Source organism: Necator americanus, chromosome I (genome assembly GCF_031761385.1).
Source record: "Necator americanus strain Aroian chromosome I, whole genome shotgun sequence".
Taxonomy (NCBI): Eukaryota; Metazoa; Nematoda; class Chromadorea; order Rhabditida; family Ancylostomatidae; genus Necator; species Necator americanus.
The window spans coordinates 13,497-257,653 of NC_087371.1; the positions used below are offsets into that span (position 1 = coordinate 13,497).

Sequence of the window (244,157 nt, forward strand, 5' to 3'; positions counted from 1 at the left end):
CAGGTGGTTCTGGAGCCGGGTTTTGAGGGTTATCTTAAAGAAGTGTGTCCACTTTTTACAATTTTACCCAAACCGGAGAGAAAAAATACAATTTGAGGAGTTTCTAGCTTTTTTAAAAATTAATCCTGAGCTAGGCTTCAACAAAGATTTATTTCGCCTCAGGACCATCCTGATGGTTCTGGAGCCGGGGTTTGAAAGTTATCTTAAGGAAATGTGTCCATTTTTCACAATTTTACCCAAACCGAAGAGAAAAAGTATTAGGTTGAGGAATAAGTTCTTTCCGTTTTTTCTTTATTGAAAAATCCTGATATTGTACAACAATTATAACAAGCAATTAATCAACTATGTATTCTCCGTCATTGTTTACGACCTGCTCCCACCTCTCGACCAACTTGTTAATACCGTTTTGCCAAAAACCGCTGGGCCTGGACTCGAAGAAGTTGTTGAGCCAATTTTCGAGGTCCTCGTTGTTGTCGAAGGTAACACCTCGCATTTGGTTCGACAGCGAGCGGAAAAGGTGATAATCTGTTGGCGCAAGGTCCGGAGAGTACGGTGGGTGCTGAAGGACTTCCCAATCGAGCTCTTGGAGGGCGGCTTTGACGATGTTTGCTGTGTGAGGCCGTGCGTTGTCGTGAAGCAGGATGTTTTTCGGCAAATCCCATCGAGTGAAGATGGTTCAAAATTGTCTTTTGGTCGCAGTACATCTTCTCGGCCAATTCCCGACTTGATCGACGGCCGTCTTCCTTCAAAAGCGCTTTGAGACTATCCTCGTCGAAGTCAGAAGGTCGACCAGAGCGGAGAGAGTCGTCCAGGTCGAAATTGCCATTTTTGAATTTGGCAAACCAATTTCGAGCAGTCCTCGCAGTTATAGCATCCTCTCCATACACGGCGCAAATATCCCGAGCAGCTTCGGTGGCTTTTTGACCTCGGCGAAAGGCGAAGTAAAGAAGGTGTCGAAAATGTTGTTTTTTACCGCCTGGAATGTCCATTTCAGAGGCCTGAAATTAAGGCAACATTTAGTTATCGAAAAAATGGTTACAACAGGTTTGTAGAGCAGAAAAACCTCTTTAAAATGGTATATTACGATTGGCCTTACGACAAAAGAATCGCTGTAAACAAACGATCGATTAAAACGGCAAGAACTTATTCCTCAACCTAATACAATCTGTTTAGATTTTGGCTCTCCTAAAATAAGCCTAAGCTAAGAATAAGCAAAGCCTAAGGTGGCCTGTGGACCATACGGATGGATCTGGAAGAGCGGTTTGAGTGTTTTGTGATGAATTGGGCACAATTTTAACAATTTTTCCGAAACCGGGCAGAAAATACGTTATCTGTAGTGGTGCATGCTCGTCTATTGCAAAATAAGCTTATGCAAGCCTATGCTGGCTGGCAGTCCTCACAGATCGCTGTGGATGTGGGGTTCGAGGGTTTTCTGAAGGGGAATAGCAGAACCCACTATTTAACATTTCCACGCAAACCGGGCAGAAACACGCATTCTAGAGACCGGCTCTGCTTAGGCTGAATGAACCTATGCTTAGGCTTTATAAGCCTAAGCTGACTGGTTGCCCATCCAGATGGCTGTGGGTTTGGGGTTTGAGGGTTTTGTGGAGGGAACTTGCAGGGATTTAACAATTTTACTCACACAATTTTACACACACAAAATTAGCAACCAATGATTTGTTGCGTCATGAGCGTTCAAATACGACTGAAAGTCTTGAAATTCGTTTCCAGAACAGCTGCGAAACAGCTAGCTACTGCAGGCAGACATTTGAATTTCGCGGTGCGTTAGCATTGGTCCAAAGATTGTCTCTCTTTACACGAACAGGCTTCTCTTTACTACTAAACCATTATTAAAGATTTGGCCCCTAGTTTCACGTCGTTTTTCTCCTGTTTCTTTTCTCATCATATGTGAAATGCTTGGAGTTACTCCAGTTGTTTTGATTTTGTTTCAGCAGGAACCCAGCGCTTAGTGCTTAGGATCACACGCTAAACGTCTTTGTTGCACCCTTTCTTCGCCCTACATCTTTTTCGAAGTTTATATCCAAGTGTTGGGAAACATTAGAAACTGCTCTGATACTTTCGGAAAGGAACAGTGATGTTGGTTCCTTGTGTGATCAACAGGATGACTTGTGACGGCACAAATTCGTATAGTCTGGTCAAAACGAACCTGAAGCTCGTTGCATTTGCGTAAGCGTGAAGCGAAGCTAGCGGCTGAGATCGAAATGGGATCCTAGCTGGCATCACTCATTGGTGCGGTGGTCCCACATCGATTCCAGCCGCTATCTTCGCTGCTCCGCTTCGCACGCTTACGCAATGCATAGAACTTCATGTTGTTTTGATACAGTTGTACGAAATTGTAGCACAAGAGAGGTCGTTTCGATGTCACTGCGTTCGATGTGCAGCACGAAAAGTCAATTGTATTCAAGCTTTGCTTAGAGACTGATAATTTCAAAGGAACTTGGTCAAAGTCTTAAGAAGTCAGTGATGATGTTTGAAGCGGTGTAATCCACAGTTATAAGGTTGTTAGGGCGATTATCAACGTTAGAAGTTTTGGACCGATCTTGTGATTGCTGCTTCGGCTGCTATCAAGTAATGATGTGAAACAACTTCCTTCCTCTGTTTCCAGGTGATGCACATCCATGCAAGATGGTTGGATGCATTGTTTGTGCTTAACAGTGATGGAACGCAAACGTTGGAAGCAATACCTAACGCTGCTCGGGATTCCTTGAGGGCACTTCTACTACTAGCACTTTTTGCACTCACTTTTACCTCTTCCATGGCATGTGAACGCACAGTTACCATTATGCATCATACCATGTGCTAATGTGCTCATCTTCAGTTAGCAACTGTGTTACGTGGAGAATGGGCTCGAACGAACGTATCGTCCCTAATTTCTTGTGTTGGCGGTGGAGTGTTTCTTGTTACTTGCTTGTTGGATTTGTTACCTGGTTAGCCACTCAAATAATCCGTATGCTAGATGGTTGCTCTACACAGAAAGATTTAGAGGCGTTGGAGTCGTATGAAAAAGTAGGAGTTAGATCGAAGTTTCCAGTTGTTGAAGCAGCTGTCGCAGGTGGCCTGCTGATGGTTCTAACGATAGAACAAGTATGCCTCACTCTTTCTTTAAATGCTTTGAATTTTTGGAAGAAACTTCTGTCAAATCAGTTTTCAGGTTGTTATAATTATGCAAGAGAGGGGATGGCTCATTTCCGGTCGCGTTCATGAACATAATGAAGAAGAAAGAAATGTGAATTTCTTGAGTGGTATTTTTCACTGTCTAAGTCTCATGTAACATGTTGTAGCCGCTTTCCCTTTCCTCTCCCCCTGTGGCGGATGAAAGCAGTAACCATGTGATCGGCGTTTCTCTCCTCGTGTTAGCCCTGTCTTTGCATGCCCTTTTTGAGGGGCTCTCGTTGGCAGTTATAAACGACTCCTCGAAGCTGCTGGAGGTAAGCGAATACCCATAAACCATCAGAACATTTCAGAACTGTCGAAGCAACTAAAATTTAGGTTTTTGCTGCGTTAATTCTTCACAAATGTATCATTGGCTTTAGCCTGGGCGTTCGGCTTGTTCAAAGTGGTTTGCGAACACCATGTGTTGCACTTTGTTCATGCTTGTTTAGTATTCAGGTATGTTTTTTTTTCGTTGCGAATTTTTGCTATTTTCTTTCAAGTTTTTCTCGATAGCCTTCTGAAAAGAGCCTTACATTATTTTAAAGTACATTGTGAACTGAAGGCATTGGCTTCCGTTTAAAACAGTATGCATAGTTTCAAGTTCCAACGGAATAATTATTGTTTCAGCCGCGACAATAGTTGGATCTACGCCTTACAAATGTAGAATAGTGAATCCTTGCTAATCAGATAGAAATTCAGCCGGAAGGACTAGATAGACCAATATGATGAACTTTTATAAGAATCTTATTAAAATTTGAGGTGCGGATACGCGCTGGTGACTGTTTGAAAGGTATACCTTAGCAGTAGGGTACGTAGGAAAATGGAATTACCACAAGCTTCCTTTCGCATTTTGTCACTCTGTTCAGCTGACCTCTGAGGTATTGATAATTTGGATAAAAATTCAGTCAAATTGTGTGATTTGGACGAAATAGAGAACAGATTACTGGAAATGGTCGAACCCACTTTAACTTTTAACGTTTAGAATATTTGAAATTTGAGTCTTGCTTCCATGTTGAAATCGTCTATGTGGTTTTTTTTTTGTTGAACATCTAGCTTCTTTCTGCCATTCACTTCTTTCCTTTGTGAATGTGCTGACAATCGGTGCTTCTTTTTGAATCAATTGATGTTAAGATATTGATTGGTGGCCTCGGTGGCATTGAAATCATGTCTGTGCTCTCTGGTGGTGATCGAACAACGGCTGCAATGGCTTCGTCAGTTCTGCAAGGTTAGCAAGTTTTTTTCTCTAGTTCTTTCTTTCATTCCTGTGTTTCCCTCTATTAAATCTAGAAGGTTTTTTTTTCTTGAAAAAGAACTTTGGCTAACCCGAAGCAATGTCGCCTAATCCCTTACTCCCGTTACTCAAAGAATTGATCATCACTGCAGAGAACGCTCCACGCCTTCCTCCTATCTCTTTGCTGAGCCATGCTTGTTTTAGCGCTGTAAAATATACTGTGGTGCTGAGGTAGTTGGGTGGGGCCACTCTGACGTGACAGGATCGAACTGTGCTCCCGTGCTCGTATCGTAATAGCGGAGGCGCAGAAACCGTTCGTAACTGTCAAATGTCTTCTTCGTTTGACGATTTGAGAACTCATAAATCGACACGTCATCACTGGAAGTGAATAGCTGAGTCAAACGGAGCCCTGAAACAAAAGCTTTGATCTTAGAGAACCCATGACGTATTTTCGATTTCTGTTCGAAAGCCCTAAAGAAGGCCATTGGATGGGGAATTGTAGATGGAATCCCGGCGGATTCTCCGCGAATGCCTCCGAGATATTACGTCTCCGGTGGGAAGTCGGGAGATACGCGAACATACTTTGACAAACCCGCGCACCAGTCGTTCATGGAGACGTAGACAACTGTCGCAGACAACTCTTGTCTCAGTTATAAGAAAATATATAGAGAAGAATGGTGAGATACATAGATACACAAGATCCCTCTGAATAAATTAAGCTACAAAAAGCTCGAGACTTACAGGATAACAATTATTCCAGTTACTTTTGGAAGCTGGAATGTTCCATGTTCAACAAGAATAAGAACAAAATTTTCATATACGTAATTTGGCGCTATTAGAGGCATCTTTGTCTTATATTTCAGGTGAGGATTTCTCTTGCTTTTGGTATTACAAATTTGAGATCACCTCACATCTCAAAATTGCCGGTGATGCACCGTATGATTAGTGATAGGTAACCAGAATCAGCTATTTAGGTAGCAACGAAAACGAATCTGAGTATTGCTCATGTTCGACTGTCTCTGAATCTCGGCATGTTGAAACGTAGTTTTTAATTAGGGATTTTCTTGAGCTGTAGCCAAGATTGTTATTGATCGTTTTTATTAAACAACAGCTAACGTTTCGGCGTTATCGCCCTCGTCAGGGCCTGGAAAATTCAAAGCCATTAGTGATTTATCCTCTCAAGCGCCTTATCACCCTACAGAAAGCATCCAAACGGTAGACAAACTCAAACAGCAACACATTGGCAGGTGCTTACCTCATTAGCTAGACTTGATAACGCAACAGACCACCACGTACCACAACTATGAGTCACAAGTCCATGCAATCACCCTTTCTGCCATACGGACAAACCACGCAGCTGGGAGTTGTGCAGAGTTGATCATACGCACGATTACGTATCAGCTCACCCTTCAGGTTCGCTGGAGGTATTTCCACAACCCTCACGTCATTCCCTAGACCCGCTTTTCGTAGACAGCTTCGTACCGATCTGCTCATATCATCAGATATATAAGGTAAATGGAAAGAGATCTTTTCTAGGCCATCCACTACGTTAGATCTTCGAGAGGGATGTCGTGCTTGCCGGGTAGCACCATCTCCAGTTGGGTACCCATTGGATATTGCCACTTTATGTGCCAGATTTACAGACTATTTTTTTTCCTGGCTACTCGATGAGACTCTTGCCGCCGTCCTGTACATGTTACCTATAACAGATTTTTTTTCATTTTGCTGCGATGTGCTGAAAGATAGTGGATTAAGATGTTTTTGCTACTGGGTTTCCGGTACAACTTAGTCTCCCATATCCCATTTCGCAAGTAAATGTGCACATTCAAGAAAGCCAACCAGTTGTCTGTCGGTCTCTCCCTTGTGAATTTAATGTGCGGACACAGCTAATTGAGAAGATTGAAGCTCGTGTCTAGTTCTGCTTGTGTTGAGCAGACGACGCAACAATCATCTATGTAACGATAATACAGCAGTGGTTTGCGGTCTGTTATAGGCTTTTCGATCTTGGCCATGAAAACAATGGCGAGAGCGGGTGCCAGCCTTTGCCCCATAGCTAGGCCTCTAAGTTGTCGATAGTACTGTCCCGATCATAGGAAAATCGAGCAATTCAGGCATTCATTTATCAGTGTCATGATCTGCCTAATGCTCAATCCATACATGTTCAATGAAGCCTGGCGCTGCGTGAGCAGTTCGTGAACAGTCCGCATCGCTACATCGTTTGAAACGTTTGCATAGAGTGACGTAACATCAAAGGTCTCTATACACATTCACGCTCAAATCAGGTACTGCAGAGATGTTTTAGGAAGGAAGAAGACGAATCTCTTTAGGATACACACCATCACTAATTGTTCTGGCGAGACATGATTGGGGCGTGTTAGAAAATCCGCCGGGACCCTTTCTGCACTCACTTCGTTGCGTTTGCCGTTATGAAGGCTGTTCGCGTTCACCCCCTTCCCTTTACGGGGATTTCTACAGTTGTGGCAAGGTCGTTCCTTCCACCGTGCCCCATCGCGCCATTTGTCAAATTCTTACTTGAACTTCGATTCCGATCGATTCGAGTGGTAACATCAGGGCAAGTAATAATCCGAGTGAAATCGGGAAGAATCAGCAAGTTGGCAGCAATCATCATGCAAATGAAACGGTTTACCCACCCAACTGCATTAGCATACGTAGTGCCTTGTACTCCCTTTAAAACGTCATGCGAGTTTTGGGGCGTACTCAGTCTCGATATTCCGTCAATGTCAGTTCTTAAGGAATGATTGAGATTCGCGAACCGTTTTAACTGTTCAGATTTGGGAGACAGACTATCTTTCTCTGTACGTAGGAAGGCCGGCGACTTATTGCATTATATTATAGTAGAATACTCACTCCAGCCCAACGTCCTGCTATATGTGTACAATCCTCGGGATGAGATAGGCTCTGAGTTGCAAAATTTGTGAGAAAAATCTCGCGAAAGGAATCTTCTGCAAATGTTACTTCTCAGTTATATGTTCATGTTTGAATTATTGCACTGCTTAAGTTGATATCAGGTTACTTTTCTTTTAGGCATAGCTTGTGGTACATTTTTATACATAACAACTTTTGAAATTCTACCGTACGAACTGGAAAGGACTGGTAGCCGAATTGCAAAACTCGCATGTTTGTTCCTTGGTGTTTTGATTATGCTTGCTTTCTTAATTTTTTTACCAGATGCGGACTGATCTTTAAATTGATGATTTTGGCCTTACCACCATTAATTTTATTGAAACATGCTTTCTGTACACCAGATAGAGCGCTGAATCGCTTATTGTCCTTATTCATATTCTACGTCGCTTTTTCTTGTACTCCTACGTGGTGCTCCTATTCCGTCTCCTCCTCTTTGCATTCCTTCGGTGATCGATTGTTTCAACTATTTCCTTTTCTTATATTTTTCCTCACTCGTACACAGGTTTTACATTCTCAAGCAATCTAAGTTCGTCTCTGAAGAATCTGACCAAGTTATTTGTGTAATGCGACTGTTTTCAGCGGGTTAGCTGCCTATTCCATCACTCCGCTATATATAGTCAGTGTAAAATACGTTCAATCAGGCGACTGCAGTGCGCCTTTGATTGAAGCAGGAATGAGAAAGAAACTAGTGTGTATCAAGAAGAGAAAGAGTTTGCATCGCGTAGACGGGTCCAAACTTAACCAACCGAACACATCCGTTGTCAAATACTTTGACTCGAATTATCAGATACCACCCTTATAAGACCGTTATTTTCACCCATATAAGATTAATTAGTAAATTAGATATTTGAATATTTTTATGCAATAGTTCAGAGCTACTCCGTAGAAATATTCAAGGCCTTTGATTAACACCACCAAATGCGATCGACAGCGGACGCAAGAAAGGGAAATAGGCTAAATAACCCTGACCCTGACAAAGCATACTGATCAGCTCGGATACACAAGAATCTTTCCTTGTCGTCGCCCAAAGCTTCTCTTCTGAATATGTTTCCAGAGGAACTTGATTTTTGTTCCCAAATCTAATCAGAGCATATAGACACGAATAAATAACAAGCAATAATGTAATTGCTCCAATGAAGCAGATTTTGTTGCATCATTCCAATCGCTGGTTGGATGTGACAAAATTTAATCGAGTTTTATTATCACGGGTCTTGAAATAATACCTGTTCTCTAGATTTGTTGTGATTCTCTTTTGCTCTTCCCGTTGATTGTGCATATGATTTTTTCCTCTCGATAAAAATTGTTGTATGTCCTCTATGTCGAGTTAGGTCTTTTGCAATTATCCTACAACTATGAAATGTGACGGTTTATGGGGAATCCAGGGGTGCTGTGATCCCTTGGGCCAAAGAAAACGGTGACGACATTGACTGGACCTTCCAGCAAGATTGTGCACCACCCAATGGCGCAAAGAAGATACTGGAGTGGTGTGAGACCAATTTTCCGGGTTTTGGACGGATAAAGGATGCCTGGCCGTAGAGCTTGCCCGGTCTCAATCCTTTGGATTTTACTATCTGATTTTGGAGCAAAAATTCTGCTCTTCTAAGCACAAGTCACTGGATTCGCTGGAAAGAGTCCTGGGCATGTGAAAACACCGCGCACATCCTCGCGAATTTCCGAAAGGGTATTGTTGTATTGGAACTAAAGGCGGTCATACTGAATGTGATGCGTGAGATCTCTTGCAGAATTTTGGAACTATTGAACAAAGCAATATTTCTTATTTGGATTCATCGATGCTAAGTTAGTGGTAGCTTTTTGCATCACATTTCTTGTGGACCACCTTATATATATTTATTTATTTATTTTTATTTATATATATTTTTATCTATTTATTTATTTATTTAACCCATACATTTCTGGTATTATGTTATGTTTTTGAATTGATTAAAGATGTCAGGTTGTGCTGAAATATTGTGTTTGACAAATGTAGTGGACTAATTTCATAAAGCTCCTTTAAAAACAGAAGGATAAACAAAGATAGTAGAAGATTGAATATTGCAATCATAGCGTAAATATAACTTATAAAAGCATCCGTTCGCAGCTAGCACATGCGCACAAAAACTGTAAACAGAAAAAAAAAACTAGATTCACAACCATTCTGGACCGTGTGTAATAATTGATCCGCGTAACTGCTTCGCAGCGAATTTTGTTGTTGGTCTGTACGAAACCAATCATGAATTCACAAACTTCCGTTCTTCGCCACGAAGGAGAAGCTGCTCGTTTTCTAACTTGACTTTTTTCTCATCTCTCATTGCCACACGCACCCAATCGTTGGCGAAGCAATGCTGAACGACAATAATGGAAGGAAAAAAAATACTATCCGGAATATTTACACTTACTTTGCAAGATTTTGTTGGTAACCTGCTGAAGACGACCGTGCGTTTATGGCAGGAGTTACATTTGAAGAATCGTTTTTCCGCTGTTGTAAATGTGACACAGTGACCTTCATTCCTACATAACTCACTTTGTTTCTGCGCAGTGTAGTCACACTGAAGAAAAGACATATTGCGTAGAATTAATAACAAGGCGGACCTTTGTCAAAATATGCACGCATTGTATCGAGTAGGTCGTATATGTTTCTGCCACAGAAACATTACCCCGACTTTCTTGGTCTCTACACAGCGACAATGCCAAATTACACATTATAAACTACAAACCCTTATAAACTTTTCTCTGACTAACCTCTCAAATCATTCCAGTGCTTCGAATTATTCTCAAGTAAAATGGATTTTATTTAAATTATTTAGTCTCCTCACTAGTTGAAAAAAAGAAATACAAGTTGTTATCAATTTTGTAATAGGCAGAAGTCGAACGATTCTTACTTTCATTAACTTCATCTTGCCAGTAAAATGTTATCGTTTATGAGAATGTGTATGAATAAAAGCGGGTTTGATGCAGTCCGCCAGAAGTCCGTTGTACCCACACGATCGATCAAAACCACCATAGTGCAAACCAAACCTTTCATCCCTCCGGGGTCGACAAATTGGTACCAGACTTGTCTGGAAGTATAAAAAAAACACTGACTTGATCATCGACTGGCCCCCGTAAGTCACTGTATAGGCCAACACGCGTTCCAAAACCTCAACGATTACGAATCGCAGTAAAACGCTTTGGTCCATCCCAGGTGGACTGATACGTCAGTGACTTTATCTTTGTCCTTTTATATGAATAAATCTTACTTCTTGTTGGTTAATTCTGTTTGAGGGAAAAATACATTGCTCCGAAGATGTTTACCGCTCCTCGAGTGTAGGACAAATGTAGGAACCAATTAATTGTCTTTGTTTTGATTGGGCTGGGTATCCTTAGACGATAAGACTTTAAGGTGCTTTAATATGCCCAGTTGTACACTTCTACAACTTCGACAAATTTCGTGACATTTCCATCCGTTTCTTCTTCTTCTTCTTCTGTATTTGAAGATGAAGTTTCGGAAAATACAAAGAGATTTTACAGACAGAAAATAAAAACAGTACGATAAGTACCAACAAGACAAGACTTTTTCCCAGAGATTTATCCATCTTCGTTTCACAGTGAGATAGGCGTGTCTGCTTCGAAATGCGCAGATTTGTTATTTGATAGTCTCTTAGGCCTGGGAAGTTCGACTTTTGAGTTTTCCGACTTCATCACAAATCGAATGGTTAGCTATGAAAAAATCACTGTTGGTTCTTCTTACCGTTTTGTGAAAACAAGTCAGTAGTTCCCTGAACCACATAGACTGACAACTACCTGTGGTAAAACGTGACAATGCAGAGAACCACTGTCTTTATCGGACAGTATGGCGACAGATGAGAGCAACCTAATCTAGGGCTGTTCACGACGTCTTGATTCTGAGCCAAAATAACATGGACAATATTCGCCATTGAGACAGCCTCAGAATTCACACTCACAAGGCGAGAATAGACGCAGATGCCCTCAGAAGCCCACCTACACGTACTGCAAGCTGCGAGTTTCATCAAATTCCACGTTATTGTTCTCCTACACTCTCTGCGCCCAGAATCCATGAGCATCACCAACCGCTACTCGCCAAAATGGACAACTGATAAATCCTATTTGAACGTATTTTATAAAAAGTTGGCGAGAGTGAAATTAAATACCAGATCATGAAAAAAAACTACCTTTTTGCAGCTCACTACTTTCACATCCTTAACTGACATGCATTCAGTAATAAACGTTTCGACCTTTTCTTGCTGTTCCAGCACATCTAAGTGTTTCTGTGCAGCAACTCCGTGAGCCTAGACGCGCAAAATTTATGTTCTCAATTGACTCGAATATAAGATCGTCGAATTGAAAAAGAAAACCTTGCCAACTTCGGAGTCTTGCATACTCCTTCTCCGTAACAATGTCTCTAGATTCGCATCATCGTCGGGGAAATATAGATTGAATCGCTTCGGCGCCGTCACGTAAGTTTCTTGCTCGTCTAAGGAAAAATTAATTTCCAATTGCCAATTTTATCTACGTTCACTAACTGGAGATTACCGTAGTGGCGCTTCACTGGCTTCTTTTTGAAGGACCCCAGCTTCTCTTGGTTCAAGATAACAGCAGCCCGCATCTGAGCATGAAACTGCACTAACTCAGTATCTGTGAATTACAAGTGCTAGGATCATTTTTTTTTTTGCGGAGGTTATGATCACTTTAAATGAAATGATCACTTTAAATGAAATCCTATTGCCTACAACTGAGGAAAAAAAGAGACTAATACGTAGCAACTGCCTGCTTCACTTCGTGGTCTACAAGCGTTTTACTTCCCTTCTCACTACCCCAAATCTGCAGTCAGAAATATCTTCAGGAGCTAAAACCTAGCCTTCCGCTTAAGACGATCCTTTCTATAATTAGAATGAAACCGCCTTAAGTGACGAGCCACATAAAGTCAACTTTGTTATTCGTGAACGTGTAAAGAGTTGCTTTAATTTCACTTCTAATCCATTTTATATGAAGATCAATGGGTCAATCCTGTCATAAAGTATGCTTCCTGAATTGCTTTGGATGAATTGCTCAGCCTCCTTTTCTCACGTTTCCGTTGTTATAGTCGCAAACTTTTTACTATATAACCCTATCTATTTGCAGATAGAACTCGACATTGAAAATCAACAAAAAGTGAAAATGGAAAATGGAAACTGAGAGCTAAGTATTCCGAGAACAATCTTGAGAAAGTCATTCTGACGGCGTTTCTTACTAACAGAACTGTATATCTGCGCACTAACAATTTAGCGGCAGATTTTTTGTTTTTCTCAAAGACTGCACAAACGACTTTTTTTTTTTACAAATGTGCAGTATTGGCATTCTGTGTGTGTTTGGAATCAAACTATTAGGAGCAGATATTTGGAAATCCAGACTAGCCAATCAACCAGGTTTGCTTGCAAGATGATTTCACGCATGTCATTATTAACTATTTATTTCCAACTCTCTGAGTTTCTCGTCGACATGGATTCACTTGATCCACAAAACACCGATTTCCAGGGTTTTCCCTGATAGTAAATGTTTTTAGAAATTAAAAGATTACGTCACTATGCGGCAACACTTACCCTAGCTGTTTCGACCTTTTGGGCAGCCAAGCTAACTACCTCTCCTTTTCGAAGACCATAACCGAGTTGTGGCACATGTGGCGTAGACTGAACATTCACTACCTAAGGAGATCTTGGTAGACAAATAATAAAGATCATAAGATGTCCCTGTCCTATCTAACCTCTTGTTTTCTGATGAAATCCGCCATTGAGAAGCGATCGTGAGGAGCTCTCTGCACAACATGCTTCGCTCTTGATTCCACAGCAGCTATTATGTTACGAGCAGCCAGCGAATGGGCCTATAATAAAGAACTTGTATTTCACAATGGAATGGATGGAGTAAAAAAATCATTAGATAGTACAGTGCACAGTTTCTTCTCCACAACTGAATTACACTGGTTTCGTTAACCCATTGTTTCTAGATTTGCATAAACGTCTTCCTAATTAAAACATCATACATACCTGTGCATTAATTATTCCGTCCAATAGTACCCTTTCTTCTGATTTTGTGGTCGTTTTCTGCTCCGAAGGAACAACGATGCTGCTCGTTTTTGGATGCATCAAGCTCTGCAACTTTGTTCCGAAGTTCTGCGGTGACAACACTTTGTATTTTGCATTTCTGAAATCACTAACCAATAATGAACTAATCAGGGGTCAAGCCAAGGATGGTTGCGAGGCCACCGAGCGTGTCCCCGTATAGAAAATACGAGAACTCATAATACGAGATCAAAGGCGACGTTGCGCCTTCATGAAACGCACGTCCATCCATTGAAGGCAGCATACTACGAATCTGTCGATATAAGGGAATTCGGGGAAAGCATAGAGATGAGGTTGTAGATTGCGGGATCCGGGTCATTCCTCTCATCTTTCCCTAGTCGTCGTTGCTACTGAAATCGTCGTCAAAACGACGTAGAATACGCCGTTTTGACGACGATTTCAGTAGCAACGTGCCACCCTTTTGCACGTGGCGCGTTCACGAGCTAGCGCTCGAAGGTTAATGAGGTCTCCTCGGAGACTATTCAGGTAATTTTAATTAATAGACTGCCGAGGGCACCGAGGAGTATACAATTTTCCCGCAGTACGGCAGATCGGTGTTATGCTGTCTCTAGAGGACAGAAATACTCTTTTTACGGTGCCATATTTGGTTCGTGCTTTCAGTGTGCAAAGAACACCCATAGTTGCGCATATAGACTGTTCGGACGTATATAGATTGTGTGCTGCTAGTTTGTTTGGCCAAAAGCTTGCAACCAAGTGATTACGAGATGCAGTGGATACGTTTTGGAGCGTCTTTCGACAAATGAGCTCGAACTTTGTTCACTTCGCGAGGAATCGGTGAACAAACCAATTCACAGGTTACGTTCATTAAAAACCAGTCGTGAGCTCACCTCCTCTCTATGTTACTGGCGCCAAACCTCAGCTGTGTGCTCTTCACTTACAATGAGTGGTAGTGCTAGTGCTTAGGTCTCGTTAAGCAATCTTGAAAGACTTTTAACAGAATGAATGTGAGAAATTAATTTCAATAGAGTAAAACATAGTTCCGTTTGCTTTTGAACAGTAAATAATTATGAGTTCTAAAACCTCTCACGGACAGAGTATATAAAGACTGTACGTCCAGCTTGAGTGTAGTAACGGTTCAGTAAAGTACAATAAAAGCGTCTTTCATTTTGGAGCTTCCCCAGTGCCGCTCCAAAAGAGGATCAGCGGTTAATAGCTGCTCCATATTCGGCAAAGGTGCAGTTCGCCCCGCAACTGTTTCTCATTGGTCCTGTCGCTTCTGGGAAGTAGATTTATCGCTCGAACAATGAAAGTGCTGTGCTGTTGGAATAATACAAGCTAAGAAGACCAAACATCACATTATTTGACTGATTGAGACGACACGTGATAGTTGTCATCGTCATCGATTCTTTCGAATAACTGACGACCTGCACCGCAACTCCAAGAAAGAGTTGGGAATTGGTGTCTTGATTTACAATTTTTGTCATATATACTCCAAATCAATGTATGAATGAGAGAAAGTCAAAGCCATCATACACAGACTTGCACAAAATATCTAAAAAGAAGATCATACATGATTTTACAAAGCCACTGCTGGGAAGTTAATCTTCCCAGCAGTTGCCCCAGTTAAGAGGTTTGGCTCAAAAAAAAAAACGCCTGAAGAAATTTATATAGGTTTTTAGTTTTCCAAAATGGAACGGACATGGGAAGAGACGGTTTGAATCCATCATGACAACTAGAATCATCCGTAGGAACCTCTAATTCTATGAATTCCTCATACTCTACGCTAAAAAAATGGAAGTCCTCCAGTGGAGAATATCTTCGTGAAATCTACCGCATCCCGATAAAGCGGATGTTCTATTTAATGAATGTCCCTGTTGTCATAAGGTCTCACAAAGGGTCGGACCACTACATCGCTCAAAGAACATTTTTACTCTCATGAAAAGGAGTAGCAGCGGAAAATACCAAGTAAACATAAATTTCGAAAAAGTGTAAATTGCATACCTAACTTTATTCAAAAGACTGGAATTAGCTGACTTCATAATTGGTGAGTGCGAAGCGACACTGTTGAAAACCCCTACAAAAAAAGCATTCTTTCACCAATATTATAATAAAAACAAGCAAACTTTACCACGTTTAGCGGATAACTTTCGCGCTTCTTTCATGACGTGATGTACACAGAAGTCTGATAGTGAGATGTTGACAAATTTACTACACCTCTGTCCATCTAACTTCACTCCCTAAAAAACGAAACATTAAGCAGGCATTGTGCTAGTAGTCGACAATTTGACAGCTACAAGTCGAACAAATCGAGCTTCACGAAAAACTCGCCCAATAAAAGTGCTCAGATTTTTCTGACATGTAAATAAAATATGTTTCCTAAGGAATAAAAACTAGAGGAGAAAAGAAGAAAGCAACCTCACCCTACAAATGCCAAAATCACTCGAAACACCGAGCTCGATTACTTGTGTTCTCTTGAAAGCCTTCAAGGTGACGCCATCTGCTAAACAGTAGAAATTGCAAAAATTAAAACAATGTTCGTGATTTTGCAAAAAGAAACAGCGATAAGAGCGAATTTGTCTTCCTCGACTACGAGTTTCTTACTGTGATAAATTAAAGGAAGATTAATTACGACGGATCATGTGCAAAAAAAAATGACACTGAAACAAAACAGATTTTGGGAGAAACCTGAAACTTATGACCTATTGTAGAGTCAAAACGACATGAAACACGGTGCGTTTGCGTAAGCGGTTGCTCTCGAAGTGGTGCGGGAGAACGTAGCGATTAGGATCGAATAAGGATCCTTGCCACCACCGTTCATTGCTGCAGTTCGTGATGGCCCAATTCGAATCTATCCGTTATGTCCACCGCGCCGCTTCGACCGTAACCGCCTACGCAACTGCAACGTATTTCATGTCTTTTTGACTCGACTGCACATCTTCTTCGAAAGGGTTCACGCTGATCTGCAAAAACAACTGGACTGTTGCTAGTACTATTGGATAGTACGATAAGTCACTCTGTAAGAATAATTCATAAATATGACTAGGAGGCACCATGAATCACCCAGCATCACTTAGTGAAATAGGAGATTTGCTAGCCAGCATTATCACTCAATCACTCCAACTTATCTGGGTGTCCGAAATTCATTTAGCGATTTCTTCGCGCTTAAGAATCTGTTTCAGTGCCAGTAAGGTGAATTAGCGATTGGGCATCAAACGATATTTCTTTTAGATGCGCAGATTCATTTTATTAAAGAGATAATAAGCTAAACCAAACTTCTCACGTTCTTTGTACTAGAATAACCTACCATTTGATTTGACTTTTTTGTCCACAATGTGTTCATCCACTTTGACTTGCGGGTTCATTACTGCAATGCAACCACCAGCTTGGGTTTTCCAGTGCTCTTTGCACGCATCTCCGAACAAAAGTAGGCGCACACACTTGTTTTGACAATCCCTCAGGTCGTGCAGCTCCCACACGACATAATCATTCCCATTGGCACTTTTGCGAGCTTCTCGCCGTACGATTACGCCTACTGTTACAAATCCGTTATCGGGAGTTGCACGACTAAGATCAGAAATCAATATCCTTTTAAGGCCATAGATATACGACTCGAATGTTGCTGACGAGATTTTTGGATTCCTGCAACAACTAGTACGAGCGATGAAATGTGAGGAACGTAAATTCGATACCGAATGTGCTCAACCAGAGTAACACAACGTTCTTCGTTCAACAAACAGCTCTCCTCTCCATCGTGAAGCAATCTAAGCTGCATTGCGCTCAACCGGTTGAATACATCCGGTAGTTATAACATAAGCGTGAAAGGTCCTAGGGATTACCTTATATTGAAATGGAAAAAACTATTGAACATAGATGGACCAAGCGAGTGTTTCCGTCCTATGACTTCCACGACCATTTCCTCACGATTGCTTTTAAGCGGCTGAAAGAACAACTCACTGGTAAAAGCATTGAGGAATTCCAACAAGAACACAAAATATACCTTCACTTTCTGCAGATGAGGATACTCACTCCGCACAATCCTTTCTTCCCTCCTGTTGAGCAGCTTTTGAACAAATATTCCAGCTTCACTCAGATCCCTTTAAAAAATTTAAGCTATTAGGTGTTGACAATGACAACAGCAATATAACGAATTATAGTCGGGTCAAAACGACATGAATCCCGAGTGTAATTGCGGTGCATTTGCATACGCGCTCGAAACGGCGCGGTGGAGGCACCGTTGGAACCGAGTTGGGACCGTCACAAACAGCGACGTCAGCAAGAGTTTCACCACGCTCCTATCCGCTACGTTCCACCGAAGCCGCGTACGCAACCACACCGTGCCTCATGTCGTTTTGACCTAATATACCCCAAAAATATAGTGACGCATCCACTATCAAGTACAGCTGCTTACTTTTGTTTAAATCGGTCGTTGGCCGTTATTATCTTCCTTACCGAGGCCAATTACACCTCTGATGCTAGTAAAACTTCAACGTCATCATTAGATATTGAATTCTGGGATTTCAACAAACTTTCTTGTTGAACGCAATGTACGTTCATTGCTGTTGTTTGTATGTAAGAAAGAAGGTTTTCTATGAACACTTTCGACGCCGGTGCAAGATGAGATGCAAGAGCCAGCATAGAAACAGTCTCAAATTTTTTCTTACAACGTGAAAACAGTTTCCACGGCCACTCAACTACATTGTTTGCTCGGAGCTGCAGAGCTTATCAATTTCTATGCGGATGCTCTGTAAGAGACGAAGAGCAGAAGGAGCGACGTAGAAAGATGAATGATGCTCGTCGTTCGCGGAAAATCCCTTCGCTAAATGTAGGCGGTGTTGGTTTTGTTGTGCATCCATCTGTCGTCCGTCCTGTTGATTCTCACGAGATCTCATCTCATCTCATCTGGCCTCCGCTCTCTGTGCCAAAAATTTATTAGCCTCATCAACTGCTACTCACCAACAGAAGCAGCTGATGAATCCTAATTGGACAAGTTTCATAAGCGCCTGGGGGAAGTGATCTGCAACGAGAAATTTCGTTTTACAAATTCGTTGTCGAAGACTTCAATACAAAACTAGGAAAGGCCTTAGAAGAGGAATACAGGAACGGAAGACTTGGACTAGAAGACCGAAATGAAACCGGCAATCGTTTTTGTAGGGTGACAGGCACGTCGACTGCTGTCATTGCTGCTGACGACTGCGAGCCTGTGCTGAACGTGACTCGAAGCCCCGCACAGCAAAATTGGGAGGGATTTCGAAAATCACCGAGAAATTATCAGGAAAAAAGGACTCCGAGACTTGATCCAAATGCCTCGCACAGTAAGCAGTTAATGGCAATCACTAGATGCGGAAAAGCTTTGCAGGAGGATCCTTCAAAATACAGGCAGAAGAAGATTCTGGAAGCAGCACAAAGAAGAACAGGTCCAAAGAAATACCGTAGGGACCTCCACGAATATAATTTTCCGCCAACAGCTTCGCTAAGCGAAAACGGTATCGGCACCTCTTCTCATCGTGACATGGAAATCATCACAGAGAGGTTCTATTGGAACCTTTTGTGTTCGTCAACTCTTGTGTAAAGCCCGATCATTCCCACTGGTGACGCTCCACCACGGATTCTCCCTTCAGAAGTACGAGTCGCTATCAAGATCATGAAACCGAGCACACCCCCCGCACCTTATTTTATGACTACAGACTTTCTTCGAGCTAGGAACATCCGTGTCACGTAATTCTAGCAGCGCACTAGGCCTTCCTATCTTCAGAAAGGAATCCCAACTCAATGGAAGACCTCGCGAGCCGCTCCTATCCACGAGAAAGGTGACCGGGAAGACCTTCGGAACTACCGTCCGATATGGTTGCTGAGCGTTTTGTACAAAGTATTCACCAATATCATCACCGCATATCACATGTATGGGACGCTGGAGTGCTGACGGTCACAGAGGTTTGGTTGAATACCTCCTACCTCATCTGTTAACCTTCGTCGACTACGAGAGGGTTCTCGACAGCGTAAAAACGAATGGAATACTGTAAGTGCTGGTCGATCAAATTGTGGACGCGGCATATTTAGGAAATTAGCGAATTGCTGCGATCGAAGCACCTCTACGATCCAACTTGTCCACCGTCCCCCTACCATACCCGATGGAAACGGGGTAGGGAATGCTATACCGCCGAAGCGGCTGCTTAAAAATAGATAATGAAATCACTTGCTTGGAAAAATGGTCATGCTTTCTGGCGAAAAATTCTTCTCGAACTTTCGTTTTGCAGACCACATCGTTCTCTTTTCAAGAAGCAACAAAGAAACATAGACGATGCTTAATGAATGAAGAAGGAAGAGAATAGGATTGTGAATCAACAGAATGAAGACACATGAAGAAAGTCTACTGGGAGGACGGGGGAGTACTACTAAAAGACTCCCAAATCGTGGAAACTTCGTCATACGTCTACCTCCCATAAGTACGGAAGGGGATTGAAGGAAGAGCCAAATAGGATGAGAGCAGCGTGGACAGCATTCGCAGCCGTCAGGGAAGCTACGGACCAACTGACGGACCAAGATCTTCGTGCCCATCTGTTCGACTGCACAGTTCTTCCAGCGCTCTGTTACGCAGCGGAGAAGTAGGCAGACACCGCTACCACGTCCAGGAAGCTACTCGCTACCCACAGAGCACTTGAGAGTTGTCTTCTGATGTTTAACCGCGGAAAAGTATCGAAAACAAAGCAAAGACGGGCTGGCAATATTATGAGAGAAATCGACGATAGTTGGACTAGGAGAACATTAGAGTGGGTCCCAAGAGATGCCAAGTCCTCTTGAGAGATGCCGCCAACGAGATGTGATGTGTTTGCTACACGGATGGACCAGCAGAGAGCTCAACTAGATGCGGCTCAAGGGACTTGTCAACATCACTCATGAAACTTGAGAACATTTTAGATGACGATGGCGAGGGAACGAATGGAAAAGATGTTGGAACCCGCTCAGTGGAGACGGGCCATCTAAGTAAGTGAAGACTGCGGCCATTTCATTAGATGTTTGTTCAGTGCGTTATGAATTTAAAGGGTAGGGATAAGGATCAAAATATAAAGTGTCTGACGTTAATCAATAAGCTTGGGGTGCGCCACTGCGCTCACTTCAATTCAGAATCGCTTGAAGTTTACAAACGCGCAACTAGCTTGTACAAAGTCTTGCAGGGGCTAGACGATGAATCAAGTCAGCGTTTTTATCCTCCCAGACAAGTCCAGTACACATTTATGGGCCCCCTGAGGGATCAAAGGCTTTGGTTGACACTACGGCAGACTCGAACTTCCTATCATGCAGCCACAGTGGAACCTCTTATCCGACTGCGCTACTCCGCCCCTTTAAAAGGTAAGTAGAAGAAAGAGGGTACAATTCAGAAAAATTATCTCTCACTTGAAAAGCTAACTCGAAAATAATTTTTTTTCTGAAAATATGTGAAAGTGTTATCACAGGAAAATGAAAGAAAGAGACTTACTCTTTGCTGTCCATCATTTCGTCATACTTTTCATCACCATCGCAAAAAATTTGCTGTTTTGAAGTGCATGGCTGTTCCGTTTCCGGAGAGACATCAAAGTTCAAGTCAATGATCCTCAAACCTTAGCAAAAAATCACATTTAAGAAAACATCAATTTAGCAAAACTAAGGCTACATGCACTCCCCATACATAATGCAAGATACTACTAGTAATGCTCCTCACCATTTTAAACATTTCAGTTGCAAAATTCTAACCCTAGAGTCAATGCAAAGGGCCAAATAAACTTTCCCGAAGAGGAACTTTTGAGTAAAGAAAAAAAATTTAGTTCTTTCTTCTTTTTAACAAGAACGAATAGATGCAAGAAATGTGCTGAAAAGTCCAAATTTTAGTACAATATTTCCCCTCATGCCACAAATTTCATCTAACTTAGCTCTCACTTATGGTGGTAGGAACAATCCCTCAGATCAGCTATATCCCTCCGCATAGTCAGGTCAGAACGTCACGAAGCTCAGTGTAGTTGCGTAAGCGTCCGTGGAGCCGCTTGCAGTGGAGGTCGAGGTGGCGCCATTGTGAACTGCAGCGATGAATGATGATGTAAGAGTCCTCCCTATCCTAATCGCTACGTTCCACTGCATCGCTTCAAGCGCAGCCGCGTACGCAATTTCACAGATCTTCAGGTCGTCTTGACGTACTATGGCACTTGCCAGCTATTGGAATGCTCGAGTTGAAGAAGTACTATGTTTTGCGAGTTCTATGGTACAAAAAAAAAAATACTTTTTCCTTCGATCTCAATTCAGTGAGCGACAAAAAATACTCCCGTATTTTTCAATTCACACATCCATAAAAAACCAACCACTTTTTGGAATCGAAAGTTCGTCTTTCGTCGGAATTTTTGGACTAGAGGCATCTGCAGAAGTACATCCAAGCATTTTCCGTTCATCAAGCTTGACTTGATGTATATTTGCTGAAAAGTGGGTAAGTTAGTATTGTTTAGGAGAAATGCGAAGGGAGTTATCTCATAACATGAGTAGTGCCTGAATTGAAATAATCATACGCAACCGATGGTTTCATACAAAATTAGATAAGCTCTTTCACAATTTTCATTTTGGTATTTGCTGATCACATCGCGAAAGCTAAGGAAGAAACACACGAATGCAGCGACCCCTCCCTAAGCTCATCGCAGGCAATGCCATGAAAATGCTCGTTTCTGCACTGCTGCCACGATTTCGTCGTACGAATCCGAAATTGTGACTCGCAGACCTCTAGAGACGTTTTGAATAAATGCAATTGGTCCAAAAATGAATAGAAAGGAAGACTACAAAGCCAATATATACAGTGAGCAATGAGTTGTTCGTGTATCAGGACCTTTGCGGTCTATGACGAAGCCATATGCTGGTCGCGTCCTAATTATAATTACTAGAGCGATTCCACCACGCGGATGTCTGCTAACATCACGGCAACGCGACGTCTGCGATAAGTACAACGATTTAGGCTCTTTTGGTTCTTACATCCGGGTGTAGTATCATAGAGAACAGTGACTTGATGAGGCATTTGCGAGGATATGTTGCAAATGTTCCGGCTTTCAAGGCTATGACGGAGGCGACAACGCCGAATAGCGTTAGCCGTAATAAAGACTTTTAACAATCTTGGCTCTTGCTTCACATTGATAATCGCATAAAGCAAGGTTACACAGGCGTACCTTTCCACATTTTAGAGCTAGAGATTGAGATTTTCTAGAAGTATTTTTGTTTTAGTTTATGTTGGATTGTTTTATTATTGGATATTGTGTGCCAAGACAGTTTTAGCACTTGCCAGGACGATTGATTGCTGAAGCTATCAATCGTCCTGGCAAGTGCTAAAACTGTCTTGGCACACAATATTCCTGCAGACATATCTTAACGATAGGATGCCGTATGATCGCCACCTTACGATTGTTTCTAGTAACATCGGTTACTTGAAAGATACGAAAGTATATATATATATATATATATATATATATATACTTTCGTATCTTTCAAGTAACCAGTCAAGTGTGTTTCAAGTTCAAGGATATATATATATATATATATATATATATATATATATATCCTTTCGTAATCTCCATTTCAACTCGACGACTAAGTAGAGTGCAACTTGAAGCCAGCTTTTTCCCCGCCCAAAAAATAAGAATCGTAACTATTAGAGAACATAGTTTATAAATATAACTCTTATTTGATCTTCTCTGTAAAAAAAAAGAATTAAATGGCGATGCACACCCTCCTCAAAATCAAACTAGGCCTTGCTCTTATAGGGACCGTCATGAACTTTAATTGCGCTGCTTCTTCGAACTGTGTAAGCCGAAGGGTGGTCTATCTCATATTACATCACATTACCAGGTCACAGATAAAATCGCATTTTGTTGCTCTCTTGACTAATTTATAGGTTTTACCTTTGCATTCATTCTTAGAAGTATAGCGCAGTTCCCCGTGATTTCCCCGAGCAATTTTCATTTACAAATGAGTTTCTCATTTCGGAGTTCCTGTCTTATCATTCTATTTCTTATAAGCTGGTCATCCGAGTAGAAGTATGCGGGCCTTCGTTAGAAAAGATGGGCGGAACATGAGGATGGGCACTGCACCTGGAGAGGCATAGCGGCGATGGCTGCTGCAGACACACGCAGTGGCTGGATCCAATTTGCTTGGATGCCTCCTGAGCGCCGCACTCCTAACGCTACTTACCTTCAAAAGAAACCACTAAATTCGGTTTAAATTGTGCCGCTATATCCCAACTCACAATAGGCTTTGTCCTTATCGAATACCTCGTCGTGATGCAAGAGAACTGACACGTTTACATCCTTGATATTATGAAACGATGAGGACGTAGCTGGCATGGCAAGTGATCCTACCGATTGTAGCGATCTTGACATACAAAAAATACCAAAGCTGTCAGGAAAATATTAAATAGCAAGGACAACAGAAGCCCACTGCAGACCTGTCATTGATGGAATTTCCGTAGGTTGTAACAGAGGGAGGATTGGTAGATAACGGTTTTTCACCAACAATGTCCTTACTGCACATAAACAAAAAATCATCCATATCCACTGCAAGGACAAGAACTCAAACCTGGGATTTTTTTCTTCCTGCAAAAATAGCACATTGGGAATGGTTAACCTCATACACGAAGAGCACCAATCAAAGTTGCAACCTTTTATGAGTAAAACGGAAAACTTCGCCATTACAAAAATAAAACCATAAGGGAAGAAAATTGACCCAGCTTATAGCGGTAGACTGAAAATGCATAGAAATCAAAACCAGAAAATATTATAATGTATGACGTGAATTGTAGTGTAACATGCGCAGTATGCATACCATACAGCATGTTCTACGTCTAGACTAGGAACGCAGAAAGGAGGTGGTCCATCAATCGACGGTCAGTCATTACTGGAAATGCCGTGCATACTTGAACTTCAGATACGACGCATAACGACCAGTAGAATTGCAGTAGGGCGTGAAAACTCAGTCCTACTTAAGAATGGGTGTCGAGACCCTATTTTCATAGTCAAGAGGAGCTCAAATAATGAGATGGTAATGTGTTTTTTTATATCGTAACATGATGATCCCACGGCAAAAAAGAAAGAGCTTTGATCATAAGCGATCAACGCAGGATGTTGCGGAAACACAGACCACGCCCTGAGGAGATAGACACGCTCTGCAGTTGCACAGTGTAATTTGGACATATTTGCTAGTTTGGGCATCCTCGTAAGCTGATGCTTATGAGTTCACAAACAGCTATAGTCATTTACTTCATACTACTTAACTCATAATGTCTTCATGTTCTCTCTTTTTTCCCAAGGAGGTTTACTGGTACTCGCACCTCAACTTACACCCGGCTGCGAGAGACTCCGCCCTTTGGACCAATGCTAACGCGCCGCGAATTTCAAAATGGTAAACCGACTAACTACTTCCTCTGTTGCTTCAGAGGAATAAGCTTGGAGGAAGGTGGAAAATGGGTGCCTTAAGGTGTTCCACGTACTCTTACGTTAAAACGAAGGAGAAGAATATCACAATAAACCTTAATCCAAGAAAGAAAGGAAATATGATCTCCGAATTTCAAACCGAGTAAGGAATGAAGTTGGACTCGTGGCTTTTTGATCCTTACCATGCAGCTAACAACGATCGCTTCAGGTAACCATACATATGATAGTCAGAGCCGTACTCCTACCTACTTCACTTTTGGACCGTTGACGAAAGGACCCCTTCACTTCTGCACGGTTTGCGAAGGGATCCTCATCACTTGAGCTGCAGTCGATGAGCTAGACTTCCTTCACCTGAAAAGAATCCGGCTCCCCCCTATCGTCTAAAACTAAAGTCGGGTGAAAACGACATGAAGCACGGTGCTTTTGCGTTGGCGCTCGAAACGACGCGGTGGAGGCAGCAGTTGGAACCGAGATAGGATCGTTGTAAACTGCAGCGATGAGTGGTGCCAGCAAGGGTTCCGGTACACTCCTAACCGCTACGCTCCATCGCACCGCCTCGAGAGAAGCGTACGCAATTGTACGTGCTTCATGTTGTTTTGACCCTGCTATATGCTTAGTACAGCCACACAAAATATATATTACTAAGCACATGGTTTCTCAAAATTGATTCCGTGATTTCGGCAACTCTCACCATACGTGTTTTCAAATTGCTTTATAACTGTGTAGTTCTTTATGTCTCTATGGTTAGAGAGCATCCAAGGCAGTTGTCCGCGTCTCCATGAACGACTGGAGCGTGTCCTTCTCTAGGCATGTTTGCGTCTCCCTCGACATATCCACCGGACCCGTAATGTCTCAGAGAAATGAAATTTTTCCCTTTGATGTTTCTCTATGTTCATGGATCGTTCGAGATGAAGAAACGGCGAACCGTCCATATTTTGAGAACCTTCAAATTCCATTTCTGCTTCACAATAGACTATTTCATAAACTATTTCTCTCTTTAAACGTTTTTCAGTCTTTTTTCAAAGAGAATAGTGATTGGTGACTCAAATAGTATAGTCAAATCGGCATCAAGCCTGGTGCAGCTGAGTAAGCGACTGCGCTCGAAACAAACCCAATTCGGAGGCAACACCGCCTCGAGCGCAGTGGAGTTAGCAGTTACAGCAGCTCGAAGTCGTTTAACCCGATTAAACCTGCAGATAAGATCATTGTCAAGCATAGGTGTGCATTAGGAGTCACATGTAAGTGGCTTTATTCGTAGCAGTCAGTGAAAGTTTTTTTGAAAACAAAAAAAACGATGCCGCAGGTAGAAAGAACCCATCTTCATCTCGTAACCCAAAGAAATGAATCCCGATTACACGCTACAAGGAAGTACTGTAGCACCACTGGCATGCACAGTGAATAAAAACCAGGGTAATTTAAGTTCTGCTACCATTTTGGTATTAAGTCAAAGTATCATGCCTTATAATAGCGGCTTATTTAGTCAAATGTATGGGTTGGTTACGAAATTCCAGGAAGCAGTGAGAGGGGCCCAACGGCATCAAAGAGTTGCATCTGCGCACCAAACGTTCTAAGCAAGCTTACCAGAAGTGAATAGCTAAGTCATATCATGTATTACTTCCAAAGAAAAAAAAAAGAAAGAAAATGAATTCCATAGCATTCCACGATCAGCGAGCATGTATGCAAGAACTCTTATCCACACATTTTCGATTCGTATTCGCAAGTTCGTGGCGCTAAGGAGGACCACTGGATTGGCATTTATAAGGGCTTTCGCGTTCGCCTGTTTCATGATTTTACGAAGATCTCCACAGTGTCCACGCTCCTTCTGTAGCAATCCACCATCCGGGAAGCCATTCGTCAAAATCCTCTGTGACTTCGGTGCAAGTTTCGGCAAAGTAGTAATGTAGCAAAATAGTGACATTTTACGAAATAAAATAGTAAAATAGTAAGGCAAAGTAGCAAAGTAGTGAAGTTACGAAATGTTAGCAAGTTAGCAGCAGCCATTCTGCAAATGAAACGGTGTAACGAAGAGAACGGTTCTGTCCAATATGAAAGTTTTTGCGTCTGCTCTGCTCCCTAGCCTTTTTCTAGCTCTGAGTGCAGGTCAGTGCTCGCTACTACAGTAGTAGCACAGTCGATATACATGCCATATTACAGCAATAGCGCAGTCCGATTCTGTCGCGTCAGAGTGCCCCCGCAATCGCGCACTCAATAACCACCAAACAGCCGGCCGAGTGGGCGGCGCCACCCGCGCAGCTGCAGCCTAACAAATACCTAACAATTTACGTGATCGATAGTAGAACCTTATCCTTACCTGTACGATGACGTTCAAGTCACTTCACGTTAGCACATCACTCACCGTTAACTGTTGTAAAAAAAAAGACGAGGAGAGCTTAGACTTTGTAGCGATATTGAAGAAATAAAGGTGCAGAATCAAGTTTGAATGTACTCCAAATGCAGAACTGACTCAATAAGGAAGAAAGTAATGAAATCTTTCATTAATGCTTAACTTTTTAAGGAAAGAGTTAAGAAAGCGTTACTAGAAACAACACAAACTTAATTTTACAGGAAATACCGTTTTTTTTTTCTGTTCATCAATGAAGGCGAGCGAAGCGAATACCACAAGAAATCTAAAGTACGGCGTTAGCCGGACGTTCAGTTTGGTCGGTTGATAACCATGATAAGAATACATATGTTGCTGCTATTTTGTAGACATTAAAGAATTCATTGAAATTAAATAACATAGATAGTAAAAACAACATTTTTTAGTCAGATTCAAGAAAAAATAGCCTTATTCATCATGAGGATCGTAGGCAATATCACGTCCAAGCTCGTCCGCGAATTCGTACCATAGTTTGCTCACGTCGATGGGAGGCAAACGAATCTTCTCTTTCGGTGTGATGTGTACCACTAAGATATCGCAATATTAGCATTCTTCAGAACGAAAATCGTTGCTCTTTCTGTACAGTATGGGAACAATTCTTATTATCATTTTGTGCTTTTTTCGAACTCACTATTGCAAACACCTCCAGACCCGGAATCCCTGTACGTTGCATGCATAATTGCGCGACGTCCTAACTTCAAAGCCTCCTCATCGGTCATTTTCCTTTTATAGTGGGTATCAAGAATGCCATACGCATTCAGTGATCCAGATCCTACACTACAAACTTGAAGCTGACATCTGTCGCCATCACTGTCAACCTAGAACAGAATAACAAGTATGGAGCGTTTAGAAAATCAACATTTTCCCCAGATTCTGCCTTTTTATACCTCTCTTACGATTAATCTGATGATTTTAGTGGAAAATGCGAATGAATGTGAAAAATTCACCAAAAACCAGATTTTTTCTAGATTTGAAAAGAAAAAGCTGAAATGTTAATCTGCAACTTGTCTTAGTAGATATAAGTGTTCTGCTAAGGCTTCGTCAAGATTTAAAGATCGAAAAAGAAAACTTACCTAGAATTTTGTCACAGAAAAAAAAAGGACTGCAAAAAGGCTGACAGCCAAGACAGCAAATGAGTATTCAGAAAGGAACAGAATAAAATACCAGCGCTCAAAGGAAAAGCACGGTCGACAGCGACATTCTCATTAGCTTGATTGTGAACAGTCACTTCATCATGGAGTAAAACTTAACTACGTCATTGCCTTGACAGAAACTCCATTGCAACATAATCAGACGTATGTTGTAATATAATTGTAATGTGTATTATAAATGAACACAATCAGAGGTCTCATTGTAAGGTAACTGTAATTTGTGATATAATTGTGGATGACCAACCTTGAAAATTTGTGGGCCTCTCTTGTCGTATCCGGCGATCATTGAACCCTAAAACATAGGGAATTACAAATTTGACCTAATTTACGAAAGTGTACATGGGTCTCATTACACTGCCGAACTGCAGTGCAATGAGTGCTTCATTTGCACAATTAAACTAACCTATAGCATTCTACTTCATCAAAACTATCTATGACTATCGTCGAGTTAGAGAATGACAAACACATTTTATAAATTTTCATTTCGCAGTTTGCAATATTCGTTGGAAGTGCAGTAGTTTAACCCTACCTTTTCAAAATGTTGAGAGAAAATGTGAACCTGTCTCTAATTTATTTTCTGGTATAAAAACACCTAAGACTAAAGTTGCTGAAAATGATAAATTGGCAAATTTATTGTGAAGTTGTCAATGTATTCGAAGACATAGATGCGATATTCGAAGCCGGTGCTCTGATCCCCTTCACTTTTGGACTGTTCAGGAAGGGACCTCCTTCACTTTTAAACGGTTGGCGAAATTACCCTTTCATTTTTGAACTGTTGGCGAAAGGACCCCCTTCACTTGAACTGTACCCAATGACCTAAACCCCCTTCACCTGAAGAAGAATCTCCCCATCGCACCTATGTTCGAAGATCCAGAAAATTCAAGCAACTGTTACAAACCACCCATTATTCACAGATCTACTATTATATAAAGCACGCAAAATAATAAACGCTGCAAATTTCTAACTTCTACTCCCGCAATACAACCACACCCTCATTTATTGTGGTATATCAATTTTTCGAAAAATGCTGTAGCACGGCAAAAAAAAAAGATAAACTATAGAAATTGCTCTTTAACTGCTGTTTTCAAAGAATGAGTTCATTGAAAACAGCAGTTAAAGAGCATGACATCGATCGGACAAATTAAGAACGGAACAGCTGTATGCCAAACAGTCAAAACTAAGCTTTTCCAAAAGTGGAAGGGAACTGTTGTAGTGATGATGATCAGATATGGACATCAAGAATTCTAAAACGCAGAAGTATTGACAATGTAAAAGAGAACTGAACCACAGATAATCCCATTCCACGATATCCATAAAGCACATTGGCGAAGTACTTGCTAGCTGCAGCAACAGTAATCTGAGTCTTCTCTCGTAACTCGAACAAACTTAAATAATAAAAAAAGTTATTTAAGCAAAGAAAATTCTTCGTATACACTTACTTGCAGTACTTTGCCACTGTTCGCGTCCAAAATTGACAATCTGCTGCGCCGCCTGCCATAGTAGCTACCATATGGTCACCAATATCCAGGATTTTCATGACAGATTTCGAGGCTCAAATTCACTCATCCCAAGCAGAGTAAAGGATTTTCGTCTTCAGATGCACTTACAAATATATTCCCCGGAAGATGCACGTGAATCGACAGCGACTACAATCCCTCCTTTGTCACTGGCGGTTGCGGGCTCGTATATGAAAGCCAGTGTCGTTGTTCCTCGACGAAACTGCATATTTTTTGCGTCATTTCCGAAATGTGCAGCCACGAAATCTTTCGCCTGGAAAGAAGATACAAGATGTGTGGTACACGTATAGGAGTTTGGAGCACACTTTAACTTCATGAAAAAAACCTATGCTGTGAAAATCCTGTAAATCTTCTTCAATAAGTCATATCTCATGTATACAGCACAAAGTCAACCAGCTATACGTGACTGCACCTTTCTAGTTAGTCAGAGCTCTGTCGTTAGAGCTCACAGACCTACTTGCTACTTCTGTCTGATTTGGTTTCTATACTATATGTTCTTAGTTCCATTTCCTTCTGAATATACCAAAAGGTTTACTGCAACCTTTTGTAGATTGCCTTATTTCTTGATAGAGTTCCCCTATAGCAATTTATCTAAATCAGGAGTGACTGACAGTTAGGAATGCAGCATCAAACAGTACTGATCATAGAAGAAAATGTGAAAGGACAATTTTATTTTTAGAAAAACCATAAACGGACTATTCTAAGTACTCCATGTCATTCCTGAGGATGGCACTGTCTGGTTGCTCCAGGAATATTAATAAATAGAAGAAGCTGTCTGCTATCAACTACTACTGGTGACAACTTTTAATTTTGAGAAGAAAACATTGAAAACGAAAATGTGGTCAACCCTGGGAAAGGGAACAAGAACTGCTCCAATAACTAACAGGGTGGGTTCAAACGCAGCACTTTGACTTCTAATAAACTCTTTACTACGGCTAACATCAGAAGCTTCTGCATCTTTCCCTTCTTTCGCTCATTTTTTTTTCGCACTAATCCAGGAACGTACTACAAACTGGAACGACGTGTTCAAGGAACTTCACCGAATATTCTCTCCTACTATACGGGTGTAGGGTTCAGCCCGTGAGGGCCATGCGCGTTCAACAGGCCATGGCGCATAAAGTATAATGGAGACGATTAATGTGGTTTAAGTCCTGGTTCATGGTCGTCCGGACAAGTATACATACAGTTGAGTCAAGAGAACCTCACTACTGATGCAATTTCGACTGCAGCAAGCGAGATTTCTTCTTACATCACAACTGTTCAAGCAATTGCATCACAAGTTAGGACGTGCGGGACAAGAGGCACCCGTGAACATAATACGGGTACCTCTTGACCGTTCCCCCAACTTAGGCTATTTTAAGCTTCTACAGTCGGGTCGAAACACGTCAAAGAAGCATGGTGCTGTTGCGAAAGCGGCTGCGCTCGGAGGAACGGTTCGCTAGGATATAGAGGGGACTGCAACAATGAATGGTGGGAACAAGAGTCCCCTTCATTCTAACTGCTACGCTCCACCGCGCCGCTTCGAGGGCAGCTGCTTACGGAACTGCTTCCTTCTTCATGTTGTTTTACTCGACCACATTGTATCTGCACCATACCTAGTAATTTGCAATAAAATATACACAATAGAACAACTAAATATAAAAAGAGACCTGTATTCCCAAAGGCGGCTGAAGAAACGTGAACTTGTTGGGCGCTGGCTCATGCATGAAATGAGTTTTTATGACAGCCGTCTCCTTAGCCTCTTCGTCCTGATTGTTAAATGTACAGCCCCACATAGCCCTAAAAGAAAGGTTAATGTCACAGATGTTTAGAGCTATTGAATAAAAATGGAAAAGAACAATAGATGAACGAATCATAGCAAAGAAACTACAAAAAATAGAGACAATTATCGCATTTCAACTCTTCCAAGTACAATTTCCTTTCCAATTTCAAATAAACACTTTATCCTAAAACACTAACAACGCATGAAAGAAGAGTAACTGAAAGAAACAGAACAATTTTGAAGGCTGTGCTACCACGAACTATTATAGAGCAACAGTAATGGGCCAAGAAGCCGGTACACGTCGAGCACAGATGAAGCGAATGATGCGAGGCTCCGGCTCTTCCCACTTCGGAAAAGTCGTGAAGTGAACCTTTTCGCTCAAGCCAGAAAATGATGACTGTCTTCTAGCTTGAAAGCGAAAGATAACCGATTTGCGATACAGTGTCGACTGAAGGGCACAAACCATCGCAGTGAATTATTGACGATGGAATGGCAAGTGATCCTCTCACTCAGAAAAAAATAAATCATCGTAGAGTAAAGTGTTTACAATGACACTACAGTAGAGTCAATAAAGGGTCAAAAATAAAGGATCAGAACAACATGAAGCACGGTGCAGTTGCCATGGTCCCACCTTGGTTCCAACGGCTTTCTCCACTGCGCCGCTTTGAGCGCAATCGCTTACGCAGTTGCACCGCGCTTCATGTCGTTTTGACCCGACTATAAGAAATGAATTGCTAAATTCTACATAAATAGTGAACAAATCCACATCTCTACTCAGAAACTGAGTAAAAAATTGCACTTTAAATTTGAATATGTTGCATAAAATAAAGAAGTTCACGTAAATACGTGAGAATACCGAGCTTCGCCAGGAATTTTTCGAAACAACAGTGCGAATACCATTTCCACACAACAAAACAGTGTAAACAAGAAAAAGATTGAATATATGAAGGAACACGAAGAAACTGAAAGGTATTTGCCTAATTTGGGCGTACTTAAGCTACTACTATTTGGAGAAAAGTTCAAAGCAAGCTAAAATATTCCGCTCTTAACAGACATGAAAGGATAGTACCCAAGAGAAACCAGAGAGCAGAAAATTGCTCTATCGTTTTTCTAGAAATGTGTCCGCCTTCGTTATAACAACTTCTACACGATTTATACGCACATTCTACTGCACGTATCTGTTGCTGCTACAGTCGGGTTAAGACGACATGAAGCGTGGTGCACAAATTTCTGCGTTCGAAGGGGCGCTGTGGAGCTAGCGGTTGGGATGGAGGTGGGACATTGGCAAACTAAAGGGATGAGTGATGCTAGCAACGGTCCTCCTCGATCCTAACTGTTACGTTCCCTCACACGGCTTCGAGTACTGCCACTTAGCAACTGCACTGAGCTTCATTTCGTTTTGAGCAGACTGCACGACAAGACATCTCACAATCGACTATGTAGGCATAATGGTTTTTATGCTTCACTGTTTCTTAAGTAGCTAACGTGTTTTGGTTCGATCTGCCAAACGTTGACTGCGTCAGTCATTTTCAACCTCTATACTAAAACACGAGCGCTATTTTTTAGTAGCAGCAGCTACAACCAAAAATTGAGCAGTCTTCAAACATGCCCAATAACTGAAAAGGATTAGCGTGAATGGTGTGGAAAATCGAAAACAAAAGAATCTGAAGACGTTATTTTATATGAAAGGTCAGAGCCAAGATTGAAGTGTACATAACTTCGCAGTGATTCGACGCACGCTAATTTAGAGCACGTTCTTTTCCTTTTTTCTTTATTTTTTTTTAATGTCTACATAAATCTGAAAGTTTCGTCAACTGCTATCTGTTGGTTAGAAGAGCACCTAAAGGAATAGGGATCTGAATAAGGAAGGAAACAACATAATAAACTTTCAACAGTCTCAACAAGCAAGAAATGGTCAGATAATTTGTTCAATCTCGTTTAACAGGACTCCACGCAGCGGCTAGGTGATACGAAAAGTACATAGCAAAACCGTGGATCTGAAGAGCAACAGCGAAGAATATGTACCAGATTATGACCATAGGAAAAATACCCTGAAATCACAATACACTATGCTGTGATTATAAAAAATGAAATAAAACAGGCAATCGTGGGAAGCATTTTTCTACCTTAAAGGTAGGCGTCTGACTGTTTTCTTGATCGGACATATAGTCTACAAGTTCCGGCAGCTGACCTCCTAGACCAATCATACAAGGAAGTATTCCAAACAAAAAATGACCGTAATAATGATAGTTGATTAGCTTCACCTAAAGAAGTGAGAAATACTAGAAGTTTTTGCCAAATGCCAAAGAAGAAGATAAGTAAGAACGAACCCTGTTTTTAGAGAACGATATCATTGCGCATATAATGGGAATAAACGATAAACACCAGACATACTCCCACGGATACGCTGAGGGCATGTCGAGGCGCTCGAAAAACGCGCTCCGCCATCCGAACTCTCGACGCAACACTTCGCTACCAACCTAAGCAAACTTCATAGCTGCTTTTCAACGATACATAAAATCTCTCATGGACCCAAACTGAAGCGTTTTTTTTTTCTTGAAAACCAAATCGACAAATAGCCTCTTAAAATCGATGCAAATACAACAACAACAGATCTTCTCGGGGTTGTTGATTGCCCTAGTGAGGAGAGTAGTAAAGGCCCTCTTGAAGATCATTCGTGAATTCCTTTGAACCCACCTACAGACATTTCGGACCTTTTGAGCTTCCTTTAACAACGCATAAATGGCGCATGCTTTACAATCTGAAGGAGTTCATATACAGATGCCTACCGGGTCACATGAAAAGACAGTGACCTTCTAATCAATCATTTGTGTATTACTGAATCGTACTTCTCAATAAGAGACGCTTATTAAAGCCGACTCTAAGTGACTTGAAGCTCGGTGCAGTTGCGCAAGAGCTTGCGCTCGAAGCAGCTCGTATGAGCTGGCGGTTGCGAGCAACTCGGACTACGGCGATAACTGGAGCTAGCAAGGATCTCGCCTCCGTTTCAACCGCCAGCTGAACTGCGCAGCTAGCGCAAGTGTACCGAGTTTTATGTTGTTTTAAGCTGGCAGTACCAACGTACAGTACTACAAATAAGAGAGAGTCACTGGTCAGTATTTCATTTTGAAGCAAAAAGGGGAGAAAAAATCAACCAGTGGTTTAATGAACTGATCAAAGAAGAAAAGAACCCTACAAGGAACCAAATTCGTTGCACAATCAGAATGATCCGAACCTTACCTTTGCCCACATGAAGATAAGAATGAGAATATGCGGTGCGAAGAACCATTTCAGGATGAATTTATACTGAGCACTGAAAAAAGTAGAACAGATGCAGATATGCATTCGAGTAAAAAGAAAACTGCTGATATGTGGAAACCCCGCTGGTAGGTCAATGCTTGATTTGGGGACACAGTAGGGTAATACCTGATGTTAGGTCAATTTGAATCGATGGTAAAGCTTTTCGAGACAAGTAAGCCCAAAGAATGGTCAGACTGAGCATGTAGCATGTATTTTCCGGCTCTACTATGCTATAATTCTCAAAGTCCAATGAAGATGAATACCTTTCCTGATAATGGGCAGCAATACGCTGTCTGTGTTGGAAGTCAGTCCCATCAGTTCCCGAAGCACGTTGACCTCTAGAAGACATCCTAAACCATGTAAAAATCAAATGATGTTCATAACTGTTACGTGAGGGTCTACAACCACTTAGATAAAGTAATTTGCTAGTACTGAAAAACGCGATTTTCCCCCACAAAGAACGCGTGGCTTCCAAGACAAAAGTACTCATCAAACGAGCAGTGAAATATGCACGAAATTTGTAGAATGAACTCAAGAAATGATCGATGAGATGACATGAACGCCACCATTAGATGAAATAGCTACTGCAGCGATATTTGTAATCATGCCTCTATAAATCGCCAGTTGCATTATTTTGTTCAGGTGGTTGCGCTGCGTCACGCTGCGATGGAGCACGACAATCCCAGCCTGTCAATTTTCAGGTGGTCCAATTCTGAGAGCTGTGAGAAGCACACACAAGTTAGAGTTTGTATTTATTTATTTATTTGCCTTTTACATGGCTATCCATGTGTTTATGAACGGAGTATACTCGGAACAAATAGCATAAGTAACTTCAGCGAAAGAATAGTAATGATTACATACATATATACGTTAATGAATACGAGTGAAGAAACCCCTAACTACTAGTTTTCTTAGGAAATCTGTTAACAGCTTTCTCAAATACTGAAAGCTTAGTGGGCGTGATTGTTTCATTAATTGAGTAATCTAAGCCAGCTCCGTTGGCAAAAAAGTGTTGTCTCACTGAACTCCTAAGGATAGTAAGGTTAATCTTAAATGTGGGCCTTCGGCTAGGAGAAGCATCTGAGAAGGAGGTTGCGTCATCAGCTGAAACGTAATTGTGAGAACGATTGCGTGTCAAAAGCGGAGGAGTTTGAAAAGGCATGGGAGGATAAGAACCCGAGAAAAGCCTATACTTTGTTAAAGGCAGCATACCACGAATCTGGGGTGGTACGAATTAGATTTTTTGTATCCGTGTAGGGGGTCGTAGATTATAGAAACCGGGGTGGTTCCGCTCATCTCTCCCTGAATCACTGCAAGCAGCATGCCCTTGAATGCTGTTTTGTAAGATGCCCTCTATTGCAGCGCGCACCCTTGCACGCGTAGGGTGCAAGGGTGCGCGCTGCAATAGAGGGCATCTTACAAAATCGGGGTAGTCCGAATTGATTTCGACGAATCGCAGTGCGGAGGCGGCGCAAGCGGTGGAGCGTTGCAATAGATGGCGTCGTACAAAACAGCATTCTGTAGGCTGCTGTTTGTAGTGATGCAGGGAGAGATAGGCAGAATTACCCCCGTCTCCATAATCTACGACCCCGTATACGGATACTCCACCTGAAATCCGCACCACCTCAGATTCGTGGTATACTGCCTTTAAGGCAGTAGAGCGGCAAGATGAAGAGGTGTTCGCGTGCCCTAAACACTCCCAACGGAGTCGCTGTCGGGGAAGCAACCCTGTCCATCTGGAGAGAACATTTTAACACCTTGCTAATACCAACACACCGACGCAGTCGGAGGTTCTGGTGCGTATCCAGAAAATAAAGAATTGTAAATGTGGCGGAGACGATGGAGTTAGCGTAGAATTGCTAAAATCTTTCCCTTCATCCAGAGTTCGTGAACTAGCAAAGATCATCCGTTCAACATCGAGGGAGAGTTATCTGACTTGTGGAGAACTGCCATCATAATTCCATCGCAAGAGAAATTATCCTTCACGGCTGCGTGTAAAGAAGGTCCCGAGTAATTTCGAGCATGCCCCGATCATGCCTCGTAAGAGAAATTAGCGACATAGTTCTAATAAAGAAAGGGAGAAAGACTCACTTTCTTTCTTTATTAGAACACCATACAAAATCCCATGTACTTCTATGTATTTATTTGGGTGTCACTTTCGTTGACACCTAAATAGACTCTGCTTACCTACCACCAATCATACGCTGCATCACCGGCTAGGATATATAGGATATATACGAAATACTAAATGTTTTTGGAGAATCTGACACATCCACTGAAATTTTGTGATGTGAGGTGAACTTGTAATCATATTAGAAGCAAGAGAAATCCTCACGTGAAATATGAGATGGGGATGTATCTATTAGCTTCAAATTACGTATTTAAAATTTTTCGTTAAAACGAAATATTTCAGCTTTCAAAAGTAACGGTAATAAGAATTATCGTTATCCTGTAACTCCCAAGCTTTTTTGTAGCTTAATTTATTACCGGATAGAAGGATCTTCTGCATCTCTGACTTCTTGGAACTTACAAGAAGGGAAGGAGTTCAAATCTGATAAGATTTCTAGACTTCTGAAGGTAGCATGAAGACAAACTCACTCCCTTCTCTTCATTCTAACACCATACAAAATCCCATGTACTTCTATTTAACTCTATTATTCTTTGACTTATTCGGTAATTTCGACAACTCACACCACTCTTCTTCGCATATTTCCTTGTAACTGCGCTATTCCTTGCGTCTCAGTGGCTAGAAGAACATCTAGGACGGTTGTCTGCGTTTTCTTGAGCGACTGAAGCGTGACCTCGTCGAGGTCACGTTCGCGTACCCGCCGGCATGTTCACTGGGCACGTTATGTCTCGGAGACATTCGCGGAGAATCCGCCGTATCCTCTTTACCGTTCCCCATCCGCCACGGAACCCAGGAATTATCGAAGAATATCATTGCTGCGTGTAATATATAAGGTTTTGGAGCAGATTATCCTGGACCGGCTTATCAAGCATCGCGACGAAAACACCCGCGGTGAACAAGCAATCTTTCGTCCTGTTCGATCTACGATCGACGAGTGTTTCTTGTGGGGATTGTGGTTGAAGTGTGGCAGCGGTATTCAAAGCCTCTTCGTCTCTTTAGTTAGCTTTTTTGGACTTCGAAAATGTTTTCGCCTCTCCTCACGACTTCTCAACGCACTCCGCCCCGACGGAGTATCAGGAAAGTTCGTTCGCTTGCTTGATGAATGAATCAACGAACAACTGCTGCAGTTCGAACACCAGCCGGATATACAATACCATTAGAGGTGGTAACTGGAGTAAGACAAGGGGCAGTGGCAGGACCCTTCTTGTTCAGTTTCGCTATCGACATTATGCGAAGAACAGTAGATTAGTGTCCTGCCGACATCATTCTAGCACCATCAGGGCGCCCCTTGATGGATCTCGAGCACGTCGACGATACTGTTATATTCCCGGAAGGTACTACGAAACTTCAGCATGTTGTCAACCTTGTATCGAAGCTGGCTGCTGCCTATGGATTACATCTATGCCCTGATAATTGCAAGCAGATGTGGATCTCTTCGAGACCTCGAACAGGAACCAGGGTGGACAGACAACCAATTGAACTCGTAGAAGAGTTCTGTTACCTGATCTGTATTCTGAAGAACAACGGCAACTACGAGAAAGATATTAAGCAAAGATGCGCCAAAGCCATTTCTGCATTCAACTCCTTAGTGAAACACCTGTGGTTGATCCCCACCACCAATGAAGTCTACCTATCCGCAGTCTACCAACCTGCGAGTCTACCTATCCGCAATTCGCCCTATCATGATGAGACTTGGGCAGCACTTTCTCAGCCTGCATTTGAAAATCTTGCTGCTTTCGGCCATAAGCAGAGTGTTAGTGAAGGAGGCGAAACCATTTTGCAGTACGAACGAAGAACGTGTAATAGAGATGAGGATATTTTCTGCCAAAGGTCCACGTTATATAATCCAAACCCACCTATTCTGGTTCTGCACTAACTTTCTGAATTAATGACTTTTTTTTAGCTGGGAAACGGCAGCAAAGTGCCAGGAACAAGCGCCCCGAAGAAGGCGCTAACGTTAGCGGGAAGAAACAGAAAATATCGCAATTCTCCTGCAGAAAAACATGAACGGTGTTTCCTGCCCATTTCGCAACTTCTTAATTGTAAAAGTGGAGAAGTGAACACCACAGCAGCAAACACAAGAGTGTAAAACGCTTTTTGTGGTTGGAAACAGTGGCTTGCGTGAAACAATTTTTAGGAAAACAGAAGCCGCCTCACTGTTTCTAATTAGTTGATTGCTCAAACTTAGAGCTCGCACCAGTTCTTCATCTTTCGTGTTTTTATTTGTGCTTTTCAAAATGAAGGTCTTCTGAAGAAAGATTTATTTAGTACTTTAGGCACAATGACAAATAAAATTTGTTTGCAGATGGTGCCACCATTTGCAATCATCACTTCCTTAACTTCCGAGTATATAATATGGCTCCCAAATGTATAATATACGTATGTACATGTGTAGCATATGTCATAAACAATCCCAATTAACTATTATGATGTTGAAAGAACGGCGGCGTAGCAGTAAGCTTTCATTCAAAAGACGGAGAGAATAGTTTTTGTCAGATGGACTGCTCAGTGTTACGAGAAATCCTTGGTGCAATTTTCAGCTTCTGAACACCTTAAAACATCGCACTGATAAGTGGAAAATACAGCCACACTTCGTTTCACTCGTACAACGGCTTCAAATATGTCACGCTCTGTCATTCGTGGCCGCATGATCATGGTTCTCTTGGCGTCACTAGCGTACTTCTAAAGAGACGTGTTCTGGAGATGATGAATAAAGTAAGAAATCATATTCTCAGACACTCCTGACTTTGTACTAAATGGAAGAAGAAACTCTATGGTAAACACCATCATGGTTCCTTGCTCCATTGAGGATTACGAAAAGTACGATGAATATTAAATGCTTGCTTTATTTTTGGGTAGAACCTGATTTCTTTAGTTATACAAGCTTCAATTTCACACAATGAAAAATGATCGCTTTGTCGAGAATGGGAAAGAGGTCCCTAGAAGTAATCAGATAGGAGTGTTGGTAAATTAAGGACTGTAAATTTGCTCTCCTTTCGATGTGTTCACATACATTATATGTAGCTCTCACAACATTTAACATCTGAACTTCATTTATGATACATGAAACAAAGATAGAAGCACTATCGCAGCAAGGACTACTTGAACCGTTTGGTTAAAATTTCATCCTATTTCAAGCATTCATTCTTTGAATAAGCCGAAGTCAGCTCTTTGCTGGTTGCTCTCTTGCTATGTTCCACAAATTCCTAGCAATTTTTTTTTTGTTTTAGACATGGATGGGCGGGTGTAGCGCAGTCGGTATGAGATTGCGCTCTGTCTGCATGATTGACAGGAGCTTATTGCAACCAAGCCTATTATCCTTGTGGGGCCGATAAGTTGCTACCGGACTTGTCTGGAAGGATAAAATCGGTTAGTCCCTCAAAGTCGCACAAGACTGGCGCGCTCCAGTCGAACTCCCGTAGAAAATAGTGCGCCAAAACGCCTGCAGCCGTATCTTCCGGGCCATTTTTTACGGCAATTAGGAAGAAATGAATCATCCCCTCTCCATAGTCTTCCATCTCGTATGCGAATACTGGATCTGAAATCCGCACCACCTCAGATTCGTGAAGTGATGCCTATAAGCTAGACATGGGTTCATAGACCTCAGACGATTCTGAATTGAAAGATAACCTATAAAGAAAACTCTTTTTTTGTCTTGATACTTAAGTATTTGATAAGTGCAGCTTCTCATATTAGCGCCTGTGTTTGAAAAGAAGTGTTACAGGTGGGTGAAGCCGGCAGCTAGTGCTGGTTTCCAATAAATGTGAAATAGCACAAATTTCGTTCGACTTCGCAATCCTCACCTTTTCTAAGCGGATTTCCATTTCTTACATCACTACGTTTATATGTGTAAGATGTAGGCAAAGGAAGTGAAAAAGTGGGCCAAAAACATGAAGAGATAAATAACTAGACCTCTAAACTTTCATATATATATATATGGTCATATTAAAAGTACTCGTACGATATTCTTTTCGTAATAAAGATAGACACAGGGAAGAACTGAGGCGCAGCGGACTGCTTCAGGTGGTTTTATCCAATCACTCATCATTCCACAAAATGAAAGAGGGCCGCAGAAAATATTGATCGTCGAAAAAACTTAAAGGCATCACCCCACGAATCTGAGGTGGTACGGATTTCAGGTGGAGTATTCGTATACGGGATCATAGTTTATTTAGAGAAAGGTGATTCCGTGTTCGATTGGGCGCGCCAGCCTTGTGCACGCGCCGCATCTTCAGGACCGTTTTTCACGACAATTAGGAAGAAATGGACGGAATCACTCCTATTATACCGTATACGAATACTCCACCTGAAATCCATACCAGCTGAGATTCGGGGGGTGATGCCTTTAAAGCAACTCCTTGCTCCTTCGCCATAGAGCAGTTGTACTAGACGTCACTGTCAGCCATGTCGATTCGCTGTCACCCGAGTGACTTTTTTTTATTTACAGAAACAAAGGAAACAACATTTACAAAGATGTGTTGCTGCTAGTTCATGATAGGCAAATGAGAACACCAAGGGAGAGCACCTAAGTGCAAAATAAGGGACTACGAGAATGGGCCTGGCTGCGATAACGGCTGTGAACCTGATCCTAACCATGCACTACAATTGCGAAAGTAGCAATTTAAAAGGATGCGACTGTATTTGTGACCTTTTTTTTATCGATCTTATTGGTTTTTTCTAAGTTTAATATTGAATTTAAAATCTGTCATTTGAAAAATATATCTACAAAACAAAATAAAGATTAAGTTTAGCTTAGTTTTCTTGTGTTTTTTAAAACCGTGACCAGGTCACTTTGCTTCATTAACCTCTATTCTATTCAAACCTATGATTATGTAAATGAATTAATTACTAAGGGATAAAAGAAGGATGAAGTGACTGACGTTAATCAGTCCGCTTAGGATGCGCCACCACGTTCACCTCAATTAAAAATTGTATGAGGTTTATGAACGTGTAATTGTAACTTGCCTATACAGTGAGTTGCAGGGACTAGCCGATGTATCAGGTCAGCGCTTTTTCCTCCCAGACAAGTCTTGTACCGATTTATCGACCTCAAGGGGCGGGTGCAGCGCAGTCGGTAGGAGGTTCCGCAGCCTGCACGATCGAACGGAGGTTTGAATCCGCCCAGCGCGCACCAAGCCTTTCATTCCCTGGGGGTCAATAAATTTGTACCAGACTTGTCTGGGAGGATAAAAAGCACTAACGTGACAAATCGGATAGACCCCGCAAGTTATTGTATAAGCTTGTTACAAGTTAGCAAACCTCAAGTAACTACCAAAAGACTAAAAATCGGTTCCAGAGTTGATTAAGTTGTTGAGAAATTGCTTATAGCTGTCGGCAGAGTTACGGACAGAAGATACGTGTAAAAGTTTTAAATATTAAAATCTGTCAAACAATGGAGGAAGTGAGGAAAGGAACTAAAGTAAATAAAGAGGTTAAGTATAACAAGTTATAAAATTTTTCACGAGCGAGCAATTTTGGAAAAAAAGACACATACCGTAAAGTACTTAATATCCTGATCCACTTTTTGATAAAATTCAGTTATTTCATCAAAAAAATCGTATATTGTACAGAATGCCACCAAAAGCATCAATGAACATCCAATGAGTGACCCGGCAATGAAATAGTAGTGAAATGCTGAATTCTGAAATAAAAGGAGAACACAAGCTAGGAAGCCGCTATTGAAATAAATTCTCAGGAGAGGTTAGCAGATACATACCATCTTTTATGTCCGATGAGCGGAATCACGGATTTGTTTATTTCCTTTTATACACAGATATGGTAGTAAACAGTGAGCAATACAGGTTTTGCGCTGATTCAGCGCGTTCAACATCCCTATAGCAAGACGAAAGATTATCACTTGTATACAAGCACATATACATGTTGATACGGGGAAGTACTGAAATTTTGAGGTTTTTTGGATTTCAAGAAAAAGACCGGGTCTATGTCGTGCAGTAAAAAAGCGAGCAAACAAGATCTGAAATATTTTCTTCCCTCACAAAAACAAAAAGACGCGGATTCACTTGTACTTCTTTTCCTCTGATTGAAATTTTCAATTAAGATTCCAAACCACTCAATTTGCAAAATCAAGTTCGAGTAAAACTTTGATTTACTTATTTCTATTCCAGGAAGAATCCTCCACTTTCTCTCATGTATACCGTTTCACTGTCGCGATTTTCACTAGATCAGAACCCTACAAGAACCCATTTCTTGAACCTTCCTGTAGAGAGTTTTATTCCTGCTTTTGCCCAAAGTGAGCACTTCGTGATCACTTTGTTGATAAATCCTATAATCATCAATGAATCACCTACAGTAGGCCAAACCCCAACCACTCTGAATAATCGTGTGATAAAACTAACTGGTCCGCACCTACACATTTTGGCGCATTATCCTAGATTTACAGTGATGGTCAGGATCAAGCATGCGTTGAGAATTTCTCAAAAGGGGATTGTAAGAGGAGTGTCGGAGAAGGAGAAGCGTCGTAAGGCTTGTCAACAGAGGAGAAAGGAAAATGAAGAGAGCAAGAAGAAAAAGACGAGGTGATTGTCGATTTCAAGTAAACTCATATTAAGGGGTGCAAAATGTTAAAAATAATTGGCGTGAAGTATTTTTTAAAGGTTTCGTTGGTATATTTCACTCCTTTTAGTCCGGGACTAGTTTGGGAAAATACTAAATAAATAAGGTACATCCAGATCAGAGTATAAATTATGCAGCGCCTTCTAAACAAAGTCTTGCGACCTTGTTTTTAAGTGAATTGTTTTGAAAAATTTAAACGACAAGAAAATGGAAAATATGAGAGAAGGAATCAAAAAGTCAGCTCACTCAGTCAATCAGTCGGCTCAAACTGATTTATGTCGATGTCCTATAACACTGAATGGCGCAACGTGGTCGCCATTTTATAGCAACTGTCAGGAATAAATCCCTGATAAAATTGGGTATCTTGCAGTTGTACGAGAGCTAAAAAAACACTTTTCTCATCCCACAGTGACGAATTTATTATTATCACTTGAAAACGCAAATTCGATGCTGTTACTGAGCGAAAATATCTACAGGAGCAGTTAGGAATAAAATTAGTACAAAGTGAGCCCCACGAGTGAATTTCATGCAATAAGGCTTACTGCGATTTGCAGAGAGAGATTTATTCTCTATTTCTGCAAAGATTGGTGCTTCTAGCTTTCCTAGATTTATTTTCGAGTTTTTCTCAACTAGCTTTTGAGAGAACCAGAACCTACGGAGACCAAAATTCGCAGTTAAGATATTCTTGATCATCTGTGAAAGTTGCTGGCGTTATCTGGGCTTAGCGTTAGCTGAGCTTTCAGCTGGTCCATCAGTGTGGCGAACTCGTCACCCCATCTCGTTGACGGCCTCCTTCGATGGCGTTTAGCATCTCTTGGAATCCACTCTAGCGTTTTTTTAGTCGATCTATCGTTGATTCTTCTCATAATGTGACCGGCCCACCAATGCTTCGCTTTCGATATATACTCCGCTGGGTCGAAGACGGGACATTCCTCTTCAGTCGGGGCTGCGTAGACCGGGTAGGTGTTGTGTGCGCCGGTCAAACTTCAGAAGACATCCCTCAAGCGGTAGTGGGTGTGGGTAGTAAGTAGTTTCCTAGACGTGGCAGCGAGACACTACCGTAGCTTGCTCGAAAATCCGCCGGGACCCCCTCTACACGGACCCCTATAATTCGGATACTAGCGCTTCTAAATCTGGTGCGAAAATTGGAACTGATTCAAACAAAGAAAGTGAGAGGTGTATTGATCGGGTGGGTATTGAACATTTCCTTCTCTTGTGCAGATTCTGGTCTTCTAATGAGCATTGACGAACCATAGGAACGGTACGAGGGTAAGCATCGATGATTGACGTTACTCCCATGGCGAGTGTAGCTCCCAATTGCAAGCGGTAAGAATTACCTCTTAGTTTTCCTTTGAAGAGGATCTTCTACGAGGCTAATGAGGACGATTTCGGATAGAGATATGGCGAATCGCATAGTCCGATTTTTACTTGCAGATTTCAATGTAATTCGTGCCAATTTGTTTCTGCAGCTTAAATACATGAATTCTCGATAGGTTACAAATAGCTTTCTATACTTAATTACTTAGTTGATGTTAGCTGATGCATAGTTCAATTCTTGATCTAGAATGCATCATTTCCACTTTCCTTTCGTGGGTTGTTGTGGAACGCATTTGAAGGATTAATAAACACTACAATACACTGACAGTGATAACATGCCTGTGAAAACGATGAAGGGTACTTGTAGTATCTTGTTCAATTATTCTTCCGAATTTTTGAAAACCCCTAAATTACAGTCTTGGACGAATTTTGAAAGCGGATGATTCTGCTGATGCAATACTGTCTAGCTACCGAATCTCATCCTCGGGAGTACAGCTCTCGCTAGATTTCTGTAATTGACATCTTCCTGCATTTTAGTTTTGTTTCAAATACTTTGTCATTCATTCATTCCTTTCTCAACCATTTTCTGTATTTGATGGTGCAGACTGCAGTTATTTGAGTGCAACATTCTAATTGTCTCACAAGGTGTTGGTGAGGTATTGGTTGGATCATTGATCATAGAATATCACAGCAATCGTGTCCGTAAACAATTACTCCCAGAACCATTTCAGGAAAGTCCGCCCATGCTACCGTACTGGATTTGCGTGCTGCATACTTTAGATTTCCTTGGAAGAAAATCTACAGGTACCACTGGTATTTCATCAAGTTAGTTATGAGCTAGTTGCAAATCAACTATATTGCAATAGTTACTAGTTTCAACATTTTTTAGGAGGAGGGAAGCTTCCTTTTTACGGACAAAACTTTCCTATCCTCTTCGGCTTGAATGAATGTGATATCAATGATGAATATACTGATTCTCATAGCATTCGCTGTTGATTCTCATTCTTCGAGAACCTCTGTCTATCTATCGCAAATTCCGTCAGTTAGTGGTCTACCAAAGCTCCATTTTCCTACTTTTATTAGGAATTAATAAAATTCTCAAGGAGTAACGAAAATTAGTGATGGGAATCGTCACTGATTTGTTATGATTTCACAATCGCCATCGCTTATCATTTTTGGTTCTCTGCGTCACTTCTCTCATCTTCTCACAAGCGAAGTGTGCATTAGCTCAACACGTACCTGCTCTTTGAAGACAATATTCGAGGGATTTCTTGAAGCAGAGTTTTTTTTTGAATTAGTTGGTTGGGAGTGGTGATCAAACAACTCAAGGAATTCAGGGATATGCAATAGCTCATGTCGTAAGATCAGCAATATTCATACTTGACCTTAACTGCAAGTAAGACTTCTTTGTAACTTCTTGACATTACCTTGTTATTTGTAAGTGGCTAACACTTTTAATACGATGTAATGCTTTATCAAATTGTGCATCCTTAATCCCTGCATCTTCCATCCATCTTCGTTATTTTGTGGCACTAATTTAGAGATTGTGCTATATAACAAGTGAGTGTGTGTGTGTGTGTGTGTGTGTGTGTGTGTGTGTGTGTGTGTGTGTGTGTGTGTGTGTGTGTGTGTGTGTGTGTGTGTGTGTGTGTGTGTGTGTGTGTGTGTGTGTGTGTGTGTGTGTGTGTGTGTGTGTGTGTGTGTGTGTGTGTGTGTGTGTGTGTGTGTGTGTGTGTGTGTGTGTGTGTGTGTGTGTGTGTGTGTGTGTGTGTGTGTGTGTGTGTGTGTGTGTGTGTGTGTGTGTGTGTGTGTGTGTGTGTGTGTGTGTGTGTGTGTGTGTGTGTGTGTGTGTGTGTGTGTGTGTGTGTGTGTGTGTGTGTGTGTGTGTGTGTGTGTGTGTGTGTGTGTGTGTGTGTGTGTGTGTGTGTGTGTGTGTGTGTGTGTGTGTGTGTGGTGTGTGTGTGGTGTGTGTGTGTGTGTGTGTGTGTGTGTGTGTGTGTGTGTGTGTGTGTGTGTGTGTGTGTGTGTGTGTGTGTGTGTGTGTGTGTGTGTGTGTGTGTGTGTGTGTGTGTGTGTGTGTGTGTGTGTGTGTGTGTGTGTGTGTGTGTGTGTGTGTGTGTGTGTGTGTGTGTGTGTGTGTGTGTGTGTGTGTGTGTGTGTGTGTGTGTGTGTGTGTGTGTGTGTGTGTGTGTGTGTGTGTGTGTGTGTGTGTGTGTGTGTGTGTGTTTTTGTGTGTGTGTGTGTGTGTGTGTGTGTGTGTGTGTGTGTGTGTGTGTGTGTGTGTGTGTGTGTGTGTGTGTGTGTGTGTGTGTGTGTGTGTGTGTGTGTGTGTGTGTGTGTGTGTGTGTGTGTGTGTGTGTGAGATTTCGGAATGGCGTGACAGGGGTCCCACACCCTCGATTCCCTCACAAACGCCCAAAACCTCCAAGTGGATTCGTGAAGAAGTAAATGGGACGTTGTGAATTGTTTCGTAAAAAAAAAGCTGCCCGTGTTTCGTTCCACCCTATGTCCTCCTTGTACGTTTGTCTCAGGTCGGCAACATGCCTTCTTTAGAAATTGGAAACGTGCAAAACGGTTGCTTAAACAGTAACTAATAATTTACGTGATCTGACGTAAAACGTTATCTTTGACAGTAGGACTTTGCTGATGTTCACTCATTTCATGCTACACATCGTTCTGTGCTGAAGGTTGCGGTAATACAGGAGAAAGCCCATACTTTGAGTAATGTTATCACATTGTAACGTTATCGAAGGAACGTAGGTGTGAAATAAGAACAGAAGAATCTTCTCCAAATGTAGAATGACACATTTAGGAAAAAACCTGTCAAATCTCACATTAATGCTGAAATTTCCTTTGAAAAATGAGGGAAGAAAACGCTGTTGGAAAAATCCAAATTCTATTTTACGGAATTTTAATTTGTCACTGAAGACAACCGAAATGAGTGACACGAGAAGTCTGAAGTTTGGACTTCAGAGTTGTAAACAATAAGACAAAACGGAACTGAACAACACGTTCTATTGAAACAATTAATTGATTAAAATTAAATGATTGAATTAATTAATTGGAATTAATTAAAGCCGCGATGCTACATAGGCAACTGTGTCCGCTAGCGAAGGAGGAAGTGGTATTGAACCTGCTAGGATCTTCTCCCACTTCTTCGTTAGCTCACTGCATGAAGTTATTGGTTACATACGTGGTGACCTCCATGGCGACGGTTTTGCGTAAGTCAAACTACTCAGCAACGAATATGAAATTCCATGCGGTTGCTTTTCTGCTACTAGGTGAGTATCAGAGGTCTCCAATGTTTCTGATCTCATACCTTCTCTGAAATAAGATCGTAGATTGCAGTGTCATCTACATCCGGCAAAATTCGATGCTATGATTGTATATCGCCCAAAAATACTGTGAGTTGGGGAAGTTATTGCACAGAACAGAGGTACTGTTATGGAGATTACTGCACAAGAGGACCGAATGCTAAATGTGAGTATAAAGTGTTCACATACATATAAATCCCATTCTTTTGTGATGTTATTTCATGCGAATTTTCCAACTCACGCCTTATGCAAAAAAAATCCAATAAAATAACTCGATAACGATTGAATAGATGCAAATGTAGTGCTGTTCTGTGATGCTGGTGGACACACAAAAAATTTCGTCTTGGAAATGATTTTGGCTGTTCTGTACTAGAAGAAAGTCTACGTCTTATAGTGGGCTCAAAAAATTAGTTGAAGGTTGGGCTACTTTATGACCGACCGAGGGACAATCAAGAGGTATTTGTATGATCTGCGTATCAAAGAGGCTAACGAGCGTCGATATTTGCACCGTGCGACTCGTGACGGCGTCACAATCGCCACAGTAGCGTGGTTGCTCCTTTTGTGCTACTCCCTGCCTTCCCAGCCCATCTCGCCGTGTCTGCCGCTCTCACGACACATTTTGTTCGCCTCGCTCGCAGCTTTTACGATGCGCTTTTTGAAACGGACAAAAATGAAAAGTGCCCGGTTGTAATAGATGTTTGAAACTATAGATTAAGTAGAGCTGTTTAAGAAGTACACATTAGTGATGAACGATTTAGAATTGTGAGAAGAGATGTTTATCATCACTTATTACTATTAATTCCGAATTGTTGGATGGAAACCACCCATTCGTCTCTGAAAATACAAGGTACTTTTTCAAAAATGTTCCACAGTTCGGTGTCATACTATATTTCTTCACTTTTTTCGCTTTCTAGGCATTTCTTTTTGCGCATCTAGTTAAGTAAAACTGGCATCCAACGCATGACGAAAAGTGATTAATGCTTCGCAGACATGCATTGTACATGCATTGTACTTAAAAGCGCATCTCGCAGATACAGCGGTCTTTATCCGCCACTAATACACCCAACCTTTCATACTGATTTTGTACAGAGGCTAGAGAGCAATGAAGCGATAAAAAAAGTGAAATGTAGATTGGAGTTTAAAGGATGTGTACAAAGTAATAAGTACCGATCAGTGCCTATTTCAAGTCTTCAATTCAAATATTTAAGTCCTGTGAAGAGAGAGGCAGAGATTACCTGGTATAACTACAAATTTTGGAAGTAAAATCGTTGCGCATACAGTTGTTACAGCTGAATGTTGGAAACTGAACTCATTGAAATTAATTGTGACGAACACTTACTTGTGCGCTGTAAATTTGGTACAAGAGATATCGGGTATCACCTATATCACCACCGCTCCGGTTGTTCATCGATTTACTCGAGCATGCACCACTAATACTTCTACTTGTCCCGATCGTGTGCAAATGTTATCAAGTGGCATCTCTTCCTGCGAGGAACTCGAAGAGCATCGTATTTTCCTTTGAAGGACTTTGTAAAGAGGTCTGACTACCGATTCGGTAGTATTTCTGCGGTGCGTTTGGTATCCAGCCGCTTTCGGCTCTGGTTTAACGATTGTCGTTGAAATCCGTTGAAATGTTTCCAGTGTCAAGTTGTTCGTTCTTCTAGGGCCAATTTTGGCGTTGATATCACCAACTATGGTAGTGTAGAAAGTATACTCTTCTCTGTAGAAGTTCTCTAGATCCATATGGAAGCCTCGACTTCTTCTTCGTGGCTTGATGTTGGAGCATAAACGACGAAAATAGTCAAAGCTGGCGGAGCTTCCGAAGAAAGTGTACACGCAAGTTATAAGCACAGATCGCCATCCTAGTCCTTTTTCGTTTTAGTGGCCTAGATGACTCCTGCATCTCCGTCCTTGGCGCTACTATACTAGGCTTTCGTCCAGAGTCAGGGGACTCTTTCTTATTACTGTGACATTGACATGCGTAAACTTCTAAAACTCATGAGCAGGTTACAAATATCTAGTTCCACGGGTTTGTGAGAGAACATTGTCCTCCCAGACAGGAAACAAAAGCTTACTTGTTGGAGGCGACTCACACGTCCCATTCACTTGATTGCTGACTTTTGGCCGGACCGACGTGCGGGATGCAAGGACGTCACGGGTCAGTCCTGGGAAAGCAGAAAAAGCCATCCTGTCTCCTAAATCCACTCACATCCCAGGGCAGCTACAAAGTCGCTTTTGGTGCGCAAAGATCCGTCTTACTCTCTTTTATCACTTTTTAGCGTTGGCGCACCAAGTCGACGCCGTAAGACCCAACGATCCCATTTTGGAGCTTTCTGGTGCCGGCGCACCACTCCGACGCAGTGGGATCCGCCCCACTCTCTTTTACCGCTTCATAGCGCCGGTGCACCAAAGCGACGTCATGAGACCCGTTTCACCCCTTTTCATCATAACATTGCTGTGCAAGCACACGTATCTGACACCAATGGACCCGTCTTTCACCATTTTGGAACTTTGTTTCAAACACACGTGACAGAATAAGCCCGTTATTATATAGCATGATATATCATGATAGTACGCAGCAGCTACAGAGGCTCCTGCATAGGTAAATGACGGACATGGAAGCTGTTTACGATTGTAGTGAGTCAGTAAGTGATATTATAGCACATTCATGTAAAGTGATTATGCACGAACGCAACCGTTAACGAACAACCAGCCTGAACGTCCGACTGAAGCAGAACTTCAGACTTTCTGCGGCATTTCGCTCGCCTTTACTGATCAATGAAAATTAACAGTAATGGCATTTTCGGTAAAACTAGAACCTTTTTTCTAACAACGGCTCCTTCTTTCTTTATGAATTTGGACGAAAAATTCCATTTTTTTTTTCTAAACGAGTTAGTTCTACATTTGGGGAACACTTAGACTTCGGCTTCAAACACTCCTTCGACACCAATATAACACAGACACAATTTTAAAGCATTACTTAAGGTATTGCTTTTCCTCCTGTTTTCCCCAAGACTTATCACAGAATGAAGTTTTAATAAAATGAAGTAAATGACAACATTTTAGTGACAAAGATAACGTTCCACATCAGATCATGTATACTGATGGCTACTATTTAAGCAGCCACTAGCATACGTGTTTCCACTTCCTGAAAAAGGCATGTTACTGACCTGAGGCAAACGTGCTATAAATTAAACCCGCGGAGGAGTCTTAAGGAAGAAATGCAAAACAGGCAGTGACCACGGCAATGAAACGGTTGCAACGACTCATCTCCCATTTACGACATGCACGCGATGTTATTGCGCGATACTATGCACACTAATTCCACGTCAGTAGACCCGTTTCAGCCTATTTACAGCTTTTTGGCTCCCGCGCACCGCTTTGACCCTGTGAGACGCATCTCATCCCTTTTTATCGATTTTTCGACGCCGGAGCACTAACCCCACCCTCTCTACTCTCTCTTTCTGGAATTTCGTGACACTCAGACGACGACGCGTTCCGGAGCGCTACCTTCCACAACGAGTTCGATTGGAGCAGCCTTGTGCACACGCCGCATCTTCCGAGCCGCTTTTTTACGGCAATCTGGAGGAGATGGACCAAATCATCCTCCTCTCCATAATCTACTATCCCGTATATGAATACTCCACCCAAAATCCGTACCACCTCAGATTCGTGGGGTGATGCCTTCAAGGGAAGCGGGACCACACTCATTTCTGTAATCTACGTTTTCTTTATATTTTCCGTACCACGTGATTTCTGTGAAATACTGCTTTTGAGGGGAAGTAGTAGGTTACAACTGCGTATGTAATTATTAGGTTACTACTCCTCGGGGGCATTGCAGATATACGACGCAGTTCTGCCGAGCGACATCCATTCGAGGTAAGGATTTCTCCTTCAGCAGGTAGGCGCGAAGGATTCACAGTGCTCAAAGTTGTGTCACTTCCTCTACAAACCTAAAAATTTGAGACATTAGTTCAAATACATAATCAACTATGCGTGAAGAACACGTCGGCAATATGGCTTGTGCCCTCATAAAATAAGGACACGTACTGAGTCAGTGTCTAGGCATGTTTTCGTTACTTCCTCGTCTTATGAAGGCGTAAATCATTGTTTCCGGATGTGTTTTCGCAGACAAATGTAGACTGATAGGTGAATATTTCTAAAGCACCGAGTTCCTTTAATTGTGGAGAAAGACAAGTCGTTTCTGAACGTTTCTGCCATGATATTTGCAACCCACTTCGTGTTGTCGACTCCTACCTTAAGACAACTTCGAGTACTTCTGCAACCTTATCTTTAAGCTGGCAAAGCTGGTATTACGGCAACTGGAAACAAGCATGTTGTCAATTGCGTTTACTAAAGGAATGCTAAAAAATGCATGGAATGCTAAAACATATGAAAAGCACTAGCTGAACTCTTTTAACAACTGGAAAAAGTGTAACTGAGTGTACGCGCTATGGCTTGTTTGTAGTCAACTACGGGAAGAAGAGAAACATTTCAGCTAACGGAATCCTTCATGGCTGTTCTTCCTCGCCTCCATTGGATGGTGTTGTAAGCGGTGAGTTGTCAAAAACCAATACTGTTAACCAATTGAACTCATAATGAGATCTGAGATAACCTCTATCAATTACCTCTTCTTTACAAACTAAGAGACAGGAAACGTAAGCATTTGGACTATCATTTGACTATGTTGTTTTACCCCTAGTTGTTTTTTACCGTACTACTTCAGTACACTTATGGTGATTTCGAATTCCGATTGTAAACCACTATAACCGAGTCCGAAAATTCAAATGCTGACCACAATGTTAACAATTTTGCATGGAAGGTAACAATAGAGAATAGGTAATTTCTACTCTTCCGTATGCTTGTTTTGTGTATTATTCAATGACCAGTCTGAACGTCCGGCTAAAGCCGGACTTCAGATTTTCTTGTGGTATTCTTTTCGCTCGCCTTCACTGACCAATTAATCAAAATTAATCAAAAATTGATGACAGTGATATTTCTGTAAAATCAGAATTTCTTTCTAACAATGTTTTCTTCTTTTTTACTATAAAAGCAAAAAATTTCATAGTTTTCTTTATGAACGCGTCAGTTTTACATTTTGAGAATATTCAAACTTTAGCTTCAAACACTTCTTCGATTCCAATATTATATAAGCACAATTTTGAAGCATTACTCGAAGTATGGGTTTTCTTCCTGTTTTTCCCAACAGCTATCAAAGAATGATGTTTAACATAAAATGACGTGAACGAAATCATAGTATTGATAAAGATAACGTTCCTCGTCAGATCGTGTAAACTGTTGGCTACTGTTTAAGCAGCCGGTCTAATTCGTATTTCCACTTTCTGAGGAAGGCTTAGTACCAACCCGAGGCAAACGTGCTTGGAAACAGACGCACGGAGGAGTCATAGAGGTGAAAAGCAACACTAGCAGTATGCCACGCGTATGAAGCGGTCGCAACGTCCCATTTACCTCTTGCGACATGCACACGAAGTTATTGCGCGATAATACTGCATCATGGCACAACAATTCGACGTCCGTCCCTATAGAGAGCGTCTTCGTCCCCGTACACCCTTTTATAGTTTCCTGGTATTGGCGCACCAATCCGACGCCGTCGGGCCTCTCGCACCCCTTTTACGAATTTCGTGATTGACACACACATGACAGAGCACGCCCGTTATTATATATCATGATATAATGAATCTTGACAAGCATGACAATCTTGGCATTCAGCACAAAGCGTAGTACCTGAGGAGGTATGACATAAATGCCACTGAGAATCTTCATCTTCAGTCCATTTAGCCCGAAGGCAAAGATATACCAAGTTTCAAACTAAGTGAGCTGTCACACTTTCGAGAGGCTTTTGACTTGTCGGTTTAATGTCTTATCCTGAAATGAAACCAATGAACGCTGGCATTTTTCTGGAGGAGCTATGATTTAAGAATCTTCTCCCAAGAATTTAAAAGTTCTGGCGAGCTTTGCAAGGCGATGCTAAGTCCAGATTTCCTTGTATTGTCGGAGATTATATGTTTTCAGCAATAAATTAATAGCATTAAAAAGAAAAAAAAAAAGAAAAAAAAGAAATGTTGCCTTCGAGAAGAAAATTCGAAAATTTGGGTGGTGAACGACTTGCCAAAGTTCAGGATCAGAAGAATAAAGGACGTAAGCAGAACAAAGTCTCGTGTGCACAACAATGAAAAGGATAACCTGACTTATGAATGCTGCCTATTTCGAAGGCTCTTTCCCTCAAAAACAAAAAGCGGTCTAGAGGTACATGTCGCCAGAAGAAATGTTCGATGTTGCGCTTCTCGCTGTCGTTGAACATGGCTCTGCCCGAACTTCTCGATCTTCTGCTAGAACGAAATCACGGAATCATTCCATTCGTCGCCAATCCATATCCTGCAATACCCTACATCTCGCTTGAACTGCCTCTCCATACTGAGTGTCCTCGGGTCCTCTTTCACCACCTCAGTCCAGAACTTCCGTCTTCGCATACCGTGTCTCTATGAGTCACGTTTCTTTTCGTGCATCCAAACTGAGCGGGTGATATTGTCATCTAGGAATTAGCATTCCAAGTGTCCCGTATGTGGTCATCAACGGCCAAGTCAAGAACGGCGTGCGTTAGAAAGGTTAGTGTCCCAAAAGGAAGGGTCCACGACAGCCACCATACAGTGTAGACGAACCCCACTGCACACTTAATAAAGCAAGCGAGGGTCTTCCAGGCATTCAAACACATCCATCGTCTTTAGCAGCTGACGGGCGACGCAACTTGCTTCTCAGACTTTTCCTGCCTGAAATTGTCAATGCTGCGGGCGGCGCATGCAGAATTATACGTGGATGCTGTTTCCGCAGATGCAGAGGGAAATTTCTTTCGCGACAGCAGAACTGGGTCCGTTTCCTTTCCAGCGTCCTGGATGCATTTTGTGAAGGAATTCGCATCGCTAAGCTTCTTTCTTGTCCGTAATTCTACATGTATAGACACACGTTGGCTTAATTTCCTTCTGTGTTCTTCGTGTTTCAGACTTGCCACGTCGATTTTGGGTTGAAGAGAAACTCCTCCTTCTCTTTTAAAGCCGTATTTTGAGGCTGAGTAGAACTGGACGGTGGTCACGATCGAATGCAACGTCCCAAACAGCTCAGGATTTTCGGATATCCCACTGAGGAATTTTTTCTTCAGAACGTAGTCGAGCTGAAGTTTGAGAGTCTTCATTTTCCGTTTTCGCTGCTCTTCGGACGTTAAAAGGGTTTACTCCTGCACCGCGAGCTGATGGCGTCGACGACTCCTCTTAAACGTGGAAACAATGATGGAGCCCGTCTGTTCTCATAAGTCGACCAGACGCTTACCGTTGTGCGCTGCGCTCGCTTTTCTGTCCAAAATTCTACATAATTCCCACAAGTCCTAGAATATTTCCACTAGATCCTTGTTATGAAACTTTGGATACGATTGGGTACCAGTTCTCGCAGTGTTAAGTTTGTTTCGTTATTTGCTGGTGTCTCACGAACAAATACTGTTCGTCTACTCTACTGGTACTTACGAATAGAATTGAACAAGTACTGTATTGTACTCGAATAATACCATTTTTCTATCACATAGAATTGTTGTTCGAGTCTCATCTTCGCATTTTCGTCGATTCCAGCAATGACAACCTGCTGGGTGGGTATTTTAGACATCAATGCATTCAATTCATCATAAAAAAGGGGTCCTTACTGTTGTTCTCAGCGGTTTCTGTAGGTGCATTGTCACTTACGATCCAGAGTTTGCGTTCTCTGGGATCCCACATTCCTACAAAAGTGCATCTAGGCGACGATGAGTCAAATTCTTCTGGGTTGTTGTATTTGTTCTTAACAGCTATCACGCAGCCACCCACTTTCTTCTCATCAGCATCGTCGCAGTATATATTGTAATTTTCGATGCTGATGACGAACCGATCCGCATGTTTCGAGGCAGCAAACGGCACGCAGAGAACCAAAGCCGGACAGCGGTTCGAGTTCACGACACGTTCGGCAGTTAGCGGAAACGATGTTGTCCAGAGTCCAGTACCGTTCAAGGAGTTGACCATTCAGGTTATGAGCTTTGGCATGGTGCTGGACGAAAACACCTTTTTGCAACGTATGGGAAGGTTCTGTCATATAACGGTGCGGGTTATATAGCTCGTACTTTCCCTATGCGTACATGGATGCGTTGTGGTGTGGTATAAAGTGGTTGGATAGGTTAAAGCAGGGCCGCCACAGATACAATCAGACTGACACCGCCCCAATACGGACAAAACCCAAAACAGCCAAGTCGAGGAAGATCAACACTTCTTTACGGCCATGAATTCAAAGGATGATGAAACAAGAAATGATTACGGCACGAAGGGTTTATGCGAGCCAACAGTTCATGAAGCGATATAGTTATCCAATGTTTTAGTGGGCACGTAGCAGACCAGAGGTTTTACGCGCACGATCCACAGAGGTTGGATCCGCAAACCTACCCCTCAGTAAATTATTTTAAAACGCGTAGTTAGTATTGCCCGCGAGTTATGCGTTTTTGGGTTCGAGCATGTGGAGCATGGTTTGCTGTTTTTTACTTCATTATAAAGTCACGAAATAAAATGAAATCTAGACATCTTTGCTAGGTTGGTTAGCAATTGTACTTAAATATAGTAGGCTAATTAATTAAGTACAGTCCCAGTCCGGTAATTGCTCTACTTCCCACTCCTTAAAAAATCCTCTTGAACGCTTCCGAAGGGGAAAGTGTGTGAAACTACCTCTGAAGACGATTATAGTACGTTCCGTAATTTTAGTTTGCGTTTCGCTTACTGTATCTCTAATACTGAATATCTCAAATCCATTCTATTCAAGAAAGAAGAATCTGACAAACCTCATTGGATGAAAGGCGAACGTTTTTGTTTTCAATCAAGGCGTTGCACTGATCTTACTATTCATATCGATGGACTTCATAGCTGTGCTCGAAGCGGCACGGTCGAGATAGCGATTGGAATCGGAATGAAGCCATTGCGAACTACAGTGAGGAACGGGGTCAGCAAGGGTCCTCCCTCGATCCTAGCCGCTACACTCAAATGCACCGCATCGAGCGCAGCCGCTTACTCACCTGCACCGTGCTTCATGTCGTTTTGACCCAATTATAGCCAGACTGTAGTTGCCAACTAGTTGCATTTCTCACATTTTTGATTCTCAGCATCTCCACACAATACCGATTATCTCAAAATTTCGTAGTTTTTATAGAATGCAAGATAGCTGAATCGCTGTATGACCTTCACACGAATTGCTACTGCAAAAACAACAACTTCTGCAACGCGTCGCCACTTGTTTTATGGTTTGTTGCTTTGGCCGCTTCACTTGCTGTGATCATTTGTTTCGTAGATTAGAAACAATAAAGTGGTGTATAAGGAACTGTTTGTTTGCATAAAAACACTTCAACCGATCAACTCCAGTAGCGACTTGGCTAGGTGGAGTTTTTTTTTTCTTTTTTTTTTCGAAACCATGCATAACAATGTTTCATCCCATGATCACATTCACATCATAAAGTTGGCAAAAATGGAATTGATTTCTTGAAGGAATAAATTCCCCTTTTATCACCTTTTAAGTATTGAAGTGAGCGGATGTATTCGCGGTCGGCTCGCAAGTCGGCTGTGAATGCACGATCGATCAATTGTTCAAAACCATCCCAGAGCCAACCAAGTCTTTCATCCCTGTGGAGTCGAGAAACTGGTACCCGACTTGTCTGGGAAGATAGAAACACTGACTCGATACATTCGTTATCCCCACCACCACCCAAAAAACCCCTAAACATCAAGCGATTCTGAATTAAAGTGAACGCGGTGGCGCATCCCATGTGGATTGATTAACGCTAGACACACACACTTCAAGGCGCGTATCACGATTATAACGTGGTGCAGAACCCACACCCAAAGGGTAGAGTTCGAGTGTTATATTGCGGGACTCAACGTGGTTCCGCTTATGTTTTCCTCAGAAAGGCCACTGAAGAGACCTCATTAATCTTCGCAAGAGTGACGCGTTGCAAGTGAAATCGTCGTTGTTGGGTTTGGGTAGTGGATTGCGGAACCTAGCGTGGTTCCGCAATCCACTACCCAAACTCTACATTTTCGCTGTAGCTTCCGCACCACGTCAAAATCGTGATACACAGCCTTTAAGTGACGAAATGCCTGAGTGTGAAGTCGCGATGCATCATCTACATCGCGTTGACCGGAACTTGTAAGTTGAATCTCGATAATAAGTGTTCTGCTTTCCTCCAGCACATGTAATCGTTATCTCAAATGTGACAGTTTGCTTAGTATTTTTACAGGTTACCGTGGATATTTGCCTGCTTAACATTTCTTATACTTCACAAAAAATTATACAAAACAGATGTAACCAACAGCTTGAACAATCACATGGATATCATCAGACAGCTATCAGCGAGTACAAAAACCGAGTATTGGTAGATGCCTGTCAACAGAAGTAATTTTAAAAAAGGAGAAATTCAGTGGAAGCACACAAGTACAAGTACATTGTTCAATGTAGATGTGCGCACATAAGACAAATTAAGTGGCAAATGAATTAATTATGATAATTTAGAAGAAATGAGGATTACTGAAAACAAAAGGACACGCTTGTGGTGTAATAGCGAACAGTTCTCTAGTCATCCTTTTCTTGCAGAGCCATGGATGCGATCAAATGGTAGTTCCGTAGAACTGGATAGTTTACCATAACGAGACCAAAACGTCACCTTAGACGTATGTCGCTGACCTGAATCTCGCAATTTTATGCGGTAGATGGTGCAGCACAGTGTGCAAAATCTAATGTATCATTGTACAAATAAGAGTTCTCAGTGAACACTTATAAAGTGCGGTAAAAAGAGAATCGACTGGTTCCTACGGATCACAAACCAGTAGATTTCTACCACAGTTGATAATTGATTTAGATAATAAAGATAGTATTACTGCACTTACGAATTGCGGGATATCATAAAGCTAACGAAACCCAACTAGTAGATATCAACTGTGTTTCAGCAGTAAATCGTTTCTGCTTAAGCAGAACCTTACGCTCATTTATACTAATTATTCTTATTATTTCTTAGAAGGATTTCGAAAGAAAGATGAGATGAAATGCAATCTCAGTAATCCTATCTGTCTCAAAATGACAGTGAGGGATCAATAAACAACCTGTCACTTTCCTACCGTTATTTTGTGGTACGAAATTTAACGGATGGCTCAAAAATGTTTGCAGTGCATAAAACTGCGTCATGTGACGGCTTCCAAATAAGTGCACAACAAGGCAATTTTAGAAATAAAAATTTTGCTTGAATCCCATTTATTCAGACAAAACAAGCTTAGAAACGCATAATAGAATGAAGAGTTAGTATAGATATGATATGTGAGATAACTCCTTTTTTCCACTAGCATCAAGTTCCGAAAGGACTACTGTTTTCTGCAGTTCTGCAAGAATGAAACAACATACGTATAATGTCGAAAGGAATTATCCGAGATTTTTCCTTGTGGATGTTAAGCAAGACTAATACCGCAATTTTATCTTGCAAACCATCATATATGTTTTCGTCAAAATTTCAAAGCTTTAGAAAGCAAAAGATCCGGTAATCTATGAAAACCTAAAAACACTGAACATTGTTCAAAAAGGTAAACATTTACAAACATTTTCGAGGATACTCATGCCAATTAAGCATTCCTAGAGTGAAAGAGGGGTGAATCCCTTTCCTTTTAAGAGTATATATCAAAAGACTTCCTTTTGATTTCTTACGGCACATCATCTAGTTTTTAGTCAAAAATTAGAATAAAAGTTGGAGAGGTTTTGCATAATATCATATATTCATCAAACTGGTTTAGCCATGAGCGACTCAATTCTTTTTCCAGCTATCTCTTTTGGACAATCACCGATGCCCTTCACCATGACTGTAGCCGTGAAAGAGTTCAATTCCAGGCTCCACATGCCAAGATCAAGAACATAGCGTAATTTTATCTTAGAACGGCATAAATACTTTAACTTACCGAACTCTTCGTTAATCAATGAAATTGTGGAATTTTTCAATAGATGTTGCAGAACAACGCATTGGTGAAATTAAGTATTAAAAAAAAAGCTTGGTAGGAACCGAACCGCACTCAATACTTTGATGATATGGGATGTTAATAGGAACTTTAACATTGCAAAATTGAGCATTTATTAAAATAGTACATGGAATACATGGTTAATTCCGACTGTTTGGTTTTTTTCTGCGGGAATAGCTTGTAAGGGATTGCAATTGACCAGATTTTCTTGAAAAACTCACTTGTCCTCTGGTCAAATAGACTGCATTTGTTATATGCTGGTGAATAAATGTGCAAGCTAACAGCGTTCTCAGAATGACTTGAGTTTTCCATTCGATGAAGTCCTAGTTCATCTGGAAGATAATATTGAATTAAGCAGACAAACTACTTCTCTTGCAATTTCAACTAAATTATGAGTATCACGACTCTCATGGTTAAATACACTAGTGTTCACCATCAAAGGTCAAGATAAAAGCTGTCACCAATGATAAGCCATGATGTTGTATGGCTTCCTTAATAAATGACAGCTATCGGTCATTTATATTATTACACTAAAATCCGACTAAAGCCGAACTTCAGACTTTGTGTAGTCTTCGCTTCGCTCACCTTCAATGATTAATGAAAATTATTAGTAGTGACATTTCCTGTGAAACTAGATTTGTGGTTTTCTAACAAAGCTTTCTTCTTTTTTATTATAAATTTAGGTGAAGGATTTCACAGCTTTCTTAAACACGTCAGTTCTAGATTTGGAAAAAAAATTCAAACTCCAGCTTGATACACTCATTCAATACCAATATAATATAGACACAATTTTCTCGAAGTATCTCGAAATTCAACTATGTCCAGGGTCAAGCGTATGAAAGGATTTTCCTAACGGAGGGTCACAAAAGGAGCGGGTCGCAAGGGAAGGGGTCGTAAGGGAGTGTACGATGGGCAGTATTGAATGGAGTATAGCACCATAACCCTGACAAAATACTACGTTCAACACCCCGTTGAGCCAAATTTTTGCAAAATAGATGGAAACATGAGACTACTCCTAAAAGATAAAGAGTTTAATTATATATAGTTTTTAGCAGTTTAAACGTGAATCAAGCAGAATTAAAAATAGCCAAAAAAGTTCATGCTCCTTCCACATTGTTTTCCATTTCCACATCGTATCACGACGTTATTCAGGTCTGGAAGATACCGAATAACGTCGTGATAGGAAGACCTAGAGAAATACTTCGGGTGGCATTTCATAGAGAAAGTTTGACCTACAAAATATACTGCAGTTTTTTGCGACATCCCAGCTTTTATTGGAACTTAGACGGAAAAAATTCAAAGAAATTCAAGAAGTTTTTGGACTTCTTGTGGATTTTCCCACCGAAATTTTGAAAGGAACAGACGGTAAGAAAACGAGAAATTTTGCATATGAGGGTTTTCTTAATCACTTTGTAGGAAAATATGGGCGATTTAAAACGCCGTCCCGTTCTTAAAAAATTGGAAAACTTGCCAAAATTCCAACATTTGCTCGCACACCGAAAAGTATAAGATGTTCAACAAAGTCCAATAACTCGGAGTAACTTAGTGCTGAGCAAATCCTCTTCAAGTATTTCACAGTTGAGGGTTTTCTCCATCAGAAGTTATATCACGCTATTTTCAGGACTTCGCCTTCTTCCCAAATTTTTTATGGGAAAAATGTCATTTTTACCATCATTTCCACATGTAAATTCAAAAAAAATTAGGAGGTTGGAAGGTGAAGGTTTTGCAGGACAGATCTTGTTCTCAAGGAATCTACCTGAGATATTTCACTTTGTCCTCTTATCACAGACATTTCATCAGCATTCCAGCAAATTTGCTTCTTCTACTACAAAGTGCTTTTGCACTGGCGTCAGCTTCCGAATTTCACATTCGACATTTGTTCCTCGGCTAATCTTCGACTTTGCATTTTCGAAACAACAGAAATTTCCAATATATTGGATTGGCAGCAACGAAAAATTGTCGCTGCAATGTTTAAAAGGGCAGGAAGGTGGGTCGTATTCGAGAAGGTCGTGTCCTATAAATTCGTCTAACTCTACCCTGACTCTTTCTCTCACAAATTCTTTTATTTTTGTTCACCAAAGAAAACCAAGAGAAAAATCCACTCACCACTCATATAGCTGACCTCATTCACTGAGATAATTGATTCGCCAGTTTTCGACAGTGGTCCAATAGAGGAATTTTCTTTGGGATAAGCAAATCTTAAGAAGGGCAAGTGTGAAATTTCCAGTTTCTTCTTATGTTCAACAACATACCTCGTTTCTTTTAGCTGGCCTTCGAGCATCTTGACGAAACAATATGATCCAGAATGATCATGAATGCTAAATGAGCGACTGAGTTATTTACAATTAACCACAAAACAGTCATTGACATACTTCGTGCACATTCCTGGACCCCAGCATAGCACAATCATGTTGTACTTGCCGTTGCCAGTGTCCACGAGATTGCGTGTGTAGCTGAAACAGATCTCGAACGTAAACATAACTCCTTAAATTCCTTTATTATTCAGATATATTGAGCACTATTAATAGTAGTTTAGAAGAGCAATTAATTGCGTAAGTGTCTGTAGTTTTTTTTTAAACCGTATTTTAACCCCCTCGCACACCTATTTAACGTCCCTCATATCCTTAACCTATTCTCAACGCTGGGGGGGGGGGCCTTCTCCCCTCGGTACTAATAAATCCAACAACCGCCACTCGAGTTATTGCCAAAAAAATTCTTCCACCATGGCCTTACTCACACCCGCCACCCCAAACCGTCACCAGCAATAGAGATAAGTTCTGCGCTGTGGTACATGCAAAGTGTGTACTGACTCTTACTTATTAGCGGAAAGAAGCCAAAATTGAGAATTTCCGCAAACGTTTTTAACTAGAAGTGTAGCCTCATTCGAAAAAAAAAACTATACGCTGATCTGCTCATAAAAAGCAAGATGGAATGTTTCGATTCTCTCCCATTCTCAGAAAGTATTCAAAGTTATGCACTCTCATTATTAACATTGAGAGAACTCACAACAAGCTTAAGCCGGATTTGAAACCTTTAGCAAAAAAAAGCAAGTCAGGAACGTTTTTGGATCGAAATCCTGCTAGCCCTGGCCAAGGATATTTAATTGGCTGTAATTGTCGATATCACTGAGATATGCTCACGAATCATGATTGAAATGATTTCCACTATTCAGTCGCGAACTTTTTGATTTGGCTACACTTTTCCTTATTCTCCTATTTCGGTATAGTATTATTCTATCTCCCTAAAAATCAGCGACAACATCCATTCTCTTCTCAAGTAGAAAGACTGTATTAGCAGAAAAAAAAAGAATCTTCTCGAATTCTACCATATGCTCACCCCATCTAAATCCCGTGGAAAACACAGATATCGTTAATCTTCTTTTTATTCCAGTTTGAAGCAGCCTCATAGAGTTTGTAGCAATCACAGAGCCAAATGCAAGTTCTACCTCATGAAGAAGTACAGAAGTTTGTATAGGGAACTATTCATCAGTTTACTCAAATAACACCTTTTGCCTCTAGTTGTTCATTGAGCAATACCTTAATGAACAACTGTTGCAAGAGAATATCATGGTGAAACATCTGTATTAGATTTACGAAAAATACATGAACTAATAATAAGCACTATTCAGAATTAAAGTTATAATCGTCGTCAATGAATAAACTTCCAGTTCGTGGAAATAACTACTTAATTAGCACAACGCGCATTGAAAATCTAATTGATGTCGTGATATTGCAAACGAAACATACAAACGTATAAGTTTACTCACTTCCTTTCATCAAAAAGTGCGAAACTGGACCAGTCTTGTTGATTACTTTTGTAAGAAAGTAAAGCCTTCTCCACATCTTCAATATTCACATGTTGATCACGAAATAATGAACGAATTTCCGCAGTTAACGGTTCCATCTGCAAATTACACTTTTTTTTACTATTGATCTTGAAGCCCTTCGCAAGGAAAAAAGAAAGCAAAACTAACTTCTTATTTTTTGAGAAGACGACCGGCACGAAGGGAAAGATTAGCAAACAATATCCACATATCATTGCCGCAGCGACAAATGCTATTCAATGCGGTATTCCCGTTTTCAGAATGAGATAGCTAGATGTTAGACTGGTTTCATATGTCGATCAGGCAAGTGAAGTTCGATGAAATGGCTGGCTCCAAATGAAATAAGTGAAGATTGCACCCAATCTCATAATCACAGATCAGCAAGAATTGGTTGGGTGAAACGTCCCTCTGAGCGTCCTCCAAAAATAGAAGGTAATTGTATGTCGGATAACAGGACGATGGAATTCTTCTGATTTAGACCTTCACCATTTGTTCATTCAAACGCATTATATCAACTGATGTCTCATCCATTTTGTCTCGGAGTTCCCTGAACTGCTGACCTCGTTTACTACTTGTTATTGACTTTGCTCAACTTTTGCTACAATTGTTGTGCATGGAACTATGTCTCTTTATGAACTGTGTGGTCACCGTCATTCCCATCCGGCGACTCTGAAGTCCAGTTCTGCTCCATGTCTTCGCAAATCTGTTCTCGAGCAACTTCCACCGTGGTCTGGAAATTCCCATGCCAGATTTGATTCGTAACCCGTTTTCCGCTAGCAAGTGTTGGCTTCAATAAGACTTGGCCGGTTATTATCGAACGATCTCCCATAGCTGGCCCCAAAAAAAAAACGATTTTGTGGTTTTGAAGCGGTTTTGCATAGCGATTTGATAGATTAGCCCCTCATAGTCTTAAAGAAGTCTTTAGGCCGTTTGTTGGAATCTCGTGCAAAACGACTTCTTAGGAATGTGGCTCTCTATTAACTCCTTAACCTTACAAAGGTCAAAGGTTACGCAATCTGACCCTAAGAACTGCGCCTACCTACGCTAACACACAAAATATGGTGGTATTTGATGACCTTCTTCTATCACTATAACTATTATTGTTTGCATGTGCGACTTTCGATAAGCCTCGGCATGTTGATGCTTCAATAATTGTTTTCGCCGCCGGACACGAGGTTGTTATAATCCTTTATTCGTGGCTAACGTTTCGGCAATATCGCCTTCTTCAGAACCTTAGGATCAGCTGACTATCCTGCCACTGCTAGATACCTGATGTGATACTGATGTGAGACCTCACATCAGGTATCACATCAGGTATCTAGCAGTGGCAGGATAGTCAGCTCTATTAAAGAAAACAATTATTATTGTTTGATTTGTTCAAGTGACATTGTGCTACAGTAGTTCCCCGCAAACTGATTCATCTTTGATCTAGATTAATTTGATCTGCTCACTGATTATGCGTAGTTGTCTACGGTGCAGATCCCTTAGTAATGAATGTTTTACAGTAACAGTACGTATACTCTGCTGCTATCAATGAACTTTGGATAAGAGGGAGTGCATATTTCATTCATGTTCCAGATTTGCGGTCTCATATATTTACATGCAAAATCCACTCCCGCTATGAAATTACTCACTGTCTACTTTTTATCTTTTATTTTTTAAGGATCAGTCCGCAACTATAAGTTCTTTCAAGTGTGAAGCGGAATTTTCCTCCACTGCAACTTCTTCGTTCCAGAGACGTAAAAGAATCTCCACTTGAAAAGCTTCCAATTGATGTCTATGCAGCTTTTTGCAAACGCGTAATCCTTTCAATTTCTTCCTGTTCTTTCCAATACATCTTCAGAAAACCCACTTTTCTATGATAATTTCCATTGGTGACCTGAATGTGTTGTAGGCCCCTTCACCTAGTACATTGAGAAAATAGGTGAAATTTAAATAAGGAGAGTTTGAGTGAAAGTACCGGCACCAAGAGCACCCTACTCCAACATTGCCTGTAGACATGGAAATGAGACGAATAAAGAATAGACGAATAACTCAATGTGTTTCACCTTTACAGAATCTGCGTACAATCTGCGCACCCTCTCAGTGCGTTTGCGCGACAACTACTTTTGATTCAAACCAAAAACAGGAAAGAATCTTCGCACAATTCTTTTTTTTTTCCTTGGAAGAGAGAAATAATCTATCGAAAGAACTTCACGCGGTCAGTGAGGGTAATTCGTGTACCTCAATCCAGGAATAACAGTGCTGACACTTCGAGGATAGAGGTCACATCATTCTAAGAGTATTTAGTTACGTCCACCAACTAAAGAAAATCGTAATGAATGTCGTTCCCACATCAGAACTTTTTTTTCTAGAAATTTGTGATGGCTTGTGATGCGTACTTTCAGAAGAAATATTGCATTTACAGTGCATTATGAATATGAGTTTTCTCGCACACCACGACATCATTTTAGAAAGTATGCATGGCTCCATGGGGTCAAATCAACATTTGATCTCTGCTATCAGTCTTTTCCTGAGTTTCTGGAAAAGCCCTCTGAACCTTAAGACTGGCCGTATCTCCATCCTTCTCAATCCCGAACGTCTCGAAAAAGTTGTATGGAATCTTTTGCGGAACTGTTGCGAGGTCTTTGACTTCTTTAGTTCAATAAAGTTCTAGCCAAATAAAGAATTCTTATCTCCTTGTAGAATGTCATTCTGCAGCTCCAACCTTCTCCTGTCACGTTTCCAAACACTTTCTTTTGTTAAAAAAAAGAAACTAAATTACGAGTAGGTTACTTAGGAAAAACAATTATGGAGTGTCAAGGTGAAAAAGGAAACTTTCGAGACATTTTTCTGTTGAATATGGATTGGCGGTGAAAGAAGCAGAAAACGCTTAAATAATGTTTAATGTTTGTTTAAATAATGTTTCGATGAAAAAGATGAACATCGAATGTTTTCACGACTGCACGAAAAATTGAAAAGCTTCTAGATCAACAAGCAAACTATGATCTCGAAACTTTTGAGCTAACATGTGGAAGTCGAACAGTATGAACCATCCGAAATTTTGAGCACAGGTACGAACTTCCTGTAAAGCTCTGCAGAGAAACTATTAAGAAAACCTCAAGCAGAGAATAGTACTGATGGCGACCGAAGCTGTAGAAGCCGGGAAGGTCGATCATTGCATCAGCCAAGACATCCGTAATCAATATAATCGACATGGGGAGAGAGATTGGACGGTGCTGCGATCTCACTCAGGATATATCGAAAACGCAAAACTGGATAACATACTTGGGAAGTTTATTGCAAGAACTTATCACAGCCTTCGTTCCAACATCATTTCCATAATATCATCGTCCATAACACCAAATACAAACCAATTCGCTGAAACTCATTAAAGGATACGTCTATTGGAGAGTCTGGGAAGGATCGTGTTCATGGAAACTAGGCAGATCCTTGACGCCTCGTCTCACTCACGCTCACTGGAAGTCGCTAGATGTTCAAAATAGTCAGGCTTACGCCAGAGAATAAAAAGAACAAAGATTATTTACGACACGACTTCAGAATTGAAGATGAGGACACAAGCGTCTAGAAGAGCATCGAGGAAGCGGTAAAAAAGAAAACCAAAGGCAACCGACTCCGTGCTCTCTTCTCTAACATCATCGTTCTTGCTGTTGTAACTTACCCTTCAGAACCTGAAGAAAGTGGTTTTAGCGACCATTGAAATTGTGGTATAGCTGGTTGTACTTCGAGGGAATTAGGTTGTGTCCTACGCAATCGACTGGATATTCAGATATGTATTCTTAAAAAAAGTGAATTGGGTGGGCTTGGAATGTGCGCAAATGTGACGCATTTTAAGAACCACTGAACTGCGAGTGACTCGTTTCTCGATTCGCTGCAGTTATACAACCCATGATAGGAAGACTGGCAACAATGTAGCCAAATTTCGCGAAATCAAATTTTAAAAATATTAGCATCTCCCAATCGAGAAGGCACTGCCTAGTTCTGCACGCGGCAGGGACGAACCACTTACTAACGCCACCTCAAACAATTTAAAGAGCAATGAAGGGAGAGATAACGAGATAAGAAGAAAGTAAAAAAGAAGGAAGGTGCGAGGGGGAGAAATGGCTGTTATAGAAGATTTGAAAAGGTGGCTTTTGCTCCTCCTAAGATAATGTTATTGACGTGCTAAAGGATAGAAGGATAAAGTGTCTGGCGTTAATCAATGCGCTTTGTATGCGCCCCCACGTCCGCTTCAATTCAGAATCATTTGAGGTTTACGAACGTATAACTGGCCTACACAATGACTTGCGGGGGCTCGCCGATGTGTCAAGTCAGTGTTTTTATCCTCCCCAACAAGTCTGGTACCAATTTGTCGACCCCGGAAGGATAAAAGGCTAGGTGAGCACTAGGGCGGATTCGAACCGATAGGTCGTGAAGGAGTTTCTAACCACTACACTACACCCGCCCCATTAACGTGAATTGAACCAAAATAACGAAACACTTCCAAAGGTTTATCCTGAATAATTGACAAATAGGAGGCCAGTCAATTGTGGACCAAAGCAATTGTCATGGTTAATGGGGAGGAATAGAGATCTTGTCGCTGAAGCGCTCTTCAGCTTGTGTAGCCAAACAGCCGTACACCAAAATTGTCTCGTTCACGTAGATCTCCGGAAGATGCGAATGCTAATACAAGTTGTTGAGGATGCCAAGCGACTGAGTATACTTCTCCTTCCAAACGAATTTCGTGCACTCTGAAAATCAATGACGTTTTAATTCTCCGACCCTTCTAGTAAAGTAAAATAATGAGGAAAGACTAAGTAAAAACTCCACCCAACAAGCTTTAAGGTTCAGCTTTGAGCTTTCTAACATAAACAAGTTAATGTCATGCACAAACTTCTCATTGGGATGTCGTAGCCGTAATGTTCTTGGTCAGCCAAATAATCAGCAAAGTTGTTCTATTATTTTCTAATACATTTCACTGGCGTAAACTGCTCAGAAAAAAACACAACGAATAGTTATAGACAGGGTCAAGCGTGTAGTTAGGAAAGAAACTCTCTCCCCATAAGTGACCATCTTGAAAATCACCCTTTCACCTATCTCACTCTTTCTAATACAGCAACATATGTACATAGCAATCAAAAATCAAATACAATTGATATGACTAAAGAGAGAAATTAAGCATTTAGTAAATAAATTAAAATAATATAATGTAGATTAATAAATGTTAACAAATAGTACTACAACAAATATTAATACATGGCGCTATAAGCAAAATAAAAATATATAATATAATATAGATACCTCACTGAAAGGATTCAAAATGTACAAATCAGTACGTTTATGCACATATAAACTGAAAGTATAAGGAAGTTCCCAGCGTGTTATCGACAACACAATTTTTCACTTTCGACACTGATTACGAATGTTCAAGAGTTCGATCTCCGGTGGAATCCTGATTTTTGCAAAACGGGGAAAAAACTTCACCGACAATTTTTCTAAAATTGCGATTTTGAAGTATTTACATGCGATTTGGAAGTGATTTTAGCGATTAATACTGAACATGGTTGGGTTTTTGTAGAGGAAAATTTGCGCTGTAAAACAGCTGAATTACAATTTTTAGAGGCCCTCTACTTTTTTCCTTTTTTTTGAAATCAGTTGAGATTAATGTTAGCAAATTTTTCTACTTTTTCTCAACTACCTTCTGAGAGAACAAAAAAAAAACTCGAAAAAATAAAAGCCAATTCTGATAGGAAACATCCTTCTCTATAACAAATTTCAAACCGAATTCGTTCTCACGAAGAACTAGTTGAGTTATTGGAGTTTGTTCGAAGTCATACAAATTCTGACGCGAAGGAGGGAATCTAAAATCTCACACTTTTCTCGTTGCGAGATTACGTAGCGAGAAGGTGGTTGAGAAATTCGACACCACTTTTTTGATACAGCATCAAGGAAAACCTTTCGCTGCAAATTTTGATCTCTATAGGTGTCCTGGTTCTCACGAAAGCTATTTGAGAGAAATTTGCCATTTTTCATGCCACGTTTTGCTTCAGCATCACCTGGAAGAGAAGCGCTACGATGATCGTGACCAAATGACCTTCGGGCTTTCTTCGCCTCCAAGTCCCCGGAGTTCTACGCCAAAGGAATCCGTGATCTTGTGAGAAGTTGGCAGAAGGTTGTCGATGTTGATGGAGATTATTTCGTCGAATAATAAAATGTTGTTAAAAAGTTGTGCTATTTTGAAACTTTGACGTATTTCGGCAGACACTTTCCGAAAACCCTAATATAAAACAACACAGAACCTTTCTCTAGTTGGAACTATTTTCAGAAAACTGTTATTTTTCTGCTTTGTGGGTTTCCCTTACACTCACATCTAGTTTTTTTACTTCAAGCGACCACTTCCGAAGAAAGAAAGAGAGCGAGTGAGATGGAGAGAAAGAGAAGCAGTTCTCTTGAAATGACTTTAGCGTTGCAACTACGTATTGAATGCTTCCGTCTAAGATGTATATTGCTAGCTCGTGAGTGACTTTCACAAGTAGCATGAAAAAGGATTTTAAGAACCTCCTAAACCTCCAAAACTTGCTGTATTAAACAAGCCTCTACTATAACTTGTGAGTCTTACCTGGATCCATCGTCAACATACGAGATATCTATAGAGTGGTCTTCACTTCCAATGGCTATAAGCTGGTTGTCATAGCTAAAAGCCACTGCTCTGACAGGATAGTCAAGCCTAAACTAAGAAGTGCTTTACAATTACCATAGCTACGATAGCGAGGAGCTGGATCCTCCTCAGCTGAAGGAAGCCTAGCTTATGGGGTGCAACTCAAAAATATAGGATCCCTTTGCCAACCGTCCAAAAGTAAAGGGGTCTATTTGCCAACCGTTCAACGGTGAAAGGGGACGGAGCACCGTCTCCGACTATCGCATCTATGATGATCAGCGTACGTTTCTGCGCCACAAATAGTTCGTCCTTACCTCCCCAAATTTCTCTCGCAAATCATCTCATCCACGTTCCAAATTGAACATAAGGCATCGGATGCGCCGATAGCAACACGAAGTCCGTCTTGGGATACAGCCAAAGCAACGCAATTGGACTGACCAGAGTGAGCAGTAATAGTGCGTACCAATTCCAACTCTGGCATCCTGTATGTATTTTTAGAGTAAGTTTTGACGGATAATCGTTTTTATTCCTGTCGCTCAGCGCTGAAGTAACACAGACCCACCTAAAAATTTCGACTCGACCCTGTCCTGTAGCGACAAATAAATACTTCCCTATAGGATGGTAAGCAAACTCGTTCATTTCGGTTTTCGAATCGTACGACTGAAAGAAAATAGTAGTAAACATTTCCCACTACAAAAGACTGCAAATTTAGAGACTGTTTCCATATAACCTGCGTAACTAAACAAAAGGCATGATCTACATTCAAGGAAACAAATTTAAAAAAGAGACATGAATTCGGTGAACCCTTTCTGTTGAGGGTAACCCTTCCTGTTGAAAACTTTACGATGCCTTACAGAACAATTTCTCTCTCTCATTGTCCTAAGACTGCTATTATGACAAGTTGAAGCATCTAAAACAATGTTATCAAAAATTATCTGTATATTCACGTGAGTACTCCTAATGTAAGTAGACTGCTTTTTGTCCAGTTACAGAAATAATAGACATTCTTCATAGCCTCTGCTCAGTATGCTCAGTATCAGTATACTACGCTCAGTTTTTCTTTACCCTTCCTCTAATGACTTTAAAGTGAAGGAGTTCTCAGTAGGCTTCGCCGTGCGAACCTCCACTTCCGCCTGCTCTATCTGCGGCAAAGGGTCCTTTTTAATTCTGAACCACTACAAGCACTTGCGCGATATCCACAAATGCCCAGAAGATCAAGTACGAGAAGTCAGAAACGCTGTAAAAAAAGGTCATATACGTAGAAGGGATGGAGTGAAATCCGCGGAAGGGTATTCTACTTTCCTGATAGGAGGAAATTGTAGTTGGAAAGTCACTCAATAACTAATTCACTTTGTTGGTATAAATGACTCCACATACCTTCAAGGTGCTCAATGTCCTTCCATCTATCACATGAAGGCGATCCTCCTTATCGCCGTACACCAAATATCGGCCACACGGAGACCAGGTGACGTACAGATTTGCTGCTATAAACACAGATGTCGACTCTACTGTCGATTTCACAAAAGGATTAGTCATCAATTCAATGGTGATGAGGTGCTTTTGCAACCTATGGGTAAAACTTTAAAAAAAATGGATTTCTCAACAAGCACACCTTGGAACCAATTCCCAAGCAGGGTAAACGTTGAGATTTTCTAGACGGGTGGTCGTAAGAAGATGGGAGCAACAGTAGAATCGTAAGAGGGAGGAAGGGATGGAAAGACGAGAAAACGGATTAAGAGAGGTAAGAGAAGAGAGAGTACATAAAAATCAAATAAAATGGGCGGGTAGATAACTACTTGCGAAGTGCCCAGGTTTCTAAGGCATAGGTCAAAAGGGGAAGTACGGTGGTCTTAGAGCTATGAGCACGGAGCCAGGTATTCGTTATCTCTTTCACCACATCCTCGATGCTCTCATAAGCTCCCCAAGCGACTCCTGCCCAACTCGGGAGTCAGGTTATCTTCCATGTTCCTTTTTCAAGCCAGATAAACGTAGCTGGTACTTTTAGATATATACTCCTTCCACTGAACGTAAAGGGGGCCTCCGAGAGCTATCCGTGTCTCAGAAAAACAAGAAAAACAGTCTTTTGCACATTCAGCCGAAAACCGATGCATCCGCATATTCCGTCAAGTTCGACCAGCATTCGTTCCGCGTGGCTGACGCTAGATGCTTTCAGAACGATGTCGCCAGCAAAGCGCAGATGGTGTGAGCTGCCGAATATCAACCTTTACTCTCATGTTTTCCCATTCCAACTTTCGCATTGCGTTCTCGAGAGTGGCTGTGAATATTTCAGGTGAGATTGTGTCACCCTGTTGGCCCCCTCTCTTCACTTCAATGATGATATTCTTGTAGAATGGCGAAATTCTTGTCGTGAAGTTACTGTACAACTCTCGAAGTACCTTTATGTACTGAGTAGGGACACCTTGGTTGTCCAAGGGTCTCCACGACCGTTTCCGTCTCAACTGAGTTGAAGATCTTCTTCAAGTCGATGAAGGTGAGACAGAGCGGGATTTTGTACTCTCGTGGTAATTCGCTGATTTTCGAAACAGTGTGGATGTGGCCAATCCTGCTGAATCCTTTTCGAAACACTGCTTGTTCGCATGACTGTCCTTCATCCAAGAATTTTTCAATCCTAATAAGGACCACTCTTGTAAAGAGCTTGTAGACGACGGACAGAAGGCAGGTTTGGCGACAGTTGCCGATGTCATGTGGATCTCCCTTTTTGTACAACAACACGGTTTTGTTGGTCTTCCACTTTTTTTGAACCTTGCATTTCGACAGGTAACGTGTAAAGAGCCTCGCCAGGCTGTTGACGTGTAATGTGGGAAGGTTCCTCAGGTGTCCTTGTCTTCTTCTGCGTTATTCTATTCGTGCGATTTCTTACCGACATGATAGCATATTATACTTCCGCGACGGGAGAATCTCTGGAATAGCATGTCCGCCTTCCCTCAGATGGAGAAGAGGCAAATGGAAATGGCTGTCGAAGAGATCAGAGTAGAACTCGTAGATGATTTTCACCATCCCCCTTCTCGATGCAATGGTTGTTCCCTTCGAGTTCCGGAGAGCAGTCATCCTCGTCTTGCGACTGGCGAAGTCACGGCGGGCATAGCGGATACTTTTCCCCGCCTCTGCAACTTCAGCCAGCACTTCTGTCCTTCTCTCTTTAAGGTTTTCCTTTATCGCTTCTCTGCAAAGCCTTGCGAGCTCGGACGTGAGTTCTTGGTTCCCTGCGGCTCGTGTTGCTCCACGCTAGCGTATCAGCTCAAGAGTTTCAAGAGACAGGCGTCTCTTGGTGGTTTTAAAACTCTCAGCTTTCTTCGCGTAGTCGTGAAGGTGTTCAACGAGCCGGTCATCATTGTCTTGAGATTGGCAAAGTCTCGGGGGACGTAGCGAATCTTCTTTGCAGCTTCTGCTGCTGCCAAGACTGCTGTTCCTCCTTAGGATCTTCTTTTATCGCACTTCTGCGAGCCTCCTCGAGCTTGGAGGTGAGTTCCTGGTTGCCCGTGGCTCGTGTGCTCCACGCTGATGTATCAGCTCAAGTTTCCGGAGACAGACGTCTCTTCCTGGTTTCAAAGCTCACGGCTTTCCTCGGCCGTGAAGGTGTCCAACGAGCCGTTCGTATTCCTCGTCGGTGTTGTCCGTTGCGGAATATTTCCAAAAGTCGACACGCGGAGCGAAGTGATCCCTGTCGATGATGGTTCTGGAACTTCGCTTTCTGAACTTTGCGGCTTTCTTTTCTCTCGGTGTGAATCAAACTCACCCTCGAAGGCGATGGTCCTAACCCGGATAGAAGTTTGAAATCCGTCATAGAAAACCTTTTACTGATGATGATGTAGTCACTTTCATCATGGTGCCCGACACCGTGCGATTCTCGCCTCCAATGTATAGGTATTTTAAATTTAAATTTGCGAGTTTTCATTAATAGTTTTTGTCACCATGAGAAACATGGAAAGCCTCTCCCTTTGCTCGTTTAATTGCAGGCCGTGAGTCCCGATGTGAAGTTTCTCTGGCTTTCTTCTGAGGCCGATTTTGGCATTGAAATCATTAATAAAGCCGTTGGTGATGATATTTTGTGAAGGTTTGGTGCAGTAGCAGAGATGTTGAATTAAAACGGAGAGATTACTTCTGAATACATGTTTTTCAAGTCTGCAATTTAATTTCTAGTAAGAAGATCCGTCTTCATGAATCATGAATGAAGCTGGAAAAGGCGTCTATGAAAAGAGAGGATTCTGATGTTTGTTCCACGCTTGTGCAGATTTATGTAGTGGATGAGGAGAAAGCCAGTGCTAAGAGGTTCAACTGCAAGGTCAAAAGTAGGCTATACAAGCATTTCATCCCTCTGGGACCAATAAGCTGATGCCGTGAGATTCGTTTAGGAGGATAAAAACACAAATTTGCTGCACTAGCTGACCCGGCAACCCATTTTATAGGCGATGCAAACATTCATAAACCTTAAACGATCCTGAGCTGAAGTCATTCCAAAAGTCCAAAACCTACAGCCAAACGGCTTCATGATCTCGCAACTTATGTTTTCTCTCATAATTCAGTATGGGAACTCTTCGTAGGTTTGGAACAATCATCTACTACTCGGAAGTTTTCAGCAACCACACACTGAGAGATTTTTTCATCTAGTTAATTAAATGGAACTATATTGCAATAGTAATGTTTCCCACTTGTTCTAGCATGAAATTCAGCATTTTATTTGTAATTTCAAGGTATGTAAGGTGGTTATGATCATACTGGGTACCGAAGAAGTCTATGTTTCGACAACATCATGAAAAATACCGAAACACTTGCGCATTCAAGCAGTCACCAACCCTCAAGTTGAGGTACAAAAACCGCTGAGTCTTACACAACCGAAACGATAGTTCGTGCAGAACAGCTGCATTGCTGCAATCCATAGTACATTATTATCAAAAAAAGCCATACAAAAAGCTATAATTACTGACCGGTTTCATACCCATAACTTCATGTCATTGTGCAAGAGTACATAGTAGGGACCCAACCTCTTGTCGAAAGTCGTGTGTGCGTCTTTTGCTGGCGAATGTCCCATATAATAACAGATTTGTCAGTGCTTGCTGATGCAAATAAATTCGGATTTGTACGGTGAAATGCAACCTGAAAATGAACAATTTAACAGAGTGCTAAGATGCAATTACGAAAAATCGTAGATGCCTACTCAGATGAAGATTTTTTACCTTATGCAACTTCTCATCCACCTATTATTAGGTTGTCCGAAAGGTCTTGTACCGAAATTTAAAAAAATCCAAAATTTTTGAGAAATGAATCAGATGTTTATTTGATCATCTACAAGTGGCGTCGAGAACTCAACGCGAGCAGAGCGGCCGCATGAACAACAACAGCAACATGACGTTAAGGCATTGCATACCGATGGACGGTCAACTGCTAGTTCAATCTCACCGGGAGGTATATAGATTATTCAAGACAACGTGCGCAGTGGACGACTGTCTTCTCTCTACAAAGATTAGCAATAAAGCTGCAAAATGCATGTTAGAAGCAGCAATCGAAATCCATATCAACATCCGTCAAGCTTTCATTTAGTTCTGTTTTCTTCTTGCATAGCGTCCGCTCAGGTTTTTGAGAAGGTGGTACGAAGTATTAGAAATCAAAAACTGGTTTGAGGAAATCGTGAGCGTTTTTTTAATATTTAAAAGGTACATAAAAGTAGCAGTTTTTTAAAGATAAGGACTTTGGTCTCAGAGTACATAACGGTCAATCCATAGCCATAATGGTCTCGGTTGAGAAGAACTTCCTTTTTGAAAAAAACAAATGTTCAAAATCAAAATCAAATAAAAGATCACATTTAAGCTAAGGTTACTAAGATCTGGTGCGAATTGACTCCCCCTCCCCTCCCCAGTCCTCGACGCACATAACGCCGTGTCTCCAAGTATCGCTTCACCTTCTAACGGTACAAATTAGACTGAAGCGATAAAAGAGAATTTATTTGTTTCAGAGCCTCAGCGATACTGAGGCCTGAAAGTCCGGTTTTATAAGCAGTAAAGAAATCAGTAAGGTGCATAAAACCTTCACATTATGACATATCTGATCAGAGAAAGATGAAATGATATGCACAACATTTAACAATACACGCCTCTACACGCAGTTCCAGTCGTGACGAGATACTGAGTTCTAGCGTCACGCAGCGACGCAGCCTCTGGAACAAAGCCTCTGGGCGCGCCTACTGTATTTCAGTGACTTGTTCATGTTGATGGTAAAACCCGACTTCATAATTCACAATTAAACGCAACTGATGTCCGTGCAAAAGACACTATTCATAGAGATTCATATTCCCTAGGACCCATCTGTTACCCGGAGAGTTTCGGAGGAGACTCAGCAAATGCACTGATGTAGGTGCTAACAGCATCGACGGCTCCATCGCGTTAACTAGGAAGGTCGCTCTATTAGCTACCTGGCAAGTAGCTACCTGGCTCGTAATCCTTAGTCGCAGTGCCGATGGACATCTGCAAACTAGTCCTTTCCTTTTGTATATTCTGGCAGTCACTGCCATTGCCCGGAATGAGTGTGTCCTGCCGACGATAATGAACTCTGTGGGGTAGCCAAAATTGCCTTAGCCCTAAGTTAACCATTCAGCGGCCATGGTTCCGCATCAGCAGCAAAACAGCACTTACGACGGAACTGGTGATACATACTGTAATCGGGTCTAGATGACATGAGGCACGCTGCAGTTACGCAAGTTGATGCAGCGCGGTGGAGACGGCAGTTGGAATCGAGGTGGGACCATCGCGAACTGCAGTGATAGGTGGTGGTAGCAAGAGTTACATCGCGGCGCTTACCGATTCGCTCAACTGCGCTGTGCTTCCTTCCGTTTTCAGCCTGTAGATCCTTACAAGGTGTTGTCACGTCTACATGGTTAAGACGATGAGCAGAGATCAGTAGCTACAATCCTTAGAACTTCTGAGTCGATAGCTTTTTGTTGTTGTGGCATAGTCCGCGCAATCCATTTGACATTACAAATTATCCTGTTTTTGCGTGTACAATGCAACTCTGTAAGGGATTCTTTCATCATTCATCTCTTCGTCAAATGAGTAGGAAATCCGACATCAGTGAATACGCGCATACAGAACATTGGTTTATTTCATCGAACTTATCAGTCAGCAGAGATGCTCAGCACAACTCAGCCCTTCCGACCTTCATAGCCACTTCTAGCTTAATGTAGTTCAGCACAAACATAAATTCAAATCCGAGCACATTGCGTCAAGCGATACGTGCCCTCGAACGGTCGAAAGTACTATTATATCAACCGCAAAACTGCAGGATCGTTCATGCGCTCAACGACGATGTACTGGCGCCGTAAAGCGATGAAATGAAGTGAGACGAGTTCCGTGACGTCCAATTCGTACGCCGGCGCCACTGGGCAGTAAAATAGGGTGGGAAGTGTCCCAAAGCATCGAATTAGTGTGCCGGCGCCAGTAAGCCATAGAATGGGGTGGGACGCGTCCCATAGCGCCGCGGTGCAGAAGGACCGCGCAATGACTGCAACCGAATTTGTCAAGAAGTGAGCGAAACGTTGTGAACCATTTAATGGCTATGAAAGTTGCTGCGCAGCGTTTCACCCCTATTTACTCAACCGCATTTTGCCTCTTCGGGTTTTTAACATTTCCTTTTTCGGAAACTGGGAATACGAATGGAACAGGCAGCTTAAATAGTAGCTAACAATTAACATGATCTGACGTGGAAACTTATCTTTACCAGCACGAAGATGACGTTGTCTTTTCATGTCGGGACATTATTCTCCGCTAATTGTTGAGGAGGAAGAGAAGAAAATCTCATCTTTCGAATTATACTCATGCTTCGAATTACGTTTCCAAGTTTTTGCGGTATCGAAGGAGTATACTTAGGTAGAAAATCGAGTTTCCAAACTCTCCGAATGTTGTACCGACACATTTACGTATAGGACCACGAAATCATCACTTCATTTCCTGATCATTTCGTGAATGCTTAAATTTCTAAAATAAAAGAACGAACCGTCGTTAGAAAAAGTACAAATTTAATTTAATTTCGGAAAACGCTACTACATTTAGTTTCTATTGACCAGTGAAGGGGGAAAAGGAGTGCACCAGACGAGAAGTCTGGTATCCGGAGTTAGCCGGACGTTGAGAGTGGTTAGATAATATCCACGGAACGTGTGTCGACGTGCAGCACTCTTGACGAAAGTCTTAGTTCTTAGAATCCCAAGAAAAAGAGAAAATAACGTTCACCTGATCAACGGAATCATCATGTCCTTGACCTACAAAGGTACACTTCAAGCGACAAGAAGAGTCAACGGTTGCGACGGCTACACGGCGATCTTGTGAACCACATGCAAGTCGAGAGCCATCGCAGTTCCACGACAAAGCGTGAGCACGTTGCACCTGAAAGCCAATATATATATATACATATACATATACATATACATATACATATACATATACATATACATATACATATATATATGTATATATATACATGCATATACATGTATATATACATATACATATACATACATACATGCATACATACATACATAGATACATGTAGCTATGATGACATGATGGTAAGCATCTGGTGAATTTCCCACTTTAAAATTTTTATTATCCTACTTTTTATTCTTCTTTCCTCAGACTATTTGGTTGCAAAATGCTTCTAAAAAATGAGAGAGATCGCTATTTTCCCTGTTAAGCAATGGTCTTGTAAAAGTTTTAGAAAAGAGAGACAATCAGGGAAGAGCAGAAATTTTACCACCACTAGTTCCCTTTATGCCTTCCTATCTGCGAACATTTCTGCACTTTCTTCTTCTGTCTTTAGGAGGAACAAACTTACTTCAACTCACCAGTGAGTACCACTACGACAACATTACTAGTTCTCTCAATATGTATTAATGAATGGTTTTTTAATTGGTAAACAATTTCTCACTCAACAACGTGACAACGTTGTTTTAATGTAATTGATCCTTGTCTTAAATAAGATTAAAGTCAAGAAGTATCAAGTAATAGTCAAGTATACAAAAAGAAACGTTTTCAATATCATCTCGCATTTAGAGCAAGCGTATCACGAAATCGACGTAGTATGAAAACCTCAGAGTACTGGTTCGGGCTGTAGATTACGTAATCCAGCATGGCTCCGCCCAACTTCCCTTAATCGTCGTAAAAATACGACATCCGTTCCGATGAGAACAAGCCCAGGTTTCTTCAGCAGCCTATTAATTGGTTTTACTTGAAGGAACATTGATCTTAGGCGCCTCTCTCATGGACGCGACTTGTGCATAGGGATGGTGCGTTCCAAATTTCTTCCTAGAAAAAACCCTGTGGTCCTCCTTATTTTTAACGACGATAAGGGTAAGTTAAAAGGAGCTGCGCTGGGTTCCGTAATCTACAATCCCAAGTCTACGAGTTCCCTAAGGTTTCCACACTACGTCGACGTCGTGATACGCTGCCTTTAATTCAAACGACGATGCAGCTGAAAATGAGAAGTTGGAAAGGTACTGTATACACAGGAGATGTAGCTGGAAAATTCTGCCTGCGATTTATCTTTGCGCTCCAGAAATTGGGATATTTGATATCAAAGACCGAATCAGAACCCGATTTTTGTGGGTTGGAAGAAACTCAATCTTTCCGTCTGTTTAATTTAAGAAAAAAAATGCAGGTTTGTCAATACTATGCTCTTCGTTGTTGTTCCATCTATTATCATCTTATCGTTTTCCACCCATCATTAAATTGTTCCTATATGTTTCTTACACAATTTCATCACGTTTCTGCTTTGTTCATGTTCTTTGTTGTTTTCAAATATTTTAATGGCTTGTTCGATACTCCCCCCACATAGTACGAGTCTCATAAGCATCTTTGGCGGCTTCAGGACCTCGATTGGATGCAAGAAGCAGAAGGTTTCAAAAAATGCACCTTTTTTAACTTGACATGTCATCTTAATGGTCTGAAGAAGCAAGAATTAGTGGAGTTAAATACCACTACACTACTACCTTCCGGAGCGAGAAATCCTATATCGAATGGTTTATACTAAAACCTTTTTCTTCGGTGCGCATACCTGAGCCAAAAAGGCCACGATTTAGTCCTCAACAAAATTCTTTAAGAGAAGGGGTTTTTTTATTGATAAATATTTCCTACATTCTTCAAATCCATAGCGACTGATCGATAAAGGAATAGGTGTAGTACCTGCATATCGTAGCCTCGAATACGGTGATTAGAATCGAAATAAGCTACTGCATCAGCGCTCGAATGGATCGTTCGAAAAGCTTTATTCCTGACTGTCTTCGACGTGGTCATCGATGCTGAAAACAAGTAGAAAAGTGCATTAGCTGGAAAAATAGGTGCGCATTGCGCTTTCAAGGGAAGAATCACGTCCCTAAAAGCAAGTTGACGTATCTTTTTCGGAACTATCGACGAAGCTTTCACGGCAGACGTAAGATACATTTGTGAAAGATATTCAGCATGTTCATAGCTCTGGATAAGCTGTGGAATATTCGAGTGGGGCAGTAATAGCAAAGAACCATCTCTGGCAATTGTGTTAGGGTAAGATGTAGTTGTACAGCTGAGTCACATCATGCAGTATTTCTAACGAAATCGAAAATGATCTGAGATGTGGTTTCTTCATTGCCCGCATTAGACAGTTAAGAACGGTCTTTGTGCTCTAAGAACGTTTCTTGCGCTCGAAAGTACACTCCGATTGGAACAGTGCTGTGAGTCCCCCCTCCCTCCAACTACATTTTACCCAGTTCTCATCTCACAGTTGCGGCTCTTCTCCTTACAGAATATCTTTGGTACATACTCATCAAAATACAAATTAAGTCCTACTACACCTGAGCCAGTCAATTCTGTACAATTTAAAAAAATGATTTCAATCGATGTGAAGAAGGAAATGGGATCAGGATGTACCGTAAGCGGGTGAAGTGTAGTTGAGGAAGGAGGGGCACTCAGTGGCGCCCTTATTTCTCGAAGTAAATAATCAAATCAATCGGGATCCCAAGGCCTAAACATTAGTTTTAGGGGATCTGATATGTAAACTTAAGTTACTAAGAGAAAAGGTAAGTTAGAGCGTCGGGAAGTAGGGGCGCCACTGAGTAGCCCCCCAACTACACTTTACCCCCGTAAGCAGTAAGAGGACCACCACATGCACAAGATCTCAGAATGTCAAGGTTGGGGGAAAATGTAGTTAGGGGGCACTCAGTGGCGGCCAAATTTCTGGACGCTCTATCTTACTTTCTCCTCTGTAACTTTAGCTGGCATGTCATACATCCTCTAAGACTAATGCCTAGGTCTTGGGACTGCGTTGATTTAGTTATTTACTTCAAGAAATAAGGACACCACTGAGAGCCTTACCCCTTCATAGGAGTATACAGTAGAGTCAAAACGAAATGACTAGGTGCAGTTGCGTAAGCGGCTGCGTTCGAACCTGTGTGGTGAAGCATAACGGTTAGGAACGAGCGGTGCTTCGCTTCTACCATTCATTGCTGGAGTTCGCGACGGTCCCATCTCGATTCCAACTGCTACTTCCACCGCGCCGCATGGACCGCAGCAACACTCCGACTTGCTTCGTATCGCTTTGGCTCAACTACATCATTAGCTTCTATGCACAAAAGTTTCCAATGAAAGTGGACCAGGAACCAATGACCTCCCGTGAGGAGATGTAATAGATAAAAGAAAATCTAAGGGTGACTTAGCAGCACCTCAATCCACGCAAGATCGGTCGCGGACGAGCAAGTTTCGAACTGTATGTTTCTGCAATATTGCGTGAAAATTTCTCACGCAAAACTGCAGTGCTATGCGTACTCCACACGTCACAGGCAATCGTTCTGTCTTCATTTTGATGTGATATTCAACAAATTGATAGTTATCTGTGAAGCTCCTTGATACTAAAGACCAGCGCTGTTAAATGAGTAAATTTGAGATGGCTTGCGGTTTTGCTGTCCAATGTTTGTGCTTCAATGGAAACACCGATTGCTGGACCGGGGTAGTATGCACATGTTCATACATAATGATTCCGTTGGTGTAATGACATCCTCGTCAAGGAAAGTTGCGGTTACAATGAAATTAAGGAATCAGTCTCAGGGAGAGTTACATTTCTAATGAAATTAAGGAGTTAGTCCATACTAGTGTGATGTCTTTAAAGAAGTTTTTCTGCTAACGAGTGTCGACACTTACAACCCCTTCCAGCTGCTTTCTTCTTTAGCATTACTAGATATCAGTCCCTTTCTTTGAACATACTGCTGTTTCTGTCCTTTTTGGACTCTGTTTGCTTTAATCACTTACCCGGCATATAGTCCGGTCAAAATGAGATGAGGCAAGGTGCATTTAAGCAGGTGGCTGCGCTTGAAGCGGCGTGAGGGAGATGGCGACTTGGGACCGTCGCGAACTGTAGCGATGAATGCTGCTAAGGGCCCCCTCGTCCTACCCGCTACACTCCACTGCGGCGCTTCGAGCGCAGCCGCTTACGCAACTGCACCGTGCTTTTGACCATCTACTTAATCGGCGCCGAATACGTTCAACGGTGCCAGAGCGACGCTTCCGCCGCAATACATCCTTTTCCTTTCCATGACACAACACTGCACTGTTCGGTTGTTGTTCTTTTGTTGCTGTTCCACCCAGTTTATGGTGCGTGACGTCCTAACATTTTCGGTGCCAACTTTCCCCGAAATTTTAGTTCAACAGTTAGATTTCTGTTCTCAGATACTGATAAAAAACGTGAGTAGGTCGTGTCCGTTTTCAGACCCTGCTCAGTACAGTGGTCGACAAACGCTTATATACCATTAACGCTGATATACCAATATATACTCATAAAAAGCATCATTCGGGGAAATTCTGGATGTTAGGTTTCCTACAGTGTCATATCACATTGATTATGCAAAACAGTCCCTACAAATTTAGGGAACAGACCGGTTTGACTGGTGGATTAGGGTGAAATTCCCCTTCAAATCCAGAGTAACTTTTTTCGCTTGTTAAGTCCACTTTGCTCGGTAACATTTCTTAGACCCTAAGATGTAATGAATTGCATTACTGACTATACTGCGACCTGTGACTCTGACGGAATGTTTCGTATTTTCGTCGTTTCGTGTTTTGATTCTTGCAAAATATCTCCATTACACTATGTACTACTAGATAGAAGCCAATCTGAAACTTTTCGTACGCCCATTTGCTGTATTTATAGTAGTGTCAAAACGACATGAAGCACGGTGCAGTTACGTAAGGCTGGCCGAAGAGTTCAGAGCCGCGCGGGCGTGCGGTTTGGCGGCTCTGCGGTATTGGTGGTTATTGAGCGCACTGTCGTGAATAGTCAAAAACCACCATGCCACAAACCACTAGAACACAGTAGGGACGCAGATTTTGTTTTCGCGGTCGCGTCGCGGCAGGCCACATTAGAGCAGGGCAGCTTCAATGCAGGCTTATACTGCTTACGATTTGATGTTGTGAGGCCGTGCGGTTATTTTCATGCTTCATATTCTGTCATTTTTTCAGAGTCGTTCTTTACGTAGATGTAGCTTTACTTTCGATACATTGCTGCTATTAACTCAAATTTACTGTCACTTTGCTTGTATATAACAGGTAAAGGATAAAGTTCCTGGGGTTAATCAATCCGTTTGGGATGCGCCTCACGTTCATATCAATTCAGAATCGTTTGGGGTTCACGAACGTGTGACTGGCCTATACGATGACTTGCGGTGGCTAGCCGATGTGTCAAGTCAGTGTTTTTATCCTCTCAGACAAGTCTGGCACCAATTTGTCGACCCCGGAGGGATGAAAGGATTGATGAGCATTAGGGCGGATTCGAACCTCCGATCGATTGTGCAGGAAGCGGAACCTCTAACCGCTACACAAAAGGTGCGTTTGTTCTATAAACTCCTGTTGTCTTCTTTGCATGGCTTTACGTATTTATCTTCTCTCGTTTCTTCAGAGTCGTTCTCAACATCAGTCTATCTTTACTTTACGATACGCTATTGCTTCTTTCTCAAGTTCTCACAATTACGTTATATTTCTTCTATAAACTTCTGTGCTTTTCTTTTCAAAATTTACATTCTTGTCTTGGCTCTTCTGGAGATAAATCGATGTTTGGAACGACTCTGAAGAAACAAGAGAAGATAAGAACGCAAAGCAAGAAAACAACAGAAGTTTATACAAGAAACACACCTGTTAAATATAAGCAACGTGGCAATAAACTTGAGGTGTACCGAAAGCAAAGTTACGTTTGCATAGATGAACGACTGAAGAAACGACACAAGCTGAAGTGCAGACATGAAGAGAAAACAATGGGAGTTTATAGAAGAAACACATCTCCTTATTATAAGTAACGTAGAAATTTGAAAAGGAGCAAAAGTGTATAAAAAGTGAAGCTAAACTAATGAGAAAAACGACATTGAAGGAATGACAGAAAATACATTATGAACATAACTTTTTACGGCCTCGCAATAGTGAATAGTAAGCAGTAGAAGCCTGCGCCGACGTTGCTTTGCTCTAGTGTGGCCTGCTGCGACGCGGCCGACAGAACAAAATCTGTGTCCCTGCTGTGTTTTAGTGGCTTGTGAGCGTTGTTGTGGAGAAGGCGGTTGAAATCGAATTGAAATCATTCGCGAACTGCAGCGAAGAATGGTGCTAACAAGGCTGCTCCCTCAATCTCCACTGCACCGTTCCGAGCGCAGCCGCCTACGCAACTGCACCGTGCTTCATGTCACCATGATCATACTGTATCTACAATGCGCGAGGTTTGCGCTTCGGCAAAACAGTATATATAGTCGGGTCAATACGACATGAAACACGAGTGCGGTGCATTTGCGTACGCGCTCGAAATAGCGCGGTGAAGGCAGTAGCAGGAACCAAACTGGGACCGTCGCAAACTGCAGCGATGGGTGGTGCCAGCAAGGATTTCACCACGCTCCTAGCCACTACGCTCCACCGAAGCGCCTCGAAAGAAGCCGCGTACGCAATTGCGTACGTGTTTCATGTCGTTTTGACCCTACTATATATGTACATATATGCAAATATATGTATATATATTTATATATATATATACATATGTATATATATATATATTACCCGTAGTATATCCAGTGATGGTCGACACGTATCTCACATTTGAGCCGTCATTCTGGGAACTGCAAGATAATACTCTTCTGGAAACGGATCATCCCATTCTGTTACTTGGCAAGAAATTCAGCAAAAAGGCAGGTAAGCTATTGTTCCTGGCAGATCTTTTGAAATCGCGACCCAACGAAATCGTAAGTGTCGATGAAATGGTTTGAGAGAACTTCAGTGTTAGACAGTCGGCATACTTGCGACTGTTGTATCCCAAATTAAAGTAAAATTGTCAAAAGTTCAAGCTCCGCCGAAAGATTTGCTCCCTGCCTTGAGGATTATCTTCGATCAAGTCGAATCTGTCGGAAATTATGGCCAATTTCCCACAAAACGACTTGAATTTCGGTGCTGTTGCGTAAGCGACCGCGCTCCAAGCAGCACAGTGAAACTAGCGGTTGTGGTTGAGGTGGTGTCACTCGTAGTCGCCATCCTGCAACTATATCGTGCTTCAGGTCGTTTTGACCTTGGTTCAGCAACCTTGCCTTGAACTCTAGAGATGAGTGTAGCTAGTGATTGCAACAAGTAGCTCCATCTCTAAGCACCACGCCTCTTCGACAATACCAGGTTTCAGGTAGCTTTGACCCTAACTGTATCTACCAGAATTGTCTTGAATCGTGGTGGATTAGGTAGCCGTCTGAGTCTTCTGAGTGATCTCGCTAACTGAACAATGTCGATATTGCAAAGAAGTGACTGATACTACAAAATATAGTGTTCTATAGGAGTACCATACTAATCGACACACATATCGCTGGGTGACCCAAAGTAGAGTTACACGTTTAGTGTTGTCTTTAAGCCTGCTGCTCATTCATGTTCAGTACACAACGTGGGCTGAACATTCAAAGATAATATCGTTACGATATACATAATCATTTCACATGAGAATTTAGTTTCTTTCACATCAATCGGAAAAGGATGAACTCTCACATTAATTCTGCCCTTTTCGGAACGCACTGCTTCTTACTTTGATCTACCCAGTTGCTCAGTTTATGACTTTTCTGCTATGTAGGCGGAGCTATCGCCATCACTGATGTGTACGCTGTAGACGTTGTACGTGAGTTGATGATGTAGCGGCTCTGAATGTTTGCTTTAGATATTGCAACTCAATTCCAAAACAGCTGCATAATCCCTTATTGCCTTGAAAGAGATGGCACGTTAGTACTTGATTATGTACATTGTCTATTTTGCGAGGCGACCAGCCTACAGCCAAACATTGCAATCTACCAGCCATTCTACCAGCCAAACATTGCAATTTACTGCTTTGAAGTCCTACATCTGGACAGTAAACAATTTCAGGCAGCTGCAAGTTGTAGCATTATTGCACGAAAATCTGCATATGGAAGTGTAGGTAGCTCTATTGTTAGGCGATGAAATCATGCTAGTGCAAGTAAGAGTGGGGCCAAGTAGTCATGTGTTATCGTCGGATCATGCTCCTTCACATTTGATCCTACTCTTCGTGGACTTGATCCGTCAGTAGTATACCTTCAAAAGAGTCGAGACATAGCAACACCTTTTTAGAGTTTTGAGATATATCTGTTAGCTAATGATGTATCACATAATATTTAAACGTACATGTTTTACGAATAATAAATGAAATGATTTATTTCTCAATACAAATTGCAATATTCTGTTGAGTCATTTCAATTGGATGACCTCATAAAGATGATGTAGAGTGGGACTACGGAACTGTGCGAGCTATAAGAGATAAAGATTCTACGTTGGATGTTTGGAACACTAATAGATTACATCTACAATCCCGACGTACGGCAAGGACTAGGTTCCAATAACTTTCAGTAATCAATACATCGCAGAGAACCTGCTCTTGATGGTGCATCTATGCCTATGCCCTTCGCGCTTACAACATCTTTCCTATGATCTCCCACAATTTCGACGCTTCTGCGAGTGAGTAGGTGAATGGGCAAAGCAAAAATGGGCAAAAATGTTGTATTTGTTGATAAGTGGGGATTCGTGGAACTATTACCAATTCTGTCATGTAATTATTCTCAATTGTACAAGTCATGACTATGGATCTTTCTACAGGTTCACAAGGATCAACACTTGTTAGTTTTGTTACCAGCCTTTTTTTCTAAAGTTTGTATCACATTTTAGGTATTGAGCCTATAAAGAAGTATGTCACTTCCCGACTATGGTTTACGTACAGGAGAAATTTCGCACCTATAGGTTCATTTCCATCTGAATTTATTCTTTCGGATCATGTTTTTTTCATATTCGCCACATTTTTTCAACATCTGAAAGTACTGGAATAATTATATAGGTGGAACAGGTCCTGAAACAGACCAAGGCTGGGGATGTATGCTACGATGTGCACAGATGCTACTTGGAGAGGTTTTATTACGAAGGCACATAGGGAGAGATTTCGAATGGACCGAAGGTGTTCCACCTTCCGGTGACTACGAGCGGATTCTACGAATGTTTCTTGACGAGAAAACTGCTTTATACTCAATTCATCAGATTGGCAAGTGACAAACTGTTAACCAAATTTGTAGTTTTCAAGCTTCTTTTTAAGCACAAATGGGTGTCACGGAGGGAAAGATGGTTGGAGAGTGGTTTGGACCAAATACTGCTGCTCAGGTATGCATTTACAGTGCCATATTGTCTTAATTTTCCTTGCTAGTTTATACTCCATTTCCGTTTTTCCTTTGTTACTTCCTTTCTTTCCTTCCCAAACGAACTTCAGGTGGTGAAAAAACTCGCTGTGTTCGATTCTTGGTCTGACATAGCTGTTCATGTTGCACTCGACAACATTCTTGTAATTAGTGATGTTCGAACCATAGCAACTTTGGCACCGCCAAAGGAAGCCATAAAATTGATGAAAGGTTGGATTTAAACGAACTTCCCCCTTCTACTATTGCAGGTTTGGAATTATACTTGGTCAAATTTGGAATTGTTGGATGTTACATTTTTGCGACGGAAAAATCATAATTCTCTCCATCAGAAGTGTTATTATGAACTCCCTTCTTCTCCGTTCTCAAAAAAGAAGTCCTTTCTTCTGATTTATGCCTTCTTTCCTGTTTTTTCTATCTTTTTTTTATGGTTTCAGACGAAAAGGACGTTAGTGAGTCTTACCTGACCTTTGTGAATGAATCAGCATCAGATGACAAGAAATGCGAATGGCGGCCGTTACTAATTCTCGTTCCATTGAGACTCGGCTTAACAAGCATTAACCGATGTTATCTGCCTGCAATCGAGGTTTTTTCTTTACCAATATGGTGAAGTGAGATCATTGGTTACAATCATGCAAATTTTCCGTGATTTTTAGAAGCCTTTGAAAACAGTAGGAACTTTTCGCTACTTTCATCATAACTAAGAAATGATTACCTAGAACTTCACATGGACGTAAAAGAGAAAAAATGAAGTGGAAGGCGCTGATCAATCTCATTTAACCGTATGTGGTAGCTGTAGCACAGTTGCAGGCAGGAGGTTTTGCTGCGACTTCGCGGTCGATGCTTTGAAACCACCATAGGGCCAATGAAGCCTTTCGTCCGTCCGGAGTCGATGCATCACTACCAGACTAGTCTGAGAAGATCAAGACACTGACATGATACATCGGCCGGCAGCAGATTATTGTATAGACTGGAAATGCGTTCATAAACCTCATACTATTCTGGATTGAAGTTGAATGTGTTCGTGCATCCCAAAGGGATTGATCAACGCTATGCACTTCATCATTTTATCCTTTATATTTCGGGAAAATATGACACTCGTGCAATTTCAGAGTTTCTTCAAACTTGAATGTTGCGTTGGCATCATTGGAGGCAGACCTAATCATGCACTTTACTTCATTGGAATAGCTGGCGACCGGGTACTGCCTTCTGCATGCATTAGATATCAGGAGTAATCATTCCCTTTTCAATGAATAATGAATAATACATCTTTTCAGCTCGTGTATCTTGACCCACACTATTGCCGTCCTTCAATAATTGAAAAGTATGGAAATACTCCGTGGATCGAGGATGGTTTCGAATCCTTAGAGGTCCTCGAACTGTCACCAATTATTTCTTTCTGCATTTTTTAAAAGTAATTTTGATAGAGTGAAGATGTCCCCTGTTCGGTTCCCACAAGAGATGAAGGTTTAGATGATTCCACATTTCACTGTAAAATGTTGCTTCATATGCGATACGATCAGGTAATTTTGAATTTGCATCTTTGGAAATCGAATACTATTGAATCAGCTCAGGTAGATCCTTCCTTAGCATTGGCGTTCTTTTGTGAATCGTCGGATGTGTTCGAGAAGTTAAGCCGTGATCTGCAACAGGTATTGCTTGGTCTTTCGCAACTTCGTTTAGTCTTATGATTTTGTATTAAATCTCCATATACTACTCTCAATAAACATAGGGATGGTGATATTTCACTGTTTGCTTTCTTAAATTAAGCCGGACGCGAGGTTGATATAATCCTTTACTTGTGACTGACGTTTCGACGAGATCGTTTTCCTCAGAGCTTGGAAGGATGAAATCGAATGTGATTTACCCGGTCAAACGCTCTATCCACCCAAGAAAGAAAGTCCTAAGTTTAAGTGAATATCGTACCTTAGTATCGGTATCCTGCCATTGTTATATACCTTTTGCAAATACGATCATGTGGGCGATTGAGTATGAGCCTTGCTCAAGACTGCTAGGGAGGAGCACTATAATAGCTCTTCAAGATTAGCTTTCCTCTGATACTGCTGGATGGCAGCGTTAACTTCATCGGAAATAAGCGGCATACAAAGAGGTACTGTCTCCTTACCACATTTGTTTCGGGTTTTGCTCTTCTATTTGTAGATCGCATTGGTCTGTTGCCGTTATTGATTTTCCCAGCAAGTCGATCGATTTTTGTCCTTTCTTTATTCCAGTGCGAACAGAAGTGGCTGCGCGAAATATATTTCGTAGTACCGACCTCTTAAGTTGTGTAGGATGAGCAAAAGGATAGTGAACTAGTGATATTCTTGTCACTAAGCTTACAGTACCATTTTGTCTTGTGCGTTCTGTTTGAGATATACGCTTGGACGTTGAGGAAAAACATTCTTTAGGTTTATCCCAAACGAACTTTATGCATTCCCACTGTTCATTCAGCACCTTGAAACAACTGTCCATCTCTGCTTGAGCGGAGCAGACAATGAAACAGTTGTCGATGTGTCGGCAATAAAGCAACGAGCGTGTTCCCCAAATCGGTGTCTCAGCTGTAGCCCCGAAGAAAATGACAAGCATTGGTGCCAATCATTGTCTCATAGCAAGACCCCTAATTTGTGCGAAAAGGTTGCCCGATCTAAAGACAGTGCATCTGAGACACTCCGTCAGAACAACCGTCAACCGCTTCACGGGAAAGCCGTACAGTGACTGAGCTCAGGTGTTCAGTTAAAAATCAAAAACCGCTCGCATAGCGGTCATTGAAGACGTTTGTGAGCAATGTAATAGTATCGAAAGACTACATTAGACAGAAGTTATGAAATGTGTGTCCTTTAAGTGGCTCAAAAATACAAGGGTGTTCCTAAGGTAGGCCGGTACGAATTTCAGCAGCCGCACCAACACTGTGTTTAAGAACCAGGCGATCCTGTCTGTGGGGCTTCCTACGCCGCTTATTATAAGTCTTACCTTAAACGTGTCAGAGGCAAGCTCACTGTCAAAGTCCAGCATGTGAGTTTTTATTAGAAGGTACAAGACAGGGCATACAGGTAACTCTGTTTTAAGCCGCGTTGCATTCGAGATTGGTAAATGTGCTAGTACTTATCCATACTCTATTGAGTCTACGGTGTTGCGCTAGAAATTTTTCGACAGTGGAAGAGCTATAGAGGGAGCTGTCTTGAAGGTGACACAATGTGAGGGTCTCGTCTAAATGACGAGGAATGACTACAAACCCTCACCCTTGTCACTAGTAGTTAATCTGATAGTTTTAGACTTGACAAGCTCACGAACTTCTCTAATGCCTAAACACTGTTCCGGTGTGATGTTTGGGTGACATTTTCGATTCACAAATAAAGTTACCAATTAAAGGCATCACCCCACGAATCTGAGGTGGTACGGATTTCAGGTGGAGTATTTGTGTACGGGATTGTAGATTATGGAGAGATGGATGATCCCGTCCATTCCTTGCCAACTGGCGTAAAAACGGCCCGGAAGATACGGCTTTCAGCGTCCTGGCGCGCTATTTTCTACGATTGGTTCGATCAATCGATTTCTACGATTGGTTCAATCGAGTTCCTCTTCTCTGTAGAAACGTAATCTCTGTAGAGCGGTTATTTTTGCCGGCCTTTCGCGCTGGTAACATAGCTCTTTCAATGTAAATGCTAGTAGCACGTTAGCATTTACATTGAAAGAGCTATGTTACTAAGCATTTGACACCAACCAACAAGTCTCTACTATTCCTATAACGAACTAGATCAAGATAGGTAGAGCTCGTACTTACCAAAGAGTACCGTCCGCGACGTACGAATGTGTGCAATCAGCATCTTCAAGATTTTCACCTCCAATTTTGGATGCATTCCATAAACTCTGAGCGGCAGGTTTGCAATGAGAATGCAAAAGGAGTCGGTGCTTACCGGAAGTGCCTCCCACCTGCCCACATGCCCATTGGTCAGCACGGTCGAATATTTCCAGAGTTCAAACATCGCTTGACTACATACGTTACATGCGGAAAAACTCGCACATCAGACACGCACAAAAACACCTCAAGCAAAATTCCACATCGTCCTTCTCATCACTTTCCGGAATGAGCCCGCTACAGCACTTCTATTTGATTACTCAAACTTGACGTACTCTGACGTTAAACTGTTGCCTCATAGGTTTAATTCTATCTCGATGTTCCGCTGGCACGAGATAAGGATCAATAATATGGAAATGTAAGGAGCAAAAAGCAAGTCGTGGGGAAGGCAAATCAATTACCTTTGAAGTCTATGTGTGCTCTCTATACTCAAAAAGTAATCCATCCATAAGATGTTGTTAAATTCATTTTCACCGGCGAAAAAGATCAAAAAATAATCCCACCAGGGACTTTTTTTAAAGGCCATCCTCCTTCTTTGCTTCTGTCGCCCACTTATTTACTACTGGTCATCTATTTTCTGAGGAAAAAAGTGAGAGAGTATGGGAACTCTCGTTAGATTGACGGCCAAAGGTGTTAAATGATAATGAGAGGGCGTTCTTAGGAGTGTTTTAAACTGAAAATTAGTGTATTTTGGCAAAAGTGTTATGCTGTGACATTCTATTTCGTGGAAGAGTTCAAACAAACTGATAGACACGCAATAGCATGTTGGAAAATCCAATGAAATTGAAACAATTCCCACAAATAACGGTAGTCCAACACTTGGAGGTTTTTTGTCACGTGTTGTAAGAGGGAATTTTTGGACATCTTGAAAGTGAGTTGCCCCCGTTAGAAGAGGCAGATGTAAAAATTGACATATGAACTTTTTTTATCCATGACTGTTTCAGCGATTGTTCTTTTAGTCTTCTTCTTCTTTCTAAACCTGAGATAGGATTTTTAGAAAATTTGCCTGACATAGAACAAGGCAGAGCTCTTTGAATTATAGCATATTATCCTGTCGAAGATTCTAGAGGTTTCTTCTAGAAATAGAGATTCTTGGAGATTATAACTTTTCAGCGTCAATTTTGCTTTCTCCACCAGATAACAGAACTTGATGGGAAATATGGTACTTGCTCTAACTTAGTGAGTCGTGGTAAACACGTATTGTTTGACTATGTAAGGGATTTTTCTGCGGACGACGTTGCCACTTCTTAGCACTTTTTTCTTCCATTTTCAAAGGTATAAGCCTTTTTTTGCAACTGTGGCTTTAATATCTGCAGGATGTTTTTCCTACCTCAAAACCGCCGCTATTCGAGCAACTCGAGAGTCGCCCGAAGTATTGGCCGCCCTTCGAGCCTTATACCGGCGTAAAGGTGAAGATCGAAATGAAAGGTACGGTGCTTAATGTTATTTGATTGTTGTAACAATTTATCCCCTCAATAACGTCATCGTTTCAATTCAATGAAATGGAAATGAATGAAATCTGTAATTTAATACTTTGCAACATTGTCACTGTAATCCGAGAATTCTGCGTACTTAAAGGTACGCACAATTCTCGGATTACTCCCCACTGTTACTTAAAGGTAACAGTGGGGGAATTTTCAATGTTCAAAATTCAGTCCACTAGTACATAGGATTCGGAACGTAGTTTTGGCAATGAAAGCCCGAAGCAACTTTAAGAAGGCAGATGTCTTGCATAAATGCTTTAACTTACCCGACGTCTACGGAACTGTCGAAATGATACTAAGCTGAATTAACAGTCAAATTACTCAATCATACTGCACGACATCTGAAAAAAAAAACGTGCCGACAAAGTGACTAGCGCGCCTCCATGAAGTGATAACATGTATCAGACTAGAGCAGTGTTATCTTCTGCTAACTTGCTTGAAGGCAGCTTTTGCAGGAATTCTCTTTCTTTTGGGTAGGCGGGGATGTCAGTTCCTGGTTTTCACCTTGATAATTCTAAGCTACGTTCCAATCCTTGTTTTCTCATGGAGAGATCCCAACCTCGAGAATTCCATCTAGCGTCGGTTTTAATCTACTTTCTCAGATTGTAGCGTCAGACCCTCACAACCTTATTCCTCTATCTTCAAAAGTATGTTATATCTGAGAGGTAACATGCTTAGAATGAACTATTTCTGTGCGTGTTCTATCAAAGTTATTGTCAGGGACGTTTTTCAATGATCGCGTGTTCACTACATTTTGCACTCCCTCGTATTATCTTCATTTCGAAGAAATGAAGTGAGTGTGCTATAGAGGCAAGAGAACTTTTATAAAGCGATTTAAACCTTTCTTATTCTGGAGCAGATGATCTTTCTTTATTTCTTAGGGCTGAAAGCTAACGTTTTGGTTATTTGAATTTCTGGTACTTTTGTGAGACAAACTTTTCGTGTCATCCGAACATCTCGAGCTGCATTATCCTTGGTTCCGTATGACGCAAATCTAAGTGCATTTTGAATCCCAGTGATTTTGCATTTATCATTTTTTGGGGTTAACTTCTAGGAGCTGGATAGTTATTTCGTGTGTTCAATTACTATTATTGTTACGATAGTGCAAAATAAAAACGGTGCACTTGATGACAATTTTTTTTGCACTTCTTATCTAGTCTTCTATTTAGAGTTTGATGATATGTGCGCACCGAATTATCTTATCGATGATGGGTTCGAAGTCTTAGAAGAAACGGAAGATGTCGACTGATTTGAAGAAGATCAGTCTGCAATGCCGACGGATATGTTGAACCTGAGAAGGTGTGTCTATGAACGATGTTTAAGATTTTGCTGATGAGCTTACAATGTTTACGTGAAATTGGTGGTTGAAGTAAGAATGGAGAAATTAAGAATCAGTTGCAAAAGCATTATTTTTGTATTATGTTTATGCAAGTTCACATGACTTTTGTTCTTGTCGGAGCCTCTGTACAGAAATATTTTTTTGACATTATATTCCCAACTTCGCTTCCTTTCTCATTTCTCCGTCCAAATTTGTACATTTTTTGACAGTTATGGAATAACCTGTTCGCAGCTGTTTTATTTCATGAATTAAAGTCTGCATACAAGACTTAGTTTATAAATCAAAGCAAAAGCAAAAATACAACATTGAGCAAAGAAAGAGTAATGTTGAACGATGTGAAGATAGAGTTGACTTCTGATACATCGCTACGACTAGAAATGTTATTTTGTATGAAAATGCGGATACGAATGTTGCGTGAATAACGTACATCAAAACACGTTCTCTCGGAATTTCCCAATTCGGGATCATACAGGTTTTACCAGTGGTTTGATGAACAATATGATGAATTGTGGGGATCAACCGATTTATCATATCAGCGTTTTTATCTTCTCAGACAGGTCTGGCACCAAACATCTTTTTGTAAGATCTCCAAGCGAATCCCAATAAAACGGGGTTAAGATCCTTTGGCGAAATAAATAATGTCATGCCACATGTTACTGTAATAACACAAAGTATCTCAACTTCTTGTCTTACTCAATTTGTGGGTGTTTTTTTTCCGGAAAAATGTAGTTTTATGTACTATTAAGATTTGAGGATCATTCTGCATTGGTATCGTAGTTCTTCTCATTTTTGTTTTAATCTTTCAATGAGGGGATTAAAGAAACCCGTTCGAATATTTGATAATACTGCTTCTTTTTTCTTCTCCAATATATTATCATTAAGAACACGTTAGTTTGACTTCTGTATGTTAGGACCACAATAGAAGTAATGCTGTTATTAGAACGGTACAAAGTTTATTTCGTGTTTCCGTGATTGATGATATGCTCATCTCAATTGGTGCGTTTTCTGTTCGCGATCTCGATCCTAGTTTGGTTTCGCCACCGTTTAGTCAGTAAGCCTTGTGACATCATGCAGAATCATAGACGGCCTTTACCTGCATGATAGGCTGCAAGTTCTACTTTCATGATAAACTACGGCTTCTAGTTGCGTGATAGGCTGTGACTGAGAGTGAGAGAAGAAAAGCGACAGGAAGAACACCTAAACGATGACGGTGCAAGTTTCAAGTGTTTGCAATATCGTTGTACTCTTTTAAAACGTTTCTCGTAAAAACATCGATTCCTTCCTCTCTGTTACGCAGCGCCGAAATCTACGTGAAATCCGCGACCTATGTGCAGTTCATAGATTTATAGCTATCCACAAGTGACAAGGTGGGGATTTGCTGTCTTATCACGGGAACTAGGAATGACAACAACAAGAGATCATTTGAAGGATGGCAGTATATATGTTACGTCCTCCGCCAATAAGTTTGAAAAGCAGTATCACAGTCTAATGGATTGAAACAGCTAATGTTTCAAACCATGTCATCGTCTTAGGGACAAATTAATTGCATGATTTTATACACTCTGAGCAAAGCTTACAAACTCTGCAAATAATCTCATTGCTCCACCAAATAGAGTTTTCTGGTAGTTCAAGCTGTTAACGGACTTGCAACACCAGGCTTCCCTAAATCCGTTGAAGACAAGTCAGATCATGACAGTGACGAATGAATGCCTGAATTGTCCTATTTTCTTATGGTCGGAAGGTAACATAGAGGACTTGTTAGAGGACAAAATTCGCACCCACTCTCGCCATAGTTTCCATGTAAGACGTCGAATAGCTTGCACTGGACCATTCCTGTGTTATTGATTGTTGCATCCTTTATCCAACGTAGGCAGAATTAGACAAATGCTTCAATCTACACCACGGGCAGCGTACGCATAAATTCTTAGGGGAGAAACGGGTAAAAAAAAAATTTGTTTCACTTCCTCGAATGTGAATATATTTTCGGGAAACCGAATACGGAAGACATCTTCCTCCGCTATTTTTCAGTACATCGAAGCAAAATGAAAACTTCGTTTTAGATAACATGTATAGAACATCGACAAGGATGGCATCGAATAGCCAGGAAAAAAAATCAGAATATAAACCTGATCCATATGGTAGCAATATCCGCTGGATCCCTGCTAGAAACTGTGCTCTCCGACACGCACAGCCTCCTCGAAGATACGAACTCGTGGACGGCTAAGAAAAGATTCCGTTGTTTGTTTGCATCTGTGACGATGTGAGCGGAGTAGCGCCGAGCTGTTCACGTCAATGTAGTCTACAGAATAACGCGAAAATTGGGCAAATACCACTAGGAAACATCAAGCGACTCAGTTGTAAATCAATATCGATAGTTATCCCGGTCACAGCTCAAGCAAATCAACAAATTCGTTCTTTGTCACGAGAGCAATAATTCATAGCAAAGTTTATCGTATAAAAGTCATTTCCATTCAGTTCTACATTTAAGAAAGTATTGAATTAAATAGACTTCATTTATGTCTACAAAATGCGTTCATATGAAATTACATAATACAAAAAATGTGATCAGAAAACGTGCAAGAGCAGGTGCGGTGGTTTTCTTTCAAGAGTTGAGAAGCAGAGCAGAATAGGTAAGAACAACATTAATAGTCTTGCTACGGTCGAAGCCTCATTGTATATAGTTGACGATTTTCGCGGTATTTTATTGAAATAAGTAGGATGCAGAGAAGCGTTAGCACGCTCAGCATTTGCGTACACAGTAGTGATCTTCTGAACTTTTGATCGAAAACTGTCAACTGGTACTGGCAAATCTAGAAGACTTATGTGACGTGGTATAAGTGAATTCGCAGTTGGAAACATCATATGTATTGGAGCTTATTCCAACCTATACAACTGCTACTAATAGAAAATCCTGAATCTCTTGAAACAGGAGAAATAATTCTACATCATAGGAAAAAAAAACAGTGTAATTCATGCAAATACGGTCCCTGGAGTGCTTTAAACAGCTGCGACTGTTCATATTGCAGTTTTATAGTGAAATTCTAATCTGATACTCACCAAAGCAGTTAACCTTTTTGTATTCAATTATCTTGAATTATAACATCTAAAATAACGTCCTCTATGTGCATTTTTAACCTCCAGCAACACTGTCGTAGCTTGATCGGAATAATTTCTTGTGGAGCTCAAACTTCCATACAGCTCCTGACACCACAATGCAGAGCATTATTAATATAAAGATGGCAATCTAAAAGATGACAAGTAAGGTTCACAAACATCATTGGTTCGAATAAGAAATTAACATTTTCATGAATTCACTCTTAACCTACCAAGATGTGCGTTCAACATTAAGATTCACGAAGCAGTACGTGCTCTATTCGATCTATTTGGTTAACAAGATTTTTATGAGAGAATGGTCATTCCTTACAAGATACATAAACTAGCGTTCTCTCAATAGCGTGGTTACGTGTAGTCCTAAGCGCAAGTCTCTTGAAGAGGTGTGAGAGACATGAGCTGAGAAATCCCAGTATTTATTTATATCCGAGGTTCGCGAAATGAGAGTTGTGAACAAAAGAATATAATAGCAAATCAATATTGAAGGGAAAGGCATCAGTCTTTGCAGAGGAGGACAGAGCGCTTTTGGGACGGGGCAAGTCATCCACGATCTCCACGCTGATCACCAGTCTCTTCAGAATCTCGTCGGGATCTCTCCGATCTGAAGGGAATGAAGGACGCAGCGGTCGCCCGTTCTTAGGTAAGACATGCCACATGCCGGAAAGCAGCTCCTTTGAAATCGGTTACCTGTCACTTGACCAAGTTTGTATTTAACCACTGAATGACCCCCAAATCAGTGACCTAGAAGGGCTCTTCAAGAGGTACCACTATTAGGATGCAATACTCCTTACCTATCACAACCTATCGCTACAATATGAATTAGAAGGTTTTGAGATGAGTTTATCATGATTGACCCTCGTACCGTTCCAAAACTCATCCAATTATCGCTAGAGTGAAAAATGTCGCAATGTCTCCCGTCTACCAATTGAAAACGGCTTTCGATCAAGTTGAGAGGAAAACAGTTATTGGATCTCTCGAAAAGTGTTATTCGTACCCAATACAATAAGAAACATTTGTCTACATTATAACTTCACAACCACGAAATTTTACATCTACGTCATTATAAGTGCTGGAATACTACAATGTGATTCTGCGGTCTCATCCAAAGTATTCTCGAGAATGCGATGCAAAAATTGAAGTGCAGCGAAAGAGGTGTTAAAACCTGATAGCATTGGGTTGCTGATGTTGTCGTTCTTATAACAACAAACTTTAGCTAGGTAGAACGAATGTTGACTAAGGTGACGAAATGTTTGGGAAGATTAGTTTTGAGACGGACCCGGTTTGTCGTTGAATCTGAAGGGAGCGATTAAAACTGAAGCGTCTCTGATGCTATTCATGCCCAGCACCCCGACTTTTGATAGATAGCCCAGCAATACGCGTTCACATCAGGTGGACAGTATGATGAATGAAGCAGATCTAGAGCTCAACAGAAGAAAACAACCTGGTTGTGATCCTACAAGTCAATCGAGAATACGATGAAGAAGACGAAGAACATCTAGGTCCTCGCTCACCTCTTCACCTCTGACACCACTGCTCTTCCTCTTCATCTAACGCTCCATCTAATGATTTACGCTCCAGGAATCTCTTCTCATGTAATTAGAAAAGAAGATTCAAAGTTCCACTTTACTCCAAAGGTCGATGATGAGGGATTCAGTTCCCGAGGAAATTAGATGAGCCCATTGTACCTCACAACGGTTGTTAGAAAAATGACTGACCTAATCTTTGGCATCTAAGACATACGAAGGTGACAGGCAAAGATGTTCAGACTTTTCGAAGTGATGTCATCCAATGAAAAATATGATTTTCAAGTTTCTCGAGAGGACAGATCTGTTTTCAATATTTGGAACGATATTTTACTCTTTCGAGCCAATCGGAGATCTATAAGTGGACAGATAAACTGTTTGCGAGAAAACTAAAATTGATCGCAGTAAACACTAGTACACCACCACCACTTCTTGTATGTTTTAGTTTGAATAATCTATAATGACCTAAGCGTGACACGGCGTGCGAATGGTTCGATAGAACAGCCACTGAAATATTTCTTATCGAGACCTGCTTGGCAGCTTCGCTCCCCACAGTTACGAAGCAAAAGGGCAATGAAGAATCAAAAAATGACAAATGAGTAAGGTTATCACAAATGAAAATTGCCCCATTTACGACTACGTTCTTGCAAATAATACTGTGACCGAGCCTTCCACTCACATAAAACCCACACTCCTATGTGCTACATTCCCACTTAGGTTCATTTTGAATGTTTTCCTAAACATTTCTGCAGAATCACAAACTACCTTCTTTCACAACGTGGTAAGTTGAAAGAGAACCCATGAATATGTTGCAGTTTGTTTCCTTTACCACCTGAAGTGGGGTTACGAAGACTTTTTGCACTTTACTTTATTTGATTTACGACTTATTTTCTCGATACACTTTCGTGCATACTAATCGCTTCTTGGTGCACATAACCCAAAATTTGATCATCTTTGCGAGTAAGGCTCAGTTATTGTTGCAATCGTCAAGTTATGCGCAGCTACATTTTCCTCTTCGATTCCATTGGTTTTGAAGTTATTAGTGACTGTGCTCTTACATTCAATTTTTCGCCGCTTTCTTCTGTTATGGCAGCTCATTCAATTAATTAAGACATAACGAGTGAAAGACATATGCGTGCCAAAGTTTGCGAATTGCTCATGATTTGCTATTCTGCCTGAGATTTCTGTTGCTCTGTCTATTTTCTTTTCAGATCTCTCTTCACCACTAAACTTAAAGTTAATTGAATGAATGAATTTTACGCGTGAATTCGCTTGAAGATTCGGTCAGCGAAATTTGAGACAAATTTGGAAAATATGTCATTCGAAAAAGTGAAATTTTAGGTATGACTGAATTTAAGAAATTTTAGTTCGCATTGCTACTTACCATTGTTGTGTTTGAGTCGTCCGGTATTGGAGCTTGTGTGGGTCTCTCGAATATGAAGCTTTTCGCTGTTGTCACTTCAACTTCAGTCGGCTGTCCTTCGTCACGGACATCTTTTTCCTTTTCTCTATCCTCAATTTCACCCACCTCCACTGGTTCCTTTTCCGCAGATTGTCCTAGAAAACCCAAAAATTCTCGAAATATACATTTAAAAATTGTGAGAGGTATGTGCTAACACAATTCACGTGTAAAAATCTGAGCAACCAAGTTACATTCTCTAATAAAGAACCTCCACTTCTACTGATTCTGATGTCAGCTTTTAACTACGGAAGGTTTATACCTGCTGAAACGACCGACCAGATAGGGATCAGATCATTACACTTGCCGAAATAATCGGGCAAACCCAGACAACCTGGTTCCAAAAAATCAGCGAAATCAACTAGTTCTTTCGTCCAGAGACATAGAATGAAAGATATTATAGCATTATATTAGTACATTATCATAATAGTGACAGTAGCGTGAATGGGGTACGTAACTCGGAAGCAGTATGGGTGGGGATTTTTTCAGTCAGAGAACATCCAGATAACAGATGGTAGGTGCTTTACGCACATGCACTGTGATGGTTCTAAAAAGAAGAAGAGAACTAGCAAAAGAGAAGCGTGAAAAAGATAGAATGCTGCAAAGCAAAAGTTCTAAATTTTGTGGCAATTACCACATTTGTCACATTTTAAACTATAAGCTAAACTAAACTTTTAGTTAGTGGTGCACTTGTGTAAGCGGCTGCGCTCGAAGCGGCGCGGTAGAGACAGCGGTTGGAATCGATCTGAGACCATCGCGAACTGGAGCGATGTGAGGTGCCAGCAAGGGTCCCACCATACTTCTAACGGCTTCGATCCAAGGCACCGCTTCGAGCGCAACTGCTTACATAACTGCACCGTGCTTCATTTTGTTTTGGCCTTACTATAAATCATCTTTCGTGAATTTCTGCAGTACGTCAAGAACTGTTTTCTGGAACAACGTATTTTTGTTCCTTTAGAAATGTTCGCACAAATGACTTCTCAATGTTTCTGCTAAAGATACCAGTAGTGCAGTTTTGAAAATGCTCCAATTTAAGTCCTTTATTCTATTGATATCACCATTACTTAGGATCACTCGAAGTATTGGGCAATTGTCCTTTTCTTTCTAAATTGAGCCAACATAGAACTATACGAAGTTGTGGGGTTGGTAGCAAGGTAGGTTTGGTAGCAGCGTAGAAATTGTACCGTAAAACCTCCAAGCTCTTTCCAAAGGTTTCCAGTGGGAGGAAAATCACCGAACGACATATAAGATTTTGGGAACTTTTTATTTCTCTGGGCATTTTCATCTTGAAAAAAGCGCTCACGACTTATTCCTCAACTCATTTTTATCTTTTACTATTTTTAGGAGCATGAGAAGAAGAAAGAATTCTTCCGTTATTTCCTTTTGTAAATGTCCAGTAGTGAATAAAAAATGATTCGGTACTATGTGAAAGAGATTCGTTTTAATTTTCAGAATTGACTTCAAAGCTGGAAAATCATATTTTTCGTACTTTGCTCAACTTCTTCCTTTGTTTCGTCTTCTTCATCGTAATTGTTCACATCGTTTTCTTCGTACTCTATTTCCATCCTTGGAGGAGGCTTTCTGAAACAACACTTCATATCTGCCCTATTTTCTTTTTCAAAGGTTCTCATAGTTAGGAAAAAAGGAACAGTTTAACTTCTTATTCTGGTTAGTGATTGTTGACGGTTAAAGTTAATTAAGCATTGTCATCACTATACAATAAGCGATTGTGAGTCTACTCACTTCGTCTTCGTTTTGCTGGGCTTCTTCTTGGGCTCACGCACTTCTTGGTTAGCCCTTGCGCGACCTATTGCTGCTTTGTCCGTTGTCTGTGACAGGTTTTTTAAAAGGCATACCCAAAAACGAGGAAAAGGTTCCACCTCGAAACAAGCTGTAACTTCAAGTTGTTCGCTGGAAAATTTCGCACAGCCGGTTGGATTCATTTCTTCTGCAAGTAAATCGTCTCCAGTGAATGACGCACAGCCGATAGTGTTGTATTCGGACATGTGCCCCAGCTTCGATCTTATTCGTGCCTAGGGTAGAATCTACAAACTCAGTCTACAAACTGACAACCAGAAATTTGTAGGAAGTTGCGAGGATTTGAATCCACTTGCAAGGAAAAACACAAATTGGTTGATTTTTCAGACATAAAAAAAGCACAAACACAAGGAGAACAATAGCGCCAACCTTGAAACAGAATTCTCCTGTGCACGTGACATTTTTGGAACTCATCTGAAATAATATTCTTAAACATTTCTTGTAACTGAAAGGTCAAGAGCGTTGTTTAGTTGAGGGGAGCACTCTTCCATAAAACGTAGATATATAATTGAAGTGCTGTGAGAATCAAAATGCTATCTACTTCATCCGCGCTATAGATGCAAAGTCTTGTTTTCATATGCCCAGGCGAAATCACGGGACGTGGACGGGCTTTTTTCAAATACGTGTAGATCTTATTATAATACCGCTCCTGAGCGTTTAGAATAGTGTTCGCAAAAAATTTCGATACTGGGCTCCTTGGACTGGCAGTCACAGTTGGTTCAAAACGACCGCAAGCTTGGTACAATTGCGTAAGCGATTGCAGTCGAGCCGGGATTCTCGCTATCTCCAGCAAAGCATGAGATGCATAGCGGAGACCGATTCGGTCGCCGGCACCTGTTCTTTCATATTTGAATCGTGTAGGCGCGCCGGAGGTGGCTCTGTCGTTTTCATTGAGCAGCTTAACAAATCATAACCGTTCGTGAGTTTTAGATGATGTAAAACAAAGGCCTATAGCGGTGCGGTCCAACTGGGTTACGACGTCGGTGAGTGAACCAGAAAAGGGTAATTGTGTCGATGCTGTCGGTTCACTGCTTTTCTTCTACCCATATATGAAGATCGCTTGTCCACTTAGGAACTTATGATACCTCCAAAGGGTCTTGGCGCCTTTTGTGTTGCGGAACAAGAAGCTCCTAGGAAACACTCACGAAATCCCGACACCAGCAAATCTGGAAATTTTGGCTGATTCAGGACGGGGAACTTGCAGACCTTTCAAAGTGTAAAAGAACACCAAGCTGTAAAACAACAGAACACCTGTAAAAGAACAGCTTGAAATTTATGATTTATCCACTTCCAACGGAATTTTTATGCTAAGTGATTTTTCCAGCGTCAGTATCTTTTTTTTCTGTGAAACTTTCGCAGAGATTTCGCACACGTTTTTGTTCTATGGAGTTCTACTTCAAAAACACCGAGGGAGCGTGCTGTTCGGAGCATTTTTAGATGTATTTAACAAAATTTCAACATTTTCTCATCACACAGATGTTACACACTATCATATACACTATATCATACTGCTCTATATATTGTATTGTATGTTGGTGCAAAAATAACGAGCGTTTTCAAAATTCACTTCGAAACACTATAACTCGCCTCAAAATCAACTTTGTCAGTCGAAATAAGAACCGTTACAGTACAACGTTCGTTATAGTTGCTGCCAACGAGACGCACCTTTGCTTACTTTCCCTGCATAAGAGTTTGAGCTTTTGGAGTCCACGAACTTAGTTTATGCTGCACCTACTTATTCAACTTTTTCACCCCTTCAATTTTCTCCAAATGGCAGACAACTATTGAAAGATCAACACCCAGTTCTTGGGGAACCCCTCGTGTTGTTGCAAGCAGATCATCTTCGATGATTGCCTTCAGCAGATGTTCGCCAACTTCGTAAGGGCGGCCGCAACCTTTCTTATTTTCGAGGCTCATGTCGCCACAGAGAAACCTCTGGTATAACCGCTAATATAGCAATCAAAAATCAAGAGCGATAAATAGAAATAAACCAAAAATGACGCTTAATAAGTGGAAAAATTAAAATAAAAAAATAATGTAATAAATAATAATAAATAGTAGTGTTATATTTGAAATAAAATATATAATATAGTAGATAAATAATAAAGCGATATTGTTAGGGAGAACACATTTCAAAACTAGTTTCACACTATTTTCCACTATATACACAATTTTACTCTTCGGCACTGATAACGAGGCGGTCCGAAGTTCGATCCCCGCTGCTATCACAGTTCTTGCAAAATTGAAAAAAAAACAGCTGAGAGGAACAGTGAGCACCTTTTAGAACCATTTCCATTCCATTTCCTACTACTTACACTCATTTACAGTATAAACGGAAGTGTAGAGTTCGATCTCCGCCGAGATTTTTGCTCGCTCTCCTCCGGAAGCTTGATTTTTGCAAAACGGGAAAAAAATACTGAGGAGAACATTTTACCTTTTACCTTTTACCTTTCTGAAATTGTATTTACAGCACTATTTCCCGCATTTAAGTCTGATTTAGAGATGAGTTTAGCGATTAACACATAAGCCCTGATAGAAATGACTGTTGAATTGGTCGGGTTTTGTTAGGTTGAAGTGAATATGAGTAGTGGACTAAAGAAAAAAAAACAAGGAAAAACAGTAAAGTATGCGTTTTGTAGAGAAAGACTGCACTGTAAAATGGTCAAATTATCGTTTTTTAAAGATCAGACCACTTATCACTTAACACTTCTGTAAATTACATATTAACTAAATAATAAGTGTCCTTATCGAAGCCGCATAACTATGCGATCGATAGGGAGAGGTCTCACATAGGTCCCTTTATCTGTTTTACCTTTACCAATTTGAGTAAACGGACTTGCTTTTCCTTGCAACTACGCTTCCTCTTCCACTTACTGCTCCTACATTCCTGTTAACATCCTGTCAATTCAACTCCTTTTCTCAAACCTAATATTTATCAGGTTTCTTGATGATTTTTAAAAAATCAAAAACTCACTCTAAACCAAGATTGTCAAACATAGTTCAGAACATGTTCTGTAATTAATGCTTTTTTCTTGTCTCCGTACTCATTTATTCACATTTATCTTAATCACAATGTCCTTCATTCGTTTAGCATTTTCCAAAACCAGTTCCTTATCGAAAAGCACGCAACTATTCCAGCAAACTCTTTTTAAAATATTTCACGCCATCATTTCTTTTTCTAACATTTTGCACCATTTCCACGAGTACATACTGTCCGCTTCGTTGTCTCTTAATCATGAATTGAATTTAAATAGGTAAATAAGTACTAAGTATCTAAGGTAAGTGCTAGGTTTGGGAAATAAAACGAGTCACGGAACCCTTGACAATCAAATCGCGAAGGGTGTCTGCCAAACAATCGAAAAATGGTAATAAACAATCAAAAATTTTGAAAGCTTTCTGGTGTGCTAAACACAATACCATATTCCTAATGACAAGATTAGGAAAATATACTTTGTTCCTAATCTTGTTAGTATTTTTTTTTCATTTGGAACCTGTTCCTTAAACCCCTGTACGACCGCACGCAAGTCGCCTATGGAGAAATTTTAAAGTCCTCACAGTTACAATAATATTACACTGGTATTGATTTTTAAAATTCGACATGAATTTTCTATTTGGACTCATCACATGTCGTTTCAGAACTGAATCTACAATTTATAGGGTATTGACTTTTGCTGACGCTAGGGGTGAGTGCAAGTTCATCGCTAAGATCAACCCGAAACGTAAACACTGCAAATTTTGTTTTTTTAAAAATATATTTGAGTTTATTTACCTTTTGCTTAATACGTTATTTTACTTTAATCCATTCTTTAATGTTTTAATTTGTTTCCAAACTTCAGTTATTATACTTGATTTTCAAATGCTGCCGAACGGCTGTACTAGAGAGAATGAGAAGGGGGGAGGACGGAGGAGAAAAAGGGTTGGAGGTCGTTTACGGGAGGATCTTGTTCCAACTACGACCCTGCGAAGAATTCTCTCACCACACTATAATTTTCCTAGGCCAAAATATGAACAAATTTTGTTGGAAGGAAGGGTGGGGTGGGGAGAGGGGCTACTAGTGAGTATTGAAACCGAAAATGAAACCTTTTTTTTGTTTCAAAAATTACGCTATGACAAGCTTCTTCTCTGGATACAAACTGGCTTTCACTAAACTTACGGATATGCGATATCATAGATTATTTGCGATTTATTAGTGACATTTTCCAAGGAAGTTTATATACGAGATATATAGAGAATTTCGGCACTCAAAATAGTCAGGAAGAAATCGCGAACTGGAGTGATGGTGACTCTAATTTCTATATCAAAAACTAACCTGAGTGCCCATAACTTTGGTATTGACAAATGTCTGACATTTTTGTTTCTCGGGGATGGTAATCTCAGGTTTCTCGGAGTTGCAGTAGTCCTTGGCACATACACACGATTCCGTTTTCAAGAGGTCCGATGCGTCCTGGGAAGTCAGAGATCTTTATTCCAAATCTAGAGTTCTTGAAGATAGTTCACTAACACTTAACGATATGCATCAAACAGTACAAACTATTTTTGTCATCTAGTGAGTGTCGGGGTTTATTGTTGGGGATATTGTTGTTTGTTATTGTTGACAATTCAGAAAAAAACTATTTGTTTTCTAATTGAAGGATCTCATCAGACAGCAATATGTAGGATCGCTAAAATAAGAAAAGTTGAATCCTACTTATCGGTGACTGGTCTACCTTTGCAACTGTGTGATGCATAGCTCCTGTAATTGGTGGGATCATGCAGGCTCCAACTGAGCGTCGCTCTACCAACGGAACAGAAGCGTTCACGCAACCCTGAATAGGGAAATTTTATTAACATTCTATAAAAAGAATCAACAAAAAGAGGTGTGAAGATGGAGAGAAAATGCGCCGTAGTCATACTACCCAGTTGGACCAGTATGTGCGGCCTCTATCACACCGCAAGAAAGGCTAATCAGAGTGGTTCTAATCCTCTACGCCCACCTACGATGTTCACCTACGATTTCGTGTGCAGATGGCTGGGAAATGTTGCTAGAAATCCTCATCTGTGTCCGCCTGTATAATGGCTCAGCCCACAGTTCTCCGCTGCACTTCGTAATTGTCATGGATACCACAACAAGAGACCTTCAACAGTCTGCACCTTGAACGCAACTGTGCGTCGATGATGTGGTGGCACCATGTAGACACTAGGAGGGCCGCTGTTTTAAAATATCTTGGTTCGGTGATTGTATTCGACGGCACCTTTCCGCGTTGGATTACCGCTCAAATAAACACTGCGTGGCTGAAGTAACGAGCAACCACCAGCCTCTTCTGTGACAGGGGAATGTCTTACTAAGCGTGGCTCGCAAAAGCGGAAAAATCCACGACGCTCGCCTTCAGTTGCACAGTCACGTCCTACCCCGTCCATAATGTGTCGACTACAGTCTGCGTGAGATCGCCATAGATTTACATGTAGTATTCGTACTGAAATAAAGCTGGTTGGCATCCATCTTAATCAAGCACTCGACCGAGTGAAATGGTCATCTAACCACAAAAGCGGACCCGGCCGCTGTACAGGACAAAAGTTGAAGGCATAACCCCACGAATCTGAGGTGGTATGGGTTTCAGGTCGAGTATTCGTACACGATATCGTAGATTGAGAGAGGAGCGATCCCGTCCATTTCTTCCTAATTGCCGTAAAAAACTGCCCGGAAGATGCGGCTTCGGGCGTTTCAGGGCACTATTTTCTACAACGAATTCGATCCTAGCGCGCCAGCCGTGTGCACACGCTGCATCTTCCGGTCCATTTTTTACGCCAATTAGGAAGAAATAGACGGAATCACCCCCCTCTCCATAATCTACTATCCCGTATACGAATACTCCACCTGAAATCCGTACCACCTCAGATTCGTGGGGTGATGCCTTTAAGGGAGAAAGGAAGAATTGCAAAAAGATCTATCTACAGTTGAACACGCAAAAGACAACCTCCATGAAGAACAAATGTATCTATCACTATTCACGTTCTTAAGAACGAATATACCCGAATTCTCCAACTATGCATATCTAGATCGGGAAATGAACATGATGGACGACCTTACCTCCAAGATATACAGTAGGAACCGAGGGATATAAGGAGGGCATTGAGCATTTAGTGAAGAAAACCAAGAACACACAACTTTGTGTTCTTCTCTTTGACACCACCGTTTCAACTGGTTGACCTATGCTTCAGAAACTTTTGTGCTTCCCTAACATCAAGATTAAACCGCGTAAAATTAACTCTGCAGCAAGAACCTGACGACAGAGGTATCCAGCTTTACGTAGCTGGGAGAAAGTGTATGAAGTTCTATCCTACGTCAAGGATATAAGATAAGAGACGCGGCCACTTGTGCCAAAGAAAGTAAGGGTGGCCACGTGCTGCAACAACAACCAGTGGATGACCACATTGTACTTACTGCTCGGTACTCGGAAACCACTTCACTTACTGCAAAGAGAGTAACTCAAAGTGAACTAACCTTTTCAACTTCTTTTGTCCTATGATTGACTACATAGCTGCACAGCTCACCAATACATGTGTCTTCTTTACAGTGAGCACCCGAACATACACATGTCAACTGCAGCAAAAACAAGAATTAGTAAATGCGCGACCAACAATGTGTTTTACTGAAATTTTTGCAAAAGTGATTCTTCAATACTTTGAAAGTGTTTGAAATGCTTGATGACGACTCAAACTCAGAATATAGCAAACAGTGTCGTCTTCATTTAGTTTTCCTTTCTTTTGCTTGGAACTGGTTGTGAAGCGAATCAGTCTACATTCGTATTTATTGCAAAAACCACATCCAAATCTCACATGCAGAATTATAATTATAATTGCAATTATAATTACTAAGAAGGAAGTGATTCTTGGATGGTATAATCATAGAAGAATCATTAACAGTATCGAAAATTCCCTCCCTAAACAGCTTATCCTTTTCGAACGTTTTCGTCCGAACATTATCCACGTTAAGCTCTCAGTCAAATGTTTTGAAATGAAAAGCTCTCAACCGTTGCTGTAGCGCTTCTTGAAGTTACTCTATTTATAGTCATCGTAAGCGCAATCGAAAATTTTGTTGAACATCGACGACTCAAATACCGCAGTATCTATATTGTTATGGTCGGGTCAAAACAACCTGAAGCTTGACGCAGTTGCCTAAGCGGCTACACTCGAACTGGCGTGGTGGAGCTGGCGGTTCGGATTGAGGTGGGACAATCGCAGACTGTAGCAGTGAGTGGTGCTAGCAAAGGTCCCCCTGCGGGTACGTTTCACCGCACCGCTTCGAGCGCACATGACTATAGTACGTGTTTTTCAAAATTTGTTTTATCCACGTAGAGATCTTTTGTACAAGTTAACGTGTGAGATTTCACTTACCAGCTCAACCGTTTCCACGCCAAGTCTTTGTAATGTTCTGCCGCCGTTGCAATTGTCTCTTCCGTTACAGAAGCACGTGAATACTTCCTGAAGCACCGGTATATAAGTGACAGCTGTTTCCGGCAAACTACAAAGCCCTACCTTCCCTCGTTCGTCGGCCACCTCACAATGGTCGCGTATATCTTTCCGTAGAAGTGAACCGGTCATGCAACCCTAAGTGTAATTGTTGTCGAAAAGTAGTGCTGTTTTCGAAACATAGTGTATCGAAACTTTAATCAGGAAATACCTTGACTACTTCTGGCTTCCCCCATTCTATCGTTCCCCATCGTGGTGCATACTGCGAGAGTATACAGTAATCGCCCTCACAAAATGAACCCATGCAGTCTTTACCAACACAATCAAGGCATCTGACAGCTCTTGCTGACGAGATAACCAGCGACAATAGAATAAGTGCTGTTATCATCTGAAAGTCCAAAGTGATGGAAATTGGTGGGCTTGACGGCCGCTTGTTCAGTATACACAATTTCATTATCATGTCGCAGTTTGATATGTTAATTTTAGGCAATGGTTACAATCTTGATCCAAAAAAGTCATGAATGAAGAAAAAAACAACTCAGTAGTACGCACGTTCGGTTCGGTCAAACCTACTCCACTGTGGGATATTATATGAGAAGAAACGTAGTCGATTGAACACCAGCGCTAAACCGGAGGCAATAGCGCTGGTGTTCAATCGACTACATTTCTGACTGGATTTGAAAAAAAAATTAAGCCATTGTAACGTAGCTGGTGGCGTGCGTAGAGCTTGAGGATGGAGCCGAGCAGGGATCTACCAGAAAGCAGACATTCGCTGTAGACTCGTCGGAAGCACAGTGAACAAAGACAGCTAGTTTTTAACTGACTAAAGTCACGATAACCCTGATCCGACCGTAGCGTACACATCAACATGCAAAAATGCTAGAGAGGATGAACTGAGCTTAGGTCGAGAAAGGACAAATGGCACTGACAAATGCGAACGAAGAAACCAGAATAGGAGTCGACTAAATCATGACTGTGACACTTGATGATCACTAAGATGACGACAACGTTAGGTCCTAATATACATACTCTCTATCCGAATCACCCGAATGAAGGCATTCGGCGTCCACTATGTCTATTTCCACATCAATCAGTCATATTCCAACCAGCATCTCGCCTTCGATACGCACTACATCTTCAACATTTTAGCTTAACTTTTGGAATTTGGAAAATATTGGCAAACAGTTATAAATTCGAATCCAGTTTCTGCGATTTCATGACTATGCAGTTTCGCGCTATCTGAAAAGAAAAGATAAGTTTACTTCATTTCGCTTAAAATTTGCATTGGGGAAATTATTGAAGGAGCCGGAAGTTCTATTTGCATGGTACTATTAAATCTAGTAGTTTTAAATATCTTTCCAGGAAGCATCCCTAAAATTTTATTTTTTCTTTTTTTTTGATTCTTTTAAAATTCTTGTATGAAGGTGCTGGTTACACAAACCATCTCGTTTTCATTGTATTACCATTTATCTGACATTTTATTCTTTTGAAACTCTTCGAAATCAATCCTTGAGGAGAGAACACTTTTGTTGTACTGTTTGTTTGTTTGTTTGTTTGTATGTATGTATGTATGTATGTTTGTATGTATGTATGTATGTATGTATGTATGTATGTATGTATGTATGTATGTATGTATGTATGTATGTATGTATGTATGTATGTATGTATGTATGTATGTATGTATGTATGTATGTATGTATGTATGTATGTATGTATGTATGTATGTATGTATGTATGTATGTATGTATGTATGTATGTATGTATGTATGTATGTATGTATGTATGTATGTATGTATGTATGTATGTATGTATGTATGTATGTATGTATGTATGTATGTATGTATGTATGTATGTATGTATGTATGTATGTATGTATGTATGTATGTATGTATGTATGTATGTATGTATGTATGTATGTATGTATGTATGTATGTATGTATGTATGTATGTATGTATGTATGTATGTATGTATGTATGTATGTATGTATGTATGTATGTATGTATGTATGTATGTATGTATGTATGTATGTATGTATGTATGTATGTATGTATGTATGTATGTATGTATGTATGTATGTATGTATTTGCCCGTGTGTCTCGAAAATACTCCACTATGATGCAAAAATCTGCACCGGCGAGGTGCCGAACTATCGCCATGCACCTGAGAGGCGAGCACTCTACCTTTTCACCGTTCTTCCAAAGCTATCTATGTTGGCCTTGATAAGGAAAATTAGTTTCCCTCATATGTTAGTGAGGTTAAACAAACTTTTATGTGAATGTATACTTCCAAATTTGCAAACTATCATGCTGTATAATAACGAGCTTATTCCGTCACGTGTGTGCGTCTGTGTATGTGTGTGTCTCAGTCAAGAAATTCCGAAAACGGATACCATGGCGTCGGTTTGGTGCGCTGGAGCGTCAACGCGGTAAAATTGAGTGGGACAGGTCCTACGGGGTGGAATTCGTGCCCCGGAGCCAGATAGCTGTAAAATGGGGTGCGACGGGTCCCATGGGGTCGGAATGGTGCGCCGGTGCCAGAAAACTATAGAGTGGGAAGGGACGGGTTCCACTGCATCGGAGTGGTGCGCGGGAGCTCCAACGCAGTAGAATGGGTTTCTGTGGTTCCTTCACATATCTATTTCTCAGCATGTCTCCCTAACGCTGCTAACATCCTTTTTCAAAAGGAGGAAATACACGTGCGAACGGCTGCTTAAATACAATACATAGTAGCCAACAGTTTACGCGATCTTACGTAAAACGTTATTTTTATCACTACGACAGTGATATTCACATCATTTCATGTTAGCACATCATTCTTTGCTAATAGCTGAGAACGGAGGTAACTCATACTTCGAATAATGTTTCCAAATTGTGGAGGTTTGAGAGGAAGATAGATGTAAAATCAATTTTGATTGCTCTCCAAATATAGAATTGATGCGTTCAAGGAAAAACCATAAAACCTTTCGTTTATGCTTAAATTTTAGGGCAAAAAAATTGAAGAAAGCGTTGACAGAAAGAAAGCAACCCTAATTTTGCAAAAAAAAATGTCGCTTTTATTATTTTTTACTGATCGGTGAAATTGACCAAATTGACCAAAAAAAAGCCCGACGTCCAGCTTTAGCCGGAAATTCATGCTGGTTTCTTATAAAGCCCAAAATCGTCCGTCCTTCCAACGCGAACATCTCCAAGGATTCAGGATACAGAGATCAAGACCCCACATTTCAGCAATAGAACTGATCAACTATATGGTCTGCCATGGTGTCGCTGACGACAACAGTCTGCACTGTACTTGTACAGGCCTTGAGAGTTTGATGAAGTTTGCGAGAAAATGCTTAAAAGAGGTAACGGAGCAACATCTTCAACGGTACCCTGGTGAGCGGTGATGGGGATCGAAGCGAATCGAGAAAGGCCTTGAACATTCTTCGCCTGAAGCAAAGATTTAGTTTCTCCTTTCGTGTCGCATAGAAATGGAGGGAACTTGACCTATCTATCCCATCTTTATCAGCAATACTGATCGCGAATACAAGTGCGTGGACAATATCTCCCAGTGAAGATCGATTTACTTTTTTTGGCGCCTCCATTGCAAGCCTTGGTATTTGCGGAGCGGAACGAGACGAAGAAGTGCGAGAATTTTCCATTGATATCCATATGACATAGAAAGTGCCTCCAGGTAATCATCGACATTATTGATACTGGCCTATTTACATTATATAGACAGTGGAAACGTGATGGCTAAAGTTTTTTCCCTCTCGTACACTGACCACGACTTTTATGACTACAAAGAAACTTTCGTACTTCTTAAAGTTAGAGACTTGTAAGATAATAGGGAGAGTCTTGTGTGACTTGGTATTTAAGTACTATAAGAATAAGTATAAGTACTATAAGTATAAGTATAAGTATATCAACTAAGCACACTTCCTTCTTCACATTGGTACGTATATTCGAAACTGTTACCAGCGAAACCGGAAGCTAGCGCTGCTACCCAGATAGCATGAGGTTTGGAGTATGAATATTCCTTTCACCGACCGATTATCTCTGCAGTTCGAGTACAGCCAGCAACGATCTCATCTCGATCGCGACAGCGCCGCTTCGAGCTCAGCACCTTACGCAACCGCACCAGGTCGTTTTCAGCCGACTACAGGTAGATTTCCAAACAGTAGAATTACGCCTTGACTTGTAGTTCCGTCGAACAGTGTTCGCGAATCAATGTTGCGCAAGCTTGCAAAAATACATTGCAAGCTCTGAACAGCCAGCTAATTCTCTTCGTGGTGAAGTACGAGATAATAAAGTACCAGTGGAAATACTTCCGACTGATGTTGATGGTGAGCCAACCTGAGAAAATTCTCTAGAAATTGCAGGCAGGGCCTAGCTTAATTTCGTTCGGTTAAAAATGAGCTTCATCGGCTATGGAGTTACGAAGTATCACGCTTTCACGAAAGTCTCAATATTTTGGTAGTTTTTATTTGACCTCATCCATTTGCGTTCATTGATATCAATAAAAATTCAAACAAAATTCATATGCTACATTGAGCGGTAGTTGAGGAAACCTTTAAAAAATCTAATGTATCTGCAGTAGTCCAGAATCCAGCTCTTATTCATAAAAAAAAAACACACACACACCTACAGCTGGCCCTGACGGCCGCGATTAGCCTTCTATAAGAGAAAGCTGGAAGGCAGTGGAAGTAAGCGTTGAGTAATAAAAGTGCCTTTAATATAAGTAAAGTTATTATTTCGGATTGTTGTGACTCACTTCAGGTAACGGAAAAAAATAAGATATGTTTTAAAAAAACAAAAACCACATGGTGGGACCATTCGAGGAATGATCGTTTCCACAGCAACGAAATTGTCTGAAAGATCGAAAGTGGGAAAGAATTTCTCAGCTGCTCAGAAAAACGAGTAAGAAACAACGTTACCGATAGTCGTTCTCAACAGCTGAATGGTTACAGGGCACTCAAACTGTATAAAAAGAAAAAAATTGAAAAGATAAAAACTTTAACGGAAACAGTTCTTCACCTGTAGAAGATTTCTTAAGTTTCCTCATAAATCTCTAGAGCAATGATTAGCGGAAATAGGTCTTGAGGCGAGAAGCATGTGAGTCTTACATTTATCAAAATGCAAACTCCGAGAAACTTATTTTGCATTTTTAAAAGATTCATTTTATACTCAAGCGACACAAACAGTAACGCGCAGTAACGAAACAAATATCGGTATACCAATTTATAACTACGTATGTTCAACAAATTTGTCAGCAAGGGAAAAATGAGTACATATTGGAGTTCCATGCAATCTCAGAGAAGAAGTAGAAGCGCTGGTTCGTAGGCAGCATCCAAGCCAGTCTAGTATTGATCTCGAGAGAAACGCACGGATACACATCACAGCAGACGCACACACCCTCCATATATAGGATGAGGCATGTACCTTACGTGATTCAGTGTGGAAGATACCCAAGTTCGGGAGTTTGAAGTTCTCAGTTACTCTAGTCAAGTCATTTTTGCGATTACTTACTTTTTGACTAGAACAGAAATCTTCGTGGATCTGTACGCAAGTTTGGCAAGTTGAGTGATGAGCATATTTTGTTTCAAACTGACATTAATTTTATGGGAACAAATAGAGACACAAATTCTTTCTTTTGCTACAACACGATTCTTCTGCATCTTATCACAATTGCTACGTGTAAACCCGTAAGATATTGTCGTACAAACCCTGCTTGATCCTCAATTTGGGAATCTCGGCAGCTTTTATAGATGCAAAGGCAAATAGTACTGTGTAAAGGCAAATAGTGGAGTTAAAACGACATAGGGCTCGGCGGAGTTGCGCAAGCGGCTGGGATCAAGGTGGGACTACAGAAAACAGAAGCGATGAGTGGTACTAGCAAGACCCTCCCTTGATCGTAACCTCCACCCTCCATTGGACGGTTTCGAGCGCAGCTGTTTACGTAGCTCCGCCGAACTTCATGTCGTTTTGACCTGACTGTACATCACCTCAAAGCGCTAATATTCTCGAGTTTCTTGAAACCCAATAAAAATACCACTCTACAATTTTGAGAGGTGGCAATTTCTTTGTTTTTGTTGAAGAAGGCTTGCCTACAAATTTCTCAAAGCTCGCTATTTGTTTTCGTCAATAACTCACTTCTTTACACGAGTAGACCAAAAAGTTTTTTATTTGAGTTTTGAGAGCAAATTTGGAATTTCGTTGTTTGTTGTCATATTCTAGTGAAAGTCAAGGCTAGGCATTGGGGATAGGACCTAAACGTTTTGAATGCGATAATAATGACTTTGCTGGTAGCGTTGCTATTATAGTTCGGTTAAAACAATATGATGCTCGGTGCAATTGCCGAAGTGGTGGTGGGTTGGGATCGAGGTGGGACTATCACTAGTCTTATTCGTACTCCAACGAAGAGAGGAGCTAGCAATATAACCACTCCCCCCGTTCCCCGACTAGATTTGAACCGCTTGCTCTACCGCTCTCTTCCACTGCAGTCACTTACGCATCTGCAGCGAGCTTGAATTTGTTTTGAGCGACAAGCACTACCGTACTTGTCCGTACTGGTCGGTTTTTCGTTGGGATTGTATGAAGTATGCGTCGTGTATCATTTTGAAAGGTCGTAAAGGAAAGGGGTCGTCGCAACGAAAGGAGCTAAGGAGGCGAGGGGGTGTGCTGGTGAATGGTGGATAGCATGATTACCAAGGCAAAATATTAAGTAGCACTAAATAATTACATACATTATAAAATATCATTATATTAGGTTTCAGGCGTAAGATAGTAACATTGAGGCACCAACATTTTGTTTTGAATATGTATAACGCGCTGACAACGTGAGAATGAGACCACGCAGGTTCGACACCCGGCTGGGTCAAATTTTTGCAAATGAGTTAGAAGCTTGAAGCCATCTCTAAAAATGAAGAATTTACTTACATGTAATGTTCATCAGTTTGAAAGTGGACGTAATTTAAATTAATTGCCAAAAAAGTTCAGATCCCGTGCTCATTGTTAGTTTTTCAGAGGTTTGCCCTACAAAACAGACGTATCGTTGTTTCTTCCCACCTCCTGGTCTTTTTGGAATTTAGATGAGACAAAAGTTAAAATTTTTGACTTTTTTTCAATCTAAATTTCGAGAGAACTAGAGAGTCCGAAAAGGAGAAATTCTTCATATGAGGCTACCTTAGTCTCTCTATCCGAATACATTGGTGATTTTCTTAAACGTCGTCGCATTTCTCTGGAAAACTTGCTAACATCCCGATTTTCGCTCGGAAGGCTAATAGCTCGGACTAACTAAATGCTAACCAAATCTTAATCTAGTGTGTTGTAACCGGCAACCTTCTCTAACAGATATTATCTCACGCGGTTTCCAGTGCTTCGCCATTTTTGGATGTTGCAAAAGCAGAGGTAAGACTGTTTTGTAGGGCAAATCCTCTTGTCCAAGAATCTACCTAAAACATTTTTCTTGGTTGTCTTATCACGAATTTATCTACGATTTTCTTGACTTAACAGTGCGTACAGAACCTGAGCATTCTAGGTGATTAAATGATTGTTAAATCCACTTTTAACTATATATATAGTTTACAGTTTTATAGTTTTCCAACTCCTGCAAACTGTATATAATTAAATTCTTCATCTTTTAGAAGTAATTTTTTTTTTTTTTTTTTTTTTAAAATTTTTTTTTTTTCTTTTTTTTTTTCTTCTTTTTCCTTTTTTTTTTTTTTTTTAAAAAAATATTTTTTTTTTTTTTTTTTTTTTTTTTTTTTTTTTTTTTTTTTCCTATTTTTTTTTGGTTTTTTCCTTTTTTTTTTTTTTTTTTTTTTATTATTATTTAAAAGTTTTTAAAAAATTTTTAGACTATGGAAATAGAATAGAACAAAAATGAAAATATTTCAATACTAATGTTTCAGCAACATTTCAGCTAATTTGCATTCTCTGCTACCTGATGTTTCTTCGCATCTGACAGCTAAAGAATTTCAGGTTGGCAATTTGTTTGTCGGCTAGTTTTCGACACTGCTTTTTCGAAAGCACGAAATTTCCAATGTATTGGATTGGTTGCAACGGAGAACTGTCGCAGCAACGTTGAAGGGGGAAGGGGAGGGGTAGATGTCGTATTCGAGGGGTCGTGTCCCATCAGTGCGTTTGACCATGATCGACAGACAGACATTTCTGGATGGAATAATCCTTCAAATATGATTCTCGTTACACATCGTTTCAAAACACATAGAATTATCGCGAGAGTACTAGATGCCGCTGTTCACAGTGTCATCGACTTGAAGAAAGCCTTCGATGCAGTTGAAATCGAAGCGATCATGGAGACCTTGTACAATCAAGGCATCCCTCCTCCATACGTGAGGATAATTCGTGATTTATACAGCAACTTTACGACTAAGATTTCCCAAGAGGAGATATTGTACAATGATGTTACAATCGAGGTAAAGAGAGGAGTTCGCCAGGGTGACACAATCTCACCCAAAATATTCAGTGCCACTCTCGAGAACGCGATGCGAGGATTGGAATGGGATAACATCAAATCAATCATCAATAACATAAGATCTTCAGCTGAACCTAGAGAAGACTATGTTTATGAGGAGCAGACGAGCCTCAAATGCCCCATTCACGCTCAACGAAACGAATATATACGAATGCTCCAGCTGTGTGTATCTAGTTCGGGATATCAACATGATGAACGACCTGACCTCCAAGCTGGGAGGAGGGAACGAGCGGCTTTGAGAGCATACAAGAGCACCGAGGTAGCAGTGAAGAGAACTAAAAACTTCCGGCTAAGTCCTCACCTCCACGCAACTCCCTCAATAGAGAGATCACAACCGGTTAGTCGCGAGGCTACGTAGCGCGTACCCGGGTGGCGGATAGGGGGCTAATCGCGGACCAAAAGCGACCTTGTGCTTGCCCAGAGATGCGGGTGGATTCAGGAGGATTTATCCTGCACGTCGGTCCGGTCAAAAGCCTGCAATCAAGTGACTAGGAGGTGCAAGGGAGGCGGTTTGGAGCCGCCTCCAACAAATAAGCTCTGCATATCCACTCCGGAAGAACGGAAGTTCTCCCAGTTCTGGGACTAGAGGCTTACAACTTGGCCATGGGTTTTAAAATTTTTTACATGTCACAGTAGAAAAGAGTCTCCTGATTCTGGAGGAAAGCTTGGTACGATAGCGCCACGAAAGAAATGAAAGATGACGATCTGAACTTATAACGCACGTACGCTTGCATCAAAAAGCGGCCATCGAAGATCTGGTGATGTAGGCTAAGAAGATCAAGTACGACGTACTCGGACTGACCGAGACAAGAAGACGTCACCCTCTCAACGCCGTATATGAAACTGGAGAAGAATTGTTCTTAGGAACATGCGACAGTAGAGGTGTTGGTGGAGTTGGCGTCCTCGCCAACACGAGTATGGCAAAGAACATCGACTCTTTCGAACAACTTACGACTCGAATCAGACGTCTGCGGATGAGAAGATGTGGTCCGACACCAGCTTTGACTATCTTCGTCGCTTACGCTCCAATATCAAGCTACAAAGAAGAAGAAGTCGAAGATTTCTATATGGACCTGGAGAAGTTCTACCGAGAAGATCATGCCTTCTACAAGGTCATAATTGGCCATTTCAACGCCAAAGGCATCATGACGACTAAGACCTCCTCTCTACACTGGACGTGGAAGTCACCCGGTGGAGGGTACCGTAATGAATTAAACCACATCATCGTCAATAAAAAGTTTTGCCTGATCGACGTCGCTGTTGTACCAAAGTTCTATACGGGATCGGACCACCGCCTCCTCCGAGGAAGGTTTTCCTCCACAAGAAGAGCAGAGAAAGCCGCTAAGTTCAGAGAGAGAAATCCCAGAACTATCATCAACTGGGATCTCTTCGCTACGCTAGCCGGGTTTTGAGAAGATACCGCAATTGACAACATCGACGAGGAATATGACCGGCTCGTTGAACATCTTCACGATTGCGCGAAGAAGGCTGAGAGTTTTAAAACCACCAAGAGATGCCTGTCTCTTGAAACTCTTGAGCTGATACGCCAGCGTGGAGCCGCAGGGAACCAAGAACTCACGTCCGAGCTCGCAAGGCTTTGCAGAGAGGCGATAAAAGAAGACCTTAAAGAGAGAAGAGCAGAAGTGCTGGCTGAAGCTGCAGAGGCGGGGAAAAGCATCCGCTATGCCCGTCGAGACATCGCCAGTCGCAAGATTAGGATGACTGCTCTCCGGAACCCAAAGGGAACAACCATTGCATCGAGAAGGGGGATGGAGAAAATCATCTACGACTTCTACCTTGATCTCTTCGAGAGCCATGTCCACTTGCCTCCTCAACATCTGAGGGAAGACGGATATGTCATTCCAGAAGTTCTCCCGTCCGAAATACGACATGCTATTATGTCGGCAAAAAATCGTACGGCACCCGGTTCCGACAGAATAAGAAGAGAACAACTGAAGAACCTTCCGCCACTACTCATCAACACCCTGGCGATGCTCTTTACACGTTACCTGTTGGAATGCAAAGTTCCTAAACAGTGGAAGACTAGCAAGACCGTGTTGCTGTATAAAAAGGGAGATCCACATGACATCGGCAACTATCGCCAAATCTGCTTACTGTCCGTCATCTACAAACTCTTTACAAGAGTGGTCCTTAATAGGATTGAAAAAGTCTTGGACGAAGACAGTCATGCGAGCAAGCAGGGTTTCGAAAAGGATTCAGCACGATTGACCACATTCACACTGTTTCGAAACTCATCGAGGTATCACGAGAGTGTAAGATGCCGCTCTGTCTCACCTTCATCGATTTGAAGAAGGCCTTCGACTCAGTTGAGACGGAAGCGGTCGTGGAAGCCTTGGACAACCAAGGTGTCCCTGCTCAGTACATAAAGGGACTTCGAGAGTTGTACAGTAACTTCACGACAAGAATTTCGCCATTCTACAAGAATATCATCATTTACGTGAAGAGAGGGGACCAACAGGGTGACACAATCTCACCTGAAATATTCGCAGCCACTCTCGAGAATGCAGTGCGAAAGTTGGAGTGAAGGTAGATGGTCGACAGCTACACCGCTTTGCTGATGACATCGTACTGATAACACCTAGCATCAGCCAAGCGGAACTAATGCTGACCGAAATCGACGAAACATGTGGATGCATCGGTCTTCAGCTGAATCTACAAAAGACAATGTTCATGCGGAACGGATGGGTCTCGGATGCCCCATTCACGCTCAATGGAACAAACATATCCAAGTGCACCCGCCACGTTTATCTGGGGCGGGAAATGAACATGATGAACAAGCTGACCCCCGAGCTGGGGAGGAGGAGACGAACGTACAAGAGCATCGAGGATGTAGTGAAGAAGACCAGGAACATCCGGCTTCGTGCTCACCTCTTCAACACTTCCTGTTTTGAGCAATGCTTCGGAAACTTGGGCATTTCGTAAGCAGAAAGAAAATGCGGTGAGCGTCATTGAACGCACAATTGAGAGAGTGATGCTAGGAGTATCCCGTTTCACGCAAGTGAGGGACGGGATTCGAAGTTCTCTCCTACGTCAGCGATCGAAGATTAGAGATTCCGCCGCGTTTGCCAACGAAAAATAAGCTGAGCCGGACACGTGATGTGCATTAACGACAACCGTTGGACCAGAGCCGTGAGCGACTGCGTTCTTCGCGATATTAAGAGCACTACAGGAAGACCGCCAACCCGATGGTCAAATTTCTTCATGAAGTCCTTCAAAGAAAATTATGATGTTCTTCGTGTCCCACGCGAAAGGAGGAACCACTGGGCTACTCTGGCACGCGATCGGGACAAATGGAAGAATTACTGGCGCCGACCAGTTCGAAGATCAACGGGATCAAGGTGATCATGGTGAAGTCCTCACCTATTCAACACTTCCGTTCTTCCTGTTTTGGCCTACGCTTCAGAAACGTGGGCGTTATTCTTGCAGGAAGAAAATGCGATCAGCGTCATAGAACGCGGAACTGAAAGAGTAATGATAGGGGGATCCCGCTTTACGCAGGTGAAGGAAAGGATTCGAAGTTCACTCCTACGTCACCGGTCAAAGATCAAAGACGCTGTCGCATATGTCAAGGAAAGCAAAATTAGGTGTACCGGACAGTGATGCGTTCCAACGACAATCGTTGGACCAAAGTCGTGAGCGACTGGATACCGCGCGACACGACACACCGCAACAAGAGCGCCGACCCGATGACCAGACTTCTTTACGATGTCCTTGAAGAAAAATACGACGCTCTTCGAGTCCCCCGCATGAAGGGAAGCCACTGGGCAACGCTTGCCCGCGATCGGTACAAATGGAAGTACTACTTGTGCCGCTCGAGCAAATCGATGAACAACAGGTTACACGTAGGTGATGATTTTCGCTTAGTCATATCTTCCTCAATTTTCGTAGCTTTTTTTTTGAAAAAAAAAGAAATGAAGGAGGATAACCTTATACAGAAGATATGGATTTCGTCTATTTCGTCTATTCTAAAGAAAAAAGAGTGAGATGTCTCCACTCGACGAATGTTTGGAGCAGAACAGGAATTCTTTTAAGAACCGTCAAATTCATGAATGAGCTTTAGAGGGGGTTTCCTAACTTTTCATATTCATAATCATTTTGAAGTTCATACGCATTCATCCCTCTTTCATATACTTCTACACTCCAACAAAGCTATCCAACTACTTCATAATCCCGACGTTTTCGTCCATATTCCTCAAATTGTTCTTCATACTCCTCAAAACTACTCCTATGCACTATCCTTAGAGTTCCTCCACATTTCTCTATATTGCTCTTTCAATATTATTCCTTCATTTTCTTTTGAATCAATTGAAAACATTATTGATGATGAACGGTTTGGTAAAATGTCGTTTGGCGGCCATTTTAACGCACCCAAATCGAACTGTTACCGTATAAAGGGAATTGTGGCGGGAACTCCCACTGCCAGTACTGCACCTGCACTCGGAGCGCGAAGAAGGTGACAGAGCACAACAGGCACAAAGACGTCCATAGAACGTCCATAGACGTTCCACTAAGCTGCTCAATTAAGCTGTGCTTAATTAAGCAACAGTCTTAGAGGATCCACGACATGTAGGTTGAAGCTACTAAGTAAAAATGAAGACAGAGCTTGAACTACTATTGTTTCAACTTTACCAAATCTTCTAAACAAGGGAAAAATGTAGTTGTGGGGGCCACTCAGTGGTGCCCTCACTTCTGGACGATCTGTCTTACTTTTCTCTCTTACTTTCAAGGAAAAAAAAACCAAGAATGAATTCCATAGCAGTCCACGATCACTAAGCATGCATGCAATAACTTTTATTTACACATTTTCGATTTATTTTCGCAAGTTGGTGGCCCTAAGGAGGGCCGTTAGGTTAGCCTTTATGAAGGTTGTTCACATTCGTCTGATTAACAAACTTTCAACTTTTCAACGTCAACTTTAACTGGACTTCCACAGTTGGGGCAAAGTCGCCTCTTCTACAGCAATCCGCGATCAGCGAGCCATTCGCCGAATTCCTCCTTCGACTTCGATGCAAGCTCCGGCCAAGTGGCAATCAGTAATCTGAAAGAAGTCACGAAGAGTCAGCAAGTTAGAGTCACCCACTAGGCAAATGGAATGATTTAACGACGAGAAAGGTTAACGTTTTCTATGGACGTCTTTGTGCCTGTTGTGCTCCGTGAGCTTTTTCGCGCTCCGAGTGCAGGTGCAGTACTGGCAGTCGGAGTTCCCGCCACAATTCCCTTTATACGGTCACAGTTCGATTTTAGTGCGTTAGAGTGTCCGTAAGTGTATGCCGTAAGTGCTTGCGTACGTAGTTTGAACAACATGTAGTGTCGCAAAAAGCCTCATGTTCGACGCGTAATCTTAGCGGGAATTTCGCAAAGTGCGAATTCTATACGCTTGTGAGAATTCCCCTAGGCACATCCTGCAGAAAACTGCAATTCTTCGTTTATCCAATCTACCAGCCCGATCTATTTCGTTTCGGGTAGTTTTCGGCCATAAAGTAAGTTCATAAAGTAGCACTGGGACCTAAAATAGTTATAATATGATGAGTTATAGTTATGATTTGATTCCTTCATTCGAGAGAGGATTTATTCAAGAAATAGAGCGAAGAGGGTGCGAAAAAAGCAACAGTAATACCAATATGAACTGTAAAGCTCGCTTATATAAGGAAGCGAATGAAGAGACTATGAAGAACGGTTCTTATTTCTTTAAGAGAGCAAAGGGCAGTCTCCCTATACACAGCTGAGGAGACCTTCTAAAAGATTCCACTCCGAATGGAAGTCTATTGTATATGACTGGGGGGCCCTCTAGAACTTTCTAGAATTTATGGCTTGTATTTTATGTATTTACCAACATGAACGTCCAGCTAACGGCGGATATCCTTGCAGTGCTCTCTTTGCTCGCTTTCGGTGATCAGTAGAAATTAAAACATTTTCTGCAAAGCTAGATTTTTCATTTCTCTCTTTTTTTTTCAAATTAGAAATTTATGCACTGAACAAATGATGGAATGAAATAATGATTTCATGATTTTCTTCTGTAGTGCGTAACTATTACATTTGGGGAGTATTAAAACTCGATTTTACTCCTACATTCCTCTGATACAACCAAAATTCTTAAACATTATTTTAATTTTTCCTCTTTTTTCTCAACTGTCCGTACAGAATGATGTGTAAACATAAATGACGTGAACCTCATCATTGCACTGATAAAGATAAGGTTCCACGTCAGATCACGTAGAATGTTAGCTACTATTTAAGCGGCCGCTTGCATGCGTATCTCCAAGTTCTGAAGCAAGGGTCTGGACAACCTGATGAAGGAAAAAAGTAGGAGAATAGACATGTACAGGAATGCGCAGAGGTGAAACGCAACAGATACAGTTTCCGTTCCATGGGAACGTTTCACTACGTCTCATTTACTACTTGACAAATTCTCTTCTGTTATTGCACCTGTCGCACCTCATTTTCCCCGTATTTTGGCGCCTACGCACCATTCCAACGCCGAGGACTCGTCAAACCCCATTCTAATGCTTTCTGGCGCGAACGAGCTTCAGGTCGTTTTGACCCAACTTACAACTTATATGGATGCTCCTGTTTGTGTTCTATGCATGTAACATAAGCACGTTCCCAACTTTCCAATTTTGAACGTTACTCAAGTAGACGAGAACGTGGTTACATCAACAAACATCGCAATCTCGCGCTCTAGCGAGATTATCTAGGCGCGACGCTACGGCGCCGCTAAGGAGGAATCTCCGAGGTGAGAGTGGAGACTGCCACTCTCAATTATGAGTGTTTTTGGACGACTTTCGTGAAACTGTCCTGCGTGATTCTAGAGTACATGATTGACCTAGGAAGGAGCCATTTCCTGGAGTGACAAACCGCGACGCAGCCGCCGAAACTCTCCGAATATTGGATACCTGGTAGGGAGGTGAGGACGGGGACACATCCTACGTCAGAAGTTTTCTTCTGACGTCAAGGTTACTTAGTGTGTTTATTTTAGCTTCAAATGCACAACTTTTAGGATATGCCAGCGTTTGAAGTTTCCTTGATCACCCGTTCTCTGTCGAAGGTACTAATTTCTTTGCAGTTTCCATCATCTTCTCTTTCAAGTTTTTGTCATAGGGTGATCTTATAAAAGCCTTGGTGCGAGCTGGTAATGTTTTACTTGATCATGGTGCTGTTGTTGAGTACGTAAAGTCTTTGGGGTTCCGAGACCTCCCGTACAAAAGAGTGGCGAAACAGACACGAGAACCAATTTATGCATCTAAGTGAGTTGTATGTTATTTCTCTAAGTGTGATAAGTAGCGATGTATAGTTACATTTCAGCACTTTTCTCTTCCACACCCATATGTCTAATGATGCGAGAAACGCCGCGAAATCTATTTTATTACACGACCTCGACATGGTACTTATCAATATATAGATTATAGATCTTCTTAGAATCCTAGTAGGAGAGGGACGCTTTTTTTTTAAACAAATTTCTTCGTTTTGTCTCTTGGTCAATATTGTATATAGGTTCACGTAGCAGTTGTACCTATTGGCTCCGCGCAGTCACACGCTGAGTGCAATTTAGAAGAGCTTTTGAAACCGCCATCCTCCCGTCAAGTGAGTGCTACATGGTTTTTTTTGACAACTGCCTCCAAGGACAGAATTTCTAAATTCTGTGTGTAATATCGGTTGGTTCCAGAAGGTGTGCGAACTTATGTGTATATTCTGATCTGAAAGTGAGCTTTGCACAAATAACTCTAGATTGCTGCTTAGTCCAAATCCAAGATCAAATCCGGAGTGGTTCAAGTATAGAAAATGACTTTTTTTCTGGCAGTGAGCTTCGGTAGCTTGGTAATGTTTATTCTGCGAAAAAAAATTGTCACAACGCACGAGCATATAAAGAGCTAGGTTTCATCGTCGATTTTGAAATTTCTTGGTTTGCTGACTCATTTACAAAGTTATATGGTAATCGCCTACATGCATGTTAGGACACACAGCGGAGTGGCGATCAATGACCATAACTGTGGTGCGTTCACTGTGGTGGTTGGTGCACATTTTCATAGGTTTCGGTGACGCAATTCGACTGGTCTAGTGGCATCAGCCATTGAGACACAGACTCAATAAATAAATTCTAAGATTTAGCCGTACGATTCCTCTAAGATTTTAGAATATTGGGATTGGATTTCTGTCCTATTCCTTTGTGTAATTGCGTGTGATTTGCATTTCTCTAGGATAATGCGATTGAAAAGGAGACTTTTCATGTACAATTGCATAGACAAGTGGGATAGAATTCCAATTTCTACCAATTAAAATGTTTGAGAAGACACCATATCAGTAGAAGAAACTACTAAACTAAGTTAGAGTTGTTCTGACAAGAAAACAAACATGGAAACTGATGTGAAAAGGTTCTGCTGAAACTAAGTAATTCCATTCATCGACTATTATTCGTAAGAAAAAAAGAAAAAAGTGAGGAAAACGATAAGAAAGAACATCTCTGTGGACCTTGTCGCGATGACGAGCCAGTGCCCGCTTTCACTGAGAGCACAACATGTTAACCCAATACAACACATTTTGTATGGACTCCTATGAAAACCAAAGTTGGCAAGTTACGACGATGATATGTATAGTATCTCTCGACGACTACTCCAACACTGCTTTTTAGTTTTCTTTTTGCAGCTGTTAAATATCTCTTTTCCTATCCATTTGTATTCTTATCAGGCTGTGAAAGAGCTTCGAGAAGGTCAAAAAATGGGTCATTTCACTCGCCAAATGATCTACAAGAGAACGGAAAAAGAGTGGAAAAGTATTCCGAAAAGTTACGCCATTGCTCCACCTCGTCCATAATCATGTGGTTATGAATATTTTTTGGAGATACTTCTTATTGGCTTGTTCATTATGTTTAGAATTGTACGTTAAGTAGGATTCGTTGGATGTAAATATGCATGCAGGTAGTGGGTATTTGTTTATACAAGTTACCATGAGAAGTGTAGAAGTTCCATTCGTATTTAAAATATGCAATTCTCGTTGTTTTGTACTTTAAAAACTGATCAGTAGATATGGGAAAGCGACAAGTACATTGTCTTCGATATGTTCAGATTTTGGACGAAATTGAAATTGAAGTTGAAAAGGTTGCTATGCAAGATTCTGGCCCCACTAAAACTGCTATTAAAATTTTCTTTATTTTTACATCTTCGAGAAAACACCTTTTCTCCTTTAGTAGCGAATCATTGTGTCGCAGCACATGCTTGAAGTTACAGATTTGTTGTTGCGTCATCTGTGTTTTTTTATAGATGTGGAGTTGAATTCTGTGTTAATGCTTGACTTCTCTAGACAGTTCTGAATAAATCATGCTTTTTTTTTCCTTCATTTACTTCGGTAACGCATCGTTTTTCAGCTGTTACCTATTGAAGAATTGGAATCTGTTTTCTTTGATAAGGGAAGGATTTGTATTACAGTCGCTTATTGGACGTCATGGTTGCAGAGGAGGGAAGGGGAACAAATGGAATTACTGAAGGTGGAGTTAGCGAAGACCGCCTTTTTCAAGCTCTCTACGGAATGGAGGTATCTTCCGTTACGTTATTTAGAGGCAGCATCATGAATCTGACGTTGTGAAAGAATCAGCCGGAGAAGCTATAGTTGATGTTGTAGATTACGGGAACCGGGATGGTTCCGCTCATCTCTCCCTAATCGTGGAAAAAAAACAGCGTAGAAGACGGTGAGAAGACGACGATTTCAGTTGCAACGTGGCTATCTCTTGGTCACGAGGCGCATCCAAGTGCGATCGGTCGAGCTCAGTGATGTCTTCTCACCTTACTGTTCAAGTGAGGTGAGTGAATAGGCTGCTAAGGAGACGGAACGTGTGCTTAGAGGAGCGTTCTAGCGTACCTCGCAATAACTAAATTGGTTTCTACACGGTTTTTTGCGGCGATAAGGGAGAGATGAGCGGAACCACCGCGGATCCGCAATCTACAACTCCATCTCTAGCTTCTTCTGTGGATTCGCTCACCACGTCAGACTCCTGATGTGATGCCTTTAAAGATAACCATGTAATACTACAAGTCGAGCACGGAGAGTTGTGTATTGCTTGAATTAAAACCAAAATACGACTAAATCTCTGTAGAAGTTGCAAGAGCAATTGTTTCACGTGGGTTCCCCAGATGATATTTTATTGTTTTGTACGAATTTTATGAATATTTGGTAGAGTGTACCGGTAAGCTTGCTATCTTAGATGGAAACGTTCCATATTATAGTCAAAACGACATGAAGCACGGTGTAATTGCGTAAACGGCTGCGCTCGAAGCGGCGCGGTAGAACGTAGCAGTCAGGATCGAGGGAGGACCCCTACTAGCACCAATAGTTGCTTGGTCTCATGCCAATGCGCAACTTCACCGTGCTCCATGTCGTTTTGACTATGGTTGATGATCCATGGAAGTCGAAGAATATCACCTATCTTTTTAAAGGCAGCATGTCACGACTTGTGTTGGGATCTTTCCACGAATTGATATAAGGTAGTGCCGTAATTCAAGTTCAATTCCACCCATTCACCTGTATCACCTGTACTCCCGTTGTTCATCAATTTGCTCGAGTGGGTAGTACTTCCATTTGTCCCGATCAAGCGTGCGAGTGTTGCCCAGTGGCATCTCTTCTCGCAAAGGACTCGAAGAGCGTCGTATTTTTCTTCGAAGGACTTCGTGAATAACTCTGATCATCGGGTCGGCGGTCTTGCTGCGGTGCATTTGGCGTCGCGCTTACTGCCCTGGTTCAACGATTGTCTTTGGAACGCATCACTGTACCGTACACTCAATTTTGCTTTCCTTGGCATGTGCGGCAGCGTCTTTGATCTTTGATCGGTGACGTAGGAGTGAACTTCGAATCCCTTCCTTCACTTGCATAAAGCGGGATCCTCCTTGCATTACTCTTTCAATTCCGAGTTCTATGACGCTGACTTCACATTTTGTTCTTGCAAGAATAACGCCCACGTTTCTGAAGCGTAGGTCAAGACAGAAAGAACGGAAGTGTTGAATAGGTGAGAACTTAGCCGGATGTTTTTAGTCCTCTTCACTACTACCTCGTTGCTCTTGTATGCTTCCAAAGCCGCTCGTTTCCTCTTCCAAGTTCGGAGATCAGGTCGTTCATCATATTGATTTCCGACCTAGATATACATAGCTGGAACATTCGTGTATATCTTCGTTCTGTTGAGCGTGAATGGGGCATCAGAAACCCATCCGTACCTCATAAATATTGTCTTGTCTAGGTTCAGCTGAAGACCGATCTTTTTGCAGGTTTCATCAAATTCGGCCAGCATCCGTCCCCCTGTTTGATGCTTGATGTTATAAGAACGATGCCATCAGCGAAACGATGGTGTAAGCTTTAGAGTTTCCGGAGACAATAGTCGCTTTTTTCGTACAGTCGTGAAGTTGTTCTATAATCCCTTAATATGGTTGTCGTCGATGTTGTCCATGACGATATCTTTCCAAAAGCCGACAAATGAAGCGAAGAGCTCCCAGTCAATTATGGTTCTGAGAGTTCGCTTTGTGAATTTCGCCGCTTTTTCTCTCCATGTGAAAGAAAATACTTCTCGAAGAAGGCGATGGTCCGATTCGTATAAAATTTTGGTGCAACAGTGACATCCGTCAGGCAAAACCTTTTACTGTCGGTGATGTGTGATGGTCAATTTCATTGTGATACCCTCCATCGGGAGACTCCCACGTCCAGCGTAAAGAGGAGGGCTTCTGAAATTGCGAGTTCCCATGGATGGTCTGCCGATGTCATGTGGATCTCCCTTGTTTGACAACAGCACGGTCTTGCTGCTCTTCCACTGTTTGGGCTGAAGCTTCGGTCAACACTTGTGCTCTTCTCTCTCTCTAAGGTTTTCTTTCGTCGCCTCTCTGCAAAGCCTTGAGAGCTCATTCAGCATCTTCTCATTCCCAGACGTGCGATTCGGGTCATAAGTTGTTCAAAAGATTGGATGTTCCCTGCCGTATTCGTGTTGAAGAGGAAACCAACTCCGCCATTTCCTCTTCAACACGAATACGGCAGGGAACATCCAATCTTTTGAACAACCTCTACTCTACTGTCGCGTGTTCCTAAGAAGAGTTCTTCACCAGTTGCATGAACGACGTTCAGTGGGTTTCGCCGTCTCGTCTCGGTCAGCCCCATGACGTCCTACTAAATCTTTCTGGCTTGCTTCGTCAGATCTTCAATTGCCGCTACTGATGCAGCCGCACATGCATGATAAGTACAGATCACATTCTAGTCCTTTTCCGTTTTGGTAGCCTAAATGACTCTTGGAGGTGGAGCTTAGTTGTTGGAGGCGACGCCAAACCGCCTCCCTTGCATCTCCCAGTCACATGATTCCAGACTTTTGGCCGGACCGACGTGCGGTATACAGTAGTATTATGAGCCGATCTTGGCACTGCAGAAACAAGGAGTCCATCCGCTGAATCCACCTTCGTCTCAGGTCAGGCGCAAGGTAGTTTTGATCCGCGACTAGCCCCCTATCCGTCACCAAGGGAAGCGTCACGTACCCTCGCGACTAGTCGGCCATGATCCCTCTAATGAGGAAGATCTCCTGAAATTCCTGAACTGGACTGATAGATTCCACCCATCAGTCCAATTCAGGAAAGAGTTAGGAACAACCTAGCAACCTGCACCGGTCCCCCCTACGATGCAGCTTGTCACGCGATGGAGCGCAAGCAATTTCGTCGTCATCCAACTTCCGCAATCCAACTAGTGTAAGTAATATAAGCAGCAGAAGCTACAAATCTGCAAAATCGCAATCGATAAGCGGGCTGTCGGTGCTGTCAGTGTTGGGGCATCAGTTTTTAAATCCTTCAGTTTTCACTTTCCTACAAAACCACACACATATTTGTTTCTCAGATTTACTGCATTTTTTCTTTCTGAGAACTCATGGCTGATAACCCTGTTAAATCACTGTTTTTTTTTGCTATTATTGTTGCTTTTTGCCTTCATCTGTGTTCAGCAGTATGTTGCTTATAGCATTCGCGTTATCATTTCTTCCATTTAAGCGTCTTTTAATCAGTGCTGCTGGGCAAGGTACCCAACTTGCAACCTTTCTTTCAAGTCACATCTTTTAGTTTCATGGGATGTAAGATCAGTTTGTTGTGAATTGTTCAGGTCTTCCGACTTGGTGAGTACTACCTGAAGTCCGGTCAGATGAGTCCTATATATATTGACCTCCGTCGTATCATCAGCCATCCCAAGACGCTGGTATTTCTTTTTAAGTTTCTGAGCCAAGTGGCTTGCCCAACACTACTTGGGAGGGCACTAATCATTTTCTCAGCGCTTGGCGGCTCGAGCTCTTTGCGACATGGTTCAAGTCAAAGGATTACACTTTGATTACATTGTTGGAGTGCCGTATGCTGCGCTACCCTTAGCAACGGTTTGTAGTTACGTCTTTTTTTTGTCTAGATGAATCACAAGTGAGATTTCAGCATGTGAGTGAAATCCTTGATATACCAATGCTTATGAAACGTAAGGAAGTCAAACCATACGGGACAAGCAAACTAATTGAGGTAGATATAGGTCCTCCATTGTGAATGCGCAACAAATTGTTACTGAATATATTGTATAGGGGGTATACCATGCTGGCGGCACTGCTCTTATCGTGGAAGACGTAGTCACCAGCGGAGAGTCAATCCGTGAGACGGCTGAAGCACTTAGAAGTGAAGGACTGAAGGTGTGTTTTTGTTTATAACATATTCACCCAGCAATCTGTTGAATTCCCGTGCTTTGTGGACACAAGCAAATATCGAACTTCACTTGCACTACAAAAATCAAAAAAAAAATTGATTTTCGAATGGAAATGAATACCTACTTCAAAATAATGCTGGCGGGGCGCAAAGCTACACTGCTGCGTCGGACATAAGACCTTGAATAGGATATAATTAGAGTAATATACAGTAATAAAATAGACTGAAACATGGAATCTGTAAGAGTTACGCGTTTACCCAGGGTGACCAATCCTTCATGTCCTCGTAATCATGGATTTATAGTAGTCCTTTTGTCATGTTCGGTTCTTGATGATGATCCTCGTTCTAGCGGACATCTGGATTATTAGTTACGCCAGTTTCAGCAGTAGACCTTCGCTGAGTCTTCCTTCCATTGTTCTTTCTGCAAGTGCTGCAAGAAAGTGCGGCCTTCTTGGTCAGCAGAATGGCGACCAGTCCCTATTTAACTTTACTTTGATTTCCGCTTTGGGTAATGAATTCGACTTTTTGAGAAGAACGTTTGTTTTGTCGAGTGTGACTCCGTGTGGGAAACAACATACGCCTTTATCCGAAGCAGACCTCACTATGTCTGCGAAGTTGGAAATGAGCACTTTAGCGTTAACAAGAACGGCTATCGGGAAGTGAAGATTTGGATCACCAGATAGTTTGCGTTGCTAAGCCATGAGTAGCTTATCTGGCCTTTCGAGCGATTCGTAGTATCTGCAGTATGCAGCTGCTTACGCAACAGCATCGTGCTTCATGCCTTTTTGACTATTTGTTGGCGAAATAGTCACTAAGAATAAGCAGTAAATAAAGCACCACGGGCATTTCAGCTTTAGTGCCATTCGCTTTACGGGCGACTTCCAGTTCGTGGATTTTTGCTGGTGACACGTACCTCTTCCTCTGAACTTCGCCTTCGTAGGCTCCCTAGAAGCGCTACCTTTCCAACTTATTTTTGGCGAGTAGATTTTTTAGACTGTTGACCACCACTCTCCGTCCAATCTGCTGACGATTTCGGATGATTCCATTCCTGAGATTGTTACCGGTTGAGTATTCACACTTATCGAGATGTCTTCTCTGCGGAATCACTGAATTGAGATTGAGGAGGAGGAGAGTAAACTTTCCAGACTTTTCTGGCGTCTCGGACACCCCGGGGGAGGAGAGGTACCGTTAGTTGTTTTAGGCTTCTTGGACTTTCCAGATTCTTCGTTATCTTCTTTAACTTTCACCGTGACCTCGATTCTGATATCAGTTAGGCTCACTGATACACACCATGAACACAAAACAAGTATACATGTGCCGGTAACTCCATCACATATATACACAGTCATAAATATTGCAACATTACTGTATGGAGGGCGTACAAAAAGTCGTCAGAGAGGAACTGTATTTATTTGTGTCCATGGAATATCTAATATTTCATTTTTCCTAATTCGTTATAAACATTTTGGCATTGGAGTGCGGTTTTGTGCGCTTTGTGCGCTGCGTGAGGTTTTCGATAGATTCGCATTTATATTTCAACCAGCCTGAACGTCCGGCTAAATCCGGACTTCAGGCTTTTTTTGGTGTTCGCTTCGCTCGCCTTCACCGATCAATAAGAAATAACAGCAGCGACATTTTTGTAAAAGACATGCTGAGAGATAGATATGTGAAGGAACCACAGAAACCCATTCTACTGCGTTGGGGCTCCCGCGCACCACTTCGACACAGTGGAACCCGTCCCTTCCCACTCTATAGCTTTCTGGCACCGGCGCACCATTCCGACCCCATGGGATCCGTCGCACCCCATTTTACAGCTTTCTGGTTCCGGGGCACGAATTCGATCCCATACGACCTGTCTCAGCCAATTTTACCGCGTTGAGGCTCTAGCGCACTAAACCGACGCCATGGTATCCGTCTTCCTCTCTTTTTGGAATTTCCTGACTGAGACACACGCATACACAGACGCACACACGTGACAGAATAAGCCCGTTATTATACAGTATGATAGTTTGCAAATTTAGAAGTATACATTCACATAAAAGTTTATTTACCCCACTAACATATGAGAGAAACTAACTTGCATTAGGCCAACATAAATTGCAATGGAAGAACGGTGAAGTAGAGTAGAGTGCTCGCCTATCAGGCACGGCGATACTTCGGCACCTCACCGTTGCAGAGTTTTGCATCATTGTGGAGTATTTTCGTGACACATACACATACACATACATACACATACAAATACACACACATACACATACACACATACACACATACACACATATACACATACACATACACACATACACACATACACACATGCACATACACATACACACATACACACATACACATACACACACGGACTAAGCGCGTTATTATATAACATGATAGTAACTGATAAAATGAATCTTCAGTGTATTAGAATCCAGAAAACATTAATTGCAGTCAGTGGCTTGTAGCTTATTCTAAATGTGTATAGTTCATCAGGGCATGGGTGGCGTAGCGGCTAGAGGTTCCGCTTCCTGCACGATCGGAGGTTCGAATCCGCTCGAGTGCTCACCAAGCCTTTCATCCCTCCGGGGTCGATAAATTGGTACGAAACTTGTCTGGGAGGATAAAAAACACTGACTTGACACATCGGCTAGCCACCGCAAGTCATTGTATAAGCCAGTTACACGTTCGTGAACCTTGAAGACTATTCTGAATTTCAAACTATTCTGAATTGAAGTGAACTTGGGTGCGCATCCCAAGTGGATTGATTAACGCCAGGAACTTTATCCTTTTATTCTTTTATAGTTCATCTCAACACTAGTACTTACTCTTTATTCTTTCTATTGTGTCAAACATGGTAATAGTTAATTCAGAATTATTTTGAACCTACCATTTTCACTTTGATTTTCCCTCGTGCATGTAGTTGTTCCTGCCATTTTATAGTTGGTGACTTCGCTTTGCTGCATTTTGTCAATCTAAGCCCTGTGGTGGAACTGCGGATTTTATTATTATTTTTTATTTTGTTGTCCTAGCCACTGGAGATTACAAATAAATAACAGTAAGAACTTCCTGAAACAATTTCATTTTTCTTCTGGGAATAAGTTCGTTTAGGTAACCGACGCTGTAGCTATACTGGATAGACAACAAGGTGCCACTGAAGAATTGGCGAAAACAGCTATCAACTTCTACAGGTTGAAACTTTTTTTTTTCGAATTTTTGATAGGAGTTCAACTGCTGTTGTAGCACTTTGACAATGGAAAAAATCCTCGACGGAATGATAGCAAAGAAGCGAATTACTGTAGAGAAGAAGAACGAGATAATTGAACAGTTGAGAAAGCCTTTCTGAAACTATCTATTTGCTCCTTTTTCTCGGTTATCGTTTCGATTTTCTTCGCTTTAATTGAGGTTTTTGGATGATTATTTGTTGAGTTCAATTGTTTTTTTTATTATCATCTTCTACGTGTACGCCAGAATTGTTGGTGACGATTTCTATGTGCTTAGACCCAACGTATCTGGTTGAAAAAAGAATTGAAATGGAGTGTTGTTTTTTTTTTTTTTTTGTATAATGAACATAAGGTGTGTGAAATTAAAACTCTACGTTAGTATTTGGAAATGTTGCATTGATAGACTTATAGTAAGGTCAAAACGAAATGAAGCACTGTGCAGCAGCTGCGTGGCTGCGCTCGAAGAGGCGCGGTGGAGATAGCGGTTGGAATCGAGGTTGAACCATCGCGAACTACAGCAATGAACGGTGGCAGAAAGGGTCTTCACACTAACCGCTACGCTCCACTACTCCTCTTCGAGCGTGCTTCATGTCGTTTTGACTCTACTTTACGTAATCCTCTTCTGGAGATGTATCCATTCAGTTCAGTTTAGCGGGAACAGTTAGTGTGCGTTTCAAAAGAACAAAGTACAACTCACCTACAACGAAACTAAGTCTTGCACCTCTACTTCAAGCTAATAAGGTAAGGTAGAGGGCTAATAAGGTTAGAATCAAGTAACTTCGGAAAGTTTGCTTAAAAAAAGTATCCTTCTATTTAATTAACTCTGTTATGCTTTCAAGGATAATTAAAGGTTGTTTTACAGAAGACGTACAGGTTTGATGGACCAATATGTTGAAAGTGAAGAGAAATTAAGGCGCGCGCAGTCTCACTCATTATTAACTAATACTTTTACTTATCGGATTTGTTTTTTTGAATTAGATGGACTGTGGTAGGACAAGGGCTAGTGGGAGAGTGAAACAAATCGTATTTCACTTTTATTATACATACCGACTGCAACCGAGGCATAACATTGCTCAGTCATTTCTCTTCTCACCTCCTGCAGCTGAAGCATCTGGTCTATGGAAAGCGGCTACTCAGGATGTAGTCGCACGTTTGTAAGTGAATCCATACTGCCTTATCGCAAAACCCATAATTTCGTTTTCCATCCGAATGCCACCGCCTAGTGAGAACGAGTATATCATTCCGGGCGAAATGTTGTGCGGGCTACATCCTTTTTATGGGAAAGAGTTAAAGGTATACTTCACGGTGAGGTTATCCGCTGACTACAACGAGAGACATATCGTAAAATACAGGTTTTCGGATCTTTTCTGCAAAAGCGTTGTAACATGGTTTTACCCGTATGTATTATACATCCGACGTCGTACCTCAGTATCCCTGCGGTATTCTATATCATCCCTGGGGTGCCCATAAGTAATCAATTATTTGAGTGGCAACAAAAAAGGAACAAATTACTTACATTTAATTTTATCTTAATTCGATTATGGATGTTCAAAACATTTCGTTTGAAGAAAAATATGATTCTAGGTATACTCGCTTCATAGATGTTTTGAAATCTTCATTCCTTAAGAAATGTTCCATCGATCGGAATAAATGAAAATCAGAGTCTGGAGAATATGGAGGATTTGGTAAAACATCCCAGTTTAACTACCTTATTTTTTCTTGAATTAATCTTGCTGCGTGCAGCGAGAGCATTTTCGAGGGGATTTCCATAAAATATCTACAAAAAAGAGATTTTTCACGTATACGCCGATGTCCTTTTGCTCTCTTACAAAAACCCCAACATGAATACCGTGGAGAATTGTGCCGCAAAAGTGAGACCTAAAAATGATAGGCAGTTTAAATATCTGTCTTATAAAATATAACCTTTAAAATGACATTAGAATTCGACCTATGAGAGTAGGGGAATGTTTTGAAATGGTAGTTGGTGATGTTGAATCTGCTGGTGTCATGGGTAAGGTGGTTGATTCTGCAAACGAAGTAAGCGTTGACGATGCTGTAACGACTGTACTGGTGGAAATGGTCCATGTCCTAGTCGAAGCTTGTTTCAACCAATTTGCGATATTGTCTTCTGTGATTTTACGCGCTTCTATCAAGTCTGGTAAGTCCTGCGGACGAGAAGGATACATATCGGCACAGTGGGCGGTCCCTGAATGAAGACAAACTAACGACGAGAAGTCACAGAAAGAATTTAACCTTAACCCTACTATTCCTCTTTTGCCTCAAGACTGGAAACAAACCATTTATTAGATACCAGATGACGGAAGGATCGTCTGATGAATACTTGCCAAGTGCATGCCACGGATCAATTGAGCCGTTCGGAATCACAACATTTGTTCCCTGAATCGTGGTACTTCCGCAATATTGTCAGGCCAGGGCTGATTATGGTGCCTCACCTTGTAGTAGTCTTTTCCGCCGTACAGTTCATTAATTCTGTCGATGTTCTTCTGCACCATGACTGCTGTGTATTGTTCACCAAATGTATCCGCACACACACGAGTGAACAAACTTAGGATTATTTATTTATTGTACTTTTTGGAGAATGAATCGGTCCATTTTATTCGTTGGTTCTCTTTTTTTCACTTACACATCCACAGCTATCATAGCAAAAACACCCGTGGATAGCTATAAGTATTTAGTATTTTCCAGGAATAGTCGGAACCTCTGAAACCGATAATTTGCCGTGTAATTTCGCAAACGAACAACGCTTAACCTAATCGCTACTCGCAAAACTAATTCTGGTGAACGAAGTAGTATCTATCCTTTTTTGCTAACAAATTGTAAATCACCTTTTCTCGGTGAATACCAGGAAACAACCTGTTTTCGCTTCAAAAAAGCATGATGTTTGTACGAGGGGAGGATAAACAACTTAGCTTCTAAGTATAGCTGACATCGTGCCGGTTGCAAGTTGTTCATACGTAAATCCTTGGAAAAAATGCTCTTAAAGCCTGACTATTTAGTCGGCGCCGAAGATGTTGTTCCGCTCCGACGAGCGCTACATTGAGGGTTTTTTAGAAAGAGTTTTCGTTCTTTCTTGTCCAATTCTGCACGATTGCAACCAAACAACACTATCCTTCTTTCTTTCATCTATCGTTGTTTTGCTGCTTTCCCCCACGACTCAAAGTCTGACGATGTTGAGGTTCCTGTGGGGCAAAGACTGAGTTCGGGGTGTAGACTACGAGTACGAGCCTTGTTCAATTCCCCTAATCATCCTGAAAAACAGCATAGGATTCGCCTTATTTGTTCGCAAAATACGTTAGAATAGTTAGAATGCACATATTCCGGTGCACTCAGCAGCTTATTAAGTGATTTCGCTTGAGCAGGCTGCCTGTGGATACCTAATTGATTATCGGCTGCTCGCTCGGAGATACGGCGCGCCCACAAGCGTGACGTGTTCTAATGTATTTCGTAAACAAATAAAGTGGTTCCTATGTCGTTTTTAAGGACGATTAGGCGGAACAGCGCAGGGCTACCTGTAACCTGCACTCCAATTTGCTTACAGGGACCCTAACATTGTCAGTTTTGTGATACGCCCTTAACGTTGTAGGAATTAGATTTCTGCTCAATTTTTCGTCTGTTTGTTAGTTGGCATTACTTCGTAGTCGTAGTAGCAAAATACGTTTCCGCTGTATTCTACTTTGTATTCCTTCTTTCTTTCTTCTTTATCTTTCGAAAAATCTCTCGAAACGCCTCTTCCATGATTTTACTTTGCCGGTGTTGGTTTTTTGCACCATTTTGCTCGTGTGTTTTCTTTTGAATACGGGATGGTACAAAATCATAAGAAAAAAGCAAAAGGTTTCAGAGAACAAGGAGAAAAGTTCTGAGGGATTTGTCGACGCAGTTGTCAGGAGGAGGCGGATGTAGTGCAGTCAGTGCGATAAATTGATAAAGAATCTGTCCAGAAAGGTAAAAACACTGACTTGATACACCAAACCTATACACTGACTTTTGAGGGCTAGCCCTAATTACAGGACCTCGAACTATTGTAAACATCAAACGATTCTGAATTGAAGTGAACATGAAGACGAATTGCAAGCGGAGTGATTAACGCCAGACAATTTACTTTTACACTTCATGTCCTTCTAACGAGTATAACCAATCACGTCGACGAATCTTGTTCTCAAAAATTGAATTGCAGGTCGGCCTGAATATATCCTATATTTTTCCACGTGCGTGCAGCCATAAAGGAGTTGAAGTTTGGCCAGGAATTTGACGAATGGCTCGTTGATCATGTTTTGATGTGGAAGGAGCGACCTTGCCCAGTCATGAAGCAGGCGGGCCCAGCGGACCTCTTTACGGCCACCAACTTGCGAACACTAATCGGAAATGTATGAATAAATGTTGTTGCATCCGTGCTTGTTGTTCGTAAATTACCACGAAAGCCATTTTCGGTTCTTTCTTTCTTTGAAAGCACTATATGATATGACAACTATTCACTTCTGGTGAATTTTTTTGGAAAGTATGGTGAAGTTGAACGAAAGCCAGTTCCAGCTCTGTCTTCATTTTTCTCCCGGATGTCGTTAACACTCTAAGACTTAACACTTAGGTTTTAGGGCCTCGATTGACTTAGCTATTCAGTTCCAGTAGTGGCCTGTCGAATGATGAACTATCGCCTCCTCAGACGTTTTCAGATGTTTTTCTACTTTTCGATTGGGAAAGCCATTCGTCACTTGAGAACGATGTTTGTGCGCTAGGAAGGTTTTTTTGCGCTGAAGTACAAGCCAAAGACGGCACGGCTGAGTGGCCACGTCTAGCTATCTTAGCACCAATTTCTATTTGTTTGTCCCATCAAAAAGAAGTAGAGGTGGACCTTGCTTCCAATTCGCAATTAATCAGCTTTAATGTGAATTCGTTTGACTTCTCTCCACCCTACACAACTCCTTTCCATATGTAGGTACCTTTCAGGTTATTTTTCCGCAAAATGTCCGGTGGTAAAGTTTCCGAGAGGTGCAAAGATACAAAAGATGAACAAATTGATAGTAACTTTCAGCCACATCAAGAACTTCTGGCAAAGGCAGGCGGCATATTTTGTAGTAGATTTCGTTGCTTTATTAGTACTAGTCAGTGAACGCTCGAAATATTGGACTCCGAAGGAGTAAAACTTTTAGTGCATAGGACCGTCTTACTTTACTGGCGTTGGACTTCCGAAAATCCCGTAACCAGAGTCTGATGACTGGAAGTAACCGAATTCGGTGCACGTCTGCCATGTCCATAGTAATGCTGCTCCAGAAACTAGAATTTTAGATAATTAGATGGATTTGGATGAGTGAATATATCCACTAACATGGCCCATAGCGTTGTGCATCTTTAAGTTCGGTAATGTAGTCAGAATAGCTGTTTTCGGTTCCTTCGAACACATTCTCACCCTTAAAAAGATGCAGTGGCTGACGAAAGCAAATTTTATCAACACAAGAAGTACTCAGGAATGCAAACCATGCTTTCGGGGTGAGAACTGAGAATTGTTGATTTGTAGAAAAAAAAGCTCTAGTCCGTGGAAAATGCCTCCACGCGACATTTCTTAAGGAAAAAGAAATCTTCCAGCAAACTCTCTCGACGGTCCCTTCATTTATGAAATTATCTGACCGTGGGTTATGTTTCTCAACCTTCACCATCTGATTCTGAAATCTACCTTCTTACCGAGTAGAAAATTGTCATATACTCGTTGAACTCAGCGATGTTCTGGATAGCAGAGTTGCCATTGTTGTTCATGTACCTGCACATGTCAGGAATGCCGTGGCCAGAAGCATACCCCTTAAAAACTAGTCGTTTCTGCTACACACGGTTCATATAGTCGGGTCAAAACGAAATGAAGCTCGGTGCAGTTGCGTAAGCGGCTGTACTCGAATCGGCACGGCGAAGAAAGCTGCTGGAATCGAGGGGACAATCGCGAACTGGGTGGTGTTGGTAGGCGTTCCACCACGATTTCAACCGCTGTATCCAACGCGCCGTTTCGAGCGCAGTCGTGTATGCTACTACGCCGTGCTTCATTTCGTTTTCACCCTACTATATATCTATCAATGCAGCATTTCTAAATGCTAGCGTTTGGAAATTTAATTAGTAAAAATGAAGACAAATGGACATAAAAATAAATGTTTGGAAAGCACTGATCAAAACAAAGACTTGGTAATGAGTTAAGAATCATTGGTTTACTTTTAAGCTGTTTTCGAACAAATCTTCCCACCAATTCTTGAATGTCATCTGCAGTAGCTACGTTGTAATTTGAAGTGTTGTAACTTAACTACAGCTAATTTTGTTAGCAATTTAACCAGTCCTAGCTGTACTACTATGTACATAAGAGTCAATCCTCCTTTCCCTTTCTCCTTACGCGAGCAAAAGCGAGTTTGACAGTGTAGACAACAGTGATAACGTAATAATATACTGCAACAGTGAACTGGTTGGAAATGTTGGTCGATATCATAGCCTCAGTTGATTGAAGTTGCTTCCGACAGTTAAGGAGGAGGCGAAACACACAGCATACAACGGATCTGACGTGATGAGGGGACCCTCGAGAAAAGCTAGAGACGTGGATGTAAATTGCGGTATACGGGGTGGTTCCGCACATCTCTCTTTAATCGCCGTGGAAAACGACGAGAGATTCGCTTTGGTTATTGCGAAGTCCGTTAGGACGCTCCTCTAACCACACGTCCCAGTCCCTTCGGTGACCTACTCGTTCGTCTCACTTGAATAGGCTGGTGACAAGACACTGATCTTCGACCGATCGCGCTTGGATGTGGTCCGTCACAACGGTGGGGCGTTGCAGCTGAAATAGTCGTGAAAAGCGTGGTCTTCCGCGCCGTTTTTTACCACGATTAGGGAGGGATGAGAGGAGCCATCCCGGTCCCCGCAGTCTACAACCCCAACTCTTAGCTTTCCAAGCGGATTCTCTCACCATGTCAGATTCATGGTACAATACCGCTACTAACTTGTGTCCCAAAATCCGTCGCCGACGGATTAATCCGTCGCAAACCGTCGGAATTCTTGGAAGTGGTCAAAATTAAATTTTGAAAGTACCATTCGAAAGTAAATGAGCTGCTGATTTCAAATATACTTCGAGAATTTACTTACGAAATTACGTAATTTACGAAAGTAATTAACGGGGCTTGAGGAAACTTTGCCCGTTTTCAGGCCACACATTTGTCAAAAGTAAATTCTCGAAGTATATTTGAAATCAGCAGCTCATTTACTTTCGAATGGTACTTTCAAAATTTAATTTTGACCACTTCCAAGAATTCCGACGGTTTGCGACGGATTAATCCGTCGGCGACGGATTTTGGGACACAAGTTAGTAGCGGTATTGTATGCTGCCTTTAAGTTAAAATGCGGGCGTGGCGCGGTTACGAGGATGAGAAGTTACAAAGTTGCCTCGTAAGAAAAATTGTGATAGAAAGCCATTTACCATTTTTCATTTTTACCACCTGTTTTTCAGGACGTCTAAGGGAAACCGATCGTTATCAAGCCCATAGTCGTAATCTACACCTCTAACCCTACCTTTTCTTGGAGAGATCTCTACTTTGTCAATTTCATGGTCTCGTGAACCTTTAAGCTCTGATCAATCTTAAATCGAAATGCGAGTGCTACGCAGGTGATGAAGTCACACTTAAAACGTGAAGAACCTGCACAGTGGGTAATGATTCCGGTCAGTAGTCCGGAGATTAGTAGCTATTCCTTAATTCTTGTGACTACGTGATTTCAAAAGCTGGTATACATAAAATATAACCAAAAGCAAAGTGAGTTCGTGACCGACATAAAGGTATGTGGTATGAGTTGATCAAAACGCGTTGACTCGGTGCTCATGCAGTTGACTGACTGACTATATTCCCGTACTAATTTCTAACACATAAATCGTAGCTGGAAGTTATAAAAATGGCTGTACCCCAGTGTTGTCACCGCTGTATTGAACTGCGCCTTGGAATTGGCTATAGACGTTCGAAAAGAAAAACTGTAAATCCAATTCAGTGATGTTTGTTGCGTTGGTCCACGCGGGTGTCAACCTGAATGACAAGTACTACAGTATTTGATGATATCTTCAAAGTTCCAAAACACTGACGTGAATAAATCCGACAATTGCTCCCGTCCAGCTCTATGAAGAGAGAGATTATGCATTTCGGCGAATCCCTAGAGAAGAGCACAGCAAGTGCGAGTTCAGAAACGGGAGATTGGTTGGAAGAGAAAACTATGGGCTCACATGGGGGAAAATGTCGTTGGGGTGTGGGCACTCAATGGCGCCCTAATTTCCCGAAGCTCTAGTTTACTTTTTTCTCTCAGTAATTCAGGTTTACATGTCGTAGAAAACTAATACTTAGACCTTAAGGCCCCAATTGATTTGATTCTTTACTTCGAACTACGTTTTACCCGCTTACGGTACATCCTGGTCCCATTTCCTTACATCACTTGAAATCATTTTTTTAATTGTACAGGAGTGACTGGTTCAGGTGTAGTAGGTTTTAGTTTGTATTTTGATGAGTGTGGACCAGTGATATTCTTTAACGAGAAGAACCGCAAATGTGAGATGAGAACTGGGTAAAATGTAGTTGGATGGAGTGGGTACAAACAGCACTGTTCCAATCGGACTGTACTTTCGTGGCCCCCCAACGACACTTCACCCCTCATATGTTAGTATTTGTTAGCTGTTTCTCTCTGAAAGATTGTAAAATTGCAGGATCAGTGCTATATTCGTGATCAGCAGTTGAAGTAACATGGATAGTACACCCTACAAATAGTAAACAACTGATCGCTGTATAGCCTGAACTAGGTGCAAACATTTTAGAATACACTAAAGTGCAACAAGAAAAGTCGGAAACAGGGGCAAAAACAGGCCTCGATTGAATTTCCATTATGCACACGTTTTACTGAGTTTGGTTCATTGTCACAGCAAAATGTTACAGTTATGTATTGTCTCACATTAGCAGTTGTTGGGTATGCATAGCTGAGCTTGCCACGGACTGGTGGCAATCACATATATACCTATTCTTCGTTAAGCGATAGAGATTTGAGAAGCGAATGGATCCGTGCCACTTTTAGCCTTACCGAAAATAGGTCTAATGAGTACGACCGCTCGGAGTAATTGTTTTATCTTCAGTTTAACCTTAAAGGCATCACCGCACGAATCTGACGTGTTATGGATTTCCGATGGTCGGAGACTATAAGGGATCGTAGATTGCAGAAACAGGTGGGATCTCACTCATTTGTTCCCAATTGCCGTAAAAAACTTCCCGGAATATGCGGCTTCGAGCGTTCCGGAACGCCATTTTCTACAACGAGTTCGATTGGAGCGCGCCAGCCCTGTGCACACGCCGCATCTTCTGAGCCGCTTTTGACGGCAGTTAGGAAGAAATGGACAGAATCACCTTCTTCCACACAGTCTTGTGTGAATACACTATATAGTATATTCAAGATTATATATGTCTACTCATTAAAGATACCTGTTTGTGGTGTTTGACGGCTTCATCTCTCAACAACAACCGTAAACCGTCACTCTGCTTACACAGGCCTACAGGCATAACCCACTTGAAACCCGTAACACCCCAGATTCGTTGGATAATGCCTTTAGGGAATATGACTTTGAATAGTAAATTACTTCCGCTATGTTTGCAGCGCAACTTGGACTGTAGCTCTTGATAGCTGTTTCCACTACTTCCAAGTATTCTGAAATAAAAACAAGAGAATATATTTATGTTATTTCAGCGATCAGAAACTGACCGTAGAAATCTAGTTTAGCCTGAAGGGGAGCTGATGAACCGACCGCTCCAAGTATCAAATTGGGGAAAAGCTCTCGCATCCATAGTGACAAACATCCTAAAAACATGAACGAAAAGGAACGTTCTTAAGCTTGATGTGGATTTGCACCTGCATAGGATCCTCCAAAAGTTATCCAAGGCGCTGTGTTGTTCGTATTGTAGTTGATTGTTCGAATAAAGTTTGCCACGTCGTGAAGCATTTGCACGGAGGATAGATACGTGAGGTCAGGATTCGGATTTTGCGCTGTCCTTCAGCTCACTGTCGTCTTTGAATTAGGCAGCGGAAAGATGGAGAAGTCTACTTACCCTCCTACTATGCTATTGCCGTAGTATCTGTGCTCGAGAGCGTAGACAGTAGCACCGAACTTTTGCGCCCATGAAAGGTAAGTGATGTTACCATTGAGAACCCATCTTGACGTTAGCGGTCCTTCTCCTCCAATCATCAAGAAATTCGGACCATCCGGTCTAGCCCATTGAGTGTTTTTGTAGTATCGCTGAATCAATCACAGAAATGCAGTTATGAAACCTAACGGTCAATTTCCTCTCCAATTGGTATCTATTTCATTAATTTTGATTCCAGCAACATTTCCTATGTTCCTACTGCAGTTTGCGATACGTGCTGCATAACTTTCACATCCACTATGTATATGCTAACGCATATAAACAAAAATCAAAGGAACTATTTGTTGTCTAAGTCCATTATAACAGAGATGATACCTGAAGGAAAGTGTTGGGATTCTGATTGTCAAAGTGATCCACGGTCTGCAAAAAATATCCAGTTTCATAGCCAAGAGGAGGGTCGGCAACCACCTGTGGAACGAAGTTAAATGAGTAACTCGTTATTTGAGTTTTTCTTCTCCGACTCGTGCCTTTTCAGGAGGAGGCAGAAATCCGTGAGGAGGTCTTCCAAGGTGCATTTTCTTATTCCGAATCCATTTTGGAAATTTCTGAATTTAATTCCCATCATTAAAGAGTTGTACATGTACACCAGTGCACCGGAAATTTGTATAAAAACTGAACAATATCCTCATGATCTTGCCATTTTGGAAAGTTCAATGGGATGTTTGGGAGCTACTTCACGTTCTATGCCTTTCAATGGAGTTTGTTCTTGTGGCTTCGTCCACGCTTCTGCCGTAACAACTGAAGCAAATCGATCTTCTGAACAAATAAGCGGAAGTGAGCTGTATTTACCGTTTTTGTAAGGATTCGGGGATTTGCTTAACCATAAACCAAGATTCCGCTCGATGATACTGCGCATTTTGGTAAGTCCAGGCTTATCACTGACAGAAGCCGGATACATATCCGCACAATGGGCGGTTCCTGAAGGTACATTACTGTAATAAAAGATTACTGAAACATTGGCGCACATAATCACCAACCATTAATTAAGTACCATACTACGGATCCGTCAGTGGAGGTATACTTTCCCAGTGCATGCCATGGATCAATAGATCCGTTAGGAATTACGACATTTGTACCCTGGGCATAGAAAATTCTCAAGAACATAATCTGGATATGCACTTCCGCTAAGATGTCAACAGCACATTTTTTACTTGTGTTTACCACTCACATCTGTGTTCATAGTGTATTCATACTGTGATTATCTCCACCTACCGTGCAAAGATTAATCATTATTTCGGCGTCGTTGGGCTCTTTCTGGTGACTCTGGTCTTTCTATCATAACTGTTGTTTTGTATAAGTGATTCTTTCTAGAACAACTACGTTATTTCCATATTTCATATGTTAATCTACCGAACGGATTTCAGACCTTAGACGCCGCAGTTATATTTTATTGACAAGAGAGTTCGTCGTATTCTGGTCGGGGAAACTTTGCTTCTGTCGTATTATCTTTTTGTTTTTCATTCATTGTGGCAAATTCACTTAATTTGTTTAAGCTTCCTTAAATACGATACTCAGTTCATCCGTTGTTGATTATTTCACGCATAGGTGAAAAATCACTGCTATTTTTTGTGCTGTCATCGACGCATTAATGATAACAGCTGTAGCTGCTTTCTCTCTGTTCCGTATGTGTAATGCCAGCCACTTGACAAGTCGCTATGAGGCCAGAAATTGACAGAACTTATCAAAAGATATCGAAAGGCGATACATTTGGCTTCGTTTGATTACGACGTTGACGTTCTACACTTGTCTTTCTAAAATTGCAGCTTCATGAGACTTTTTCTGCGAAGGTATAAATAATCATTTAGAAATTTCTCTTCTCAAAAACTGATAATAATTCAGATATAAGAAAACTAACACACACAAACCTTGTATCTGCTTGAGCCTCCGTAGTGCAACTGGGTGGAATGCACAGCAGACGATATCGAGTCGCTGGAGAAGGGCGTCCCAAATACGTCGCTGCACATGTTTAGGTACAAACTGTAATTTTCGTCTAATAAATGTGCCAAGATTAGAAACTGAGCAGGACTGACGTTAATGGAGTACTCGAGCCGAAGATTCCTTTTGGTCCTCCATCGGTCGTTTGGAAATAGCCGAATTCTGTACATGTCTGCCATGCCCAACTTCGAGCGCTGGCTGTACCGAGTTAGAAAGCATTGTTAGAAACTTCACAGTTCTTAGTATTTTATCGTTTGTGCTCATATCAAGCTAAACCTAAATCTAAAAACCCATATTTTTGCGCCACTTTTTCAATTTTGCTGATTTGATGCTTTTCCAACACCCAGTTGAATCCCTTCGACTTTTCCTGCTTTCGGTTTCAAAGCCGCACTCAAGATGGATCTGTTCATAAACAACCATGATCTGGGAGACCATATTTGTGTCGAAGTCAAGGGGAAAATGCACGAAGCACAAGAGGAGAAAGTGAGATCTTCGATTTTCTGGTGTCCGATCCAAAAGCGCAACGTTGAAATCAATAAGACACTCACAGTCAAAATCAAGACTGTCGCCGAACTCTTCTCTTCTGAGATATTCTATCATGTCATTATAGCTGTTCGGTGTTCTTTGAAAAGGTTCGTACATACCTGAATAGACTTCTTAGAAACTTTTTAAAATTCATATTTAAGTAGGGTGCACTTGCCAGTCATGTATTCATTCACCAGCTGGATGTTCTTCAGTGGATCATTGTTTTTATTGTCCATGATTTTGCAAACATCAGGGATACCATAACCCTGTGCGTATGGTCCCTAGGTTTGCCAGAGAGTCAGTTCCAGAAAAAAAAAACACTTGCAGTGTGATTAACGCTGTGGTACTCAAGATGAATTAAGCAGACTTTAGTTGCAAAGCGCTTTCAGTAAAGTTCGCAGTATGCCAGATTCTTTCGCGTTGTTTGTGTTCTGCAATTCTTTCACACTTTAACTTCTCTAAAATGTACTCGTTCCCTTCGACGTCTGCACTCTCTCAAGTTCCCTTCGCTCCATTGGTATTGCGGTCTCTCCGCGGGTAAATAGGACCAAGAGTGTAGATCACGAGTATGAGTGCAACCACACTCAACTCTCCTTGATTGTTCAGAAAAAAAGGCGTTGAAACAGCGCTGGTGATCGAATTTCTGTTCGAGGCACGTAGTCTTACATCTGCGCGGGTCAGTCCCAGGCGATGCGTCTGCTAGAGAGCAGAAAATCAATGACTGTTGACAGTCTCTTCCGCTCACTGGCAGACCCAGCGTGTACGTCTTGCGCTCGCAGAAGTGGTACGATGTTGGGTGCCGTTTAGTGAGATCCGATGCAACAGGATTGTTTCTTAGGTAGCATTATAGGGATGCGTGTAAAGAGGGTCCCGGCGGAATTTCCAGCATGCCCGTCAGAGCAATCAGCACCAGCAATCGTCAGGTGTGTGTCCTAAAGAGATTCACTTTCGTTGGCACCTAAATAGCTGATTCTGCTTACCTACCGCTAATCATACGCTGCATCATCGGCTAGGATATAATTCACTATCTGCTAAATTGTTTCGGAGAATCAGACACATTCACTGCAATTTTCTAACGTGAAGTGATCTCAGTTTTGTAATCGAACCAGAAGCAAGATAAATCCTCACGTGAAATATGAGATAAGGATGCATCTGATAGCTTCGAATTACGTGCATAAAAATTTTCGTTAAAACTCAAAAGTAACGTTAAACCGTTACTTTTGAGAGCTGGAATAATCCAGCTCTCAAAAGCAACGGTAATGAGAATCGTCGTTATCCTGTAACTCCCAAACTTTTTTTATAACCTATCTTATTTCTGGACAGAGGGACCTTCTGTATCTTCTTGGATCTTACACGAAGAAAAAGAGTTCAAATTTGGTAAGATTTCTAGACTTTCTGAAGGTGATATAAAGACAAACTCACTCCCTTTCTTTATTAGAACCTCATACAAATCCCACCAATTCTATCTAACACTATTATTCCTTGACTTCTTCGGTAATTTCGAAAGCTCACACCACTCTTCTTTGCATATTTCTTTGTAACTGCGCAGTTTTCTGCGTTTCTGTGGCCACAAGAACACCTATGACGATTGTTTGCGTTTTCATGAACGAGTGGAGCGTGACTTCGTCAAGGTATGTTCGCGTATCCGCTGGTATATCCACTGTGCACGTTATGCCTCGGAGGCATTCGCGGAGAATCCGCCGGGACCCTCTTTACCGTTCCCCGTATTATAGCTAGAAGAAATTGAGCATGATCACGCTCATACTCGCGAACTACACCCCTAACCTTATCCGTACGTTGAGAGATCCCAACACGCTCTATTTCGTGGTATGCTGCTTTTAGTGACTATATCACAGTGAGTTAAATGGAAACTTTATAAGAATCGTTGAGCATAGTCACCCTCACTAAATTTTCCTCTTGAATAGCCGTCTCATGTCGAAAGACTTCGCTGCTGAACTAAGGTTATTACAGTATTCTGATACAGCTAGAGAGGTAAAAGCAGTTTAGAAACTATTTGCACGCGTCTCAGTCATGCAAAAATAATAACATTAAGGGTTCCAGTTACCATATTATCTCCGCTATATTGCACTGCCCCTTGAAAACTGTCGAAGATCGTCAAAAAGAAGTTTTGCTTGTCGTTGTATGTCAGAGGAAGATCCGAAAAAGGAGGATCCAGTCTTTAAAAAATACCGTTTAGATCTATTTTGAAGTTAAAGTGAAACTAACGCACACAAAGACATCTGAGAGCTTCTGGCGGCCATATTGAGTTTGCATGAGGTTTTCCATAGTTTCGAATCCTTGCCTTATATTCTCTGCGCAGCTGCAACTGTAAGAACGTAGCGCATCTTCAACCACTTGTAAGTAACCTAGGTTTAGAGTAAGTTGTTCACTAGAAGAGAAATTAGGTAAGTTGCAAAACTCATGCCCCAGAAGTCCAGCTCAACATTCAGAGGCGCCGAACTGCCGACGGCGCCGACTATGAGCTCAGGGTGGGCTTGACGTGCCCAGAGTGAGAGAGCACCTAAATATTCTGGGGTTAGTGATCATGATCTGTAGAATCAGCCTTTTTTTGGTTGGTTTTGGTTTAGTTTCAGCTTCAGTTGTTCTCGGCAATGCATAAAAAGTACAGTTTTTGTTTTAAACTGTGTAGGTTGGCAATAACCATCTTCAAGATTTCATTTCTTTTGGATCCATAGCGTTCTCAAAGTGTAGGAAATTTGAGAAATAACGCATATAGTAGTTCTCGACCAAAGCAATGAATTAGGAACGTGAATTTGAACTTTACTAATAAGCATTCGCAAAAGGATTACACCTGAATAAGATCCTCCAAATGTGATCCACAACGGATTCTTGAATTCGTATTTTACGTTCATACTCCTTATGAAGTTTGCAACATCTTCAATTGCTTGGCGACTGCTTAGATATACAAGATTCTCCACGGATTGGTTACTGCAACAACATGAATATGCAGAAAGGCATTAATATTAACCTCATCACCAAGTTTATTTTTGCCATGTACTTGAGAACCTAAGGAATCTGTATTGCTATACGAATTTCACTAGTGGCTGTTTTTCAGAAATATTTCTTGTGTGGGAGCGGAAGGTGGAGGCAGGGGTTGGAGGCGTATACAAATGTGTTGGCCCTACTTTTAAACGTAGTCAGGCATCCGAGTATACCCCTTGAGTGTACGAGCAATATAACGTGCACTGTTACATGGCTCAAGTTTCCCAGACATTGCAGAAAGGTGCTGTAGTCCAGCAAACTTCCAGGGCCCATACTCTCTTAGATCAAATGCCTAGATTACCTTTACCTTAATTACGTTGACTCCCGTGTGGTTCTTCGGTCGAGCCGCAAAATGAAGGAGTAATTTTTTCGATTGTTCCGATCGTATGCCAGAATCGTCCCGTGGTTCCTTCAAGGTTCAAAGTGAGACACAGCGACATCTAGCGCTCTCGCGATACCTCGATTAGCTTGGAAACAGTGTGAATTTGGTGAGATGTTGTAAATCCTTTTCAAAATATAGCTTGCTCGCATGGCTGTTCTTCATCTGAGACTTTTCAATAGAGGATCACTCTTGTGAAGAGCTTGTAGATGACGGATAGTAAGCAGATTGAGCGATAGTTGCCTATGACATGTGGATCTCCCTTCTTAGACAACACGGTCTTGCTGGTCTTCCACTGTTTGGGCTGCAGCTTCAGTCAACGCTTGTGCTTTCCCTAAGGTTTTCCTTCGTCGCCTCTCCGCAAAGTCTTGAGAGATCGCAGATGAGTTCTTGGTTGCCTGCGATTCGTGCTGCTCGACGTTGGCCAATAGTTTTTTTTTGGACAGGCGTCCCTCGCTGGTTTTAAAATTAATTTAAATTAAATTAAAATTAAAAGCTAACATAGCGAGGAGATCCCAGCTAGTGATAAATCTAGGATTTCGCTCTCTACAGTTAGCAGCTTTCTCTTCTATCCATGTGAAGAAAAATGTTCTTTGGAGGAGACGATGGCCGTTGGAAAAGCGACAAATGGATGGTTTCTATGCGAGCTCTAGCTGAAGATGGGACAGGATGCGCTCGGATAAGCCGCGTTGGACCACAACATACGCCCACCGTTTAAGTCAAAGTAAGTGTAATTTCTTGTGAAGCTACGCCAACAAAAATGATCGCGCGAAAAAAAGATATCTCGAAATATTTCGTTTAACCAATTTGGAAAATAAACCACAAATTGTTTGACATTGATCAATCGGCTCAGGATGTTCTGATCTTTTCGACTTCTGAAAATTGTATCACGTTTTTGAAAGCTGTTTCTACAATCACAATGAATATCATTTCGTCGTTTCTCTGTATTCCTGCTATCACTCAGTATTTTGCAATGGGAAAAAGTGGCGATCGATGGCTGGAAAACCGGTACAGATCTCGGCCCTTATCTTATTTCTGCTGACTTCCCTTGGTATACCTACTGCAAAGGGGATGTCACAAGATGACATTACATCGAAGTTATTCTTGGCTACATTTCATTTAGGAAAAAAGGACATACGTGTTGATTGAATAGTTTTCAAATCTCTCTACATTTTCCTTTTTATCCTTTCTTGAGGAATACATTCTTGAGGATTTCTTGAGGAGCAGAGGCTGTGAGCAAAAAAAAAAGATAATCGAAGCAGAGGAGAAAATAGGTTTGCAAACGCAGCGCAGCGAAGCTTTTGCAGCAGGGAAGCCGCGAACCAAATAGCGGATGAACACTTCCGGTGCCAACTGATTCGTTTTGTTAGCACTTCTTGGGGACTGCAGGGCAGCGCTGATGTGGATTGACACTGCTGTCACGTCTAAGAAAATGCTTACTACTCACAGAGCACAAAGAAGTCTTTTGACCACATACAATATTGAATCGGATTTGCCGTTTCCTACTTAGAACGTTGTCCCGTTTTCGTGACCAGAAGGACTGTACACAGAAAGCTAAGCGCAGTTACACTGAACAAAATCAGTGATAAACGGGCGAAGGAGAGAAAGAGTGGATCCCAAGGAATACAGGAAGCCCTGGGAGACAACCAACGAGATGCGTTGATGTGTCCGCACCAGGCATGGATCGGCTGATAGCTCAGCTGGATACGGGTCAAGTTGTTGGAAGCGCAACTTTCTTTTAACCGGTTCGCCAGAACAAACTTCAACTCCTTCACGGTTGCACACCCGTCGCGTTTGAAAAGTTGGCTTTCTTAGAGCTAAACTGCTACTCAAATTTTAGGTACAAGTTTCGCAACTGGGAATACTCGCTGGGTATAAAAGTGAAGTTCCCGGCGTTAATCAATCCGCTTGATATGAGCCACCACATTCACTTCAATTAAGAATCGTTAAAGGTTTTAGAACTAGCCTATACACTGGCGTCTGGAGGTGAGGCGGTGGTTCAAGTCAGTGTTTTTATCCTCACAGACAAATCTGATACCGCTTTATCGATAGAGATCAAAGGCTGTACTGCCAATGTCTGCTCAGTGAGTTCCACTAAGCCACAGACACTGACAGAGAACCACAGAGACTGAGGTGTTTTTATCCTCCCAGACACTTCAGACTTCAACGTATGCATGCACCGCTTGCTGACTTGCAGGAAAAGTGCATTGCAGGTAGGATCTTCATCAGCGTTGATAACTACACCATCTATTGCGGTGATGTTGATAAAAAGGAGTTAAAGGGCTGCGCGATAGCAATCAAAAACGACTCCCACAACTACGCGCAGGAATATGGCTGAACATAGTCTAAGTGCGCCTGTGCACGACTGCGGGATTGCAAAGGACTCGAATTTTATGCCCTTATTGCACGCGCACGTATGAAAATACCCGAAGAGGTTCAGGAAGATACCTCGAAGGAACACGTTGATACTCGAGATTGCCAGTCAGCAGCAACTTACTGTTAGAACTGATGTTTTTACATAGAATTATGATGATGCAATTAATGCCTTGGTAAAGAATTGATAGAGAATATGTGTCTATGGCACTGTATACCATGGCGGGCAAACAAATGATTGAAATTGCATGTGCTCGACCTTTATCGCTACTGAAAACAAGGTGCAAAATGACTTTTACGGTTTTTTCTTTTACAGGTTTTTTAGTTTACCGCTACTCGCCCTATCATTATACAGGGATTGGAAAAGAGCACTGTCTGTAGTTGTGGTGAAGCTCGAATGCATGGAGAGAAACTTTCTCAGACGACTGATTGTCTATGTCCTACCTAAGGAAGAACGTTGTGCTTTTGAAGTGAATACGTTATACTGACAAAGAACGAAAAGCATCGAGGTCTTGCACCTCATTCTTCTGAATCGTCTTCGTTTCTTCTATTATAGTACAAAGAGATGATCATAGCTCGGGCTACCAAAATGACACTTTCAGATAAAGCCGATAAAGAGCGCCTGGTCGACAAAGCACGACCTGAACAGAACCTGAAGCGAAAGAAGTTCTAAACAATGCCGCCGCTAATGAGCAGTTTAGGCAAAACGTCACTTATTTTTAGAACTTTGCTTAATTCTCGGTTCAGAAACAAATAACTCACGGAGTTGGGTGGCTTTCGCCGTAAAAACGATGCTCCAGTAAAAACACCGCCGCTCCGAACTGTTTTGACCACTTCACAAATGGGTAGTTCTCGTTTGAAACCTGGAAGTCTTACGGAATATCAAGAGTTGTGGAAATATGGGCATAACATAGTAGTTCGAACGTTCTCTTGCCTTGAATCGGCACCTCGGCATGTTCTGTCTATGTTTTGTACTAGTTGCCTAGGAGGTTTTGAGATGGAACTTTTTGTTTGGCTGACGTTTCGGCTTTTTCGCCGTCTTCCTTTTTTTTCGAGGCCTGTATTGAGGACGATTGGAACAATAGTACATTTACCCTATTAAGTGCTACACCTCTCTGGGTTAGTGTTTCGATAATCGTTCAAGGTAGTGAAAACAAAACCATATACATTGAAAGTAGTCTTACGCATTGTTCCACCAGATGCGGTGCAGCTGGTAGCACGCACTTGTCACTCAGTGTGCAAATGAGTATTGCTGTGCGTAGATCACAGCGACGATATAGATGATTTGACACAATATCAGGCAGTAATAGGTCACAGAGTGGTAGAAGTGGGAAGAACTCATTAGTTATCGACAAGCATCCACTCCTATTATTCATTGATGGGCTTCTTTTAAGAATCTAAAACGCCTCCGCCTCTTCTTTGTCGATATTTCTGTTAGTATAACGCAGCTAGTATAAGCTAGTATATAGCTAGTATAACGCATTTCACATTGTAATAGTTTCCGTTGTGGACCTCATGTCTATGCCTCGCAAGTGGTGTTATCAAACTTTAACGTCGTTTTCCTGCCATATGTTCACTAATCCTCACTCCAACATTTCTACCTGTCTGCCCAATGTAAGCTGCTCTGCACAAGCACTCAAGCACTCAATCTCATATATTACCCCCCATCGGTGCCTATTTTCCGTAAGGCGACTGCGCACCGATGGGGGGTAATATATGATGACACATCTTTAACAAATGCAGCATCTATCGTATGATCTGTTTCTAGCAAGTTATCTTTTGATGTTCGCATTATGGATAATTACCAAGATCACCTCATCTTGTAATTGTGCTTGAACAATACTGGGTTGAACAACGGCACTGACACTGTCAGAGATAAAAGGAAGACAAAGAGGAATTTCGTTTTTGCGCGGAACATTGCTATTTACAGCGCGGTTTTTTCGGTAATGCGGACGTACTGTATGGTCATTAGCACATCCGATTTTCAAGGATAGTCTTCGTGATCCGTGCCGTTCTTGGTTGCCAGTGCATACTTCACTGGCGATTTGGACATATTAGAAATCACTGCGCGTTTTACTGCATTCGCATGTGTATATTTGGCGTGCAGTAAGATGTTCTTGCAACTTTCTTTGCGATACCACTTTACTTCGAGAATGTCATTTGAAGCACTTATTTGTGTGCTGAGGAAAGGAAGCCAGCCTCTTTTTTTGGGGTTTCTCGTGTGAGTTTTATGTATTGCGAATGTTGGTTGAATGTTCGGAAACACTCGTCCATTTCAGACTGTGTTGTTGTTAAGATGCAACAGTAGTCGGTATATCAGCAATACATTATTGGTGTACGCGAAAGCACTGGTTCTTCGATTCTGCTAATGAAGCAGATCGCCAGTACTGGTGCTAATCGTTGAACTATTGCCAGCCCTCTCAGTTGTGAGAAATAATTTTCTGATTACCTGAAGATATAACAATTCAGACATTCTTTGATAAGTGTTATTATGTGAATTTTGCTTTTCAAACGTAGGACTTTCTTTGTTGGGCAGATAAGGCGTTTGATCGGATTTAATCACGTTCGATTTCACTCTTTCAGGCTCTGAAGAGGGCGATATTGCTGAAACGTTAGCCACGAATAAAGGATTGTAACAACCTCGTGTCCGGCTCAATTAAAGAAAACAATTATTGAAACGTAGTATTGTTCCAATCATCCTCAATTAAGACCTCTAAAGATGGCGAAGAAGCCAAAACGTCAGCCAAACAAATCAATTAAGACCTCTAAAGATGGCGAAGAAGCCAAAACGTCAGCCAAACAAATCAATTAAGACCTCTAAAGATGGCGAAGAAGCCAAAACGTCAGCCAAACAAAAAGTTCCATCTGGAAACGTCGTGGGCCCACTATTACAAAACACTGACATAACGCTTTCTCTTCACTTGTGGACTCACCCATCCAATACTTTCAGGACCTTCGCCTCCAATCATTAAGAATGCCACATTTGATCCGGATGCTTGGAATTGGAAGTTGTAAAAATAACGCTGAATACAACCAGTACGCAGTAAAATCAACCACTCAGCACCGCTTGCATTTCTTGCTCAGAATTTGCTTTTTATTGATATTGCTGATTAAAAATCTTCACAACGAATTGGCGTCTCATAGTAGCGTGGAGGTGAATCTAGTCGTCGAACAGCGGAGGTGCGTCTTCTGGTAGGGTCTTGCAATCTGAGAAGCAGTTCACACATCTGATCAGGACATTCCGATTTCTCGGAATCGGAAGTCTAGCTAGAAGTAGACCACTGCTCAGATTCGCCACCTTCTTGGCAGAATTTTGCGAGGTGGCTCCCCGATTCATAAATAGCTTTCCCCAAACTAAGCAGCCTTGGGGAAAGGTAAGCTGACATACGTAAGACCCTGCTATTATGTCATACGACCAGGTGAACTTCATAGGTAATTATTGCGCTTACTTCCTATCCTTCCTATCCAGAACAAACTGCGTCAAAACAAGGAAATCGACGTAATTGATAAGCGGATCATTTGCTGTTGTACTTGCAACATACATATTATATATATGTATGTATATATATGTATATATATATGAATGTATATATATATATATATATATAGTATATATATATATATATATATATATATATATATATATATATATATATATATATATATATATATATGTGGGACCGCGTATGCAAGTCTGTTTGTTACTTGCACGTGGTGGCCCTGCTTCAACCAAACGCAATCAGCAGTTCGACGAAATGACACCATATACTGCAGCGCGCATTGGGAACGTACGAGCTACATATATAACACGCAATTATATGACGAACGGTTCCCATCAACTGCGAAAAGGTGCTATCGTCCAGCACATGGTCAATGCTCATAACCTGAAAGATCAACTGCCTGAAGAGAGCATGGAATCTTTGACAACATTCGTTTCGTCACGCTGAACTGCCGAACACTAGCGAGTGAACTCCAACAAGCCGCCCTGTCTAGGATTCTGTGATATCTCTGTGTGCTTTTTGCTGCACTGCAGGAAACACGTATGAGAGATTGGCCCGTCATCAGCATCAAAAATGACACCATATACTGATGAGAACAAAGAAGGTGGCTGCGCGATAGCTGTGAGGAACGATTACAACAATTTGGTGGAGGAATTTGACTCAACGTCGTCTAGATGCGCCTTTCTACGACTGCGGGATCGCAGAGGACGCCTTTCTACAACTGCGGACAACCAGGAAAAGCGTCTTAGAAGGAGGTTGAGTCGTCAACTGCAACAAGACCGCGATGACGAGTGGACGTCAAGAGCGAAGGAGTTTGAAAAAGCGTGGGAGGACAAGAACCCACGGAAAACGTATGTTTTATTAAGACAGTATAGCGGTTCTCCTGTCCTTAACACTGCCAATGGAGTGGCTGCGGTGAAGCAACCCTTCCAATTTAGTTTGTTCACTTCAAGACATATGCGGTTAACGAGGAACCACCGACCGAGTCGGAGGTTCTGTTCTGTATTCAAAAGATGAAAAATGGAAAATCTGGTGGAGACGATGGGATTAGCGCAGAAATGCTGAAATATCTTCTTCCATCTGCGATTCGTGAGGTGACAAAGATCATCCTTTCAATATGGATAGACGAAAGGATACCTGACTCGTGGAGACACGCTATCATAATTCCCTCCACAAGAAGTTATCCGTCACGGACCCTAGGAATTATCGATCAATTTCTTTGCTGCGTGTTAAGTACAAGGTATTGGAGCGGTTATCCTGGATCGACTCGTTAAACATCGCGAAGAAACAACGCGCGACTAGCAAACTGACTCTCGTCTTGGCCGATCTGCGATTGGGCAGGTGTTTATCGTCAGGAGAGCGGTTTAACGCTTGCTCGACGACATGAGTCAATGAACAACTGCTGCAGTCCGAACACCAGCCGAATGTACAACACCGTTTGAGGTGGTAACTGGAGTAAAACAAGGGGCAGGACCCTTACTGTCCAATTTCGCAATCCACGACATTATGCGAAGAACAGTAGATCAGTGTCCTGCCGATATCATTCTAGCACCATCAGGACGCTGAGCGACCTCGAGTACGCTGACGAAGTTGTTATATTCGCGGAAAGCAGTACGAAACTTCAACTTGTTGTCAACCTTGTATCGAAGCTGGTTGCAGCCTATGGAGTACGTCTACGCCCTGATAAATGCAAGCAGATGTGGATCTCCTCGAGACCTCGAACGGGAATCAGGTGGACGGACAACCGATAGAACTCGTCGATGAGTTCTGTTACTTGGGCTGTATGCAGAAGAACAACTGATTTCATTATCCAGATGCAAAAAATGTAATGCAGCCATGAACAACTTCGGGGATATAGCATCGCTCTGCCTTATCCGTTTTCCAGTAGGTTTGGTGAGGGGACGGTGGAAAAGCTGTATCTTAGTGATGCATCTACCACAGCAATTGGCTAATACCCTCCCATTCGATGCGTCCGCGCCTTGATCGTCCAGCGTTGGCAGTACTTCATTCATTTCCACCTTCTCGAATGCTTTGCTCATAGTCGACGAAGGTTAGAACAAGAGGCAGGCGGTATTCCCGGTAAACCTCTATGACCCTCGACACGGTCTGGATGTGGTCCATTCAGCTGAACCTCTGACAGAATCCAGTCTGTTCTTGAGGTTAAGCTTCATCCAGCGTCCTAGATATGAGCATGTGAATAAAAACCTTCTGGTAAATACTTTGCGCAGGAAGCATATTAGACGGTAGTTTGAAAGGGACTTCGAAACGTTTTAAACCCTTCTTATCTATAAGAAACGGCAACGTTTCTTATAGATAAGAAGGTTGCCGAAAATAATTGGATAAGAACGGTTGGTAAGGTCAGATACAAAATCATATCCGGTGCCAGTGATTTCATGTTCTTGATAGCGTCTCGTACTTCCAAAAAGAGGATCCGTGGTGGGACCTCACCACTGGAAATGATCAGGATTAGAGTGAGAGTGAGGAAAAAGAAAAGGGTATTTCATCCGGAGCGCTTCTATAGACTTCTATAGAATGTAATTGTTGAAAGCCATAGAAATACACACAGTTCCTTTTGTAGCAGTTGTTATGTGGGACATATTAACTACGTCTTGCTTACCTGACTCCACGTAACATCCGAATTGTTGTTAAAGTGGTCGAGTTTTTGATTAAAATATGCTTGGCTAGGACCGATCCCCCTCACTGAACTGAACTCCTGGAACCAGAAGAAATAAACCTTCCTTCTCTCACCAAATCACAAAGTTGTTTCCTTATTCTCAGTAGCATCCCATTTTTTGGGCGGCATACACATCGTCTAAGCGTTATACTCCTTACCTCTTTAGCCTTTGCCTTCCCATTTTGCCTTTGTAGCAGCAGCCTTTGCAGATGTTCATGTCCATTTCTCATTCCGAACATTGGCCTCCCCAGAAAAAATTGTGGCTGCCATGCAATCACCGTCCATATCTGAAGTGTCGCATCACATGAGGTAGCGAACACTTGTTTGTTGGACGAGAACTCAGATGTACACGTCTGTATTTAACAAGAAGGTTGGAGGAACTACTAAAGAAACCGTCTTATTCACAACTGTAGATCACTTTGCACACATCTCTACTGCAATAACAGAGTTTGTGCAAGTATTTGTTCGTCAATGGTTCCAAATAGTTCGATCGATCTGTCGCAACGGAACGGCCTGTCAACGCGCGAGGGACTGCGAGACTATGGTGACACCACCCGCTGTCAGAAATATCAGTTCGACACTTCTGCCAACAAGTGGCTGCAATTTAGACGGGTATCTCTGCACATGTCTCATTATCCCATTAACTGTTGACATATGAGAATTTCTTTCTTTTTTACAGTGTACTAGCTTTTTACATGAAGCCTCTACCAGGTTTTTTTGTGAGGTCTCGGCTTTTTCGCTGTCTTCACATGACTAAATAGAGGTTGATTGGAAGAATCGCACGTTTATTCCATCAAGTGCAACACCATCTTCTGTCTATTCTTCAATAATCGTTCAATGTGATGAGAACAGAAGCTATATACATTGAAACTAATTCTACGTACCTTTCCATTGGATGTCTGTATAGCATCACCAGGGACGATGTAATATTTGATCTGCACACGTAATGTCAAGCAGATATAGCCGCAGAACGGTGCAAATGACGAGAAGTCATTCATTTTCAACAAATTTTCGCCTCTAATTCACTGAGGTGCCTCTTTCAGTAACATAAAATTCCGCCTATCTTTCTCGCAAGTGTTTCTATTTCGTGATATAGTATAATACATTCTGCATCATAATTGTTTCCATTGTGTGCCTCATGTCAGTGCGTTTCTAGCGATATTATTAAAGGCAGCATACCACGAATCTGAGGTATTGCGGAATTCAGGTGGAGTATTCGTATACGGGATAGTAGATTATGGAGAGGAGTGTGGTTCCGTCCATTTCTTCCTAATTGCCGTAAAAAACGGCCCGGAAGATGCGGCGCCGCACAGGGCTGGCGCGCTCCAGTCGAACTCCTTGTGGAAAATAGTGCGCCGGAACGCTCGAAGCCGTATCTTCCGGGCCGTTTCCTACGGCAATTAGGAGGAAATGAAAGGAATCACCCTCCTCCCGATAATCTACAATCCCGTATACGAATACTCCACCGGAAATTCGTACCACTCCAGATTCGTGGGGTGATGCCTCTAAGCTTCCACGCCGTTTCCCTGCTATATCCTCACTAATCCAGTAGCAGGTCCGGTTTAACAAGAAATTCCCGAGAACTAATTCAAAGATGAGAACTCACCATCTTCAAACATCTAATCAACTGTACCGAAAGCTGTGGCTAAATGAAGACAAATCACCATAACTTCTTATTTAATCTGATTCAGAGGGTACGATTAATCATTTTAAAAAGTCAGAAATTAAGTTCTTAGTGCCTAGTTCCTCAAGTGTTTGAAAAAGTAATTTTCGTTATTTGAGATTATACTGTCAGCAAACAATTGTCTTAAAATGTCTTGAAATATATGTGGTTTTTTTTCCGAAAAAATCGTGCAAAAAAAGAGATGGTGCTGAAGAAATCAATAACTGGTTTGGTCGTTGTGCAATCATTTTTTCTTCTGGAGCTGAGTAAGCGATACATGTTCACAATAAGCCAGTCCTTCTTCCGTTATAAAACTTAAAGGCAGAGTGTCATGAATTTAACGTAGCGTGGAAACCTGATGGAAACATAGAGTTCGGGGTATAGATTACGAATATGAGCATGGTCCCACTCAATTGTCTTCAGAGAGCGTAAGAACCATTTCAGTTTCCACGAAGTATGTTGGAATACCTCCTAAGCAGCCAGTTTATTCATTTTACTGAGATAGGCTGTTTATGTTGGTATCGAAGAAGTGTTTGAAGCTGAATTTTGAATGTTATCCAAAAGTGGAACTAGCGTGTTTAAAAAGACAGCTATGAAATCTTTCTCCTAATTTTATTTAAAAAAAAAACGAGTTGCTAGAAAACACAATTCGATTGTTACAGGAAATGCCACTGCTATTAATTTTCATTGATTACTGTATGCGAGCGAAGCGAACAACACAGAAAGTCTGAAGTTCGGCCTTAGCCGACCGTTGTGCTTGGCTGTAGTAGGCAAGAACGTTACACCACCCCATGCATTCGATATACTGTTCAATCATTAAATTTTCAGAAGTCATATCTGAACAGCTTTAACCCTCGTCTTTTGTACAACTACAAAAAGGAGTAGTAAGCAATTTTTGTTCCAATAATTCTATGATTTAACCAAAGATATATCTCTAATTGATCTCCTTGAGTTCTGCCCAAGATTGGTATTGACGTTCTCTATTAACTAACAGATAACGTTTCGGCGTTATCGGCTTCGTCAGAGCTGACAAAATCAAAGTCGAATTCAGAAAAGATCAAAGCAAAGCTTGATATCCTGAGATTGTTTTCGTCATGACAGGGTGAGCGTGGTATGACGATTACACTGTTTCATGAGATTAACTCATCCCAGCATTTCACAGTGCGCTTTCACCTCACTACTGATCTTGCCTTACTTAGATGCCAGAGCAAAAGTTTGTATTAGCAGCACCCATAAGGAAAAAGGGAAAACCCATTAGGAAAAAAGGAACTTTTCTTTGATACTTATCGAAGTGCGGTCAGAAGAGAAAAATACCTTTCCCATTGCACAAAAGAAACTAAAAACACTGTGTTTCTGAATTTCGAGTGAACGAAAAACACACTTTATCTGAATGTAATTTTTGCTCTGCTTTTTTTTCCAATGTCCCACATCGATAACAAAGAAATTTTAGAAAGATAATTCGCTATACCTGTATCAGATGCAGACCCAGCAGTCGGATCCTGGTCATGAATTCTAAAACATCTCCATTAGCAAAAGTGGCACTGCTCTATGTTGATGGTATCAATTAATGAATCATTTTTTGCAATTCTCAATTAAAGGCACCGTATTGCGAAATTGCTTTAATACGGAAACCCCAGGGAATCCATAGAGTTCGGATTGTAGATTACGAAGATCAGCGAGGATCCTCTCAACTTCCCCTTGTTGAAAATCGTTAAAAACGAGACGTGAAAGACTGTGTCCCTTCCTACGAGGTAATTTCGAACGCACCACTCCTGCCCATGCGCCGCGCTCACCAGCTCATCAACGGTCGTTCGGACAACAGTGATACGTCCTCATCAGCTTAATTAAAGAAAACCAATCAATAGGTTCTTGAGGGAACCGAAGACACGTACAAGAGCACGTGTTCTAACGTAGCTCGTTGGAGGAAGCGTGGTTCACAAGTCGTTTTTAGGGCTACTAGGGGGAACTGAGCAAGGCCACGCTTGGTTTCCACAATCTACAGCTCGAACTCTGCGGGTTTCTTGAGGTTTCCCTACTACGTCAATTTGGGGATACACTGCTTTTAACGAGATCAGTGTTGGGAATCTCTTTTCTAACCAAGATGATCAGTTTTGCAATTCATCGGAAAGCTGGTCATCTTGATTAGAAATTGACATGACAATTTTCTCGACGTACGATCAGCCCGGGTATATGCTACACCTAAAGATAAGGGAAGGGGAGAGGGTATGACCAAGGAATGTGCACTTATTAACTGGTGATTTCGAAGTATCGACTGAATGACTAACTGCGCTGAGAAATTTAATCTAACAATGCTGTGATGAACAAAGCTTCCAGAGAATTACAGAAAAGTTTCCTCAAGAAGTACTATTAAATGGACCAAACTTTGCAGTCCCATTAGAATCTATTTGAGAATTCCCATTTTATCTAGCTTCTAGCCATCGGATACAGTTAACCAAAAGCAATGCATCAAAATCACACGGAATAAAAAATGTAAATGTGCAATTTTAGGACTCGAAAGGCATGATAGCCGAAATATACCAAAATAATGGAGGTGTTCGGTGAAAGTAGTAGAGATGGAAAGTGGCATCATGCGATCTGATAAGGTATTTTAATTTATCTCTGCAACGGTAGTGACTGATCAGTTGCTTGTTATCAGCTGAGAATGTGACATTAGGCAGTGATTAACAGAAGCGCGAGAACACGGCAAAATAGCAGTCCTTTCAAAGTGCTCATATCGAATATTTTGGCAGAAAAATGAAAGTATTCCAAAAAACGAAAGTAATAGGCATCGAATGAAAACTTCGAGAATTTGTTTCGAAGTCTTCTGCATTATCACCTACGTCAAACTCTAAAATTTCAAGATTTTAAAATTTCATTTCTGTTTCGCCTTCAAAGTTTTTTTTTTTTTTTTCAAATCTTTGCATTTCTATGTACCAAAGATACAAGCGTCAAATAGCGCAAAGTCAAGAGAGTAAAATGGAGTACTCAAAAAACGTCTCTTAAAAGGAAAGAAATTGAAAACACTTACTTTTTTCATGCTATTTTCTTCTTCGTCAATCAAGTCAGTCAACCTTTTTCTAGTTGTTTTAAAGACATCATCCCACGAATATGGGCGATAGAGTTTTCAGGTTGGTTATGCCTATACGGGGTCGTAGATGTGGGAAAGAGGGTGATTCCGTCCATTTCTTCCTAATCGCCGTAAAGAATGGCCCGGAAGATGCAACGCGTGCACAAGGCTGACGCGCTCCAATAGAAGTCATTGTAGAAAATAGCGCTCCGGAACGCTCGAAGCCGCATCTTCCGGGCCGTTTTTTTACGGCAATTAGGAAGAAATGGATGAAATCACCCTCTTCCTCACAATCTACGACCCCGTATAGGCATGTCCCACCTAAAACTCGTACCACTCCAGATTCGTGGGGTAATGCCTTTAAAGGAATGAGCAAATAACGAGGCAATTTATCCAAAATTGATTGTTACCTGCACGTGATGGTCTTGTTTTCAATAAATAGAGCCGCACATCTGAACATACGCCTTAGAAACGTACAAATAGTATAACTTGCACTGTTACAGAACATAAGTTCCCCAAACATTCGAAAAAGTTTTGTCCGGACCTCTCCCGGAACTAGTATCTTGATAGCTCAAATGTTTGAAGGGAACATGGAATATTTGATGATAGACTTCCGTTTGTAAACGCCGAACTTCAACTCACTATTGAACGAACTACGACAAGCCGCTCTTTCTAAGCTGCTGCGATCTGCATGCACCAAGAGTTGAGTGTGAATGAAGTATCCAAGATTCATTCGTTTCTGAAGAGCATTTTCCGTCGCAGATTCAGTTGAAAATCGATAAGTCCAAATGTTTCGCCGAATTCGCTCCGCATCCGCTCTGCTTGGGTGTAGGTAAGATGCAGTCAGAATTATGTTGTCAGCAAGGTTGAGATCCACTCAGCAACATCAGTTCTTCTGCCACCATAAACTTTCACTTGCATGCCGTTCCACTCTATTCATCGGAAGTGGCAGTAAATACTTTGAGTGAGATTGTGTCACCCTGTCGGACCCCTCTCTTCACGTCAATGACGTTCTCATGGAATGGTGAACTTCCTGTCGTGAAGTTACTGTACAAGTCTCAATGTATCTTCGGGTACTCAGAAGAGACGCCTTGGTTGTGCGAGGCTTCCATGACCATTTCCGTCTTAAGTGAGTGGAAGCCTTCTTCAGGTCGATGAGTATTACACAGTAGCATCTGTTACCTTCGCGATACCGCGTTGAGTTTAAAACAGTGTGAATGTGGTTTATAGCGCTGAATCTTTTCAAAACCCGGGTTAGCATGGCTGTCCTTCACTTGATACTTTTTCGATTCTGCTAAGGATCAACCGTTGAACAGCTTTGGCGATATAGTATCGTCGTCGACAAGGTCGACCACTACAGTAGTTTGTAGTATTTTTTCATGTATTGTTTGTTTGTATCATTGTTAATTATTTACATTGCTCAAGTATTGACTTCTCTTGTATCTTGTATGCAATCGATGGTCAGCAAGTGCTCCATGTCATGCACAGAATGTTGCGGTTGCGCGGCTTATCAGATCTTCACCGCTATAAAGCAGTGAGGCAAATTCAAAGAGGAGGCTTCGTATCGAAGCATCTACACGCGCCCCATACCGTCTCCAAGTAAGGAAGCTTTCCCCTCAAGTTAGCTCTCTTCCTTACCCCGCAGCACCTTCTATTTTTACTTATTCCAGTGTTACAATTTCAGTCTGCCCTCACCAGGGACTGATAGCAAGTTCGATCAAGGTTTAGCTTCCAGGTATCGTCTGTCGCTATTCCCCTACAGCCAGTTATCCGTTCTGTCGACCTGCAAGTCAAGACACTGTTGAGCCAAGTCCAAACTTCATCCTCAAGCTGGACGGTCCAGTGGTGTTCCGTTCAAGTGCAACCCAACTTCGAGTGTATGTAGACTACTCATCTTTCTGTTACTGTGCAATTAGGATAAAATATTTAAGCCCCGAACTGTTCAGAAGCACTATTTGTAATTCAAGTCCCGTGTGGCATTCAAGTTAGGCGTCTCATATCTCCCAGAATCACTTCAATCGTCTTGTCGTACTCCTTTTTCAATGGGTACAGTGAGGGCGGGCGAAAAGCTGTATCTAAATGGTGCATCAATAGTAGCAATTGGCTAATGTCTTCACATACGACGTGTCCACGCCTTGATCGACCAGCGCTGATAGCATGTATTCATTTCTACGCTCTCGAAGGTCATCATGGTCAACGAGGATTAGGGCAAAGGACAAGTGGTATTCCCGGTAAACCTCAATGACCCTTGACACGGTCTGGATGTGGTCCATGCAGCTGAACCACTGACATAATCCAGCCACGAGGAGGAATTGAAGTGAAGCTTAATTCAGAGTTCTAGATATGCGCATGAAGATGATGCGGTAACATTTTGCTAAGCAAGCATATCGGATGGTACTTCTGAAGGTCCTCTTGGTCAGCTTTCTTTCGGATAAGAATGGTTCGTGAGGTCTTGCACTGGCCTGAAATCATTTGTGAAGATAGGACGTCACATTGGCTGCCAGAATTACATGAAGCGGATGGCCACCACTCCGAAGAAAATCCATAGGTATAAAATCGGATCCCAGTGTTGTGGAAAGTTTGATGCTCTTTATAGCGACTCGTATTTCCGAGATGAGGATCATGGTGGGATTTCATCAGTAGAAATGATAGGGGTTGACACAGGAGTTTACGAATGGGAAAGTTTCGAATAGAAACTCTCCGTAATGATTTCCATCTCACGACAAGAAGTGCGAATTCCGTCTTTATCCCCAACATGAGTGTACTGTTGATTCAATTGATCGTTTAATCTACTGTTGTTTTTTTAAAATTATAATTGTTTATAATGAGTTTTTTTTCTGTTTTTTGTTTGCGAAAAACCGAGGAAAGAAAAAGAAAGAATTTCCCCTCAACCCGCATCAAATATTTGGATCGACCAGCGTGTGTCTCGCATTTGAGGTCAACGTTCCCAATTTTGAAGCGGAAAGACAAACGGCGAGCGCTATTTTCAAGCATTTCTCCTCAAAGAGAAACAAGTGCTGTCGAAAATGTTCCATGTTGTCCGTATGACTTCACTTTGGTGATCTGAAAAAAATAATAAAGTTTGAAAACGAGAATGATACATGCTCGTAGAATTAGAAATTCTAAGAATTTTTCGAATTTTGACATATTCGGAACACTTTATTTCTAGGTGTACTTCTCATTTTGAAAAAAGAAGAGTCGCGATTCATTGATCGCTCAACCACAAAACTGCCTAGTGAAGAAGGCGTGTGCACATGTTGTTGTTACACTAATTCTGTAAATACATGCACGCTAAACTATTTTCTATTTGACTTTATATTAGTACGTGCACATTTAAACTTGTATAGATTAGATCACAGATTGTGTGTCTTAAGTTGTCAAAATACTGCTAGTAATTATGTTTATTTCATAAAAATTTAATACTCTATGTCACACACATAGATATCTTAAAATAAATCCAGTAACACCATCTTTCTTATCCGTATCATAAATGGAACTGCCGTCAAACACGGTTGATAAATGTGGAAAACAAAGTCATTCAACAACACCACCAAGTGCTTCAATGCAATCGCCATGATTCATAGTTGAGTCGCAACGATCACACGAATACAAGAGAAGATCATAAAATACGAGATGCAGGCACTATATCTCTAAAAGCCACAAGCTGCACTCGAAAAAACAACGACAGGGCAAAAAATTTCATCGAGAAGCAGTGGAACAAACATAATAACCTGCTCCTCGATAGAGAATATTTTCCTCAGGACTGTATATACAAAAGGGTTTGTAGTCGAAAAGAACAACGGGTCGCTAACTGATACATTTCACATAGCATCGAAATCTTCAACACGGATTACGCTAAAAAGCAATGATAGTTACTTAATAAAGGATACTTTGTATAACACAGTAAATTTAAAGCATTAGCGTACTTATGAATTTGGTGTTTACACTTGTTACGATAGTTAACATAGCATTACCGACACATCATTTTGGAGGTTTTGGCTATACGAGAATGCAATGATGAATTGAGGTGTCGAAATCGTATGAGAACAAAAAAAAACTTACGAAAAAGGGGAACAAAGCATTTTCCAAATCTCATCGTGCCATTTTCAAAAAATCATATCTACTAAAAGGACACGAACGCTGATCAAAGCTCAACACATCACATGCACTTCCAAGTAATTTCCAAAACTAATTCTGATATAGGTAAGATCTCTTGGGTGTGATGGCTAATTTGATCGACTATGGGCATTACTAAAGAGGGGGGAGTAACGTCAAAAGAATTTTAAAAAAACGTTAAACTTAAAACAAAGAAAAATGCACCGGAATCCGCCGTATGACCTGATTGAAAGAAAAAACATCAGAAAATACTAAACACGTTAACTGAATTAAAGAATTAGACTGTATAGGTATTTACACATGAAAAAGAGAAAGAAGCAACAAGCTCAGCAATCTCTAAGTTGTAATGTCATCTTGGTACTTAATTTATTGTGATTCTCTGTAAAAACTGCAAAAGAATTTCGGGATTTCATAGGCGCCATCACCGTTGAATAACATTGAAAACTTTTTCGTCGCCTGAATTCTTCGCTACCACTTTGACAAAACTTCTGACAAGAATTCTTACGAGGGGAATATATGTATAAGGGAGTATAAAACACTGGGATCAAATAATTCTTATCACAACTCCTTAAGTCTAGTATTCAGTCATTTTGGGCCGCTTTTTCTGTGGCGTTTTTCTTTCTTTTCTTCCTCCTTTTTGATCGTTTTATTCCGTAGTTCAGCAAGCTTTTCCATTATTGCAGCAAGATTTCGAGACTTCTGCAACCACTTTTCTTTGTCAGAAGGGTATAACACAGATACTGTATAATAACAAAAAATACAAAACAAAAAAACTATAAAAATGACTGTGGAACAGTAATAACAGTTACTAATTAATAATAACAGATAATGAATAGTAAATAATACAAATAGCAATAACCGTATTATACATCAGGAGTACCCATAAGTAATCAACTATTATTAGTGCAAAATATTTGCTTGCTTCAGTCTAGTTCAGAGTGCATAAAGACGTGTTTTAATTTGAATATTACAACTGGCCTTGACTTTTGTGACAGTTAGGTTCCAACATTTTTATTACACCGTAGTAAAATGCGGGCAACCAACCAATTGAAGAACAATTACGTTACTGCATATTGTTTCATTTCAACCAGGTGTTAATGCGACGGTTGCAACAAAGAAAATATGTGATGAGTATGGAGAGTTGTTGAAAGTCAATAAGTGCCAGCGCTGGTCTAGAGAATTTTCCAGCGGTGGTTTTGACTTGTCTGATGGCAATCGAATTGGACGCCCTGTTGAGCTTGATGATGAGGCTTCAAAATCGCTGGTAGAAACTGATCTGATCCCAAAGTGGGTAGCAAGGAAGTAGCAAACACTCTTCAAGCTACTAGGTCAAAAGTCCAAAGATATCTTCAAGAAATTGGGAAGGTCCACAGACAGGATATGTTCTATCTATCGCAGCACGATAGATAATGTTAACGTAAGAAAAAATAAGGCAGCTAAACTGGGAAGTTTTACCACATCCCCATTTCCTCCACAAACACCACCATCTGATTTTCATTTATTACGATCGATGGAACATATCCTAAGGAATGACAATTTCAAAAACATCTATGAAGCGAGCTCACCTAGAATCCTATTTTTCTTCAAAGGAAACGAAATTTCACGAACAGGGAAGTGAAACTCTACCAGCAAGATGGCGAAAGGTCGTGGACTCCTCGAAATTACATAATCGAAAAAAGATGAAATCAAATGTAAGTAAATTCGTTTTTCTTTTTGTTGCCGCGGAAATAATTACTTATGGATTACTGATTACTTATGGGCACACCTATTTATAACGGGTTTATTGTGTCCCGTTTATTGTGTGTATTATATATATATATATATATATATATATATATATGCATAGTATGTATATATGTAGTATATAGTGGGTATATAGTATATATATATATATATATATATATATATATGCATAGTACTCTCGGTATATATATATATATATATATATATATATATATATATATATATATATATATATATATACCGAGAGTCCAGAAAGCAGGGAGACGCGTCCAACGGCGTCGAATTGGTGCACCGCGCCAGTAACCGTAATAATGGCATTAAAATTAGAGGAGAGCATTGAATTGGTGCCCTGCGCGAAACGGGCCCTACACAGTTGAATTGGTGCGCCGGTAAAAGAAATCGCTGAGGAATAGTCCTCTGTATGGATTGGTGCGACGTCACCCTAAATTGCGATCATTTTGCATCAGCGCCGCGCAACAATTTCAAATGGTTTGCTGGAAAGTAACTGAGACACTGTAAACTGTTTTATAGCAATGGCAAATTCTTGCAATCTAATGTATGCTTCCTTATGTCTACTTGCCTTTGGTTACTCTCACCATACTTGCCGTATCCTTTTTTCAGAGACTGGATATGGACTGCATGGAGACAACCGCTTAAATAGTAGGTGGCAGTTCAGGTTATGTGGCGTATAGTAGAGTCGAAACGACATGAAGTACGATGCACTTGCGTAAGCGATTGGAAAGCGGTGAGGTGGAGCGCAGCGATTAAGATCGAGTGAAGACCCGTTTTGCCACCGTTCATTGCTGCAGTTCGCTATGGCCCTACATCGATTCCAACCGCTATCACCACCGCGTCGCACCGAGCGCAACCGATTACACAACCGCATCGTGCTTCATTTTGTTTTTTCATTTTGGTATAACTTTATCCTTATTAATATGGTGATGGTGTTCATGTCACTTTACATTCTACGTTAACTGCTGAGTAGAAAGACGAAAACTTCATCCAATACTTCAAAATACGTTTTTAAATTGCTGTGGTGTCGAAGGAACGTAGATGTGAAATCAGATTCACAGCAAAACGACGATTGCAAGAAGCGACGATATTTGTATCCAGAACTGGAGTGAGTGGGAGCGAGCACCAGAAAAGTCATTCATTATTTTCGTTAGACGAAATAACAACAGTAATAACAAATAAGAATATCAAGGACTTAAAGAATTAAATGCTAACAATAAACATAATAACAAAAAAGAATATCAAAGATTTGACGACTTATTTCCGAGTAAAATTTGAAATAAAACATTTTGAAAACTCACGAAACGTTCAGTATTCATAGCATCCGATGGATCTCTATCCTGTTTAGTTGGTGATTTCGATACAGAATTGGACGAATCAACAATGAAAGGCTGAAATGTTTAGATAGAAGATGACGGATTAAAAGCTACGTTAACGAATCCCTTTAGGATGCGACGTGTTTGGCTTCGAGTTGGAATCAGTTGGGGTTCATGAATACGAATTCGTGTTACATGACTAGCGGGAGGCAGCCGATGGGTTCAGGAATAACACAAAAGAAAACTCATTCCACAAGATGGACAAGTGGACTACATTTTCGGCACATGTTTCTTGCTTACATTCAACTAAGAGTATAAGGCTGTTGAAGCAGAGATTGGTGTTGTGCGTGGAGAAGGAACAATGCTCGAAAATATGTGTAATATGTAAATACGCGCTCGTCGTCGCGCTTTTAGATTTTGACCACAAAAACTTATCTCACACCGACCAAATTGTACCAGATTGAGGGGAAAAATCTTTGTCTTTTTGAGAACAAAAAAAAACTACTGCAAAATAATCACCAGTGTACCCTCCGCTGTTGTCGCGAAGTTCTTCAAGTAAAACACATTTTAAGGGCAGCCTCAGCAGTCTTATCACCTCTAATTGAAAAAAAAACCTGAGGTTGCCGAAAGCGATCTGTTTTGTTCCCACTATCAAGCCGGTTTTTTTCTATGCTACCAAACAAGTCTGGTAGCAATTTATCTAGCGCGGAGGATGAAAGGCTTGTCTGTCCCAGGTTGGTCATCAAACCATTGACCATGCAGTCGCAACAGAACCTCGTGCCAGAGCGCTACACCCACCCCCGAAATCCTCAATTCACAAAATAGAAATCGTGATGAACGATTCAATGTTTGAAAAATTTTCTAACCGTAAAATCTCTCTTGATAGTGATTGGCTCCTCGAACTTTCGAAATACATATGGTTGCGTATTGATGGGATATCTGTTCTTGGCGGGGATCTTTTCGAAGCTGCGTTGATTTCGATCGATTTGATATTCGCATACGTAGATATCGGCTTCCTTAAAAAGAAAACCACTACATTGAGCGACCAAAAATTCGCCGATAATTTGGTCCTTATCTATGATATTCCTGGTAAAAGTTTTAAGAAACCGTATTTCCAATTCTGAATAAAAGAATAGGGGATGAATCAAGTACTCAACAACACAATTTTCTGATGCTAAGAAGAATTTGAAAAGCGGAATTCAATTCCTTTAACTTTGTTTAGAGAAAGCAAAGCTGCATGTGTTCAGAATGGGGTGGTCGGAATCCAGCTTTGATTGAATTATCACACAAGTTTTAAACATACCTTAAATTCTGGCACTGTCGGTCTTCCTATGCACCACACAGACGGATCCAGTACAACACACCTTCCAACAACGGCATCCAGTGGAAGTGTGTCGTACAAAGGGGTGGAAAACACCTACAAATACTTTGATATATAAAGGATAAAGTGTCTGGCGTTAATCAATCCGTTTGGAATGCGCCCCCACGTTCAATTCAATTCAGAATCGTTTGAGGTTTACGAACGTGTAACTGGCCTATACAATGACTTGCGGTGGCTAGCAGATGTGTCAAGTCAGCGTTTTTATCCTCCCAGACCAATCTGGTACCAATTTATCGACCCCGGATGAAAAGCTTGATGGGCACTAAGACAGAACCATTTACGGAAACTTCACCTCGTTTCTATGAAAAATCCTCTGTGAATCACAGAACGTTTCATGTGGTCGAGCGTAGTAAAAACCGAACACAAAACGATGTCCACCAGGGGCCGTAAATAGACGTTCCACACGAAACACGCGCAAATCCTGGAGAACGCGAGATTATATCTTGAAGATTAAATTTGCTATCATCAAATCAGAGTAAGTGGAAATATCTATTCATCATACTTTACGATGAAAAGTTTCCTGCCCTAGCGGTTGAGAGTTCGCAGGTGGAATGTCTTCAAAGTTCACTTCTTCATCTTTCTTTTTCTTCTCGCTCAAATCCATCAATTTCTTCAAGATTTTCTTGTGCTAAACAAGTGAAGTGTAACTAAATACGTATTATTCCTATTAAGAGCTTATTGAAAATTGTCATGCATTGATCAACCAACTTACATCATCACCTACTGATCTTTTGACGTGTACCGTTTCATTCAGTCGAACTTGTATCGAGCGGTTATTGACAAGCGCCTAAATACTGCTTCAGTGCAGGAGAAACAGTGCTGCACTAAAAAAAATTCACTGAAACTAAAGATAGGCAGTACCTTGTAATAATTGCAGCTGTGTAATCGAATATCAGGCTGCTTAGCTAGTATAACATCACTACATGGACGACTTCTAGATGTGGTACCACGGCAGAAATGGCATGTATACTCCTAAAACAGAGAATTTCAATAAAAGCAGTGACAAAAAAAAGAGAGAAGAAAAGCTGGCTAGGTAAAGTGAAAACAATGCAGTGATGCTCACATTATCCTGATCAACATCTTGAAGGCATTCACTGTGCAACCAGAAGTTGCATGTGTCACACAATGTCATTTCTCCATCCTCTTCTAATGAACCACAAACGCACCGTACCTGAAACAAATCCATCAAATTAGTAGTATGAAGCTGCAATGCTGCAGAAAGTGATCATCCTATAATTACCCCTAGGTGGCGCGCCTGTACAAAAGGTGCATTTCATGCCGTATATCTACGCCAAAAGCGCCAAAAAAAGGGGGTTAAAAAAGATGCTTATAGTATTGACAGTCTGCAGAACTATCACACGGACACCCACCGCATCATCCTTTTCGTTTGCTTTCCCTTCAGGCCATACGGAATCCGGATCATAGCCACCAACCTAAATGTTTTTGGAATCATTACTTTTCAACATCTTCCACTAAAAGTAAAAGTCCCTGGCGTATCAATCCACTTAGGATGCGCCAACGCGTTTTACTGGAATTCGTAATCGTTGAGGTTTTTTGGAACGCGTATTGGCCTATACAATGACTTGCGGGGGCCAGCCGATGATCAAGTCAGTGTTTTTATCCTCCCAGACAAGTCTGGCACCAATTTATCGACCCCTGAGGGATGAAAGGTTTGCACTAGGGCGGTTTCGAACCCTCGACCGCGTGGCTACGACGGACTTCTAACCGATTGCGCCACGGCCGCCCCACATCTTCCACTACTTTAAATAATTCACTGATCATTACTTAGAGAACCAAGAATTTAGAAGAAAATTCAAAGTAAAAAAGATTTAAAAAAGATTCATAATGGTGCACCAACTCTAAAAGCTGAATCGATATACTCCAAGTTCGTATCTTGGTTAACTAGCCGACTCTCTTTCCTTCTATCTCTCTTCGGCTTCTCGTCTTTCTCAAACTTTCCGCCGTCGAAAAAATATCTTCCTCGTAGTGCCCTAAACACGAAGACATTGGACAGAAGGTAACAATAATTAGTCATCAATAAGAGGCAGTTTCTTACGCATAAGCTCTCTCAAGATCGTCATCGGCGAGCTCATCAAGCCATCTGACCATTTCCGCATCAAAAACAGCAACAATTTCCGTTCTGCTCATCTGCCGTTTTTCGACGTTGTGCAGTACTTTCCTAACACGATGGTAACCTGCTGATGCCTTTCTCGGAAGATGACCGTCAGTACGACGCACTCTATAATGATGATTTTACGTACCAATAGAAGCAAGTTGTCGGATAGTTAGTTTAGTTGCCGGACAAAAAAAAAAACTGCCACTAAATACTTCTATTTGTTTGTATCAATGTGGCATCAACTCAACAACAAACAAGCCGTTTAAATTGTAAGTGCTATGAAAAGGGTAACCTAAAAAAGCAGATCATTCAGAGCAAAACCTTTGAGCACAAAATACTTCCTTTCCCATACTACAAGCAACAAGGGATCGGATATCGCATAGTATGGGTGTTGACTGTGTGGGATGGTAAGCGGTATAATTGGACAAACAGGTGCGCCCACAACCAGTAAGCTAAAGTAGAGAGAAAAGGATGCAGTAACAGAATGATAGCTTAGGAAGCAAAAAAAATGTGTTACTAGGGAAAAAAAAAACACATGAAAGTTTACAGGACTGCGAAAAGTCGAGGTGAATGAATAATATTCCTGTACCGTGGAAATAGTGTCTGTATATCCTCTTAAATAAGTACTTCACTAGTGCGAAAGAAAATCGAGGGTTGTTCGGAAATTAATTCGCGGATTTCAAGTTTGTTCTAAGTATACATTTTGGCAATGATTCTACCTGTTCAAAATGCAGTGAAATGAAAAACTATCATTCACAATAAATTGCATTTAGTGCAAACTTCGCAGTTCAGGAAAGAGGATATCAAAACATATTTTTACGGATTTAAGCCTGGTCATAGTGAAGCACAAATAATCCAAAGCCTTAAAAAGATATGAAAACAAGAAAGTTTTTGCGAGCACAGTCCACCGTTACTTCCAAAAACTTCATTTTGGCGATTTTGACAATGAGGGAGGTAGTGGAAATCCTTCTTCTAACGATAACGATGTATCAAAGGCTTTGGAGGAAGCAAATACATACACAACTGTTGTGTGATTGTGCGATTTTCCCCGCTGTCTCCCCATTCCTGATGGTACGTTACTTAGTTCATCAATTTTTAGATATTCATGTATGCCCTCGCTGAAATGTAGTTGTCCATTCTCTGCAATCGGTGAATGAACGGCAAGGAAGTCGAAAATCAACATCAGGATAATGTAAGGCATCGCGAGAGAGTTCAGCGAGAGAGGACGAGACACAGAAGTTCCAAAATTTCGAAAAACACAAAATGTGAACAATGCCAGAGTGCGAAACAACTGCATCGATCGACGAAAAACGCTTTGCATTGAAGAATTGATTGTCTGATGTGGAATAACTGCTTGTTTTCATCAACGAAAATGTGAAAGTCAGCGCCCAAGCCAGTTAATCCAAGATGGTGTTCAAAGAAGACGGAGCGCTAGCTCAGGGGGCAAAACGACTTTCTCACTGATGAAGCGAGAAATCCTCAAGGTTTTCTTAAAGCGATCACCCCACGAATCTGAGGTGATACGCATTTCAGGTGGAGCATTCGTATACGGGATCGTACATTATCAAGAGAGGGGTGATCCCATTCATTTCTTCCTAATTGCCGTAAAAAATGGCCCGGAAGGTGCGGCTTCGGGAGTTCGGCGCGCCATTCTCTACAAGGAGTTCGATTGGAGCGCGCCAGCCTTGTGCACGCACCGCATCTTCCGGGCCGTTTGTTACGGCAATTAGGAAGAAATAGACGGAATCACCCCTCTCTCCATAGTCTACTATCTCGTATACGAATACTCCAACTGAAATCCGTTCCACTTCAGATTCCTTTAAAAGATGCCTTTAAAATCATCATCTCACCTCTCCAGTTTGGGTTTTCGTTGGAGTACACCTATATCGGGTCATAGACGAATTTAGGGGTGGTTCTGCTCATCTACATTTACATCACTGTAAGCAGACGGCTTCGGAATGCGGTTTCCTACGACGTTCTCTGTTGCGAAGCGCCGCCCCTGCGCCTCGCCTGCGAACTGAATAAACGAATTGCCCATCGGGGCAACCGAATGGATTATCGACGAATCACAGGCGGGGGCGAGTTGCAGCAGAGGACTTCGTAAGGAACCGCATCCCGAAGCCGTCTGTTTACAGTGATGCAGGGAGAGATGAGCGGAACCACCCCTACATTCATAATCTACGACCCTATATAGGTATTCTAAACTAGTAAGGTTTGGAAAGAGGACCTATCATGCTATATACGCTTATTTCGTGTGGGTGTGGGTGTGGGTGTGGGTGTGGGTGTGGGTGTGGGTGTGGGTGTGGGTGTGGGTGTGGGTGTGGGTGTGGGTGTGGGTGTGGGTGTGGGTGTGGGTGTGGGTGTGGGTGTGGGTGTGGGTGTGGGTGTGGGTGTGGGTGTGGGTGTGGGTGTGGGTGTGGGTGTGGTGTGTGTGTGTGGGTGTATGTATGTATGTATGTATGTATGTATGTATGTATGTATGTATGTATGTATGTATGTATGTATGTATGTATGTATGTATGTATGTATGTATGTATGTATGTATGTATGTATGTATGTATGTATGTATGTATGTATGTATGTATGTACGTCGCTTTCGACTCTGACCACCGTCCAGTTCTCAGCTTCAAGATACGGTTCCACAAGAGAAACCGAGAAGTTCCTCTTCAACCGAAAATCGACATGGCAAGTATAAAAGACGAAGAATCCAATACCAAATATGGCGGCGTGCTGCTGCACGTCCAGTTTCTCAGTTCGACCACGTTAGAATGCCAAAGAAACGAAAATCCCCCAACGTGTGTCTATTCATGTTGGAGTACAGACCAGGAAGAAGCTTAGCAATGGGGATTCCTTCACAAAGTCCATCCAGGACGCCGCAAGGGAAATGCTCCCGGTTCTATTGCAGCGGAAAAAGTTTGCCTTTGCATCTGCGGAAACAAAATCAATGTACAATTCTGAATTTGTCGCGCGCAACGCTGGTGACTTCAACCAGGAAAATTGTCTTAGAAGGAAGTTGTGTCGCGAACTGCAACAAGACCGCGGTAACGAGTGGACGTCAAGAGCGATGGAGTTTTAAAAGGTGTGGGAGGACAAGAACCCTTGGAAAGCCTATGCTTTACTAAAACAGTACAGCGGCAAAATAAAAGATGTTCTCCTGCCCTTAACACTGCCAATGGAGTGGCTGCGGTGAAGCAACCCTTCCAATTTGGTTTGTTCACTTCAAGACATATGCGGTTAACGAGGAACCACCGACCGAGTAGGAGGTTCTGTTCTGTATTCAAAAGATGAAAAATGGGAAATCTAGTGGAAACGATGGGATTGGCGCAGAAATGCTGAAATATCTTCTTCCATCTGTGATTCGTGAGGTGACAAAGATCATCCCTTCAATATGGATAGACGAAAGGATACCTGACTCGTGGAGACACGCTATCATAATTCCCCTCCACAAGAAGTTATCCGTCACGGACCCTAGGAATTATCGATCAATTTCTTTGCTGCGTGTTAAGTACAAGGTATTGGAGCGGATTATCCTGGACCGACTCGTTAAACATCGCGAAGAAACAACGCGCGACGAGCAAACTGGCTGATAAATGCAAGCAAATGTGGATCTCTTCGAGACCTTGGACGGAATCAGGGTGGACGGACAACCGATAGAACTTGTCGATGAGTGCTGTTACCTGGGCTGTACGCTGAAGAACAATGGCAGCTACGAGAAAGATATTCAGCAAAGATGCGCTAAGGCCACTTCTGCATTTAACTCCTTAACGAAATGCCTGCAGTCGACCCCCATCACCAACAAAGTCAAGCTGCGAGTCTATCTATCCGCAATTCGCCCCATCATGATGTACGGGTCGGAGACTTGGGCGGCACCATCTACGGTGATGTAGAGGCTTGATTGCACGGAAAGAAAGCTGCTTAGACGGCTACTTGGCTACTTTTGGCCTTTGGGTGTGCCACAATGAAGATCTTTACGCAGAAATTGATGTGGCATACTGGCGGATGACAATACATGACATACAAAAGATATCAACATCTTGCTCTTCGCCTTCGATGTTCGCTATCGAAAGTGACTAAAGTAAATCGTCTTCGCTTCTTTGGTCATATATTAAGGAGACCGGCAGATCGCCTTCTTCAACGGGTTCTGAGGAGTTTGTCGGGTCCGCGCTGGAAGAAGCCACCCGGCCGAAAACGGAAGTTCTGCACTGAGGTGGTGAAAGAGGACACTCTGCGCGGATAGGCAGTTCAGGCGAGACGCAAAGTTTCGCAGAATATGGAATAGCGATGAATGGATTGATTCTGTGCAAGCTCTCGCAGAAGATCGAAAAGGTTGGGCAGAGCTGTGTTCAAGGACGGCACACTTCGGCGAAAATGCGGGTAATCGCGTCAGGCGATGACATCAGCCCGCCGATTAGGTCAAATAAGACAATGTTATTACATTACATTATATCATAATTGCATCTTGACCACGCCACCGCGAGGGCACCTATATACTCATTACATTCGTTTGTCACGCAATAAACTGTTGAGAGTATCAATCAGGATTGTAAGCGGCGAGGAGTTCTACGCTTCTAACGAGCAGCCTTATTTCATGTGTTTTCACCATATGATGCATATGACGCAGATTTGCTAAGCTGTGTGTTTGTACGCTCAGTAACAAATGCTGCGTTAAAAATTCAACACCATTAGACTCTTTTCGTAGCACTGTTCATCTTAAATGACATAAAATCTATTGAAAAACAGAACTGAAAAAAAGCATCTGTTCACCTACCTGTAGACAATCCCCCTGAGAATCTTACGCAACCCATCAGCTGGTGATGTCGATGTTTCAAATGACCCATTAAGACCTGGAAAACCACACTACAAGACCTGGAGAAAAAATTGTTGCATATCACAGTTTCCCTGCTTGAAAAGGAAATGTAAGTTCGTGAAAGCAAAAGGAATGCAAGACATTTATGAACTGTGTAAAAGATAGTATTAATATCGTTAAACAAAACAGACATAGTATTAGTTAAAACAATGTGAAAGTGTTTCAAGCTCCATTTTCAGGGGACTGTCGCTAGGAGCCGCAGCCGAATGAGTGCCTGCGGATCAGGCTGTCGGTAGGCCAGAGAAGGCACATCTTAAGCTACTTGTGATCACTAACCCACGCCTACCCATCGCCATGTCATTGAGGGCGTGTTGTGCTTGTATCGCAATAACGTGATAGAGTTGGCTTCTAGGAAAGTTCAAAGAACAAAAAGATAACAACGTAGCAAAGTAGAAAGTTTAGAAAAGAAAGTTTAAAAAAATAAAAATGATGAAAGCAAAAGACAGAAGCGCAAAAACGTAGAAACGTAGAAAATTTAGTTTAGAACAAAACAATATCAGCAAACAGAAAGCTTACAACGTTCAAAAATTTTGAGCTTTGTAATCGTTGCTGCGTAACAATTGCAGAAGTCGGGAATTTTGTGATACGTCTAGCCAAGACATCACCGTATTGATTTGTGGTACGGTTGCTAAACCAACATTCACAAATGTTTCAAACACTCTTTGTTTACGTTATGAATCGCCTCGTGAACTAGTTTCCAAAAATTTTGTTTCTTTTTTTGTTTTCTTTCTTCGTATGCAGAAAGCTGAAAGTTCCCCGCTTTGTTTTTAAGAACTTCTTTGACGAAATCGAAAGTGGTATGGCTGCCAAAATGCGAACCCTTCTACCAAGCGCGGAACTTTTTGAACCAACGGTGCGCTACGGTACATATTTGTTTTCATTTATTTTGAAAGTATTTTCGTTACCTTATGCTTTGATTAAATCTTGGACTGGATTTGTATACGCCATGTGGGCAAACTTGAATCCATGAAGCAACAACTGCTCGGATTTCCTGCTTTTCTTTTAATTTTACTCATTTCCTTTGAAACATGCAATACTTTTCTATTTCTGCACCCACAGAAAAGTAACTGTATCATTCTATTCACAGTTCGAACATGATCCAGACGAAATCTTGTGCAGAGCTGCTGAAGTCTACAAAATCACTTTCCCTTTCCATTTTTCGCAAGCTGAACAACACAGACAGACGACTATGACTCATCTTGTTGTTCAAAAGGAGTCACAGAAATGAATTTAAAAAAAAAGTCATACCTGACGAAACCGCACGAACAATGCAGTGCTGTCTGTTCCGAATGAGAAACACTTGGCCTTTGCGCACAACATGTTCTTCGTTTATAGAGAGGTCGCTAGCGGAAGCGATTGGCTGAAATAAAAGAAAGTTGAATCTTGCTCTCAAGATTTGATCTGATGCTATTTTTTCCGAAGCCCTTTCGCTTTCACTTAATAGCATGCATATTCAAAATAATTCTAATTCTTCCGTGCGAATAATCAAGTGTTTCTAGAAAGTGTACGAATTGAGAGTAATATTCACTGAGAAATCAATCCTGTGAAAACGCAAAATACCAGTTTCGAAATTTTCATGTGAATGCCGAGCAACTCGCGAAACACAATCTATTTCATGGTAAATATGACACCGAGATATTTTGGAAATAAAATCTGTCGAGAAGATGAGAAGGTACGTTACCAAATAACAAAGCAACTTACAGCATTTCGCGACATAACTATCCTCTTCCGGCAGTCTGTAGCCCCACAGTGGCAACTTCGACTCGCTGGCAAAAGCCCGTTCATATCTATAGTGATTTCTGCTCCTGAAGCTATATCGCCAAGTGCAAACAAGCCTCCGCGATATTTGCCGTTGACTGACCTAAACAATGTTTGACAGTTTTACTTCAGAGCCGTGCAATTTTCGTAAATCTTCTCAGTCAGATCCGAAAAACTGACGGTAGAAGCCACTAATCTTACCATACTTCCAGCCTCGCGTTCGGATTACACGAGTGGCGCACGTATCGTGTTACGTTGCCACGCAATGTGGCGTCAACAAAAAGACGTGAGGTCAAGCAGAGGATCACTGGTGGCGTATCGGTCTTAGAGCTCGTTTCCCAACGCTTTAGAGCATCCTCGAAACGGACAACTTCTCCAGCAAATTCTCCCTACAAGTCTTAAACAGTTCAAATACTTAACCCATACGAAGAAACCATTTACCAGAAAGTCTCCCGCACGCCTTGACTGCTTAGTGCGCAGAATCTTGCGCGTCTTTCCCCCGCCCACTACCAAGGATTTTAGCGCATCATCCTTCCAGAATTTCTAAAATTCATATTTATTTTCGGATTCATAAAAGGGCAATGAGGGTTATGCAGACAGAGATTCGAGGAAACATGGCACAACTCCCCTACCTTATTCGCACACAACGGAGCAGCACATCCTGGCGGACACTGCACACATAGAGCACGGTTTACACATTCTGAATCCGAAGTACATGCACCACGTGTGCAACCGCAAGATAACACCGGCGACTCCCACTCAGGAATGGATCCGATGGCAACACCTAGAAAAGGATGAGTATATGCTTCGAAACAACTTCCAACGAATCATTTGTAGGCTTACTTCGGATAATTTCTTCGTAATCCTTTTCTTTCTTAGGATTACTCGGTATTTCGCAACATGACGTTTTTTTCACAGGAGTCGAATGAACGGATCGACTACAATTGAAACAACTTCAATGCATTACAGTCATTGCAGAAATGAAAGAGAAAGAAAATTCATTTCCTAATAAAATAACTAAAATTTTATCTTAACGACAGACATCTTCAAAGTTTGTGAGGTCGTTATGGGACACAATACGGAAAAGGGGTAGGTAGCGAAGAAATATATGAACACCAACAATTCGTTCTGAGCCGTTTAACGTCGTACTGATAATTGCAGCAGAAACAAATTGTGAATCATGAATTGGTTACGACCCACGCCTATTATCTTCTAAAACACATCTAGAAACTAATAGGCGCAGATCATAACCACGGAAAATCAAACTGATGAAGAGTACTGAGCAGTAGAAAGGACTTAATAGTCCTGCGACATAATAAATGCTCAGATTCGATTGCACTCAAATAATAAGGGATTTTACTGTGATTCATGAAACTTAGTACTGTTATTTAACTACAGATAGCATTTTAAAAGCAAACAGAAACCAAACTTTGCAGAAACAAAAGATCATAGAATCATAGTTTTGACTGCTGATCACCTAGTAAGCAATTGAGAGATACAACTAACTGCAGAAAAAAATCTGAAAAAATTCAGGAACTCACGTTCTCGTTTCTTCTCTCTCCCTTCCCTTTTCGGTCTCCAAGCTGTCGTTCCTCCTCTTTCTTCCACGCTTCTCAGTTGTTTTCTCAAGTGGATGCAACAAGATATCGCCAAATTTCTCCTCTCGATGTTCATATTTAGGCTGCCCTCTCTCCTGCCGCCTTGGAGCCACCTCATTTTTCTTTCCACTTCGTTCGCTTGTTCTTTTACGATCTTCTTCTTTCCTTCTTCTCTTCTTCACCTGTTCCCAGTTTATAGCCCACATGTTCTTACTTTCTCTGCTATTTCTTCGATCGTGTCGTTCACGAAGACCAATATGAAGACTCTGTAGGTCAACAACAGTCGACTCCAACAATAAAGTCACTTTCTCCTGCAGCATCCTCTTCACTGCTTCTCGATACAACTTCCGTACCTCAAACTCATTTGGAGATGAGTTTATGCCACATCTTCTTTCCTCAGACGACGGAGGCAGAGTAGAATGTTGTACACATGGGATAGAGGGGATTTCTTGGGAGGTAACATCTTTGGACTCGTTTTTGCACATAGATGGAACTTCCAGCTTGGTCACATTTAAATTCGAGTTGCGCCCGTCTTTTAGGGAAGACGCCCGAGAGGTACTTCTCGTTGTCACCCGCGTTGTTCCAGTTGGCTCCTCTTCGCTTTTCTTAGCATCCTCACTTGCGGCGCTGGCAGGACGACATCGTTTCGTGGCATTCTCCTAAAAAAAAAGTCTTAAAAATCTTTAGTTGTCAAAAGAATCGTTCAGGGAAATCTTCAATGGTGAGTTCTTTTCGCTGGTAGGTAGAATTCAGGGGTTGTTCCCTAGCGTCACAACCAAAAATGTTAAAACACTATGAACATACGAATCAAGAACACCTGAGGCAACAGTTGACCACATGAGGAACTATTCAATGCCAGTAATCCCTTCCATCAACTGGCTTCGCGCAGCGACAATACTGACTTCGCGCAACAGCTGCCGGTTTTGATATCGAAGGGAGCAGAAGAAAATAGAAGGATGAACTTGGAGAACTCTCGGGATATCTTTTCCTTTCTTTTTTTGGTTTTTCAACATTCTTCTCGGAGGATAGCGCATAAATAGGACTACGTAGTCTTAGCTCATTTCTTCCAAATTTCTGTTTTGCGGTTGTTTCGCTTCTACAACCCCTCTGAGACGTTCCTCTGTATGAATTCAATTTCTGTACCTTTTTCGTGTAACTGTGCATTAGCAGTGCTGTAATCGGAATCATGGTAAAATCCCAAAATCTGTCCTTGAAGCAGGCTAATCAGAAACACATTACGAGAAAACGTGTGATAGCAATTAAATCCTAGCAGACAAAGGTCTTAGAGGGGATCTACAAGCCAAAGGAAAAAAATAAAGGACAAAGGATAAAGTACACGACGCCGGAAGGAAAGGTTTTGTTTGCTTTAGAGCGGATTCGAACCCCCGATCGATTGTAGCGAACCTCTTAACGAAAGTGGAACCTCTTAACGACTGCGCTAAACCGCCCCAACAAACCGTAAAATGAACTAACTTTTCTGAGACTACCTAATCCTACCCATGCACTATTATACAAAAAAAAACTGCACAAAACAATAAAAAGCAAAAGGAAAAGATGTCACACCAAAATAAGAACTTTGCAGCATTATTTAGAGAAATAAAAAAAGCAGCACAACACAGAGACCTAATAGTACAAAAAATAGAACAAAAACGAAAGAAAAATGGCAAGAGGAGAAAACAACATCGAATAGAGCTGAAACGAGCTCCGAGGAGCTTGTCGTATTCTGTCGAAAACGCAAGTGAACTCGACCTCACCCGACTTCACTTACTGCAACGCCTAAAACGTGTAGGTCGGTACTAACCCACTCCTACACTTTCTGCGAGAATGTTTGGTACAAGGAGAGTAAAATAAGTTACTGTGGAGCAATTCTTTGTCTAACCGCGTCTCACACATTATTTCGACGAATGCATAGTCAGTTGACTGCTGTTGCGATAGCTGACTCGGACACTCGACTCGACTCAACTTCTACGCAGCCAACAAAGGATTCTCCATTGCGCAGCCTAAGTTCGACTTAATTCGAATTCAGTGGATGACGCAACTATCGGTTCAGTCCTAACTGATGATATGAAACAGCATTAAATGGATAAGTGCTGATGCTTCACAAAACACAACTCTATGCACGAATGATGTGATCCACTTGACAAGCTTTTTTTTCTGTCGTAAGTTACCGCGTTAAAAGTTGCCTTGCCGGATGCTCTTGCTCTTGCTGGTCTTGCTCTTGGTTGATTCTTAGATTTGTAGGCGATAACTGCAATCTGCGAACAAAACCCAACATCAAAACTTTCCTCGAATGCTGTCCTCCACCTATGTGTTTGTCGACTTTTGAAATATTACAACGAAGAACTATTGGGAACAGAATGTTAGCCGCGTTTCTGCAAGGTAAAAGAAACTAGGTGTAGAACATGATATCAGCTTTTCATTGTAAAGTTCCTATGTAAAGGGTTAGCGCTGCATGAAAGAAGTAGATGAGAAGCAAATATTATAAAAAATAGAGATATAGAAGAGAAATTAGTCTGTTAATACCAAAGCATAATCATAAGTCATGGGAAGCCACTGAAATGCATCACATGATCGATCAAAAGAAATTTTTTTCCTAGTTACCGTTCAAAACGCAAAAACGGAACATCCATAGCAATTTAAAAATATGAGTTCGTGAAAGAAAAGCAGGAAAGCTTGATCAACCCACCTGTTTATGGCCGCTTCTCCTCTTATTATTTGATTGACGCCGTTTTATAAGATTTGCTATGACATTTGCCTTTTGCGGATCAAGCATAATCAGCTGTTCCACGATTTCCTTAGTGTCCATAGTCGTTGTGATTGAGATCGAAGGCGTAGGCGCTGTCTCGCACTCAGATCCATGAGCTGACGCAACATCTTCACGTACGGAGAAAGAACTACAGTGAAGAATAATTATGCGAGAATTTCAAAGGGAAAAGGACGCTGCTTTGAGTATAAGGGAGCGGAGCTCAGACCTAACTTTCACACAATATCTATGTTTTATCGCAAAAGAGTTTTAATGAATTAAACTACCTATACGTTACAAAGAGCTTCCTCGCTTTTCTAGCTGATGAATCTAATGCAGAAAAACTAGTCCTCAAGGGAAAAAAAAACCGTGTCAACATTTTTGCTCATGAATGCATAAGACCAAGATGCCCGCTTCTTTCTCTTTTTTCTCTCTCTCGCCGGATACACCATTTTTTGTTTTTTTTTAAGCATTTTATTTCTCCCCATTGTACTTGTAAGAAAAGCAGGCTATTACCGATAAAATCGATAACTGTCCTACTCTTGTCCACGATACCCGCAATCAAATACAATCGCCCTCGAAAGTGCTGTATCAGGGTACGCATCGCATCCTGGAGGCGTGCGCTGGCTTCCCTTCACAGAAATCGACACAGAAAAGCGACAAGATCCTCTGAGCACTATTTGTTTTTTTTCATTACCTTTTTTTGTAATGATAATGCATGGGTAGGATTACTCATATATGCAAGAGTCGGATCCTGCGCTCCGACCAGGGTCAAGCGTGGTGATGGGACACGACCCTTTCGAATACGACCTCCCTCCCCCCTTTCTTCTTCGCCTTCTCCAACGTTCCTGCGACAATTTTTTAGCATTTTATTTCTCCCCATTGTGGTTGTAAGACAAGCCGCCCATTACTGATAAAATCGATAATTGCTACCAATTCAATATGTTGGAAATTTCATGCGTTTCGAAAAGTCGAAAATTAGCCGGGGAATAAATGGCAAATGTGAAAATCGGTAGCTGACAGAAGCGAAGAAATACCATTTGCTAGAAGACGCAAATTTGCTGAAATGCTGTTGAAATACTGGTATTGGAATATATTCATTTTTTGTAATGTATGTAATTATTTAATTACTAGTTTGATTACTTTTGTGCTGGTTATCATGCTATCATGCGGTTGGGAAAAATCTATCACACGCTTGACCCTGGCTCCGACTCCCTTCAACTTGGACGGTTGGCGAAGGGATCCCTTCACTTTTGGACAATTGAGGAAGGCGAAGGGATCCTCATCACCGCAGGTGCACCCCAGCTAGACCTCCTTCATCTGGGGAGGGTCCGGCTCTTCCCTATCGCACCTACAGGATTACTTAGGCTTAGCAAAGTCATTTTTCACTGGTTTGTCGCTCATTCTTCTGTTATGGCACTTCTCAAATTTTAGTTCGAAGAGATTGAACTTCTTCTCCACTTCTTCATGTAAACGTACATAGCTAGCGTTTGTAAAATCTCACGATATGTCCTAGAAAAAATCTAACTATGCATAATTACATGAAAACAAGAAATGAAGTGGGCAGAAATGTATTTCTTACAAGATGTTGAGATGCTCTGAGATCAGAAGAATCTACTGGACAAGCATAAAAAGAGATTTTCTCAGTAGTACAGTTATAATTTGTAATCGTGCACAAGTGCACAAAGAAAGGACTACACATTAAATAACTATAAACCAAAATCTTAAAGGCACCCTAAGAGTACAACGAACAGACTTACGGAAGAAGACTTTACTAACATTTCGTAATTTTATTCATGCACTACCATACGAAAAAAAGTGATCGAAAACTAAGAAAAAATAAGAGGGGCTCCGAAAGCTGAGATCCCAGAGCACGCTTTCCACCAAACACACAACGCTTCACCACGATACAACAGTTTTTCGACGACTCTAACTCCAAAGGTTTTCATTGGATTTCAGAAACTCGAGTTAAATTTACAGCGAAAATGCAGTAAACTCATAAGACTGATCGTTGTTGGAGGCATCTTCTGCGGGGATATGCATATTCGTTATTAGCGTCATCTCTGGCGGCCAAACTCAGTCCAATTCCCTACGTCCAAGGTAAAATTCGAACATCGTCTTTTGAGGGAATGTTAACGTTTTGCAAGTTCTTGCTTCGCTCCTTATCACCGCTAACTACAGCATTGCTCAACGTATTGCTCCATCACCATCTGTTTGGTCATCTGTTCCGAATGTTATTTCACAGGTCGTATATTCGATTTAAACATGCCGTCCGTATGAGGTACGGTGCGAGTATATGGACAACAACAGCATGACAGACTACGCAATCAAATGTTTTAAACAATAAACCAATACGGAGGTACACTTGATCTTTGGGTGTGAACATGAAAATCAACGTTTGACGATTGGAAAACTCCTTTTTGGGCAACAGTATGATAATTAACTCGGAATAGCAATACGGCTCACCTGTTGCTGCATTGTGGTTCTTCCTGATCAGCAGGTAATAGGCGTGGCATATCCGCAAAATCTTCGTCGTTGTCACAACGCTCCTCACAAACTGAGTCGCATCCTTCTAGTTGCATCTGCTACATACAGAAATCAGCGCATAAAAAGAAAACAGTGTAAACCTAATCTGCAGTCATAATCAATGCCCAAGGTAAAGTATGAAACATCAAGAATGTTATGAACTAAACACAGATTTTGTTCAAAGAAAAAAATACATTCACCACTCTCTCCAATAACTGCATTTTATTTGATTATCCTACTTTTTCTTCATTCAGTATTTTATATTTGTCACCGGAAGTACTGAATCTGCTCTTTTCAGTGTTGCTCTTCTGAATAAGTACTAATAAAAGGCATCAAATATCAAATGCCAAGAGAGACCCTGAAGATTATGGGAAGCCTGAGGAACCCTACAAAACAGCTGAAAGTGCCTGGCATTCTACTTGCAGAAGGTAAGAACACAAAATAAAGCTGATAATCTTGTACTCTGTTCCGGACTTAATAGGTTAGAAAGAATTAAATACTGTACGCACAACAAATGGCGAAGAAAATGTTAGACATCAAATGACATCTAAAATGAAAAGAAGGGAAATGTTACTTTCTGTGCCACTTCCGTGTTTCCGTACAAAGGAATCAAAGCTGGAATTTTGATTTCAGCTTCGTGGCAACTGCTTCTCTTAGAGATCGAGAAAAAAAATCACATTTCAATATGAGAATTTAGGAATTTTCGAAACCAAACAGACATTACCTTGGAAAATTCGAGAATTTTGGAAGTTTCCTGGCATATTTAAAAATTGTGGCCGTAAAAATTTAATGTTATGTAAAAAGCTCAGTTGACACAACACCTCAAGCAATGTCTCACTTCTTTTCCTTGCCCTACCTGCTCATTATCATCTCTCTCTCTCTCTCTCTCTCTCTCTCTCTCTCTCTCTCTCTCTCCCAATTCACCTGCGCTGATGAACGCAGTCTCACGCGGTTTAAAGGCAGGATAACACGAATCTGGGGTGGTGCGGATTTCACGTGGGTAGTTTCTATACGGGATCGTAAATCGTGGGGACTCTCCACCTGAAATCTGTACCACCCCAGATTCGTGGTATGCTGCCTTTAAAATGGACACTATTTCAATATTCCGCCGGTTCAATGAAGGGTGGAAGATTATGACGAACGAATTAGCACCATTCGCAGGATACGCAGCCAGCTTAACCGCTTGAGGAACACATGATTTTTGGGTGCACACGGAGGAATTTCCGTCGAACGAAAGGAAAAATTTGCGTTTTATACTACTGCATCTGATATCTGAGCGTCTTTTCTGTCTCCTTTCGTTAAATAACTCGTATTTCCTTTGAAAGACGAAAGAAGTTCAAAAGCGCGTCAATTTCTTAGTTTTCGTAGTCCTTTTCACACTCATTGCTTTCCTCTTAAACGAAGCAATCACAATTTGGTACTGCTGAGTAGCAAAACTCGTTCGTCTTCGTATACCATCTTTTTAGTCCGTGCTTCTTTTCCCAAAGTTACTGCATTATAAATAACAACACAAAAAAATATCCGCTTCACACACCAATTTTTGCGTCAAGACGAAGTTTGTAGAGCCTGTCATGCAACAGTTGTGTTTTTACTGTTCCATCGCGCTATACGTTATATTCATAACAGTTAAGTCAACATCGCCTTCCAATATCTCTTCATTCGGATTTCTCTAATCACCACAGTACTTCTTCTATTATGAAACTGCCTTAATATTTCCCACAGGAAAATCTTCCTTCTTCGTCGTATTACTATTGATTGTAATAAGATGCTAAATTCTTTCGCATTTCTCTTAGCATTTTCACTTTTGTACTTTGTATATTACTTTGTTCTTTTCTCATTGGATATACAGTTTAGGTGAAGAGAGCCACATATCCATACCATGATGTAAAGGGAGAAGAACAGAGGCTCCGATTAGTTGCAGCAAAGTTGTTGATGAAATTAAAACAAAGAGATTTTTACGCACTGTGGGTGGCGTTAATGGATGACTATTCGGTGGTGATGCTGGTACTGACTGGATTCCAGAGTCTGGAGTTGTTGACGAGTCGCTGACTGGTGCAGTCCACAAACCAGCAGCAGCAACACGCATAGATCGAGGATCAGCCTGAATACAAAAATCTGGCAGCTTAACCACAAATACCTCGAAATCAGCAAATGGTTATGAAGGATACGTTGTCTTCACGTTTATAAGATAAAAAAAAGGAGAAAATTGGTTGCTCCGATCAATCCTCTTGAAAGGCATTCACGCGCTTCCACTCCAACTAACAAACGCAGAGGTTTAGGAACGCGTATACAACTTATAGAATGGCCTGAGGGGATCAGCCGAAGCATCATGTCAGTATTTTCGTTCTCGTAAACAATGGTGGCACCACTTTATCAAAAAGGGAAGAAAGGTCTTCTGGCCTACGGTGGATTCGAACCAAGCGATCGCTCAGACAATATTGAACTCCTTACCGTTGCGTCAATATAGACTTATAATGAACAGCACTGATTCAAAGAACAAATGGAAATGTATGTCAACCGAAACGAAAGTTGCATCGGATAGCATATTTTGCTTCTCTCGTACCTAACTACATGCAGTATTTACAAGAAAAGAATGCAACCATGAAACCCTTACTTAAACGTGGATCTTCAAAGAAAGTACACACTTTTTTGCACCAAAGAGACATAGAACAAGTCAACTTGCGCTACTTAAAGGCATCATCCCATGAATCTGGGGTGGTACAGGTTTCAGGCGGGTAATGCCTAGGTGGTCGTAGATTGTGGGGAAGAGAGTGATTCCGTTCATCTCTCCCGTATCTGTGTAAACGGACGACACCGGCATAGATGCGATAGTCGGAGCCGGTGCTCTGACCCCCTTCAATTTTGAACAGTTGGGGAAGGGACTTCTTTCACTTTTCAACGGTGAGCAAAATTACCCTCTTCACTTTTGGGCGGTTGGCGAAAGGACCCCCTTCACTTAAGCTGCACCCTATGAGCTAAACACCCTTCACCTGAGGAAGGTCCGGCTTCTCCTTATCGCACCTATGGACACCGGAACTGTTTCTTACGACGGCTTCTGTTGCAATGCAAACCCCTTCCCCCCCCCCCCCCCCCCTCCCCTTTGATTCGTACGAATGGGTTTTCGACGAATCTCAAGCGGAGACGAGGCGCAAAGGTTGTGCACTGCAACAGAAACCGTCGTAAGAAACAGTTCCGGTGTCGTCCGTTTACACAGATACAGAGAGAAATGAACGGAATCACTCTCTTCCCCACAATCTACGACCACGTATAAGCATTACCCGTCCGAAACCCATAACATCTCAGATTCGTGGGGTGATGGTTTGAGAAATCGGATCAGTCGGATTTTAGGTAGACGTTTCAGCTTCAAAGAGTCTAGTAAAGAAGATAAGATAAGAAAGGTAACTTTTCTGGTGACCAAAATCCGACAAAAGAAAATACTCCAATGAACAACTTACAAACGCGTCAAGTTTGAAAAAATAAAACTACCAAAAAAAAAGCTAGCCAACATGCATATGACAGTTAACCCATTCGATAATTTTTCTTCCGCTGTATATTTAGTACAAGATAACCTCTAAGCAAAGGCAAAGAGGTGTTATTAGGAAAAACATGTACGGGTTAATTTATTCCAATCTATTTTTACGCAAAGTTGTTCGATAAAGCTATTTATAGTTACCTGCAGGCCTGGTCTGGTGGATGGAGTTCCATGATTGTGATAATGAATAACATTTTGCAATGGTGACATGGGGGAAGAGTCGAGTTGAGGTGAAGCTGAGCAGACGGACAGGCTTCGTGACTACAAATGATATTACTAAGAAAATGTGATTCTCAACAAGAAGATACAGGTTCAACCATTCCTAAACACTGCTAAACTAGCAAACTGGAGCTTTTGGTTACAGTTTATCTAACAATTTGCTGATTTTTACACATTGCGTGTTCTATTCATCCAAATGACTAATTAACTACTATGACTACATCCAAATTGATTAAATTTGACTTAATCAGCGAGCTGATATTAACGCGTGTATCTTCGCTGGAGTGTGTCATTTTTGAGCGTAACTCTGCTCAACCTTCTCGATCTTCAGCAAAAGCTCCCTCAAAATGAATCCAATCGTCGCCGTTCCATATCCTGCGCAACCTGATGTCTCGCTTGAGCGGCCTATCACCACTGTCTCAGTCCAGGAATTTCGTCTGCTCGGGTTCAATTTCGAAAAGGCAACCATGCAAGGTCGGCAAGTTAGGAAAGGCAAAGTCACCTTTTCCACCTTGAACCAGGCAAACTAATCAGAGAATGTTGAACAAAGCGTTTTACTGGCCTCCTAATGATGTGCAGAAGAGAAAACATTTTTGTGAGCAGTTTTGACTGCGGTGCAACATATTGATTATTTTCACATGTCGCCGGTACATCACATCAACTTCCGGGTAAAGATCTTTACTGTGGCAACTACTTAGCCGAAAGTAGCCAAACAGTCATTTGAGCTGTCCCGCAGTCGATCATGGATATCACCCAACATTAACGGTGTAACCCAGGTTTCCGATCCGGACATCATGATGACATCTAAGAAATAATCAAGTACGTGTTCAGAAACTACATACACAGAGTAGTCCCTTCAACTGAGAGGTTCTAGAATGAGAAAGAATAAGAATAAAAAGAATAAGAATTATCCCTTCCAAAATAATCCCAGATTTCTCATTCTAGAATTAGGAAGGAAAAGGTGACCAAAAAGTCATGCACTAACTAATTCAAGGTAATTCAAGGTTCACCTGCGAGTTACATGGGCTAGAGAGAGCGTTGTGAACGGGTGCAGCAAAGGCAGGCTTCACTGGAGCAGTTTGAGGCCATGCTATCGTCGACGTCGTCATCGGGAGCGTTGTGGTTGGCAAAGCTGTTGGAGAAATAGCTACCGAAGCATCGCCGCCATGTTGAAGTCGAACTTGAACCTTAGCTGGTACAAGAACCTAAAGCAAAGCAGAATCATTTGAAATTCAGGAGGATATACTGATTTCATCCGCAAGAATGAGTTCTTATAAAAGGATCATCTATACACTGTAAGTTTTCCAAATCAAATGCTCTGAAGATTAAAAAAACAATACATATAAACGAGCTTCTACGTAACTGTGCTTAAAATAATAACCGGACAAAATGACACCTGCTAATGACATTCAGAAAAAAACCTGCTCCCAGAAGGGCATCAGAATTTTCTGCACGTTGTTGTAATCTACTTTGTTGTTAAATGACCACGAAGCAACGTGGATTCATTTTACCATGTTTAGTGTAGATATGCGGGAATCACAACAGGACTGCCAAGAAAACAGACCTCGCAAATCCAACATGACTACTTTCACTATTAAATTACAAACTCATGCAACGAAAGTGCTTACTCAGCATGAAGAAAAGAAATTCATTCAGTTGAAACTTGAGATTCATCCCTAGTTCTCTAAAGCCTAAAGAAACACTCCTCTGTTAATTAAACAACACGATACCATTTGTATATGGTGGCTTCATGTATATATAATGTCTGCTATTAAAATTAAGAATGTAATTCAAATGACAATAAGCAGATCTTGCGCCGTCAAAGAACAGAAAAACACCTTAAAATCTGAGAAAGAAAGAGTACAAGTTAAAGGCATCACCCCACGAATCTGAGGTGGTGCAGATTTCAGGTGGAGTATTCGTATACGGAATGGGAGACTACGGAGAGGGAGGTGATTCCGTTCATTTCTTGCTAATTACCGTAAAAAACGGTCCGGAAGATACGGCTTCATTCGTTTTGGCGCACCATTTTGTACAAGAGGTTCGATTGGAGCGCTCCAGCCTTGTGCGGCGCCGCATCTTCCGGGCCGTTTTTTACGGCAATTACCAAGAAATGGACGGAATCACCTCCCTCTCCGTAGTCTCCCATTCCGTATACGAATACTCCACCTGAAATCTGCACCACCTCAGATTGGTGGGGTGATGCCTTTAAACAGTACTCAAAGAGGGAATAGGTGGAGTTATTTTTATTTTAAAGAAGACTCACATGGAAGAATTAGAATGAGTACATGAATATTTTTTGATTTTTGGAAATCTTTCTGACTAGAACTAAATGAGCAGTTAATTATATGAGCCTGCTCGGAAACTGCTCCCTCAGAGCAATTGCAGTGTTGGCCTAAAGACAACAAAGTGATTTTCCCCTTTTAACTTTGCCTTCGAAAAGACAAAAGAGAAGTGTATAACACGCAAAGCAATAATGAAAAGTACCTTCGGTGTTTCACCTTGAACAACGATGGGTGCGCCCTGAGGGTAAACTCCTTGAACAAGAAGCGGCTGTGGCGGTTTGCCAGCTGCCGATCCAGGTGTTACTGCTCCAATTGACTGGCCGGTTGTCGTTCTACCTACGACTGTGGCAGAAGAAGCACCCTAAAAGAGAACACCATTTTCACTAACGGCTAGTTGGAAAATAAGAGAATTTAATCTTATTCATGAAACAACAAGAAGTTCCACTCCCAAAAAAAGTTATATGAACACCATAAATGATGAATTTCAAATGTTGCTATAAGTCCACGGAGGAAAATTAGTGGCGTTGAGCAAAATGATTTCCAGCTTAGAAAAATAGGGCTTAAAACTCACAGGAAGGTTTTGTTGGTTAGCCGATGGTCGAATAAGTAAACCGAGGTACTGCGTTTCACCGTTGCCATTTTGAGCGGAGCTTCGAAACATGCATGGTACGGCTTCGTAGCTCATTTGTGATGTGAATACATGTCCAGAATGTTCTAAAAACACAATTTCCGAAAACGTGACTTAACCTTGAAGCAATAAAACATAAACGTGTCACGGTAGAACAGAAAATAAGCTGAATCCTCGAAAAATACTGACATTGGAAGTGTCATATTCACAGATTAACAAACAAACAGAAACAAATGAATACTGAAATGGAAAACAGAGCAAAAAAAGAGCTTCTACAAAACTTAATTAGTTAAAGTAAGCATGGGTGCATGATTTGGACAAAAATCATTAATTCCATTGACAGCTGTGAAAAAGAAATTACTGTCCAGGAGATGTTAGAAGGATCGCTACAATATGCTCAGCCCAATGTTCTAGTTCTACATTCTTGATCAGTTAATGTTTTGTTGGACAAGTCAAATATGATTAGTCGAAAGCTATCCTATAAAATTACATTATGATTCAAGGGGCACAGCCGATTGGAACCTCAGCAATGTCCTAAAGGAGAACAGTTTATTTTAATGGTTTCGAAAAGGGGGACCGCAAAGGCTAAATTTCCACGCAATATCGCGCTTAATTTCCAATTAATGCCCTCTATAAGCCTCCATGCATTTATTAAGGGAAATAAGTGGAGGGGAGAAAGAGGAGCGGAGGAGAGAGAACATTCGCTTTGTAACATAGGTGCGATAAAGAACTACCCTCCCTAAGTGAAGGGGGTCTAGCTCATTGGGTGCAGCTCAAGTGATGAGGATCTCTTCACCAACCGTCCAGAAGTGAAGGTGGTCGCAGCACCTGCTATGGCTATCGCATATAACAACGGTAAAGAATTTGTCAATTATAAGACAAAGACGGGACGACTGCATCGAGCACGAGGTGGAGAATACCAACCACAATTTTTGCACTGATCCCTTCGTCAACCTTATTACTTTATCATCTCAAGATGGTTACGTCATCTCAGGTATCCCTCACATTTGAATAGTCAGCGAATAATTGTACAGTTTGCTCAGTAAAATTACAGTTTATCATCTATACGCTCTTTACAAGAGTTATCCTAAAAACGGCATCAAAAGAACGTTTGGCAAAGGTCAACCAGCTAAACAAGTTACGTTTTGTGAAGAATTCAGCACGGTTGACCACGTACGTTCTTACGAACTCATCGAAGTGTATACACGACTGTACAAGGTGTTGATTTATCTCAACTTTATCGTTTTAGTCTGAAAAAGGGCTGCTTAATAGTCAGATTTCTTCACGAAGTTCCCAAAAGAAAAATGTGGTGCCTTTGTTGCTTCGCATCAGATGCTACTATGTAACTCGTACAAGAGGTCGAAAATATTGCTGCCACCCGCTAGAACAAATCGAAAACCATCGGTAGTGCAGAGACGTGATTCCTTTTCACTACTTCTAACTGGTGAATTTTTCTAGAAATTCCAAAAAGGCTTCCAGACATTAAAAGGTGGCAGGCTTTGAAGAGCAAACATTTGATGTTAGTTAAAGCAAACTACGCTGCTACACACAAAAACACCTAGCTGAAAAAAAGCTCCATTGCAGCCGAGGCGTACTTTGCCGCAAATTTGCAGCCTCCTATATTCATAGTGTGATGAAAATACGAAACACAAAATGCAAAAATGCCGTTCTACTTATTCTTTAGAACAAAAAGAAATTGAAGGAATAGCAGGATGCAAGTTGCCGACAAGGAGAAAGAAAAAAAAAAAACAATGTACCCGTGAATTTGAAACTATTCTTCCCAAATCTCCTACATCTTTTATAGCCAAAGCAACAAAAAGATCAACTACGAATTGAATAGTCTCTGAGGGATTAAAAGTAAAGTAATGGCTTAAATCGAGTTTAACGATCCATCAAAGCGATTCAGCGTACATTCAGAATCAAATATCATATTCTTAAAGGCAATTTTGAGTTGTCTTGTGAAAAGCTGGGAGTGGACCAGGACCACATGCAACGTAATTAACAACAATGAGACAGATAAAGTTCTACTGAAAATGAGTTATTAATTCTCGCGTGCCAAGATAATTCCTAGGCGCAAAAAATGAAAACAACAAAAAATACAGTTCCACACAAACCGCAAGAGTTTAGAATGGAATAAATTTGCTGATAAATACTCAAGCATTGAGCATAAATTCAATCCGACGAGGAAATCCCAACAACTGGAAAGGAAAATCCACTAAATAGCGAATGAGAGCTAGCCAAAAGCGGCTATCACTTTGCAAGAGGTTCAGTAAATGTATAGTTCTCATTTAACTGGCTGACATAGATGTTTGGCGGAACGAATATTGCTCAAAAGATTGACAATCGAATGTGCTGGCATGTTAACATCATCCGCTCAGAGTTCTTAGGAAGTGAAGCGTGTACATATTCGTAAACATGACGTCACAAAGTGAAGTAATTGTCAAAAAGGTAAGGTGAGTCGGCGGCGACGAGATAGTGTTGACGATCGAACATATGTCGCACGATGGATGACGTGCCGAGCGCTTAGAGAAGACGTGAAATCGGGAGGGTGCACGAAAACACATAACACAGATGGGTATATAATAACGATTAGCGCTTGCCCGAGTGTAGGAGCGCCGCTCGCGAAAGCTGTCGCGTAGCGTGCGCGTCGCGGTGTCTTCTCAAAACAGGTTCCCGCTCCGACGACGATGTCCTTAGATCGCACACCATACACTCATAACAACGAGCGAGATTGGTGGGTGAGGTGCGTGCGGAACACACACTCAGGGAACAACAGAGGAACGTACAACCAAACTAGTGGAAATACGGCGAACAGAAGGATGAATGGGGTTTACATCGTCCAACCATTTACTGATAACAGCGGAGAGCGGGGTTCTTTGGGTGTCCTCCTCGATACCGCCCGGTGAGACTTAGGCGTTACAAATGAGGGAAGGCTCAGGAAGTCGCAACATGTGAGTAATGAAAAACTTGAACTTTAATTCACGTACTACGCAACAATGATGTGGCTGCACAATCCATCTCTTGGAGTTTGTTTACATGTGGCAAAGGCATCTCTATGTGCACATTCTAAACTTTTCGATACAATTTGTAAAAGTAACGCTCCTGGCTTTTCTCCAGTGCGGGAGCTAGGACCACTTAAAGAATAGTGTATCCGTGCCGGCTAGAACAACAATATTTCATAAAAGCAAAATAGAAAAAGAGTCAACTTAATCAAGCGTGATTACGCAGTTCTACCACATCACTTGAAACGTCAAATCTATATTGCACCCCAACACATGAAAACTTGGCTAGAACAACAGCGATGATTTCATAGCTAAGCCAAGTAGACGACCCTTGAAGCAAATGAAAGTCAGGTCAAAATTAGTCAAGCGAAATCACTTTGGCACAAAATTATGCTTCATAAAGCTGCGGCGATATGTCCTTTCCGTTACCTTCCGGCTAGAATCCACGTCTTTTGATTTTGACAACAAGATTAGCGGGGTAAAATGCAGTTGAGGAGGCACTCTGACGCGACGGAATCGAACTGTGCTATTACTGTGTGCAAGAACGTCCATGCAGCACAACACTGGAAAAACCATGGAGTACAGAAACAGTTTTCGTCGTTAAACCGTTTCATTTCCATAATTGTTGCTGCTAACGAGCTGACTCTTTGTGAATGCAATCTAATTATTACGTGGGTGGAGCTTGCGTCGAGGTCCAAAGAGGAATTTGACGAATGGTTCGCTTCATGTGAGGTAACCCAACATCGCTCTTTATGGCCACCAGCTAGTGAATACAAGTCGAAAATGTGTTAAAGGCATCACCCCACGAATCTGAGGTGGTGTAGATTTCAGGTGGAGTATTCGTATACAGGATGGGAGACTACGGAGAGGGGGGTGATTCCATCCATTTCTTCCTAATTGCCGTAAAAAACGTCCCGGAAGATACGGATTCATTCGTTTTGGCGCACCATTTTGTACAAGAGGTTCGATTGGAGCGCGCCAGTTTGCCTGAAATCTGCACCACCTCAGATTCGTGGGGTGATGCCTTTAATAAAAGTTTTTGCATACATGCTTTGTGGTCGTGGATTGCTATGGAATACAATTTCGGTTCTTTTTTTCTGTGGAAGTAATACATGATATGACTTAGCTACTCACTTTTGTTAAGTTTGTTTGGAAGGTTAGAAATGACTCTCTGAGATTAATGTTTAGGTTTTAAGGCCCCGAGTGATTCACTTCCAATGATGACATGTCGATTGATGAACTATCGTCTTCTCAAATGCTTCTCAAATGGGAAAGCCATTTGTCACTTAGAGTACGATTTTGTTCTCTTTGGCTTTTTTTTGCGCCTTTGCCCCTCCGCCATTACACGCAATTACAATACTAGCACAGTACGGTTCTGTCACGTCAGAGTGCCCCTTCCCCAACTACATTTTACCCGACCAGCGCACACATGGTCCTTATGTTGTCTGTTCCCACTTTATTTGCATATTTTTTCAGTTTGTAAGATGTTTCCTTCGAGCAATTACGTAGGTTTGGTACCGTTAAGGATCTTACGTTTGAAAATTCGAAGAGTGAGAATTCACATAATCATTTGCTATACATTAAAAAAAAGTCCGTATCGTGTATATTCATGTCATCATGACGGTGAAGAATCGTACTTCACTCGGCCCAGGCAGAATCAAAGCAGAACATCTGAAGATCTTACCGCTTGTCCTTATCAACACATTGGCAAGGATCTTTACTATTTATCTGTCGAAATGCAATGTTCCAAAGCAATGGAAAACCTGTAAAACAGCCCTGCTGTTTTACAGGTTTTCCATTGCTTTGGAACATTGCAAAAGAACATGTACAAAAAGGGGAACCCATATGACATTGACAACTATCACCCAGTCTGCTTACTGTCCGTCATCTACAAGCTCTTCACAAGACTTAAACTCCTAAACAGGATTAAAATAACATTAGGTGAAGGAAAGCCATGCGAGCAAGCAGGGTTTCGAAAAGGAGTCAGCACGATTGACCACATACGTACCTTTTCAAAAATCATAGAAGTATCACAGTAGTACAAGATGCCGCTGTATCTCATTTTCATCGACTTGAAGAAAGCCCTCGATTTAGTTGGGACGGAGGTGGTCATGGAAGCATAGGACAACTAAAAAAGATATTTCGTGAGTTATATAGCAACATCACGAGCAAAATGTCCCTATTCCGCGATAATATCGCAATCGAAACGAAGAGAGGGGTTCGACAGTGTGATACAATTTCACCCAAAATACTCAGTGCCACTCTCGAGAAAGCAATGGGGATTGGAATGGGATCAAATGGGAGTGATTGTTGACGGTCAGCAGTTGCACCACTTTCGTTTCGGTTATGACATCGTTCTGATAACGAATTTGATGAAACGTATAAAAAATCGGTTTTCAGCTGAACCTAGATAAAACAATGTTCATGTTGAATGGATGAGTTCCTGACGCCTCACTCACGCTCAACAAAAGAATATATCCAAATGCTCCCGCTATGTTTATCTAGGTTGGGAGATTAATCTGATGAACGACTAATCACATCCGGCTCCATTCTCACCTATTCAATACCACCGCTCCTCCTGGTTTGACCTACGCTTCAGAAACCTAGGCGTTTCGCAACCAGGAGGAAAATGCGACCAACGTCATAGAACGCTACACTCACTTGAAAGGATGATGCAAAGAGTGTGCCGCTTTACGGAAGTAAAAGAGAGGATTCGGATTTCAACCCTACTTCATCAACCGAAGATCAGAGGCGCTGCCGCATTCGCCAAAGAAAGTAAAATTAGGTGTGCCAGACACGTGGCGCGTTTTAATGACAATCGTTGGACCAGAGCTGTGACCGACTGGATACCACGCATAGTAAACGCAACGCAGCAAGACAGCCAACCCGATGGTTAAACCTTTTCACGAACTTCTTTAAGGAAAGAATGATGTTCTTCGAGTTCTTAGCGAGAAGAGGAGCCGCTGAGCAGCTGTTTGCGACAAATGGAAGTATTACTGGTGTTCCCTTGAGCAAATCGACGAACGGAAGTACAGGTGATACAGGTGATGGTGCACGCGGGCTCGTCTGTGGCAGTGGGCGGGTATGGCGCGGCACTGAGACGCAGCGATGCAGTTGCATTGTAGGATTGAGTAGGTTTTTACGGTCGATATTTTGGACTCGCTCTATGCCTGCCAAGCCTTTCATCCTTCTAAGGTCGACAAATCGGTATCATCCTTGTCTGTGAGGACAAAAACACTGAATTGTACACCATAAGTCGTTCTATGAGACGCGCACGCATGTTCATAAAATCTAAAACGACTTTGAACTGAAGTCGAACGCATTGAGCACCCCAAGCGGTTTTTTTAATGCCAGAGACTGTCTTTTATCTATTTCGTGAGGAAACGGAAGAGCAATCATTGACAAGAGCTTCACTAATCTTTTGAACTGAGACTTCCAGCCGATTCATCAGAGAACGGAGACTCTCGTAGATTCAGCTACCGAGTATCAAGTGATTTTCTTGTTAAGACACATTTTGAACGCACCAGTAGGCAGATACAAGCAATTCATAGCGAAAAAAATCGTAAATGCCAGAAGCATGGTGCTAATCGCTTTCATGGTTTCCAGCCTAGACGTAATTTGTCGTAGGGTCAGAACAACATAAAGCACGGTGCAGTTGCGCAGGCGGCGCGGTGGAGATAAGGGTCGGAATCGAGTTGGGACCATCGCGAACTGCAGCGAGGATACGCAACTTCACAGTGCTTCACGTCGTTCTGACCCTACTGTAGTTGACGACTATGTTACTGTGTGTCCCACTTAATGACGTTTATTTTCACCTCTCATCACTTCAGTTCGCGAAGACCCAGTTCGATCCAGCTCTAAACCCCATCGCACCACTTCGACCACAGCTACTTACGCAACTGCACCGAACCTCATATCGTATATAATGATGTCAGGTCAGCAACCACCAATTTGACAAGGGAAGTGGACGAATGTGCCTCTACTTTACTTCACAACTTAAATTAGTCGATTTCTGCAGTAGGGAGCCGGATCGCTGCTATTCCCGTCGTTGCAACTTTGCAACTTATACCCCGTAGGGGCTAAAACCCAGGCTGTGGCGTCTTTAGGTTCAGGCAACGAAGCCACACAGTTTTTGCTGTGGCTTCGCCTTCTAGAAGACGTGAAGCGGCTGCGACGCCCCAACAAAGGGCAGATTTCTTCATTTGCTAATTGGATGAGACAGTGGGTAAAAACGTAGAGGAGTTGGACAAACAAGAACGTTGCGATTTTAACGCAATAGCCGTGCATCTGAAGCAGGCATTTGAGGGCCCGCAACACGAGTAGGCAGCAGCAAAAGCTCAAATGGTCGAACAGCTGTTAGCCGAGGCTACGGCTGACTGCTTGATCAACTCAGCGAGCGCCGCACGTACCATAGAGGTGAAGGTGGTGGCGCCTGAGCTTTCACAGACCAATCATGGAAAACTTAGCCGAGATAACTGTTACAACCGTGGATGAATTGGTCATCTTGCTATACAATGCCCGTCGTTTAGATCCCCATCAAAGGATACAGGTAGTCGTCAACCTAATTGCCGTGAGTCGTCACGGTTTTGCAACCGAACTCAACCTTTTTCAACCTCAACCCAATTTTGTGCATCCTGATTCTGACTCTCTTTCTCAAAAGCTTCTGCAAGGCCGCGCCTGCGAACAAACCAACCCTCTCTCTGTCTCTTCTCGAGACTCCCAAGCTGCATACGAGCAGACTGAAGCACAAGTTACAGCCCTCATGAGACGAAACGAAGAGCTCGCAAACTCCGTTTTTGGGCTGTCCTCTTCGACTCCTCTAGGAACCTCTCATACTATGCTGCTCACTTGCTCATTAGTTGCTTCGTGCATGTTTCGGTTATCTCTTCATCTTCTTTGTGTACAGAAATAACTATTCTGATTTTGTTGCATTCCTATTTGCCGGAATCCAGCAGATTTCAAAGCTAGTTTCAAACAGAGATCTGGCAGATCTCAACTCTATTTCGTCTCTTTGCTAGGATCCGGCAGAATCTAAATTTAGTTCCTCTCTGTGCCGGGATCCGGCCGATGATCAGTCTAGCTTTTCTCTCCTCGGTCGAGATCCGGCCGATTTCCAGTCTACTATGTTCACCGATGGTAAGGTACGTTCTAACCGCGATCCGGTTTTCTTCCAGTACAGCTTCTTCTGGGAGTCCCCTCGGTCGCGGGATGTTCTCCGATGAGGCGGGAGACATGAACAAATCCTCGGTCCGACCACCTTCTTGCCAGGATACGGCGAACTTCTTTATTAGCTCCGTGGCCAGTTTTTTTCACTGCCAGGGTCTGGCCTTCATCAGGCTTAGTTCCTTTGTGCACACATCCGGAACCTCCTTCCCCTTTCCTAATGATCCAAAATATGACGCGTCGTCTAGTCAGCATTCGATTCGCCGGGATTCGGACGATAGTCATACCAGTTCTTTCTGCATACATCTCGATTTTTCTGAGGGATCTTTAATAGCAGATGAGAGCGTAGACTCTATCCCTCTTTTTCATAGCGGTCACCCAGCCATTGTTTTGCATTTATGACGCATCTATTCATCATGTCTTTGCCGTCTTGAGCACTGTCCATGCATTTTGGCGGACCATGGAGACATTTTGATGTTCATCCCCGGTGGCAAGTTTTTTTTTTAGATATGTAGAAGTCCAGCACGGACTTCAAGTAAGGGGGGAGGTGTAATTGATGTAAGTAAGTTAATCGATACCGTAATATTACACTTAGGGGCGGAGCTCTCCAACACTGGAAGCGAGGCACCTCGCAGCTGGGCTCATAAGAGCCTGGAGCACTGGGAGAACCTTAACCAACGGATACCCGCCCGATGAACATATGGGACGACGGCACCATGGACCACGATACAAGCCGATACCTCTCGGCGTCCGATGGGGGCAACGCCCAGATCAACTATCAGAGGTGAGTCTTGCTCTTTGCTCTCTCTTATTTGTAGATGATCATTGTGTGGTTCTTTTGAGCGTGTTCGTTGATATTTCACAATCTCTTTCGTTGTTTCCACAAAAAAACCCATTCGAGGTGCTGAGAGCTGCTTCCACTGCGCAATGCTTACTGTCCTGCATTGAGCTCTCTGCACTACGCGTGAATCTCCTAATACCATTTTCTTTTTGTTTTTTACACTTCCACCTCTTGTGGTAGAATAAAGTATGGATAGAATTACACATTCTTAGTGAAGTCTTTTTTTCATTGGCTTTATTGTTTATTTCACTCATAGGTCGCTTCAAGAGAACTTAATTCATACGGATTTGCTTTTTTGTGTAGTCGTGCACGATTAGCATATTTCCTAGTCGTAATACGAAGAGAACCCTTCTTCACCATTTCGGAACTTCCTTTGGATTCTAGAGCATCTCCTGAGAGACTGCACTGATTGAATTTCTTCATCACTTTTTGTGTAACTGTATCTAGTTAATTTTCTTCTGGAGCGCATTTTCAGACTTCACTTCGATTATAACGAGCGCTAACCCTGCACAATTGGAAAAACAAGGACAGAAATTGAATCCCTACAAACTAAGATCTTAGAGGCGTCAAGGAAGCCATCAAGCGATGAGACTAATGTGCGATCACACTCAAATCCCCCCAATTTACCTGCAAAACTGGTGGAAGCGGCCTTGTTGATCTGCTGCGACACGTATGCGAGCGCAAAAGTACGCGCTGAGTTCGTCAGCAAGCGGGCAATCAATGGACTCGAGGCTCAGTCTCTCCCGCTAGGTGGCAAACGCAGCGCAATGGCCTGCTGCATATATGCCTACGCTCACATCCGTTAAACGTTGTAGGGTATTTGAGCGTGGTCGCTCATAATTACATGTTGTTCAATGAAGAATTTGATGCTCTCTTGGACCAAAGACATGCACTTCATCTGGGCAAAATGTAGTTGGGGAAGGGGGCACTCAGTGGCGCTCTTATTTCTCCAAGCAAATAACTAAATTAGTCGCGGCCCTAAGACCTAAGCATTAGCCTTAGAGGATCTATGACATGTAAGCTAAAAGTACTTAGAGGAAAAAAGAAGTTGGAGAAATAAAAGTAAGGGCGCAACTGGGTACCCCTAGAAATAAGAGCGCAACTGAGTCCCCCAACTCCATTTTTCTCCTTCATTTAACTGTACCCTTTCTTTACACTATGTCCGGTTACCGACATGTACGACATGACATGCTAACATTGTCTACTACGACTGCACGGTCAATTGTTCGAAATAGTCTCAAGTCAACCAAACCTTCCTAGACTTTCGTAGAGTTCCTTACATGCCCACTATCATGCCTTGAGTGTGCAGTTAAAGATGGAATGTATCCTACGGAGATTCACCGTCGTCGCTGCTTTGCTGACTTTACTCAGCACCGATCTGCTGATATGCTGCATCGCAAGTCCACTGAGAAGGATCCTAATGTCTATCAATGATCACGGAACTTTTTAAAAACTGTAAGATATAGCTCAAGAGCTGAAATAAGCTGTTTTGGAAAATCAGATATACTTTTTTGAATTTTCTGATGGAAATTTTGCTAGAATGTTTCCAGTTTTCAATGAGAAATTTCATATACGTAATCTGAAGCCATCGGATGCTTCTTTTCCTCATACTTCACGTGGTGACTTCTTGCTTTCGGCACAGTTACTAATTTGAGATCACCTTACATCATAAAATTTCCTCTCAAATGTAACGGAAGTGAGGATAATCCATTTTCGTCGAGTTCCAAGTTTTCTCTATCCTAATTTGTCTCCATGGGAAACTTCCAAATAATGTTGGCAGTTTTGAAGCAGGTTAATGAATATGGAGCGCAAGAAAGTGATGAAAAAAAGCTGGTCGTACGAATCGGGAAATGTAGTTGCTCGGAAGGGAGCAAATTCGATAACTCTCACTGTGTATCTTTCTTTCCATACTTCTTTGCACCTCTGTAGTTCCGTGCTTCTCCATTGCCGAGAATAGTCCAAAAATGAACAAGAAGGATGAGTGCATTGCGATCACAAACGAGTTATCCCCGTATCAAGACCTATGCGGGTTTTGATCTACGGGGCGGGCCGTGAGGTCCCTATATAAAACCCTTGTGACTCGTAGTTGTGGTACGTGGTGGTCTGCTGAGTTAACAAGTCTAGCTAATGAGGTAAGTATTAGCCTATGTGTTGCTGTTTGAGTTTGCTTACCGTTTGGGTGCTGTCTGTAGGGTGATGAGGCGCTTGAGGGGATAGGTCACTAATGGCTTTGAGTTTTCCAGGCTCTGACGAAGGCGATATCGCCGAAACGTTAGCCGCTGTTTAATAAAGATCGATACCAATCTTGGCTACAGCTCAAGGAAATCAGTTAAAAGCATATACGAAAGTTCTGCGAGCGGATATGTCTTCATGAACATAGGCGACTACCTTTTAGCAAAGTATAATTGACCTAGAACATTATTAAAACAAAATAGTCTGAAATGACTTCCACGGGTGACGGAGAAAGCCTTTGAAAAGAAATCCGAAGACTGCAGTGAATTCGACTTCTTTTGATTGAGTGTATTGTGTAAGGAAGCTAGGTGTATATATCACGTATAAGAATACTGAATATATGTATTTAGAGAAAAGTAAGACAAACGAAGAAACATAGAAATGGAACCACTCTTGTGGAGATCGTCTTAGTTCGTGAAATGGTGGATTTAGAAAGAACTCGTTTTGGTTTTTTCCAACTTAAAAGTGCACGTGAAAGGAAGAAGTATTGGAAATGCTACATGAAATTAATGTTTTGAATCTTAATTTTGTTGATTGTTGAAATTTCAGACCGCAAAGCTAAAATGTAGCGTGGTCGAAAAGTAGCATGCCCGACACCACCTCTTCGCATTTAGTCGAGGTGATGAGGCGTCTGAAGGAGAAATTTGAGCTGTGTATAGAGGACATCGAATGGGACATAGAAACTTTTCAGAAGAAAGTAACCGCGAAAACACAAAAACGCACCAAAAATTTCTGAAATATGAAAAAAAAAACCAACATGGGGTGTTGAAAACTCATAGAACGATGGAAAGAACAACAATAGCAAGTATAGTTTCGATTAATTCGCAGCGGTTTTTTTGCTCCGAAATATTGGGAAGGAAAAATCGAAATACATTTTTCCTCAACCCACGAGAATTGGTCGAAATTGGACGTCCTCCAACTCCTTCGACGTCGAAATTCCTCTTTTCAAACCCCGGAGCACAGCGGGGTTTGCAACTTCCAAATATTGGTCCTTGTTCATATGCGACATCAGTCTCAGTTTCAGCGGTCTTACCTCGATTAAATGAAGAAAGGAAAAACAAATGATCTCAAAAATGCTCCATTTTCTCCATCTCACATTCCATTTTAATTAGATTGTATGAATATTATATCAGAAAAATATTAGGTTCGAACGCATCAAATCGGGGTTGATCTAGGGTTCGTGTTTTTTACGGACTAGATATCTAGTAGAGATCTCTGAATCATGAGGTAATGCTCTTTCCGTTGAAAAATGTCTTTGGAAATTGAAGGACATCGTTAATTGATTTCCTTACAAAACTCATTTCTCAAAAAAAGGGTCAAGTTTGCTTCCACTTTATTCTGAAATGCGTCTAGAACATATGAGTACACTGTACAAAGTTCGGACTTATAGAAGGACAGAGTTTAGCCATTTACATGCGTAAGATGAATAAAGATAGAGAATGGGCTTTAAAGAGTCTGTGTAAAAAAGGCTTTGCAACGGAATGGCTGAACCATGAGAAGAGCGCATAGTAGTCACAGAATCTTCATCTCGAAAATGGTAGAACTCTGCGAAAAAAAAAAACGATAACAAGTAAAGTTGCAAGAGCGTTCGTGAGAAGCAACTAATAATGAATTTTTCCAGAATGACCGGAATTTTTTGGAAAAAGCACAGAATGATAGTAAGTAAAAGCGAGAGAGAAGAGCTGCAAGAGCTTTGGTGGCAAACAACTCAGAAACAATTTTTCTTCAGAACAACTGGACTTTTCCGGTTGTGAGGAGTAAAATAGGTGCGGTTAAAGAATTCCTATCGTCTGCCAAACGCGATTACTCCCTAACAAAAATATAATGCAGAAGAGTAGCTCTCAATGTAGTTGATAACAGACAGACTGATCATAGGATGAAAGATCTCCAAAAAAAAAACTAATTCAGTCATAGTATGCGGTTCGTTAACATTTCCCATGGTTTGTCATCTTACACATACTCTCCTGTGTTTAAACCTTTTTCAGGCACTTTTTCAAAGACGCTGTCTTTTCTACTTCAGTACTTCCCTACATACTACTATCGCTTCTGTACAGTGTCTGTTTTGCCGCAGAAGCTTCTTACAAAAGTGAGTCTGAGCGGGATCTAAGAAGGTTAGGCAAAGGTCAGCCACCCAAACTTATTACGTTTTGTGAAGGATTCAGTACGGTTGACCACATAGATTTTTAGATTTTTTCTGTAGAAAGAACGTCTTTGAAGATGCTGTTAAATAATTTTCATACATTACAACAGCTTACACAACAACAACCGCTGACACCGCAACAACGATGAGGAAGTGCTGTTTTTAAACGCAAAGACAATTTATTTCTCTGCATGCAAAAAAAGGCGATAATAGAATACAGACGCTGGGAAGATCTTGCAGCACTTCTGGAAACTGCGCATGATTATGAATATTCTATACACTGCCGAAAACCTCGAACGCTACTAGCTCCTTTTGGTTGACTGCACGAGCTGCAAATCTCTTACCTACCCGCTCCTATCCCGTCGAATGTAACAATAGCAGATTAATCTGCTAAGTAAACGCAACGAAAAAAAGTGAAGCGCTCATAGATCTATACACGGCAGGCGCAGCATGTATAACGTGAGAAATGAGTGTGAAATCGATTGCTGTGCGACAACTGATGTCCTCCGACAAACTGGTTGATCGCTTACCAGCGATGAGAACGCGAGTGGGAAGAGGTGAGAGGTGCAGTGAGACTCGGCGTCGTCTCGGCTATTGACTCTCGCACTCGCACTGACTCACATCGCCCTTCATCCAAATGCTGCCACTGCTGCTCAGCCTATATAATCGAATCGCATCGCCATTGTTCGTTGACGGACTTGTCGCTGGCCTTATGTGGCAGTTGAGCGCACTCAAAAAATCCTCACTATCGGGGAAATGTTTTTTTATAGTAGCTACTGGCATTGAAGATCGCAACTATCTTAGTCTCCAAAAACGTACGAACAGTGGGATTCTGTACGTTGTAAACATGCACCCAAGAAACAATAGAGTAGGCAAAGATATGCGCGAATTGTTTGGTTTAGTCGAAAAGCTGAAAAGAAAAAATGTTGCTAAGAATTACACGCTCAGAACATTTTCTGCAATACAAAAAGGGAATTTGTCAAAGAATCATCTGGAGCTGGAACAAACCGGGAACATTTAGATTGTAAACCACAAAGCCTTACAGAAAAGCACATGCGCATCCATTCGCTGGTGTCTCTGAGAAGCCATCTCAATCAACAGAGCGTAACATTCAATGGGAGAAGTTATTTTACGCAACAAATAGAAAAATGAAGTGATCATGGACAGAGGTAGTATCGGTTTAGATTCTTGGAAGGGTCGGAATGAAATTCGTTCCCTCCCTAAAATTCGAGCTCCTTACAGTTTTTACAAATATTCTTGAACAAATTGACTGATGTGTGCATTGATTTCAACGTACGTTTTAAAGCCACTTAGTTTCACTTGAAAATATCACATGCACTGTTGAATTCTTCATAAATATCTTGTCTTAATTTACCTATATTCTTCGTGGGAATTACAAAAGCTCATTTCAATGCTTACTGGCCAATTATCGGAAGTACCGCGAAATTTGTAAAAACAATCAAGAATGATTCTCATATTTACTACAGTTAATTAATGGTTGTTTGAAGCGCACAACTTTGATTTTCTTAGTTTTTATTATTATTTTTTTAGTTCTACATGTACTCAAAGAGAAGTCAAAAATCTGGCAATCTTCCAATGGTTTCACATTAGTTCCATGAGAGAGCGACCATCTCTTTGGTTTTGAGTTAAAGGCATCACCCCAGGAATCTGGGGTGGTGCAGATTTCAGGTGGAGAGTTCCTATACGGGGTCGTATATTATGGAGAGGAGGGTGACTCCGTCCATTTCTTTCTAATTGCCGCAAAAAATGGCCCGGAAGATGCGGCGCGTGCACAAGGCTGGCGCGCTCCAGTCGAACTCCTTGTAGAAAATAGCGCGCCGGAACGCTCGAAGTCGTTTCTTCAGGGCCGTTTTTTACGGCAATTTGGAAGAATAAGACGGAATCACCCTTCTCTCCATAATTTACGACTCCATATAGGCATAACCAACCTGGAACCCGCACTACCCCAGATTCGTGGGGAGATGCCTTTTATGTAAAGTGTTAATTTATAAGGTAAAGTTGAATTATATTCACTAGATTAATATTGATTTTATAACGTAGGTAATGTTTTTCTCTCATAAGTTCATACAGGAGGTGTTTATTATCTCCAGAGTTCTCGTTTTTATCTCCCCACCACCTTTCAATCATAAAATTAAATTTAAATTTCAATTTAAAATCACCTATACGGTAGTTTTTTCCTCCATCTCGTTGCACCATAAATATGTTACACCAGAAACAATGGTCAAATTAGGAATGGAGCTACTCAAATTTTTTTTCCAGTTTTTAAACTCTTTTGCACGACGATTTCTTTTCCGCATCGTCTCTGAAAAGATTTTCACGAAAGTAGCTTTCGACGAAATTCATCTCGAAGATAACCTACAAGTTACGTGCATACCTTGTATTGAAATTCCCAAGCATTTGAAAAATTCTGGAAAAATTATATACATCAAAAGCTCATTTTCATTTTGTTTCAGCTCATTCTCTCAGACAAAGATGTCAGTTTTGCATTATGGTTGTGAAATTTTAAACTGATTTTCTTTTTGTCTTGATGCAAACTATCGCAGTGTAGGAGACTCTGTGGAAGCTTTATTTGTGGGGAAGAGGGGAAGTTCAAAGATAGAGACGAAAATGGGAGTAACTTGTTAATGTAGAAGAAAGAACAAAGAACCGCTTCTTTCAGAAAATGTAATCCTACAGGCATCTAGATCCGAGTAGAAACAAAGGAAAATTTAAAATATGTGCAACTGGAAAAGTAAAAAATCGTTTCTGATGGACCAATAATATATAATATCAATAATAACATAACAAATATCTAATAAGAAAACACTCAGCAGAGGCCAGTTTCTAGAATTCCCTGGAAACAGATCTTCAGAAGAGTCATTCACTCTCTCATCTCATATCAAAGAGAGTTATGCTAAAAAATCAACTACAACCTCACTCAATTAGAGGATTAAGTAAGAGCCAATATACAGCCAATATACATAGTTGAGATGAGACGAGAGGGGAGTGGAAAGAAAAAAGCATGATAAGAGGATGAAGTACATTGCGTTGATCAGTACCCATGAGAACGCGATCACGCGTTCGACTTCAGTTCAGAGCCGTTTGAGATTTATGAGCGCGTCAGCAGTTTTAGAATTGCGGAGACCCGATGGGTCAAGTCAATGTTTTTATCTTCCCAGACAAGTATTGTACCAATGTAATGACACCTGAAGATGAAAGCCTCACTTGGCAATGGCACGACTTCAAAGTATCGATAGTGCTCTCATAGCTGAATTACTTAAAGGCTGCGCTACATCCGTCTATGGTTAATTATGTGACAAACAAAAATTTGAGAACTCTCGAAACCTGTGTGGAAGCATCCTATACACTTATTTCTGTCTACTCGCGCTCGTGAGACATATTAATAACTAATCACACCTGACTTCGTGTGCATAAGCTATATAAATATGTACAACACTGAGTGGTTTTGTGAACTATGAATAAGCCATAACTAGTAGCGACGCGAAGTACGCAGTTGTATGCAGTTGTTTGTCGCTTTTATTATCTGTGAAGGAACATGGACAGCAGAGACGTGTAATCATGGCTTCCGGATCGAAATGATTTACGGACGCCTTAGTTTCAGTGAGAAATTAAAAGAGGATGTCTGCCTTGTCGCGAAATCAAATTAAAACACATCTTGGCTGTGTAGCGGGCGATGTACCATACATTGACACCAGTACGTTGGAAAAAAATGATGACGATGAGCTAACCTGCAGCCACAAGAAACATAATTTCTCACGAACGCCTCGAATTGAGCACCAAAAGTGATTCGTGCAACGGATTAGGTCCACGGTACGTGATTTTTTTGAAGATGTGGTATGCCTCCTTCCAACTATTTATAACTGTACTATAAAGATCTACTCTATTTATATTCTAAAATGTATGAAATATCTTTAAATCCTGATTAAAGGACAAAATACGACAAAAAAGGGAAGAGTCAGGTGCATAGGTCGAATTGCGGAGGAATTTGAAAAAAACGAAGAAATTGACATTTTGTTCCTACAATATGACAATGGGATGTTGCAGCTTCGACGCCGCGTCAGTCAAATTTTTGCAAAAGAGCTAGAGATTTGAAACCGCTTCCAAGAGATGAGGGATCTGATTGTACGCAATGCTCAGCAGTTTAAAAGTGGATTTATTAGAATTTGATGACCAAAAAAGACCAAAAGAAATTCTGTGCACACTGTTATGCCTGAGAGATCGCTAATAACTTTGTCACAAAAGAACCAAATGAAAAATCTTAAATAGTTTTTCAGAGACGAAAGTTTGCCTTAAAAACAATCATATCGTTTCCTTTCCCACCTCCTAGTCTTTTTGGAATTTTGATGGGACAAAGATTGGGAAACTGTTCCCATCTTTGTACCATCAGAAATTTGGAAAAACGGCGAGGCCCTGGAAATCGATTGATGCAGCGCCTGATAAAGAAAATAATCGGCTACATACTAGATGATTTGTTTCGCTCTAGGTTACTCTGAATTAGTGAATTTTATTCAAGATCACACACTCTCTGAGAGCCAAAATTGGGAATTTGGCAAGTTTTCCCATTACGAAAAAAGGAGGCGGCGTTTTAAAAAATCACCCATATATTGGAATATATGGAATAACGAAACCCCCACGTGCAAAATTTCTCTCGTCTGGACCGTCTCTTTCTCTCAAAATGCAGATGGGACGAATCTAATGAAAGTTGTAAAATTTTAAATTTTGTCCACTCAAAATTCGAACAAGACCAGGAGGGTGGAAAAACAGCGACATCACTAATTCTGGTGGCAAACCTTCTTTTCTGAAAAACTACCTAAAATTTTTCTGCTTTAGTTAAATTCCTCATCCTTAAGAAGTGGTTTCAAATTTCCAACTCTTTTGCAAAAATTTGTCTCAGCCTGGTGTCGAACCTACGAGGTCTCATTCTTACTTTGTTAACACGTTATACATTTTCAAAACAAAATTTTGGGGCATCCATCCTGTCCTACGCCTGGAACTAAATATAATATTTTGTTACTTATGTAGTTCAATATTATTTTTTGTATGTTTTATATTGTATTTAATTACCTAATACTACGTAATATTTTGTTCTGGTTACCGTGCTACCCTCCATTCACATACGCTTGACCCTGAGAATAGGAACTCACAGAAGTCGCATTTGTGGGTAACATCCAACTCAGGTTCTACCTTAAAGGCATCACCACACGAATCTGAAGTGGTACGGATTTCCGGTGGAGTATTCGTATACGGGATCGTAGATTATTGCGAGAAGGGTGATTCCGTTCATTTCTTCCTAGTTGCCGTGCCGTGGGCTAGGAAGATACGGCTTCGAGCGTTCCGGCGCACTATTTTCTACAAGGAGTTCGTTTGGAGCGCACCAGTTTTGTGCATGCGCCGCACCTTCCGGTCCGTTTTTTTTTACGGTAATTAGGAAGAAGTGGACGGAATCACACCCCTCTCCATAATCTGCTATCCCGTATACGAATACTCCACCTGAAATCTGTACCACTTCAGATTCGTGGGGTGATGCCTTTAATGGCAGGATATAGCAAACTGGCGGTATTAGAGCCTCCATGGGACAACATAAAGTTCAGTTTGTAGACTACGAGTATGAGCGTGACCAATCTTTTGGCTTACTTGACCTAATCGGCAGGCTAATATTATCGCCCGACGCGATTGTCCGCATCTTCGCCGAGGTCTGTCATCCTTGAAAGTATCTCTGCCCATCGTTCTCGATCTTCTACGGAAGCTTGCACAGAATCAATCATTTCGTTTTCCATACATCCGTTTTCCACTTTTTCCATATTATTCCATAACCTGGGAAACCTTACGTCTCGCTTGAACTTCCATTTTCGGCCATGTGGCGTTTTCCAGTTTGGACCGGACGAACTCTTCACAACTCGTTGAACGAAGCGATTTGCTGGTCTCTTCAACATATGTCCAAAAAAGCGAAGGCAAATTTTTGTAGTTACTTTCAGTGGTGCAAGATGTTAATGCCTTCCACATGTCATCCGCCGGTGCACCACATCGACTTCTGCGCAAAGGCCTTCATTGTGGCATACTCTCGACGACAAGTAGCCAAGCAGCCTTTCCGTATCGCTATCGCTGGTGATAGGGGTCGACCACAGACTTTGTTAGGGAGTTAAGTGCTGAAGTGGCCTTAGCGCATTTTTGTCGAATATCTTTCGCGTAGCCGCCGTTGCTCTTAAGCATGCAGCCCACCTGACAGAACTCATTGGCGACTTCGATCGGCACTCCATCCACCCTAATCTCCGTTCGAGATCTCAAAGAGATCCACATCTGCTTGCATTCATCAGGGCGTAGACGTAGTCCATAGGCTGCCGGTAGCTTCGATACAAGGTTGACAACATGTTGAAGTTTTGCGCTGCTTTCCGTCAATATAACAACATCGTCTGCATATTCGAGATCGGTCAAGGGGCACCATGATGGCCCTAAGACGATGTTGACAGTACACGATCGACTGCTTTTCCCATAACGTCATCGATGGCGAAATTGAACAGGAAGGGTCCCGACACAATGCCTTACTCCACTTACCACTTCGGACGGTTTTGTACATCCGGCTGGTGTTCGAATTGCAGGATGGAAGCCAGTTTGCTCGTTGTTCCTTCCCGAGATTAATAAGTCCGTCCAGAAAAATCCGTTTCAAAACCATAGAAATAACATGCAGAGACGCCTCACCCATTTCGCTGCGTCTGGAGGTCTTATGATGCGCTTTTTGAATCGAACCAGAAAGGAAAGTGGCTGGGGATAAAAGTGTAGATAATATGGAGTTATTTATGAACTTTATTTAGATGAAAGTTGAAATATGAGTGGAACTGTTTATTATCTTGTTCTGTTTTGTTGAATTGGAACCACCCATCCAGTTATGGGAATGAAGAGTTTTAAAAAATGTTCTATACTATATTTCTTTACTTTTTTCGGTTTCTAAACGTTTCTTTTTGTACATCTAAAAGTAAAGTAAAAGGATTAAGTCACTAGCGTATCAATCTACTTGAGAGGCGCAAGGCGTTTTACTGGAATTCGTAATCGCTGAGGTTTTGAAACGCGTGTTGGCCTATACAGTGACTTGTGGGGGCCACCCGATGAGCAAGATAACTGTAAAATGAGATAAGACGGGTTCCCCTGCGTCGGATTGGTGCGCAGATCCACAAAGCGGTAAAATGTGTTTCTGTGGTTCCTTGCATTTCCTAGCATGTCTTTCTGATGCTGCTAACATCCTCTCTTCAAAAAAAGGAAACGCACGTACGAACGGCTGCTTAAATGCAATACATAGTAGCCAACAGTTTACGCGACCTGATGTAGAACGTTATTTTTATCACTACGATAGTGATATTCACGTTATTTCATGGTAGCACATCATTCTTTACTAATAGCTGAGAACGGAGGAAAATCATACTTCGAATGAAGTTTCCAAATTGTGGAGGTTTGACAGAAACATAGATGTAAAATCAAGATTGATTGTTCTCCAAATATAGAACTGAGTTTAGGGAAAATCTCTCATCCATGCTTAAATTTTCGGGTAAAAAAAAATTGAAGAAAGCGTTGATAGGAAAAAGCTATTCTAATTTTACAAAAATGTCGCTGCTGTTATTTCTTATTGATCCGTGAAGGCGAGCGAAGCGAACAGCAAAAAAAGCCTGAAGTCCGGCTTCAGCCGAACGTTCAGGCTGGTATATTATAAATATATTATGTATTATGGGGCGGGTGTAGTGTAGCAGCCAGAGGTTCCGCTTTCTGTACGATCGATCGGAGGTTCGAATCCACCCTAGTGCTCACCTAGCCTTTTATCCTTCCGGGGTCGACAAATTGGTACCAGACTTGTTGGGGAGGATAAAAACACTGACTTGACACATCGGCTAGCCACCCTAAGTCATTGTATAGGCTAGTTACACGTTCGTTAACCTCAAACGACTCTTAATTGAAGTGAACGTGGGGGCGCATCCCAAGCGGATTGATTAACGCCAGAAGCTTTATCTTTTTTATCCTTTCATGTATTATAAATGTTATAAATATAGTACAAGTGCTACACAGAGCTTTGTCCGGATTATCATGCTCCATCTACCACTGTCCAACCCCTTTACGACCCCTTTCCTTACCCCCCACTAACGATCTCCGATGGGAAAATCACAAAACATAGGCTTGACCCTGGAGTCACTTTCATTCCTTCAAGTGCGAAACACTTTCACTGAAAACAAGTGAATAAATTTTCGTTAGCAGAAATGGAAACAATAATTATGATAGGAACAAGATAACTAATAGCAACTAGAGTACTATAATCATCTCAAAAAGAGGAGCTTTTAATTACGACAACTTTTACGTAAGAAAACGGCTTTAAGGAAGTGCTACATAAGCTATTTGTTTCGATCAAACAAAACATTGATGCAGCTGAGTTAAAGTAGCTGTGTGCTGATCCTTAAGTCACCAAAATTCCTGCTTTTGTCATTCGTCGATCTCCTGCGCGATTTTTTCTCAGAAGCTGAAAAAAAGGGACAAGAAGACATTGAGTACGTAATCTCTCACTTATATTCTAGCAAAAAATCAGTTCAAAAGTGTGTGTTTCTTATTTGGTTCTCACGAAATTGTGTATTTCTCAGACAACAGGTATAAGATAAAAAAAAAATACTTCCAACAATCGAGCGATTAAGTTATTAAAACGATCTTTACACTTTGCACACTCTCGATCTTCTTTGCAAACTCTAGCAGATCATTTGCGATTGGTTACGCTTGCTGAGGACATAACCAATTAAAAGCAGAAAATACTGCTGTAAAGTCTTTAGAATCTTCTTTTAGGGTTGCGTCTGGCCTGTGCGGCATATTAATTCGGGAGGCAAGCGTTTCTTGGAGGTTAAAAGAAAACAGAAATCCCTTGTACATTCACGTAAGGATATTCTTCGAGCCAATTTATCGCCATTGGTGTCCACTTGGATGTTTTCCCAAGGGATTGGGAAAACGCCCAAATAGACACCATTGGGGATTATGGTCATCGGAAACCTTTGCTTGCTAATTTGGTTACTTTCTCTCCTGTTATTAAGCCACTTACTAACAGCGATGTGGTCGATCTCGTTATGGTACTCTCCATCTGATGACTCTGACATCAAGCGTGCAGAAGAACCAAATTGCATTCGTTTAACTGCTTGTCCCAACAAGGGGTTCTTCAACCGTATCTTCCGAATCCTAATGCTGAAGTCGAAAACAACTATTTTGCAGAGGGAAAGATGTTCTTTGTAGAACTCCTTCAAAGGCACGAAGAAACCAACGGTTTTTCTTTTGTAGGCTAGCGCCAAAGCGCCAGCTACGGAGGTCGAACCCAGCACTTATTCTCATTCGTAGACATCCAATCCGAGGCTATGCAGAAGATTCACTTCTACATTGTCCTGCCAAAGATAGGAACTCCTCTCCAGTTGTACGTTTCTAGAAAAAGTTCTTCTCTAGTATCCCAGACGGTGCTCACTCGGTGTTGTCATCTCTTTTCAGTCAGTCCAGTAAAGTCATATTTGATTTTCCTGGTTTGCGATCTTCGTACAAGTGTACGTACATGTTACTTGTACATTCATTTTAATACTCTTTTAATACTCTTGTACATTCATTTTAATACTCTTTTAATACTCGCTTCGGTGGTTCTAGTGTTTCCTGCACCCCATTCTTTCGCTACATTGCTGTACCACGCTCTCTTCCATGTCAGGCTCTCATCATTATATGAAGCGATCTGTGGTGCGAATTTCACTCCCACGGGTTACAGATTAGAGGCAGCGTATCACTATTTTGACATGGTGCGGAACTCACAGCAAAAGTGTAGACTTCGGGTAGCGGATTGCGGAAATCAGCGTGGCTCCGCTTATCTTTTCCTAATCGTCGTAAAAAAAATGGCGTTGGAACCGCTTTATTTCCAAAGAGGTATGTAAGAATGCCGCTCTATGTACATGTGACGGTCCGCTCAGCACCCTGTTCGTTGGTTTTACTTGAGTAGGTCGCTGAGAACACATAACTGATTTTCGTGTGCTCGTTCGTGGACACGACGCGTGCACAAGGTGCAACTGCAACCGCCGTAAAAAAGCGGCTCCTTCCAAGCCATTTTCTACGACGGGTAGGATACGATGAGTGGAATCACGCTGAGTTCTATTCTATCTTCTATTCAAAGTTGTGTTCAATGTACTATCCGAACTCTCCGCTCTCGTTGTGGGTTCTGCACCACCTCAAAATGGAGATACGCTGCAAGCGAAGTGGGCGAGTAAATTCTGCAAAAATGGGCCCTCAGAAATAATAATGTTATTAGAGTACAACTGACAGACGAATACTCAATTATGCGTATTGTGGAGTAGTGTAGCGGTTAGAGATTCTGCTACCTGCACGATCCATCGGGGGTTCGAATCCGTTCCAGTGCAAACCGAGCCTTTTATCCCTCCGGGGTCGATAAATTGGTACCAGACTTGTCTGGGAGGATAGAAACGCTGACTTGGCAGTCATTGTAAGGCTACACGCTCGTTCATAAACCTCAAACGAAGTCTAAGTTGAAGTCGAACGCGTAGGCGGATCTCCACAGCGATTGATCAACGCCGTGCACTTTATCCTTCATTAGAGCATAACAAACAGTTTTGTGGATTTATATATAGTTACACATCTTCTGGCTAGTTCACAATGATTTCCTTGACATTTCACTGGCTACACAATTAATAGCAGTTAATATTATATCGAAGACAATTCATAGCGTATTAAACGATTGATTTTCTACTACTATAGCAGAATTTTTGCCTTAGCTAAAGAAAGAAAGGAGACTTCTGAAAAGTCATTAGGATTCAACGTCCTTCAACGAGAAAGCCAGAGAATTTGTAAAAAAAAAGAGAATATATGAGTAAATAGATTGGCCCAATAGGATTAGGAATGAGCAGGTATTCCTTAGTTTAATTGTGTACCCAACAAATTACCAGAACAATTATGTATATTGGCTGCCTTGAACAACACAATTAGTTGAGTTCAAAGTTGTATAGGAACAGCTATTGGTGACTTCGCCTGCGCGGCCACTAACATTGGGCACCGGCAAAACAAGCAATAACTCAGCGAAAACAACGGAGGAAGAAATCAATGAATTGCTGGAATCACCTCGCGCCGTCCCGTTTCGCTGTCGTCCGGCATATTATTCATCATAAATTTCGTGTGATACTAAACAACGAAATAGGTTAGGAATGGAATCCGTAGAGAACAAAAGATTTTTTTTTGGCTTTACTAGATGCATTAACGAGTTTATCAGCCCATGTGGGCATCGCTTCACTCCTTCTTTCGAATGATTCACCGAGAACAGCCACTGAGATAAATATTAAGCGGTTTTCCGGAAGGGAAAGCCGATACGAACTGGCAGAATTGGTTCCAAATGGGCGGAGCACTAATGAGTAGAAGGGGTCTTTGGCGGGGACACATATACTAACTCGCTCAAAAAACCTCACACAAGAAATCCTATTTCGGGGGTCATAATGGCCTTTCCTCGATTAACGGAGACTAGCTGGATATGGACATATGTAATGTAATCATTAATGCCAGCATACTACGAAGGTGAGAGAATACGTTGGAGAAACTAGAGGTGGAGTTTTAAACTGTGGAATTTGCTCACCTCTACCTAATTATTGTAAAAAAAAAGGCATAGAATGCGCCCTATTCACTACGATTTCAGTTGCAACGCACCACTCTTGTGCACGCGCCGCATTTAAGTGCTAGCGGTCAAAGATAAGTGATACCTTTTCACCAGCTTATCTAGGTGAATACAATGAATGGACTACTAAGGGATCTGAAACACAGAGGAGCGACTTAACGTATCTCATAGGAACTGAAGCGATTCTCACGTTGTTTTTTTATGACTATCCCACCTCAGACTCGTGGTATGCTACCTTTAATTACCTACTAAAGGCTGTGAGCTCTGGAATGGAAAAAGTTCAATACGACACTGGGATTTTGAAGAGGTATGGAGGAAGTATCCAGAATTTGTATTTACTTTTGGTTTATGCAAGCATTACCGTGTGTTCATTATCAGAATTACGATCAAATTCAAATGAAGGTAGGTTCATGTTTCTACAGTAACCGGTCAGTCACCTAGGCAACCTGATGTTCAAAAACCCTCACTATACTGAATCTCCATGTTACCATGACTAGCTCTTGCAAAATCTGATCCAAGGAAAACCAGACTGAAATAAGGCAAGATAAACGCTGGAATAACCAGCGTTAGTTTCAACTAATTAGTTTCAACTTATCTTTGATTGTAAAATTCGCTTTATTCAGGTGTGGAATTTATATTTTGGAAGTAAAAAATGATAGATGTTCAAAGCATTGGCTCAAAATGATTCAGGCATTCTTCTTTCTTTCAGATGTGTTGAAGAATGCCATTCTTCAATGGTATTCTTCAACACATCTGAAAAGTAATTGCAGTTGGAACAATTGTTAGTCGTTATTCGTTATTTGTTGGACGAATGCACGTTATGGCAATGGGTCTCTGCGTGCTTCTTCTTCATCTGGATAGATTATTAGCAGCAGCGAATATCTCTGCTTCATGTTTTCCGTCAGTTCCTGATTTTGAGTGCCTTGATAGACCGGCCTATGCAGTTAACGAGGAACCACCGACCGAGTCGGAGGTTCTGGCCTATATCCAAAAGATGAAAAATAGAAAATTTGGTGGACATGATGGAATTAGCGCAGAGATGCTAAAATATCTTTCTCTTTCTGGGATTCGTGAGATGACAAAGACCATCTGTTCAATATGGATAGACAAACTTTCGTCCTGGCCCATCTACGATTGATCAGATGTTCACCGTCAGGTGAGCGGCCAAAATCTGGCAGCAGCGTTCGAAGCCAATGCTACTTCCTGAATTTCAAATCTGCTTTCGATCTTCGTGCCGATGGCATTCTCGGCAAATTCGTTTGCCTGATCGAGGACTAGAATCGAAGAACAACTGCTGCTGTTCGAACACCAGCCGGAGGTACAAAACCGTTTGAAGTGGTAACTTGAGTAAGACATTGTGTCAGGACCCTTCTTGTTCATCTTCGCCATCGACGACATCACGCGAAGAACAGTCGATCAGTGCCCTGCCGACGTCGTCCTAGCACCATCAAGGTGCCCCTTGACCGATCTGGAGTATGAAAACGATGCTGTTATATTCACGAAAGGCAGCGTGAGACCTCAACACGTTATCAATCTTGTATCGCAGCTACCTGCAGCCTATGGACAAAGTCTACTCCTCTCTTCGTCGCCTCGAAAGGGAATCAGCGGGGACGTGCAAATTATCGAACTCGTCGATGAGTTCTTTCACTTGAACTGTATTAGTTAGTTAGTTCTGTGTGTATTTTTCACCTCCAAAAAGAGATGCCTCCATTTACGTCTTATTCCAGCAACCCGATAACTATAGTATACGTGCAAACATGCTACATTCTTGCTATTTGAAACTTAGATTACTAGAAGTGTTAATGCTCAAAAATTGCTCGATTAAGTAATGATAACTTTAAATAACTAACTTTAAAGGCATCACTCCACGAATCTAGGGTGGTGCGGGTTTCAGGTGGGTTATGGCTATACGGGATCGTAGATTGTGGGGAGGAGGGTGATTCTTTCCTTTCTATCCATTTCTTCCTAACTGCTGTGAAAAACGGCCTGGAAGATGCGTCGCGTGCACCAGGGCTGGCGCGCTCCAGTCGAACTCATTGTACAAAATAGCGCCCCGGAACGCTCGAAGCCGCATCTTCCAGGCCGTTTTTTTACGGCAATTAGAAAGTGATGGACGGGATCACCCTTCTCCCCATAATCTACGACCCCGCATAGGCATAAGTCACATAAAATCCCCACCACTCCAGATTCGTGGGGTGATGCCTTTAACTGAAATAAAAATATGGCTTAGTATTAATAGAACATAGCTCACACATTACAAAGCAATAGCTTATTCAAATCTGCACCGCATCGATGTCCAACATCCCACGTTTGAGCAGTGCGAGAAATGCCAGTTGATTGCGGTAATGTTGAAAATTTCGCGATTAGTCTTCGCAATACGCAGGTTTACTCGTATTTTAGTTCCTACTATGATCACAGCTTTATCTTGCTAACTCACGGTTTCTTCCCTGCACAAAATGCCTGCAAACGTAATCACGTTAGCTCTTTTTTTACAGAAGTTTTCTTCTACAGAAATTTCTGAACACATAGATATTCCTAATTACCTAGTACAAAATAAACAACAAGTTATAGATCGATAAACAAATGGATCAAATTCGAGAGATTTAATGGCCTCATGAGACACCCAAACAAGCACACATGAAACTGTTTGAGTCTCATAAAATTTGTATTCCACCATATGAATTATGATTTAAGAAGATTTCAATTTCACCTTTGCTAAAGGATTCAGCTGCAACCCATCAAATGTTTTCAACGCAAGATTTCACACTTTATATTTAGACGAGTTTCACCACCTTATATCAAGTTAACACAAAGGCATGAAAGTTTTTTTTTCGAATTGAATTGTCAAAAAAGCGCAATAAAAGACTTTCTTATTTTGCCTTCCAAATGCCACTTTCGCAACAGCAACAGTATCCAAATCGAGAACTATAGGCAGTTTGCATGACAAAACCTCAGCAGAAGTGGACATCACCAAATCACATGAAGACTGTGAAACACCAACGCCGTTAACTCTGTTGTGCTGTATATCTCGATATTGGAAAACTTGCATTTGCAGGAAGCGCTCGGCAGTCCGCATCCAAGAATGGCAGCGAGAATGCAGATCACTCCACACGTCTTGAAATCAGAGCTCTCACTGGCACTCGGAAGCAGAAGTTAATCTATCCGGCATAGTAACGGGAACTGAATAACCGAAGGAATTCAATTTACGCGCTTTCGCTCATGCGATTGCGTTCTTACTCTGTGATCACAAACTATGTCTGCTCGAACCGACCTGAAGCTTAGTGCAGTTCGTACTTAATAATTAGGGATCCAACAGTGCAGCTTGGAGCTGAATCGTTTGTCCAAATACACCCCGCAGCCTCAATGTCTGTTTGACCAGACAATACCTTCCAAACCTAATCTATCAGTACAGAAAAGTCAGCATGAAAACCTCCCCACACTCTGCCTTCGACTCGACGTGTTCTTCCAGTCTTACCGACGTTTGCCAGTGCCTTCTTATACATGTGTAGTACAGGTCACGGGTAGTCCGAAAGATTGAAACTCACCATATGTTCAGTGCTAGGCGTTAACAGTGTTATGCAGATAGAAACAAAACATTCATTGTCCATACACTTAGATCATTCAATATTTTTTTAGAGAGATAAAGCCTTTATATACTCAGAACGAAAAAATCGAACATATTGTACTACATCATAGTGGAAAACATGCAAACGAATACTCTGTGAAATCAATTGGGTTTACGCTGCTTTGTTGATGCGTTCTTCCTGTGCATCCATCTCTGCACGGATTTCGGGAGGTAGATCGGGTCCCACCTAGGGAACAGATATTAGTGCTCTCATATTTGCTATTACGATACTTACCTGTTCTTCCAGGAACTTTCTGATCTCCTTAGCGTCATCTTTCCAATAACTGGATGGTACCGACATAAGTTCGTCCCAATTGATGTCAGGAAGACCTTCCGTATTGATCGAACCCTGAACATATCTCACTTTACAGCATACCGCGCAGCCGTGAATGGAAACCTGCCTTTTTAGGTACGATGCCGATGGGAGTCTCAACGCCAAGATCAGGCTCTCCGTCCAATCGACGGATAATCCAGTCAATCACACGGATGTTGTCGCCAAATCCAGGCCACAAGAATTTGTTATCAGCGTCACGCCGGAACCAGTTCACATGGTAGATTCGTGGGACCTAAACAAATTTACAACCAATCGCTTCTAGAACTATTAACTCCCTTCAAACTTCTAACAAATCATATTCCATAATTTAACGAACCTTTCTGCTTTCTTTGTTCAGGTCTATCCAGTGCTGTAAGTAATGCCCGAAGTTATAACCCATGAATGGGCGCATGGCCATCGGATCGTGCATGACTGTCTTACCTGAAGGGTTACGGTGATATACCGGATAGCTCAGACTCAACAAATTCGCCGTTAATATGGGGAAGGAGGCGGATGAATGACTGCAGATCTTACTAAAGTTTCTTGAGGGGAAGGAGTGACATAAGCATAATGGCAGGCCAGGGCGCAATTTTCTTATTTTCATCAACTTTAGAGTACCTGCATTTAATTGCTTGAGCATATTTCTCTTCTAGATATCGATTTTCTGACTATATTCTTTTTTTTTTGCCTCTCTACAGAAAAAACTGTCCAAACTGTGCTCATTGTGGCAGGTCTACAATTTCACTTGACTGAGGTATCAAACCCCAGCTACCTTTGTATTCAGCAGCCGCGGTGGCTTCCGATTTGAGGCATGCTCCGGTGAAAATGCCGTGCAACCATGACCTAGTCTCGTAGATCAATGGTACACCAGCAGGGCGACGACCGCCAAATATGATTGCCTAAAATTTTGAATAAAATCTCGTGGATACAATCGCATAACTCAACGTCTACGCTCAACCTCGATTGGAACACCCTTTGGGCTCTCCCATTCTGGATGGATAATGGGACACTGAGATGCTGGAGCTGCGAATCGCGAGTTAGGGTGAGCGCAGACACCTGGATCTCCGATTCTCCACTTCTCCCCTAGCCAGTTGATCATGTCTACGCTCTAGAATAATAAGGTCCTGTGAAAATTTGAAAAATCGCTTCTTTATCAAGTACCTTGTCCTTGATCTCATTCTCAAGTCCCTCCCAGAAGTACTCTCCATCAACTGTCTCTCCAATATTTGTGAAGATGGAGTTCTTCTGGAACGTAGCCATAGCCATAGGGTTTGTCTTGTGTGAGGTACCCAAATCGAGAAAATTTGAAGCAATTCAAAAAAATTTAAATGATCTCTCACCAGGTGCAACTCCAAAGAAACCGGATTCTGGATTTATACCGTAAAGACGTCCATCATCGCCGAATTTCATCCAAGCGATGTCATCACCTGAAGAGAACTGGTCAGAAATGGAATCCTCCAATTATCAGTTGAAATTTAAACAGTTGAAAACGTTTCTACTCACCAACGCATCGAACCTTCCAGCCAGGTAGAGTGGGCTCAAGCATTGCCAGATTTGTCTTTCCGCAAGCTGAGGGAAATGCGGCGGCAATGAAGTGTTCCTGCAAAAGTTTGCTTGCTCACACTCACAAAAAACCCATCAAATTTCGTTAAAAATTTAGTCGACCTTTCCATTCGGTCTAGTGACACCCATGATTAGCATATGCTCGGCCATCCATCCCTCGTCCTTGGCGATGTTGGAGGCGATGCGCAGCGCAAAACATTTCTTACCTAAACATTCAATCTCAAATGTTAAATGAGTAAGAGAAAGTTGAAGTGGAGATCTTTTTGCTCAAAGTTTTCAACCACATGATTCTCGATAATTTTGTAGATCAGATAAATCCCCACCCAGCAAAGAATTCCCGCCATAACCCGATCCGAATGACCAGATCTCCCTTTCGGCTGGACGATGAGCGATGAGCACACGCTCAGGATTGCATGGCCAGTGATTGATAACACGCTCTGGAAGTCGAATGATCATGAGAAGGTATTTATTCGCATTCAGTCGCACATAGTTCGCTCAAACAATAGCTGCTTATTCATTTGTTTCAGATCTGCTGAACTCACGTTTCACAGGCCTAGGCAGTCCAACTGAGTGAATGCATCGAACAAAGTCCTGGTCACCCAGCGCATCCCACACATCGGAGCTTACACGAGTCATAATACGCATAGATAGCACTACGTAGTTTGAGTCAGTGAGCTTTAAATGACCGAATTGACTAATGCAAGTAAAACCAGCTTCAAAGATCATGAAACTTACCTCGACACCAATTTTTGAAAGTGGTCCCCCAATAGGCCCCATAGAGAATGGAATGACATACATAATACGTCCTTAACAACACTTTCAATTATTAAAGTACAAAAGTAGTTTTGAGTTAGTGCTCATATGATTTTCGCTGCAATAAGCTAAGAAAAAGCATTAACCAGACATGCAGCCCGGGAATCGGCTATCAAGCTCTGAACAGAGATCTTGTGGTGACATCCAGTGACCCATAATGGGTTCCACTCCTTGTGGAGTATGCGTGACTGTCTGATATTTGTCAGGTGTAACCATCCATGTCTTCGACTCGACACGAGCAACATCCTAAAAGGGCATGACATTCTATCATCGTTGGAATAAAGTTTGCTTAAATTCGATCACTTTAGACCTTGGGATCAGTGCGACAGATATAGTTGTTCTCGTACGCCTTTAAAGGTGACAGCATACCACGTTCAACAAGCTTGTCGATAATCTCATCAGCTTCATGTTGACTTCCATCGCAGATGTAAATACCTTAACATCACGAGAGATTACCCTCAACAGCAAGGAGCCATTTTGCAGGAGATTGGCCCACATTCGGGGTATAACCGACAATTTGACTAGAGGCGAGCCAGTTCTCCACCAGGCCACAGAATGCGTACACCAGAATTTTTCTTTATATTCCCCACTTACCGCGTGGACGCATCAACTCTGCTTTTTCAGCAACGAAACGCTGAACCTTCGGAGGGAGTAGATGGAAATCACCCTGAAAAGGTAGGATCAGAGGAAGAACATCGAAGAGTCACAGGCATCCTATAGTTCTTATTTCGAATTGTCCTTCATCTCACAACACTCTGGGTACACATAGCAATCAGGTTAACTCTTCCAGAAAACGCTCCAAAACGGAAAGGACCCTGATTTGCGTCTTTTTCGTTTTCTGTCGAAAAATAAGGGTGTTTTTCGAGATATTATTATTTTTACTGTCTTTGTTAAAAAAAAAGCGGATCCTGTCTTTCGCAATCATATTTCCCTGAAGGATGAAGGATAAAGTGCATGGCGTTAATCAATGCATTTGAGATGCGATCACGTGTTCAATTTTTCAAAAGAAAAATTAACAAAAATAAAGAGCTCTTTTGAAGCCTTTCACTATTTTTTCAATCATGAGAGTTGTTGAAATAAGGGTGTCACAGAAAGCAAAAAAGCAAAGTTCACCACATGCTATCGTCTACTCGTTCCACACTTGCATGCCCAGCTGTTTGTCCATCAAAGACTTCTCTGTAGTAGTCTTGGTATAATGTGGTCAATGGATCACAAATACATAGAAAAGCAGCTGGGTGAAAGAGAACATTAGTTTTCTCTGTAATAGTAGCGTCCAATCTAATAGCTTTTGAATCTCCACCCACATCTCAAAAACAATGCAAAGCTAACATGACTATTACCTTAGCATCTACAGCAACAAACAGTAGAATATCGCCCTAGATCTGAAAAAATGAAAGTAAAGCTTTTTTCGTTTGATCTTTCCTTCATGTTGGAGAATATAATGCGACCTCGTAAATTACCGGTAATCGCCAAAACTGTACAACTCTAATTATTTTCCTTCATCTCCCTCAAGCTAATCAATCTATCAGTCATTATCCAAAGCGATGGAAGAACAACCTAGTGATACGATAGATGCACCAGCGTTTACGATTTGCTTGAAATGTTTGTATTGTGAGCTGTCACGTGATTTTTTTTGCGCTGATAACAACCGCCGCAAACCTACAAACAACGTCCGCCAAGTGAACTCTGCTCAATGTCATTACCCACCTACCAGTGACCTGTTCCGCCGCTACACCGAAGGTCGAAGTAGCATCACTGGATAAGTAAAATAACAGCCAAAAACTGTGAAGTAGGAAGGAATTTCAGCAACATTTGACTTCTGCATTGGTTACTGCGAGATTCCAGGAAGGTTTTTCAAACAAACATGCTTTGTCCCCGCCACTAAACGACCACGCAAGCAGAAAGCTGTCATATAAATCGTTCCAGGCTTAACATATCCAATGATTTGATAGGACGCTTGGTAACGTAACCTTTGCGGAAAAAATGGAGTCCCTCGCCCTTTCGTTAAAAAGCTATCACATGTAGCAGTCCGCAGCCTCCTTGAACTTTGTTCGATTAAACCTACGACTTTCGGTTCGGTGTCACTGCAAAACCAGTTTGTGGTTAATGGTCTTCCCATTGATACAATTTTTCCTGCTATCATTTTCGGCCATTCACGCTTATGGTGATTGCTAATGAGGATATATAAAAGTTTTTTCAGCCTGATAAAGCTTTTTTCGGATTGAAAACAGATAGTTGCTGATGTTTCCATACAACAGATTTGTCTAATTGAACAAATGAACTTGCTGACGTGCTATTGTTCTAAAACTTCAATTGACACCTATTTTTATCTATTCAGCATCATTTTCCTTTTTGCAGAATGAAAATATCACTAAAACAAGAAAAATCAATCATCAAATCATTTATTATCAGATTTAATGTCCAACTTCAAAAATATTGTCTTCCTCATCTTAGAAGTTCGAATTAAGTACTGTGCTACAAATCCTATCGATAACCAGGTTTAGCTTATCTGATGTCTTTCTACGCCATAAAACTTATCGTAGAAAAATTATTAAGGATTTAATTCAAAGTTCAGAGCAAATCACCGATTATTAGACTATTATTGGAGTAATCGGCAACCAACAAAACTGGTGCCACAATTCAATGTACGGACTCGGTTTTTTCGTGTTCACAGGTCCACTCAAAAATCTATTGATTCCTCCTCATCATATATGTGAAATGCTATCCGTATTGCTCTCCTTGACAACTGAGTCAAGATAACCACTAGCAGCTGACGCTACTTATTGAAGCGATCTGAGCAACATGATCAAGCCAAGGTTACTCACGAAAATATCAATATCCAGGATGACCATAGATCCGACCACCTCACCATTACGCTACGATTGATAAAAATTCTTAGTAAGCTAGTATATTTAATGGTGTTTTTATTGCCGGGACGACTCGCTTTTCCCTAAGATGGGTCTTAATGAAGAAAGTGAGTCCCAAGAGTCGTTAGTGTTAAAACTTTACACTCGCATAGTAAATATGAGTTTTTCGAGAGCATTTTCAATCCTGATTTTCCTCGCAGCATGTACAGAAACAACTAGAGCTTTCTCTGCTCCTGGGATCTCTCACTGGTGAATTTACGGGAGTGTTCCGAATTTCCGCATAAGACGTGCAAACTACATCTTGAGATTTGTATTCTTGTGAGAAACAACTCAACATCGAAGACTTTCTCTGGAAACTGATATCCTACATTTCTTAGTGGATAGTGTCAATGTACTACGTGTAGTTACGGTTGAACAAAAAAGCATAAAGTCTGCAGCGTTGATTAGTCAGTCTGGGGCTCCGTTACGTGTTCGACTCCAACTCAGTAAAACTCATTCAACTCACTGAACACAAGTGCGGCTCACAATGACTTGGTGAGTAGATGGGTCAGGTCCGTGTTCTTATCCTCCCAAACAAGTTTGGCAACAGTCCTGCCGACGGATTACACGCTCCGTTGGCACCATAGCGGTCTCGTACCATCGACCCAGCAGTTGGAGCCGAACGTCCCACCGCCGCGGTTGAAGGATTAATTACTACCTTAGTTGATCTCCACATTACCTATGAGCAAACCATGCAATCCATGGACGAATGGTCTTTAAAACATATGTTATGGATTTCTAGGCCTGATGCGCCTGTATTTCACTCCCCCAACTAAATGTAGTTCTATTTTTGAAGCTCGGTTACCACTGGTGAAACTGCTGGACGCAGCAGAGGCCTCCTCAGCCTATATAAATTAGAGATGACGATGGTGAGGGATTATTATATTATATATATTATATATACATTTATTGAGATTATTATATATATACATATATTTATTTATTCACCGCATACAACCCTATCCTGCATATTCGCGAGGAGATTCCCACACCTCAAATTCCAAAGTTTCTTCGGCAACAATTTCCACAATGTCCGGAGTCTCTCCACATTATTTTGAGATACACACAGAAAAGGAAACGAAACGAGAATTATCAAACACTACATAAAACCTGGGCGGTCGTATGTAGAGCACAACAAATGTCATCGAAATATGCAAATGCGAGAATATCTGGCCGGGAAGCAGCTTATAAAATCGCTCACTGATTTCACAACAGTGATCCGTAGGCAGATTAAAACTTTAGGAAACCATACTCGTCCGCAATCACAAAAGCACGACTTGAAACTTCGCATGCGACATAGGACTACATTCAACATAACTGAATATGCATACAGCTTCTCGTTCATTGCTGCACCGTAAATCAAAACTTTTCGAGTGAGTGTACTTATGTATCTGACGAACCTTGTGGATTGGCAAATGTCCAAGGCGTTTCATCACCACCTCATTAACCACGTAGAATGCATCATCGGAAATCTGCCGGAGAGATGCGTTAGCTCCGGTCTCCTGAAAACTATTGGTTTAAGACATTCACATCAACTCATTCCCATTCACAACCTTAACAGAGACATCAATAAAAATTAGTGCAGCCTTTCTGCGCATGCGAATTCTGAGAAATCTAATGAGGTGTCAGCAGAAACATTTTCGTTTCGTCCATTCACGCATTATTTCCCACTCGATCCCTGTGAAATGCTCAGCTTCATCCCTCTGGGGTCGATAAATTGGTACCAGACTTGTCTTCGAGGTTAGAAACACTGACTTGGCAGTCATTGTAAGGCTACACGCGCGTTCGTAAACCTCAAACGATTCTGAATTGAAGTGAACGTGGGGGCGCATCCCAAGCGGAGTTCCAATCGAAAACACGATTTCAAGACTACTCATTTGATGATTTCACCAATCCGAGGCGTTGGCAACGTCCATGAGGAAATCCTGTGATTCGCCGTTTTTCAAAATTTGCAATAGAAAGCCCACGAATCCTAACACGAGAGCGGAGAAGACAAAGCTGAACTGATCCTCTGCGGATGAACCACTTGGATTTTGCCCCACCAATGGTTTCTGTTTCCTTTCCTCTTCAATATAACTTCTTAGTATTGGGCTGGAACTCTTTGTGGTGGATGTAGCTCCAAACAATTAGCTTGTTTTCACGAAAGCGAATATGGATAAAAAGAGGTGTAAACCAACTAAAAAAACAGCAAGTCATACCCAACACTACCGAACAGAATCACCTCAGACTTTCTGAATGTCTCTTCCGACTTCATATCCTATGAGATCTATTTTAAAAAAGTTGACCAGCTCTTCGGTAAAAGGATAAAACGATAAAGTTTCTGGCGTTAATCAATCCGCTTGGGATGCCCCCCCCCACGTTCACTTCAATTCAGAATCGTTTGAGGTTTACGAACGTGTATCTGGCCTATACAATGACTTGCGGTGGCTAGCCGATGTGTCAAGTCAGTGTTTTCATCCTCCCAGACAAGTCTGGTACCAATTTATCGACCCCGGAGGGATGAAAGGCTTGGTGCGCACTAGGGCGGATTCGAACCTCCGATCGATCGTGCAGGAAGCGGAACCTCTAACCGCTACACCACACCCGCCCGGTACCCACGTATAAAACAAGCAAAGACTCCTATACAAGCTTGAAACAATTTTTCAACTACTTTTTTCCAATTATATGAAACTGCGCATTTTGCTTTTTTCTTGTGAATTCCACACCATATTACATATGGAAATTTTCTTCCCCATCATTTCCTGCCGTAATGTCCGCAAAACAGAAGGTGCAAGGGCAGCAAATCTGCAATAGCAATACTGAGAAAGCAGAAGAATACACATCTCTCATATTTGCTCCTTGCTAAAAGCACAAGCTAAAAAGAGTGTATGTGCTCACATATCGCGATAGGCTGTCTTGCACTCCGAGGAGTGTAAGTGATACTGTCTGGTGTTAATCAATCCGCATGGGATGAGCCAAAGCATTCACGTCAACTAGGAATAGCTGTAGGTTTACGGATGCGTGTCCAGCTTACACAATGACTTCCCGGGGCTAGGCTATGAAGTTTTTACCTTTCCAGACAAGTCTGGCACCAATTTATCGAAAACACAGGGATGAAAGGTCCGGTTGGTTATGGGTCGGTTCCTAACCACAGGCCAACCGTGCGATCGCGGAGAAACTTCTTACCGACTGCCGTGCACCTGCATCACTTTAAAGGCAGCATACCACGAATCTGGGATGGTAGGGATTTCAGGTGGAGTATCCGTATACGGGGTCGTAGATTATGGAGACCGGGGTGGTTCCGCTCATCTCTCCCTGAATCACTGCGAGCAGCCGGCCTCTGAATGCTGTTTTGCGCGATACCTTCTATTGCTGTGTGCCACCTTTGCACGCGTAGCGTCCATTACTGCTTATCAGGGCAGTTCGAATTGATTTTCGACGAATCGCAGGGCGGAGGCGGCGCAGGGGTGGAGCGTTGCAATAGATGGTGCCGTACAAAACAGCATTTTTGAGGCGGCTGTTTGCAGTGATGCAGGGAGAGATGAGCGGAACTACCCCCGTCTCCATAACCTACGACCCCGTATACGGATACTCCACCTGAAATCCACACCACCTCAGATTCGTGGTATGCTGCCTTTAAGTAGAGATAAACATAGTAACATTAAACTTAAGCAAGTAGGTCATATTCAACAAGTAAGCCATATTTCCGTCAATGAAAAATCCATTCATGTGCTCCAACTCGATGACTCCTTAATGCAAATTCCTTAAATCACGTTTTTCCATCATTTCTTCCTTATTATCACCTCAAATGACGAGAAGAATGACATTTTATAACTCAAACAAAAAAAAAGATGAAAAACTAGTTCTCGCATAACAACTACGAAAATACCAAACAAACATCTTGCAGTTAACTAGGTCGCTTAGATCCATGATAAACAAACAACACGGAGAGAGTCATAGTCGTAACTCCTCAACAACTACAATTTTGTATGGCGAAACAGTTTTTGATTCATTATAATTTTCGGTGACACAAATCAAACTACTAAATAATAGCATTATTCTATCTGAACGTATTCTTCAAGGAAAGAGGTCAGAAGTGTATCCTACCAGTGAACAAAGACGTACGATGAAAATAGTTGAACCTACGTTCGAATGAGCACCACTACCTTCACTAAATGCAAAATAGAAGCGCATTGCGCAGCTTTCATACTTGGATCACTGAACACGTATAACTTTCTCGTGTGACCTCCGTGCTATTTTAACATAAGAAGACAAAGCTTATCTAAGCACTTATTTGCATTTCCTACAAAATATCTTGAATGTGTATCTAGACACCACAAGAAATCTTTAGGCTTCAAGCACTGCCAACTTAAAAACTTAATACGTCGTTTCCCAGGCACCCGTTAGCTTCCGTTAAATAACTGAAAGCCCACAGATGGATTCGGATCATTTGTGCACTACCTGAGGAAGAACTCATTTAACTCGAACTCCAGATTTATCATATTAGGTAATTCGTCCAATAATGCGTCTTTTTTCAATTGTGCTCAAGAAAAGAACTGAAAGTAACCCAAAAAAAAAAACAAAAAAACAAAAGTAACCATGTTTTAAATTTTTTGGGATAATCTCACTGTAAGAAAACAACATTATTCGCGACCTGATACTATGACCATGAATGACCTTACAAACTATGATATCCGATAACGGCGAAAGCAAATTCGTTGAAATGCTTAGCGAAATGACCACTTAGAGAAGTTGAAGTTTTGGGGGGAAACTCTTAAACTTCTATTTCGTGCTTAACTCCCTAGCAGCACACTACAATCTAATAGCAGCTACGGAAATATCAAAGTAGTACTATCGTGTACGTAGACTGAAATAACATACAATTATAATATAGCAACAATATTCAAGGACCAGATTTCCTACAAAAGAGTCCAAAAGAGTCCTTCATTTGTCTCACGTTTCGTTCCTTTTCGAATTTTATTCGTGAACAGTACTCAGGACTAGATCAGAATCCAGCCGAATTTTACCTGATTCGGAGCTCCTATCCGTAATTCCAGCTTCTATTTTCATAGGTTGCTTACTTCGTCACCAGAGAAAAGTGAATTACTCTTATGGAAGCAACGCAGGAAGAAGTCGTTGCTTCGACTAAAAAGTGTGCCACAACATCCAGTACAAATATCGACCGGAGCTCTGCGACGACAAGTGAAGAGCGACTTTATTCGCACCAAACTCTTTCCGTCCTAGCAAGCTGTGTGAGATATCGACAGCAGTCCAACAAATCTTTCCTTCTTCGATAACATATTATGCTCAGTTTGAAATGCACCCATGCACACTGCATCACCCGAATATGTATGTATGACGACAGGCCAGTTGTTCGACTTCGCCAGACACAATCAAACAGAAGTCCATCCGCCACTCTCGAGGCAGACGGATGCGAGGCGCCTGCCAAACGTCGGCCGAAGATCGCTTGTAGAGTGGCGAGCACCGATCAATTCTATGTCCTTCTCCCTCTCAAGGCACATGCACACTAGCCAAAGACGAGATTATTCGGTCTAGGACCATCATCAAGAAGCAACATCATAAGGTACACTCTTGTCCTTTCCTTGTGGATTTGGACGATTTATACTGAGCGTTCTCCGAGCACACAATAATAAGGATTAATGTTGTAGATTCTCACCAGCCGAAGCTGATCCTTATTTCCGTCGTTACTTTTGATTTATGCACTCGGGTCAAAACGACTTGAAACCTCGTGCAGTTGCGTAAAAGGTGTCGGCGCAATGGAGTGAGCTGTTGGGACTGACGTGGGACCATCGCTGCCTTCACTCGGACTGCAGCAATGATCGGTGCTAGAGGGTCCACTTTAGATCTCAAGCGTTACGTTCCACCGCTCTGCTTGCGCAACTTTACCGACCTTCAGGTCTTTCTGACGTTACTGTACTGCTACGTAGCCTAGCTCATTGAATCAGAAGTTGTGCAAATCCAAAGGTAATTATGTTTAAGAACGCTTCTGGATTCTTCCTAAAATGAACTGGTGTGACATTCTTAGACTTACTTATAGGTCGAAACACATACCTCTGCTCATTTGGTGTGAACGTTTTTTCATTCCTTTATAAGACCAACTCCAATGTTTACAATCAAAAAACAAGCAACTAGTCCACGGATTTTCCCTCCTAGTTAGTAAACATTGAAGAGAATTCCTTCAAATTGGGTCCCAATAAATTGCCAGTAGCAAAGGGGTATTTTAGGAAAAAAACGTCTTTGTCTTTTGAAATAATGTTTACATCGGCGATGCTTTCGAAACATGTCTTTTCCGAAATCTTGACACCGAGAGAGAAGCCGACAGAGAAGTTAATAAAAGCAATGATAAATAATAATTGCTAAGATATCTTTCTGTGGATTTTCTTCCTCTATTATAGTATCCCAACCTCACCTACCAGATTTTTTATCAGTGTCAATCAACATCCACAACCCTAAAAACACTTGCGATCCGAACGAAATTAGACATGCAGTTCCCCTATGAGCTGCATTCCGAGTGCGGAGATACTATAATACCGTATAATTAAATTTGTTTTATCGACGGTTTTTTTCCCAACCAATAGAACGGGTTTCCAGATCAAACATTTCCATCTAGAGCCACCATTCGGTGAGATTTTCGATGCTGTTTTGACAACTAACAAGTAGGGACGAAGGCGTGGCTTGCTAGTTTCATAACATAATCGCTCCAACAAAAGCAGAAAGTAGAAACAGATGGATCAGTCACCAAACAACAACCGACAAAACAACTGTTTACACCGAAACGGGTAAAGAAATCCAAGGAAGGATTCATCATTTGCGAACTCTCATAAACTGATCAATTCGATATTTCTGTTTCTGTGTCCCACTTGATCTCCTTATGTGTAAGAGGTGTTTTGCGTCTTCTATGTGACAGTTGCAATCTGCATTCCAAGCTCTATCTACTGGAGAAAGTCGAATGCAAGGGTCTAGAACTTCATCTAATTCCGACCCAAATAGTACATTAGTACTCCCAAACTATTTCAGTGCTACACGAACTCAACGTTACTAATGCGTTGAAAAAATCGTGCTAAATCCGCCTTCTTATTGCTTTCCACCAGTAACATCTTTGTCCACGAACTCACATTGCAACGGCATTGGATTCCATCATACATAAAAACGAAGTCACCATAATTATCCCATACCATTGCAGACGCTTCTGAGCAGAATAACTGCTTCGCTGAGACTATCACACTTGAATGTTTGCTACGGTAGGGAAGACAAGTAACAGACCATAGGTCGCCTGCTGTCGTCCGACTGCCCACCCAGGGAGCAATGGTGTAAACAACTCCCTTTCCTCCTCCCCCACCACTCTCCCTGCCATCGATTCAACAATGCATATCCAGAAATAGGGAAAATGATTAATAACAAGATTGAAGCTACGTCTGGGAAACAATGGAAACAATGCAGAGTTAAATGGATAACATCGAAAGAGATGATTCACAGGAGATGAGAGTGATTGAAACAATGGGATCTGAAGTTTTCCAGGAGAAACGTTCTTTTTTCGTCAACGCTTTCTTAGTTTCCACGTGGTACATACATCTCTTGTCATGAGAAACAGAAAACTAAAAACTGCCTGCTTCACAGATCAGTGCAGCAGCAATTTTGGTCTCTGGCCTAGCTAGTGTCATGCGTTCAAACATAGCCATTCTAGTCTGCAGTATCTAAGATAGCCGAAGACCTTCGTGCCAAAAAAAACCGCTTAAAATGGTTTTTTAGTACCACAGCACTGAGAAAATCAGTAGAATTTTCGAAGATCCTCCAATCTTTGATAAAAGGAAGTAATGTTTGAACACACCTTAATAGAAGTGATGATCACAAAACAACCAGAACGGCTAACTTTCTGTGAAACTACTCACTACTCACCTTAAATGGTGTGAGCGTGCTCGGATCAACGGACATCACAGCAACGAACGACGACGAACAGTGCGCTGGCGAAGGCCGTACACGTCGGCCACGCCCCCAACCCCTACGGAGGCCACTCTCAACGACTGAAATGACCTATGATCTGCAGCAGAAAAACTGCTTCTAGTAAGCTTTACTGGAACGTTTTTAAATTTCGGACGCCGTTTTACGTTTACCAAAGGCGATTTGCCATCGCCACACCACATGATATGTGCGAATTTCGGGTGTTTAAGTAAAGAGCCCTGCCAGTGGTGATGAAGTGATGATCTATCAAATCTATAACTTTATCAACACAATTATCGATATATTCAAGGCGTGTCTAAAGATTTTGAAATAAAAAAAAAACTAAACCGGACCTAGGAGAGGGATGGGGGACACATAAAAAAGTTGAGGTGAAAGCTTAAGCCTGCTGAGAGCACTCATAAACAACCACTACTGCAAGTATTTTCGATTTATCTGTTTTTAATAACCTTACAGCTGACTTCAAATCTGACGTCCGCATAAATATATGCCTATCTAGAGAATAATTGGGATCAAAATATTGATTCTCTACTAATTCGCGGAACACCGAAACCAAGGAAAAACAGAATTCTTCTGAAGAGCTGGATCAACCAGTCCTGTTAATCGGTAAAAATGTAGCAAAAACAATTTTTTTGTATATACTCTTGTCTTTCTGCATCCAGAGAGAATCGAGCAAAGATGATTATCCTAAATTTTTCGTTAAGCATCTATAGAAATTTGCACTCCAATATTTCGGTAAGAAGGATTTTTAAATTGCATTATGAAACACATTTGTTAATGAGCTGATAGTATTGCAATGAAATATAATATTATCTACCGATAAACAACTGCAAATCCTTGGATCCGCTGTTCTGATTAATTGAATTAAACATCGCTTCCGCAGAAAACGGTTGCTTATTAAACAGTAAAGGCTCATGCGTAATAACCGAGGCTGCTACAATGCTTGTACTGATGCTGTAACTTCGCATCTCCTCTTCAATTCTGTGAGACATTGTGGATTATTACTCTACATTTTTGATAGTGTATTACCAGTGGCTGTACGAGGCAAGCAGCAAGTAGGCGACCAGAAAAAGAAGGGAATTCATCCAAATGTTTGCTATAATGCCTGAGAATTATTCCTCTTCATGAGCGATTCTTTGCTTAGCAATTATTTTTGGAATCAATCTTTGGTTCTTAGCTTTTTTAAAGTATTAATCTTTTTCTGGGGATGAGAAAATGTGGTCCAACGGCAGTTTTCACTATCTTCGTCCCTTAAGCTCCAACATCATTCTACAAAGATTCGAAGTTTTCTGCATGGACCTTGAGAAGTTCTACAGAGAAAACCATACATTCCACAAGGTCAGTGGAGGTGATTTCAACGCTAAGATTGGCTTCAGAAGAACGCCTGGGGAACTTCTTATTGGCATCTTCTTCTTATTGACTCACAGTATGAAATGGAACGAAAAAGAGAGGCTTTGCGAGTTTATCATGCCGACTAAGATCACCCAGGGAAATTCACAATTCCAGAGGCCCTTCTCGCTAGACGTAAGAGTCACCCGGTAGGGGGTGCCGTAATGAAATTGACCACATCTTCGACGGCAAAAGGTTTTGCCTGACGGATGCGGCTGTTGTGCCAAAGCTCCATACGGGATCGGCCCATCGCCTAATCCGAAGAAGATTTTCCTTCACAAGGAGAGGAGACGGCGAAATTCAGAGAGCGAGGTCCCAGAAGTATCATTAAATGGGATCTCTTTGCAAGGTTAGCCGACTTGTGGGAAGATTCCGCAACGGACAACATCAACAGAGAATACAGTCGTTGAACATCTTCACGACTGCACCAGGAAGCTGAGAGTTTTAAAACCACCAAGAGACGCCTGTCTCCGAAAACTCTTGTGCTAATGCTGCAGCGTGGACCACTATAAGCCGCAGACAACCAAGAACTCACGTCCGAGTTCGCAGGGTTTTGCAGAGAGGCGATAAAGAAAGACCTTAGAGAAAAAAGAGTGGAAGTGTTGGATGAAGCTGAAGAGGCGGAAAGGAGCATTCGTTATGCCTGCCGAGAATTCGCCAATGGTACAACCAAGATGACTGCTCTCCGGCAGCCAAGTGGAACAGCATTTGCATCGAGAGAGGGATTGGAGAAGATCGTCCACGACTTCTGCTTTGATCTCTTCGACAGCCACACCCGTTCTCCTCCTCACCATCTGAGGGAATATGAACATTTCATAAGATAAGATCTGAAAATTTGCAAAATCTTGTGCTATTTGTTATCAACACTCTGTCTTTACACGTTCTTTACCTGTCGGAAACGAGGTCCTTAGACAGTGTAAGACCAGCAAGACTGTGTTGTTGTCCAAAATGGGAGATCCACATGAGATCAGCAGCTACCGCCCAAATTTACTTTCCGTCACCTATAAGCTCTTCACAAGAGTTATCCTTATCAGGATCCAAAAAGCGCTAGACGAAAACCATGCGCGCAAACAAGGTTTCAAAAATTATTCAGCACGACTGACCATATTTACACTGTTTCGAAACTCATCGAGATATTGGGGAAGGACAAGAGGCCGCTATGTCTCACCTTCATCTCGACTTCAAGATAGTCTTCGACTCAGTTGACGCGAGGCGGTCATAGAAACCATGGGCAACAAAGGCGTTCCTACTCAGTACATAGTAGTGCTTGGAAAGAGAGAAAATTGTACAGCAATTCCATGACCGGAAACTCGCCATCCTGCAAGAAAATCATCCTCTTCGATGTAAAGAAAGGGGTCTGACATGGTGAGAAAATCTCACCTAAAATATTCAAGGCCATTCTCGAGAACGCAATGGCAAAGCTGGAAAGAGAGGACATGGGAGTGAAGGTTCACGGTCCGCAACCACACCATCCGCACTTTGCTGATTGTTTTGATAATATATAGTATCAGCGAAGTGGGACGAATGCTGGCCGAGCTCGACGAAACATGTGTATGCATCAGTCGACATCGGTCTTCAGCTGAATCTACAAAAGATGATGTTCATGCGGAACGGGTGGATCTCGGATGCAGCATTTTCAGAACAACGAAGACATTCTAATGCGCTAGCTACCTTTTTCTGGGTTGGGAAATGAACACGAAGAAAGATCTGAGCTGGGTAGGAGGAAACGAGAGGCTTGGGAAGCTCACGAGAGCATCGAGAATGTAGTGAAGAAGACAAGGAACACCATGCTCCATGCTCGCATTTTCAACACCATCGTACTTCTTGCTTTGACCTATGCTTCAGGAAACTGGGCACTTCGCAAGCAAAAAAAAAATGTTAAAATGAAGTGAGGGTTTTGAACGAAAAACTGATATTCGGAGTCTACCGCCACACGCATGTGAGGGACGAGATTCGAACTTCTATTCCACGTCAGCAATCTAAAATTAGACCGCATTTGCCGATGAAAGCAATGTAAGATGGGTTGGACGCGTGAGGCACTTCAAGTACAACCGTTGGGTCAGAGCGTTCCACGCAATATTAAGCACACTATAAGAATACCGCTGACCCAATCAGACTTCTTCACAAAGTCCTTCAAAGAAAAGTTCGATGCTCTTCATGTCCCACGTGAAAGGAAGGACCACTGGGCAACTCCAGCACGCGATCGGGACAAATGAAAAGATTACTGGTGCCCGTTCGACCAGCTTCCAATACAGCCTGAGTCAAGGTGGTCAAAATGGTATCTCTGGTGCGAGCTTCGCCAGAGGAATGGCCTGGCGGAACTGTGAGACCGTACCTCGACCACGGCAATCATATCATGCCTGTTGTATAGTTAGGGTAAAGTATAGGTAGGTGGAGTTTGGATAGAAATTTTGGATCTTGTCTGTCGAATTTAATCTAACAAGTTTCGAAAGATCGCCTATTTTGTAAGACAAACTGGTGATTTCAAATACGGAAATCATTCGTAAAGGCTACGACCACGTTTTTGTGAAAACAGTCGAAATTTTCTTCAATTTGGTCACTTGAAAACCACGCCCAGGTGTCATCGCCATGTAAGTACCTAAATCACGTTTTGTGTAGAAATGAGATTCCTAGGCAAGTACCGAGTCATGAGACTTAAAGGCATCACTCCACGGGTGATTGTTTCCATTTCTTCCTAATTGCCGTGAAAAATGGCCTGGAAGATGCGTCGCGTGCACCAGGGCTGGCGCGCTCCAGTCAAACTCATTGTAGAAAATAGCGTCCCGGAACGCTCGAAGCCGCATTTTCCGAGCCGTTTTTTATGGCAATTAGGAAGAGATGGACGGAACCACCCTCCTCCCCATAATCTACGACCCCGTATAGGCATAACCTACCTGAAACCCGCACCAGCCCAGCAAGATTCGTGGAGTGATGCCTTTAAGTAAGTAGTATAGGCCGTAGACGACTGTTCAAAAATTGGAACAAGTAAAGAACTAGGCAAAAGTTGTAACCTTGACATTGAGAAAAAACCAAGCACTTTCCGAAATAGACACTTACTCTGAAACTTGTCTTTACTTTGTCAGGAAAAAAGTAATTCGCTGGGAAATTTTCTCATCTATTTTCTTACACCTAAAAATGTGTACCCTTCTATCAATTATCACATTTCTCAAAACTAAATTCTGAAAATATATTTGAAGTCAGCAAATTATTTACTTTTGATTGGTATTCTCAAAACTTGGTTTCGCCCACTCTGAAGGAATCCGACGGATTAATTTGTCGGAAACGTATTTTGGGACAAAAGATAGTAGCCACGGTGGACCTGACTACTTGAGGAGCCTTAAATCATTAGTAACAATACTTCGAGATGAGTGCAGTAAGATAACGTGAATATATATGGATATCAAAATGTTAATGATTTCTGGGAGATCTCAACTAGTAACGACTTCACGACTACTTTCTCAAAACGCTTATAATTGAATATTGTTTAACACGAAGGCGGAAAAATTATAGATTATCTTTAATTTCTAGACCTAAGTAAATTTTCGTACTTTTTTCCTGGTCGAAACAGCAGACATTATAGCTTGCAGTCGATCCCTAAAGGAAAAAAGCATGGTAAGAGTGGCCCTCAATTTCCACTCGAAAAAGCGGAAATGTGATCATGTCTCAAATGACCAAAGTACACACATCAAAAAAACAGTACTCTTTATCTTCTGTGTTCTTTTTGCAACTGTAGTCGGCAAAAAGGTGTTATGTTCACTACGCATAGTTCTTAACATTATACTTCAAAAATATGTATGTACTATACTTCTTAAAATAGTTTTATTTGCAGAAAATCCACTGATCATATTCTATGTTAACTATCTTCTAGGCACGCATCGCTGCAAATAAAAATGATTGAACAGATCTCACTTAACGAATTTAACGCTTCATCCATATTAACAAGACAACTGCAAAGTATCCCGTCGCAAGGCATCTTGTAAGATTTGTGTGCAAAGTAGACCGTTCGGTACTCCCTTCGGTTCTGTATTTTTTTTTTTTTTTTTTTTTTTAACCCCCCAATTTAATTATTCACAACAAAAAATTGAAATAAATTTTAAATTTTAACCGTAACCTCGACAACACTCACCCTTCTTGTCACATTTCCCTGTAACTGTGCATTTCTCTGCGCTCTACGGTCAGAAGAGCATCTAAGACGTTTGTCTGTATCTACACGGACGACTGGTATGTTGGTCTTCTCTGTATATCCATTGGATACGTAATGTCCCGCACGCACTCGCTGAGAATCCGACGAGTACCCCTTTAACGTTCCCCCTTGGAAGGAGACTGACAAGGCGCAATTAATATGCGTTACCGGGACTTGCGAGTTTCCTCGGCAGGATTGTATAGGGAGGACCCTAACTTGGCAAACCGCTCATAGACTGAATTGATCTCGCTGACGTTCATCACTATACATCCATAATTGATAA

General features: G+C 41.5%; 21 protein-coding genes across 35 annotated transcripts; 8 read left to right on the forward strand and 13 right to left on the reverse strand.

Moving 5' to 3' along the window:
• Positions 1–395: 395 nt before the first annotated feature.
• Positions 396–989, reverse strand: RB195_004016 (uncharacterized protein; the record flags this gene model as incomplete). Its single annotated transcript, XM_064177614.1, has 1 exon — positions 396–989. The coding sequence occupies one exon, from the start codon at positions 987–989 to the stop codon at positions 396–398; it is 594 nt and encodes a 197-aa protein (XP_064032954.1).
• Positions 990–2,629: 1,640 nt separating this feature from the next.
• RB195_004017 (uncharacterized protein) lies at positions 2,630–7,605 on the forward strand (the record flags this gene model as incomplete). Its single annotated transcript, XM_013434946.2, has 8 exons — positions 2,630–2,779; positions 2,840–2,948; positions 3,005–3,105; positions 3,173–3,247; positions 3,303–3,449; positions 3,511–3,630; positions 4,306–4,399; positions 7,451–7,605. 8 exons carry the CDS (start codon positions 2,630–2,632, stop codon positions 7,603–7,605), a joined length of 951 nt encoding a protein of 316 aa, XP_013290400.2.
• Positions 7,606–9,558: 1,953 nt separating this feature from the next.
• On the reverse strand, positions 9,559–26,730 carry RB195_004018 (uncharacterized protein; the record flags this gene model as incomplete). Of its 5 annotated transcripts, none has more annotated exons than XM_064177652.1 (21): positions 9,559–9,672; positions 9,727–9,876; positions 11,500–11,616; positions 11,683–11,801; positions 11,861–11,933; positions 12,907–13,008; positions 13,068–13,184; positions 13,348–13,504; positions 15,385–15,457; positions 15,515–15,620; positions 15,804–15,883; positions 16,688–17,022; positions 17,220–17,320; positions 17,381–17,477; positions 20,858–20,978; positions 21,711–21,821; positions 23,630–23,754; positions 23,828–23,905; positions 23,959–23,975; positions 25,924–26,002; positions 26,510–26,730. In XM_064177652.1, 21 exons carry the CDS (start codon positions 26,728–26,730, stop codon positions 9,559–9,561), a joined length of 2,493 nt encoding a protein of 830 aa, XP_064032955.1. The 5 variants fall into 5 exon arrangements, with proteins under 5 accessions (XP_064032955.1, XP_064032956.1, XP_064032957.1 ...); XM_064177653.1 differs by having other exon boundaries at positions 12,907–12,993; positions 15,512–15,620; XM_064177651.1 differs by having other exon boundaries at positions 15,512–15,620.
• Positions 26,731–27,600: 870 nt separating this feature from the next.
• On the reverse strand, positions 27,601–37,863 carry RB195_004019 (uncharacterized protein; the record flags this gene model as incomplete). Of its 3 annotated transcripts, XM_064177670.1 has the most annotated exons (13): positions 27,601–27,719; positions 27,824–28,010; positions 28,588–28,635; positions 29,629–29,728; positions 29,783–29,894; positions 29,951–30,113; positions 31,510–31,639; positions 33,603–33,673; positions 33,749–33,886; positions 33,953–34,102; positions 34,863–34,935; positions 35,186–35,272; positions 37,748–37,863. In XM_064177670.1, 13 exons carry the CDS (start codon positions 37,861–37,863, stop codon positions 27,601–27,603), a joined length of 1,494 nt encoding a protein of 497 aa, XP_064032960.1. The 3 variants fall into 3 exon arrangements, with proteins under 3 accessions (XP_064032960.1, XP_013290402.2, XP_013290403.2); XM_013434948.2 differs by lacking the exons at positions 33,603–33,673; positions 33,749–33,886; positions 33,953–34,102; ... (1 more) ...; positions 35,186–35,272; positions 37,748–37,863 and having other exon boundaries at positions 31,510–31,635; XM_013434949.2 differs by lacking the exons at positions 27,601–27,719; positions 27,824–28,010; positions 28,588–28,635; ... (2 more) ...; positions 29,951–30,113; positions 31,510–31,639 and having other exon boundaries at positions 33,551–33,673; positions 37,748–37,827.
• Positions 37,864–38,341: 478 nt separating this feature from the next.
• On the forward strand, positions 38,342–38,926 carry RB195_004020 (uncharacterized protein; the record flags this gene model as incomplete). Its single annotated transcript, XM_064177691.1, has 1 exon — positions 38,342–38,926. One exon carries the CDS (start codon positions 38,342–38,344, stop codon positions 38,924–38,926), a length of 585 nt encoding a protein of 194 aa, XP_064032961.1.
• A 635-nt stretch (positions 38,927–39,561) lies between these two features.
• RB195_004021 (uncharacterized protein) lies at positions 39,562–42,637 on the reverse strand (the record flags this gene model as incomplete). Its single annotated transcript, XM_064177702.1, has 2 exons — positions 39,562–39,732; positions 42,545–42,637. 2 exons carry the CDS (start codon positions 42,635–42,637, stop codon positions 39,562–39,564), a joined length of 264 nt encoding a protein of 87 aa, XP_064032962.1.
• A 5,475-nt stretch (positions 42,638–48,112) lies between these two features.
• Positions 48,113–57,622, forward strand: RB195_004022 (uncharacterized protein; the record flags this gene model as incomplete). Its single annotated transcript, XM_064177718.1, has 4 exons — positions 48,113–48,221; positions 48,289–48,420; positions 52,753–52,809; positions 57,480–57,622. 4 exons carry the CDS (start codon positions 48,113–48,115, stop codon positions 57,620–57,622), a joined length of 441 nt encoding a protein of 146 aa, XP_064032963.1.
• RB195_004023 (uncharacterized protein) lies at positions 55,931–56,311 on the reverse strand (the record flags this gene model as incomplete). The annotated part of the gene is made up of 1 exon (XM_064177733.1): positions 55,931–56,311. One exon carries the CDS (start codon positions 56,309–56,311, stop codon positions 55,931–55,933), a length of 381 nt encoding a protein of 126 aa, XP_064032964.1.
• Positions 57,623–58,896: 1,274 nt separating the features above from the next.
• RB195_004024 (uncharacterized protein) lies at positions 58,897–67,336 on the reverse strand (the record flags this gene model as incomplete). 2 transcript variants are annotated; one of them, XM_064177747.1, is made up of 7 exons in its annotated part: positions 58,897–59,003; positions 60,538–60,648; positions 62,423–62,514; positions 62,569–62,634; positions 62,689–62,769; positions 64,083–64,219; positions 67,238–67,336. In XM_064177747.1, 7 exons carry the CDS (start codon positions 67,334–67,336, stop codon positions 58,897–58,899), a joined length of 693 nt encoding a protein of 230 aa, XP_064032965.1. The 2 variants fall into 2 exon arrangements, with proteins under 2 accessions (XP_064032965.1, XP_064032966.1); XM_064177748.1 differs by lacking the exon at positions 67,238–67,336.
• A 1,394-nt stretch (positions 67,337–68,730) lies between these two features.
• Positions 68,731–82,249, reverse strand: RB195_004025 (uncharacterized protein; the record flags this gene model as incomplete). Its single annotated transcript, XM_013434984.2, has 9 exons — positions 68,731–68,869; positions 70,738–70,845; positions 71,091–71,258; positions 71,339–71,436; positions 72,154–72,260; positions 75,780–75,891; positions 79,014–79,166; positions 80,961–81,076; positions 82,198–82,249. 9 exons carry the CDS (start codon positions 82,247–82,249, stop codon positions 68,731–68,733), a joined length of 1,053 nt encoding a protein of 350 aa, XP_013290438.2.
• Positions 82,250–85,846: 3,597 nt separating this feature from the next.
• On the forward strand, positions 85,847–95,078 carry RB195_004026 (uncharacterized protein; the record flags this gene model as incomplete). The annotated part of the gene is made up of 12 exons (XM_064177777.1): positions 85,847–85,961; positions 87,975–88,046; positions 88,141–88,341; positions 88,393–88,457; positions 88,564–88,702; positions 88,927–89,075; positions 89,602–89,688; positions 89,767–89,859; positions 89,917–90,012; positions 90,064–90,141; positions 93,662–93,773; positions 94,999–95,078. 12 exons carry the CDS (start codon positions 85,847–85,849, stop codon positions 95,076–95,078), a joined length of 1,287 nt encoding a protein of 428 aa, XP_064032967.1.
• A 3,220-nt stretch (positions 95,079–98,298) lies between these two features.
• On the reverse strand, positions 98,299–110,916 carry RB195_004027 (uncharacterized protein; the record flags this gene model as incomplete). The annotated part of the gene is made up of 12 exons (XM_064177791.1): positions 98,299–98,412; positions 101,187–101,359; positions 102,751–102,842; positions 103,005–103,090; positions 103,142–103,294; positions 103,449–103,493; positions 107,389–107,523; positions 107,786–107,884; positions 109,561–109,659; positions 110,454–110,540; positions 110,595–110,666; positions 110,740–110,916. The coding sequence occupies 12 exons, from the start codon at positions 110,914–110,916 to the stop codon at positions 98,299–98,301; spliced, it is 1,332 nt and encodes a 443-aa protein (XP_064032968.1).
• Positions 110,917–114,533: 3,617 nt separating this feature from the next.
• RB195_004028 (uncharacterized protein) lies at positions 114,534–127,830 on the forward strand (the record flags this gene model as incomplete). Of its 3 annotated transcripts, XM_064177809.1 has the most annotated exons (12): positions 118,700–119,338; positions 119,769–120,192; positions 120,415–121,203; positions 121,272–121,481; positions 121,544–121,940; positions 123,982–124,087; positions 125,888–125,926; positions 126,020–126,067; positions 126,121–126,266; positions 126,325–126,403; positions 126,514–126,603; positions 127,705–127,830. In XM_064177809.1, 12 exons carry the CDS (start codon positions 118,700–118,702, stop codon positions 127,828–127,830), a joined length of 3,093 nt encoding a protein of 1,030 aa, XP_064032970.1. The 3 variants fall into 3 exon arrangements, with proteins under 3 accessions (XP_064032969.1, XP_064032970.1, XP_064032971.1); XM_064177807.1 differs by lacking the exons at positions 121,272–121,481; positions 123,982–124,087; positions 125,888–125,926; ... (3 more) ...; positions 126,514–126,603; positions 127,705–127,830 and adding an exon at positions 114,534–114,669 and having other exon boundaries at positions 118,488–119,338; positions 120,415–121,261; positions 121,530–121,944; XM_064177808.1 differs by lacking the exons at positions 118,700–119,338; positions 119,769–120,192; positions 120,415–121,203; ... (2 more) ...; positions 123,982–124,087; positions 125,888–125,926 and having other exon boundaries at positions 126,023–126,067.
• Positions 127,831–128,457: 627 nt separating this feature from the next.
• RB195_004029 (uncharacterized protein) lies at positions 128,458–136,808 on the forward strand (the record flags this gene model as incomplete). 2 transcript variants are annotated; one of them, XM_064177821.1, is made up of 9 exons in its annotated part: positions 128,458–128,547; positions 132,124–132,216; positions 132,290–132,388; positions 132,441–132,521; positions 132,581–132,685; positions 135,801–135,880; positions 135,933–136,016; positions 136,561–136,654; positions 136,776–136,808. In XM_064177821.1, the coding sequence occupies 9 exons, from the start codon at positions 128,458–128,460 to the stop codon at positions 136,806–136,808; spliced, it is 759 nt and encodes a 252-aa protein (XP_064032972.1). The 2 variants fall into 2 exon arrangements, with proteins under 2 accessions (XP_064032972.1, XP_013307816.2); XM_013452362.2 differs by lacking the exons at positions 136,561–136,654; positions 136,776–136,808 and having other exon boundaries at positions 135,933–136,035.
• A 720-nt stretch (positions 136,809–137,528) lies between these two features.
• RB195_004030 (uncharacterized protein) lies at positions 137,529–164,751 on the reverse strand (the record flags this gene model as incomplete). 2 transcript variants are annotated; one of them, XM_064177837.1, is made up of 33 exons in its annotated part: positions 137,529–137,534; positions 137,622–137,690; positions 137,763–137,791; positions 137,862–138,119; positions 138,211–138,310; positions 138,367–138,478; positions 141,097–141,202; positions 141,255–141,336; positions 141,608–141,721; positions 143,844–143,961; positions 144,018–144,085; positions 145,548–145,615; positions 145,670–145,765; positions 145,817–145,956; positions 146,014–146,201; positions 146,425–146,517; positions 146,577–146,654; positions 146,747–146,847; positions 146,899–147,027; positions 147,087–147,186; positions 147,975–148,086; positions 148,140–148,242; positions 148,593–148,688; positions 148,745–148,850; positions 150,635–150,746; positions 150,800–150,935; positions 150,995–151,090; positions 151,382–151,518; positions 155,087–155,187; positions 157,258–157,347; positions 160,442–160,537; positions 160,657–160,785; positions 163,630–163,668. In XM_064177837.1, 33 exons carry the CDS (start codon positions 163,666–163,668, stop codon positions 137,529–137,531), a joined length of 3,408 nt encoding a protein of 1,135 aa, XP_064032973.1. The 2 variants fall into 2 exon arrangements, with proteins under 2 accessions (XP_064032973.1, XP_064032974.1); XM_064177836.1 differs by lacking the exons at positions 137,529–137,534; positions 137,622–137,690 and adding an exon at positions 164,700–164,751 and having other exon boundaries at positions 137,739–137,791; positions 163,630–163,673.
• A 5,178-nt stretch (positions 164,752–169,929) lies between these two features.
• RB195_004031 (uncharacterized protein) lies at positions 169,930–203,800 on the reverse strand (the record flags this gene model as incomplete). 3 transcript variants are annotated; one of them, XM_064177861.1, is made up of 29 exons in its annotated part: positions 169,930–170,043; positions 172,401–172,490; positions 173,282–173,431; positions 173,719–173,832; positions 174,089–174,217; positions 174,299–174,424; positions 174,509–174,583; positions 174,658–174,768; positions 174,860–174,967; positions 175,167–175,229; positions 175,655–175,787; positions 175,853–176,035; positions 180,681–180,756; positions 182,028–182,139; positions 182,481–182,640; positions 182,739–182,926; positions 182,979–183,080; positions 183,170–183,321; positions 183,381–183,475; positions 184,079–184,401; positions 184,489–184,794; positions 186,822–187,029; positions 189,345–189,460; positions 191,368–191,505; positions 193,078–193,197; positions 194,166–194,360; positions 195,643–195,801; positions 196,012–196,154; positions 198,669–198,777. In XM_064177861.1, 29 exons carry the CDS (start codon positions 198,775–198,777, stop codon positions 169,930–169,932), a joined length of 4,098 nt encoding a protein of 1,365 aa, XP_064032976.1. The 3 variants fall into 3 exon arrangements, with proteins under 3 accessions (XP_064032976.1, XP_064032977.1, XP_064032975.1); XM_064177862.1 differs by having other exon boundaries at positions 189,345–189,463; XM_064177860.1 differs by lacking the exon at positions 198,669–198,777 and adding an exon at positions 203,674–203,800 and having other exon boundaries at positions 184,079–184,794; positions 189,345–189,463.
• Positions 203,801–204,193: 393 nt separating this feature from the next.
• On the forward strand, positions 204,194–224,283 carry RB195_004032 (uncharacterized protein; the record flags this gene model as incomplete). Its single annotated transcript, XM_064177877.1, has 3 exons — positions 204,194–204,211; positions 204,829–205,017; positions 224,182–224,283. 3 exons carry the CDS (start codon positions 204,194–204,196, stop codon positions 224,281–224,283), a joined length of 309 nt encoding a protein of 102 aa, XP_064032978.1.
• Positions 215,125–215,400, reverse strand: RB195_004033 (uncharacterized protein; the record flags this gene model as incomplete). The annotated part of the gene is made up of 1 exon (XM_064177894.1): positions 215,125–215,400. The coding sequence occupies one exon, from the start codon at positions 215,398–215,400 to the stop codon at positions 215,125–215,127; it is 276 nt and encodes a 91-aa protein (XP_064032979.1).
• On the reverse strand, positions 215,564–216,167 carry RB195_004034 (uncharacterized protein; the record flags this gene model as incomplete). Its single annotated transcript, XM_064177912.1, has 2 exons — positions 215,564–215,916; positions 216,020–216,167. The coding sequence occupies 2 exons, from the start codon at positions 216,165–216,167 to the stop codon at positions 215,564–215,566; spliced, it is 501 nt and encodes a 166-aa protein (XP_064032980.1).
• Positions 221,938–222,264, forward strand: RB195_004035 (uncharacterized protein; the record flags this gene model as incomplete). Its single annotated transcript, XM_064177927.1, has 1 exon — positions 221,938–222,264. One exon carries the CDS (start codon positions 221,938–221,940, stop codon positions 222,262–222,264), a length of 327 nt encoding a protein of 108 aa, XP_064032981.1.
• A 580-nt stretch (positions 224,284–224,863) lies between the features above and the next one.
• On the reverse strand, positions 224,864–241,163 carry RB195_004036 (uncharacterized protein; the record flags this gene model as incomplete). Of its 2 annotated transcripts, XM_064177940.1 has the most annotated exons (20): positions 224,864–224,938; positions 224,987–225,100; positions 225,153–225,317; positions 225,402–225,505; positions 225,837–225,963; positions 226,023–226,172; positions 226,226–226,281; positions 226,405–226,491; positions 226,568–226,664; positions 226,730–226,833; positions 226,951–227,064; positions 227,170–227,302; positions 227,363–227,433; positions 227,527–227,686; positions 227,751–227,875; positions 228,035–228,107; positions 231,747–231,848; positions 238,243–238,367; positions 240,918–241,009; positions 241,072–241,163. In XM_064177940.1, the coding sequence occupies 20 exons, from the start codon at positions 241,161–241,163 to the stop codon at positions 224,864–224,866; spliced, it is 2,166 nt and encodes a 721-aa protein (XP_064032982.1). The 2 variants fall into 2 exon arrangements, with proteins under 2 accessions (XP_064032982.1, XP_064032983.1); XM_064177939.1 differs by lacking the exons at positions 240,918–241,009; positions 241,072–241,163 and having other exon boundaries at positions 225,165–225,317; positions 226,226–226,275; positions 238,243–238,278.
• Between the last annotated feature and the right edge of the window lie 2,994 nt (positions 241,164–244,157).